The sequence below is a fragment of the Anopheles moucheti genome, chromosome 3 (genome assembly GCF_943734755.1).
Source record: "Anopheles moucheti chromosome 3, idAnoMoucSN_F20_07, whole genome shotgun sequence".
Taxonomy (NCBI): Eukaryota; Metazoa; Arthropoda; class Insecta; order Diptera; family Culicidae; genus Anopheles; species Anopheles moucheti.
This window is the reverse complement of record NC_069141.1, coordinates 40,181,084-40,469,441: the sequence shown is the minus strand read 5'-3', so window position 1 is coordinate 40,469,441 and position 288,358 is coordinate 40,181,084. Positions and strand designations below refer to the sequence as shown.

Genomic DNA, 288,358 nt, shown 5'->3' with positions numbered 1-288,358 from the left:
GGTTGAAAGTGTCAAAACTGACTCGACATCGTGCCGCAACTTGGCGAGCTTTGATTAGCTTCAGGCAGGCAAAATGCCCCTCGAATATAACGCAATTCCTAATGTGGTTACGGACGTTGCGGTTGTGGTCTCCATCCATTTGTTTGCATCCTATAGGCAATGCGGTACTTGCTATCATTAAATTTGAATTTTCACACCTCAGCCCAACCTACCTTACACCTTGGCCGAAGTATTAGTAGGTTAGGAGTTTTTGTAAGTTGCTCGATTCTAAAGAACGTGCAGCGGGTTCTTTGCGCTTCCTTAATCCATATTAATGAGTCGGTTTCGTTCTTTTTTTTTTTTGTCGTGTACACATATTTTGTTTCGCCCCTAAACTGTGTTCCGACAGGTAACATTTTACTTAGCAAAGCCATGTACCGTGGCAGAGTGCACTACCTCTGGCTCTCGTCTATGTGTCATTCGAGATGATGGCAAAGACAAACTATTAATCACTCACCAACAATGGTCACCTTTGCGGACAACCCGCTGAGGCAATGTGCCGCGGTATTAGAGGTCTTTGCCTGTTGGCCAGGAAGTAGTCTCAATTCGAATTCTACATCTGTTTGCGCCTCACGTAATGGGATCACTCCTAAAAACTCCTTGTATCAATGCTGATGTATGGTCTATTTACCCATTCCTCCAAATGCATCACGTGAAAAGATCCTCGCGAGGGAAAGAAGATTATGAAACATTTGTATGGCTTTTTGATGGAGCAATAAGAAGGGCAACAACTCACAGTTGCAAGCAACGCACATAAAATATCAATCACGTTTCCAAAAGATTCTTAAAATTCTTCGGATAGCACTTCGCCTTGCAATTAGTTATATTGCACGTCGACTAGTATCTAATTGCATTTTTTTGAGCAACTCCACACCTGACATACGCTACCTAATCGCATGCCCGGCGAGCATGTGCTGTAATAAAACCTTATTATCCCGTTGCCAATTCCGGCGAGAACACCCGGTGTGAGATACATTCCACGTCACACCACGACTTCCGACGCTGTGACTTCATCGGGTGAACTATGCGGCGAGTGAAACAAAAACTGCTTATTGCGATAGCGAATATTAGAGATGATAAATTCCTTTTCCCTTTGGGATTCAATTTCAATACGGAGCTGTGTTGCACACAGCTGGATCTAAGTCTCGTTGTTCCGGATCAGCTTAGGAAGATGAACACCTTTGTGGAAGGGGTATTTTTTTTGTATCCGTTTACAATATTCAATCACGTTGTCTGTTTGAATTTTATCCTCTTTTATGTCACTTAAGATCGTTCGCAAGTTCATTTTCCAACTTTAATACGAACCTGTAGAGCACATGGACCCTTTATTGTTGCAACTATGGTGCACGTGAATTTTAATGTTATTAGTTTTGGTTTTACTCTAGAAATTACCAAAGGCTCTTGGTTTAAAAACCAAAAATCCTCGGAACCGTCCACTCTGATTTGTCTGTAAGCAACATATTTGGATGCAACAAAAACAATGTGGAAAAATATTTTAATCCTTTTCACGAGTGTACTTAATAGCAGCATTCCACTCTGGCCTGGATTGTCCATATTTTTTTTCTTGTTTTTGAATGTACTTACTACCTGATTGAAAGTTTCACCAACGTCTATGAGCTGCGGTACAAATTCTACAACCTGTCAACCATCGGCCCAATTCTCACCCACTGGGAGCCCAAGTACGGTGGCCAGTTTTTCCATATGGCTCATTACGGATTATCGGATTTGCGCACGTTTTTAGGGTTCGTAAGCCGGACTGGAATTGAGTTTTTACACCTCCACCACCAATTGATAGTTGTGGTACGCCGCCGGTGAGACCTTCGATCCTGCTCAGAGACATCCAAGGTAGTCGGTTATTTCATTAAGAGGATTTATTTAATGATAAAAGGAACTGGATGAGCAGAAGGTGGAGTAATGGCGGCAAAACATTGGACACTATGAACGAAAAAAAAGGTACCACTACATGGTCAATGCTGGTCCAGTCCATCGGGTGAAGTGTTATGTGTTGATTTTAATTAGTCACGGGAGCTGGCTTATGGTCAATCGTAACAACTGGGAATGGTTTGCTTACGGATCGCACACATAATCATGGTTATCGATAATTGGGTGTCAAATAAATTAGAACCCCGGTCGATCCCATCGACGTTGAACGATTTTTCGTGTCGCTTCTGGGTGATGGTGACTAGCAAACTTGAAAAAAAGTGATCTAAAATCAGATGAGATGATAAAAAGGTTATGTGGTGGAATGATGTTTATGTCAATACCTCAATTGAGCAAAACCTTTCACGCAGCAAGGGGTTTAATCCGTTCCTTTGATCATTGTACTAATTTGGTTTTTCATTCATGTCAGATAGTAACAGTCAATGCAATTTTCTGTTAGATGTATAATAAATAAAATTATAAAAATGTTTCTTTTCTATAAACAAGTTATTTGAAATTACATGAAATTTTATAAACTGCTAAACTATTTAAACAAATTCTCCATTATTCGTAGCACCTGCCGTCATGTTTTGCAATGTTTAATCATAATGTCACGAATTCTAACCCACCCTAAATAAGCATTGATGAGGGGTTACTAAACGATAACCTAATAAAAACACGCAAAAACAAACACGAACCTGCTGAAATAACCTTCTGCGCGATAATTGAATTTTGAAAATGTGAACCATATTGTGGCAATCATCTTAAAGTTTATACCATCCCATTGCTACGGGAGGCGAAAAAATATTGGCTAGCACCCTTCGGGGCGGGCAGCTGGACCGTTTGTACGAGGGTGCGGACTGAATCAGTTTTCTAGCATCATCGAATGCAGCAATGTATGGCATTCGACACCGAGAAGCATATTTTCTTCGATTTTTATAGCCGAAATACTACCACCGCTGCTCGGCTAGACGATTGCGGGCGAGACACTGATGATGGTGCTAAATGGCCCCTGGCAATGGAGGGTGTACCAAACCGATGAAGGGATGTACCGGCCACCGTACACTCGGCTGTGATAATTGAATAATAAATTAGAACAATCCCGCGCGACGGCGCGTACAACCGTAAGCACGCGACTGCAGCGCGGCAATGAAATTGCGTGTGGCACAGATTCGTTAGTGTTGTACTGGGCCCGGGAAGATTCCTGGCTGCCATCAGTGAACCCGTTGATTTGAAACATGTAGATTTGTGTGTTAGCTTCAAGCGGTTCGAAAAACCCGTATCCCGGATTGGGAAGTTGTGAATTACCCTCCGGCGCATTTTCTGCTACTACTGGCCGAAGCGAACGAGCCTGGGATGTCGTGCTGTCTGGTTCTCTCAGCATTACCATCAACTCTCGGTCTATCGGATGTGGACTTTGAAGGGGTCGGTCCATGTCGATGCGTTTCACCCCTCGAAAACTTTGCGCAGTCTGTGTTGTGTTGCGGGAGTCATCAAAAAGTCACTAGGGACCACATCAGCGCCATCATCATCGTCGTCAATAGCAAACATCCACTGTCTTCCCACAGCGACACTCAATGTGCGGAATCTTTCCCGGCTAGGGAAGGGCACCGAACCCCAAATCCGAAGGGTGCTAAAAGTTGTACTTGATCTGATTTAAGTGAAAATTTATTGCATAAATTATTTATTGAATTATCCTAGCCGTAGCGACGTGTTCGTGTGCAGCAAAACGTTATACTGAAGAACAGGAATAGTACCGTATAGGAATAGACATAGACGTGGACATTCAAGCGATGCGGGGAATTGGAGTATTTTCCCTTTTACAGATGCATCAGACTCGGCTGACAGACTTTACTGCGTGAGAACTACGATGATCCCCGGATGTTGATTGAGTTGTTTTCATTGCTTGTTGAAGATGTTTGAGTGTTTATTTTCCTAATTAAATCAAAGATCTGCAAACATCGTACGCTCATGGCATAACCTAACATTTGTTCTTCGCAAATTGTTTACGAAGTCCAGGCAAGGCCGGTAGCCAAACACAACGTTATGCGGCCAATTGCAAAGCAATGGACGGTGCCCATTGCAAGTGTACGTACAATCCGTCAGTTTGCTTTACGTACGATTGATTACGTTGTTGACTGTTTTTTTACGTAGCCACGGTCACTTGTTTCGGCCGTTTGTGAACGCTCTACCGCGTGTAGTGACAGTGGTAAAACGTGATATTCAAAAAAGTTAACTTGACAAAACATTGGGAACACCTGTTTTGAGTATTTATTGCACGCGATTGGATATTTATCACATGACCATGCGGCAAGAAGAAGAAGAAGAAATGCAACGTAAAACGATTGATTGTACAACCAGAATCAGTGGGATTATGTCATTGTGCGCTCACTGTTTGCATGGAATTTGTCCTAACTTGTCCGTCCCACTAAGATATCCTGGATACATAGCTGGTCAACACTTCAAACAGCTTTGCATATTTGCATAGCTTTGACAGTTAAGAAAGAAAGCACATAATCATAGTGGTTTTACGTCAACCATTAATTCGTATTAGTGTAGCTTCGATCTATGCATGTTATTTTAAAGTAGAATTGAAAAAATGTTTTAACATGTTAAAAATTCTCTATCCTTCAAATTGTGTAATATTTTACAACTATTTGATTAATTTTATGTTTCACATCGTATTTCTACCTTGTTGAGAAAATTCATCCATAGTGTTGTGTAACCGAAGCGCTCTATAATCGATCAGGATTCGATGAAAGCGTTACTCTGTAAAATCTGCACGCAAATGGTCCGAGGGATTAGAATGTATAGAGTTTGTTGCATCTCATCGCATCTCCCCTCACCGTGCGTATGTATAATCACAGTGCAAAGCGCTACCGTCCTCAACATCAGCGTCTCCCCACCAGCTCGGCGCTAGACGACATCACCATAGATGTCGCCACGCGTTTCCTTCGGCATCCTTCAGCTATCGATTCGGCGCAGCTCGTTTGAAATATTTTCAACCACATCCATCGCTCACGAACCGAACCCGTCGAAAAGTGACAAGGGTTTGGTTAAATCGTATGAACTCCCTTCCCAACCCCCGGTTATCCCAAATGCTTCTCCCCAGCCGGCAGGACCCTGTTACCGTTGGCAGGAGAAAACCTTTTGCCGGTGAATTGAGGATTGAAAATTAAGTCCATCCGTGTTCGAACTTCGATAAACGGATTACTTCCCATCCAATCAAACTGAAATTTCCAAATCCCCCAAAATGACTACCGTTGATGAATGCCGTTGGCGCCCTCGTAGCGCCCCCCTTTTTCTGAAGGATGTTACACCTCGCGTTAGATAATTCTTAACAGGCTGCTATTGGCTACCGGTAAACGTACGGCACTCATGTCAGTGGACATTTGCTATATCGACTGTACCGTCGTGTCAAAGGATCCCCAACGCCTGGAATGGTTGCGTGGACCTATGATAGACCATACGTTGGTGATGCATACGTATAGTCAGGACTTGAGCTTGGAGTACGTGAGTGCCATTGGAATGGAATTCAGGGTAACAAAGTGCGGTCATGAGTGTCTCTCGATACAATTCCGTTTTAACTGTTGGCCATTGATGTAATGTCCACATGTTGGAGGTCCCGGTTCTTTCGGTAATACTTGGTCATATGGTTAGTTGTAGCGATATGCTCAATCAGATCCCAATTCCGTTTCAGTAATCATTACCTCCGAGTCCATGCTTTCAATTTTATTCTTGCAGTAGTTATCTGTGTCTAATAAGCCTTCTAAGAGTATACAAGGTAACTAATACTATACACTATTACACAATTCAACAAATAACTTGTGTTCGAACAAATTTATTGGACCGTAATTCTAACAATTGTAACATTTATTGTTTGTATTTTTTCGGTTACTGTTATATAATTTCTGTTGAGTTCTTTATATTAATATTAACAATGCGCTACGTGCTTTCAATTTAAGCTACAACAATTGATGTTTGATTTGTGAGTTCTACTAAAACAGGCATCGGAATTGTCAATATTTTTTTAATTATATCCTAATGTTAAGCAATAACCTTATAAATGAAAACTGCTGTAAATTAAATTTTAAAGAGTATAAAATATAATAAGTATAAAGTAGTATTATTTCCAGTTTGTTGCATAATAGAAACGCGCTCTGGTTCATTAAAAAATGATTACAGGCAAATACGCGGGTCCTCTTATACGCGGATTCGGAGATACGCGGATTTTGAAAATTTGACAGCTGAGCTAGTATATAGCACAAAATTTAAGCAAAATGGTGAAAAATTGGTCGAAAATACCTTTTATGTCACATAAAACATTGCTTTCTAACTAATTTTAATGTAATCTTTCTAAAAATCGCCTGATTCGGTGAATAAAATAAGTGCAGAGACGGAAGGCGACCCTGTGAGTTTGAAGTATAAACGAAATTGCACCAGGATTCGACTTACGCGGAAATTCGAGTTACGCGGATTTTTCCCGGGTTATAGCGGTCCGCTATAATAGCATATCTCGGGGCCTGCCTGTATTTGCTTTTACGGTTAATTAATTTTGTGTGTACAACTGGATCGATTATTAATTTCGTAGATGCGACGACTTTCGGAAAACCACAAACTGCTCCAAATTGTGTACCCACGTTCTTTTTTATACCAAAGTTTGTTTATGTGTTTTCCGATGAAGACAATCAAAATATAATAACATCACCTTACAGATTATTTTGAAGCAAGTCGAAACAAAATGCTCAACCTAGCCGAATGGGTTTGATGGGATATCCGGAGCCAAAAAGAAACCCCGTGCAAGTATCGTGAAATATGCCATTTTCGCGTTCAAAGTCAGGAAAACTCGTCATTGCCATAAATCTTTCAATTTTCGCTTTTCTTAAAACTTTTCCGAGTGGCAGGTTGGAAAAAAAAGCAAAGCAAAAAGCAAAAAACCCGGTGCGTAAAACTTCTTCTGGTGTTATGAAAGCCAGATGGAAGTCGTACCGGCTCTTGGTGTAGGCGCACCGTTGTATCGTTCATCTTTCGACGTAGTGAATGGTAAAAGTTAGTCTTCTGGCAAAATGTCTTGAAAAGTCAGCCAACAACGGGTTCGGAAGTGTTCTAATGCGATAGTCTTAAGTTTTGCACACACATGACCGCTTGCGATCGATGGCATTGAAGCAACACACACACACACACACATGTTTGTATTTGGCAGTGGGAATAAGTTAAAACATTGTGGGAGATTTAACCGCCGAAAAGAGTTTTGTTTCTCAAGAAAACTGAGCAACTTAAACTTACCGGCACTTTGGAATTATTTGCATTGTGATGAATAATTTGTTTATAAATATATTTGTGTCAAAGTTTTAATTTTTGTATAGATTAGTCAAGAATCAGCTATATATTCAATATATTTGCAAATGAACATTATTTTATATATGCAAGTTTTTAACTTCGAACCCAAATGACCGTAATTTCAAAAATTGAAATGATGCTTTATTATTGTTCAAAGTTCCAAGTTGACGAGAAAATAATGAAATGAGTCCCCAAAGGAATCCCCAAACAGCGTCACGCCAAACTGCCAAACTCTAGAAAACCTTTCGAAAAACCTTTTTCTCAGAAGGCATATCTGCCTACACGACGCCGTGTACTTTAGGTGGAAATTTGTTACTTCCTTGTGGCAATTTCTTTAACAACACTACTAGAAATCTTGCCTTCCTTTTTGGGGTTTAAGGCGAGCATAGCAATCGTCGTCCTTGCTGTGTAACAGGAACATACCCTTCATCATCCGGTTAGCGTGTTGACAAGTCCCTCGGATGGTGGAGCTCGATTGTTGGCGAATGAATAACAACCCTTGCCCAGTGGTCCCGAGAGCGAGCAGGCCAGGCGAAACAGGAAAAACACAATCATTTATCGTGATGATTAATAGTTTAATTAGAATAATACACACAGGCAAGACTGAATTTGCACCTGTTTTTTCTTAGTTTGGATATTCTGACGTTTGGGAGAAAACTTGGTACATTGTGTCGCAAGACTTATGTTCAACTCAAGTTTTTATTTCTGTCATTGAAAATCTGTAAATACTTTTTAATTCTGTAAATAAATTGTTATATAAATTAAGATGGGGTTTTAATTGCCATGCTATTTAAAAATTGCCATACAAGTCGACCTTATTCTTTTTTGGAATTACAACGATTGTCATATAACTTAGCCTTACATTGCCAAATACAGTTGTGTAATTTGATAATTCATAGCTAGTCAGTTCTGTGTCCAGTTAAAAAAAATTAAAGAAAACTTTCTAAAGTGTTCTTTTATTCTACTCAACTGTTATATTACTTACCGAGACAAGTTGTGCTTGATGTCATACTATAATTAATTGTGTTTGAAACTGAAAGCAATTGCAGTTTACTTCTTCGTTATCAACTTCAAGTGAAGTTTTCGAGCAATAAAATCTGGCTTTCATCAAACACGGCCAGCCATAAATGGCAGGAAGCAACTATTAAAAGTGAACCATTTTTTACATTTTGCTCTGACCGTCAACGGCAGACATCGGACACTTTTATGTCAATGCTCGGGGGTAGCCGCCTTCCGTTAAAATTCTAAACATGCTACAAATAATCCGCAACCCAAAGCGTGGAGGAAATGTGCTATTCGACGGCCCGCCCTGCACAGCGGGCGGTGGCATAATGTTGCTGTTAGGCTGATGATGATGTTTAGGATGAGCCGCAGAGCGCTGGCAGCATTCTGAAAAGCCCAAAGACAAAGGCCAGTGGAGTGTGTTTATGCTGTCTGGGCAAGCGGTTTCTTTGCGTTCTTTCCGTGGCGAATTTTCATACGCACCCTATACGCTCTCCACCGTGGTGGTGGTGTGTTCCGTTCGCGCATCATACCCCCGCACAGTTCCTTCGCTAGTGAAAATAGGTAGAATTTATGCGAAAAAATTAATTGCACTCATATGCAGCACTCTGCGCTGGTTGGATAATCAGTTTCCCAGTGTCTGCTGGTCTGGATGTCCCCGGCAAAGCGACAAAATGTGGCGCAAAGGAAACGATTCGTCGATTCGAATACCACCCGCAACGAGGCAGTATGATGCGCTGTACTGGGGGAAACGGTAGTTGCGTTCATTCAGCGACATTTACTCATTGCAATATGGAGGAAGATCGCTGTCCATGGCAGGCGCCAACTGTCGCGCGCATTTTAAAATCAAAACACTACATCACACTCGCTGTAGTGCTATGGAAGACAAGCCATTACCGTTTTTGTTCCTTAACTCTTGAATGGCTAGCATATTAATTGTTGTGGTTGTACACATGGCCATATGGTACACTATTTTGATGTAACGTCCCATTTTCTTACCACTTATGCATGGCGCTTTCTAAGATATTTAGATTAAATCCAGTTTTATTTATTAGTAGTAAAGTTTTACAGTTGTGCTTAAAGTTTTTACTTATTTATTCTAAATTGAGAACTGCTGTGAAGGCTTATATTCATAGCCCATAGGCCATTCTCCTAACGCTTAACCCATTAGTTCCCAATGGTACAAAATCTATATGTCTTGAAATTTTATAGTCCAATTCAAGAATATCTCTGCTGAATATCTCTGTGGTGAGCATCCTGGTTGTGTATTTGGTAGCGACACCGGTCCCACACGATAGGACGAAGATAAAATCCCATTAGCTCCTCCGTAGCAAGAACTGAGTATCTGGCTAAGTGCTAAAATAAATCTAGTTAGCCAGAAATGGCAGGGATGAGCTAGTAGTAGATTGTTGAGCCATGATGAAGAGAAAGAAGGGAACTTACATATAATTTTCATTCAGAAGCTAAGTGAAGGAATCGAAATTTCCAAAGAATGGAAATTCAATTTTCTTTTACAAATTTGCTTGTTGTCTATTTTAAAACAATACCGAAGCTTGAAAAAATCCGGCTTTTTTACTCAATTTTAAACGAACTTTATAAAAAACAAAACACAAAGATAATATACAAAGTATAAGTGACACTGGATACACTCTAAATTGTCATTTTTTTGTCAAATGCAACTTGTTTTTAGAAAATAATATTTTTGCGTATGAAATTTCATACGCTGGGATGTAATGGGTTAAAAGCATCCAAAATAAATATCACCACCAGGTCGCAATCTCAAACCACCAACTGGTTTATGTTGCGAGGCAAATGAAACGATCTGCCAAAGAAGCCTCTTCGGTTGCGCTGATATCCTCGTATGGTGGCGTTTGTACGATTATGTGGGATGAATGTGTGCATTTAATTACTTTACCCCATACGGCCTGTGGTGGTCTGGTGGTGGTGCAGTTGAGTGCCAACGATCCATCGCGAGTAGGAGAAGTTAATGAGAAAAATGAAAATAAATATAATAAAAAAGTGTATTCACGTAAACAAAACATTCTTTTCCCATTTTATACACTGAAGCGTTCTTTTCACTAGACCGTATGCTCGTCAACCGTTTAGTCACATCCAAATGTTTCCTTTCCGGCGTACGGGAGCGTACGTGTATAATGAAATAAAAATATTAAGCCTAGTACCGTGGTGGTACGCAACGAACTTACGATAGTGCTGCTCTTTCCAGATGTATAAAAAATGTAGAGTAACCGTTCTGAAATGTTGTGTTTTACTTTTTTTTCTCTTACATATAAATCTCTTGCATTTCATCAATTTGTGAGTCTAACGAGTAGCAGTCGTGAAAGCTCATAGGTTACTTTTAATTATGCAACGTACGCGTACTTAGGTTACACTCCGAGTGTCTTGGCAGGGACCTGCTGCACTAGCAAGAACTTTTCCCGCACTCATCCATCCATTAGAGTCACAGATTGTTTATTTAACGGTTTCACGAATCATGAAGTGGTCTGTATAAAAATAGCTACACTTACCGCTTGTTAAACAACACTTCAAAATACTAGCGAGAGAAAAAAAACACATTCTTCACCGATTCTTCAACACACGACGTACCGTCACCCAGCAACTTTAGTAATAGGAATGGAATGATACATTTTACTACCAGATGCAGTTGTTTATTGTTTATGCAAATATATATGTCCGCCCATCAGGCTTAACAAGTTCTGCTGACGGGAAACGGAGCGCTACATGAATGAATATGAATGTTGCACCGCCTGTGACAGCATAGGAACGTAAAGATCATCAAAATTGTGCGGTCGTGAAGAGTGTAGTAAAGAGCAAAATTAATGAGATCTTACTTTTTCGCCTGTTACTTATTGCAAGGATGTAGGGTCTCCTGTTGGTACTTTTTGAAAAGTATTCACTATGCCCCACTATAGGTACCACTCAACAAGATATTACATTGCTACATTGTTAGATACGTTATGTAGCAGAGAAGGAAACAGTTTACAACTGTTGACTGTAACTGCCGAGAGCTTATTTGTTGATTAATGTACATGTAATGTACACCAAATCGCTCTGAATGTGGAATGAATCTTCAGCTACTTTTAAAATCAAACTAAATGTTTAAAATTAGTAGTAAATATAAGGTAAGTGCACCAATGTTGGTGCATTTATTCTATAAGCAAACAATTTAAACTATATTGGAGGTGTTTTGAATTAGCAAAATTTGATGTTTCAACGATATATGATAGGAAATATCAACCATTAAACGTAACAAAATAAATGAAAAAAATACTTTTTTCTAAATGTTCCACATTGCACCCATAATGGTAGCATGGTTCCCATAGTGCATCGATAATGGTGCTATTTTTAGTTCATTATTTTATCATTAACACTTTTCCAACAGCAATGAGTGAATGATCCAGTTTCGTTCTCCATCTTCCGTAAGACCTTAAGTATTTTTTTCGAATCTTTATCAGTCAAATTTTCCCTCAACTGGCAAGAAACTGTTTCATCCCGTAAAACTGAACCTTTTAATTTTTTAAATCTATTATTATTACTATTATTTATTTAATCATATTTTTTCAATGCCTACTAGTGAACATTGAACAGTAGATTCCTACTATTGTTGCTTCATATAAGTTTTCTATGCAAATGCTACTACGACCGCTATAGGAACATGACTGTTTTTGCTTCCTATAGTAACACGATGATCAAAATCAGCAAAAGAATATTAAATAATACTCAGACACTGCATAATTGCAAAAACTGGAAGATTTCAAAATCAAATCTGCATAATACTGTAACCTGTTTGGAAAAGTTGAAAATTTAAGCAATTTCAACACAGAATTATGCTGTTTGTGGTTTAAAGGATTCGTAGAAGACGAGAGAACAACAACTAGAAATATTTTATATACATTTAGTTTAGCTTCCACCACTATTAGTACACTTATTCTAGTTCCATCTGTATTTATGGTCTTAAAGAACTGGTTATTTCTGAAGTTCAACACATTACACTATGATCTTCAATATCATTTACCTCTAATTTTCCGTAACCATTAATTGATGCAATTTATCAATAAAGAATGTTTATTAATAAATAATTAGCAATCTTAGCTAGTTTGCAGCAATTATATCATTGCAGTATTGATGCACTGTTTAGTGTAAGGGATAAATAGTAGCTTGATTCTTCTCACAGCCACTGCAACAATGGTGCTGAACATAATGTCCACTTTTCCCCTTTAGTGTGATTTGCATGAACAACTGTAGTTAGTAAAACCAGCAACCCCCGCAGGTGGTTTCCGCCTGTTTCACCAAGCGCGACACACGGTACACTGAAATGCACACAGTGTCGCGTCTACGGTAGCATTAATGTGTTGTGCTAAAGGTGTGATGTAGAATTAATGCTCACTGCCTTTCATCCAAATCTTCTGGCTACGGTTGCTGGTGCAATTAACATAATCACCACTTCATGTCTTGCCGACGACGTTCGAGATGTTGGCACCGCATTCCGATACAGCTCAACCCGCCAACAACGATTGCACGACAACAATCGACGGTCCTCGGTTCTGCAGACGGATGTTAAGTGGGTGATAATAATGTAATCGGAAAATAAGACTGAAAAGAAAGAAGGTGCACTGAAGGAAGAGAATTCTTTTTTCCGATTACGTCAAATGCGTTGGGAGAGGAAATCAATTGCTAATTGTATCGTGATTAGTTGATGGAGGAATTTGTAATGGTTTTAAAGTGAAGAAAAAGTTGATAAAAAAGTTTCAACGTTGGTAGAGTTGTGTATGTGAACTTGCTGTTTAAAAACAGAATTGGGAAATAAAAATATTATAACTATCGAATAATATGGCAAAGGCCGTTGTACATAGATACATACATAAAAATATAGTTTTTTTTTCGATTTCGATTTTATTGCGCTTCTTATGCTTCGTTTTATCTCGTGGATATTGGTCCCTGTATATGCAGCTCTTTGAGACAAAAATTCTCGCATAAGCTAATTTTCCACGCTTGGCTAATGGATATGAATTTTAATTTTGCTTGTCATCTCCAGCATCGTCCTCAACCGGGTTGCAGCATTTTTAGGGCAAGAATGATGGCGTTTACTGATCGGTATTTTGTAGCGTTTTTTTTTGCATTCTATCGGGCACAGTAGCATGTGCCATCGTTCCGAGGGGCACGAACAGGGGGGCCATGCTGTGTCGAGTTTTCACTGGTACAAACTCTCTTGCGTTAAATTTTGTGCTGCTTGTTGTAAAAAAAAAGAACCTACCGAAAAGTGAAGTGTGCCACAAACAAGAATCAACCCCTGAAAAGAAGATGGCGACGATGACGAGGATTCTTAAAAATTATTTTGAGAAAATATTTTCCATATTAGGCTTAATTCATCATGGGAAAAGCCCACGACGCACTATCAATCATATTTCCCATCATCATCTTCGACCTTTTTCGTATGGCTCGGGTGAAGGTTGGGAGTAAAATCATTACGGAAGGATTGAGGGGAGATGCGATTCCCGATACATTGGCGAGAATCCCCTGGGACCGCTTAAATTCTGATGTTTGTTGCTCGGTGCAGCGCTTCCATATCAAGGTTGATGACACTGTCATGGTCATGCTGTGTTAGTTATTGATTTACGAAAATTAATTCACGCAAAATGATAAGTGAAATTGTTTTCCGCCCTGCGGCCTAATGGGGGCCTGCCATTTTTGATGAGCAGCAAAATGATTTCTTTTTACCACGTACTATCATTGTTGCCAAGGGATGATAATAAAAGTTGGAATACCAAAGTTTTTTTTGTTTATACTGTTATTTTATTATTTTTGATAATATTTTTGGATTATTTAAATGATAAATATAATTACCTCAACTTACTTATTTTTGTTCCTAACGCTATTTTTACTAGACGTTAAAAAGCGATTTAAACAATTCAGAGCACTTTCCACCATTCATCTGTGGAAAAGAATAATTTCTGCTATCGTCACCGCTTGAGTTTTATAACGTTTTTGTTCTTAAGTTTGACTCCAGCCTGTGCTGATGCTACTCTCCTTCGGCACCTGTGCAGCAAAGGAAAGTTTGGCTTTTTGCTTACATTTTTATTATTATTAATAATGTCACCTCCCACAAACGACTGCGAGGGAAACTTTTAATGAGATTTTATTTGTTTTCAATTAAATGTTTTATCAACCCGGACCCGGTTTCCATCGCAAATTGTTGTTGGTGGTGAACCCGGGCTGTGAAGTGAAAGAAAAGTAGAAAAAATAACATGCGCACTGAAACAACGATGGTTTGCTAAAATTTTCTTGCGCAATTTAACGAGTTTTCCTTTTTTTCCCTTTCGGCAAGATGCTTTCAACCGGCGAGTTTAATCGAACGTCAATCTTTCGGCGGGCAATTGTTACGTTTCTTTTAATGACTGCTACTTGCTAGGGTTTTTTTTATATTGTACGAGAGTGCGTGTTTCGAAAGTGGGCTGATAAAACCTGATGAAAAAATGTACACGTACATTATACTTCGATAATGACAATGGCAAACTGGCGTACGCGCAGGATATTTTACTTTCGGTCGAACATCAATTTAAGAAGATGAGTTGGAGAAAAGGCTTTACTGCATGAAAGGAGTACGGTGCGTTTTGCTGACCAAGATGAATTATCATACCGGTAATATTGGGAACGTCCTGCCAACATAAGTATTATCTTTGGATTTAAGAAAGAAGAAATATTAAATGTATGTTAGTATAAAGACTATTTCTGAAAATATAAGTTATTGATCTGATTTTGGACATACATAAATCTAAAGATGGAGTCATATTATAATATAATAATTTCATTGATTTGAATATGAGGTTAACCAAGCTATGAATTGTTTTGTATAAGTTTGCTGACGATCTCTATGATTTATTTATGTATTTCATTGTTATGCAGGCACCCTATCCTAGATTTAACTTAATTATAAACGAATATTTCGTAACTCGTATTAGTAATAACGAGTATTTCATAATTAAGGTGCTCAACAATCACTGGAACAACAATTAACATGGCTTATGGAGAACAAACATTAAATTACTTTCAAGGAACTTCTTCTTGGTGTACACAAGGTTATGAATGCCATTTTTGGCCTAATAGACTTAATTTACCACGAAAAAGGATAGGCCACGGATGTCAGTGCTTGCTATGAAGGATTGGTCCAGATGAACGATACCAAAGGACCTGCCTCTAGGAATTACAAGCCAAAATAGAACATAGCGTCAAGTTAAGATAACATTTTTCATGAATAAGCGGTAGCAAACACTTCTGACATGTTTCGACAACAATATTCACTAAATATGTAGCAACTTGGACGCATTTTTATGCGAGAACGATTGCTAACGCATGAATGTTAGAATATCTCCATATTTAGTGTGTCATATTATAGTGTCGACGATGAATCTGTTGAATTATCAAATAAAATGCCTTCTGGGTCATGCAATCTGCTTTTTGACGAGTTTAATTTATGATGAAAGCAAATGAAATAAACTGTCCTTTGATGTTGTTTAGATAATTGCGATATTTAAATTCGATAAGGGAATCATAACAGTTGTTAAGTGCTTGTTGAAGTAGGAATCGCTGTACTGCGTTGAATGGACATCACTACGGAGATGGCAAAGATAGATAATCTTAGAATAAACCATACAAACCATTATCGGCAGTTTGTTACCGACATTGAACAAACAAATACAATATTTTTTAGCCTTTTTATTGTTCAAATAAAAAAAACATCAAAAACAAATTTTAATTTAATTAAAATAACTAGAATAATGTCTCTTTTTTTCTTCAAGATAGTCAACTAAATAAAATTGTTTGATTAGTTCATTTGGATTGATGATTTTATTCAACGGGTTAAGTTAATAAACTCTCGAATCCCGTTTTTGTAACTCTTCCTTTAATTTTTGTATATTAGATTTCTTGTTGTAATACATATGGCCATAATCTTGATCTGTCTTTCCTCTTGAAATGGGTGTATCTTTGCATCAGTATCTGTATTCATCGTTCATACGTTTGGCTTTAGCATCTCGTTAGCACTCGTCTGCACACGCCCCGAAATGTACCACTTTCCAGCTTTTGCACTCACTCGCTAGTGGCTCAATGGCTTCCCTTTCCTTTCGGTTGCAATCGAAATAATTGAAAACTTCTCAACGAGCATCATGCTCCGAGGGCGAACCACTCGAGAATCGCACGGTTGATGTTGCTGCATTTGGCAGTGGTATAAACCATCCGCCTCCGAAAAGTGGCTAAAACATTCGTCCCCGGAACGCAGGATTAGACGCATATTTACCTTCGCACTGGGTGGACGGGTGTGGACGAACGCACTTTAGCCTAACCACTACTCAGTACGCCCCTGCACGTGTACGGCCAACAGCACTCGGCAACAAAGCGCGTGGACCAGGAACGCTTCCGAGATTGCAAGAGTGATTTTTGATAGACCACTAATTACACACTTCATCACATGTTCACGTGATTTTTGAATTCCCGGCAAACGGCAAGGCGCCACCACCACTGAGGTGCATTTTTCGTGGAGTAACGAGGGAGATTTTTCAAATCTCACTACCCCGTGTATACTCAATCACGGAAAATGCAGAAAAAAAAAATTAAGCTGACCATCTAAAAGGACTACTCCGCACCGTTCCTATTTCCATCGCTAGCTTCGCAACCTAGCTTCGAATTCAGTCGAATGTTTCCCATGATGATGGTCGATGCTGCTTACAGCACGGAATGAAAATGGTGCTCCATGCACTCAGTGAAATGATTATAATTATAATTTTGTACATTTAGTCCTTTGCGAGCCGCCTTCCACATCATTAGCGAAATGAGTTCGGAATTCGTTGCTTCTCGGGGTTTGTCTGCGTGCGGGAATATCGTATTTTTTCGTATTTTTCATTCACCATGTACACCCCGTACTTGCTGTTTTGCTTTTTTGTCAGCGAACCTCACTAGCATGCGAATGAGGCATGTTACAGAAGTTCCACTAAATCGAGTGCGATATTTCGGATTATAAAATCTGCCGGTGATTTTTTCATTACAGCTTGGCGTTTTGAATAGAATTTTCTACGAAACAAAAATATAATGTCGAGGGATTAAGTGAAAATCAGATAGAGGAACGTTTGTGGCTCGCTATGTTAATGGATTGGAAAATATTTTATCGTTTTTGAATCATGAAAGTTTTGAAATAATATAAATAACGAAGCGGTATTGGCACTGTAGCGGTTAAACTCCAGCAACCAAACATAGCATATAAACGCAAACGTAACATAACTGTCAGTCAAGCTAAAATTTGACAGTTCAGTGACAGGTGGAAATAAAACCAGAGTGGACGCACAGCGACATCAACGACAGGCAAAATCACGTGTTCTTTTATTTAATGCGCAAGAAATCAGAGAGTATCGCATTATTGGTGACCCCGACGTGATGAAGATTGTTGACAAATCCCTAGTTCCATCATATGTTGAAATTCGGAAAGGGCTGCATTATGTCGAACTGGATCTAATCTTCTATACATACCAGAAGAATTAAGGTTCAATCTTTTCTGTAAATTACATGGTTTTTCCCATCCTGGAAATAGAGCTTCGAGGAAGTTAATTTCTTCTAAATATTTTTGGCCCGCAATGAACAAAAACATTAACTTATGGTGTAAAGCCTGTGAAAGGTGCCAAATCGCGAAAGTAACCAGACACACCCGTTCTCCGTTTCAAGAAATCGATATACCGAAAGGAAGATTTGATCATGTACACTTAGACATAGTAGGACCTCTTCCTCCATCAGATAACTTCACTTACCTGTTAACAATAATAGATCGGTATACCAGATGGCCAGAAGCAATTCCTCTAACAGATATAAGTGCCGAAACAGTCGCAAAAACATTTGTAACACAATATATAGCTAGATTCGGATGCCCTCTTATCATTACTACAGATAGAGGAACACAGTTTCAATCTAAACTATTTACAGAACTAGCAAAGCTATTAGGCAGCAATCATTGTAAAACAACAGCATACCATCCACAAGCGAATGGCATGGTGGAGAGGTTTCACCGCCATTTAAAAAGTGCGCTTATGGCAAACGATATGTCTGATAAATGGACTGAAAAACTACCGTTAGTGATGCTAGGCATACGATCATGCGTTAAAGAAGACTCAGGATTTTCTCCAGCAGAGTTAGTCTACGGTCAAAGTCTTAGGTTGCCAGCTGATTTTTTCGCTCCACCAGGAAAAGAACCAACAGACATAAGCGATTTTGTGAGCCGTCTTAGAAACGCTTTTAAATCCATATCCCCTTCTGTACCAAGACAATCCACTGCAAACAGTTACGTGCATAATGATTTAAGCTCATGCAAGCAAGTTTATGTTAGAATTGATAGGGTAAAAACAGGACTACAACCTCCTTATGAAGGACCTTATACAGTCCTCAAAAGGCTTAGAAAATATTTCATATTGGATATGAAAGGAAAGAATACGTCGGTAAGCATTGATCGACTAAAGCCAGCTTACGAAATGGAGTTGATAACATCAAATCCTTCGAAAAAGGTAACATTCAATCTCCGATCCCCCAGGGGGGAGTAGATGTAGCGGTTAAACTCCAGCAACCAAACATAGCATATAAACGCAAACGTAACATAACTGTCAGTCAAGCTAAAATTTGACAGTTCAGTGACAGGTGGAAATAAAACCAGAGTGGACGCACAGCGACATCAACGACAGGCAAAATCACGTGTTCTTTTATTTAATGCGCAAGAAATCAGAGAGTATCGCATTAGCACGACCCAACGCAACGAAGCAACATTGCGCAAAAGGTGAGCATTTCGTTGCTGCATGTTTCGTTGCTGACGTAAAAATTTCTTTGCAATTTTATTGTAGTTATTTATGATATTGTTTTTCTGTATCTGTCATATCAATTTATAAAAATTCATCATGACTACAAAGAATATTGTGAGATTGAGGTATTCCTTGGTGAGTATTTGTTAATCTTCTAACAAGTTTTTTTTTAAATAATTTCTCCAATTTAATATAGCTTGGTAATTTTTTGATTGTATTTGATGATTTCACAAAACTGCTACACAATCTGCTACAGCAAACAAAAAATTGCTTCGATCGACCCCCGAAAAAAAACCATGTAGCAGGAAACGTTAATGTCACCTTTATCTTGTCCGTTTACAACTTCCCTTCATTTGTCTTGACGATGGGCTCTTCGAAGATTGAGTGTCCATATAGATAGCTACTGGTCTGTGTTATCCCGTGTGCGAACCGTAAAAAAAAGAAACACATCTCCCTTCATCCACCTTTCGGCAAAGAAAATCACATCGGAAAACATGGACACCGACCAACGTTTTACGGCGTGCCCCAAATCTGTTTCCTTAATGAGAGACAGATAGGCGGGCTTTCGGCAGCGAATGTTGCTGTGGTAAACCTTCCCGGATCTCCTGCCACCATCCCGGCACCGCCCAGAGTTGGGTTTGCGTTGCAAAGGAAGGTAGAAAAAAGGCGACATTCTAGACCAGTGCGCCTGTTATTATCGATTCCGGTGTGCTGGACGTTTTTTTTTTGGTTGCTTCCCCAAATTTGCCATCTATTTATCTTACTGCTTGCTGGAAGAAAACACTCTTAAGCTGTGATTTGAATCCAAGCGATGCCAACGCCCGCTCCGAAACCGGAAGCTTCTTCAGAGGGATACTTTAATGCCAATGGACGGGGCATCCAATCCGATTGGACCAATTGTAAGGGGGAACCTAGCAGTGGGCAACGGGCGATGGTATTGGTTTCGGCGACCTGACGCTGCAGGGATTATAAATCTTGTCTGCGGACCGGCGCTAAATGGGAGAAACAAATTGCTTTCCGTCTTTCCGTGGGTCATTTCTGTTGGGTGGAGGGGTGTGCTAAGATGAATGTAGCGACTGCTAATGGTGGAGGGTCAAGAATGTAGGAGGTCCTTTCTTTATTTGATGAAAACGGTTTCGCGTTCTTTATCCAATTCTCCGGACGTTTGCAAAAATGTTCCTAATTGCTGGAAAATATATTTATAAATTCTAGTGAAAAAAAAATGACTAAAATTGAGTTCAACGATTTTGTTATTAGTATTTTCTATGAAAGGATATAGCTGCCAACATGCAAGCAAGCTCAGGGAATTTGATAACTGCAGATAGTTATAACTCTTGCAAATGAAATCTCATATCGAATGTATTCTTGAGAATGAGAGCTTGCATTCTATGGTTTGAACACCAGAATCAAAACAAACTTGCTTGCTCTTCCATCATTTGAGGTTAGTATGGAGACCCCTTTTTTGTTTTTGTTTTTTTCTGTATAGTTTCAGTTGCACATACAACAAGCGAGAAATTGTGAAAAACGCGCGCCGAACATTCCTAGCGTGACATCGCGGTCGCTGATTTCAATCAACGCCGTGAGTTGTAAAGAACGGGAAAAAAACATGCAAACATACGAATTCTACCCTACGATCTGTCGTAGACCACGCCGTACTTTGCCAACCAAATGCTTTGATGTTCGCACACGGTTCTTCTTTCATCTCGATGCAGTGTACGTCGAAATTGTGGACGGAATGGCATTTCAAGGAAGCCACACAAGCTTAAACATTCAGCGCAGTTCACATTTTGAATGCGTGTCACCCACGGAATAGGCACTAGGTTTAAGTTCAGTATCGAAGCTTTGTATTTGAGACTCTTTTAATGCAAGGTTCCACAATTCCAGTCGGGTCGGGAGGGTTTGTCTTCCGAACATATCCTGGTGATTGCCGCGTGTAACTGGTTGCGTTTTTCTTTCAACCCAGCCGATTTTTAATTTTGAACCATTGTTATAAAGACGAAAACAATCGAAGCTTGCTCTAGCCATTCAATCATAAGTTCTACTTGTGCTTTACGAAGCCTGTTTCCGAACTCGTAACAATTTCTTTTAACCATCTTTAACCATGGGAGTTGTATTCCATTTCATAGACACAGAAATGATTAAAGCGTGTACTGTAACTTACGAGGATATATGTGGAAGAATTTCAATTAGAACGTATTTTGTTGAGGAACTTATGCGGTTTTGCTAAAATATGTGAATAAGAAAGCGTTTCCAAAAGGAACTGCTCTAACTATTGCAACACATGTAATGGATGGTGGCCTTGGGGAGTTTATTTCTTATCATTCAATCACTACAAGACAGCACATATTCCATGCTTAAGCGGATTAAACGCATAATATGTGTTTGTGAAAGATGGTGGAAAATTGATTCGGCATTCTATGGCTTAGATTGATTGATTGCTATATATTTCGAGTTAACAACAAATTGGTTTTCATAAACAATTTTGATTTCTTGTAGGAGAAAAGTGCAAAGAAACATTTAATTTGTTTTTCAAAAATAAATGGAAGACATTATAAACAACGACAAAATTAGTACGAAATCTTGTTGAAGCACCAGCAAATTCAAAGATACTTCCGTGAGGGATTATATTTGGGCATGGGCTATCATTGACGAATTATACTTTATGTCTATCTTACAATTTAATTGTACAGAACTTACAACATAATTTCATAATCTTCAAGAATCTTCAAGAAGAAATCTTAAAAAGAGTTCATTTGCGATAAACTTAACAGGAATTAGGGCTCATTCAGTTATTACGTAACGCAAAAATTGTCAATTTTCGACCCCCTCCCCCCCTATTGTAACAAAACGTAACACTGGAAGCAATCCCCCTCCATTAATTACGTAAAATTTCGTTGACCCCCCTTCCCCTTGTTTAAAAAAAATTGAAATTTTCTTAAGTAATCCTCGTAATTCCATCGTATTTCGACTAATGCAAAAAGAAACAAACATTTTGCCTAATTAATTTACTACTCACGCCAGGCTGAGTTGCTTAATCGTTGCTAATAATTTGAAGCGGTTTTAGAACCTACTTCTATCTATACAGCTACGATTCTGCGTACGATACTTCATTAACCATGTTTGTTTTTAGGATGTCTATATCTTTCATCAATATAATTCATCATTGGCATGTACATGATTGGCATGTAGTGAACTAAACCTAGGTTGGATAGGTTCTGGATAAAGATAGTAATGGATAGATAAGATAGTAAAGTCTTTAACACCACAGATCCCAAACGAAGGATTCATTCGCTAATCGTCCACTGAGAAAAGCTTAAGAGGATCGTTTTAAAGCTTACATTACATGACGAATCGATGTAATCTATTAGGAAAAAGAATTCGTACGTAAATTATTTATCAGTACTACTCCTTTCTTATTTATCTAGCACCCTTTTATTTGCGTATTTGTCTTCTGTTAATTCTCATTATTCATTTACTTTTTTGACTAACTTATTTTCATAAAACACAGATTTAAAGGATCTAAAAACCTGGCGAAAGTATAACTATATTTCTTGGTAAACTAGATTTAGTGAATAATTTTCAGTTGAACGAAGCTGGGAGCATATAGAACTTATAAAGCTCTAGTACTTACATACGCCAATGAGACATGGACTTTGTCCAAAACTAACGAAACCCGCTTAGCCGCGTTCGAGAGAAAGATGGTCAGAAGGTTTTTTGACCCAGTATGTGTGGAAGGACAATGAAGCCGCTACAATGACGAGCTCTATGAGTTGTATCGCGAACTTACCTTCGTACAGCGATTTAGACCAGTCTGGGCCCCGGGCTTGTCACGTCATAAGAATGACACCGGACGACCCTGTCCAAAAAGCCGTTTTAGGTCGTCCTCATGGACAGAGGAGGCTTGGTAGCTCCAAATTACGTTAGAGCTTCCGAGCACTAAATTATATTGAATAATAAACTGATGTATGGATAATGTTTGATGATGCTCGACGATGCTTGCTATGTGACAACGGATGCAAACTGGATCCACTACAACACACAAGATTCCAAAATCACCATCTGAGTGGACATCAGAATTCATCAATGAGTAGGTATCAAAAGATACCAAAAAATTTGACCTTTAAATAGTCGAAAAGTAGATAGGTAATATGGAATTGGTATAAAAATCCCTAAAATAAGTTAATTTTTCATACATAGACTGTGAAGCGGGAATCTAAGTATAATCTTATTGTATGTTACGTAACAAAAAGTTAAACCCCCCTCCCTCCTATGTAACAAATCGCAACGCTGGTACTGACCTCCCCCCCCCGCTATCAGCGTTACTTAATAATTGAATGAGCCCGTAGGAAGAAAAGTATCTGCATAGAAAGTTATAAAGTACCGATTGAACCCCTGTTCCTGTATCGAAATTGAACACATTTTTTTAATAAAAATGAAAATAGACTGTCTTCACACTTTGAAAAAAGCTCTGCAATAGTGTACTAAACGTAATGAACTGTTTATGAGTTGTATATCATAATACTATTAATTTCTTAACACTGTTTGTTTCGAGATCTACAAGTAATAAGCTCAACTCAGGGTTTTGACCTTGGTATTCTCAGAATCTCAGGTCCATTCGTGGTAATTGGAGCTTTTCCTTTCTCGGCACGAAAATAAAACACACTTAATTCTCTAACCACACCTTTGCCACATAATCTTACCCTTGCATTTCTTTGTTCTGCTATTTTTTTGTTGTTACTAAATTACGTTTTCTCATGTCACCGCAACCTCTGAAATGTTGAGAAATCTGTGAAGAAAAAAATGAAGAAAATTACCCGCTACTTTCCACGGCACAGTTTTCTCGAAGTCGTACGTTCGCTAAGCCTTCTGTCTGCAGGGGCATTCTCCAAGGAAGGAATCCGAGCGTTTACATCAAATTAAAATTGCCCGAATACCCAAGTACCCACGAAACCGTGCGAAGTCAGCAACCGATTCGAGCGAATTGGGCTGAATAAATCAAAGAAGAAATCAGATTTCCGACCTTTGCTCCCGTGTTTTATGCGTTTCATGAATACATCATGGCGGGGCAGTACGTGTCACGTTTGGAAAGCCTGTGCCTGTGTGTCACGGGCTCGTCTACGTCGTCGGCTGATTGACACACGAGAAGATCCGCGTCCCAAATCCATCCTGCGGAGGGTTGATCCTTCACGTGGCCCTCGTTTAGATAGGTTCAAAAGTTATCTCTTTGTACTGGGTAGCATCAGCGCAAGGCATCCGGTGCGGTGGTTCGAAGATGCAGCATCTTCTTTCAGTGGCACCGTTCCCTTCTGTGCGTCACTTACCGTCACTATCTTACCGTCACTGGTGAACTGCTCAGATGTACGTTCTTAAAGCAGCTTGGCGGACGTTCCTTTTGTTTGTCGCGCTGGACTAGCTTTTGTGACACTTTAGGGGTGAAGCACTTCAATGCAATGTGGCCTGCTTCATGTTCCCTTACAGTTGTACCACTGTCGACAGCCAAAAAGAAGTCTTTCACTCTCACTCTCTAATTGCCAGTCGGGGCTGGGTCCGTTGTAATAACGGTAAACAATAAGGAAGATCACCCGGAAGGCGACAAGTCATAAAGATTTTTTGACATCTTTGATTATTGCTCCCTTTTCTGATTGCGGTGAAGGCAGGAACGGTGGAATGAAAAGGGATGTCAGCGTTTTTTTTTCTCACATGATTAGATAGGTGTTAATCCTTGATTCAACAATTTCTTTGGCCTGATTGCGGTTAGCGCACAAAGCATTATGGCTTTGTTAGCAACATTTTGAGAAAAGCTAGATCAATGTAAAGCCACATATATTTAATATGGCTTTACGATCATTTTCGGTGGAATAAATCTTAACATTAGATTGATTAGATTTATTAACTGTATTGAACAATACGATAGATTTATATTATCTTTGCGTAATACACACTTAATTACGCAACACATAGCTCATTTTTCCGCGACTGATATTAGCTTTCCATTTTCTCACCAAAGCTATTTACCCGCTATGCAGTTCCGTGTGAGATTCTACCGTTGATCTTGCATGCAGCTATTGTTCGTCAATTATGGTAAGAGCACATTAATCATACGCTAAATTTTCCCATTCAACATTCGATGAGGCAAAGAACTCATCAATCTTGCCCATCACTGCCATCCCGGCGTTCCCATCCGTCTGTCTGTTCGAGAATAGAGGTCCCTCGATCAAACTTTGCCGGATCTGACCGCAGCATGGTAGGTCAGTGTCAGTGTTTTGCTGCCGTATGGGTACCTCTTTTGCATACATTGTTGAACGTTCAAGTGCAACCTTACCACAGAGGGCAAAGAAAGTCCGCACCAGAGATAGCGGGATGAGATTGGACTAAGTTGTAAAACAAACCCGCGCCTGAGCGTAAAAGCGAGTGCAGCGGAAGTTTGCCTTATGCACCGTACGCGAGCTTGGTGCGACGGGCAAACCGGAACCACAAGCCCCCATCATTAGCATCGTTTGATTTGATTTGCTGTGGTCACATTACCGTAGCATCGTGACACAATGGCGTAAATAATTACTGTAAATTAATAACAAGTATCAAGGTACTTGAGCGCGCAAACGTCTCCTCCCTTGCGCGTCGGATGCGCTTGCGAGCGAGTGCAAGCATTTAATGACATTCACCCTCAACGAATCAAGCAGTGGCAGAGAGAACGTGGCACTGTACGAGTGTTTCGAGTGTGGAGGATCAATGACAAAAAGTTAAGCGTGGTTCTCACTTTTTGCTCTGCTACCATTTGAAGATCAAAACATTTCCTGCTGCTGCCACGAACGGACGCCTTTTGAGTGGCCTTTTATTGTTCGAGCAGCCACTATTTTTCTGTGTCTTTTTGCGTCTTCGATGCGCGATCCATCCTGCATTGCCATCGGCCGCCACCAATTGTCTACGTAATTCAGTGCATAATTGAATGTATGCAACTGTTAATCCATCGATGATATGGGATTATTGTTGTTGATGATCGTCGTCGTGCGAGCGTGCGATGATCGTTGTTTGCAGTTATTGCGTTGGGTATCGGGGCGGTAAATGACAAGTGCCATCAATGACGAATGGAAATTGATGCCTTCTGGTGCTACCATTTACCGTGAGAATCTTGTTCATTCCGAAGCAAAGTGGCACATTTAAATGCGATATGCTGTGCTGTGGGAAATTTATTGATTAAAAATTAAAATTCCTCTTAAACCTACTCGCAAATCGTGCTTCATAATACTGCTTTAAAACAACGCTTCAAACACAGTTGACAACATTTTATGTGAAATAGTTTTCTACCATAAATGAAATTGAAAAAAAAACGTCGTATTTGAATGATAGGCCAACACAAAGTAGTCAACAGCGCTGACAAACACCCCCTATGAAACCTTTAATGGCGTCTTTTGGCAGCATATCGGTAAGATATACTCGTGGAATGGACAGTTTGCAATATCCGGTGACAGTGGCGACTTGTGGCACTTTGCAAGATGGCTTTTCCTCGTCACCGTCCTACCACATTTCCATTTCCACCAACGTCTTGTTTGCGCGGTTAGAACAGCTTACGGGAATACTAACATTTTCCGAACCGAACCTCCCCCCCTCCCCCCTCCCGTTGTGTCTGCCATGCCCTTCCATTGGTACTTACTTTCATTCTGTGTGCTGTATTTTCTTTCACCGGGGAAGAAATGTTCTTCTTGTGTCCAGTAGTGTCGCCGACCAGTCGAGCGCCGGAACATTTTATCCTTCTGCCTCGTGCCTAACCGCACGCTTTCCATTCGGTCGGAAATTTCACACGGGGACCATTTTCTTTCGAGAGGTTAAGATGTGTTTACTGTAGAAGCTGGCAGAAAACCAGTGGTAGAGAGTGCGACAAAAAAGACAGTAAGGCATGAATGAAAAACCTTTTGCCGAAATCGTTTTAATGTGTTTTCCGTCCAAAGCATTCCTTTATGCCATTATTATTTCTACCACCCGCTGTCCGAGCCGCCAACATTCCGGCGCACATCAAATCCAAATGTTTTCGTTTGCTTTACAGAAATAGCCTTGAGTCGTCCGTGAGTCTGTTAGATGCTTGCTAGAAAGCATGATGCTTGATTGGTATGTCTTTTATTTATTTACTTAATTACTTTAATTCGTAGCTATTTAATGCGCATATTTTTATTATATGCCAATTAAACAGACTAATGAAGTATTTTCTAAACCATGTTTAAAGGAAGCGTTTATTTATTTCATCCTTGCGCTCACTAATCGTTCTTTGACTTATGCATCCTTTATGCTATGGGATGTGCCACCATGCGATATGTTTCATTGCCAATTATCGGTATCTATTAGCTTAATTATTCCATTACTATTCTCTGCAATCATCGTCACAAAGATATGTTTTTGGAACACAACTACTAACGTTGAACACACGCCAGGGACACAGGATGTAAAAATGGCAAATAAATTGGATGCACGGATCAATTTTCCTACGGTGATGTGACAGATCACGGCCATTCCATTTCAGCGTCGGCTGTCCATCGGCACCGGAAACGAATCCTTCGATGGTCGGATGCAGACGCATTTCGATGTCCGATTGCAGTAAATAGTACCCTAAGGGGATTTTATTATATTTTTCTCCGATATCCGGCACCAACCTACGGTTGACGTTTCCGACGTGGCGTTGCGCTGTTTTAGCGTCCGTCTAGAAACTTCTTCCCTATCCAATTTCCATCCGGCTAGTATCCGGGGGTGGTTGGTACTGTTTTTAGCTACTATATGGCCGATTCTTTTCGTTGGGCAATTTTTACGACCGCGATTGGAGAAACTTACAGGAAATCAACAATTATACATTGATTAAACATTACGCATCCATATAAATAAAATGAAAAAACCTTAAAATCCGTACTTCAAGAATTCGGAGTTCTTTGTTTAAAGAAATGTTTGTTTTCGCCAACTTTAAATAACACTAGCTATTGCAGTACATGTCTTATCCCACTATGCTGTGAATCTGTTTTCACCGACATAAAAATATCTTCCACCTTTTAGTGACGGTAAAATATTATTCCAGCGTAAAACTATTCGCATTGGATTGGCCTAATATAAACCGAGCAATTTCATGGACGAACGGGCGAGATGCAATCGCGCCCTAAGGAGATGAACAGCGGAGTGAAGAAAAAAAAATGAACTGCAAATAAAAACCCATTACAAAGCAGACAAGTCCTACCGAACATCCGCCCGGCAACCAGCCAACCGAACGAAGCGGAAGCATTAATCGGACTTCCGGCGCACTGGCCGGCGTTCGAGTGAGCGATAACTTCCGGATGCAACGATGCGCAGAAGCGGGAGGAGCATTTTGCAGGATGGTGGTGATTTTTTAGTTTGCCTCTCTATTTTTTCCGCCTCCCACAATGTCAGCCATCATTGGCGTCCAAAGCGATTGCTTCTAGGGTCCGTTCCGTTCCGTACGGCCGCTATTCCACTCACCGCACGATGTTGATCCTGGAGGGGAAAATAAAGAAAACAACCAGGATAGCACCATTTCATACCGGGGGTACGGTTAGCTTTTGCGTACCATCCAGCTAAAAGGATGGACGATCCTGGGTCGCGGATTGTAAAAAAGAAAATATTTGCTAAATGAACCACTGCGCGCTAAAATGGCACAACATTCCCAAGAATTCCTGGATTTCAGGATTATGCTTTTTTCCAATATAAATTAAAACTTTAATAATGTTGAATTTCCTAGATAGTTTCTGCAATCTATGCAATCTATCTGAGTATGAATTTCTAAAACATAACACAAACACAAACAAACAGACTAGATAAATTTTAGTGAAATACAATTTTCAATAGTTTATTGGTTCGCGAAGACCTGAAAATCTAAAACACCGATGGTAACTTTTAAAAGATTCAAATTTAATTGAAGTGGAACAAACAACAAACAACTTTTGAAAACAAAAAAATATCGCGTTGTCTTAACTACACAAAACAGATACATTCTTGACAGAATTAAATAGTTTTTATGGTAACCTCTTATAAGAACACATGCATATACTAACAATAGAAAATTACAGTTGAAATTTACATAACAAAATTCACAATTAATTTATAATTCTTCATTTTCAATGCAAGTTTACAAGTTTTGAAAACTATAAAGAACTTATTCAGGCATGTTAAGAAATTCTCTTCAGCCGTATTAAAATCATCATATTTCAAGGATGTGCAATAAATTTATCTTCGGCGACTAATATAAATAAACACACAAGAACCGCGAACGAGAACTGCATGAACGTTTTCAGGGTGCACAGCAAATGTTAGCATCCTTTGCTCATACTGCTTGTGTTGCATTCCATTCTACCGCGGGCATGTGAATCTTTTCTCATGAAAACCACTAACCTGAACCGTTGCGAAAGGATGAAATATTTTTACACAATTTTTGAACGGGCAATAAACGAGGCCAAAATCAAGAAAATGCATCGTTTGGAAGCTATTTGTGCAAAAAAAAATCATCCATAAAAGCACTACGCCCATCCCGCGTGCCCGATGGGCCAATGGTGGATCGCGTAAAATGGTTGCTAAATAGACAAAAACGCCTGCCACCACCGTGTATAGCCGTAGATAAAACAGCTACGGACCAGCTCTGAACATCCCCGGTACCGGACACTAAAACCGTGCACTAAAACTAACCCAGGTGGACAGGATTTGTGGGCAATATCGTACGGTCTGTTCTAGGGAAGCTCGAACGAAATGGAAAAGAAAACAAAAAAAATGGAAAAATTGCACACAGAATTTGCACATTTCCTCATAAATTTGCGATTTCCTTCTTTTCTTTTCGGAATTAATTTATCGTAAGTTTTTCGAATTAATTTACATAAAACAGTGCCCTGGCTGTTCCTGCTGGTACGGTGGCATAGCGATGGAGTAGTTGTTGCAGGTGGAAGAAAGTGGACGGTGAAAAGAGAAATTTCTTTATATTCCTTATGATATAACACTATTACTGTGCTGCAGTGGGATGGAGCATTGGGTTGTTTTTTTCTATCGTTCCTTTATGCAAAACCTTTCCAGGTGGTTTTCGAAGATAATAAAAAATGTAATATATCAAGGAATATTTGTACCTTTGGTGCGTTTTAAAAACATGAAAATTTTACTTTTGGATTAAAAACAATTAAAATCGCAGTCACTGTTTATGAACCGGTACTGTATTGATTATCATGTTTTTTACTTAGTTTTAATTATTTTACTGTGAAACATTAGAATTAAGGATGCTGCCTAACAATGTTATGTTTTATTTTTTTTGTTGGTTTTAATTTTGTATACGTAGTTGTACACAACACAATTTAGTATACCACTATATTGAAATTACGGGGTGCTACTGAAAAAAAATCGAAAATGGTAAACCCCCAATATTACCGGCAACCTATGTCAATTATGTTCCCTTTTTGTTGCAAATGGGTATGTTTATGTTTAGTTATTACTACCACTTTTTTATTGTTATTAGAACGGCCAGGCAGTATCGACTTATATTTACTGCGCAGCCGGATTGTCAACCCTTACTAGGGGGTTTTGGTTCGGATGGGATTTTCCCTCGATCCTGTCGTGTGAACACCGGCACCCCCGGACAGCGCCAACATTAGTACTACTTTTAAATGTATGATTTGTTGTACTGTAAATTTGAGATAATCTATGATATTGAAGTGATTATGGATCCTTTAAACATTCTAAAGATTGTTGTGGGGTAAATTTTCTAAAAAGTCTATCAAAAACCATGTTTCAATGAAGTTTCAATTCAAACGCCCGGCCGGTGTTATTATGTTTGGTATGGTGACATACAACGAATAGAAAATGTCGCAAGTATAATTTGAGGCTGGAGTTAAAATGAATCCTGAAATGTGTACAACGATATTTCATGGTACCGTGTGCTTTTCTAGAAGAAGGAAAACTTCACCGGAAATTAATGCACTGTCTTACATTAGGATGGAGCGCCATTTGACACGTGAAATCGTTGAAATCGATCGTTGAAATCGATGGTCTATGGAATATACAAACATTAGTTTACGGGATATGTGGCCCTCTAATAGGTTGAACCTTTATTTGATGAGTTATTCCATGCGAGCGTATGGTTAAGCACTATTGGGAAGACTCTGATATAGCTGATATTACGAACATAACAATGAAAATTTGGAGGTTTAAAGGGTGTTCCATATCAAATTGCGTCACGGTTGAATTAGAATTAGTGTCACGCTCTAGATTTAATTTTATATTTTTAAGTAAAAGTAGTGTAGAGTATATTGTTTTCAAAGTTTTTTTTTACGGATGGCAAATTTTAGGAAATGTGAAAAATGGCCTTACCTTAAAAACAATAACGCCAAAAAAAGAATTTGGGAAACGCGAGTAAATCGCCTCAGCACTGACTGAGGTGCTGACAAAACCTCATCGTCTTATAATAGATGGAACTTTATAATGGCACTATTTTTCATCGCCAAGAACAAATTTTATGTAGGAATTAAAGACACAGAATTTTAAAAAGTTTGCCAAAACATACATGATTTGGCAAGCGAATTGCTCATGCGCTCGTTAGTTTGCTACTATCGGGATTGTGAAGGCGGAGATTTTCTTCTATGATTGACTACAGTGGCGTCTGTTTGTTCTGTAGAAGCAACATGAGGGACCTGCGATCTTCTGATCTGATCTAGTTTTGAAATACTATTTTTTTCTTGGGGTGAAACGAAGCCGTGATGCTATAAGTATATGGACCTTCTGCACACTGGAACTGCGAGCATATCGTGTAAACATGCGAGCGTACGGCTATGGTAAAGAAGATACATGAACTAAATTTGCGCAATTCTTACTTTAGCGTTAGCGTTAGCGTTTAGAAATTAGCGTCTGCCAATCCAATAATCCGGCCTTTTTGGTGGACGCATCAACGCCAGTACTCCATCTCAATTTGAGCCTGCCATGCCTTCTCTGTCCATGTGAACGACCTAAAAGGAATTAAGGGGCTGGGTCTTCCGGTGTCATTCTCATGACGTGAACAGCCCACCGCAGACTGGAGAGTCTAATCTGTTGTACGACAGTAAGTTTGACGTACCGCTTGTAGAGCTCGTCATTCTAGCGGCTAGCTCCTCTATTGTCTTTCCACACATACGGGATAAAGAACCCTTTTGAGCATTTTTCACTCGAAAGCGACAAAGAGGGTTTCATCAGTTTTGTAAGTCAATGTCTCAAAGGTGTATACGAGTACTGGAACTATTTAAGTTCTATATAGTCCCAGCTTCGTTCATCGCGACAGGTGTTTTGAGTAGAGACGTTTCGTCAGACTGTAGAAAGACCGGTTGGCAACCAGCGAGTTATTTTGTATTGTCTGGTAATTTGAAAAGGATCGGTGACATAGTTGATTTTCTACTGAGTTTCAACCGTGACGCAAGTTGATGCTGAACACCCTGTAATATGAAAAGATGTATTAGGACGCTTCTGAAGTAATTTTGTGTGTCTTATCGATAAAATGGCAAGAAATCCAGTAAAGTTGATTAAAATGACTTAGTCATATTCCAATTCCCCCCAAGGTATGAAGCACAAATCATTTAATTTATTACTTGAGTTGAGTTGTTAATAACAGGGTTTCTCTGCATCATACATTTTCGCACAATTGGTGCTATCCTTTGTTTAATTGATTATTAGGCCTTAAGCCTTAATTCGAAAAATACGAACAATTGTTATTTGGAAATGTTATTACGTTTCTCAAATTGTTATTCAAATCAATAATGTTCATTTGAAAATGTTAATGTAATCATATGCTTAACTTCTAAAACTACTCTCGCGACCGAGTGTACTCTTCCACCGACGCATAACATCTCCATTGCTTATTATCAATACCTGGAATGATGAGTTTTCGGATTATAGGCATAGTTACATAGGAAATGGCAATAGCATCAACGATACCTCGGTAAATTGATCAAGCATCAATATTCTATTTCTGTAAGCTTCTCGGATTTCCTTTTGGATTTCCATACGAAAACACACACACACACGTTCAAAAGCCTAGTATCTCCATTCGGAGATAGGGGTTTAATCAAGTTTTCTAGCCTCCAGTGAGCAAGCACCTGAACTGTGGCTTGCTTCATGCCCTGTACTCGATCGGTTGTCCTTAGCAGCTGGCAGGTTAGTAGAAAGGAAATAAAACAGGACACAGATTTAGCGCCATTCAGCCGGGCCCTCACTATGCACTAGCGACCGTCTTTGAAAAGCGAAAGCGTATTAAAAGATGATTCCGTCCGATCTAAAGATGAAAATCATGTATTATCAAGATTATGCGCCGGTACAGACGATACTGATGTTGCTATTGCGAGCCGTTGTGTCTTGCACAGCAACCATGACGCACTTACGACCGCTTATCTTCTATTTCACTCCCACACGCCGTGGGTTGACGGGCGAGATCTACTTGTGCCATTTTCATTGTACCTGTGCCCTATCAGGTCGACGGTAAGTTCATGATCCCTCGTAATGGTTTTCCGTTTTGCTTCCCTTTCAGTTCAGCTTCCGTGCATTAGTTCACCTTAAATATATATTTTTTGTGTGTCCTCACTCTCTGCTGCAATGATCACACGCAAGGTTTAGCCGAAGAAATTCCCATTTCGTGTGGGTGGTGCTCTACAGGTTTAAGCGTGATTCGTTTCTTCCAGTGTCTTGAAGCTGCCAGCGCCCTCGCTTGGTGAACCTCAACCACAGCTTCCGGCAAACGGTCGGTAAAACTTTGGTCACAAGAAATCTACCCATCCCTCGGGCTCTCCACGGCCAACGAGAAGCGTGCAAACCGAACGAACGAAAAACTTCAGAAACCTAGCATCGTAAATCATCCTCTTCCCTGCAACTAATCATAATTAATAAAAATAAGGAAATTCCTACTTCCTAATTTCATAATCCGCCTTATTCTTGTGCCAACTGCCATTAGGCGATTCCCTCCGTAGGGGCTGAGCGAGGTGTAAAACTTCTTTGGAAGTTGTTTATTCTTCGTATCGCTTGGAGCTGGATAAGATGCCTTCGGCTTTGCTTCGATTTTGCCTTGCGAGGACGAAAAAACCATATATCACCAGACAGGAGCTTAGAAAACAAAGCAAATGGCATCGTCCTTCCGGTAGAAGTACTTAGTGCAGTCTCGTCACTGCGCGCTGCCTGAACTGCGATGAAAATCACCCAATTAGCACTGGTTTTTGGGGAATACAAATTTGGTAACCGTCGCCAGGTTTAGGCATTTATTCGACCGATTCTATATATTTTATAAATCCTATGTTTGATTTGGTACAAGCCTTAAATATTCACGAATTGCAAGAGTTTTGTGAAATTCTTAATTTGTATTGTGCTAGCTGTATTCCCAGGAGAGCTTCAGGACCTCTGAGGATAAATGGATCTTTTGAAACTTTCTAAACTTGTTTGTTTACTTTATTCAATTTCTCCGATTCGCCAAGTGCCTTTCATGCAACTTAAAGATAATGTGTCTAGGCAACTGGAACCGAATGAAATCCATCCGGAAAGATGTTGTACACGATGGGTGAGCAATAGTGACAGCATAAATATGATAATTTTCGTTCATTAAACGATGCTAAACGGTTTCACGTGTACCGGTCGTGTCTGGCCTCGTGCTGCCGGGTCTCTGGCTGTGGTTGAAGAATTTTTTTACGCCTCACTTCCATTACGACGCCCCTCGTGCAGAAACCACGATTGGGGTTTTTTTTGTGCGAATATCTCGCACTATGTGTGCGTCGCTTCGTCTCTAGCGTACCTCCGGATTGTTCCGGCGCATGACGACAACGACTAAGATACCGTGCCATCCCTTACCTGTCAGAGGGTGCAATTGGGAAAGCAGCAAGCCACCATCCGGATGTGTGGCTGACTGCGAGACAGGCAGGCACGTGATTCGGAACATAACATTCTTGTACGATGATGCGTTGATTCCCGAACTACGCCTCGAGGGGTTTGTTGTAATGTGTATGGTTTCACGCTTCGATAACCTGTCATCGTCTGTCACTCACCTTCGAAACGAAAAGCTTCCAGCGAAATGAACGGTCTAGTTGGTTTTTTAGCGACCCTGGAGCTCTGCCACCTGGCGGCAGTTACTAAGGGGTTTCAATGTACATAAACTGTATGCATGTGATAGAGCAACTATGGCAGTGTTTTAAAATCGTGTCCTCTCTAAAATAATCAATGCTAGTGTATATACAAAATGCGTGGAAATGACTACTCGTGAAAATTTAATTTGCAGATTAATTTGTGAACCATTTTCCACATTTAAAGACCACAATATTGAAATCTCGCAAGCACTCCGTTGTGGATAAATTATTTAATTCACAGTATCACGCGCTTCATCAACTCCATGCTGGCCGAGCCATCGCCTCGCTCTAATCCTTAACTGTGCTTCTTTGCTGTCACTTCCGAAACCATTTACCACGCTTTCTGTTTCTGTACCGCCGTGCAACGAATCGCTCGAATACGTGCATAAAATTTCATGCCCTGCGTATAACAATAAAAATGAAATTAATGACACATTAAGTTTAATTTAGCTATAATTTCCTCATTTAATATCAACGCCATTAAAAATATATTATGCAGAAACGATGAAATCAGCAAAGTGAGCAACGTGCAACCTGCCGGTGAAATATTCGCTCCTGGGAGGTCCGTGCGGTTTCCATATTTTCTCAAAACCCAATCTCCCGCTTCCGGGGAGGGTTGTTAGCATTCTTGCGTAAGTTTCAGCCGCGGAAACCCCTCCGCAAGTATTCGCAGTCGGTCGGATTTCCTATTCGCTTAATGGTTCGGGAACGTTCGCTCGTTTTGCATCGGTAGTCTAGCAGCATGCAGATATACGTGTTGACTGTGGTTTGGGTGGCAAGCGGCACTTTCTTTGACCTGGGAAAGGTTCGGTTCATAGAAAAGAGAAAAAAATTGAACCAGCACGCGCAAACGAAGGATGTCATTATTATTCACCGATAATTTAAATGACGCTTGAAACGATACATACAGGCTCGCGAGCGGTGGATAATAAATGTTGTTGGTCCTCAGAGAAAATGTATACTATTTTGCTATCTTTTCTACTCAACCGATATTGGCGAGTGTGTTTGTGGGAATTTTCTAGTTAGTATTTTTGATTATTTTGAATAACAAAGCACATAATTACAGATTAGTAATATAAAATAACACACATACCCGGAAAATGAGTAATTTTTGTTGGTTGTTTTTAGTTACACTTATCACAGGAAATGTCAAGTACAATCGTTCAAAGTAGTACCAAACAATAAAAACAGTCATCCTGTTTTGTTTTACACTCATAAATGTTACGTCGTACAAGTCGAAACATCAACATGCTGAAGCGTTACTCTCTAGATCATTTCATGCTTTTATTTCACACGAAGTCGTTTGAAGATGAGTATGGCAGAAAAAGAAACATGCTATCTTAGGCAGGGTAGCATAAAACATCAATCCCAGCATTATAGCAACAGCCTCGAATTGCTTTGATGTCGCTTACTTCTCATTTGGCGTTTACCATGCGCTTCGAAAACACATCGTCGCTTTGTGATCGTTGTTCGTTCCAGAAGACAGTCCTTCTGACTCTTCAGCGTCATCCAATACTTGACAGATGTAGAAAGGAGCTAACCTAAATGAGCACTCGGATATTTAACTCAATTAACTAATGAGGAAATTGATTGTTAACACAGTCGGAAAATTATGTTAACCACAGTCGAACAATGCTTGGCGCTATTCTTGACATTTCCTTTGATAATATTTGTTGTTAGAATTTTTGGGTTTAAGAGAAATTATTAAACATTGATATGTTTATGCGTTTAATGTTTGTTTGCTAATAGGCCAAAATTTTGTTAACTACAAATTTTAGCTTTATGAGTTAATTGTAAAGCAGCTCACGGCGAAGGTCGTTTCCAGGGGTGGTTGTGTTCAACGTCTTAACAAACTTATGCTACCTTAAAGGTCCTTTCACTCAAACATTGATTCTATACATAGCTTCAAAGCATTCATTGAATTTGTTGAACAGCAGTGTACTTAGGCATATTTAAATCGACATCCGTTTTTAACTCCCACGCAAGCATATTTCAACTTCTAGCACAACCATTAGGCCCACGATTCGTAGAATTCACAATCGGAAGCATGATTTTCCTGTTGCGCTTTTCGTGTTCTATGACATGCAACACATCTTGCCCTCGTAACATGTCTGATAGCAACAAGAAGGCACCTTTTTGCAACTTGCATCATACGACATATGAACGTGTTTTCCTTAATTTGTACGTACAACTGTATCTCTATTTTGGTTCTCCCTGTGATACATCCAACTATTCTGCATCGCCTCTCTTCAGGGATCTCTTATTTACCAAATATTCAGATGTTCTTTTTGATAAGTTCTGTAACACTATTCGTTATTTTTTCATTATTATTGCAGTTGATTAGATTGATCATAAAACTATTTTATTATTTCAGCTATCTAGTAAAGTTTTCTAGAGTGTCATTAATAAATTGAGGTGTTTGTTCTATCCGCAACAGTGTTCATTTGATTTATGAAAAACGACATTCGTCAACACCCAACAGTGCTGCATTCGGGCAAGCTTCAACAGTGATCATAAGTGACAATCAATGTCGTTCGGCGGTCGAATATTTTCTGGAAAGCCTCGAAATCAATTCCTGAGACCGGAAGTGAATATTCAAGCCTTGTGGGTGCTTACGCTTACACCACCATAACGCAACGGGAGGCCATTCTCGATTCTGTGCCTGCGTTACAGAATTCCCGGAGGCCGTCGCTTTAGACGGTTGTTCCGGGAGGATGGATGATGGAATGTTTGGAGAAAATTAATATTTACGATATTTTGAATGAGATTCGATGGAACTTCCATCCTGCTTGTGGGTTTTTGGAAGTTTATGGAACGAGTGCTGCCTTAGAGCGGTGGGAGGAAAGTGACGCCTCTGCGCAATAGGTTATATTAAGCTTGGTAGAATCGTGCGTCACGTTTTTTTTTATACAACCGCATCAGACCTTTTGACCACATACCAGAGGAACCCTTCCTGCACGGCGGCACCCACCAGAATATTTAACCGCATCCCGCACACGTGCAACGATCCATCCAGTTCCGTCGTTGTTCACCATCTTCCACCACCAAACTGGCTTCCAATGCTGTTTTTTCCGGAATTGAGGCACAGTTTTTCCCGCAGGCAGTTGACGTAATATGCAACGCGCTTTCGCCACGTTGCGCGATTCCATAAATATTGCATGAGCATGAAAATTATATTTGCTCACTCGGATCGTGACGGTGCGACGTCATGGTCGCGTCTGGTTCAACCTCTGTTAATTGCGTAGGCGGTGAACGATGATGAGCCCGGTTTAAACGAGCTAGCCACTGACACGTATTTTGGTATTGGATGCACTCGGAATCATAGTTTGCACTGTCGTGGTGTACCAAGCAAGCAATCTATTCCTGTCCAGTCGTCCAAAAATGTCAGAATGAATTATCAGAGGTTCTAGTAGGTTCTTTGGCGCCAGCTATTGTCTATTTGGTTATTATTTGTATTGAAAATATTCTAAAAAAACCATCTGTAATTGAGTGTGCAGATTCTTGTTTTTTCTGTTTTGTTTCATCAATGACAAGGACGGCCTTATTGAAAGCTCTTTGAGTATTCTTGCGAAGTACTATATCTTTGAGTTCTAATATCAAAAATTCAGCCATTTCTAGATTTTGTTCCTATTGGTTTAAAATGTAGAATCTTTATCCCTTTTTTATATTTTTTTACGATGGGTTAAAAGAAATATTTAATCAATTCAAAGTGAATGTGCACCTTTTATAAAAGTGTAACTCATTTAGAAAACTTAGAAGATTTCTTAGGAAATACTTAGGAACGAGATTCTAATTTGTAAGTTAATGATAAATTAATGAAACAATCAGTACAGTTCCACCCTACATCGTTAAATGCCTTAGAAGGTCATTCAGTAAGTGTTTATTTACCATATTGCTTCCAGTTGCTGTCGGATATTTACATCGCAGTGTGGAACGATTTTCGTTCTAGCATAAACATAAACAAACAAACAAACAAATACGGCTGAACAACAAATAGTGCGACGCATGGCCCAATTCCGAACACGTGCCATCTTCCTTCCCACACAGCGTCGCTTGAGCCATCTTTTAGTGTTGCATCGGCGAATTCATTACGGTTACATCTTTACTTCACGCACGCCATGAAACCTGCCATGACCAGGCGACGCCCGACTAGCCCGAAAATAAATATTGTCGAAAAAAAAAACCTGCCAAAATACAAACCCAGTCGCATGTGGTAGAGTGCTACCCGTAGATCTGCACCCGAAAGCAACCACAAAGCTAATCTAAGTTTTATTAAATTTTACGGACCATCACCTCCGATGGCAATATTGGCAGACGGTACCGGTGTACGCGCCTCGTTACGCCTCATAGAGTGATTTGCACCGGCCAGAAAGCCCGCCGATTTGCCGGCAGAAAACCTCGGCACCGGAGCACGTGGACGATGCGAATCGATGGGAGTGGGCCTGTGCACACACGTACAATGGAGTGTGTGTATCCTTGCCTCTCGGCTGCCATGGCATCCAAGGACGAGGGACAGCGTTGGTTGTGTACACAAAATATGCTTGAAAAAACATCATTATAATTTAAAATCGTTTTACTACCAAACCGAACTCGAACTTCCGTGGGGCTGGGCTGCTACACCGCACCAAGGTTTTAGCAGAGCGCGCGGGCGCGCGCTCTCTCTCGGGTGGTAGTTTGGGCACGGTGTATTTTTTCCATCGTTCTCGCTTCATCGCACGGTGGTAGCGATAAAACCTACGTACATAAATTCCAGAACCAACATAAGCGATTCGTTCTTGCATTTTTCACAAGGCATTTGCTCTCCCTTCTGCGCAATCCGTGCCACTGTGTTGCGTTCGAGGGAATTCAATCACCTCCGGTACGGCTCATTGGGCAAGGGATTGGGCGGGCTTTTTCGATTAAATATTTGATCAAGTGTCGAGTTCAGCGTCACCGTGTCGTCTCGATGACGGTCGGTTATGATGGGACACGAGCATGCAGCACGATCGTGTCCTGCCTTTCAGAGCAACAAACCAACGTTTCGCGGTCCTGTTTGCTGACATGGTAAGCATTTTTACGGGACAAGGGACGTTTTACTGCAGAAAAAGAGAAAGAACGATAAAAAAACCAGCAAGGATCACATCATAAAGCCAAGGGCATGGATCCTACAACCCACGTAAACATGTGGCACACACACATATAGTGCGCACATTTTTCTTCGCCGCAAACCGATTTCGAAATGAAATTTCTTTCCATGTATCCCCAGGCCATCGAACAAGGGAGGGGGGAAACATAATTTTCTCAGCCTCCATCTGACTGGCTAGATTTTCATTTCAACGCCTTCGTAACGATGGTGGAAAGATGGTTCAAAATTCGTCATTGTTGGGTGTATTGGGGAATGTGTGTTGGGTGGCTTCAAGGAACGGCCATACCACTGTAAGTAATTAAACGAGAGAGGTACCCTGCCCTGATGCATGAGGATAGAAAAACACAGAAAAAAATACCTACGTACATGAGCATACACGATCATCAGGAGCTAACCGTAAACTAATTCAATATTCATGAAGTTGGATTAGCTGAGGAAGTTTTCCAATTATCCCGTTTTTCTGCTGCTGGTAGCATTGACTCATGCGTGTAGTATGAATTGACTAACTTGTTGACGAAGGTGTTGAAGTGAATTTTAACAAGTAAGCAATTATTTAGCAACTTCACTTCATATGAATTAATTTAAAAGAGTTTATTTTGCTTTAAATCAGAAGTTTCGATTTGTTTGTGAAATTAGTTGCATTACAATAAAAACTTGACACAATTAATTTTAGTTTTGAGACAATTCCTTCTTGTAGTCGGGAAAAGGCATTTCATCCCAGATGTACTCGACTGTATTGAGGCGGCTGGGTGGTAAATTTGCTAGTTGCGTCGGTTGCACACGACAGGAATGGTACACAATCTCGTACGGACCGATACAAAATTTCAACTAAACCGGTACCTCATCCGAACCTTAGCATTTTCATTGATTTATCTATTAACTGTGGGGGGGTATTCTGTAGTGTTGGGACGGCCAGGTCGGCAACGTTTGGTTGGGTGACAGCGCCGGTCTTCACACGATCATGATCGGTCCAAATTCCCTCCGGACCAATCGCAGGACTGACTATCCTGCTACGGGAAAATATACAAGGGAAATACGGGAAATAGACAAGGCCTCTACAGGTTGTTGTGCCGATAAAAAAGAAGAGAGCCGTCAGCTTAATATCTTGGATAATGGCGATGGTTCACATTGTCACCCAAAAGAGTTAATGGAATGTTTGTTCTCTGATAATTCAACATGAAACTGTTCTGTGGCCACGTACGCAATTTGTTTGTTACTCGTTGCTGGCTGGGAACTGGATGTACTGAGGCCCTCCTCGTGCGTCTGTTTATTACCTTTGTGTATCTTTTTAGTGTAATAAACGATTTTTTTATGCGTGACTGTTATTTACTACAGAGTGACGACACAATTGAAATATTTATCGTTTAAATTTCAACAATATTAGAAATTAACACAGTTTTTCTAGGAAAAACGTATACGTTTATGAGACAGTTTTTTTATTCGAATACGTTGGCTAATTGAAGAACTAATAAAAGACTACAAGTTCTAAAAAGGCTAATTTCCAAAATTTGCTTAGTTTTAGAAGACTAGAAGTACAATCAATTGCACTTTTATTATCATATTTTATGGTTCTGTTTATATGCATAGCCTTAAGCAATCTGTTCCTTGGCATGCGTACCTTTCATTATTCAGCATAGATCCATATCAGATTACATCCTCATACTAACCCAGCAACAGTTCTTCAAGCAAAACCAATCACCCCATATCGGCATTCGTTGACTTTTTCAATTTTGTCAAATCGATCGTGAAAAATCGCGAAACCCGTCATCCTCTGGTTCGCGATTCTGCTTGCAATCGAATCTTTGCTATCGCTCCCCTCCTGAGCGGAACATATACCACGCAGCGCATCAAACGAGAGCAGATGGTGCCGATGGAGTCGAACAATTTTTCGATCATTTCAATTTTCCACTTTTGCCGCCACTTTTTACGAGTCGAAAAATGTTTATTACTGCATTTCTCCGCAAATTACTTCCTTCCATTGGAAATAAGCAATCAAATTTATTCATTTTTATGTTTTCAACCATCGTTCGGTGCCACACCAGCGGTTTTTATCCTTTGCTCCGTTACCAATCGTAGCTGACGATAGCCTGGTACTGGTTGGTGCTTCCCCCGCTTTGGGTGCGACGATACTACAATAAAAAATAACTGATGCGAAATAAAAAAAAATCGGCCCCAAACCAACCCGAGCCTGGCAAAAGGTGGCGACCAAGAAAATGGGTGCAATATTTCTTTGCCGAATCTGCAGCCCGCGGTGCGGCGAATGGCGCGAAATGTGGCAGAAATAAGTGCACCGTTTATTTCCATCGTCATCGGATCTGTATCAGGGCTTCCTGTCCCTGTTGCTCGTATGCCCATTGTTCTCCGCCGAGCGGAAGCGACGGATGTGCCGAACGTCGAAAGGCACTTTATGATTACGCGTAAATATGCTGCGAAGGGGGAAAATGAACTTTGACTCGATAGGATAGACGATGATAGCCGGTTTTAGTTGATATAGATTTTAAATTACAGGTAATAATAAGCGGATCACTTTAAGAAGATTAGAACTGCGTAGCGTACACTTCGGTTTTTTTTTTTCATAAACCAAAAGAATATTTTTTTATAAATACTTTCTTGTTTCTTTTACTTCTTTATTTTTTTTATTTTAATTATAACGATTTATTCTTTTTCTTTTTGATATTATTCTGTATTATTCAAAATCGTTTTTATGATTTATGTCTTTTTTTTATTTGTTTATGTTGTTGTATATTAAATTTGTTTAACTTTTTATTTACGTTAAATTTAAAATTCCAATAGCTGTAAGTCACTCTGTCAGGCCGATCGTTATGAATAGGAAAATAAATTGATAAATCATTAACCTATCGTTCGTTGCAAATAGCATAAAATATATAATAAAGCTGTTGCTATCGAAAGATTAGAGCTATATACAGTTGCATAACATGTTTTGCAAATTTTCATTACATTGGCGCTGCACTTGCTGGCTCAAAATATTAATTTTAACGTCCAACGACACACAACAAACAAGATATACTCATATGTGTTCCGGTTTTATGGCAGTGATGTATGTGCGTGGATTGACAAACAATACGTAGCCATCGCATGCGTTAAGGAGACAAAAAATCCTTTAAAAAATGCATATTACATCGAGACAATGGCGTTCCACTTTCGCATGGTAGTTTTCACCCGGCAGCACCGCCATTGTGCGATTAGACTTATTCGGCAAATTTCACAGAAAATTTCCCATCCTGCAGATTAGCTGCTGTTGGGACGCGTCTCGCTCGCTGGTGTTATGCCACCACCGACACCAAGCTGCATTCAACTGCATCATCACGTCGTTGCCGTTGTGTTGTTGTGTTTTTTTTTTTCTATTTGCAATCCCATCAAGGCGTTAGTTGCAATCCATGGCCATACGCCGAACTCATTACTCTTAATGCCTCGGGCAATGAATCCTGACGGGTTATGCTATCGGAACATCCACCATCAGTGACACGACACGACTCGCCCGCGTCTTCCCTCGTGGCGTGCCACTCTGGGGAAAAACATTCAATTGACAGCACGCTTGCGTTCACTGCACTCTCTGGTGCATTTTAATTTTCACCTAGATGCATCGCCTGTTGGGTGCACCTGTACACCGCTTCTCTAAACGATGAACTAATCAACGAGGAGTGAAAAAGCGACACGAACAAAACGGCGAAAGCGTCCTGCACGAGTGCAATAGCAGCGAGTGCAAGGAGAAACAAACAGCCACGCACTACGTGAACGATGCAACCAGCGAGCTGGAAAATGGGACTGGGAAGCGGGAGAAATAGGCAAAAATATCACCGGCATAATGCAACAAAAAATCGAAACAAAACACCACGAGCATTAAACAAACTGGCAAAAGCGTACGAAATAGAACGGTGTGGTTGTAATAGGAACAAAAAAAAATGCAAACAGTATAAAAAAGCTAAAACTTGTTTTTGTTTTGTTCCATTAAAAAAAACAACAACACCAAAACAAACCAAAACGAAACAAAAACATTAAAAATACAGAGACACCAGGGTAAAGCACTAGCTAAATGTGGCGTTGTGGGACATAGCAATAGGGAAGGGCAAGTGGGCTGTGGACTAACGAGAATGCAAATTTGCTTTTGTATCCGAATGTTCATGCACCAGAATAATTTCGCTTTTCTCATTAACTTAAAAACATTTTTAAACGTTTTCCATTCTACCTTGCATCCCTCCCTTTCTGCGCGACTCCTTCGCTCAATGGTGAAATCATCTGATGTTTTGCTTTCAATGAACCGCGTCGACATGCGTTGTATGAATAAACCATATGGGCGAAATCAACAAATCGGCAATTTTTTTCTAAGATGCACCAATGCTTTAAAAAGGTGTTGCGGAAAATGCCTCTGTACCTTTGTTCCAATTTATGCTTCCCGGATTTGTTATGGTTTAGTTTTATAATAAATTGCTATTAATTCAAGTGAGTAAAGTGCATGTATACAGAGTCAGATAAACGTGTTCACTAACGTGTTTAGATTAGTATACTTTGATGCAACAGAATTTTCTGATTCGGCGCAATGATCGGCTCGTGGTCGTGGTCTTGGGCTGCTACAAGAACCCTCTAAATCGCTCAATGTTTAGCGCCGTCGTCTATATCGCGTCCTGGCGAATGCATCAACGTCTTCACTCCATATCAATTTGAACATAACACGCCTCCTCTGTCCACCTAGACGACCTAAAAGGATTTTACGGGTTGGGTCATCCGGTGTCATTCTCATGACGTGACCAGCCCCTAGATGCATCCTGGAGAGCCTGGAGAGTCTAATCCACTGTACGATAGTAAGTAAACAGTGTGTCAGTAACATTCTAGTGTGGGAAGAAGGAAACATATTAAAGTATTTAGCATGAATGACTTCTCAAAAGAATGAAAGGACTAAAATATTGTTACGAGTTCTCGAATTTCGTTGTTTTGTCTTCAACCCAACGCATCAATGGTTCTGGAGCTATTCTAATTTGCCTAAGTTCCCCATACGAAAAAGGAATTATCGCAACAGGCTATTTCTAGACGTATAACGATAATTACCTCATGCATAACATCCTTCGGACTGTATATTAAACATACTGAATCAATGATTGTTTAATAAAAAAATTGTCCAGAATTTGCTGGCGGGATGTATGGTTTTGACAGCTTCGGCAACATTTGTTGGCTACCAAATTTCGTTTGTTTTTGCAGCAACATCTTCAACAATTTTTATTTTTCGTTTAATTTTGGTAATACACAAGAAGTTAGCGAATAATGAAGCCACTTATCAAATCTAATTAATTTGACAAAAATAAAGCAGAAAAGTTTAGCGGAAAGTGTTGGCAGATCTATCATGTTTATTTATTTGTTCAGTTTTGCAAAAGCGATATTTGGCCAGTAAAGCAAACAGGTATTGACTTTTGCTGACATATGATATCTAACATGTCCTCCTTACAGCAACATTTTGCGAATCATTGATGCCCGCAACCAGACCTTTAATTGCTCCAATAAATGTTGGTACAATGACAGCTCAGCAACCATCATGTTAGACTCACAATATTTTATAGCTTACATAGCAACATTAAACAACTTTTATCGCAGTCACAAGCGCATTTACATCGTATGGCGCAGATGAAACATAGTAAAGGTGTTCACGAGGAACGGTCAGGCCGTTTGGCTTATAACTAGTGGCCTAATCTAATCTACAATTCACATTCGTTTGATATTTCCTTTTCAAAGCGTTGAAAGGTCGGTCACCTTCGGCCGGGTGTACTCGGCCGATGGTACCGATGTTGTCTTGCACAAAATCCGATATTTGATCCTATAGTTTAAATATGGCATCCCATAACTCTCCTTCTTCTTATTGGTACCTCAAGAGGTTTATGCCTGCGTCTTTCTTGCCTTCTTTTATTTAATTTATCTGTAGCTAAATAAGAAGTTTTGCGTACGGGCGATTGGTCTGGATGAGATTTTGTTCCTGACCTGCCGTGTGAAAACCGATGTCGCTACTAAATGCACAACCAGGCCGTCCGTACTCAGCACGTTTTAAAGTAATAAAAAATGATTCTTCCATCTACATGTTAGATATCAAAGATGTTTATAGTAATTTCTTTAGTTAGTGCAGTTAAAGAAAATAAATTTCATATCGATTCCGCGTTGTTATTAGTTCTTGTACCCAAAAATACAGTTTTGTTGTCTATTACACACAAGCAAGCACCCTTTTAAACAACTGTCCGCCTTATGCATCGGATGTGCGTGCATCAAACTGCATCCGTTTACAAGAAAAACCAGTATTGTACCACATTTGCATCGCTTCAGTTTTTCTCAAAGTTAAAAATCTCAAACCTGCACCTCGCTTATCACCAAGTTTAAATCACCATTCCAGTCTGTGATATTCGTAGCTTAATGAGCGGATATTGCAGTTCGCAATCATGGTTCTATTAATTACCTACCGTTGGAAACCATCGTCCAAGTCCAACGCTACCTTCCCAATGTGAGTAGGCTGATCGTGATGGTACGATGCACTCCGATGGTCAGTAAAACTTGTTTTTACGAGAACAGGGTCCCGAACAAGCATCCCATATTGCGAGAAATAAATATCAGAACGGTGGAAGGATATTTCGTACGGTTTTCATCTTAATGCCTGTTCGCGACATCGCGATGCGAGAATCTGTTTCTTCACAAGCGTCTTCCTCTATCGAAACGAAGGATCGTGTGAACAATTGGTTTCCTCACTCACGCGCACGGCTACGATTACGATTGAGCTTCCCACTTTGAGACGCAAGGAGCAAACACAAAAAAAAACACACACATTTAAAAAAATTAAGAGCGTAACCTGATATCCGGTTACCACGTTCTAAAATTACACAAGAGCTGGTCGCAGCGCATTTGAATAATACGACCCCTTTTCGCGTTTGTTCGCGTTTGCGCGAGAAGGGGGAAACTGCACGCATGTACGCCCAGCCAGTGTGTGTGATGGAATCTTTTGAAACTCGGGGTCATGTTTTACGGGATCAGCCAAGCACGACTAACGCAAGACGAGTTCGCCTTACGGTTGCGCGACCAGTTCATATCCTTGCGCGGCTACGGAAAAATAAATCGCAGACACACACACATATACATAAACAAAACCAGACGACCGAGGGCGTCTTCGGCATCGGGTGTCCAGTTACCCCGTTCCAGGTGTGCGCGGTGTTCGCCAAGGAGGCCACCGAACCGCGAGCGACCTTTCGCTCTGGCGCGGAAGTGCACTGGTTTCGTAAGAATTCCAGCGGAAGAAAAAAAGGGGCTGCCGAAAGGCTCGGCAGCGGCTTCCTTCCCGGTCGTCAAACGCGAACAATGCCAACCAGTGACGCTAATTGGCGCGTCCTAGATTTCCGGACCCAAATTATGCAATTAAATGTTCCGTTTCGTCGTGGAGACGGGACTGAGTGCCAGGGTGCGCTTGGCCCGCGGCAGCTGCACTTTACGATGCACGAACATTCCGGCGCTTCCGGTGTGCATCGGTTGGTCGCGCGACGCAACCTTTTTCCGCCCGGTGGGGGAAACGAACAGAAAATGTCAGAAACTGGTCAAAATGTCAAAACAATTTTCCTCTCCTCTGCCTAGCTTTCTTTCTATGTTTGCCTTTGCCCCCTGCTTCACTGGCCATCAGATCGACTTTCTCCGTGCAGAAAGGTTGGGCAGTTGGGCGCTTTGAAGAGTTTGAAGTTCATTAGGTCCGAAGCGGTTTAGGTTAACTATCTTGCATGGGAAAGTGAGCGCATTTCCACTGTGGAAAACTTGACGTATGTTCTTGTATGCTTGTCCATATATCCGATGCTGTTTAGAGAAAGGTTCGCGAATAGAGCCTAGACCGACTCGCGGACGTGTTTTTCATTAGAACGAACATTTTCCCATCAAGAGAACATTTCACATTTCCGATTCCTTTCGTAACCGTTGCGAAGGGAAAATGCGTACAGCGGCAATAAATAATCGACAAAATCATCGCGGGTTGGTACGTGGACGGTACGGTTATTAATAAATTATCGCTTTCACCGTGCGTCGAGCATCTGTTGAAAGACCAACTGCGGAAGGATTCGGAAGGATGCACGCTCTTTAAATCGAAAACCATAGAAGAACGCAAGAACGCACCCATCCCAAGGCTCCTTCCGTATCATCGGTGCGCTAATTGAAATTTAAATTTCACACACTTGGAGACAATTTTCTTTGGTGTGGCACCACGGTAGCGCACAATAATCGTTTCCGTGAATGTGTAAATCGATTACTTTATCGTTAAGCACACTCGGTATGGTGGCAGTGGTCCTTGGCGGAGGAAAAGATTTAGTGCAGTTAGTTAGTCCTTTTTTTTCTTCTTCCCGTGTGGTTTATGATTCTTTCGATATATATTTTTTTAAGTTCCTTCCGCTGTTTGTCCTTCAGTTTCACCTTTCCGGCCGCTTTTCGCGTAGCGCGTTCCGAACTTTCGAGATAGTTTCACCACGTAAGTTCCCTGGGATGGGCCCCCGGAGACGATTTATGGATGGGTAAGTTTCGCTCATAATTCACCACACATAAAAAGGGCTCACGGCGCTGCGTAGGGCTTTGTTTGTTTAGTTCATCGTTCTCTTTTTTTTTTGTTTTCGTTTCTTCTTCTTGCGCGCGCAAGCCTAGTGTGAATGCTGGCGCGTCTTCTTGTCGCTGTTTTTCCTGGCTCAACGCGACACGATCGCGTTTTTCGCCAAAAAGGGTCCTTTATTTATGGTTCCAGTTTTGTCCAAGACGCTTCACGCGACGCGAAAGAAAATGACTTTCCTATTTGGGTGTCCCTCTCATCGCCAGATCACTAAAAACAATAACGGCTTCTAGGGTGGCAGCCGTGCGCTTGCCGTTTTCAGGGACGGTTATGTATATGTGTGTGTATATTGCTGAAAAGGATAGATCGTTTTTTATGGCCTCCTTAGCATGCGATGTCTTTAAGAAGTGATTAAAACGACGGTAGTGTGGAAATAAATTAATTTCACCCCTTCTGCTTATAGTTTGTGGATGCTGTAGATCGCGCACAGAGGATAGCATTAATAACTGTGATGCAAACAATTGCGAGGTTCTTGAGTTGACACAAATGCATTTTATATGGCAGTTACGGTTTGTTTATAGTTCGAACAAAACATGCAAATTTACATGACTACAAAGTGGTCCTTAACGCGTTCAGCTGATTAGCTTTGGAATGGGAAGAATTATGCTTTTCTTGCTATAATCCTTATTTCCTTTACATTATTTATTATATTTTTTTGTTGTTGTTGTATGACATTTCTTTATTGTTTATTTTAAATCAAATTTTTCAAGCATAATTGATCAAGAGAACATGCATTCAATATGTCAGATTTGAGTTTTAATTTTATTTTCCGCAAAGCTTCAATTCCTGTTTAATGTTAATGCGGGCAACGAACATCTTTGCTTACAGTTGTGTAATTACACATTTGTCCAATTTTATCGCAATAATGACTTGTGTGTAACTTTCCCATATCCGGTCATTCGCATCTAATCACCGACATAATGCTTCCCGGCAATCGATTTGCGGCCTACTGCCGGAAGCAGTGCCCATTTCCTGGCGCTATGGTTCCTTCGTCTCCCTGTACGTCACTACCAGTGCGGAAAAGAAAAGTGACCTTTCGAAATGGAATGAAACTGTCTGCGAGATTTTCCTTCCTCGTTAGAAATGGATAAATAGGCGTGATTGTCAACTGTGCTTTCTGCTAATATATAATCCTATTTATTTTTGCTTTGCATCCTTTGATGGCCAGATATATTCAGTAATATGTTTGTTAAAACTAGTATTAAATATATTTTAAGTTCAGCTTCTATTTGTATATCAATCATGGTATTTTTAGTGTTGAAGAACATACTTGTTTCTTGCGAGAATAATGCTCCGGATGTCTTCTTCTTAATGTCGCTTTACCCATTTAGTTGTACATCGCATTCCACCGGTGCCGGTCAACAATTTAATCTTGCTTGTCCTCATGTTACCCGCTTGTTGTACACTCGGAAGATGATAAATTACCGTCAAAGTGATAAATTTACTTTCACACCACAACTGCTGCCTCCGCCGGCACCATTACGATGCACAACCCGCACAAGCCGATGGATAAGGAAATGCGGGATGTGTCACCAGTCCGATGCGTTCCCATGTTGGCGGCCGGCGACTAAGATGTGGTTGATTTGTTCCAGCCTCACCGTGCCCCAATGCCCATTTCGTCCGCCAACGATCAGTGCGGTACGGGGATGGTGGCGATCATTAATTAATTCCCTCAGGTGTGAACGACCACGACGACGAATGTTGGACAGCTCCAGCCAGTACCAGGTCGTGGGTTACGTACTGAGCTGAGAAAAAAGAAATACGAAAATAAAGTACAGTAACGTCCTACATGATCGAGAATTAATAATTTCGTTCCGTTTTGCTGCACCGAAGGCAGTTATTTGACGTACGGTGTGATAAAAAAGATGTAAAGGAGTAAAAAAGAATCTGGCCGTACGATGCCAACGATTCATGCACCATCTATCTTTTACTCGGAATACTTTTTGAGCGATGAGCGATGAGTGGAGATTAACTATCGGAAAGCCTCAAACACAAACCGGTAATGACATGCGCTCGCTAAAGCCGCCATCGACACCATCAACCGGTGCACAAAATTGAGAAGAATGGGTTCTCGGCAACGCACACTATGGGCAAGAGCTTAAAGACTTTTTTTTAAAGAATTGTTTGTTAAATTGGTTTGAGTTGAAAACATTTTTAACGTAATATTTTTGTTTGTGGTAGTTTTTTTTTTCTTAACATCTAATTTTTAAAACTGTTGGTTTTTTTTTCTTCGGATATGTCTTCTCTTGACGTGCTGCAACGTGACGCTATTCAGCATCAACGCCCTTCTCTTCAAACGGTTAAGCTTCCTGTTTTGGAGGGTGTGATCGTTTTTTCTGATATTCCGTTTCCAGCGTTCGGTGATTCCGCCTGTGGGGAAGGGAATCGACAACATCGCATGTTCATTTAATGTGGTGCGCACTTACTATTCGAACCGTGCATACCATCACACCGCAACACAGCCTCCGACGCGGTCGGCGAAGGAATTCCTCAACATGTTTTGATCTACGATCGTGTCCAACTTCAAAACGCGCTAAATCGCGCTAAGCTCCTTTAACGCTTCAAGATTTCGTTTTTTTTCTTTCTTCAATCTCTCACTCCGCTTCCTCCGTACGACGCCGTCCGGAGTGTGATGATTAATCAGATACGCCAGAACTAATTCGAACAAATTACCGATCGTACGGGCCGATCGACCGCAGTACGGGGACCGGGTGGTTGGCGTGGATGGCAGTACCGCAATCGGTCATGGGCTGATTTTTCGGTTCAACCGTTTTCGGGAATTATCTACTATCGACCGGTGGCCCCTGCGATCCAATTCAAATGAGCCACCCGGAACCGGTTTCGATTGATAAGGGAAACCTCGTTTCGATTTCGGTACAAAACGAGCGTTGGCCAGTTTTGCCTGCCTAAGACTGTCGATCGACCCTGGAACGGTATCTGGTGAACCCGAAAATGCGCGACCTTATCTAATCCGCTCACACTTCAATCGGTAACGGCGGGTAACGGATAAACTCCATAGGCTGCCAGGGTCCGATCGATAATTATCGCAACATCAAACGGATACAGCGATTCGTAAAGGATCGATAATACAAGCGAGCATCGGCGTCCTACCTGGCTCTCCAATAAATGAGCAAAAAATAGTAATAATTTGTAGCAGAGTGTGGAATTTTATTTTGTGCCATTTAAAAAAAAAACAACATTTAAATTTAAGATTCAAATTGACAGATCTTAAATATTTTTCTGCTCTGCGCAGAGCTCCATATCCGTTTTGAGATCCCTTAAGATCCAACCAACGCCAAAGTGATTTATCTGCAAATCATGCTCGATAGATTAAGAAATGATATGAATCTGCGTTTGAAAGCCGAACTTCGACAAAATCATACGCGTTCTCAGCGCACGGAATTTGGCAAAATTGATATTGCCTAGACAGCGTGTCTATGATGATGGAGTTAATGCGCATGAAGCAAACCAAAAAAAAAACCTCATATTTTCGAGACATATTATTTGTCTGACAAAGATTTGAGCCCACACTTATTTTACTACGATCTGTGTGTTGACCAGATTAGATCGCGAGTGTGAAAAAAAGTTCATCCCTCAGCATCCAACAACCCACACCCCACTCACGGAACGCAACTGCTCCACGCGGTCTCTTGGGATCGCGAGTGCTCCGCTACGTTGCTCGCACCGTTTTCCCTTTGGTCCGCTTCGTTTTCACCGCAGATTTTTGGGTCAGCTCGGTTATCGATGGAGTTGTCGGGAACACGAACTTTATAGATGAGAGCAACATTAGGTGGAAATTTGATGGGTTAATTTACGTTATTTATTATTTCACGAAATGCCGTTCCACTGGCGCGCGAGGGCAAAGGTAGCGCTGCCGCTGCTGGGTTCGAATTTTTCATTTCGGTGTTGAGCCACCATCCCGTTTTGGGACGTTTAGGGAAGACTTTTTTTTTAAAGCCTTTCAGTATGTTTGCCTTGCCTTCCAAGTTTCTCTGTTTTTCTCATTCCCTGCTTGGACGCTCATGTTTGGGGATGCATGTTAATCTTTTTTTTTTTGCTTTAAAATTCGTAGAAGGCGTAAACAGAGTAAACTGAAAGAAAAATTAGCCCATTACCACTGGTACCAGAACGTCTGGGCTGATTACGAGGGAATTCGAAATAATCGTTTAATGATCACGGTACCACTGCTTCGTCTGCCTTCTTTAGGAAGCCAAATGAAGATCTTTCCCCGGAATCCAATCACCGAGATGATGACGTTGCAAGGGCATTTTAAACTGCCAAGCGGCCGAGACTAAAAGATTGGTAATGAAGCGATATTTGGGTTAGTATGGTTGGGGTCTGCACAGATAAAATATAGAGCATTGCACGGTTGGGACATGGAGTTCGTTTACGTACGCTACCGCTCGTACACTTGCAATGATAAATTCAATTTTAAGACAAACGATGGCACAAGGGCATCAGGGCACGAGCAGAACAATGGACACAGCGTCGAGGACACGCTAGTCACCTTTCCCCATCTCACCCAAGCTGGCAAGTTTTCCACTTGACATATGTCACACAAATACGCGCACGCGAACGCCTTGTTCTCTGTTCCTTCCGGAGCCTGCATTCTTCAAGAAGAGACACACTATTCCGGTCCTGCTCATGCCCGAGGCCATGCTTTCCATTGGCCTTCCGTAGCCCGGCTGAGCGATACTGCGAGACTTAGAAGCGAACAAACTCGACTGTCTAAGCACAGTGTGGAGAGTGGTCCATTTAGGACACGAGACGAAGCTAACCCCTAGGACAACACAGCAAACCAAGCGGGGAAAACTACAAAGCATCGGTCTTGGTCGACTCATCGCTATCGGCAGCATCGGCAGCTACTTCTTAACGCGTACTCTACCTTTCCCCTGTGTCGCTTTCTGCACCACTTCACATTCCACCAGCGCGCCCTCTGTGGATGTGTGGATGCCCGCTTTAGTAGCATACTGCGCCCAGAGAACCAACTCCGCACAGGACAAGTTTGGGTGTGCATCAAGAGCGCTTTTTGTGCGATAGTGTTGTTGCAAGTAGCACGCCTATATGCAGTAAGGTGAGTGTTCTTTCAACACCTTCCATTCCACTGGGTTGAGCACAAAGGCAAACGTTTTCTAGACAACTAGGCCCTTGGGGAAGTGAAAACCATGTAGCAAAAGTATTAGCCTACTATTCTTGTTGCAAAAGCATTCCCAGTGACGACCAATTTCGTGCCGGTGTGCCGTTGGTAGCGTAACATTCTGTGCACTGGAGTGGACATCAAACAGATTTTTTAAATGGTCGCTTTTTATTATTGTTTAAACTTAAATGAGAATGGCTGGGTTTATTCAAATATTTTCTCAATTTTTTTTATTTCATTAAAATATATTAACAATATTTTATTCAACGCATTAGAACAAATAGTGAAACAACTTTAAGATAGCGAGGTTCAAAGAGTTTTGATTTATTTGGAAGATTATAGAAGATTTATTTTTTTTGGAAACATTAAGTAACCATGTTGTAATTTGAAGAGCGAGCCGGTGGTGTATTGGTAGCGATGCCGATCTTCGCACGACAGGACCGGTTTAAAATCCCATCTGGTCCAATTCAAATCGTACGCAGAATTGACTATCCGTCTGCGGGTAAATAAAGTCAAAGAAGGCCAGAAATGACAGGACCTCCTGAGGTTGTTGTGGTGATGTAGAAGAAGAATGGTAATTTTAACGATAGCATAAATGAATATAAAGGGAATAATTTCCCGTTACATTGAAAGAACGTGCCCTCAAAGATAATGTGATGCAAATCTCTTTCAATGTATCGGTTTTAAAAGATAAAGCCCATCAATGCTACAGCATTTTGAACAACGCTAGTAACAGGCAACCTGAAATTTGAGTTTGTGGAAAAAAAAGGTCGAATAATATCTGTAACGAAATGATTATGTAAACCATGCAAAAGCCTTCGGCAATATCTTGAACATCACTCACCGCTCCAATACGCTGGTTCTTAAAGTTTAAACGGCGTAATACTGTAGCTTGTACCTTGCAATGTGCCTCTACTGCCTCTCTTTCCTCAGAAACATTCAACATGGAAACAAAAGAATGGGCCCTGCTTAGGGTTCCAGCACACTCCCTTCGGACAGGAGGCGGCATGTTCAACATTTCGCTGGTCAACATAATCTAATTAGATTGGTTAGTTTAATTTTACCCTCCTACGTACTTCATTACCACTTTTCACGAGCCGTCCACTTGGAAGCACACAGCAGCAAGCAAATGAAAAATGCCGTCGGCAAAACACTTTTCCCAGTTTCCCCACCTGCACCATTTTGCGCCTGGTTTTGCTCCGTGCAGCGACGGCATCGTAGAGGGACACGGTACGTCGTTGGGGACATGGGCCTGGCCATGGGGCTTTCGGTTGATGGGCAGTAATTTGCAGCAACATTTCACCCAGTCTTTCGAGCACGTTGGATAAATCATTGTTGAACATGCAGCAGTGCCTCTGGGAGAACTGGACTTTCCCTATTACACAACTTAAAGGGACGCTTTAAGATGGACTAGATGATGCGTTACTGAGTGAGGGATGTTGGAATGCTCTTAGTGACCGAATGTTATTAAAATTTTCATTTCTTTCACATGAAACGTCTGGGTGACATTTCTCCTGCCAGAGCTCGGAAAACGTTCTACGGCCGTAGCGTGTCCTTCCTGCATTCACTGCTGGCGGCTTAAAGCAGCATCAGATAAAAGCGCCACGATGAAGATAAACAGTCAATCGGGACTCGGATCGAGACGTGTACAAACCATCGATAGCGATGGGCAAAAGTAAACCACGCTTTCAAACCGCTCGATACGCGCGAGCTGGAACGAAAGCGGAAACGTCGAACGGTTTTTTCTCTCCAATCTCGCGGGGGATGGCGGTAACAGTGGTTTGCAGGAAGCGAATGAAACTTCAGCAGAATATCAGTTCCAAGTGATTCTGAAGGCCGCAGAGCGTAGACGCGTTCGACGCCGCATTTCCTTGGCTGCGTCTCAAGAAAAGTGAAACAGGAAACAGAACGCATCCGCACAAATGGTGGTACTCTCCGGTATCGGTGTCTCAGCAGCCAACTTCCGAGTGTTCCGAGCGAAAAAAAATGGCTTGGAAAAATACTACTTTGGAACAGATTATAAAATCAGCTGTGAAATAAGGTAAACTTACGTTACGATACGAACTACGTTCCTTAAAGTGAATCAATAAATTGGTTCCTTTTTGGATGTACATTTTTGTATTGTATGATAAATAATTTAATAATGCCACATGGCTATTGCTATGTTAGAAATTGGAACACATGCGAGGTTACCGATTACTGAAGAAATCTCGTACTACATCATTTGCCACTGTACCACGCTCACTTGAGCGAGAAGTAGGCACATCTAACAACGGCAACAAGAGATGATATAAGAACAACAACAAACACAGCAGAAAAAAACCAGCGTTTATATCAAAGTGGAATAAATCGCGCAACGCGCGTAAGAAATGTCCGTGCAGGAATAGGAAATCTAGAGCGAAGAACGCATCCCGACGGCGGGGCCTTAACACCGGTACCAAATACTTGAACACCTGGATCCGATGGCAAAGATGGAAACCTTTGTTCTGTGCAGCTCTTGAAGGGATTCTTCCCCTTTTTGGGCGTCTCAACAACCCGTGCCCTGCGCCGTTCACCTTCGGTTCCGGCTGAGATGATCGCCAAGCAGGCAAGGTAGGACCTTGGGTTTGTGCTGCGCTAAGGCGACATTTGAAAATAACCGGGCACCGTACAGCATTCCGTCCCATTCCTTCGCGCTGAGCGCTTCTTTCCGAATCCGATGACGATGTCCTTTCGAAAGGTATCTTGCCCGTTGCTGGACGGACTTCTCGGAGTTCCCCAGAGCTCTTTATGTTTTTCATCCCATTTTTAACTCTCTTTAAGTTTAATTATCCACGCGTTTCAGCGTCGCTTTTCGTGCTACGCTTTGGCTAAAAGTCAGGTCGTTATTTTTCCCGAACCGAGAGGCCCCCTTTTTGTACGGTGCTTTAATCCTTATCTGCCTCCGCACACCGTGGATGAAGAGCTGAGGAAAATTTCGACACGAGCTCCTCTTCCACTCATGCTTTGCCCCGTGCTCAAAAATCGATACTCACTCAAAACAGTGTACGCTATTTCCCACCCGAAAACCCGGGCATATTTTTGTCCATCAGGGCACGCTTCAAAATATTTGACATTTTCAATCAGTCCTTCCCGTCGTCGTTCCGATCGTTACCTCGCCCCTTCACCACGCACCCACAGCTGCACAGATGCTGCTCCCAGCGTTTGATACATTTGCAAACTAAATACATTGGTTTATTTATTTTTCTGTGCTTGGGAGTAAAAGTGTCCACCCCATTTAGTGTTACTACACAAGTTCAACGAGTCTGTGAGTGAAGTTTAATTTGCATCGCACCATTTTTATGCCCCCATCCCTCTTCCCCCCTTCTCCATCCACACATCCCCCATCCCATCTTTCCTTACCATTTTTGCCTGGCATTTGGGAAACAATATTCGCGGCAGCGGTATTGTCGGGGGTCCGTGAAAACTCTTGCCCGTTTGCTGGAAAATCCGACCGGTAGTCGAAAATTACATTTCCACAACTGATGATGATGAAACGACATTTTGTTTCAACCTATAACCCACACCTCATCCACCCCCCCACATCAACCCGTCCATCTGTCTGTCTTTCCTTGTCCCCATCTGCTGAAGTGCTGCTGGAAAACATGTTGCTGCTGGAAAAACGAACGTTTGTGGCCGTTCACCTACACCGTTGCAAAAACGTGTGGAAAATGAATCCTTTTGCGCCTCCACCAACACACCAACAGCAATGGGCCACAAACGAGGAGACATTTTGGGGATGTTCTCCCTTGCGGCAGGGAGGTTTTGTTGCGTGCTAGTGTTTGTGAGCCCGCTGCACGCGTTCGGCCTCGGCCTCGAGAGGGACAGAATCTTTTCCACGCAGAAGCCAACCTGCTGAGAGCGCAGACATGGTTTTGTCCCGCTTGCCAAGCTGCCGAAGGAAAAGTGTTTCGGCATGTTTGTTCTCTCGTTTTGTTCCGCAATCGGCATACCGCGAAAAGGTAGTACGCGGTGCCATATACGAGCGACAGCGGGGCAAACAGGGACAGCTGAAATTAACTTAAGCATTTTAGCGATTGCGCAGTTACGTTGCCATAATTTTACCCTTCGACCTTTTTTTTCTGCTGCTGCTGCTGCTTTTTGTCACGTTTCTGCGAAGGGAAAAACTACGCCGTAGCGTAATTGGAAGAGATCTTTGCTATTTTCCGTTCGTTTTACGTGCCGTCGGTTCGCTGCTGGTGGAATACGCCGTGGAAGTGACGTAATGTCTGCCATTGCTTACTGCTAGGAATCTCAGCGATGTAGGAACAGAGGCGGCATTTTTAACTGGCTCGATGTTTTTGCGCTAGCCATCGTATTTGTGGAAAGTTGTGCTTTGATTTATTAATTTAAACCATAATTTCGATAACGAATCAGCTACTAATTTCTTAAAATTCTTGAATTATGAAATTATTCATTGATTGTTAAGCATCAAGCATTTTAATTAAAGTTTTATACACAAATTTTGAGTAAGATGCACCATGTAAAAGTGCCACAAACTGAGAGATTAAGTTTAGCGTCGTTTTTAAAATAAATTTAATACGATAATACATTATGTACAGTAAATAAATTACATGCAATGTTTTAACAGGCAAATGAATAAAAGCAAATGAATCACTAACTTCAAGCACGTAAGAAACCTGTTACTGGTGCGCATGTTTGATTGTTCCAATTTGATTTCAATTCCCTCATAAAATGTGTTATGCTTTGCGAGGCAAGGTCACCAGACGAAACGGTGAACAATGGCAAACCGGGTAATCCTTGCATCCATCCCTGCGGAAGGCTCAAGGGAATGGGCTGAACGTGCGCATAGCGAAGGGATCGAGGTAACAGCATTAGCAGCATAGCATAGAAAGTTGTTTTAAAGTCAAAGCTTTTTATTGTCCTGTTAAGTGGCTCGTTGGCAGCAGCCATTCAGTTTAAACACTATTCATTACTGCCCTTTCTAGTTCTTCCCAGCCAGCACACTCCCGTTCGCCTGTGGCGTTCTCCTGTGCTCTTTCGCACCAGTTGTGCGGGGTTGTTTTGGATACATTCAGCCGTGTACACTCACACACGCAATCGCACCAGACAAGGGCGCAATGATGCAAAAGCACGTGAATTATCCTAAGTGACGAAATGGGGCAGCACACGAAACATGCTCGCATACCCCAACAAACACAAACACAGTACATCATAAAAACATTGGGGCTCAACAACGAAAATGAGGGAAAGAGTCTCACTCAAACACATGCAACACACACAGTGGCTGCATTTGAAAGAGGAAAACAAACCCTCCCATCCCGGTTGGTGCTCCACGGCGTCCTCCACCTCCGCCAGCGTGGTCCTTATCATTGTCCTGCGCTAACGCTCCTCCATGGGTTCCCGTCCCCTGCACGGGGATCCCCTCGGTCGCACGGTGCACGGGGCAGACAGTGGTGGAACGGAACAATGCGCACACAAGAGTGAAAGGCGAGGTGAGGTTTATCGACGCTAATTCCATTGTTGCATCATTCCGCTATTGATGCCAAGGACGAGTGCCAGTTTATTGACCCACCAACCGGATCCTTTCGGTCGCCGTTCCGCCGGCCAGCATCGGAGTTCATTGAACGTGTAGATGAGAGGAGTGCTGTGGATTTGGATGGAGTACCCACGGGATGTGGGTAGATGATCGAACGACAGGGGCGGCGAGCGATGCTGGGGAGGGGAGGCTGGTGTGTCTGGTGCCGACGGAAGGATCGGAACAACAATAATGGCCGCCTGACCGACCGAATGCGGCTCTGCTTCTGATGCCGCTTTCAACTGGACAAAGTGCCGGCATAAGTGAAAGTTTTCAACTGAAAAGTTGCAAAGCACCACACCGCGACACCACACCCCAACCGTGCCGGCTTCTTCGCCCCGGGAAGACGAAATCAATGTCGAATGGAATGAATCCGCGGGTGTTTGGGGTTTCGTTGCAGAAGGGGGATGGCCAAGAGGTGCTTATGGAAAGCGATAAAAAAGGCTGATAAACGATGGCACACGATTGTTGCAAAATTTTCGCAATCGTTTCCTTTTCACTTCGTTTTGTTGTACGATAGCAGGGCATGGTCCGTGCGCACGTAGCAAGTGTGCCCTTTGGTTGGGCAATAAACTTTTGCTACCGAATCGATAAATTTAAATTTCTTCATATTTTGCATCGCATATGCACAGGGCAGTTGGCAGGATGCTTCAAACTTGTGTTGTAGTTTGCATGGGCATATGTTGCGTATAAAAGTATGTTTTATACATTGCGTTACAGGAAACGATGTTAGAACAGTTCAAATTGTCCTAGGAATTAAGGAATTTAAAAAAAATATCATAAAATATCAGATGTTAATATGAATTTTGTAAACTATACAACACCAAGAACTGTATAATTTTAATCAAAAAGTAAGGTTTTTTTTTGTTCAATTATACTTCAAAAATATATCAAAATTTTCTCAATATATTAAAAATATATTAAAATTTCAACTTTGGCTTAACAATCTCAACTATGGCAAGACATGGAATAGACTTTTTTTAAACAATCTTTTTCTCATCACGTTATGATCTCTTCAATCGATTGATACGCTAAAGTTGTTTTTATTGTTTATTTTTTTGTTTTATTTTTTTTATTTTTTTTATTTTTTCACTAACAATTAATGGGTCTGGTACGACATGGACCTTGACCCTTGTATACTTAAACTAAGGTACAAGCTTAGTTTTGTCTATTGTCGAGGGCGTATGAATCTAAAATCCTAACCTTAAAACACTGAGTAAATTTGTTTATTTACTCACTTTATTTATTTACTTTATTTTATTTGTTTTATTTTGTTTTGTTTTTGTTTTAATTTTGTTTTATTTGTTTTATTTATTTATTGTTTTGTTATGAAAAGCGTATTTAAAATTCCAACATTTTAAACCATTCTCCTCGCACAACAGATAGTTTTGACAAACTTTAAACATGTACATTAAACCCGAAATGTTCTTTAAAAAATCCCTAACAAAGTTTGATATACTCAAACCCATTTTCTGTTTCTGTGCAATTACAAACTATTAACAATTTTGCAAACTTTTTACATTACTTATACAATTTTCCAACAAAGGATAAATCATGTGTTTTGCTAATTCGTGCTAATTTATCCGGATTTTCCTAATGTTGTTCGTAACGTTGGAACAAACACATTAAAGTTATCACGAGCAAACGCAATTATATCTATTACGGCATTGTGAACCCAACATTCATCATGCAGCTAATCATCGAGAGCATCTGGTATGTCTCCTACACTCCCCAGACTTCTCACCTCATATTCCGTCACGTTACATTCCCCGGGCGAAGATACACAGTTTGCTTCCTTTGCGCATCAAACGTCAGCTTGGAGGCGCTCCGGCACAATAGACACATACACTCAGTCGTGCTTCTGTACGCAGCGGGAGGTTCTGGATGTGCTTGCGTCTCGTGATGGCCACTGACAAAACCAAACGCACAGCAGCGAACAGCGGTGGGCCACCGTTGTCTAGTGTGATTAGTTTTCCGGCCATAACAATGCGCCGCGGATGCCAGTTGGTGCAGGAATCAGGACTCAGGCTTGGAAGACACTGCTGCTGGAGAAAAGAAGGGACAGAACGATGGCGACCTAGTTCGAACACCCGCAGTGCTGTTTGGATCAAAAGGATCGCCGTGTCTGTTGAAGGGTTCATCGAAAAGGGATGGCGGCTTCCTTCTTATGATTTCTTATTATATTTTTCATTTTAGCAGAGTTCGGTGAGTTCAGCAGTAAAACAAGGAGGAGCAGAGTAAGATGATGAATAGCACAGTAGTAGCTGTCATTCATCGCCCTGTCAGTAATTTAAACTCACACACTGTTTAACAGGGAATTAGATAGTTTAGACGGTAAACTGAGCTCATCCAAATTAGACTAAATTGTGGGAGTTGCTGCCTGTACTATCGGGTTACCTGAGTGTGTTAAAGCTTCAACAATTTCATTCTATTGAACCTCTTGCGAGCGTAAACGGTTCATCATTCTTGAGCTTCTTTGTAGGCAGTAATATATTGCAATTCTAGAATTCGTTTCAATGCCCATCTCAGCGGTTGACAAATGCCACATGAAGCGCGTCACATTCCTAGATTGGGAATGTAAATTATGCGACCGTTGGGCTACCGGAATAGCCCACGCATCGATATCACGGTTTCGTAATCGCACAAGGAATTCACCACTTCGCCAAAGTGCACCTTCATCCTTTCCCCCCTCAATGTTGATTGAACCTGCCGGCAATGGATGCCAGAAGTATTTTGGGAATCAGGACCAAACTCATCGGCACCATTGACATTCGAGCACAAACATTGCATAATGTCCCACCAACAAGGGACTTTAATCATGCTGTCACCGGAAATGATGATGGCCACCCCGTGGGCTAGTTTGCTGTCATGTGCTGTCCAATGTGCGTAGGAATTTGCAAAAGGAATTCATTTCTTTGCTACCCCACGCACGCATACGCTTTGTGTAGTGACTGAAGATAGGAAAAACAAGTTATATATTGGCCCGAAATAGGTAAAGATGGGTTTAAAGCATATTTCAATTTCCTAGCAGCTTTAAGTAACTTTCTATAATTAATTCCGTAACGATAATCCTACAGCTAGGGTTAAACTGTTATTCATAAGTGCGTTATTGTTAAATTGGCGAAATGAAAATATCTTGTGCTTAAAAACTGGACAAAATGCAGTGATTTTTCATACAAGTTTTTTGTTATTTATAATTTATTTGTAGTTGATATTGTATGTTCAGAACAGTGTTTTGAATATATTTTATGTAATTAAAATGGGCAGCTATGCGGCATACACAATTTTACAAATAATTGTTATTATAATAACAAAAAATGTTGTAATCCATACATACTATTCCTTTATTTCGTGCTTAATTTCGTTTAGGTAAACGTGTCTCTTGGGTTAAGTTTATACTTTAGTTATTTTTAAGAACTTTTTGTTTAGTCGTGACAGCGAACATTTTTTTTAAATTAAAGATAACGATAATAGTAATCTCAGATTCAGTCTCATTTGACATGAATTACATGAGTCTCCAAATACGAGAAATCATAATATAAAATGACTGTACAGCAACTTGGCAATTGTAATTATACATTGTAAGGAATTATTGTAGTCTGTTATATGACTGCTATGAACTAGATCAGTAGATCGTTGAACTAAGGTCTTTTTTTGTTTGAATTGTTTATTAGTTGCTCGATCTTTAAAATAGTAGTAAATAGCATTTAAAATAGTTATTTGGAAAATCAAAGCGATGATCATATCGTAGCAAACAAAACAAAAAAAACACAAACCGACACTGGAAAACCTGTAAATGAAAACAAACTTGCGGGATGAATAAAAACAAATTTGTTTCTCTTCAAACCGTTTAGCAACTCATTTTCATATTACCGTTGCGCTGCTATCCGTATCAACAATATTCCTTTAGGGTGGTGTTGCAGACCCGACCCCGGTGTCCATACCTTAATCAAAGCATCCAGTGGTATAACTGCCACCATTGCACCACCATATGATTATTGCTTTGAGAAAAAGCTAAAAAAAAATGAAAAACAAAACGCACAACGTACATTAAATCGGGGGAAGACAGAGCACGAAAAAACCGAGCACATCCATGATCGTTAATCACTTCCGCGCGCCCTCCGACAGGCGGATCCCTTCGAGTGTGTAGGCCTTTCGATGCGGTCCTTCAGGCGGGCCCTCGATAATATGGCACTCCGCAACCCATTTCTCGACCACGAGAGCGCCCATCGGATTAGAATCCGTTACAATTACAACAATACTTCCCTCCGCGGTACTGTGCGGTACTTATTACACCCAACACTGAAACCAAGCTGCAAAATCAAACTACTTCAACCGGCGCGACTGTGCCAGGGCTGTGGTTGAAGGAGGCCCGAACGGGAATGGTTGGGAAAATTAAAGAGTGCGCCACACGGAGCGGTCGGTTTCGTTACATGTCCTGGTGAGTATGTGTGTGTTGTTTTTTTTTTATTTCGATTGCCAGCAATACTTCATCCTTCTAAACTAGCCCCCTCGGATTCGAACGCTCTCCCTACAGCCGGAAGTTCTGCTGCATTCGCATCCCGATCGATTCGGCATTGCACTAGGGTACACCAAGTGTCCTCCTGTCCAAAGGGGAAAACGATAAAAAATGATTCTCTACGAGCGTCCTACTTCCTGCGTCAGGCGTCTCTTCGTCTCGTGCTTGTTTTAGGTTTGCCCATCCCTTTCCATCGTAAGCAAGCTAGGGGCTTTTTCTGAGAGTTGCCATCTCTTTCGGGTCCCTTCCACAAAGCTCTGATTGCACCCGAAAACAACGTACACACGCAATGACATCGCATAAAAAACGCATTGAAATTATTCCGTCCATCAAATCTGGGTCGGCGGGGTGTTTCGTCATGGTTTTGCTGTCGGTACTATTATTATTACCTTTTTTTCCTACAGACAATCAGGCAACGGCAAACGGCGCAAGTCATTGCCAAACAAATCCACCGGCCATAATTTTGGTCAGTAGATTTTGCATAAAAATTGTCTAAACACTTCGTCTGCATTAATGGTCAACGACGAAAATTTGAATTGCGAAAATAACGATTGTTGGTGCATGGTTCTGAAGCTTTTTATTTGATTGTAATATTTATATTCTTGCTTTACACGACTCCATTTTGTTGCAAGTAGCTAATAATACGAAAATCCCACTAGCTTAGCTGGTGTCCTTGCTCGGATCCTGTGTCCGACACAGCTCACTTCAAGACATTCCGGCACTGTCACGCAAAGACCGGTTGCGAACTTTCGCTTCTGCTGCCTACTTTTGCGTGTAAAATCCACTCAAGGATGGTTCAAGTTCAAGCAGCATGAAGTGTACGGTTATGCTTTTCATACCGATCGAAACCATCGAACCGCCTCGGTTCTTTGCGCACACCATTCGCTACGGCATCGAGATGAGCGGAACGATGATTAAGCATAGAAAATGTTGCAGCTGCTTGATTGTCACGTGAGCATAATTTTTATGATATCCATCGCTGGTCGGATCGGGAATGTTTTTATTTTCTGCTCATGTTTTACACACAGTTTTCCTGTTTCTTTCTCTTCCTTCGTCGGTTCCAGTAAACCCTCATCGCTTTGTATGATTCATCTCGATCAGTGAATGTCATAGCAAATCGAAACTGTTCTGTAAAGGACCCTATGTGTGTGGTGTTATGCTTTTTTATGCTGTGGTTTTATAATTGTGGCCAATATTAGCTATAATAGATTTTCATGTACTCGATAAGTCCAATCAGTTCCTAGCCACCTTTACATGTTTACATAAATGTTATCCTTAAAAAAATATGCCGGGACAGAAGCGGAACTGATGAAATTTATGAATATTATACCTTTTCAAATATAATCGATGATTTTTAGAACAATGCGGGTTTAACAGACTGATGCTGGCTTGACTACAGAAAAAAAAACGAAAAGAAACGATACGAATACATGTTTTAATTTATAAATGGAAAAATTCTGATAACTGCATTTATAAAAAAGTTCCGTGCAACAGTTCCGTGCAGAACACGAAGCACAGTTTTGCAATGCTTTGTTTTTTTCCTCCAGGCTCTAATTAAACGGAAAGCAAGACATTGTCACGTTTTCACATTAATATACTTCAAACTAATTTATTTACTTGGAGAGGTCCTTCCGCGTTTCTATTGTTCTATTCTGCATGAATTAATTGAATATGACATAACCCCGCTTTTAATTAACATTCGCTAAACTCTGTGCCGTTTTCTTGCAAAAATGGTACATATTAAAATTACAATTTGCATACATAATAAAGCATTTGTAATTGAGATGTATGATAATATTGCCAGCAATAAAAAAAAAACACTTGTTCAAGAAGATGTAAAACATGTTATCTTCTCACCTCGGTTCACGCTGCTTAAACAAACGCAACTCCAAGCGGGCTCCTTAGAAAGCAGGTAACTGCAAAAATGTTTTTCTCCCTTTGTGTCCTGTCTGTGCCGAACCGCAACGAGATGCGAACAGCGTGGCGTAATGCATACCCCAAACCACAATTGATGCTTAACAACCGGTGCTTCACGGAAAGAAGCACTGCAAAACCCTCCTCATCACCTGAACGCAACACGCCGGAAGCAGCACTAGGGAAACGGCGGTCCTGGTACAATCACAGCCCTGGCAAACAATGTGATATCCTTAGCGTTGGAAAGAAGTCATTCGGCCCACGGTAAAAACTCTCCGAAATATCATTTGCACCGCCGATTATCCTTTAGCACCGGGAAGGGTTCCAGCAAAGGTTCAAACCGTTGCAGGGCCAATCGGTTTCCGGAGGTTCATTCCGGAACTGGAGGAATCACGGATCACTTTCGGCCGGCTACGTGATTGAGTGTGCGAGTGGTGATTTTCTGAACCGGTCTAAGGGCGCTTGGACCACTACGCACACATACCATCCAAGAACCACCCCCACACTAATTCTTATAAACACACACACATACAGAAGCAAACTTCATGAGATTGTGGTTTTTTGGAACTTGCAGAATCCTGCTTTAAGCACTTCTCGACAAATCCCCCTTAGGTGGATGTAGCATGTGATGTGTACATCTTTTTTTTTGTTTTTTACGACCCTACGGCACCTATTTGCATGGGGATTTGAAACCGACAATTCAGGGCCAACGATATATTCGATCCGGCAGGGTGCAGGAGAGATGTCCCTCACGTATTTACATCGCGTGTCAATCGTCCGCTGCGGGATGTTTGGTGCCTCGGAACGTTCGCACTCCAGAATCGCACCCTCGGCTACTTGTGGTTTCAGCATTACTTCTCGGAGTAAAGCACACTCGAACACATACTCGCACTCACCCGGACAAATCCCGATTTGGCTTCCGAGGTACGACAAAAGTGCTGTAGTTGAGAAGGAAACAGCGAGGGGATGCGAAATAAAAAACCGTACAGATAAAACAGTGCGTCCTGCGCCAATGGGTGTAAGACGGTCCTTGGCAAGTGTACGGCCCTGGAGTGATCATCAACGCTCGAGTGAAGATGAAAGTTTGCTCTGCGGAGTTCTTTGTTCCCGGGTAACGGAGGAGCGCACCGGATGCCCTTCAACCCGAAGCCATCCATTGGTAGGGCCAGACTTGATAATACAGAATATATATAATTTGCATACTATAACGTCCGCAACTTGTCCGAAGCATAAAACCAATGTCATGCAACAAATGAATATGGTCCGTATAATCCAAGTCTCTGTATCATTGATAGCAAGCAATTTTGTGTTCTCTCAACATTCAACAGGACCGACAAGGGAAGGAACCAACAAGGACTACTTTTTTATTCTTGTCAATTTCTCCGTCAAAACGACCAAATTTTATTCTTTATCGATTTATTTCCCAACAAATTTTTGCCCACGAGACGCACATTCGAGACGAGTTTTCCGACTACTGCCGCGGCTGATGCACCGGGAACGAACCGGTCCGCATCGTAAACCGAACCCGGATTAACAGTGCGCTAAGCTGCGATGATTGCGAGAAACAGAAGGATTAGATTTTTATCGTCCCTTCGAGGCATCTGATCGTATTGCTGGAAGAAAATCGAGGGTTGTGCCTTCATTCCTCTTTGGTCTTTGGGGCGACGAGTCTAATCGGACCGGCGGTCGTTTCGGAGCCATCACATCACATCTGGCCGAATATCGAGTTGATAGAGCTCGATAAAAAACAAGCAATTCTCCTCAAGTAAGAGAAAAATGACCATTAAAAAAAGACTCACCGGGGGACGTATGGAGATACTCGAGGGTACTCGAAACTATAGGGCTCGTTCTAGCGGATGTTATCATCAAAGAATATCGGGCGAAAGTCAACAGCGTAAGCGGCGATTGTGCGCCAGGTTGTGGATTATGTGCCGCATTTAGTATCACGCTTGGTCGGATGGATCGCAAATTTAGCGAATGGAGAGAAGATTAGTATACCACACCCTTAACGCTAGTCTGTAACAGATTTGCACAGAGTTTTTGCACATGTGTAAACATTTTCCTCAACAAAGGTGAATATTTGCAAAGACTAGTCAGAAATCTTAGATTAACTTGAAATAAAAGGATTTCCCCGCTTATATTCCATTGCTTAACAAAATGTAAATTATGGTGGCCTTCGTGCGAGATATAAACATGATTACTAAACAATTCAAATCCTTTATAATTAATATTTTGATGCATTAATTTCGAGCAATGATTATGATTGATTAATCGAAATATCCAAAAAATCATTTAATTCAACTTACATCAGTTCCTCGTAGAACCCTACCACAGAAAATCATTGCATCCCTGCACATCATACAACAGGTACTAATATCATTTGTTAACTGGGCATAAGTCCCATCAAACCTTTTTTTTATACAATCTTTCACCTCTCGGCCATCTTTACCTGCGGAAGGTCGGATGGACCAAATTTAATTATAATAATCCGCATATAAGATTATCTGTTAATTGAATTTCCATTTCCTGTGTGCGTTGCCGCATGTAACAACGCTTACTAGGACCATTCGAACGGTCGGTCGAACAATCAATACGAGGATACTTAGGAGCTTGGAGCTTCTACCGCATCCTTTGCAGCGTACGTTCTGCACGGCAAATTCCTCGCAGCATTCATCCGGTGCAGGCGTTCTACCGGTCGGACCCTCATCATCATCATCATCATCAACGGCCATTAGATTGGTAGGGTTTCTTCTACGGTTTCCGTGTCTTCGGTTCCTCTCGCCATCCCTTTTGGTTCGATTCGACGAAACCTCGAACTGCGTGCAACGTCAATCAAAATGTGTCACAACAGATTTAAAACGATATCGAAAATGCAAAAAGTGCTTCATTTGGTTAAATAAATTAATGTCACGTGGCCGACCGTACGCCACCGCCACACGACCCACCTCCTTTCCGCGATGTCCCATGGAAGCCATGGAAAGGGAGGTTGCTAGGCCTTGCGGGGGTTTTTCTCGCCATTGATTGAGTGAACTGACAGCCGCAAAATCGCACTTCCCGCGTGCAGCATTCTTGGAAACGGTTCCCTTTCGGTCACGTCACGTCACATCGGTCACTCACTCACCAACACCGGCCGTGTGTACCAAACGTGAATGGCAACTAATCCGCCCAACGCACAGCCGGCCCGAATTAACTTCGGGGCCCCGTGTGCCTTATTAACTGACAATGATTATCGATTTCATTACACGGTAGAATTGTGCGCAGGGAAGGATTATTTGCTCAGCACCTGAGTGAGAAGGTGCAGTCCTGCCGAGCGTGTTGAAGAACATTAGCTCGATGAATATCGAGTTACAACGTAAAGTAGCCTCGAGTAGAAACAGCATTGATGATTCTAATTATAACTCCATGCTGAACCCGCACGATATAATATATCATAGAAAGCGTGAATTACGTTATGAGCACCTAACCGATTTTATTTTTACTTGATAAATTGGGAGCAACCTTCAACAGATGACGTATTTGGTTCGAATTTCCATCTCATGTTGGGAGTTGATCGTATATAGGTAATAACATCAATTTCTTGAAGGGAATTCTAAATGTACTATTAATGTTTGGTACAAATCGTTCAGATTTCTAGCGCATAGGCCAGATGATAGCAAGTACTTCCACCAACCTTCATCCAACCCTCCGTAACACATGTTTTGCTGCATCGCGTGGCTACTTATCATTAGAATCTCCCAGATAATAGTCGGAGACACACGCAACGGAGGTCGTTCAGTGAACGCTTCGACATTAAACGTCCGGCAACGTCAATCGCAGGGCTCCGGATCCGAATCACACTATTTCGGTGACAGTAGGTATGATTCCAGCGCACTGTCTCTCTCCCTGTCTTTCTCGATTTGTGATGTTTCGAGAACTAGTCGGATGTGCGGTCCCGCGGATCCATGAGTAAGTAGCAGGGAGCACAGGGGCTGAATGATAATCACCATTTGGAAGCCATCGAACGCCGTACGAATGCTGCACGGCCTGGGACAGGACTTTCTTCCGGAGCCGCCAGCACCGACAAGGAGCGGACACGGGAAACCGATCACCTTCCTGGTGTTTCCTCCGGCTTCCGGCAATGGGCCGAGAATCAACCATTTTCACTCATCGCACATCAACGTCATCGCGCGTTCAGCCCAGAAACATCATTCTGGCACGGTGGCGGCCCGGTTGATAAATGTGCGGATAATGAAATTCAATTTTGCACCCACTCGGTTCCTCCCTCCCTCCATGGGCCAGTATCAGGCGGCAAGGTTCATATCTCACCGTCACAGCTTCAATCCCCTCCCAAACGTGACGTCGCTGATGAAGTTGATGAAGTCTATCGAAGCCTTGCTCTTGGCCGACGTCGCCTAACCATCGGGGCGTTACCGTTGAAGTGCGTTGGGCACGTGACAGGATTGTGGTGAAAATTTTACAACTTCTGTACCCACCCCAGCAAATTTCCACCCTCTCGCAAGGTCGATCACAGCGCGCCTGTATGCGTAATGCTGATGTTCTTTTCCTTCTTAACGGTGGCGGCTACTTTGCGAACGGAGCATAATCATTCTCCTCCCCGGTATGAAGTGATGCAGTTGCAGCGCACGCTTGCACACACAGGCGCTAAACGCCCTTGAGGATGTTTAATGGCAGGCAAGGATGGTTGTGTTCCCTGTTGCCGGTGTTGCCAAGCAACTCGTCAGAAATATCATCCCAATCCTTGTGCTCGAATTCTCGGACCGAATCCGATTCCTTCTGCACGCCGTACCGCTTCCGTTTCCTGGCGCCGTTGGTACTGATTGTCAGTGCAATTGTTTACCTCGGCTCGTTAGTGAGCGCAAGCTACTGGAAACTCGAATCGAAACGTCATTCAATTCGGTCGAATTCATACGCCGCCTCGTTCGTAGCCTGGAGGATGGTTTGCTTCACGTAACCCGCACGATGGCAATACACAGCTGTGTTTTGCGCTCATTGTCGGTTTTAGCAAATGAACTGTCGATAAGCGGTTAATGAATGCAATAAATTAATTAGGACCTGCGGCGGGTTCAATATCGCGAATGCATTCGCTTCAATCTCACGTGCCTTGCGTGTACGGAAGCCCTGCATCGGATTTGTTAAAGCCGATTGGAAAGAGCGGCTTTAAAACAGAAAACCGTCAGATTATTAAACCATTTAATGCCTTCGTGGTGCTTTGTTTTCCACAATGCAGTAATTAGTACTCCGGGGTGTGATTATTTACCCGCATACCTATGGTAATCGTGGATTTGTTTGTTTGATCAACAATTTAATGATTAAAACCCGCTTTTGGTACAATACGGTAGTGAATTTATTCCTTTTGAATGATATAATAATCTTGATTCTGGAGCTGGATAAAATTATCTTTTAAGCGTAATTAATTATTTTTTTAAATGCTTAAATCAATTCCTACCGAGATTCCTAATATTAACTCCTAGTTACTATTACCTATTCCAGAGGTTCCCATTTCATCGCCCTCGCAGTCGCTTGGTTAAGTTTGTTTCCAAACTGTGCGCCACCAAATTAAGCAAAAAAGTGGACCCATCGGTACCGAATGAACATAGTACGACTCTTCAAAACTTTAAACTCAATTACATAATGACCAGTGAAACACTCGAAGCTGATGCCGCCTCCTCACTCCAACTGCCTTACTGGGGTTACGGAAACGATTCAAAAAACCACAACACACTCAGAACACTCTCGGGAGTTGTTGGAGTCCTTTTTAAATTACCATCGAGCGTGTAATGCAGCTGAATCAAGTGGTGACTTTGGAGTTGTCGGCCCATAAAGTGAAAAACGTTGCCGGACAACCAACCTGGTCCAGCGCGGAAGATACTGGACGGACTTCTGCTCTGAAAAACAATCTCAATTGCCCATTATCGACGGTGTAGCTAGAGGCACACGGACCATTGACAGTAACCTAGCTGGTAGGGAAAAGGGCTAGAAAGCATGATAAATGAGAGCATAATTTTTCAACAACCTATTTATACCTCCCGGTTTGGTTTAGCTGTACGTTCGGAAAGGAATTTCAAATTTTTTATATCTTTTTTTTTTATTTTTGGCTCGCACCGTATTTCAGCTTTGGCCGTGCAAAATGATGTATGGTATTTGCCATTACACATCTAGCCGGAGTAATTCTAACAGGCGACCCGGTGGATCTATGGAAATGATTATGATTTTGATGATGTTTTTTTGTTGTTGTTGATAATGACCATGGCATGTAATGGCCCCGTAGGGAGTCCTCAATGGTAAACCACTTGGCGAACGATAATTAATCGGGTGGCTTTTTTTAAATTTTCTTCCGTTTTGTTTGACGAAGTTCACGATCTACAAATCCTAATTCAGCTCGAGCAATTACATGCATTAGCATACCTTGTCGAAAGAAGTGAATTTGGAATCAACAGTTAGGCGTAGCTTGCGGAGTTTTATTTTCCATGGCATTACCACAATTCTGTTAATTTTGTGTTAAACTTTACATTTGAAGTAATTAGAAGAATTATGATGGTGCTTACGGGTTGGCTTATTTAACTGAATATCGCGTTACTAATTGGCCAAGTTGAAATAAAGAAAAAACCCACACCCACCCATGACCATGACAAATTCTGCAGCAGAGATTGCCCAAAGGACATCAACAGAACGTAAAAAATTAGACCATTTCATAAAATGACATTTGCCGCCAGCCTTAAACGGAGCAGACAGGAAACGTTGATGCAATGTAAAAAATCCCCAAATGACATGAAAATCTCGTCAGCATCGTCTTATGGACGTCGATTTTCCGTCATCGCTATTACACTATCGCCCTGTTCCGTCTCATTACACATTTTGCACATCAGCATCGTGCGGATCACGTTTCGCAAGCCTTCCGTCCGAAAAACGGAACAGCGAGAACGGGCGTCTATGAATGGTAGACGGCATATTCGTTCAAAAACCTTTGACGAATGACCAGCTTTTTGTGACAAGCGCTTGGGTGGGCCATCATCATTAGACCGCGATCGCGATGGCAAAAACAACACACACTGGTATTGGTATGACATTTTGGGCTGTACTAGTTTGTACAAGCAAGGCTTAGAATAAAGTGGAGGATTGTGGAACGACCTTAACTCCAATGATGGAAGCTTGTCAAGATTCCGAAAGGCCATTTGATTTGGCAAAAAAGAAGTTTCACATGTTTTTGTAGCTAAAATGGGTTCGCCTTTGACACTTTTATCGTTGAATTTATGTTTTCCCCAATTTAATTAACATCAGCTAAAGTAAAATTTTATCGACAAACGATATAATTCATCGTTAATTGTTTGTATTAACTTATTTATGTATGAAAATACTAAAATTATAGTGCTGTAAATAGCACATGTTGTAACAAACAGGATTTTATTACTGAGCTGAGCTTTTTACTGAGCTGGACTATACTTGTATTTAAGCTTTAAGCTTTTTTGCAGAACATTCAACCGCTGCTATATAAAATCGATGAATGCCGCAAATAGCAGACCAAAACCTTCCGAAGTTTTAATTCCGCAGAGAATATTAATTAAATTCAACTTATTCAAATTACTGGTGGCTCTTTTCGTGCGCCATTTGCATGATGGCGTTGAACTATCGACTAAATTATAATTTATTCGCTTTTTTATTAAATCCATGTCCAGTGTAACACCATTTATGCGGGGGCTCATCAGGACTGGACTGCAACAGGATAATTGGCATAATTGGACAGCACAATTCAATTCGGGTTTTGATATTTTATATTTAAACTAGATTTATTATTACAAATTATGTGACCGTCCAGTTTACAAGAGGAAGGTTGCTATAAGATAGAACATATTTTATATTTCGTATTAAAGCATCGCATACTTATGCATACTTATGTATTTTTTTTAAGCTGCAAAATTGATATTTCTTCGTGTATTTCGACAATTAGACTAAAATTTTACCTTTTTTTTTATTTTATTTTCTTTAGCATAATTAAATGGAATAATGGTTGATACTAACTTAACTTGAATTTTAGAAATTTGTAAATTTGGAACTTAAATCTCCATTAACAAACGTTGAAAAACTTGTCATATCTGCAAATTACTTAGCTCTTAATGGACGATACCGTCTCTCTCGCACAGGTGTAAATATCCGAGTATAAAATTCTACCAGATTTATAAAACCAAATACATTTCATAAGTAATATTAATAGTGCTACAAGTGTTTGAAGCAATGCCTGTATCTAAACAGTAATAAAGATCTGAAACCTGTTTGACGCCTTCAATAACATGCACTTGCCTGTTACCTGTAATTTTCCACCATCGTACATCTTCTATGAAGGGCAACCAACAAAAAACGCACACACAATTTGCAGTATTGAGACGTTTCACATCCCTTAGCAAACACACCTGGGGCCACAATTTGATGCGGTTTATCAGCTCATTAAAATCAATTTGGAGGTGATTTAATTTTTCCGCCAGCCAACCCATTTCCACCCTTGCATTGTGGTGCGTGGGTAAGATGCTAGCCGAAGTACAGAAAAGAACTGAGGCTCACTCGTAAATCTAGTACTAAGACTTCCTCCCAGGCCCCGGTCTGTTATGATACCCGTGACGGTATCATCGTCAAGCTGTCCCCCATACTCTAAACGCACTGTTACGTGAAGGGAAATGCGTGCGCCGTGTTTTTTGATTGATTAGCCCTTAATACCATGGCTCCGGACGGGGCTCCGGTAACGACCGTCATAATTCGCAATAATTTATTCATGCATCCCTGCACACGATAAGCCTCCCTTCACTCTGTCTTCGTTTCGTGTGAGTCTTTCGCTCCCTCTGCTACCCAGACTTCGTCTTCTCTTCGACGGCGGCACCGTCAATAAGCGACGCCACGAGCCCGGCCCGAAAAACACATCACCAGCACCGAGTAACGTGGCAAGCGGGCGACAATCTTTATTAGATATTATTACATTATTATGTTGTTCTCGGGCATGTTGCGAGCATATGTTCGCTCGATCGGGACGAGGTGTTATGCTTCGACACCGTCGGTGCACAGCACCGGAAAAGCCACCTACGACGCCAGCCGAACCAGGATTGATCGAAGGGAGTGCGCTGTTCCTTCCCTTCCGGTACGCATGGATTGTTACTGCGTCGATTTTTGGTCCTCGCCAAACCCATCGCCCCTGTCGGGTGTGAGACAAACTCCTGATTTTACTACAGCATTATACCCCGAAGAGGGATTGGTGGAAATTCAATTTACCATCACTACTATCATTCCGTCCTTCCCGCTCGTCACTCAGATGGTGGGATTTACGGAAAAGAGCTTAGCACACCGTGCCGAACTCAACGCTTGTTTGCCATCGGCCGGAAAAAGAGATTAGGCGTCAGGAACATCAGCAAAACACAGTTTAACGCGGGAGCAGTCGCACGCACACCGGTGGCGGATTTTCGGACCGGTTAACCCCGACGCATAGCATGCGAGGTTGACGAAGGCTAAGAACATCGACCGCAATTTCGCCCCATCTTGTGATGCGGTTCCTTTTCTTCGGCATGAAGAAAGGCCAAGAAGCTCTAGCAACAATCTTCTCCCGGTCCCCGCAAAAACACAACGCAGGAAGCATGCAAGCTGTGCAAATCAGGCATAATTAGAAGTAAATAACAATCATTAGGAAACAATCGAATTTCTTCTCACCACCGATGCACCAATGTGCGGAACGAGCGCAGAAATTATGGATAAAGTTTGTTCGAGTTGTTCTGAACAGAACCGGATATAGTTATGGCAAAAGTTATAATTAATTGTCGCTGCATTTGGCGCGCATGGGTAGGAATTCCCCTTTTTCGGTAGATGCGTCCCTGTGGTTTCGTTTATTTTCATTTTATGTTCAAACGTTTAAAGTAATTATCATAAACTGGTTACTCATAACACTAAAATTATCAAAAAACAAAACATTAGTTAGCAGACATTATTAATGATATTAGATATCCATGTTATTAGTACAGTATAGTTGATCAGTACAATGATCAGTGAGTATTGAATGAGATACCGTTGCTCACAGAATTATGCAATCTTCTTGGAACTGATAGAGTTTTTGGAGCACTAAGAAGAACTTTTCTGGGGATTCTTCGCTCCCGGAAAACAACGTTCTAGCGTGTAGTTTTTTAATTTGAAGAATTATTTTTCGAATAAGCAGACTGCGTCTACGCGCACAAATCTTCTAATGAAATGAAATCTTCTAATGAAAAACTAATTGTAATGTCTAAATTTTATTTTTATATGTATTTATAAGCCTTGCTGCATAGAAAAAGTAATTATTTAGCAGAGGTATTCTGGAGCTGCAGTACTCTTTTGATTAAGTTAATGTAAAAACGCATCTGAGGGCATCAGGATCAATCTGAGCCCAATTTAATATTGGTAGAGTAAATTTACTTCGTTTAATGTTTAAATATTAGAGACATTGTTGTTAAACGTACAAAACAATTCTAGAAAACAGTTGATAAACCCAGCAACACATTTCCCGAACTCTCGATAAGGAATTCGCCACTTGTCATCGCTCTCAAAAAAAAAATAACTATCACCAGTAACGAATCTGGCTGGAAGCCAAACTGCGTAACATACGCTTAGTTGAGGCAATGTCAGGTTATATTTGCTGCTCGTGTTTCCGTTTATCTAAATATTTGCTCACTCAATCAAACTAATCTACAGTTCACACGATACCCTAGCATCTCCGGCCGTGCGGGAGTTCCGGAGCCCTCGGTCAAAATTGGACAGTTAAAAATTGGAAAGACGATCGCCCGTAAACGGTACGCCCGTACAACCCACCAGACGCCGTGGTACCGTTGTGCAAATCGAGCCCATCCGTACCGGGGTGGGAGTTGCTGTGTCTAAATCTGATTTATATTTACCTCTTTGCTGTTATCTAATACTTTAAAATGTTTCTTCTTTCGCCGCTTTACCGTGCGAGCGCGCGTGGCTCTTCGGTGCCCCGGACAGCAGTGATGATTTTTCCTTAAAATGTCGTCCTGAGCCAATTTCCCAAGGGTGCCGTACTCAGCCGGGAGTTGGGCAAACGGAAGGCTAAATACACACACACACTATTCGGTGTAGACCACGCTGCATCGTCCGGAGCGCCGACTTCCGATGGACGGAGACGGTGGTTTAAAATGGTGCCAACGTGGAAATCCATTTTCCACTGTCTGCAGTTTACAGCGCCGGCAACGGGCAAAAAAGGGCTTCATACCAATGTGTGTGAGTGTGGGTTTATTTGTTGAACTTATCTTTATTGACAGTCATATTTCGTGGACCGCTCCGGTCTTAGCGAAAACGGAAGGAAAGCTGATATCACCGTAAGCGGTATCCAGGGAAAAGAGCCATCATTTCGAAAGGCGCTGAACATTTGCACGCGTATATGGTACGCGGTACCGATATGGAACAATGTGGATTTTATGTACGCTGGCCAGCATCCTGCTGGCGGGTTGGGACGTGTCAGTGATGGTTTGTTTCTTATTATTCACCGGAAGAGTAAAGGGGTGTTGTATGTGAAGTTTGGACTATTCCAAGTAATCCGATTGCTGCAAGGGATTTAAAATTGTTTGCTAAATTCGTACCAGCAGAACAGTTACATGGTCTAAAATTTTTCTTAGGGCACATTCAATTATTACGTAACGCTGATAGGGAGAGGGGGCGGGGGAGGTGGTCAGTACCAGCGTTACGATTTGTTACATAGGGGGGAGGGGGGGTTTAACTTTTTGCTACGTCACATACAATAACATTATACTTAGTTTCCCGCTTCATAGTCTATGTATGAAAAATTAATTTATTTAAGGGATTTTTATACAAATGCCATGTTATCTATCTACTTGTTATTTGTTTAAAGGTCAAGTCTCTTGGTATATTCTGCTACCCACTCATAGATACTGATGTCCACTCAGATGGTGATTTTGAATCCAGTTTGCAACCATTGTCACATAACAAGCATCGTCGACTCTTAAAATTTACATTGAGCTTAAAGAGCTCTAAACAGTCTCAGAATGTTGCATCCAAGTTATCCACTATCTTAAAGAACTTCATGCAATCATACATCAATCATTACATCATACATCAGTTCATTGCCTTCCGATGCCTTCCTACCCCGTTCGTTGCAGAATGCTGGGAATTGTAAATCTAAAATCACTCCTCTCACATACGCAAGCCATTTTCATCGCTAAGATTCTCCTCAATAATATTGATGTCCCATCCTTACTATCCAAGCTTAACCTATATGTTCCTTGTCGTCGTCTCCGTTTCCGTCCTCCTTTATTCATCCCGGCGCGCCTTACCTCTTACGGCCAAAATGATCCTTTTCTGCGAGCAATGAAATCTTTTAACTGCATTTTTTATCATTTCGATTATAACATCTCGGTATCTATTTTTCGAACCCGATTAATTAATGACTCCATGTAATTCTGTATGTTTAGTTTGTTTCCTTCTCCTCCTCTGACGTGTTATTAGATTTAAGATTAGACTATAAGATTACTTTTGTTAAGCCTTATGGGCGGACAAATTATTTTTCCGTAAATAAATAAATTAATAAATAAATAAATTATTCAATATCATTTAGTGTTCGTACGCTCACTCACGCTACATTGATCAACTTTCAACATTAGAATGATCAACACAATTAGAACGTGTGGCATCATGATCGGTGTTGTTGCCGTGTTTGATGTCAGCATACCATCTAAAATAGTTGATTTTAATGGTGCTGAATTTTAAGAAGCTTATCGATTCAATTTAACGGTTTTTTTCCTAACCAAATGGCAACCACCATAACTTAATGCCTAACCAAATAACAATGATTAACATTTTAAATTTCTGATTGGGTGTTAAGCTAGAGCTAAGGGTGCTAGGGTGTTAAGCTATATAAGTTATATATCATCACCAAGTTAATACGTAATGTAAACTCCCAAACGAGCTTCTTAAACTTTTTTCAGTGGACGATTCGCGAATGAATAATGGTCCTACGTTTGGGATCTGAGGTGATTGAGGACTTATATACGAAGCGTCTTCTGGAAATTGATATCTTTATCCAGAACCTATTCAACTCTAGATTAGTTAACTTGGTACATGCCAATGATACAAATTATATTGATGAAAGATACGGACAGCCTGAAAACAAACATTGTTAAAGAAATATCTTATGCCAAATCGTAGCTGTATAGGTTGAAAAATGTTTTAAAACCACTTCAAATTGTTATTAAGCATTATCAAACTAACGATTAAGCAAGTCAGTCTGGCGTGAGTAGTAAATTTATTACGCAGTTTGTTCGTTTCGTATTGCATTTGTCGAAATACGTTAGAATTACTTAGATAATTTTAAAAAAATTCATATTTTTTAAACAAGGGGGGGGGGGGGGGGGGTCAACGAAATGGTACGTAATTAATGGAGGGGGTTGGGTTCAGTGTTACGTTTTGTTACAATAGAGGGGGAGGGGGTCGAAAATTGACAATTTTTGCGTTACGTAATAATTGAATGAACCCTTAAATCCGTTGCTTATCAGAATGATCACCAACGTGCAAAATTCTGTCGAATGTTTGGAAAAATGTTATGTCAGGTCAGAATAACAACCAACAGTAACAGGTTTAGGAATGGCAATAGTAACCTGAAATACGCATTTAGAACACAGTTGCCAATTAATCTGTCGCGTTAAGCGAACATTTAAATTGAACTGTCATTGTCTAATACGGAACATCATAGATCGATCGTAGAAGAATATTCGCCACCTTCATTTCATGTCGCGCCCGTAAAATGGTGTACACAGCACTATAAATTAATGATAACCCTGGTGTGCATAATTGGATACAAGTCTCTGCGCCACAGTGCGTTACTTACCACTTTCCGGGCACGCGTAAGAAAGAAGGTCTCTTGGCCACCGAAAGTATCTCCAACATGGTGGTTTTCCACTTGCAGCTATATTCGCCCATATCATCCAAGCACAATAACCATGCCATGGCTTACGTTCAAATCAATAATTCACTGTAGACTGTGTACATAAATTAACCATCGCAATAGAGCACCCGTGTGGGTCCTGGCAAGCGACACAATTTATTACCTCAATTATGTCCGTGCACACTATGCTTCTGGTCAAATTCTTTGGCTGGTCGAGCCGCATGCATCGATATGTTCGCGTACTTGCTCACGTTACACACTCACTCACGGACGCGCATCGGTCGGGCCAAACACGGTTGGCCGGTGTATCGACGCTCCCGTAAAAGATCCTTGTTTTCATTCGGGAAGAATCCATTTTACACCAGTCGACGGCCATTTCAATGCCGTCGCGGTGTGGTACGCGAGTCGTGGTAATAAATTAATACGCGACCGTCGCTCAACTGCAACTGCAGCACGCGAAATGGTGCGCGTACGGTTGTAAGTTGCAGTGCGGTCGGAAGCACTACACACGCCCAATCCCAATACTCTGTGCTGTTGATGCTTCTATTATTACCTCTGCTAGAGCTGTACCTAGTTGGCTGCAAGCGTTAGTAATAACACATGAGCAACATTGTTAGACGGTTCACCAGTTGACTTGTGGGCTCAGCGCTGAACACTCATACCCTGTTTGATACCGTCACGGGGATCGGTACTAATTTATGTACGACGTTGCTGGCATTTCCATTGCATCGGCACTGTGCGCCGAATTGCTAAATTGCTTTTATGTTAGTTTTGCACGCGAAAAGTAAACATCCCTCGAGTGAAAAGCCCTTCCGTGGCGAAAGTATCACAGACCCGATTGAGCGAGGCAGAACCGATAGAACGGTGCGTTGGCTATGGCGATGCTGGCATTGGTGGTTTGAAAACAGCGTCAGTAACTGAAAAACCAACAAAACTTTAAGAGTATAACACCGCGAATGACCTGACAGTGGGTACTAAATATTCCTGATTTGTCTGACTTATCCTAGAAACACGTAATAAACTTTATCATCTTAAAAAAAATGTTACATCTTATTGTTAAACGGTGTTTAATTGAAATTTTAGCACATTTAAAGTAATTTTATAAGAGAATGTTGTTCCCCCTACAATTTTTTCAATATTAGCACTGATTTTGAAAGTCAACAATAATGCCTGTGTAGTTCGTGCAATCTGTAAAAATAAAAACTCCTTTTACGAAGGAAAATAAAAGTGAATTTAGTCTAAAACTTTTGCATCAATAAATAACTTTCCTCCACGCCGAGTGGCTGTCAGTGCATCATAACACTGTGAAAGTAAATGTGTTTTTATTTGTTTAACGAAAACAGACGGTTTTAGTTGGAAAAACAAATTGATATCTCATCACCATCAATACTTTGTGGACAAAAACGAAGGCGACATTCGCTCTATAATGAAAATTGAGTTCCCACCCTAACTGAGTTTATATTTATTTGTACTCAACCAACCCCTTTACCATCCTTTATCCCTTTACTATCCCTATAGAATATATCACTCAAAGGTTTCGAAACAGCAAGGTTTTTTTTCTCTCATGGAATTAATAAACATTAAAGCAGTTTAATATGTAACAAAGATTGTAGAAAAATATTTATATAAGTATCTATTGCCGCATGGGCTAATGCACCGTTTTGCTCCAGGAACGTGTTGTGCTCATCTAGGCTGAGGTTTCGAAGTCTCGAGGCAACTACTTCCACCAAATACTAAGCGTTTAAATACGCCGCGATGAATTTGGCGTTGCTTTTCAAAACATACCAAAGCGGGTACCGGCGATTCGAATAGCACGGATAGTCTGTCCTCACTATGGGAGAACGGTCTGGGTGGGATTTTGTCTCAGTCCTGCCGTGTGGGACCGGCACCACTACCAAATACTGTAATTTAATTTAATTACGCGGTTCGTTAATTTGCTTTAGTTTATATTATGGAGGCGCCTGGTATTTGATGAAATTAAACAAAATTGAAAGTGTTACCTAACCGCAGTTCCATAGATACATATTATAATCGATTTAAGCAAGCATAGGGAAAATATAAATTAACTGTTTCATTTCTTCCATCTACATTTTATAACGAAAACTTTCATAAACTTTTAATTAATCCGATTTTGAAATTCAAACAAATCAAAATGTCAACAAATCTCGAAAACAACAAATAGCACACAAGTTAGTCGCCATGACAGCATGCTCCGATGTGTTTTCAAGTGGGTAAGACACGGCTTGTCACTTCTCAAGCTGCTTTTCATAATATTCTCCAGCGTATAATTAGGGTTCGCGAATTTTATTAGCTGCTTTGTGATGTACACGTGTGTTTTTTTAATTAGATGGGATCCCATACAAATGCAACAAATGTCAATACGCTAGAAACACTGTTCAGCATTATGAGTTTGCTAATAAAAGGTCTCTATGTTACATGTATTATTCACAGGTTTATAAATCGAAAAAGAATCTCGCAAGTGTCTTCATTCATATATCTCTAGACCATAGCGAAGATCATCGCTTGAGAGATGATACATAAATCCAAAATCCAAGAGAAAACTAACCCAACACGCACTCAAGTATACCGTTTGATGCTATTCATTACAATTTTGTAATTATAAACTCTCCCCGTAACTCAGTGGGTGCCTGTTATGCCAGCGGAACGAGTAGCACTAATAAGCTACGGTATGACACCTTCTGCGAGCTCTCGAGCGAAGATCTTGTTTTGCTTTTGTTGGTCAAACGAGACGAGGGCAAACCATCTCAGCCGGGTTGTTCTGCTTCAAACTTCAAGAGCCCAGAGGCATGAGTTGGAACTACTAATTGGATACTTCAAACCCAAAACACTCTGATTGCAGTCTCTGAAGTCACGAGTATAACCGGCGCTAACGATTAATGCAGTACCTGGGTGTGGTAAAGTTTCTTTTCTTCCACACTTTGCTTTTGTTGCCTTCATTACCTGTTCCATCATAGGAGCGTTTGTCGCGTGGCCGAATAGCTACCGGCGTGAGTCTTACCTTGCAGTTTACCAGTCTCGGCAACCAGACTGACGCAGCACTATGTATTCAGGGCCAATGCCACTAAATTACGGCAATGTTATAGCATTAATTATGTGCACTTTTCTCATCAGGCTTGCTTCATTCTTAATTTGTGGTGGTAGTTAGCGCCCCCAAATGCTACCAAACAGAAACCGAATGGAGGCCTGGTTTGTCGCAGTACATACGCACTTGACGCGCCATCATAGATGGATGGAGATGGAAAAGATGAAAGCAACCCGGAAGAGCCATCCAAACTGGATCATGGAAGGTGCAGCATTAACGGATGCAAACAACAAGCATGCACCTCATCGAGGATAAACGGCAAGTAAGGGTGAATGGCGAAAGCGTTACACTGTACATCCCATAGGTACCGAGACAATTAACGGTTAGGAATAAAACCGGCGAACTCAATTAACTGGTGTTCATAGCGTTCCATTCCAACACCTGCCGGATTTATGCTAGTGCAAGGCACCGTGTCCTAGTGGCACTGGGTTTTGTTTTTGTGTTACTGCACATTTTCTGTGGCCATATTCCAGCACATAAAGGTGAGCGATGAATGTGATCTCATGTGGCTCTCAGTTACAGCGGACCGTACTGCAGTGGTATAGTGGTTTAAGAAATATGTGAAAAATGAGGTTCTACCCCGATATGGCTTTGCTTCTATTGGCATTCAAAGAAAAACGAGTGCACTTGCACAATGCTGTGCTGCCAAGTGGATACCGGGCATGATTCCTGCTGTTGCTTGTGTTCATCTACTTGTCAACGTTAATGTTTATGCTCGGTGGACACAGACATCCACTTAGTGTGTGTTCTCCAGCTTTACTTTCATGTCTTCTAATTATATTTAGCATTGAACACGTTCAGCGCCGTGTCAATAACGTTCAAGACAATAAAGCATCAACCAATTTTGGATGATGCGGCGCTGAACGTGTTGAACAAATGTTTTTGTCAGTCTTTTGTGAGTCTACATTGATGCAAAACATCCTTTGTATTTGGCTAAAATTTGTATAGCGATACACTTTGTTTGTGCAGAAGGATACGTTTAATCTAGATTTTTTTGTGTCGTTAGAACGGCCAGGACGTATTGACTTATTTAGGACTTATCGACTGCCAAATAGGCAGTCTTGGCTACGGGGTTTGGTCCGGATAGCATTTTGACCCGGTCCTGCCGTCCAGCTTTACGTTTAATCTAGTTTTGTTGTAACAATTCTATCATTTTGCCAGTATCAAATCGCAGCTATGTTTACGTTTTATTTAGTTGCGAATGAAGAGAACTAAAATAGAATTATTCCTAATTTTGATAACCCATCTGGACTGGAAGAAGATCGATTGCTCTGTACGAGGGAATGTTAAAAAAAAAACAAAAATCCTTAATAATAACTTGTAGTTCACCTTTTAACATTTTTTGTGAACTTTCCATTACTCAAACTAGGGGCTAAAATCCACTGTCACCACCTAGCGCATGTTTCAATTCTTTGTATTTTTTTAACTGATTTTTTTAATGTAATAATAGATAATAAAAATAATAAGATTTAACAAAAATTCTTCACATATGCTTATCATTAGAACATCTTTAACACGTAAAATGTATGTACATTATAGAAAAATAGTTTGATGAATCGATAAATGATACTCATCATATTTGATCCAAGATACAATACAAGATTCAATTTAATTATTAACTATCTAAACTCAGATAAAATTTGTGTTCAAGACACAACAATCTTAACTTTCAAGTTATTTATTTACTTACCTCAATATTTGCCCTGTACATGAATGGCTGAAACTTATATTTAGAGCTACTAGCTAGTGCATGAAAACTATTTTTTTCAATAGCGTCTGTTGAAATGCGAGGCATTACCGTCGAAAAGCGCCAAAGCATTCTGCACAAATGGTGCTCGAAACCTAACATTTCGCTAAGCCAATTAGCGAAATCGGAAGGTGTGAGTATCGGAGCCGTACGAATCGCCATCCAAATGTTTCGGGAGGAGTCCAGCTTCGAGAATACGCCGAAAAGTGGCCGAAATCCTGGTCCTGTCAATCAGCGGTTGGACCGTGACATAGCAAAAGCGTTCAAGCAAAGAAAGGAAAGCTAAAAAAGTAACATCCAACGGGCCAAGACAAGATTGGATTTAAAAACGTAAGAAACAAAAGAAACCGAAACGGAGTACAAAACAGACCGCATGCGTTAAATATCGAGCTCGGAAGCTGTACGACAAGCTGCTGTGTCGCCAATCCTCATGCATCGTGATGGACGGTGAGTCGTGCGTAAATTTTGACTACATAACTCTTCCGGAGAGTCAATATTACACCGTGCCTAAAAGTCAGGACATCGAAGAAGCCGACAAATCTAAAAAGGCGATGGTGTGGCAAGCCATTTGCGAATGCGGGATGATGTCCGAACAGTTTGTGACAACGGAGACTATGAGGACCGATCCCGACATCCAGGAGTGTTTGAATCGACGTTTGCTGCTCATGATACGAAAACATACTGGTCCAGTGTTGTTTTGGCCAGATTTGGCCTCTGTCCACTATGCCAAAGACACGATCGCATAGTATGAAGAACATGATGTAAGGTACGTACCGAAGGAAATGAATCCCCCGAACTGCTCTGAAGCCAGACCGATTGAAACCATGGCACAATTGAGAAAGCATTTTAAAGCTGCTGAGAACATCGACAGTTTTCAAAAAGACTGGAAGAAAGTGTCGAAAATCGTTCGGGACAAGTCTGTGCTGAATCTGATGTGAGGCGTCCGATCAAAAGTGCGATCATTGGCATACGTTTAATTTTTTTTTTTAATTTTGTTTTGGGAAATAGTACAAAACACTGCACCAATTCTGTTTATCAAATAAACATTAAGTTTCTGGAACAAGTTTTATTGTCTAACTTTGAAATCGTGCTTATAATTTCGGGGACACCCTTTAGATAATCGTGACTGGTACAAAATAGCGGCTAGGAGATCACTATGATCCTTTTGTAGTAATCGTTAGTGTTTTTTTTAAGGAGTGTAGGCAGATCATACGAAGATCCTAGATGGGTAGATCATAGCTAGATAACTGGTTTTGTGTTCTAAGCTTAAACTGTTGATTCGGCATTGCTGCCAACAATGCTGTGATATCGAAATCTTTTGACGTAACCCCATTTATGAACATTTGAATGAATGAACATTTTTGCTACTGAACCTAAATTAAATTCCTAGTTAATGATATTAGAGTGATGAACACGATTGGATGTTAGTACATCCATATTGATGTCATAGCTAAAAGTTACCCTGAGCCTTTGTTCCAACTTTTCTCCTTTTTTTCTGGATTTCTTTGACATCATTCATCTGTAACTGAGGACGCGGTTCTGATGGGATTGGAAACCGATGGTCTTGTGTGAAGATCAGGGTGTTAATTAAAACAATTAATTTTATTGCTGTTTATATTGTTAATTTTATAATTGTTAAACAACAATTAAATCACCTGAGTACTTGGACCACTGAGTTCTACTTAATATTCGCAATGTAATGGGATTTGTGAAATATTTGGACACAAGAATTTAGAAATAACCATGCTAATAACTTAGCTTCGCGCAATCATATATTCTTTATCGGCACAGCATCCTCAAGAGAGTGTCCTAGGCCTGCTATTTCTGGCTTTGTTTGCCTTTTTTATTTACCCGTAGCAGGTCCTGGTTTACCCGAGGATTGTTCCGTAATGGATTTTGGACTGGTACTATCGTGTGAAGACCGGCGCCGCTACCAATACCGCGTTATGGTATATTGCTTTGAATTGTAACGAAAACACAAATTTTATCCTAAACCATACTTTGCTTTAATCAAAACACATTAATGATACTGCAACGACCAGCCTTTAAATTTTCTTTTTATGCTTTTTGCCTTCTAGCTATTGGCGAACTGGTATACCCTTACTGGACCATCTTATTTTTTCTCTTTTCCCAGTCCGATTCCAACTTCCATGCCAAAGGGCAAAACCTACGAGTGGTGCGATTAGAACGAAAACAAACACCACCGCTTTCCGAAAAACGTATGCTTCGGGCACTTTCACGACGGTTCCTGGCATTGCCAGCGCTGGGAAAAGGGAGCTACCCGAACCATACGTGTACGTCGGTCGGTGATTTAGGTTAGAAAGAGCGTAATTGTACCTTTTCAAAAAGGGTCATACAGTACGTTTTTGGCATTTGTTTACACTCTTCGATGGACCTGTTCCGCCACCACCGTGCGAGCTTGCAACCAGATGCTTAAAGAACGAGCATGTGACTAATGTTGAATGGTGTCTATCGGAATCGCAACAACCATCGGATGCTTCTATTTCGGTAAATCGGTTTAGTTCTACCTCAATGCATACACATTGGCAACATTCCATCTTGATCGTTTCCGTGCTGGACGATTTTGTTTATATGAAAAACGAAACAAAATACAACACACACACACAAAGCGTGCTAGGCGGCTAAGCCAAAACCCTGCAGAGCTAAGACATACTGCTGGTTCTAATGGATTCGAGATGCTTTCACAGCAATTGACATAAAAGCAAGCCAACCAGGCTCAAATGAACATGTTGAAGCGAATGCTTTTAGCTAGCAATGCCGTACACATCATTGATGTGCATACGTGCTAAACGGTAATCGTGTTATTATTTTCAGGATTTAACGTTATTAGGCTAAGCTTAAAAGCTACGTTCGCTTCCCATCGATAAGCGTTTGCTGAAACGTTGCAAAATAAGTAAAACACTAGTGAATACATCGAATGCAGCAGAGAGACGCTGGTGTAAAGAGCAGAGCATAGAACTGCACATCTAAACAACATTCGTAAATGAAGCCTCACTGTATTGAAACAACGAGATAAAACAATAAACGATTTCATCATTCAAATCATCAAATAAACGGTTTTATCACTCCACTTTCACGATTTTTGTATGCATACTGAACGGCCAGGATGTATGGTTAATGGATATTGATAATAATAGCTGGAGTTCAACACACATTGGTTGAGAGATATTTAATTCTGTCTTATTCTTCGTTATTTTACTTTGGTATCATCAACTATCAAAATATGTATTATTTTACACTGTAACTTCATTATGAGGAGAATTTAAAAAAGTTAACGTATGGATTAAATAATGAATAAACAGTTCTCAAAAAGCTGTTTTCGTGAAGTTCTGCAACTCAGGTTTTCCTAGGTTCCTCGTAAAAATCCTTGCAAGAAGCTCCCGCTGCTTAGTAATGTCAAATAAATAATGCACATCATCATTTACGATCAGCTTCCTTAGCCATTTCCGGTTACTATCACGGTGACAATTGTGCCATTATGGCGAAATTCGTTTAATCTGACACTCACATAACAGTGAGCACATTGTTGTGTATTGGTTAAATGTACAATCGACTTGATCTTTTGATGGATAAGTTCACAATAAAATTAAAGGAGAATTACATACAATTTCTATTTTACGATAACAGTAACATAATAAACGATCTTTTTGGATAAGTTAGGCTCGTTTATATTAACAGTAAATTAGCAGATAAAAACATCGGTTAAGATTAAATTGGGAAGATCACACCTTTTAAAGCTTCATAGACTACAGTTTGCTTCACTGTACAAAATGGCTATTAGTATTCTGACAAATCCTGTTTCATTGCGTTCCCCTGCAGTACCCTACAGAGTCTACAGGTACTAAACGGTACAAATGTGCCGGCACAGCTGCCATAAATCACGCGACTTTGGTATGTAAATATCACTGACAGCGACGTATGTATGAAAAGTGGCCCTCCTACTTTCCCCCCGCCGTTTCCATCTCGCTCTCACACACTCGCTATCGCACTATCGCATCCATCCTTTACCAATGTACCGGAAAAACGACATTTACAGGCTTCCCTTTGCAGTGCGGTAAACATTATCAACACACATAACCCACATCTTCAAGGAGCTGTCGTCCTTTAGCAACCACCCGAAAACCTGCTCAACCCCAGACTTATTACCGCGAGGTGTGCACAGAAGGGTTCATTGCGAAATCACATACTCACACTGCACGCCGTCACAGGAATAAAGTAGTCAGACCTCATCACCTCAACCGACATCCGTTCCGGAGGCCATCGCAATGAGGCGTTGATAATAATGGTCGCTTTTTGAACTATTTGTGGTTCTGCGCTCCAAAGGGTACCGGATATATCGCTAACGGCTCCACAAGGTATTTGCGCTTCACGTTCTCCTTCCCAACCACCCCCTTCGCCGTAATGGACGAAAGTAAAACGGAAACGTACGCTCGCGCCTTCGCAACCGTTTGATACTGGTTTCTTCCGAAAATCCACGACTGCCACGACAAGTACAGGAACAGGAAGCGGTAAATATGAAAATGCTTTCCTTTTTGCTGCCACAATGTGCAAAGCTCGTGTGCGTGAACTTGAAGAACTTTGGCGTTTTTTTTTTAATGTTGGATATGAAAGGGATGTTTATGGAAGTTTATCGTAACACGAAAGTGTATGGGAGAGGAAGTACTTTTATAAGCAAAAAAAGGAACACACATAAACAAATAGCCGGTCGGTAGAGGCTTTAAGACTTTCAATAATCCGTACGTGATTCTGTGACAGGGTTTAAACAAGTGACCGGGGCTGATGGAATTCTTTTGCACTGGGTTAAAGCATACTTCTTGATGAAAATCAACCTGCGTGTTTTGTAATACGTCTGGAAAATATGTGATTTTTAACACAGAGTGCTTATATGGTTTTAGAATTTTTTTATTATCGTTGGCCCTGTATATCTGGAAGGAAAATGGAGGAACCGCTACACTATGAACTAACTTCTATGAGCTGTACGGCGGGTTCAGTGTCGTACAGCGGATTAGACTCATCAAGGTTCGGCAGGTCGATTACGTCATGAAAATGACACCGGACAACCCAGCCGGTTCAGTTCTTCCACATGAACAGAGGATGGCTTTGATGTGTCCACCGTCCATTGAGCACGGGATTATGGATTCGACAGTGTACGATTTAGAGGACTCCTGATACACCCACCATGATCGAATTCTTGTACAATGGTATACATTGGTGAGATCACATGGTGCACATTCTACTAAATCACATTAAAAATAATCATGCTATACAAAAAAAATTGGTGTTTAGTAGCGCATTTCAAGTTAATCAATCGATAGGAACATGATCAAACTATTGTAAAAGTAGAATTTTTTCCAAACATTATCAAAATCATCAATATCAGAAGTAGCATCTGCTCGGTAGCATAAATCAATTGATTTTATTACCTCCCAGAACGGTGCAGCAGTAGCTCACGTGTCTGTCGATTGGGAAGTGTGCGCATACGGCACGATACGAATCCACCAACACCTTTCCTGATTCAGGGCGATCCTTTTGTTGTTAGCTTGTCAGCGGGATAGCAGCGCGTAGGTTGTCGGTACGGTAGCACCTGGTCCATTAATCGTAACCAACCGTTGACCGTTGTGTAAGAAACCGAACGCCCGACACGATTCTAGATAACACAACTGCCCATGTACATAAGGGAAAGAAAATAACTCAAGAATCCTGGAGATTGGAATATGGGAAAGGAAAAACGTTTGGCATTTGTTTTAGAATGTTTTCTCATCATACTTGATGTTGAAACAAATAATATTATTGGTGCATTATTCTTAAAAAAAAATCGTAACCTAGCACAACGATTTGAAAATTATTTGCCATATTCCATACCAGTTTGTGATCTGTTTCAGTTAGAATGCTTACTTGATAACCCTGGCAATTTAGATACCGATCGAATTTGTTTCGTTCCTTCAAAAAAGCTCTTCAAACTCAAATTAATCTTGTTGGCAACTAAACTTGATGAAAGAAGAATTTAAAGTCATTAAATAATCGTATGCATTTTGTGTACACCTTTAGAAGCAGTTATACAAGCAGTTGTAAAAACGGGGCGAAAACGTTTTTTGCTCTATCTTCCAACGAAAACTCCACCAACGCCTCGTTAAATATACAGCGCAAAAACGAAAGAAATTTGTCCGAAAAATCACCCGCGAAAGAACAATGATAAATATTTCTGTTTGGTTTTTATGAAATCGTCAACAATTTCATGTTATTTCTCAACTCTTGAATCCGCATGTGCGTAAACAGCCTGGCTGAATTGCACGCGATGCCATATCCAGTTAATGCGATACCGTAAAGTGTTTTGCGTTTTACTATCAATCTCACGTTTTATCTTGTTCGCTTGCGCGATTCAGTAAGTTAGGCACGCCATATCCTATCTATTACCAAACCCTGTAAATGACTTATAAAGTTAGTTAGTTTAGATTTTCAATCTGATTTAAATTTGCCTAACTTTGTTTTCTACATAGTACTCTATACTAATAGGGAAATTCTTAATATTTCGATATCAGTCGCGTTATCTTTGTTTCCAATGATATGGAAGATAAGGTTGACAATTTAGTTCGATTACTTTTCCCATATGATGGCATTGATTTTATTTAGCTCTGGAAATGCTTCAGAGAACAATCAAAGGAAAAACACCGGCCTGGCATTATGATTTTAATGCATTCTTGAAGCAGCTGCAGCGACTCTCGCACATTTTGCAAATGTATTCTCTACGCTTTCCTCAAACGTACATTATTTGTACGTTTTTATTAACTAACAAGCACAAGGTTGACATTTGTTCTGTGCACAACCTCGCACAATGCATTTTTTAAATATTTTGTTTTATTATCTGTATTTTGCCTCTGTTATTACTTTAGCGATTGGTAGATTTTGAATTAATGTGTAACTTATATGTTTTGCTATTGAACTGTTTATTTATGTTTGGTTGCAATAAAACCGTTTTGGAAGTACGGATATACTGATGGTATTGACGATGGATTGCTGGAGTTTTAAACATGCTCAGAGCTTACCCTAAGTCATTGTTATTCCGATGTATATCTGTACGTTAGCAAAGCATGCGTTTTTATGACTGGAATGTGCAAACTAAGCCCGGTTCCCGGATTTTTATATGATATTTAGATTATTTAGGATGAAAGCTATATAGTTTGAACCAGATGACAAAAATTCTGTATTACTGTGTTGCAGCTTTGTTTTTAGTTTTGATTTGGTTAGAGGACGTACACTTTCGTACGTCCGATGCCACCGTCTTTTCAACGTTAGGTTTCGCCCCTGACCATTATCCAATAGATTCAAAAAACTCCTCCGACGTTTACGGGTAAGGTTCGTTTTCTACTATGAATATGTATATGTGATATTTTGTAAATCTTATCTAATCCTCTTTTTCCAAACCGCTTACGGTGCCGTCCTCTGCTAATTTAGTATCTAGTATCTACTATTACTTTACTATCTATTTATCAAATTGAATATTTACATATATTATAGCAAGCCGCTAGCTGTTACGGCGAGCGACTGAACAACATCACTCGGTGTGATCCTAAGTGAAAAGACTTTAATGGTTGTGTCTTTGGGTTTCATTCCAATGACATGATCAATTGATCAGCCAGGGAAATTTCAACAATATTAACGCCATGGTCGGATTTTCGGATAAAGAGTGGACACCATTTTAAATAGCTACGATTTTCGTGTTCGTGGATTGTTCAAATTTATTACCGCTTACTTTTATGAATCCGAGCCGTTGTAGGCTTTGAGCAGTTCTAACTCATACTATTTTGCCTTTAATTCGGTTGTTTGTACCATCTATTTGTTCATAGAAGACACCTATTTATGTACTACAATACATAGCAATACAATATTTGATAAAACTAATTTTTGAAAAATGATTTTAACCACAGTAGCGGACGAAGAGAAAGTCTGAACAGGGATTGCACACAACACAACCGTTCCTTTTCAATCGTATATATGTGCTGCTGTAATAACGTACCCTTGTTGCACTTTTCCCATACGGTAAACGTGATGCGTTATAAATCACAACCTAAATAACGCGACAATCATGCACGACTTTGCGCTGTATGTGCAAATGAGTTTGAATAAAAGCTACACATGTTTCAAAAGCAGTTCAGAAAAAAGTAATAAATATTGTCTCGGGATGTGCATAACTGCATCCCTGCTAGGGTACATTAAAAAATTGTCTTGTTTAACCTTAATGCCTCACACAAGTACTATCACGTAGGGCGTAAAACGTTGCGCTAAAATGAAACTTGCGCTCGGCGCAATAGAAGAAGAGTCTACAATAAGCCAAGAATTCCCTCTTCACAGCTGGTTGGTGTGCTCCCGAACGGTATACTGCAGCTGCACCTGCATAGACCTCCGAATGCAGTTCTGAATGTGGTGCATACAAGCAATCAGCTCTTTTGACTCGAAAAGTGCTAATGAAAATTCACTCAACCGAAGCGGTATAATGAAGATGGCTTGTGGGAGTTTTGGTGTTTTGCTTCCATTGAAGAAAATTGACTGCAGATAGAGAAAGACTCTTGTGAAGAATTGGAGCTAAATCATATGCTTTTCTCATGTGTTTTCGTTTCTTAAAGAGTATTACATTTCCTTCGTTTTTTATGATGTGGTGGGTTGTACGGCGATGCCCTAAAAGATGCAAATGTTGCATTGCGACATTGTCTATCGCGGATGCTAACGATGCATCAACACCGGTTGTCCTGACAGAGGTGGCCATGAGGCTAATTAGGAACCGGAGAGTACTTTATAAAAAAGTACAGCGGAAGGACTTGAAGGCAAAAAATAATCCTTTGGCACCACAGCGTCACGTGAATAAAAAATTCCCTCTCTCGTAAATCCAACACGGGACGCTGCTCCTGCTACTCCTGATCTTCGTCCGAAATCCTGGAGTCTCTCCTTATTACTTTAAACCTCTCGCAACCTTTGCAACTGATCGCAACTTAGGCCCTTCCTTTCCTGAAGGGGATGATGCTGGCGCAATGGTCGTGCCTAAGTATGATGGTCTGCCTGGACGATCTTCCAATGGTCTTCCAATGGCTACCATCATACAATGGATCTGTAGAAGTTTGTTGGGAAAAATAGATACTTTTAAATCACTAGTTTGGCGAGCACAACTGTGATGTGTTCGCCCTCTGTGAAACTTGATTATCAGAAGACATTACGCTAACCTTCCCGGGATATAACATAATCCGAGTAGATGGATTCTCCAGGTGTAAGGGGGTATTGATTGGTATAGGAAAGAGTCACAGCTTATCTAGAATACCAACCCCAAGACAACAATTGATTGAAACAGTCGCAATACAGGCTAAACTTGGCGATCTTCACGTTTCAATTGCATCCATGAATATCCCACCGATAGCTAAGAATGAAAAAGAAAAAAATGAAAAGTTCATAGAGGGTCCTGGAAATTTAGTTACGGACTTGCCTAGATCGCTTTTAATCCTGGGAGATTTAAACTCCCATGATATGGAACGGGTCAACGATAAGGATGATATCCGCACTACCATCATCAGAAATTTCTGCGACAGGTTTACGTTATCTATCCTCAACTCAGGAAAGGCAACTAAGATTAGTACAGACTCCTCGTTGCGTGAGAAGATCAAGATCATTCCTCATGATCTTCGTTTGAGGGTCGTACCGGGCATTTTGTGAACAAGTATGGCCATATTACCATAAGCCACAAAAATTATCAGTATTACTCTGATGGATCATCCTCTGAGAAGGGCACAGATTTCGGTGTTTTTAGCGAGACAACAGAAGCCTTTTTCAAATTGAGGCAGCCATGTTCCGTGTTCACGGCTGAGCTTCGCTCATTTTTTTACGCACTATTGTTAATAGTGAGTTCCCCGGATCTGTACGTCATATTTACAGATAGCCTTAGTGCTATTAAAGTACTAAAAACTCCAAGTGCTTCAACCAACAACCAATACAACCGAGTATGCCTAAACACAACGTTGTTGATAATACGGCATAAACCGTCATGATAGATAAAACAAATAAATAAAATAAGCTAATATATAGCGCTTACATACAAAACCGACTGATACATTAAAAAAAAATGATGATTGTGATATGGTTTGGATATTTTTTGTATTTTTTATTTTACCCCATTTCACGCACTTCCTTAGTATTCTAACTCTACCATGGTATCCAATGTTTTTTTTTACAAACAATATATTATTAGTACAATACATTAATACCGGAGCGGCCCGGTGGCATGATGGTAGCGGAGCCGGTCTTCACACGAACGGACCGGACCAAAATCCCATCCGGACCATTCCCCCGTAGTAAAGACTGGCTATTTGGCTTCGTGGTAAATAATAAATTAAGTCGATTTTATAATTTATTTTACTTTTGTGCAATTTGGCAATACCGTCATCAATAGGGTTACTTTTACACTAACTGTCTTTTTGCTGGAGTGTAAACAACATTGTTTCTGAGAACCCCCACTCTCTGGCTGACCAAACGTGTTAAAAGTGGTTAGTACGGTTTAAAAGGACAATTTTGTTTGCCTGGTCGAATTTTCATGGTGTGAAGAACATGTTGTGTTGTGTTGTTTTTCGAGAAAAAACACGCGTAGTTTAGGGTTACCAAAGTTGTATTTATTAAAATATAATATATATTCAAGAAGGACGCAATGTACTTTTTTTCAAATAATATTAATACTTTTGTAAAACACACAAGATTCCATTGCACTGGATGGTGCCATTGTCGTGGGATGATACAGTTGATCACAATCCGTAATTCATTTCCACATACACCGCATATTATAGACCTATCATGCGTACCATAGATTGTCCTTGTGTGTGTGTGCGTATATCGCTATCGTCTTTAATCTTGTCAAACGATCCAATCGGAAAATAATCTGCCTTTGATTTACATCAATCATTACGTTTCCCTACCGGTGCACTACTCCTGCACCTAATGCTGGTTGCAAGAGACATGCTTAGCGCGCGCACTGTATGTTCACTCTCCCACTGTCCCATGTTATGATGGGGTGCTTCGAATTAACCACCATTCCAGTTCCGAAACCATCGGCTTTAATCGGCTCGTCAAGGGTGAGTCCATTTAATGTTAATCGTTAGTGGATAAAATTTATGTGAGAACACCGACATATTTTTCCCTTTTCCATCAAACGCGTTCTATCCGATCGTTGACCGCTGGCCATGCCATAGGCGGAAAAAATCGAATTAAATTCATATTAGCTCTCGGAACATTATTCATTATGGGCTGCACAGTTATTCAATGAGCTGCACAGTTTGTTTAGCCGAAGCATAAACAGGGGTTTCAATAGTATATGGGAAATTATTGATTTCAATTTCGTTAGACGAATGTTTCTGGAATCACGTGCGTTATGGCTTTAATATTGCAATTGAGACGGATTTTTATTTTCTTACCAATTTTTTAAAAAGACAACAAATTCCATCCAGACCAATCCTCCAGCCTCGGAGTTAAGGAAAACTAAAAATTGCATGCTTAAACCTATTGAGGTCGTTGTGCTGGTAAGGAAGGTAAGAGGATAATCGTGTTCAAAGCGGGTAGTTGTTAGGACGTTTTATCACTGTGGATACCATCACCAAAATCTGGAGACTTGGGAGGCAGTGCGAATATTAACTTTACTATTCTATTTTTTATAGAAACCTTCAGGAATATCTTCAGATAAATAGAGTTCCAAACGGACATGCCATCATTTTAGCCAATCCCAAATAAGGATTAGCTGTGAGTCAAAATGTGTTCTACACGATCATGAATCGATTGTCTGCTAATATAACGATGACCACCATGGGTGGTGACTATCCATGAATTTTGAAAACATGATCTTGAACTTCATATTCGAATCACCCTGTTTCTAAACCTAATGTGAGACACTTAGTAGCGCTGTTCGGAGTAATAGAAATCTTAGCTTCTTTTTTTGGCATCTTCGGAGCACTCGCTTTTCACAAGTGACACCGCAAGGGTAGTTTGCAATTCTACACAATTAATTTTTACATCGAACGGCTATGAATAGAAGGACAAACAACTACCAATGCAACTCAGAATTTCAGCGTAATGCCTTAGTGATTCAATGAAACAACGAAGAAGTAGACGATCTTCGTAAAAACAACTAAGTGCACGCACAGAAGTAATACGTCTCCGCGTGTCAACAGAGATCAGGATCAGATGGAGGAGTTTAGTAGGTAGGCTTCGATTGTAACTCAAGTGATTGCGATTGATGAACCCCTTATTGTCCGCAGCTAGTTGGTTAGCATTCGATTTTTTTTTTAAATCCCCCTGCCGTTAATAAAATAAAGGCTCTGCGTCAAGGCGGTAGGCTAGCTTTTCTACTCTTTAACGTAGCGCTAGACAGATTACTGACGCGTAAGTGGAAACTTGGGGGAGGTTTTTGGAGATCAACGATACAAAAAAGTCTTCTGAATTGTAAAAAATTGATACGCACATACTAGGCACAACTTGGGGCCGCTCGGTCCCGCTTTTCAGAAGACACAACCGGTCCAAAATTTTATCCAAACCAATTCCCCGCACGCAGGACTGATTATAACTGAGCTACATGTAAATAAAATCAAAGAACCAACCAGGCAGGTGTAGACCTCTTGAGGTTGTATCATTCGGGTGTCCTTCCAATCATGATGGTTTCATTGCAGCTTGAAGTCAACTGAGTACCTTGACACGAATATTGACACTGGTATTTGGTGTTGGGACTGTCATTCTTTATTGAACGTATGGCATACGCCATTCGATTCTCCCTGCGCTTCGGACATTGTAAACCTTTAACCGTTGTGCTAAATTTTAATACTCGCTTTAAAACTGTAAATGTTTACTTTGTAATGAGGTAGGCTCTCCTACTCAACTCCTGTTCCGTCACGTCTTCGCCGTACAGAGTGGTAACATGTATCACCATATCCAAGCTTGGGTACACGGGCTAGTCCCAACGCCTTGGGCGGACAGGAGGGAGGTAAGATATCCAGATTTCTGAACTACCTGTACGTCCTTGCGACAACAGGACGCTAAAACAAACTGTCACGAGGCCTAGACAAAGTACTTCGGGGCTTGACCGCAGAGCCAGTTACCGCGAAGGCCCTTAAGTATCAAGTGATTACGGAAAGCCAAAGGAAAAATCGAAACGAATCTAACGATAACCGACCCACGCTACGCTCCTGTACTACTATTTTTATAGGCTCATGGAACGAACGTACACTCTGGACATGGAACTTGTAGTTGTACATGAAAGTCGGGGGCTAGAGAATGGTGTGCAGAACAGGATGGCAGCAACCGCTACGACATTTACTACATCTTTCACGACCACCAGCACATGCTTGGAACGGGTTTCGACGCAGGTCCCCGGCAGAAATCCGAGATCATCGGCTACAAGGCTATTGATGATGAAAACTGCGCATGTGAGGCAGATTCTTCAGATTCAGATTCTAAGCGCACACATCGAAGGCAATCGAGCATGTTAAACGTCAGCACATATCGTGGTGCGATCGATTCCGATTCATAACCTTTTTAAACGAGGCAAAATCTAATTTGATGGTGGCACCATCAATGGCCCTGCTAACAAATCCTTACTTACGCATGGGTGATGTACAAATAGGTGAGCGCACTTTCGAAGTGGTCCAAAACTTCACCTATCTTCGGTCAAAAGTTAGCACCGACAACAACATTGATGTTGAGATACGCGCTAGGGTGCTTGCTGCCAACCGGTCACTCTATATAGCAGGGACTATATAGCTCTATGCTAAATAGGACTACATAGGACCTACCAGTACTCACATACGCCTCTGAGACATGGACTTTGTCCAAAATTTTCGATCCAAAAGCACTCAGCACAGCACAGATGTTTGGCCCCGTTTGCGTAGAAGGATAATAGCAGCTGTGGTAGGTTCGGATTTTTCGTTCGATTGTTATCGCTGACACACGCACTCGATAACTAGGGTAACCCGCGATACTAACGGGGCCGATAGGCGCGCGGCGCTTTGCGCAGAAATGCAGAATTGCATATCCGCGATTTCGGACGCGGAGTGAGGCGCGACTAGGCACTGCGCGCTGAGAACTATATCGGGCCTTACCTCGGGTAGGGGGACACCGATTAGTTACAATAGAATGAGACACGTAAGGTTACTGATGATTGTATCTCGAGCGGCATCAGTACCATGCTTCGTCACAAGCTGTAACTCGGCACTGTCTACCTTTGCTTTTCGAACAGATTTATTTATACCAATTTCTTTACTGTCCCTCCAACATTTGTCCATCATGTGTTTCACAAATGTGAGGTTGTTGGGTTCTTCCGGGTTTTGGGTTTTCGTGTTTACAATGTGTTTTCCATATTGAATGTTATTGCGTGAAAGCTCTTCCGTTTTCTATTTTGCGTATGGCCTTGGTGTCAACAATAAATGTTGTGCTATGGTTAATGGTGTTCCTATCTTGTTGTTGCTGCAATGTTTGTTTATGACCTACTTGGGTGGTTGCATCGGTATGCGGTAGGTTATGCTAATTTGCAGCTGTCGTGTGTGTGGCCTGTACCCTTTTCTTTATTCGCCTATAGGGTATGCAATGTGTTAGCATACTGTTAGCAGATGTGCTTATTGCAGGGATGCTACACAGCTATATGAACTGTACGGCGAACTCACTGTCGTACAGCTGTTCATGTAATGAGAATGACACCGGACGACCCAGCCCCTTAATTTCTTTTAGATCGTCCACATTAACAGAGGAGACGTGGTAGGCCCTGGAGATTGCGCATAACAAACCTGACTTTCTGATCATCAGCAGCCACAAAGCAGTGCAGACGGCTAGCATACGTGAGAGCACGGAACAAATTCGTGCGGGAGGCAATGTACCTGCGGGAGGCAAAGCACCTCGAATATGCATGCAACAACGCCGCCAAAGCAGCAAGCTCATTGGTAGCGATCATGCCCATCATAAGTGGTGCAGAAAGCAACAGTAGACGTATCCTTGCGATGCGGCTACATCACGCATAGCCGGTATAATGTCAGCAGATGAGTGGAAAATGGGGGACGCTGGTTTACCAAGCAATCCTTGTGCAATTGATGCTTCAGGGTGTCGCCTTGTGGAAGGCCATATCAACATGTATGCAGTTGATCCTACTGCAATAGCAGTCGTACCTGAGTGTTTAGTGTTCCGTGTTGCGATGCTTGCGTAGTGTATGTGAATGTCAGTGTTTTGTTGCTAGCACGCTATAAAAGTCAAAGACCGAGTGCCACAGCACAGCCCTTCTTACGAAGTGTTATCGACAGGGTGATTTCGTGGGAGGGTCGAAGGAATTTTTTTTTCTAGGTAAAATTCCCATATCTCCGATAGGGCGTTTAAGAAAATTTTAAACTCCTTGTTAAAAAAAGAAAAAAAGTGCGTAAACAAATACTTTTAACTCGCGCTGTGCTCCTCTCAGCCGCACGAACCCTTCTCGGTCAATGCAATTTAAGAAAAATTTGATTGCCGAGTTCCTCTCGAGCCAAGCGGTTAAAAAGTTAATTGACTTCTTCTTTGAACTTAGCTAGACTTAGTGTCGTCAGCGATTTATTTGAACTTCGTTCGATTAACTTTTATCATTTATCTAACTTTTAACTTTTATCATGTTTTAACAGAACAAGACACGTGTAACTAACCGTCCGTTCAAATGTGATTTATCACAAGCACTACTTGTTACGCAAGTTGCATACAGTCGGGCGTTTTCATTATTCGCTGCTTCGCGTTTTGAAACATAGGTGTCGCTAACAATTACCATTCAATGTACTCCTGAATGTATGCAGACGATTGCAGAACGAACGCGTTCACACAGTGAGAAATAACTCACGCTCTGCTAAGTTAGTTCTAAAAACTTTCCTCTTCGTATGAAAGTGACAAAGTTTCAAAACAATTTATTATATCTGTATTATATATATAACACAGAACTAAATGAACACGCTGGACGTTTTACGTTTAGTTTACTGTGAAAGTATTTTATATAACAATCTATTTTTTCCAACCGAGTGTACACAAAAAGATTGTAGCAAGTGTAACTTCTTCGATCCGATGTAAACAACGCGATTGACGTTTAAGTTACACAATTCGGAAAAGGTTTGCTTCGTGCAAAGAATGTATCGTGAGTTTTGATACGAAGGAAAGTAATGTCCAGCTGGAGGACTATTGGTAAGTGTGGAGAGCAAATGTTAGATGTTAGATGATATCCCAATTCGATACTCTTCTTTTAGGTATTCGTTCGCCAATTCTTACCAGCGCAAAGGTATCGCGAACCATACCACAACAATGGATCCTCCAACGGCAGCAAAATGTAAACAAATCCTCTTTCTCGAAACGTTAGGCAGCATTTTGTGATTGGTGCTAATTAAAAGGGATTCTATTTACCTTACATTCGATTGCAGCGAGAAAATCAATCGCAAACCCGACATGCTCTGCTGGACTTGCGCCGCAAGGCAATACCAGTTGATCGGCAGCGTCAAGTACTGTATGAGTTGGTGGAGAAGTTCGAAAAGTTTCCACAAGAGAAAGCGTTCGCGATAGAGGAGGGTGCCGTCGAGCTGCTTAAAGAACTGAAACACTCGACCGACCCGGCAATAACACAACATGCAAAGCTCGGTCTAGCGCTGCTTGGTTATGTCCCGTCTCTACCGAGCGAGGGAATTCGCATCCTCAGCATCGATGGTGGTGGCATTCGGGGCATCATTGTGATGGAGCTGCTGCGCAAACTGGAACGACTCACTAACCGTAGAATATTCGATCTGTTCGATTTGGTGTGTGGCGTTTCGACCGGCGCTATACTGGTGTGTGCCTTGGGTAAGTAGTCACCAGTACGTCAAGTATGAAGTCGAAAAGAAATAAATTGCATGCAAATGATTGCATTTTAGCTTCGGAAAAGGGACTCACACTGGCGGAAGGCATTCACCTGTACAAAAAGATAGCCTACAAGATCTTCCATCGTCCATCAACGCTTGATAAACTTTCAGGCGCTTCGCGCTTATTTTCGTCTCATGCTTACTACGACATCGAACTGTGGGAATCACTGCTCAAACGACATGTCGGGTATCGTCGCATTATCGACACGGTGATGCTTCCAAATGTGCCGAAGGTGGGATAACAAACACATTGGAAAAACATAATAACGATTGCACATCCAGTTCTCATTTGCTTATAGAATGTTGTCATTATTTTTTTGTTTTGTTCTCTCGCCTAAATGAAAATTCGCAGTTCTGCTGTGTTTCAACTACGGTTTGTGATGAGCATATCGATGCACATGTGTTCCGCAACTACACGTTGCCACAGAACGTGCAGTCGGTCTACGCTGGGTCGCACACGGCGCGTCTGTGGGAAGTAGTACGAGCTTCATCAGCTGCTCCGGCCTACTTCGGAGATTTCCCGCTCAACGGCCAGCTGCATCAGGACGGTGGCATTCTGTACAACAATCCCACAACCGTAGCCATCCACGAAGCCAAATGCCTTTGGCCGAACGAACGGATCCAATGTGTGGTATCGTTCGGTACGGGACGCACCAGGGGCAAATCAAACGATGGGCAAAAAATCATCAGCCCCAACATTCTCGAGCAAGCCTCATTGTCCAGCTCGTGGAAGACGAAGTTCTTGCGCATACTCGATTCGGCCACCGACACGGAGGCGGCTCACACAGTGCTGAGCGATTTGTTGCCACCCGGTCATTACTTTCGCTTCAATCCGTACCTCACCGAGTTCCTGTCCATGGTTGAGGTTCGGCCGGAAAAGATCGCCCAGCTGGAAAAGGATACGGCAATGTACTATGCGCGCAATGACGACAAGTTCGAGCAGGTGGCCGATCTGCTGACACGCAAACGATCAATCGCACGCAAAGCGTACGATGTTGCACGGCATGTTTTCTATCGCTAGCGGATGAGCGGACCCGCTTAAAAGTGTGTTAACTACTGGATTCCAAAGATTGTTTAGTATTCTATTCTTACAGGACAAAAGTGGAAGAAGCTGTTATTAAGAAGTAACTGGAATGGAATTATTTATTTTACACATTTGTTTCCAATGGACCATGGCAGTGCCAACGAGCATACCTCACACGACGGTGTACCATTCAGGTTTTATTTTGATAGTATGGACGCATTAGTATTACCTGCTTTAATTTTGTGTTTAACGTGCACATATGCTTTGAACTTTGAATCTGTTATTGCATTATCAAGAATTGTGTGAATGTGTTTATGTTTGAAAACTCTCAAATAAAGTTGTGAACGCTTGATAATTATTAACTTTAGAAGATTCACGCCAACTTCAGCGATCCTTGTTATAGTTGTAACGTTCAACGTTCGATCCCAAGCTGCTCAATTTACGTAGATCGTATCGAGAGGGTACAGAGGACAGAATTATCTTTATAAGTCTCCGTGGTTATAGTCTTCTGGGCATGAATTCTCTGGAGTGTAGATGTACGAAAAACAGGCTGAATTTGTTGCGGGTCTCTTGTTGTATGAGAGTGATGCTCCACATCTTCTCGAGATCATCCATGTTAACTCATCGTACACGATACAGTCAGATCGATGCCCTATGCTTATCATTAGTCATTATTTATTTCGATTAAAACTTTTCCCTTGAATATTTCTGCATTCCGTTGTTTCATCCTAATTTATATTTTGTATCACTACATCCATATTACTATGTTTACGGTCCATTGTTGTCCATTGTCCATTGTTGTATGTAATTTGTTATTTAAATTTGCAAGTTTACTTATTGGAAAAGTATGAAATTAAATATGCAGACAGATAAAGCTATGTAACTATTTGTTAAACCAAGCATAAGTTTCACATTTGACAGTTATGATAAGCTTTAAAGTATGTGCAGTTGCACTATTTGCAGAGAATGTTTCCAAAAATTAACATATAACATTTGCTATAAAATTAAAGCAACAATTTAATATTAATATCTGCAAGAAAGGGTAAAGACGATGGGTAACCATCTTCTTATTATTCATACCCAACCACCACATGTTGCTTCTCTATTTTTTACACGAGAGAGCGAGTATGAGAGAAAATTGGAGTTTTCCTCACGATCGGCCGGCTTCTGGCGCCTGCACAGATTTGCGCCGAGAAAGAGGACACCGGGATTTATTTTTAAGTAAATCGCCCAGCGCACTCATCCCGATCGGTCACGATCGCCGCGTAGTCGTGTTCTGGCCACGAGATAGCACACATTTGTTTCAATTTTTACACCGACGCGTCCGAGATCGTTTGTAGCGAAAGTGAAACAAACTGCTAGAAGAACACGCGGGGTGTACACGCTTGGGAAAAGTTTGCTCACGCCGGAAAGGGCTCGCGCGTCTGGTTTGAAGTGTGCCGCAAGACTGTCGGTGAAGTTAATTTTTGTACAATTTACGATCTCTGCAGCTCTCGGAGTGGGTTGCATGCTTTCGTTCAAAATTACGGAATGTAGGTGAATGTGGTACCGTGCTGGGAGCATAAGCGACGATTTAAGATTACAAATTGAGAAGAATACTAGTGCGAGTGCCGGATAGTCGAAACATACGGTCAGGATGAGTAACATGCAACCGGAAGAGTACGAAAATACGGGCTGGCTGTCGTACTTTAGCCGGCACAAAACGACCTACACTGCGTCCGACATTCACAAGATTAGTAACGAGCTGAACAATGTGCGCAAAAACTTGACCGCCACCCAGTACGCGTACGGTGAGCTAAGCAGTGAACTGAAGGCTCTGAAAAGCCTGCAGGAACAGCAACGTCTGGTGGACGAGTACGAACAACGGGCCGCAGCCAGTAGCAAAGGAACGAAATCTACCGAGAAGCGATTGAAAGAGCAGGCGGATGAAATCAAAAATCTCAAGAGCGATCTGGCCAGCTGTCGCAATGAGCTGTCCAAGCAGATCGCTGCAATGAAGGTGGCGTTCAGCGAACAGAGCAAGAAAAAGGGTCTGACTGGGAGCGGGAAATTTGCTGCCGGGAACACCGGCAACAGCGCGATGACCTTGAGCCTGGAAAGCCGCATCATCGCTGCCGAGGTGCAGTTGGAACAGCTGAGCACCGGGGCTGAGACGACAGAGCGCTTAAGCGCTTTGGAGCAGAAAGTAGGTCAGCTGGAACAGACGAGCGGTGGTGCCGGTGACTACGAAGCACGGTTGAATGCTCTTGAGCGAGATTTTACGCAGAAATTGCAGGACCTGACCAATCTCGTGGTGGAACTGCAACGGAAGCTAGCGAAGAGTGAAGCCAAACATGTGGAAATGGTGCAACGGTTGTCTGCGGCCCAAACGACACTGTATGAACAGCTGGAACATCGGTACGACGAACAGTGTGGGAAGCTGCGAGAACTTCAGGTTCGTCTGAGTCATCTTGGACAGAACGACGATATTGATTCAACGTTTGTTTGAGTGAAGGAAGACGCGAAATGTAAGTAATGGGCGTTGGTCTAAATGTGGTCTAAATATTAGTGTAGCATCGTGTTGTTGATAGTACAAACCCCGATAGTAAACAATTCGACAGCCACCCATGCCATGTTGTATCGTTGAAAGCCTTTACACATTACCAGTGAGACGGATTTCTGATTATCCGAGCTTTGTGCAAATGTTTATTGGCTAACTTTTATTAGATTTACCATGAACATACTGCCACTTGATCATTGCCTTGGCTCCTGACTGGACGACTAAATGGTGAATCAAAGCACAGTGTACACATAACCCATGTGGGAGACATCTTCGGGCGCTGGAATTCGGTGGGAAAATTTAATGGCTAAAACGTGCTACATAAATCAATCAAATACCACGGAAATGGAAAATTTAACTTTACATTCGACAAGGCTCTTTAAGTCTCTCTGTTTCTCTCTCTCTCTCTCTCTCTCTCTCTCTCTCTCTCTCTCTCTCTCTCTCTCTCTCTATCTATCTCTCTCTCTCTCTCGCTCTTTCTTCCTCCTCTTTCATACTGTGATTTATATTGTGTATAATCTAATCGATTTTTTCATGATAAATTCATTCAAACAAGTTGTGAAGCAACAATAGATTTAATAACCAATAGCATAAAATACATTTCTTTTGATTTTACGAACTGGAAGAGCAAAAATGAAAGAATGTTGAAAGTTGAAGAAAATCTGTGATCTGTTCACTAGATCACGAATATTTCCAAGTAACAGTTACATTATTGTGCGAACAATAGTATTCTATTACGCACAGAAAATTTTTGACTACGTAATCGGTTAATTAATTTATAGTATTTAATATGACATACTAGTAAACTAAATGTTTCGAAACTTTGCTCAAACTCCATGCATTACATCGGAGTAATAATGACGAGGCGTTTTGTATCCATTGGATATGATCGGTCTGGTTAATATTATATCTTCTTGTATTTGCAAAAAAGCCAGTGTGTTGAACAGAATTCTTGTGCTGGCCAAGAACTCAAGAACATGTGTTACCGTAAAATACAGCAGAATCTAAAGATCTATCATATTCACAACAATTGACCACGCAGTGAAGAAGTACCTGGACAAGACTTAGTTGTGTGGCAGAGTCAGTCGAGACAAGTCGAATCTGATCAGCAGCTCTAAAGCGACGACTTAACGCTTTGGTAAAAAAATACATTTTAAATCGTTCAGGTCAAAGTTTTAGCTAACAACGCCAACGCTTTATCTTATCGCTTTTAGAACAAACCGAGGATCGAAACTAATAGTTTCAAGGTCAACTTGCAGGGACAGCTAATCACCGTGGTCACGAATGTAATGTTAAACGTTAATGTTAAGGTTAAGGTTTATATAGAAAAATAACAAAATAGAACAGAAAAAAACGAATGTTCTTATAATTATGCAGCGCACTGTATGAATTTACTTCCCATAGATCTCACCTGTGAGGTTGAGGCCTCACAAAGTACTTTGGAATTCTTTTAAAAATATTTCCGACCTTGTAGTTCTTGATCAAGTAAGAAGATAGCTAATTTACGAGTGTGGCCTTAGTCTACAAAGAATTTTATGTAAATATTGTATGGAATCTATGGACGAAAGGCATTAATGATCCCTTATGTTTAAACGTACTGTTTTGTTCACTTGTGAGACCAATGTTCGAATATTGTTGTATTATTTGGGCTGCTTAGGCTACCACAACCAGTGATCGCATTGAGAGAGTGCAACGATCATGCACACGTTATGCGACCTGGAAAACATTAAGCAACACACAAGCTAGCTTTCCGCAATACGAGCGTACATGTCAACGTTTAGGTTTAGAATCCTTGGAAAAACGCCGATGTATTTCCCAAATCAAGCTTGTTGCATCCGTCATGTCGAATGATATCGACGCTCCAAGCATTGTTGCTTCCCTTTACTTCTATCGTCCCACCCGATCCTTACGTCCTCGTCATTTTCTATGTGTCCCAAACCGACACGTACCTCAACAGGATTTAATGACCCTCTTGCTGTACGCCATTTGACTATTAGTAGGACCATCCCTTCTGCACCGCCCTCCGTGATTTTTAGGTTTGAGTTAGGAAGACCTGGGCGTATCGAATTATTTTATTATTTTATCGTAGAAGGATAGTCAGTCCTAATTGGTCCTGAAGGGATATTCCTGTGAAGACCGGCGCGCAATATGTAGCGATTAGAATGAATTAGGTATAAATTAGGAATGTTGTTAAGTGTATGTCCCAGGCCACAGATAAGTAAATAATAACAGTAAGTTTTGTACGGCCTACGAGGCGGCTAACAGGTCCCACACGACAGGACTGAGAGAAAATCCCATCCGGGTCGTTCCTCCGCAGCAAGGACTGAAAATCCGACAAAGTGGTAAAATAAAGCAGGCACGATCTATTAGGTCGTTACGCCAAGAAGAATGCTTTGTACAAGAGTATATGAAATATGAAGAATACAATACACAATACGATATAGGAACAAGGAACATTTAAAATTGTTTTGTTGATTTTGTGCCCTCGAAAATAATTAACCCCTTTTCGAAAATAATCAACAAACAATTAAACATTTCCTGCCTCACAATAAATACAATGCGAACGGATAATCAGCTTTTCCACCAGCGTGCGTTTCCAAGTCGTCGGTAGTACATTTCGGTCCAAAAACGTTTCAGTCATCATCATTCAGTCATCCCGTGTGCTAATGGTGCAAACACTTTTCGTCAATTTCGTTCCACCGAGAGTGGCATTTTCGTGCGAAATGGCGCAAATCGTTACCGCTATCCCTTCGGAGCGGTATCGGTTCCTGGGTCGGGGGAAAAAAACACAAACAATCCGCACAAACACGCGATGGAAATCGGGACGGTTGGAAAAACAAGCGCGACCTGTCAGCTTCAGTTTTGGTTGTGGATCGTTAGACAAACAAATCATCGTTCACACTGTCGAAGCAAAAGCGCCAAACGGGTTTTCCGATTGTGGGGGTGTTGCCGGCTGAGATTTACCTCACAACTGCTCTCCCCACACGTCCCCACACTCTGGTGATCGATGGTGATCTACTTGGTAAATATGATCTACTGCCGGGTGTGCCGTGTTGTATGTGAGTTGTTTGTATTTATGTGGGTTAGCAAGAACCAACGATCGGGCGTCCGGATTGGCACGCACCATTTGGTAATGGAATATAAATGATTTTTTTTGTTTGGCTGCTTTTTTAGTACACAGTGTGCCGTCTTGCTTATACAGCTCCATCTCTCGCTCTTTCTCTCTGTCTCTCTCTTTATTTTTATGGTAATTTTTGGCTCTAATAATTTTGCGCTATGACATTGTTTTTGCTCTCGAGGATTTAGTAGAAATGTGCCTGTTTTGACGGTTTCCTGTCAAAATAGACAGCTCCCGGCGGTGAATAGCAATCACGCTTTGCGCTTGAGATACCGATGGAGGCGGATGGTCGTTTGTACTACGTCACGAAGGTAACGTATGGGCCAGGGGAATTGATGAATTCGAATCGAATTACTCGATTGGTAGTGATTCTTTTCGGTCACCAACATGCAGCACTGTAACAGTGTTTGTGCGCACTGTAAACAACATCCCCTGCGTAAAAGAGGGTATCCGCATACCTTGCATAGTCGGCTAACAAATGGCGTCATGAGGTGCGTAGCGCTTGGCGTGAATTTTCGTGCGTGACAGTTGTCGCTTTGCTGGGTGATAAATCGACTTACAAGCCACCGGTGTTGTTTCAAAGAGTTTCTGTTTCGGTGTGTCTCTTTCATTCCTGCTCGTTAAGCGCTTCGGTTCTGCTGTTCTCTGTGTGTTTCCCTGTTCTGTTTTGTCTTCTGTCTGCTAAACTGTTTGATGCCATGTCCATTGCTTATGTCAATCGTTGCTAGCGCGCGAGATTAATTTTCCATTCCCGATCTGCTATGGCGGAGAACAATTTTTTGTCAGCCCTCGTTTCGTTGGCTTCATTTGTTGTGGTTGTTTTTATTAAATGTTTTACTCCCATTGCTTTTTTACTGATGATAGTTTTAAGTGCGTTCGCTTCATTTTGTGCTATCAAAACGTGACAAGGAGGGAAAAAAGGAGGATAAATGATTTTATTAATACGACACGCACATTTTGAACGTGCGTGAAGGAAAAATACACGAGATGGAAAATGGAACCGCAGCGATGAGGGCTGAGAGAAAAAAGGCTGAAAAGTGGCAAACTGACAGGTAGATATTTTTACGAGGTGACCAGTATTCGTTGGCACTAATTTATGTTTCTCTCGTGCCGTTAGACGTTGGCGAGATGAATGGGATAAGCGTTCGACCTATGTTATGTTAGCAAATTAGGGTGCAGTTTTTTCGGTTTTCCTTTTAACATGTTACGTCAACGCATTAAGTTGATTCCGTCTTGTTTTTCTTGGTGAAAAATTTTCAACTTTTATTTGTAAAAAATTGAAAGAACTGTAATTACAATTATCAAACAAATGCGGAATAAATATTCTACACTGCATGTTGTTCATATTGAAATTTAAAGTAGAGTAAAAATTTACAAAGTACCTCTTTTATACCTCATTGAGATCTAGAGTCAGATCCAGATCTTAGGATAGAATGAAGGAATGATTTAAGTGAAGGAACCGACCGAATCACTTCTCATTATTCTTCTCCTACCTTTTAATATTTCACATAATTTATGACTGGTGAGCTCATTTTACGCCTCTTCAGCATGTGGCAAGGTAAGAAATAATGTGAACAGTTAAATAAAATCAAGTTCCAATTTGCCAAAATGTTTTATAGGCAAAATATCAGGGCACATTAAACGATGATATGTGTGACTCGGGACGTGTAAAAGTGAGTGATCTGTAGACGGTGACGTGTTAGGTTCTGTTCGTCGTACATCATGACCGTGTTGTGCCTTCGCTTTTATTTACAACTTGTTAAAAGTTATTTTGCCAGGGTAATTGGGACAGAATTCGGCGTGGTTTAGATGCTCGCCGATACTGTACAAGCAGATCAGATGCATCTGAGCTCACGGAGATCCTGGTTTGAAAGGACTTCGAACGTAGAGTAGAAACCCAGTAGAATGTTACACGTGGGAGTGTAGTACAAGCTCTGTTATGTGAGCTATCCAATAAGGTTCCTCTTATACGCAGTTGTTTTGAAAATTTGACAGCTGAGCTAGTTTTATAGCACAAAATCTAAGCTTAAAGGAGGAATTGTGATCGAAAATATCATTTTTTGACATATAAAACGTTTGTTTTTTTTTAACTTATTTTAATGTAGTCTTTCTAAAAATCGCCTGAGGCGCTGAAAAAATAAGTGAAGTGAAGGAAAATGACTCTGTAACTTTGAAGTATAAACGAAATAAGCACCAGGATTGGACTTACGCGGATTTTTCCTGGGTTATAGCGGACCATTATAATAGCGAATATTCTCTGTCCTCTGCTTCTATTTTATATGCCTGTATTTTTAGTTTGTTGAAACTTATTCAAAACGTTAACAGTCATCATCAAAATGTTAACAGTCAATATCTTTTTAACCCAAACAATATGTAATTGCTGTCGTCATCGTTGTGGATGATAATAACATTATAACATGTTTAAAAAAAGACGAGAAAAAGAACAAATATTAAACAAAAAAATGAATACACATTAACCAAGTTTGAGACAAGCGGGCGTAGAGTTGAACAATCGCTAGGGATACTCAAGAAATCAACCTTTTTTCATACAGTCTGGCAAGGTCGTCTCAAACATTTACCCGTTTGATGTTTGCAAGTGGGTACACTCAGATACGTTAAATCCTTAATATTGACGTCTGAGGTGCTACTCATATGCATGGAACAGAGCTCGTAAACCGTAATTAATAATAGGTTTGTGAGAGACCTGGAACGACGAGGTTTATGACATGGATATTAAAAATATATTTCAAAAGTTAAATTTTAAAATTCAAACACAATTTAGTCCGTCTCAAGTCTGTAGTGCGGTAGGTGTTGTATCCGGTATCATCATAGATCAGTAAGCTATCCGTGAAGGAAGCCCGATCACCATATACTGATATCTATGTTTAAATTGAAAGTGCTTCATAGTGCCAAAAAGGCATCAATTTTAAAAAAATGCTCCAGCGCCTCTTACAGTGGCTTGATAAAAAAAATCTACCCTAACACAACAAGTTCTAAATTACTTCCTTTAACAGCTGGACCAAATGGGGCATTTTTTCCGCGCCATAAAAATGCCAAAAAATGGTTATGCTCACACAGAGCAAGACAAATAAACTACGCGATCCACCGAAAACCGAAAACGATCGCCGAACGCGTACTTCATCATGTTCCAAACAGTGTCGAAATTTGAATTCCACGCACAACATAATCATACTGCTGCCCGGTTGGAAGGAAAAATACACCGCAGGAAGAAGCGACCTTGCCCGGTGCCCCGTGTGTGTAGCGGAAAGATAAATAAACACTCTCCACGATATGGGAAACTACGAGTTGGTTTTACAAGGAATTCTGTAGCGTTCTAGTGAATTTGGACTGATCATTTTTAATTCTTTTCATTGATCTCAGTCTTTTCGAGGATATGCGTGGTTGGAAGGAAAACACGTCTAATTGCAAAGAGTGCATCACAATGTGCAGCCTTAAAATTGTTTGTTGCCCTGACGTTTTGCAAGACTTAAAGCTATATCTTAATTTGATTACATCTCTTATACTTTCCATGTCGGTGGCGGCTACCTTCACGCTACACGCTGACCGATGCTTTATTTATAGTCCGCGGAGAGACGCATTTTCGATCATTTATCCTCGCATTCGTAGCGAGGAATCGAGCCGGTGTTGTTTTGGCTTCTTTTCCATCCCTGTCTACGACAGTACATTGGCCTCGGGTGAAATTGGGAACGTGTTTCGATCGATGGTTTTGGGCGTAGTTTTTGGCACATCGTTAAACGTGTTGGTTTTGTGCAAATGCTCCTTTTTTTCTTCTCATTTGTACATGCGATGAAACCAACGGAACGTGCTGCCAGAAAATGTATGAAAGGGCATTTAAGATTTAACTTCTTTTTTTTTTTGGCGTGTAAGAGAAATAAACGTTGGGTTAAGTACATATGGCTGGCTCTTTGGAATGATTCGAAAATTGTATTGTAAATTGTATATTTTAATGTTGATGATCGGTTGATCCATAGACGAATCATTAGTTTTGAATTTGAACCTACCAGAACTACCCCATTGTTAGTTAGACTAATTAAAAACTATAGAACTAAACTATTTTTGTATTTTTTCATTAAACTACATTAATATTAAAACGGGTTGTATTTAAATCAAGGCCCCAAATTTAAAGACACACGATCGCACGAGATCGCAATACTACACAACTGGATCATGACTAGTAGGCCATGCGGTCGCCCTCAAAATCAACAGCTATTACCGCATTTATCGTGATCATTTTGAAGATTAAGGTACATACATCGCTGCATTATAATCGATGACATAATCGATAAATGTAACGCCAGTTTTCGTATGCATCGTCCACTTCCCTGATGGATTTACCGCTCGTTACAGATTGAAAGCTATGGCTTTACATGAACAAAATAAAATCAACTTATTTGCGATGGCGATATCTGCCTTCGTCATGTCCCCTCTTTCTTTCCAACACAACCGGATAATTTATTCGCGTGGGTAATACGGAAAGAAATTTCTCCTCAACCCACACAAATACACACGGCTGCTAGTAACATTTGCAGCGATTCCCTCCTACTGTCGACTACTTGTTACCATACGTGTCATTCGGTGGGTAGGCCAGTATAATGGAAGAAGCGGCAGTGTAAAAAAAAATCGTTTATGTCGTTTTACGCTTTACGAGCTTAGATACGATCGGGGCGCGGGATTTGGAATTGACGCTGGCCGGCGGCAGTGCATCCGCGAGTTGCATACAAAATTGGAACGAATTATGTAGCCCGCAGTGGGTTGCGTGTGCTAATACTTGGGAAGGAGTACTTGAGAGATCGACTGACCGACAGGTCTGTTGCGATAGCAATAAAACAACACAGGGAATTATCACAAACAAGCATCACGATGTTTATGCTTTGCGACAGTGGTGGATGTAGGTTTAAGTTCACTATCCATAATGAAGACCTATGAACTTATTCGTAACAAGATAAAATGAACTTCAATGAGCAATACGAGAAGATTGGAAGGAGATACTAACTAATTTTTCTTTTGCCAATGACCAATCAGCAACACGTGGGCATCTGCAAAATGTCTGGGCAGATGTGTGGGTTTGAAATACTATTTAATATATCTCAAAATGAAAATTGTTACAAACAGTCCAATTTATTACCGCATGAAGTTAATTAGTGAAGTTAATTAACACCGTTCGTAAGTGGTAAAGTGATACAAAGGGAAATTACTTCTAAGACAACTGTTTTAAATACTCCTTAAAACGCAGCTCTCAACAACACAAATTCGAAATAATGTATTACATAATGCATTGTAATGTATGTAAATTCGAATTAATGTATATATTATTTGTAATAATGTATGTAATGTATTGCATTATTTGAATAGTGTGTTGAAAATTATTGAACATCTTTTCCACGTTTAAATGACTTTTAATCCATTTAAAATATCGTACTAGTGTTCACTTAAAAGCATGCACTACACTGTAAGCGAGCGCTTTTCAGAGCACACGTGCAATGGCTACTTCCGCAGCTAACCTTATCGATCGTTGGTGGTGGGAAGCAACTCCTCCGATTGACATTTTCAAAAAGAAATCACCATTTACAATATTCCCACCATTGCGCAAATGCCCTTAACACAACCCAGCCGATGGAGGAGGAAACAAAAGCAGCAAATGCATCCAGTGTACCGTAAACGGGTAGTAGGTTTGCCTAAATTTTTGCAGCGCATTGTTTAAAACGGGTTCGTTTTGACGTTAAGGTGATCAGTCGTATTGTGAAATTTTGGTGTACACGTTCGTACACTCGGAAATCGACAGTAACAATCGTATTTTGGGAAGTGAAAAGTGAAAAGGGAATAAATATTATAACATGCCGTTTAAAGTGAGTAACCAATTTAGTGCAGCAGCTGAGTTAATATTGTTTGTGGTATACGAGAAACAGTTCCTTTTTTGTGATAAATGCCATGTGTTCGAAAAAAATATCAATAGAGTCAACCTCCTCCAAAACAAATAGCGAGTAAACTTAAATGCTACTTAAATACCTCTTTTAACGAACAACTCGTGTCTGGAACTCTTTTTTTTGTGTTCGGTGCCTAAGTGGAAGCATAAAACCCATTTTAGGCTGAAATGGAACAATCAGCAGCTGCTCAGCTCAATGTCTTCCAAGACCCAATCGTTGATGTACTTGTGACGTTGGCCACCAGTTTATCAAGAATTGAAAACATTAATATCGAAGAGTTTCCTCGCAGAATTGCTCGTATCTGATGTCATTGACTGATGTAAAAGAACAAGCTTTTGACGGAAAAGATAGAACCAAATCTCAATCTCCACAAATCTAACTCATATGAACCGTATCAAAATGAAAATTATCATTGTTTAAATGCGTTTACTTCATTTGTTAATTCAGCCAAAAAATATATTTAATACTGTTTATATGTACTAGTACGTTTAGTACTATTACTATCATTGTGACTAGTACTGTTTAGATGTATTCTTTCGTTGTTTTTTATACACTATGCTCTATTATTTCACTGAAGAAAGTCCCATAAAAATATGAATCTTTTAAAAATCGAGTCGAGTCGAGTTTGATTTGAATGACTTCTCACCAAACATTCATATAAATGATTCTTTTCAAAATATTTATTGAGCACAACACTAGTTATTAGCCTAATAACATGAAAAATGAACTACATGCACCTTAAAGAAGCACTATTTAAAAGTGGAACAGATAATTTAATTTTTCACTCAAACTGTATGGAGAACAACTTCTATGGATGGATATTCATAGAACGATTAAAACACTGAAATAACCATTTCTGAGGGGGATGACTGCACTATTCCAAATATAAAAATAAATATAAAATATAAATATATAAATAATATAAATATAAAAATGTTTACAATAGTGTTCAACAGTATAAAGATAATTTTTAAAAAATCTAAAACAAACTAAGTGCATGTATTAGTAAATGTATTTAAGTTAAAATGTAAACAGATCACCATGCGTCTCCATTGCGAGACCTAGACGTCGATCGCCTTATTTAACTTCGAAATGTATATGTTTCCTTGTAGTAAAAATGGGTTTTCTGTTACTGTTTCAATTACAGATTCTATTATTTGCAACATCGTTGGCCATCTTATTGACGAGCTTGCCTCTATCGTGGGCTAGTGACTTGGAAAGGTAATAAACACGTACCGATTATCAAACTATTTCGGTTTTAACATTATTATCAAGACACTATTTCGTATTCAAAGATTATCCATTTCAAAGGTGTTGCGTATATGTTTATGTACAGTAAATCTATTATACTTTAGTGTTATGACTACAATTCTTACATAAAAAAAAACATGAAAAGCACCACCAGAGCATGGAAACGTTCGCACATGAACAGCATGACGCGCGTTACCAGCGTCGCATCGATCAGACAAATTGCTTACGGTACGGTATCAACATACCAACTTCATGCTTAGCTCGCTGTGAAGAAAGCAAAAACCCGACCTTTAGCCTGTGGTGCCTGCTTTACCCGAGAGAAATAAAAAAAAACGCCTCAGCGCCGTCACTGGCTGTGCAAAACGTTAACCATCTGCCAAAACAAACCGGAAAACCGATCCGAATACCACGAATCGTACATGCCCGTTTAACTCCCATGGACCACACGCTAGTGAATTTAAGTAAACAGTTTGTCGGTGGTATGGAGCAATCGATTAGTTTGCAATTAGGTTGTAAATTGGTGCGGCGAAGAAAACCAACCAAACGGGGCAGCGCATAACACACACAACATGTCTCTCGCACGGCACCTTTTGTGCCGCTTCATTCAATCGTTAACGAGTGGGTGGGCGAGTGTTAGAGGGGAAATGGAAATAATAAAAAAAAACTTCCATAATTTACTGCATTTACTGCTTACTGGTGGAAACGCGCTAATGAAACCGGTTCGGCGGGATAGCTTTTGGCGATAGGGAAAAATTGGCAACGTGCCCATCATACGTGGGCGGGTAAGGGTTACCAATTACTGGGATTTTATCTTACGCGGCCTAATCTTGACGACTGAAGAGTGATTTTCTCGTTCAATTTGCCACGAAACGAGTGTAACGGACGTGTAAGGGACGCACCGGACTAAAAATGGAGTTTACCATTTTCCAATCCATTTCCATTTGTTCACAGTTGAAGTGGTGTTTTGGCGCTGTGTTGATGCGTATGCTTCAGCGAGGTTTGGTATAAACACGAACGATGCTTTTACCATTTTAAAGTTTCTTTTTTTCCCGGAAATATTTTTTCGTATAGTTTGCTTTAAGATATCTTACTGTTTACTCTCGCATCTCTGTAGCTATGCTGCCAACGAAGCACTTGCCCACCATCACCATCATGACGATCTAGTGCACCATCATCCGGATGCACTGCTGCACAGCCTGGCGAGTACCGACCATTCGCTACTGCACCATGACCTTCATCACGATCTGCACCACGATGTACACCACGATGTGCACCATGTGCATCACGATCATGTGGTCGTAAAGGCCGCACCACAACCGACCGGATTCTGGAAGAAGAAGCTCGTCTGGAAGCCAAGATGGGTTAAGAGTTGGCAGGAGAAGAAGGTGTACGTGGGTGTGTGGAAGCGTGTCTGGGGACCAGTCCAGGTGACAGAGTGGGTACCAATCCCGAAACCACCACCAGGATGGTCCCCCCATCACTAGAAACGATCGTTGCGTGGCTGTTAGGCAGTGCGCGTAGTGCCCTTAGCTCAACCAGACCGTAAGTGAATCCATGTGTCGTACTGGTTAGATTTTAGCATTTCGATTATGATTTCGAATTTTATCTGTAAAATAACACATTTTGTATAAACAAACAAAAAAATAAACAAGCAAAAAAAATCTCTATTAGTGTTACTGTAAACAAGCGACTCACGAGTTTCATTTGCCCAAAATTCTCGTCCATTGCATTGTAACTTTCGCTCGAAACTATAAATGCCACCCGGCGAGGGAAACATTATTTGGCATCTGTACCGACACATTGCACGCTGAAACGATTAATATCCGTAATGAGATAAATTCCACAAGCACCACAGCACTTCAACAGTACTGCGATCTTCGAGGGGATTTGGTGCGCGCATGGGTGCATAGGTGCTTTGGGATGATAAATTTGTTGTTATTAACGTTCTTACCGCATGATGTAAGTTCAGCAGTATATGACGTGCCTTCCTTTGCAAGTAGATTGCAAAAATATATTTTGTTCGATTTGTTATAGAACGCTAGGAACCTAAAGAAGTTTTCTTAATTGATAAATAACTAACTAACTAATAATTAACCTTCATCGTTTGTAAAATTAGAGGCCCCAACTATAATTCCGCCCTGGGCCTCCAAGGGGTTTGATCCTCCACTGGGACGGCCGGTAGTGTATTGGTAGCGGTGCCGGTCTGCACACGACAGGGTTGGTCCTAAATCCCATCCGGATCAGTCTTCCATAGGAAGGACCGACTATCCGGCTACGTGGTACAATTAAGTCTAGTAAGCCAGAAATAACAGCCATGATCTAGAAGCCCGTTTTGCCAAGTAGAGAGAGATGGTTCTAGCTGTTGAGTAGGTGAGCTAGTTGCTGTTGAGAGTATGCTACACCGTGCTGTTAGTTCTGCTGCAGCAGACGGTGCGGTTTTTGTTGCTACTTTTACCGATGTTGCAAAGCTAATGTGAATACTGTGCCCACTATTAATGGCAAAAGCAAGATAACCCAATGCACTGTCAAGCGTACAACAGCAACAGCAACGGATTCCCGCCACCAGCGTCAGTGACTTCTTTGTCACTGTATTCGAAAAAATACCGCAGGGATCATATGTGAAATAAACACACGGCCAGACTCAGAGCAGCCCTCGATTCTCTCGCAATTACCCGTTCTATGCGATGCCGTTTCTAGTTTCCCTCTAGAAATGTTCCAGTATTGAAATACCTTTGCAGCTGTATTGAAATGTATGAAAAAATCACCAAAATTCTCTTTAAAACATAAAGCTATAGTAAATCGTATGGCATTCAGTGTAGTTTCCAGTGTAGCTTTGAAATGATACCTTGGATACCCTCCGTTAATCCTTACCCCTCCCTCTTCCTTCCACCCGCTCACCAACTCGTTGAAAAATTTCTTCGAAAACTACCAGTTTTCGCATGTATAGTATCAGGAGAGCATCCACGGAAGAGATAGCACCTAGTACAGCAATTTTGGTCGGAAACCGCCGTAAGGTATGCAATGTTTAAACACTAACTTGCCATACAAACCAGCTGTTTTCAGATTTCCGATACCAGGAGAGCATGTTTTTCAAGAGGTAACACCTGGTACCAGCCGAGCAAGCACAAATCACGCGATTCCCGGTAGTTGCAATACCAAGTTGTTGCATGCCAGATGTTGCGCAACATATGTTGCGCGACATATGTTGCGCGACATATGTTGCATATCAGATGTTATGCAACATATGTTGCGCAACATGTGTTGTGTAACATGTGTCGTGCAACATCCTGGTACTCGGCTGGTACCAGGTGTTACCTCTTGAAAAACATGCTCTCCTGGTATCGAAAATCTGAAAACAGCTGGTTTGTATGAAAAGTTAGTGTTTAAACATTGCATACCTTTAGGCGGGCAAAATTACCAGGTGCTACCTCTTCCGTGGATGCTCGCCTGGTACTATACATTCGAAAACTGGTAGTTTTCGAAGAAATTTTTCACGAAAAACGGGAAAGTTGGTGTTTAAATATTGCATACCTTTCGGCGGTTTTCGACCAAAATTGCTGTACTAGGAGCTACCTCTTCCGTGGATGCTTTCCTGGTATCGGCAATCTGAAAATAGCTGGCTTGTATGGAATTTCGTACCAGCCGACGGAAAGTTTGAGCGAGATGAAGGATGCTTTCCGTTTCATCCATCTTCCTTACACTAGCGATCGCTCTCACGGGTTTGATAGTATGCAATGCAATAGTGATGGGCAAATTTATTCCGCGCTGCAGATGTCGCCTCTTAAAACATCTTCTCTTGGTATCGGAAATTTTAAAACAGCTGGTTTGTATTTAATTTCGTACCAGCCGTACTAGCCGGAAAGTTTCTTTCTTTCCGAGTCTTTTCTGTTGTTTGTTTAATTATGGAGATAGTCTTTCAACACAACAACTTGACCTAGCATTTTAGTTTTCAAATACTAAAAGCTATGCAAATCTAACCGATTTTGCATAACACAAATTATTATTATTATATAAAATTTGCGTTCCATGATACACAATGTTAAACAATCCACTAAATAATAAATAAATAAAAGAATCAAAATTCACAACTTAGTAACTCGCATATTCTATTTGGCAAAACGTACTGGAATATATTTCTGTTATCAAGATTGTCCCGGTAGGAAGTTTCGTGTTATTTCCGGATAACTCGGATTAAGTGTCACGATGATGAACAGATCTGGTTTACCCAAAGTTTGAGTTTTGATACTGCGCCCTAATGTATCCGCCCGCAATGATGGTCCAAGGACAACCCGTACGAAAGATGTTTTGTGAATCGATCGACGCGCGACAGGAACCGACTCTTGCACCGGGACTTCCATAGGAAAATTGGACAAATGTGGTTGCAGATCAAGATCTATCAACCCCGCGTAATTTTGGTTCGAAGCTGTGCCTAACGTTCTCGCATATATTTCAGACGCTGCATTGACGCTGCACCCTCCCGGTGCGACTTTCAATATATGCAAGAACTACCCGGGGGATGAATCAGAAAGTTCAGGGGCCGCTTCTTACTGCGCTTTTCCCTTTGTCTCATTTCAAGGGTCTCAATGCCCTCCCTTTATCGTTTTTAAAATTAGAGGCCCCAACTACAATTTCGCCCTGGGCCTCCAAGGGAATTGATCCTCCACTGCCTTTTTCTTTCCTCTAGAAAATAAACATCAATTGAATTAATAGATCTTTGTATGCTTTCTTTGTCTTCTTCGCGATTTCCACACTCATCTCCAAACGCTTAGTTAGTCCATTTAAGAAACATCTTACAAATTTTGGTTTAGAAACACATGTATGTATATCCGTTTGGTAGCAAGCGTACAAGATTTGCATTTCAGTTTTCTTCCCCTTCTTCTTCGACCCCCTTCGACATCCCATTGACAAATTGTTCCTCTACTGCCCCCGTGTTTTAAAACGACTCTTTTCCTGGACGCTGTATTATTTCATCTAGGCCGTATAGGCCAAACAATGAACACAGTTGCAGACATGCTGCATCGATCCGAATACACAAAGTTCAAAGTACGATCTGCTACCATGTTCGGGGTTGGAAAAATTACACCAACTACTACTAGACCACCGAACTTTATAGTAACATCGCGTTAAAATGATAATATACTAATAGACAAATGGATGGGATTTGTAGAGCCGATTTGCATACCGATCAGGTTCACAAATATCAAACAACTGCTGGACTGAACGATGGTAATGGTTTTTATCATGCTTTGTAAAATTTTCTTGGATCGTTTTATCTTTTCCTTACTTCATTGATTTTATAGTTCATTGTGATTAGGTTTGTTTAGCTTATGTGGTTGTCAAATTGTTGATAAATTCGTTTCCCTGCTACGTACACCAAAAATTTGTATTCCTTTCGTTTTTTCTTCTCTTTCCTCATTTCACCGTCTGTGTTTCAGGTTCGTTTCGTTTAGAGTGTCTTATTAATGCATTGCTTTTTTCTTCATATTTTATAGCGACGGTCTTCACATGCATCTTATTTCATCTCTATTGCAGATATTGGTTAGCTGGAATTATTTAGATAAAACATACTAGACTTATGAAAAAACGGCCCTGTAAGTGAATGTTTCAGATGACTTTAGCAATATACTCTTTACAAACAAATAGGAGATCCAACAGAGGCTAGAAAGAAGGGAAAGAACATTGCTGCTGGAAGAATGGAGACAGCTTCCCACTTTATATGAACACCCTTTCCTTCGATTGCATACTGTCACTTAAATACAGCATGTTTTTTTTGTTTCGTTAGAACGGCCTAGCCGTATCGACTTATTTTACCACGTAGCCGGATAATCAGTCCTTGCTACGGGGGATTGGTCCGGATGGGATTTGGTCCGGTCCGTTCGTGTGAAGACCGGCTACCGGCTACCATCATGCCACCGGGCCGCTCCAAAATACAGCATGTTGTAGTAGGACAATAAAATACTATGCTAACAATTGTAATACCGTTTCGCGTCCGTTGTCTTCTTGCTAGACTCAATATGCATCCATTTCACTTTTACAACCTCAAAACAAGCAAACAATTTCTGTTGCAAAGCCTAATGAAAACTGGCATACAATTGCCTGTAATGATACTGCATTGTTCAATACCAACGCGATCGTGACGACAGAAACTGGGAGTTTTGCGTAGGGAGAACAACTTGTAAGTCAGTTTAGGCTAACTTTCCATCGGAACAGCCAGATCATCCGAGGATCATGCACGAGCGTATCAATAATTGTGGAGAAGGTGAACACGAGTATCCCACATGCCCATCGCTACCAATGGTTGAGACAGGCGACTGCGGTGCGGTTTGTCCAGGTCGGCTGACGGCAAAGAGCAGCGCGCGTGAATTTAGTCCGTCGATATCGAAAGGTCATAAATCAGGAAATCTATGAAATAAATAAGAAACCTGATCGCATTAATTATCATTATCATTGGCGAATTTACCAGTGCGCACGGTGGTGCTCTCGCGAGGAACAATCATAGAGGCGTGAATCATAGAGTTGATGTTGGCATACATTTTGTTGTGCGTTTTGAGACACATGTGTGTGTGTGGGAAAAGAGTGTTGGTGCGTTGGTGATGATAGTTGTACGGTGCACAAAAGATATAACAATACAAAGGAAACCGTGGTGAATTGTTGGAGAAGGAAAGGTAACCCGTAAGTAACACAAAAGGAAGAAAAAGAACAAGAAGAGAACGAGAGAGAAAGAGAAAACAAACGAGAGAGCAGCACATTAGATGGAACGCGGAAAAGGGATAGTGGCGGGTTTACCTCATTGTGTCCTCTTTGTAATCCTCCGGAATGACGAACAGATCAGGCGAAATATCGTCCCGGAATTCGAACTTTTGAAAGGTAATCTTGGCCGACACTGTCGGCAGGATGGGGATGTCGATCTTCACCGGGAAGCCGCTGGGTAGTTTCAGTGTTACGAATTCACGCAACTTGCTGAAATGCTTGAATGGTGCTATTACTTCCAGCACGTTCAACAGCATATCTACACTCAGTGGGAAGTCTTTGCTCTGAAAGGGACCGAACAAGTTAAAGAGGGGTTAAATCATAATAGAAATTGTATCCCGCATTCATTGCTACCCGATTTTACTTACCATAGCTACTGTTGCTTTAAAATTTTTGCTTGATTCCTTATACACTAGTTCACGACCTAAGTTGGGATACTGGCCCGGCTCAGCCGAAACGTATTCCTCCCAGGTAACCTCACTGTTAGGTGGCGGTTGTAGCGATTCTCGCCGATAAATCTCTCCATTCTGATCGACACCGCCCTGTTGGCTCTGGCCTCCCTTCGTCAGTGACTCCATGAGCGCCTTATTTTTCTGTAGATCATCCCGTGACAGATGTTCCCGACGTTTACGCTGCTCCAGCGTCAATCCGTTTATGGTGTAGAGATCGCTATCGTACTGTCCAGCCACCGTTTCCCGCCGATCTTCGCGGAAGATCCATCCCGATTGTGCTTTCGTAAAACTAATACCCTTGGTTGACATCTGTGCTGCAAGGATGTCACTCGACATCAGTATATCGACCTCATCCTCGATTTCCATCTCCGTCTCCTCGTGCCGGACGTGCTGGTAGCAGCGGCACTCATTGTCGAGCGCTGTCAGCGAATCCTTCGGAGGGTTTTCGCCTTTGAAGATGAACGAAATGTCACCCCGCTCCCAGCGCATGTCGGAAAAATCGACCAACGTCGTGTCGAGTCGTATCGAGCAGCCAGACTTATGAATTTTACAAACGTCCGAGGGAAGAATGCGTGAGATAAGTGGAACCCACGAATGAAAATCCCACTTCAGCTCCATATAGAAGTCACCCATCTGTTTGAGGGCTTTTACCAGATTTGGGCGCCGTTGTTCCATCTGTTCGCGGGCCTGTTGTTTCAGTTTCCTTAGCAATGCACTGACTGAAAAGCAAATAAAGCAAAACCGAAGGTTAAACTCAAGAAACAAGTTACTGGATAAAAGACATACTTATTTGTCGATCTCCGTACGAGATCGCCTCTGCTAATGGAGACCATCCTTGTGAATTTTTTACTTTAACCGGTGCGCCATGTGCAAGCAACAGGAAGATACATTCTGTAAAATTAAAAAAAAAATAAAACAATTTAAATAGAAGAATTGAATAGTTTCAGTATAGGGCTATTGCACAGCTATATGAAGAACTTTTCGGCATAGCCACAAGAATTTTCCTATTTTAGAGCTATTTTTAAAGCTCTTACTAAAATCTTTAGTATTGAAGCTATTTTAAAAGCTTTTAGTTTTATTTTGATAAGACGCCCATCTAAGAGCATCCAGCTAATGAGTTATCATATTTTTATCGCTCTTAAAAGGGTTGGAATTTCACACATTTTTCCTACACAGGTTTTCGACCGTTTTGTTAATACATGTTTTAAAAATAAAAATCTTGCGCAAGAGTTTCACAAAAAAAGGATGTGATAAGCTTGTAAAGTCGCATCAATGAAGGGAAAAGGACGTTCTTTTTAAAAGGTTCCTTCGAACGCTATAAGGATACGGTCGCTTCCTTTCAAGTCAGGAAATATAGCCAGTTGCGTGACTATAAATAAACAAATGAAAAACAACAGATCCGGGCGATAGATGGTGAGGAGGTTGGCTGGTGTGGGGCGGTGGAGACACCACGAGCCATCGAACTGGGCCCGATATGGAGGTCGGGTGAGAGCGTAATCAATAAAGAAATTACAAAAAAAAGAAACCTAACGAGCAAAAGGAAGTATGCGGCGAAAAAAAAACAGAATCCCAAGGTTCCGGCTGGCATCGCTCGTCCTTACATTTCGCTTCTTGCACCTCCACAACACCATACTATGGCAACAGTTTGTTGGACTTCAGTATAGAATCGTAATAGCATCAAGGTTACTACAAAACGGTAGAGTCGAGTCGTTTCCTTCTAACTAATCATCTTTAGTTGCGCCTTTCCGCCACGTACACGAGAGAGACAAATCGACCAACAGGATGATGTGCAAGGTGTTACAACGGGAACAGGGACAGAATTTCAATCTCCACACAAGCCAAACGAGACAGGGATGAAATATGAATTAAAAAGTGGGAAAAAATTGATCAACCCTTGATTACTTCACAAGGGCACATTATACAACCGCAATTAGGATTAAGTAGCCTCTGTCATTTCTATGTAACGAAAGTCGTTTGGGAATTGAATAAATTATGTACTTAATGTGGTAATAATTAAGGATCGTAACATAATATACAAATTCGTATTATAAACATTTGACACAAGATTGTAAAGAAATTGCAACAATATACTGAGAGAAAGAGAGAAAACATTCTTTCAGAGATTTACAACGTTCTTTTGGGTAGAATCAAGCGACCTGCATGGGAACTGATTGGGTTTCATGCATGCATTTCGTCGAGAATCAACATTACAAAAGACAAAAAAATAAGTCAGTAGGATTTAAATTTTTGCCGTCATAATAAAAATTAAATAAGGATTTAAATTCGAGGATTTGGGATCTGGTGTATCGACACCAGGTCTGGATCAAATTGCAGCAGGTCAGTCCTGCTGGAAGACGTAGTGCTCATCTCTTTATAGGCTTGGAAGATTGGAGGCAAATCTAAGTGTTATAGTACACTACGCTTAATTAGAAGGTTTTTGTTATTTTAGTTGAGCAAATGAATATCAACACCAGACAGATTTCTAAATGTACAAGTGTAATTAAAACTGACAATAATATCAACAATAAAGAATAAGTACTGTGCAATGATTATGCACACTTATTGATGAAAAATTGTATTCGTACTTATTGAAGGACCTATAGTTATTCCGATGAGTTTGTACGCAAGTTCTCTTTGTCTTAAACATTACTTTTCAGTCATTGTGATTTGATTGATATGAATGAAATCACATCTAATCCACGCGGTTTGACCTTCTATTTTTGGTGAATTCTTCAGATGACTAACATACTGTAATGCGTATATTTATTGCCAAACGAGCTTCTCTTATCACAACCTTAGGATACACTTCTTGCGAACCGATACGCTCTTGCCCTGTTACTTTGTCACCGTTCATTATCTAATGACAAGGTTTCGAGCAAAGACGTTGAAGGAAGGGGAAAGCCCATTAGAAAACGATTCAATAAAAAAATATCCGCACACAAACGCGGCTAGGTATAAAGTTTTCCTCTTGCGAATTCTTTGCCAAACGATGCTACCACCTGTTCAAGTGGTCGTCACGATGCGACACTCGGTTGATAACAGCCAAATGAGATGAGAGAATGTGTGTACAGTAGATGTTAAGGGTTTATCAGTTTCCCGCTACAGTGGGATCGTCTGTGCCATTGAACTAAAGGTAAATAACTATCAATGCGGCATGCTTCACTTATGTACCCATATCTATCGAACATTATTAAAGCACCGGTGATGTTGGCCTTTTTCCTTTTGCGACTAAACTACGCTCGAGATTTGCGGGCAAACTACAGATCACTCTTATCATTCATCTGCACAGCGAAAAGCGCACTAGAGCGTCTCACTTTTCGACGCGTTTCGCTGTTGTGCAGCTTGCATAATATTGGTTTCGTTAACTCTCCTCTCTAATGTAGCAAAAATGGAAGGATGGTACGAATTTGGAACGATTGTATTACACACCACACCGTCTTCCCCACACATTTTCATTCAATATTAATTTCACGATGTTGAGTTTAGTTCCAATGATTGGGTGGCAAATTACTAAAACCCATGTACCGAGAGAAGTTCCCAACGAGAGGGGTGCTTGGTACTGGCCTTTTTCCTCGTTGTGCACATTTTACCGCCCCCGAGATGCTTGACGGGGTGCCTGATTTGTATTCGACATCCTCCTGCTGGCATAATTACCTTTCTTTCCGAGCATAACAGCCAAATGGAGTGGAGTGTTTCCTAAAACGAAATACCAAATAAAGTAGATTAGATTATTCAAATAAACAAGCTGTATTCACAAGGCCGTACTATATGAATTTGTAAACAAAACTGCACTACATGGTAACGGAATGGTTTGTTTAGTTTGCTTAGTTTATATCATGATACCCAAAATTTTGCGTTCATTATGCACATGGACGAATTCATTATTGATTCCCATGGGAAACTCCTAAGGAAAAAAGGCTTACAATAAATGGCACACACATTATTTCGCCCGGATATCAAGCGCAACCAAACTTATCAAAGCGCCACAGCGCAAAAAAAAAACAAAAAAATCCCAGATAAAACACTTTTTGCACCATTACGCGGTTGCGTGGATACGTGCGGAAAAGAAACTTATCGATGCATGAATGTGATTAGCTCGTTCCGTTTGTCAACCTTCCGCTACCGCTGCTGAGTCGGGCTGTTTGTTCGCTATCGAATCAATAGACATTCGCCAACCAACGAAAACCGATTAAAATCCGGGCAACTTACCATGCTTGTCCTTTTCGGCGATTTCGTGTGTCCGGAGCAGCAACGACAGTTTTCGGGTATCACCGTTAAAGACGCACTCATGCAGCGGAAACGATTCCGTCATTATTTCGCCGACTTCCGCTGCAATTGAGAGAAAACATTTTACTGAAACACACGCACTTTTCGCGACGCGCAGCAGTCGATTTTTTCTCGATCTCTTCCGTCGCTTCTCACCCGAATGCTACCTACACCACCGCGGACAACATTTTTCACCTTTTCGTGATTGTTTTGACTGAATGTCAAACTTCGGGAAAATGGTTCAGCTTCGGCTTTTTCGGATAAACGTCATTCGGCTGTCAGTTTACACACCGGTGAAAATACTACAGTAATATTGCATCAATTTAGTACAGACAAGCCCTTCGAAGGGGTGGTGTTTTCGATGGCATATATTTAGGCGTATAAACATTAGTTGGATCAAATTATCTGCTTGAATCAAATCATAATCTGACCGTTGTTTGCATAATTATTTAGAATATTATTTAATTGAATATGGTGAATATGACATTGATACAGGTAACAATGATACATGATCAATAGTCTTCATTTATTTCAATTGTTTCAAAGTGTGTAAAATGTTGAACATGACTCCCTCATGATCAAGCCCCTTTTGCATGCGTGCTAGCATCGCTTTTCGGAACCTTTACTATCTATATCAACATGCAAATAACAGTCTCCTTTACACGGCGTGTCCTTAAGTGGACGCATACTCCGCCCTCAGTTACATATGCCTTGTACAATATTGAACAAAAAGCAAACACGATTGCGTTGTTCTCGGGCACCTGCCTTGAAGTAGACTGACCTCGGGAAAAAATGTATGCATGATTTTTCAAAAATCTAGAAATGTTATGGTAGAAAATCTAGAAATAAGCATTTTCTTCTCTGCAGGCCCATACGTCGACAATATCCGAGAATTATCTTCTAACGATTATAACTTTTTCAAACTGCAAATAGAAGAAATAGAAATCGAGAGAAAGCTTAAGATATTTAGAGAGATATGCATATTACCATTATGTACGTATATTACTATTATGCCATGGACGTATTGAACATGAGTAGGATATTGTGTTGTGCGTATGCAGCTGGACACTCGCGTGTGCACTCGGGTGTCCAGAGCTAAGAGAACAGGACGACCGGGATCAATTTCGGATATTTTCAAGTGCAGAAAGGTACGACAAAAAAAGTGATAGAACGTACAGATCGTGCGAAACGGTAATAAAGCATTCAAAAAACTTTTACATAAGTTATGCGACTTATAAAAGTACATCAGATAACTATACTTATATTTAGCAGGTGACCAGAAAGAAAGAACAGCCTGAATGATGATGTTAGCATTGTAGCTAGTGAGAAAAGTATCTTTATTCATGTAGTCGGATGAATTGACTATTGAGACTGTTGTGTCGTCACTTCAATAAAAATGTACTCGGACAATTACACATTAAAACTAGTTTATTATCTAAAAGATAACACACACGATAACGTAGAACGACTGTCTCCATCGGACGCACAAACGAGAAGAGCCTAAGGATCGGTTAGCACGAGCAGTGGACGGCACATCGGATGCTCAGGCCCCAGGGCGAAATTATAGTTGGGGCCTCTAATTTTAAAAACGATGCAGGAGGGAAGGGGAACATTGAGGGGACTTTAAATGAGACAAGGCGAAAAGCGCAGTAAGAAAGGGCCTACTCCGCCTACCGTTTGATCCGCCGCTGGGCCACCCCTAATCATCTTCTTCAAATGGTCCGCCAGGGCCATCACCATCTTCGAATATACTAACGGAACCGGCTATATCACCACCAACACCAGTTACCACTGTATCTGTACTCTTCTAAATGGAGCTACAATCATACGTGCGCCAATTTCGAGAAGCAGCACGTGGTGGAATTTGCAACTACAGCTTTCAAGGAGCACTTTGCCATCGAATTGGTTCGCTCGCAGTGCTTCCGGGATATTCGCCATGCAACACTCAGTTGCAGCAGATACATAAGGGCATAGTATCAAAATTCAATGATCATTCAAATTCAATGAACCAGATCTGTTCATCACCGTGACTTGTAATCCGAGTCTTGATAACAGGAATATAGTCCAGTACGATTTGCAATACAGAATGAGCGAGTTACTAAGTTGTGAATTTCGATTCTTTTATTTATTTGTTATTTAGTGCATTGTTTAACATTGTGTATCCCATTAAGCAAAGAACGCAAATTTTATTTAATAATAATTGTAATTTGTGTTATGCACAGCCGGTTAGATTTGCATAGCTTTTAGCATTTGAAAGTCAAGCAGTCAAGTTTTTGTGTTGAAAGACTACCTCCATGATCAAAAAAACAACAGCAAAGTATCGAAAACAAAGTTCCCTTGCGTACAACTCAGAGTTCTATTGCGTAGCCCTGAAACCGGGCCGTTAAGCTAGTCTATATATAAACATTTGTATGAGCTAAGGAGAACCATAACGCCACTACTTAGATCACATTTTCTACGATTTACGTACATTTATGATTCCTGATTAGTCCAACGCCTTCTACGATTTTTTCGCCCAAGGTACAGTTTCCAATCGGTTTACTTTTTCGGTAACAATCAGCGAAATTTCTTAGCAACCTGTTCTGCTCATGTAGATGTTTTAGGCGAAGAACAAAAATTAACGGTTGATTTCAGTGGTGAGCTCCTACTTACTGAACTTTTTCAACAATTGATCATGTTTTATAGCATTCTTTGATCCATTAGGTGCAGGGCCACGAGAGTTGCCAAAATGCTGACAAATTTGTTCAATGACCAAATCAGCTGGTCAACTGTGAAAACCACTATACCGTTGCCGCGCACATAATTGTTTTTAGATTTCCGATACCAGGAGAGCATGTTTTTCAAGAGGTGGAATAAATTTGCGCTGCAGGTGAAATAACCTGCCCATCACTATTGCAATAAATAATTTGCCCATCACTATTGCATTGCCTACTATCAAACCCGTGAGAGCGTTCACTAGTTTAAGGAAGATGCTGTTTTCAGATTTCCGATACCAGGAAAGCATCCACGGAAGAGCACCTAGTACAGCAATTTTGCTCGAAACCGCCGAAAGGTATGCAATGTTTAAACACTAACTTTCCCGTTGGTCGTGAAAAATTTCTTCGAAAACTTCAGTTTCCGAGTGTATAGTACCAGGAGAGCATCCAAGGAAGAGGTAGCACCTTGTACAGCAATTTTGGTCGAAACCGCCGAAAGGTATGCAATATTTCAACACTAACTTTCCCGTTGGTCGTGAAAAATTTCTTCGAAAACTACCAATTTCCGAATGTATAGTACCAGGAGAGCATCCACGGAAGAGGTAGCACCTGGTAATTTTGCCCGCCTAAATGTATGCAATGTTTATACACTAACTTTCCATACAAACCAGCTGTTTTCAGATACCCGATACCCTCAGCCACTCAGACACCTGACCCCTGAGCCCCTGAGTGACTGAGTGACAGACACTGAAAAAAGGCCGTTGATTAGCCGGCAATTAACCGTTTATTAGCCGTTAATTAGCCGTCAAATAGCTGTCGATTAGCCGTCGATTAGCCGTCGATTAGCCGTCAATTAGTCGTCAATAAGCAGTCATCTCCAATCTCGTGTCACCTCCCCCCTCGAGTCACATCCCCCCTCGTGACAAAATCCCCCCTCGTGTCACCACCCACCTCCCACGGGTCACCACCTACCTCCCACGAGTCACCACTCACCTCCCACGGGTAACCATCCACCTCCCACGTGTCACCTCGCACCTCCTACGTGTCACCACTCATCTCCCACGGGTCACATCCCACCTCCCACGTGTCACCACCCACCTCCCACTGGTCACCACCCACCTCCCACAAGTCACCACCCACCTCCCACGGGTCACCACCCACCTCCCACGGGTCACATCCCACCTCCCACGTGTCACCACCAATCTCCCACGGGTCACCACCCACCTCCCTCGGGTCACCACTCACCTCCCACGGGTAACCATCCACCTCCCACGTGTCACCACTCATCTCCCACGGGACACATCCCAGCTCCCGCTGGTCACCACCCACTTCCCACGTGTCACCACGCACGTGTCACCACCTACCTTCCACGTGTCACCTCCTACCTCCCACGTGTCACCACCCACATCATACGAGTCACCACCCACCTCCCACGAGTAACCACCCACCTCCCACGTGTCACCACTCATCTCCCACGAGTCACCTCCCAACTACCACGAGTCACCACCCACCACCCGCCATCTTGTCCACCGTCTTGTCCGCCATATTGTCCGCCATCTTGTCCGCCATGTTGTCCGCCATCTTGGCCGCCTTCTTGTGTCCAACATCTTGTCCGCCATCTTGTCCTCCATCTTGGCCGCCATCTTGTGTCCGCCATCTTGTCCACCATCTTTTCCGCCATCTTGTCCGCCATATTATCCGCCATTTTGTCCTCCATGTTGTGTCCGCCATCTTGGCCGCCATCTTGTCCGCCATCTTGTCCGCCATCTTGTACACCATGTTGTCCGCCATGTTGTCCGCCATCTTACCCGCCATCTTGTCCGCCATCTTGGCCGCCATCTTGTCCGTCATCTTGTCCGCCATGTTGTCCGCCATCTTGTCTGCCATTTTGGCCGCCATCTTGTCCGCCATCTTGGCCGCCATCTTGGCCGCCATCTTGGCCGCCATCTTGTCCGCCATCTTGTGTCCGCCATCTTGGCCACCATCTCGTCCGCCATCTTGTCCGCCATCTTGTCCGCCATCTTGTCCGCCATCTTGTGTCCACCATCTTGTCCGCCATCTTGTCCGCCATCTTGTCCATCATCTTGGTCGCCATCTTGTGACCGCCATTTTGTGTCCGCCATCTTGTGTCCGCCATGTTGTCCGCCATCTTGTCCACCATCTTGGCCGCCATCTTGTCCGCCATCTTGGCCGTCATCTTGTCCGCCATCTTGTCCGCCATCTTGGCCGCCATCTTGTCCGCCATCTTGGCCGCTATCTTGGCCGCCATCTTGTGTCCGCCATCTTGGCCGCCATCTCGTCCGCCATTTTGGCCGCCATCTTGTCCGCCATATTGTCCGCCATCTTGTCCGTCATCTTGTCCGCCATGTTGTCCGCTATGTTGTCCGCCATCTTGTTCGCCATCTTGGCCGCCAGCTTGTCCGCCATCTTGGCCGCCATCTTGTCCGCCATCTTGGCCGCCATCTTATCCGCCATCTTGGCCGCCATCTTGTGTCCGCCATCTTGGCCGCCATGTTGTCCGCCATCTTGGCCGCCATCTTGGCCGCCATCTTGGCCGCCATCTTGGCCACCATCTTGTGTCCGCCATCTTGCCCATTATCTTGGTCGCCATCTTGTCCGCCATCTTGGCCGCCATCTTGTCCGCCATCTTGTTCGCCATGTTTTCCGCCATCTTGTCCGCCATCTTGGCCGCCATATTGTCCGCCATCCTGTGTCCGCCATCTTGTCCGCCATGTTGTCCGCCATCTTGGCCGCCATCTTGGCCGCCATCTTGGCCACCATCTTGTGTCCGCCATCTTGCCCATTATCTTGGTCGCCATGTTGTCCGCCATCGTGTCCGCCATCTTGTCCGCCATCTTGGCCGCCATCTTGAGTCCGCTATCTTGTCCGCCATCTTGGCCGCCATCTTGTCCGCCATCTTGTTAGCCATCTTGTCCGCCATCTTGGCCGCCATCTTGGCCGCCATCTTGTCCGCCATCTTATCCGCCATCTTGGCCACCATCTTGTCCGCCATCTTGTGTCCGCCATCTTGTCCGCCATCTTGGGCGCCATCTTGTCCGCCATCTTGTCCGCCATCTTGTCCGCCATCTTGTCCGCCATCTTGTCCGCCATCTTGTCCGCCATCTTGGCCGCAATCTTGGCCGCCATCTTGGCCGCCATCTTGGCCGCCATCTTGGCCGCCATCTTGGCCGCCATCTTGGCCGCCATCTTGTGTCTGCCATCTTGGCCGCCATCTTGGCCGCCATCTTGTGTCCGCCATCTTGTCCGCCATTTTGGGCGCCATCTTGGCCGCCATCTCGTCCGCCAACTTGTCCGCCATCTTGTCCGCCATCTTGTCCGCCATCTTGTCCGCCATCTTGCGCGCCATCTTGGCCGCCATCTTGGCCGCCATCTTGTCCGCCATCTTATCCGCCATCTTGGCCGCCATCTTGTGTCCGCCATCTTGCGCGCCATCTTGTCCGCCATCTTGCGCGCCATCTTGGCCGCCATCTTGTCCGCCATCGTGGCCGCCATCTTGTGTCCGCCATATTGTCCGCAATCTTGGCCGTCATCTTGGCCGCCATCTTATCCGCCATCTTGGCCGCCATCTTGTGTCCGCCATCTTGGCCGCCATGTTGTCCGCCATCTTGGCCGCCATCTTGGCCGCCATCTTGGCCGCCATCTTGGCCGCCATCTTGGCCGCCATCTTGGCCGCCATCTTGGCTACCATCTTGTGTCCGCCATCTTGCCCATTATCTTGGTCGCCATCTTGTCCGCCATCTTGGCCGCCATCTTGTCCGCCATCTTGTTCGCCATGTTTTCCGCCATCTTGTCCGCCATCTTGGCCGCCATATTGTCCGCCATCCTGTGTCCGCCATCTTGTCCGCCATGTTGTCCGCCATCTTGGCCGCCATCTTGGCCGCCATCTTGGCCGCCATCTTGGCCACCATCTTGTGTCCGCCATCTTGGCCGCCATCTTGGCCGCCATCTTGGCCGCCATCTTGTTCGCCATGTTGTCCGCCATCTTGTCCGCCATCTTGTCCATCATCTTGGCCGCCATCTTGTGTCCGCCATCTTATCCGCCATCTTGGCCACCATCTTGTCCGCCATCTTGTCCGCCATCTTATGTCCGCCATCTTGGCCGCCATCTTGGCCGCCATCTTGGCCGCCATCTTGTCCGCCATCTTGTCCGCCATCTTGGCCGCCATCTTGTGTCTGCCATCTTGGCCGCCATCTTGGCCGCCATCTTGTGTCCGCCATCTTGTCCGCCATTTTGGGCGCCATCTTGTCCGCCATCTCGTCCGCCAACTTGTCCGCCATCTTATCCGCCATCTTGTGTCCGCCATCTTATCCGCCATCTTGTGTCCGCCATCTTGTCCGCCGTCTTGTCCGCCATCTTGGCCGCCATCTTGGCCGCCATCTTGGCCGCCATCTTGTCCGCCATCTTGTCCGCCATCTTGCGCGCCATCTTGGCCGCCATCTTGTCCGCCATCTTATCCGCCATCTTGGCCGCCATCTTGTGTCCGCCATCTTGTCCTCCATCTTGTCCGCCATCTTGCGCGCCATCTTGGCCGCCATCTTGTCCGCCATCTTGGCCGCCATCTTGTGTCCGCCATATTGTCCGCCATATTGTCCGCCATCTTGGCCGCCATCTTATCCGCCATCTTGGCCGCCATCTTAGCCGCCATATTGTCAGCCATCTTGTCCGCCATCTTGGCCGCCATCTTGGCCGCCATCTTGTGTCCGCCATCTTGTCAGCCATCTTGTCCGCCATCTTGGCCGCCATCTTGGCCGCCATTTTGTGTCCGCCATCTTGGCCGCCATCTTGGCCGCCATCTTGGCCGCCATCTTGTCCGCCATCTTGTCCGCCATCTTGTCCGCCATCTTGTCCGCCATCTTGTCCGCCATCTTGTCCGCCATCTTGTCCGCCATATTGGCCGCCATCTTGTGTCCGCCATGTTGTCCGCCATCTTGTTCGCCATCTTGGGGGGAAGGGGGGAGGGGGATGGAAGATGTTACCTCTTGAACAGCATGCTCTCCTGGTATCGGAAATCTGAAAACAGCTGGTTTGTATGAATAGTTAGTGTATAAACATTGCATACCTTGCGGCGGAAAATTGGTTGCAAAGTTAGTGTATAAACATTGCATACCTTACGGTGGAAAATTGGTTGCAATGTTAGTGTATAAACATTGCATACCTTACGGCGCAGTTCCAGGAGCTACCTCTTCCGTGGATGTTCTCCTGGTACTATACATTCGGAAACTGGTAGTTTTCCAAGAAATTTTTAACGACCAACGGGAAAGTTAGTGTTTAAACATTGGATAACTTTCGGCGTTTTTTGAGAAAAATTGCTGCAAAATTTTATTCGACCAACGGGAAAGTTAATGTTTAAATATTGCATATCTTTCGGCGGTTTTCGACCAAAATCGCTGTACAAGGTGCTACCTCTTCCGTGGATGTTATCCTGGTATCGGAAATCTGAAAACAGCTGGTTTAGAATGGAATTTCGTACCAACCGACGGAAAGTTTGAGCGAGGTGAAGGACGCTTTCCGTTTTATTGATCTTCCTTAAATTAGCGTTCGTTCTCACGTGTTTGATAGTATGCAATAGCAATTGTGATGGGCAAATTTGTCCCAAGCTGCAGATGTCACCTCCGGGAAACCATGCTCTCCTGGTATCGGAAATCTTAAAACAATTGTGTGCGCGGCAACGGCATAGTGGTTTTCACAGTTGCCAAGTTTATTTGGTCATTGGACAAATTTGTCAACTCTCGTAGCCCTGCACATATTAATGTGAATTTCGATCGTTCGATTAAATTTCGCTCTTTAAATTTGATGCTCCAATTTTAGGTCGGTTGTCGGTGCGTCAAGAAATCCAAGAATTTCTGGGCCGATCTCTTCGCTCATTGTGAAGACACTTGCGATCATTTCGTCACATTTACACTTGCACATTTACATCAGTGTGAAACACACTACGTGCTCCTCAGGCACAATTTGATAGTCAGTAGCAAATTATAGGGATACAACACCACAAAGCACTCACTAATTTTTCTCAAACAAACTGAGTTTTCAATGCAAAAAAACGAGACCGCTTTCAGCACGCACGACAATGTTTTAGCAAGACTAGTATGATAGGTACTTTACTGAACACATCGTTTTTATATCAATGCATTCTTGTTTTCTTCAAGTATCTTTTTTCGTGTTCTTTTTTAATTTAGATCAACGATTTCGCAGTGATGATCTAAAACCGTATGGATTTAGAATTGGAAATTTTAAAACAATTTCAGTCTAACAACGATGCAAATGTTACCGAGATTACAACAATGTAGTTTGAACAGTATTCTACACGGTGATATGATGAATTGTTTGGACAGTTTGGGATGGGTGGACATAAGCTGGACCTACAATCCAGCTTCGATTAAGTAATACTCAAGAAAGACAGAAATGGTATTCCAAGAACCATCAAGTATCAAATATCGAAGGGAAAAGACAGTTCTAATGATTGCAATATGATTTTATTCATAATCTATGACAATGCTAGCTATTTCGTAGTACACTGACAGATTGTGTCGGTTATAACATCATTACCGGCTTGCAAACTTGCAGAAATTGTGACAATCGAAATACTAAACACAATACTCCACCACGAGTATCGCAAAGGCAATAGCTGGCGAATATTACGCAAGTGAAAATAAGCATGGTTTCTATTCTAGCATCTAACGGTAGGATCATTTACGAACAGATGAAAAAATCCCGTTCAAGAAATAGAATACATGAATAGGTTGAAGTAAAAGGGCATATAAGGGTTCACGGGGCGGCCAGATTTTGTATTGGTAGCGCAGTCGGTCTGCACAAGATAGGACCACGGAAAAATTTCATTTGTATCACCAAACCTCCGTACGCAGCACTGACTATCCTACGGGAAAATAAAGTAAAAAAGAAATGGTAGGCTTAAACATCCTAAAGATGTCGTGCCGATAAAGAAGGAGTTTGAATACACTGCATACTTCTCTTGCGTAGCCGTGTAACCGGGCCGATATAGCTAATCAAATAGAAACAAATGTTTTATATAACCAAGGATAACCAATTTTCTACCTTTTTAATTAGATTTTATGCTATAAATTAACTCTGTTGCTAAATTTCCAAAAATCGCACAATCGGCACAAGTTGTTTGGGGCCCCCAACACGGCGAGGCCCTAGGCGACCGCCTACTCCGCCTACCGTTTGATCCGCCGCTGATTAGAAGAAGTACAAAATACGAAATAAATAGCGGAAAAACGGTCAGCGTGATACCAACTCAAGAACAAAATATTCAACTTACCGTTTTAAAATACAGTATGGCGCATCAAAAAGAAACACGTCCGCAACGCGGAAATCCTCCAATCTTGACTACCAAATAAGTTTATTTTTCTTCTTTTACATCTGACAATATATCTTATACAATGTAAGTAGATTTTTTTCTGCAAGTGGTTGAGTGTGTATGTTTGTGTGTTTGTTTCCGTCTATGTATCATTTCATTTGTGCTAAACTGTTCCGGGGAGTTTCTATCCCGTCGCATTGCAGTTTCGTTCATCAAACTTGTAAGAATAGGTAAGTTTAGGTTTGAAGTGGTGTGTTTTCCATACCGCGCTACTTGTGTCAGTTAGCGTTTTTAGTTTAGATGAAGTTTATTCACGGCGGAAGATGAAACGGACGCAGGAAGTGGGTAAGAGCAAAGGAAGTGGCCAGAGTATTTTTTGGACACGCAAATGCTAAAACCCCGCTCCTTCCACCATTGTTAGCATGTAAATAAGGGTGAACATAGTTATGTGTTCGTTACTTCACGATATTCCTGTATGACTGTCAAGTGATGCTGGCATCTTTTTTGCCTGAACTATTTTAATGTTTTTACCCTTCTTCCCTTGTCCGCGGGCAGACTTGAAAGTGCTTTTATGCCGATTCTGTATGTTTGGGATGCAGTATGGACGTGAAACACAAAACCCATTTTCAACTGGCTTCTACACCTTGACAGGATCATCTTAATCGGAAACGATAGTAGAAAATTCGTGTTCTGATTTGGGGCGTTGATCAATTTGCGCCGAATGCGGTTCCTACAGCTAATAGTTACTTTTCACCATATTTTGTTTGCTTTACTATCTTTACAATTTCGCGTACATTTAAACTCATCAAACAATGCTTACATAGTAGCGGTCTCCGTAGTTTCTGCTGTGGTGTAATAAAGTTAGCGAACAAATGCACTATTGCTAAAACCGCCAATAAAAGTAACGTTGTAGTATGTGTCACCGAGCGTTTGTAAACAACTTAAAATCACATTAAAAACACAGAATCACAATAGATAACAAACTAAACATAGGAATAATCCCATTTCAAACAAATGAAACAACAAAAAATAAAACTATCGCAACTAAAACGATCATTGCATGTCGCGAGTACGAATGTAGTTAGTGTACTTAATTATTAGGAACTCTTTTTACCATTTTCGTTAGGTTTTGTTTCTGAGTGTGTGTGTTCATTTTTGATGTTTTTTTTCTCTTCCCTTGGTGACATGCACGTTAATTACACGTGAGTTGATTGAGTTGTTGTTAAATGGACGTGGAGTGTGTTTACCCGTAGCCATCAACGACACTGTTAAGGGTTGACTGTTATTTTTTAAGCCATCCATACAACATGGTAGCTTCGGGTAAATACTATCCATTTGCTAATGTCGCATACGAAAACTCGAAACACTTCAAACAAATCAAATCCGGAAGGAACTACACTTCACTGTTAGTAGTTTCAGTGTCCATCGGATTGGAATTTGAAGTGTTTCTGACAGAGTTTTCCTATTGCTCGATCTGCTACCATGAAACTCTTCAATCATTGTCCCATTCGAAGACTAGCGTTGAACTAAAAAATCACAAGTCCTTTCAACTATTCGTCCAATGTGTCAATTCTCAAAACAATTGTCGGAAGCAACGCCCTTCTAAAAGGATCTTTTTACATGGATAGGTATGATTTTTCGATTGGATTTAAAAATAAGACTAACAAGTACATGAGATAAAAAAATACAAAAAACAAATTTCCCTTGAGCGCCGACCATTCCCCTATGCGATCGGACGCCAAAAAAGCAAGGGAACAGGAACTTTGTAGTAGAGGTTGTTGGGGGTTTTTTCTTTGCACGGATTTTGTCTTGGCCTTCGATTAGCTGTTTTCAGTTTTTGGATTGACGTAAAACAAAAAAAACAGACGAACAACAGTTTGTTTCGTGCGAAATAAACGACCAAACGACGGGAAACGATTAAGGAAGTACGCTAAGTAAACGTGTTCTTTGCGCCGCGCCCTGCTTTGCTGTGTCGAGTAAGTTGTTTAGTAGTTGGTGTGTAGGTAATGGTTAGTAGTAGTAGTAGTATTCGTAGCAATAGTTGTATTACTAGTGGTGGTAGTAATAATAGTGTGTTATGTTGCTTGACATTTGACACATGAAAGAACGTTTCATTCGTCTCCTTTCCTCATCTGGTTTTTGTTCGGAATTTACTTTAAAAATGTTGCTTATTTTCACGTTTTTGTTAATGCGAGGGCAAAAGTAATCGTTCATGATATGTCGAGTCTTTCGAGTTTTTCCATTTCCTTTTCCACTTTCGAACCGTTTGTTTTGGCTTTTTTTTCTGCTTAAGTTTTCGGTCGTTTTGTTTGATTTTATGTTTATGGTTTTGATGTTTTTGCTGACGTGTGTAGCATTGTTCTGGGGGTTCTTTCTCATTTGCTTATTGTGTTTCATATTTTTCGTATTGTTTCATACCTTTCCACCTTTCTTAACTTTGACCTGCTCGTTCTCTCCCTGACTCACTCTCTTTCTTGCTCTTTTTCTCTCTCTCTTTCTCTCGAATAGGAACCAAATACGTTTCATTTTAAAGTTATGTGCGGTTTTAGCCATAAATTTTCTTCCCTTTTCATGTTCGAATCACACAAACATACATTTTCTTTTTTTCTATTCAACCTAGTAAACTATTATTGTTGTTTTCGCGAGTATCAATTGCCATGTTTTGCGCAACATTCAATTTTGGTATCAGTGGGGAGTACGCGTTACCTCATAAAATCAATGCCTTCAATGTGTGCATTTGCGTGTGCGTGTGTGAAAACGTGCCGGGGGAACTGTTTATGCATATTTTTACATTGAATTCAACATCATTGCTGGATGTTCAAAAATGTTAAATTAAAAACATATCGATCCATTACACACGAAACTGTTCACGAAGTGGTTTCAAAACTCGTTCACAATGATTGATTGTTCTTTCAAATAGACAGATGCGTACTACTGGATTTGTCACGCATTCCGTCTTTAGTTGGCCATGGAATGTTTTTTTTTCCTGCGATCCAAAAAAGCTCGTTGCAGTTGTGTTCTGATCCAGCAGGTAAGGTCCCTTCCCCTTACACGCCAGTTGGTGGTAATTGTTGTTGTGAAAGTTCCTATCTTCTGGTGGTTTAGCACATTGCACCGCGTGTTTTTAGTGTATTTATGTTTCTCTGTTTGGACCGTGGGTAGAAGCTCTTTAAGCGGAAGCTAACATCATCATTAGATCTGTTATTTTATTTGCATATGCGTATGTTTTTTTAATGTTTTACTATGTACTAGTGGATCGCATCGCAAATAAAAGTAAACAATAAACTATACCATTTATACATACGTTTGTTAATGATAGTACCAATACAGTATTCTTATTCATGCCCGAAGTGTGTCTGTGTGTTATAATGTAATGTAATATTAATGTAAATTGTCGCATATCCATTCTCGATCGGTTCGAAGAATACGGAATGATGCGTTATAGGAACTTTTCATCAGTTAGTGCTACCGCTTAGCCACTATCTATTACTACCCTTTCGCCCATCATGATTATAAATCTAAAAAAATATCTTATATCGATCGATCGCTTCAATTGCCAAACAGCAATGGATGATCCTTAGCCAATCTTGAATACATTCCTCTGTCGACTTCAGAAGACTGGTTTGAAGATTGTAGCTTCACCATGGTGGCCTTCGGCTTTCAACGAAAGAGATAAAAGGATAAAGTGCCTCCTCGCATATATTTAGCACAGCACCCCGTTGTCTGTTTCATTGCGATTCTTCTTCAGTCTCGCACCGAACTGTTGGCCTTTTAAACAGTTATATTGCACACCATTTGTATGTGTGTTTCCCCTGTGCATTGTGTATCGTGCAATGCAAGCATGCGATCGAACGCACTCGATCGCTAGCTTTGATCCGCGCAGGATCGGGGAGATCATTCAAGAGATAGATGTATTCAGTGATTATGTATGAATATTTTGTTTTAACTTCCATCTATTTTATGCACTCGGTAATACCTTTTTTTGGGTGTTTTTTTTATGTTTTAATATTTTTTTTGTGTTTTTTTGTGTGTCTTCGTTTTATAAAATACTTTCAAGTGTATGGATAAGCCGACTACAGCAATTAAGTACGATCGCAATGCTTATCTTGTAAACGGTCACAGAGCTTCACAGATGCAATGGAACGGTTGTTGGATGTAGGTGTGTTCCGCTTCCCGGTCCAAACTTGGGTTCAATCAACTTGCTCAATGTTGTTCAATAAAAGTGCAATGTTTCGAAAATCGCCCGCATCAAATTGGGCGTAGGGTGGGAACCGACATACCTGGTGGATCTTTCTGCAAGTGCATCAAGCGGTTGGGGTCTCTTCGTGAGCCCCCCGGTCATGGAAATGAAATGTTTAATGGTATGGTATGGTACAACAATCATAAATCCAGTCCTCGGTTGACGCTAATTTCATTAAGGTCAAGGTCGCTTCTACCTGTCTTCTTCTGTTTCAATTTCAATTTAATTACAAACACACACACACACACAGTATTATTCGTGTTTTGTGCTTTCTTTACTGCACATTTGTTACATGTCTGCCACATCCTATCCTTTCACTTTATACAATTATTCATCAATGTTTCGTGTTGCTTTTCTTACGCATAAAATCACGCCAAATTCCGTTTCTGTCACGTGGATCATGTAGTGTGTTGTGCTTTTTTATTTTCATTTAAACGAATTTATCTCAACGTCTTTTGCAGCGTAACTTTCTTAGTACTACATGCTATAGTTAGTAGAATTCTAGGTCTCATCTCATTTTGTTTCAAGATGGGAACAAGCGAGGTGCCAAAACTGTTTTGTCTGCCGCGAGCAACGGTATGTGGGTTGTTTGCTTGCCTGTGACGTGTGTTGTTTTTTTTATAACGCTTTGTTGCTGTTTTATTAAAAAAAACCACTCAAAACATCGATCATTTTTGCATTTTTCATTAAAAATTACACACTTTAAGATCAACCTTTAATGGGGACGTAGCGTTCTTAACGTCGAACAGTCCGGATACCAGTTCGTAGGTTCCGTTAACGAAAAAACACTCCCACCAAAGGCGTGTCTTAAAATATGCAATTGAGTCCTATAGTAAAATTATTATTTAGTTTTTATTTGTTGGGAAGTAAAAATGTTTTTATATTTCCGATTACACTTTTGCAATAAACAGAAGCATACGCGAGTACCAACCCAAATACCGGCTGCACGGCAAACGTTCAGTCTCTTATAACTTTACATTTACATCATCACGATTTAGCGTCCATGATGTGTTGCTTTTCTTCACACATTTTGTATATGCGTTTCATGTGGATTTGTGGCATGTATTTCTTTTTTTTAATCATCCATTTTTTTTTCGTTTTTCTCTTTGTGTCACTCCCAAAAACATCGAACAATCCGATTCCGGGATAAATTCATGCGCCTAAATAGTACAATTATTACACTCTCGTTTATAACGTATATTTTTATCTATGTTTCATGTTTCATTTTTTCTTTATTTTAGAGTAGGAACTTAATTGTTGCATTTCTTCTGTTTATCTGTGCTTTTTTCTTCGCCTTCCCCGTTCATCGTTTCATGTTTGCTTACTTGTTTTGCGAGTATGACGCAGGTCGATTATCGGTTGTATCGTGTTTTCGATGCAATTTCCTCGTTTTTCTATGCCCTTGCGGAACGTTGTGTTTTGCAGTGTTCATGCGCTTGTCTATAATGTTGCTCCGTTAGGATAAAGCGTCGCGAAGGATCGTGTATGCATGTTTGTTGGAATCGTTTATGTGTTCGATCATTTAGTTAATTTGTTGTTCTTGTGTGAATGTTTGTTTTTTTGTTTCTTAAAGCAATTTTCACGTCAGCTCGGCGTCGTTGTTACGTTCGTTACGTGGGTGGTGCGTACTTCGGGGCATTGTTAGTCCTCCTCCAGTCCATCACAGGTTTTGTTGAAATGTTGAAAGGAACATTTCTCACTGCATCTCTCATTTGTGTGAACGAAAATGTACTGGAAACGGAAAATACAACAGTTAATTATTATTTACAAACATTCAACTGTTAAGTATCAGGAGCGCAACTGAGTTTCTGGTACTGAAAGATTTATTAAACTTACGGTAGTCTTGTTACCTCTAGATAATATACAATATAATTAACGACTTATAGCCATCTGTCAAATCCCGAAATCCTGGACGAAACATTCCCTTTTAGTTTGAACCAATCTAACAATCAAGCTTTCTTCTCATATTACTCAAACTTCTTGTCAGCTAAACTATTTGCAATCGAACATGTCAAATGATTTTCTGATAGTGAATTATCTTGTGAATACATGACGCTTTGATGGTAAAATCCCCACGCTATGGTTTTCATGTAGGTTTTGATATGTTACAGAATCCGGTCATGTTTCGCATAAAGTTCGAGTTACTACAACTTCAATATATCTAGGCCTAGCATTTCTGGCCGACTTTGACCTTATTCTGCCATGCGTACTAGATTGGATTTTGTAGTGGTCCTGTCGTGCGATATCGGCAACCATTAGTGATACTTGAAAATTTACTTTGAAAAAGCAATTATGTGCGGATTTACTAGTTGTTGATAAGAATATCTTGTGCTGCATTATGCTACACAAGATATCGTGTGGCTATAAAAACAAAAGGTCAGACCTATCACAAGTGAACTCTAACTTACTTTGCCTACATAAACTCAATAAAGAATATCTTTGATAATTAAAATTCGTATGCCAATTTCTACCACAATAATCGATTCAAAAATGGACATGACTTAGTTGCGTACCTAATATTATTCCTTCTAGACAATGGTGTTAACACTTACCTTGAACAAAACTAAATATTTCGGGGATTGGTTGTAAATGTATATGCACTTCTCTCTAAGTCTCTCTATTCAGCGAAAATACCCACGCCTTGGGAAAGGAAAAAGAAATAAAATAAGAAATGTTCATTAGTAAATAGTGAATGCGAAAGGTCGGACATGGTACAAAACATAGCACCAATATCACATTATATAAATTAAACAAAAATGGTACGGTACAAAAAAATCATTCAATAAAGCAGTGGAGGATCAATCTCCTTGGAGGCCCAGGGCGGAATTTTTAAAGGCCTATAATTTTGCTACGGCATTATCGGTGTTAGGGAGGTGTACTTCAAACATGATTTAACAACACCAACGCCTTCTACGATTTTTCACCCAAGGTACAGTTTTCAATCGGTTTACTTTACGGTACCAATCAGAGAAATTTCTTAGAAACCTGTTTCGCTCATGTAGATGTTTTAGGCGATGAACAACACAATTGTTTTCAGATTTTCGAAACCAGGAATGCATGTTTTTCAAGAGGTGGCACCTGCAGTGTGGAATAAATTTGCCACTATTGCATTGCATACTATCAAATCCGTGAGAGCGATCGCTAGTGTAAGGAAGATGGAAGAAATGGAAAGTATCCCTTATCTCTCGCTCAAACTTCACGCCGGCTGGTACGAAATTCCATACAAACCAACTATTTTCAGATTGCCGATACCAGGAAAGCATCCACGGAAGAGGTAGCACCTAGTACATCAATTTTGCTCGAAACCCGACGAAAGGTATGCAATATTTAAACACTAACTTTCCCGTTGGTGGAGAAAAATTTCTTCGAAAACTACCAGTTTCCGAATGTATAGTACCAAGAGAGCATCCATGGAAGAGGTAACTCCTAGTACTGCGCCGTAAGGTATGCAATGTTTAAACACTAACTTTGCAACCAACTCGCAATGCAATGCGCCGTAAGGTATGCAATGTTTAAACACTAACTTTCCATACAAACCAGCTGTTTTGAGATTTCCGATACCAGGAGAGCATGTCTCTCAAGAGGTGACCCTCAGACACTCAGGCACTCATTCGCTCAGTCACTCATGAGTGACCGGCACTCATGAGTGACCGGCACTCATGAGTGACTGGCACTCATGAGTGACCGGCACTTATGAGTGACCGGAACTCATGAGTGACCGGCACTCATGAGTGACCGGAACTCATGAGTGACCGGCACTCATGAGTGACCGGAACTCATGAGTGACCGGCACTCATGAGTGATCGGTACTCATGAGTGACCGGCACTCATGAGTGACCGGCACTCATGAGTGACCGGCACCGGCACTCATGAGTGCCTGAGTGTCTGAGGGTCACCTTTTGAGAGACATGCTCTCCTGGTATCGGAAATCTCAAAACAGTTGGTTTGTATGGAAAGTTAGTGTATAAACATTGCATACCTTACGGCGCATTGCGCAGTTGGTTGCAAAGTTAGTGTATAAACATTGCATACCTTACGGCGCATTACCAGGAGCTACCTCTCCCGTGGATGCTCTCCTGGTACTATACATTCGGAAACTGGTAGTTTTCGAATAAATTTTTCTCCACCAACGGGTAGGTTAGTGTTTAAACATTGCATACATTTCGGCGGTTTTTGAGCAAAATTGCTGTACTAGGAGCTACCTTTTCCGTGGATGCTCTCCTGGTATTATACGTTCGGAAACTAGTAGTTTTCGAAGAAATTTTTCTCGACTAACGGAAAAATTAGTGTTCTTGATCCTAATTCAATTTCGTTTATACTTTTAAGACACAAGGTCGATATTCTTCTCTACATTTGATTGATCACAAAGAAACAAATGTTTTATATTACCAAGAAAGATATTTTTGATCAATTTTTTACCTTCTTAATCAAATTTTGTCAGTCTGCCTCCAGCTTCCGTAGCGAGAGGACGTATTTTGTTTGAAAGCGTACCTACGGAGATTTTGCATACGGCAGCCAATGGTCATTACCCCGAAGTGCGATTGCGTACTCAGCGTGTCTACTCGTTTTGGCTGTAGCGTGCTAATCGGTGTCTCCGTCTGTCTCCGATCTTCGCTCGGTAGACAATTGTGTTGTGAGTGTTATCGATCAACAGCGATAAGCAAGCGTACGCATACGTTGCGGAGCGACGCTTTCGTTTCGATCGAGGTTTGTCGAGTGTGGTGTAGTGCGTGTATCTGTTCTGTAACTGTCTATCGTGTGTAACGGTAAGTTTGTCCTCCCGTTCCTTCCTTGACCGTTACCTCCGGCTCTACCATGGCGGTAGAGCAAGAGAGTTCGGACTCCGAAAAGGAGATCGAAACCAGCGCGAAGCGTAAACCGGGACGGCCTAAAACCGCTCCTGGCTCTAAAAAGGTGGCGCTTGATGTTCGTCCTTCAACTTCGAAGGACAAACAAAACGAAGAAACCACGCTTGAAACACAGCACAGAGCACGTGCTTACCCTTCCTCCTGGGAAGGTAAGCCGCTCGTGTATTTCATGCCGCGGACCAAACAGCTCGACGTTAGATCGATCGCATCATCGATCTTTAAAAAGTATCCGGGTGTTACCGATGTGTTTCGGATGCGCCCGAACAAGATAAGGGTAACCGCAAAGGACCGGGCTCAAGCCAACGTTATTGCGGCTGACCCAGATTATACGGAGCACTATCGTGTTTATATCCCCGGTAGTTTGGTTGAGGTCACTGGCGTGATCGAGGATTTTAACTATCCCGAGGAGGATGTTGTTAGAATGGGCTTGGGCGTATTTTCATCCCCTGATTCGCCCAAAGTGAAGGTGCTGGAAGCGAAAAAGCTTTATAAGCTTGACGCTTCAGCAACAGAAAAGAGTTTTGTTCCTACCTCGTCAATCCGAGTTACGTTTGAGGGAACGGTACTTCCGCAGGCCCTCGTTATCGAAGGCCTCCGGATACCCATTGACCGACCATACGTACCAAAGGTGGCCACCTGTTCGAAGTGCAGCCGGATTGGTCATGCCGAAGCGTTTTGCACCCGCAAAACGTGCTGCGGAAAGTGCAAAGGGGCGCACGCCACTGAGGAGTGCAAAGCTGCGTCTCAGAAATGTTCGCATTGCCGAGACGAGTGGCATGAGGTTGCGCAGTGCCCCGTGTACCGGAAGCTACAAAGGGAGCAAGTTAAGACGGTAGCCGAGCGGGCACGCGGCTCATACAGCGATGCCCTAAAAGGGGCAAATGTCGCTAATCCCTTTGCGGCGTTGTCCAGCTCGGATGCAAACGATGCATCAACACCGGCTGTCCTGACACAGGTGGCCATGAGACCGATTAAGAACCGGAGGGTACTTTATAAAAAAGTGCAGCGAAAAGTCTTAAAGGCAAAACAGAAACCTTTGGCACCACAGCGTTCCATGACCAAAAAAAATCCATCTCCCATCATTCCGACACGGGACGCTGCTCCTTCTACCCCTGATCCTAATCCCAGGAAACCCAAGCCTAAGCGATCCCCTCGGACCGAGGTTCCTTTGGAAAGCCTGGCTTTCTCAAAAGAGTCAAGAAGCTTCCCGAGAATCCCTGCCCCTTCCCTTTCCGAAATCCTGGAGTCCCTCCTCATGACCCTAAACCTCCCGCAACCTTTGCAACTGATCGCTACTTGGGCCCTTCCTTACCTGAAGGGGATGATTAAACAGTGGCTGGCGCAATGGCCGTGCCTAAGTATGATGGTGCGCCTGGACGACTAGTCTTCCAATGGCTACCATCATACAATGGAACTGTAGAAGTTTGTTGGGAAAATTAGACTCTTTTAAAGCACTAGTAGGCGAACATAATTGTGATGTGTTCGCCCTCTGTGAAACTTGGCTATCGGAAGACATAAATCTAACCTTCCCGGGGTATAACATAATCCGTGAAGACCGAATCTCCAGGGGTGGGGGGGTATTGATCGGTATAGGAAAGAGTCACAGCTTTTTCAGAATACCAACCCCAAATCAACAATATATTGAAACTGTCGCAATAAAGGCAAAACTTGGGGGTCTTCACGTGACAATTGCATCTGTTTATATCCCCCCGATAGCCAATAATGAAAAAGACAAAATTGAAAAGTTCAAAGAGGATCTTGGAAATTTAGCAACGGACTTGCCTGGACCGCTTTTGATCCTGGGAGATTTTAACTCCCATGGAATCGAATGGGGGAGCGATAAGGATGATATCCGCGCTCCCATCATTCGTGAGTTCTGCGACAGGTTTGCGTTTTCTATCCTAAACTCAGGAGAGGCAACTAGGATGCCGACGCCGAAAAGTAGAGCAAGTGCACTGGATCTGTCTCTATGTCCTTTAGCTATGGCCCTGGATTTTAGTTGGAAGGTCATCCAGGACCCTATCGGAAGTGATCACTTACCGATAGAAATTTCCTATGTCAAGGGATGTCCAGTTAATGCAAATCCCGTCAAATGTGACTTGACGAGGAACATTGACTGGACAAGATACGGTGAATTAGTAGCCGCTTCGCTTTCTCTTGTAGGAGAAAATTTGCTCCCTGTAAAGGAGTACGAAAACCTTGTTTTAATAATAAACAAGTGCGCCCTTGAAGCTCAAACAAGGGGCACCCACCAAGCAAGGAAATTCAAAAGACCTCCCACTCCTTGGTGGGACAAGGACTGCCAAGCGGCTTTTAGCAAGAAGCGGAAGGCATTTAAAGCCTTCAGAGACACAGGTTCCAGGTCATTATATGACAAATATAAAGGACTGGAGAGATTGTGCAAAAACCTCCTGAAGGCGAAGAAAAAGGGTTATTGGCGCCAATACGTCAATAATCTTGATCCTTCCACTTCTCTAAATTCGCTTTGGAAAATGGCTAGAAGGATGCGAAACAGCAACAACACCAACGAGAACGAATGTTTTTCTGGCGAATGGCTTAACGAGTTTGCTCACAAGTTTTGCCCCGATTTCGTTCCAGCGCAAAACTTCTTCCAAGATGCGCCTGGTAGTGATCCAATGTTGGACTCACCATTCACCATGATGGAGCTATCTCTGGCTCTTCTTTCATGCAAAAATTCGACCCCAGGTCTGGACCAGGTTAGTAGCAAACTGCTTCAAAACCTACCAGACGTGGGCAAGAAACGACTGTTGAGAATCTTCAACAATATGTTGGAACTCAACATCGTCCCGCAGGAATGGAGAGAAGTGAAAGTTGTCACTATTTTGAAGCCTGGCAAACCGCCATCAAGACACGACTCATATCGTCCGATATCTTTGTTGTCGTGTCTGAGGAAACTCCTAGAAAGAATGATTCTTTTCCGATTAGAAGAATGGTTGGAATCACACAACCTTCTTTCAAATACCCAGTTTGGTTTCCGTAAAGCTAAGGGTACTAATGACTGTTTAGCGCTTCTGGTAACAGAAATTGAACTTGCTCGTGCTCGCAAGCAAAACATGGGGTCTATTTTTCTAGATATACAGGGGGCGTTTGATTCAGTTTCTCCGCACAAACTGAGCCAAAAACTGCAAACTGCCGGGCTGGGACCAAAATTGAATAATTTCCTATTCAATCTTTTGTCGGAAAAAGCTATGAATTTTAACAATGGTCACGTTCAATTAAAACGAACCAGCTACCACGGACTGGCACAAGGGTCCTGTCTGAGCCCCCTGCTATATATTTTTTATGTGAGTGAAATAGATTCTTGTCTAGCACCCAACTGCAGTATTAGACAATTGGCAGACGACGGCGTCATTTCAGTCGCTAGCAGGGACGCCGTTGAAATACAACAGGCTTTACAAACCACTCTGGACAATCTTGCCGAGTGGTCCGATAACCTTGGTATCAAGTTCTCTACAACGAAAACTGAAATGGTAGTCTTTTCTCCTTTTAGCGACACCGAAAAAAATAGGGAGAAAAGACTATATGAACCAAACATTGATGTCTTTTTATACGGGGAAAAGATATCAATCACCGACAATTTTCGATACCTTGGTGTTTGGTTCAACTCCAGGCTCAACTGGAGCGTACACATCACCCAGCTGATAAAAAAATGCTCGAAAAGAATCAACTTTCTAAGGACAGTCACAGGATTTTGGTGGGGCGCACACCCATCGGATGTCCTGCGACTGTATAAGACTACGGTACTCTCCGTATTGGAATATGGAAGCATATGTTTCCATTGGGCATCCAATACGCAGTTCCTTAAATTGGAAAGACTACAATATCGTAGTCTTAGACTCGCACTAGGGAGCATGAAATCTACGCACACCATGTCCCTAGAAGTGATGGCCGGAGTGATGCCGCTGAGATTACGTTTTGAAATGCTGTCGCTTCGCCTTCTGGTTCGTTCTTCAGTATCAAATCCCTTGATCATAGAAAATTTTAAAGCGCTTATAGAGACAGGTTCTAAGAGCAAAATCATTAATATCTATAATGATTTTGTTACTCTACAAGTCAATCCTAGCGCCCCACAAGCAGTAAACCGTGCTGCCCTTCCTGAGTGCTACAGTTCTATTGTTAGTACGGACTCCTCGTTGCGTGAGGAGATCAAGATCATTCCTCATGATCTTCGCCCGAGGGTTGTGCCGGGCATTTTTGTGAACAAGTACGGCCATATTGACAAAATGAACCAGTATTACACTGATGGGTCATCCTCTGAGGAGGGCACTGGCTTCGGTGTTTTTAGCGAGACCACCGAAGCATTCTTCAAATTGAGGCAGCCATGTTCCGTGTTCACGGCTGAGCTTGCCGCAATTTTTTACGCACTATTGTTAATAGCAGCGAGTCCCCCGGATCAGTACTTCATATTTACAGATAGCCTCAGTGCTATTGAAGCACTGAAAACTCCAAGGGCTGTTAAGAGCCAAGACCATTTTGTAGTTAAAATTGTGGAATTGCTCGGCTCTGTGTTTAACAAGGCGTTTAGAATATCGCTAATTTGGGTCCCTTCTCATTGTGGAATTCCCGGCAATGAGAAAGCAGACTCACTGGCCAAAACAGGCGCCACAGAAGGCGTTTTTTACGACCGATCCATCTCCTATCAAGAGTTCTTACGCACCCCACAGCAACTTTTCCTGTCTCGATGGCAGAGCATGTGGGAGGCGGATGAACTCGGTCGCTTCCTTTTCTCGGTCTCTCCGCAAGTGTCCCTGCGGCCTTGGTTCGGTGGGCTCCCTGTAGATCGTGCATTCATTCGGATGATGTCCCGACTCATGTCGAATCATTTCGCATTGGATGCACATCTACAGCGTATCAATCTGGCTGAGTCAAAAGTGTGTGGCTGTGGGGTCGGATTCCATGATGTGGACCATCTTCTATGGCACTGCGTGGAGTTCGAAACCGCCAGACCCTCCTTGAAGAGTGCAGTCGTGGACATCGGTGGAATCCCGGATACACCGATTCGAGATGTTTTGGCTGGCAGGGACCTGAAATACATGAGGCTTATCTTCCGCTTCGCCAGGGACAACGGTCTTCTCCTTTGAATCCCATCCTTATTTCCACGTGAATCCTTTCATCCCCCATCCTTCGTTATTCGTTGTGTGGTCCTTGTAAATAAATGTTTTTTGTTGTGCCATTTTCAAGCCGTTGAGGAAACAGTCGCCTTTGAGGACAGCACCAAAGCCGCAAAAAGGGGGCAGACTTATAGGTGTATGCTTGTAGTCCGTCTTAATCATTTGTTGTCTGTTTTGTTTCAGTTCCGTCAAGGCTTTGCCAATGTCCAACACCGAATGTTGTGTATGTGAAAAGCGACGCAGTCACCTGCCAGCCACGCCCCGAGCCTCCATGTGGTTGCCAAACCACACTAACAGCCATCACAACCACAATTTCATCACAACAATAGCACCGGACCAAAATCAACACACAAAACAATAGAACAGACATAACGATTACAACAACGATAGACATACCGACAAACAACACAGACATACTCCAACATCCAATACAACCGAGTATGCCCGGGATAAGGCAAATCGCAAGGAGGAAATGCCTTGTGACACTTGTTATTATCGCTCAACACAAGCGGTGTTGAAAATACGGCACTGCCGTCATACTATAAATTAAATAAATAAAAAATAATCAAATTTTGTGCTATAAATTAACTCTGCTGTTAAATTTCCAAAAATCGCACAATCGGCACTAATTTTTTGGGGCCCCCAACACGGCGAGGCCCTAGGCGACCGCCTACTTCGCCTACCGTTTGATCCGCCGCTGCAATAAAGGCAACGCAAAGAAAATGGCTTCCAGGAACCAATCTGCTGACCGTTTGCTAAAACTTGTCCCGTCTCTGTCTCGCAATGGTGGTTGTGTATCATCGTCACTCTTAATTAAAGCAGCAAATTAAATGTTGCTCTATCACTCTCGTACGATGGATGCTGCAAAACCGACGCACGGTGGGAGAACGCGTGCGGCGTGTGAAAGAGGGCGAAACGGAAGTGTAGTGAGACGAGATACTCATTCGCTTAATGGTAGTGGTGATGATAGTGGCTGAGAGACTAATGGGAACAAAACGATGGAATAGCACAACGATCCCAGGAAAGCTAGCCAAGTGAACGAAGAAAGCTATGCCAGTGCAAACGAGAGAAAAGTAAAAATGAATCAAAGCATCACGAGTGAGTATGGGTAAGAGAGCGAGAAAAAGAACAAGGTTGAAAGAGATCTCGTTGCACCACCCCATTTTCATTTTCCTCGCTTCGTTTAGCGGCCTACTAAGTGAAATGGGACAAGAGTGAAGAAATGTTTACTGTGAAGCAGGGTGTTTGTGTGTATGTATGTGTGTTACGGTGCGAAACAAAACGCCCTTAGAAAATGGGAAGAAAAATCGCGGAAAACAGGGAATAGATGGCGAGAAAAGCGGCCACCACGAGAAAGAATGGAACGGAAAACAGCATCGCCCCATTACGGAGGATGTGTTGGAGACACCGGAAAATGAGCATCTCTTGGCCCAGCGACGTCAGCAAGTGGTTCGTGCCGCTGTGTGTATGTGTGTGGGTGGAAGAAAGGATCAGAGCGAACCATTTATTTCCATCCGGCCGTCAACCCGTACGTGCGCTTAATGTGTGAGGTATATAATGAGATGAATGTGGTACGGGAAGGGAAGACTACGGTGTCGGTGTGGTGTGTTGGTAAAAAAGCGAAACGCAAACAAAGGGAGGAAACGAACGATTATACGATTGCTTCCTTCATGTGAGATACCGAGGGCTGTGGCAAGGTATTAGTGAGCGAATGTGTAAATGGGGTACGCCGCGCAAGAAAACGGTCAAATGACAAACGTTTTCACACCACCCACAGCACGGAAGGAAGGCTGTGTTTGGATGAAAATGTGCACTCTTTGTTGCTAATTAGTGGTGCAGGCAGATAGAACAGGCAAACAGGATTCTATCGCCCCAGTCGAGTAAGGATGCTCCCCCTTTTTTGGTCTAGGGATCGATTAATTTATGTGAGGGGAAGGAAAAAAGGGCGTTCACGATACTTGAGTTCAATGAATTAAACAACGATAGTAAACCTTCTACAGCAGGAGTCAGTCAGCAAAAAGAAGGAAGTGAAAACACATGCCTAGAGAGTAATTGGTTGATGGGTTGGTCGTGCTTTGCAGCATCCAAGTTGGCATGGAAGAAACGCACCAGGCGTGGAGGATATTGTAGGAGAAGCGAGTATATAATTTGCTGAAATAAAATGGCGGTCCAGTTGATGATGATTGAATGAACGCTGTGCTTTGGAGATAGTTGAGGGTAAATTTATTTTTGGAGATGGAAAATCACATATACATTATGTATGGTATAAAACACTTTATTTATTACATAATGAATTTAATTAACGACTGGCAAAATTATTGCGAAAAGTCTACTTCTATAGAGCTTCTTCGAGAACTTGAGTAATTTCATTAACGTGAAAGCTAAATACTTAGATGAAACTTGTGTAGAATTACATGATATTTATGTCGCACTTAGGTAAGAAGGGTAAGAGAAAGAAATAGAGCTAAACATAGAGAGCATAACTAATTTCTATGTAGCAAACACACAGAAAATTTAATTCCTTAGAACGTTGAGAGAAGTACGACGAGTTTCCGAATAGAATTCGATTACATTTAGATCATAACTCTTCACACAATAACCTAAATGATTAATGTCTTGAAGATACTAAAAGAAACCAAACTATAGCATTACATATGACGCATGTTCTGTATCACGAACCTACTTGCAGAACGTTATTTAATTGAAACGAGAAAGTTATGCAACTATCTGAATAATTTTAATGATTTTCTTGTACCCATGAGCTTTTGAATTACCTTCTTTATTGATGAAATGCTGTTTTTATAAGTGTATGAATAATCATTCAGGTAATAAAATCAATCAAAACACCATGCGCCAGGACTATACGGCCTCCTACGGCTACGGCATGATGCGACAGAGTGATTATACTCATTGCAGACGCCATAATAAATGCATCTTGCGCCAGATCAACGCCATCGTACAGCTGTCCAATGGCAGAAGGATCGTTCTCTTCCTGCCCGTCCTTAGTATCGCACAGCTAAATGCATATGCTGCAGCATCCAAACATCGGGAACGTTCGCACTTTCCGTCGTACCTGGGTTTCGTAAAAAGACTGGCCAGCATGAACCAAAATACTGATTGTCAGACTGATGTCGTTGCTGGCCTTGCCTTGTACCGTTCGAATGTGTTCTCCTTTCGCCCTGTTTTCCTGCATGATAAAACGCCAAGAGGATGAGATTACGGTTCGTTGTCCCGATGGATGTTCGGTACCGTTACCCATGCGCGCTTCTCGACCCTATTAGTCCATTAGTCATTCAAAATTTCATACCCTCATGAATAGCTCATGGAGGAGGTTCAATCCCAGTTTTACGGTACCCAAAAAACGCAACCGTCCAACCGGTGCACAGCACCGCAATGGTACGAAACGAATGAGTATAATTGAAAATGTTGAAAGTTTTCATATTCATCAATAGATTAAATATGAATGAACGCGCGTCCCGTACGTAGTAGTACCACGGTGAACTGTGTATCCGAGGCAGGACCCTAAGACCACCGATGCTGGACCTCGGTGTAGCAAGAAGGGACGGAAAGAGAATTGGCGGTTGCTCGGGAATGGAGACGCCTGGTCGGTTGTTCGCTGCGGAATGATGCCATCCGTGGCATTCGAACGGGGAAAACTCAATCGTACGGGTGCTAATGGCTTTTGTGGATTTTGCTTTGCGGATTCGGCTCTACCGATGGATAGGAACAATGGCACAGCCAGTGGAGGCCACCTATTCTCTCTGGCTGTATCATTTAAGTTGAACGTGCTCGTGACGGCAGTGGGAAAAGTAGCCAAAATGTGGACGTATTTACATAAATGTGCATTTGCATTTGCTGTTCAAGTAGCTTGTTTAGTCAAATATGTAGCAAATATCAACCCATATGGAGCAATAGTAAATGAATGGGTTTAGCTTGATTTTCTATCATTTCATTTCATCTTGAATCGACTTTTCCATCAAATTATAGTCCTTTCTACTGAACTGCTGGTGATTTGGTGAAAATGATTTGAAATTTTGGGAATCCTTTGCATCGGCAAATTACATCCCAGACAAAGCTTTTAAGCGTTTATCTGGGCGATGCGTTGGGGACGAGCGGTGGATAACATTATATTTCCACGATGCAATAATAACACTCCCGACAAGTGTGCTGAATATTGCAAAATGATTGTAATTTATAATTCGTAATGCACCACCGCCAATCCAAACCACAAGCACGCGTACGTAACGGGGATGATTCAGTTTAGTTTGGGAAATTATTGTACCCCGTTTTTGCACTGTCCACCCATTTTCCCGCACTTGCACATTCTACTGTGCTCAACCGTGTTCGCAACCACACAACGCTTTGTGGCAATTTAATTTCAAACCGAAGTGGTTTTGCATAAATTCAATTATCGCCCGCCGTACCAAACTAAGCACGGTCATCATTGTCGATTTGTGGTTGACCGAGCAAATGTGAATGATCAGTCGTAGGCATTTGTTGACGTAGCGGACGCAACTAAATGCCATAAAAATGTAGATAACGCTCGGTAAGCGATGCACATTTAGCGCTTTCGTGCGGTTAGTTAGTGGAATTAGGATAGCCGCGAGAAAATATACGCGGAAGGATCTTGTGCATCGGGAATAAATTTCACCATGAACTGCTGGGGGATGCGATTGTGCAGCGATCCGGCATCCGGTTTAGCGTTAATTCGTTCTGTCGTGTAATGTTTAAATTTACATTTGGTTCCATTCCCGCCCGGAAGTTGTCCAACAGGATATCCGGGCGGCGTTGAATGATAGCTTCGTGTTTAGCTAATGCATAGTTGCTATCACAGAAATTACATTTACATAGACAGTGTGTTGAAGCTGCACGCTTGTATGAACAGTGTCATAAAAGTGAGGAAATTAAATTTGTTGTTCGTGTTTCAAACTATTCGTATCGCAAAGAATTTGTCTCCATTGACATTAGTTAAAATGCCATCATTCCTTTTTGACTTTCAAAACCGGAGCTAACTTGTTTTGAAGTGTGTTCATGAGAATATTGATTCATTCATTTTTGAGTTATATGTAAAATTTTACTTGTTTCTCTTGAGGTTAAAATTTTTCCTCTCGTTCCGCATATTGCTAGACAAAATTTTGCTGAAATTACTTCTTCTACAATTTCTATAATTCACAATTTCATCTATCATCTCTATAATTCAGCTTCATTTCAGCTTCAACTCAAGTTCAAAGTTTTTTTTGATTCAGAGTTGAGGAGATCCTCGATATAATTATCAGATCTGATCAATAGTTCTTGATACAATAGAGATCTCTCTCTCTAAGAACTCTCCCAGCGAGATTTCAAAATATTCTTTTCTGTGAACACTCACATGCCGAGGTACTGATGAATCATAAATTTGTCGTTTTTTATATTTTAACTGATATTAGTACAAGTAAGGTAAAATTAAGTAAAACAATGCTTTAAATCACGCTTAGAAATCCTTTCTCCTTTCTGTTATACAAAATTCTACACAGTGTTCTTTTTCCAATGTTTATAAGCAAAACATTGCTGGCAGTTTCCAAAAATTGCGTCGATAATAAGCTGTTGATTCGTTATTTTTCATCCAGCGGACGTAACGAGAACGAATTTGCGAAGAAGATATAAAATGAAAAAAAGAAATCAATTGCATTTGCGGAAGGTCAGTGGTGAATTGTCCGAAAATTGGTACGACACCACTCTCAGAAGTGGAAAGACGACCAAAAAAAGCGAAACTTTACAAAAAAGTTAAGAAAGAAGCAGCAGCAACAAAAAAAACCGACGACAACAAGTTGACGACAATGAGAAAATCGTACAGTACAAATGAACTCATTAAAACTTTCGAGTGTTACTCTCAGCGGGTGCACCATACTGCTAACGTTTGCTGGCTTTAGGAAAACCCCCATAAGCGTACTTTAGCAAAGTGGATGTCCCATTTTGCTTTGTGTTGGTAGTTTGGGGAACCTGGTTTTGTTGCTTACACTGTTTCTTCTACGCAACTATGCCCATTACCGGTGGATTAATTTGTTTCTTTCACTTTATTTTCATGCTTCATATTGTTTCGAACAAAATTTTGTTTTTGTTCTCCCACACAAAAAGTGTCTCCTTACACCCTTATTTCCCACTCACACGACATCGTTCGGGATCTTTTTCCTTATTAGCATAATGTTGTTAGTAACTACTTGAGGTGCAGCTACACACAAAAAAAAATCATTCCCTTCGGACAGCGTGAGACCGTTAGCCGTCCACATTGTCAACGTCGAAGATCATTAACGAACACGTTTCTTTAGATCGCTCTATTGGTTTTGGCTATTTTTACCATTTCCATCCTCAACCTTACCCAGCAGGTTGAAGGAGCGTGGTTTTTCCTCGTTTCTTTTGCTTTGCTCTTTCCACCAAACACTTCCAGCCCGATCTCACCTATGCAGTTGTACAAGAAGCCCGATTGATGTCCAATACTCAAACGTGAATTTGCGTTTGCAACTTCCTTTCGTTCTGCACCCCATCCACCTTGCCTCTTACGGGCGCTTTTGATTGCCCTTTGACCCTTTCTCCCTTAAAAGCTCCCCCAAACTTCCGTTTTGCCTGCCTCCGATAATCCCTTCGCGTGGCATCGTTATCGAAGAAAAACATACATATATGGGCATCTCTCACTTCTTTTCCCGTCCAACCCGATCCACCTATCACACCCTGCCCTTACAACACTTCCACTTCCCGCTCCGCCCGAATGGGTTCGTAGTTAGGGAACCCGTTCCGTGGCTCAACGGTTGGCAACGTTCGTTAGCGCTGTAATGAAATTCTGCCATGCGCTGGCATTCCCCGAACCGATCCCTTTTCCCACCCAAACCGCTGCGCCTTCGTGCATTTCCGGGGTCCCGCTCTCGCCATTTCCATGCTCATCGAAGCTTTACTTTCCACCCGGTTTGGTACTCCTTTTCCCACAGTTGTTCCCCCGCTGGCCATCCATCCGTTCGACGGTGAACGCAAGCAATTCGTTTTGCTTTGCCGTAGTTCAATTTCTTCATTCGATTGCCTCGTGCCTTTTGCCGAGGCTCGTTTTACATTACGATTCCTTCGTTTTCCTGTTTCCATCCAACCATCTCTTTTCTTTTTTTCGTTCGAGATTAGGTCGCTCTCATTTTGTTGTTTGGAAATAAAACTTCGCGGATATGAGGTTTCGATATGGCATCGGTTTTGGAGGGTGGAAAGCAGCGTTGGTTAACGCGTTCCACTGCAAATGGGCACAAAGTGTGTAAGCCTAAAGCGATGTTGTATGTCTTATGTAGATGAGCCAGAGGTCCCATCGGCTGCATACGTAATCGAATATGCGGGTGGGTCTAACAGACGAAAACGAAGAACGACATGGAATGAATATGAAAAAAAAAAAACACGTGGCTCGGTGAACACGTACGGGAATTATGTGCTGGCACTCTTCTTTTGTAATATTCTGCCATTATGTTTTGGAATGCTTTTTGATACAGCTTTGTACAGTGAATTTATTTAGAATAATTGACAACAAAATAATTCAAACAAAGCACCTTTTATATCGGAAATATGAGCATCTTACCAGTTTGCTGAACCTTACAACCGTGGCAGCATTACAATGAAATGGTTATTTGTTATAAAAACTTGCCTGCATCGGTTCTACCTGTCCGTTCTGAATGGCGCAGAACTTTCCAGCAGACGTCAAACTCATTTTCTCAACATCCGCGGTACCAAGCAGCGGAACAAGCACGGTCACACATTCCTCTTGCCAACATGTACATCCACTTTGGGCAGAAGACACGTAAATAAATAAAACTCAAATTGAAGAGAAAGTTGAATAAAAATCAATTTACTTTCCATCTTATAGCGCGAGCCATCGAACGACGAAGCCGAAGACCAACTCCTGGTTTCCGGGCTTTCGCAGAAAGGCAGGGGTTCACTCTTCCTCTTACGGCTAATGTAAGGTGAATACGTAAAGAAGTAGGTAAGAAATAAAAAAAAAACTCCACATACACACACACCTTCGCTTACCATTTTCGTCCGTTACTTAGCAAAAGGGCAGAAGCTTCGGGGTTTTCCCAGCCTCTTGCTGGTTGAAAATGTGTGTGTGTGTGTTTGTGCGTGTGTCTTGTGTGTTGCTGTGAAGAAAGCAGAGGCAGGGACTGTAGAAATGAAAATTGGTAGAAGCGAAAAATAAAGTAAAAGCATGCCGTCTACTCTACAGCTATACACACACACACTCACACACCCGTCCACACCCACATACCCCATCATCGTAGCAACGCGACACGGTTTTGGGAGTGGGAGGTGATGGCAAATCGCAAACGAGGTAGCAAGGGAAATTTGCACACGCGAATTCAATTCAACGTCACACGAGATGGCGATGGGGTGGAATAAAAAGGGTGTTCCCACTACAAACACACACTCACACACACACTCATACCCCTTCCATTGGAGGTTTTCCATGGTAACGCGCGAATGAAAATCTTCCCCGTTCGTCTTTCTTATTGCCGTTTGCTTATCGCATCGAGAAGTTCGCTCCGGTTGGTGGCAGAAACGCGCGTTGCTCAGGAGCAAAGAGCTTTCTCGTGTCACACACCACCGAGTGAAGATGAAAATTGCCGTCGGCTTTCCATTATTTTAATGACGTCGTGTTGAGAGCGGCTTGTGGTGTGAGTTGGTGGGGGAGAAGGGGAGAGTGCGGGATGAACGGGGTTGCAGATTGACGAATATATAGGGGCGCGCGTGGATGATGACTGAAGTTGACACCAAAGATGTATGTGACACTCTTATACACACACACATATATTCATTCGTATACGCTCGATGTGGGTATGTGTATGTGTGGGGTTTGGAAAAGAAAAGCTCCCGATTTGCTTTGGTTTCGTTTCATTTCTGTTTGATTCGTTATTTCTTCTTTTTCCCTCGCCAGGAAGCGAAGAGGTTTTGATTGCAAATGGCAGTTTGGCAAGCGCCATTGCACGGTTCTCCTTCCTTTCGCCGTTTCTTCGAAAGTGTTGGTGCAAAATTTGCAAAATTGAAAAGCGAACCAATAAACGGATTCCGGGCCCAGGGTTGGTAACGAGGCAATATCGAAAACGAGTCTCGATTGAAATACGAGTGATTCGATGTGAAATCTTATTACCGCTCGGTTGTTTGGTTGTTTTGGTACGGTTGGAGCAGGATGAACGTACCAGCAAAGCACTTTTATGGATAACAACCAAGACTGTGCGATTGTTTATACGTAAAATGTATATTAAATATGCTGTATTCAATGTTGGAAAACAAATAAACAATTAATGTGTAATGTATGTAGTGTTTTTGAATTTGATGTCAGATACAGAAAAAAAATAATGAAACCCACCACCTAATTTCAAACCCAATTCAACACAACGAATTTACTTTTTGCAAGTTGATACTAGTGAGTTTGAAGTTTCCTGAATATGTTACTAAACTACTAAGCACTTCTGATTTAGATAACTTTCTTACTTTTACAAACCAATGAAAAAGTAAAGTAACATTCAATTCAGCACTATTTAAAATTAAACGTGGGCAAATTGAATGATCATTAAAAGCATCTGAATTCTCACAAATAATCCGTTGTTATTGACTTTGCATGAATCATTCTAAAATACTTCTGGACGACTCCGCTTGATGTTAAAGAAATTGGGTTAAAAAGCTATAATAGAGAAATATAAAAAGCTCAAGTAACAGCCTTTTTTGAAGTCAATCCTTTTACTTTGTGGCCAGCTAAACTGCCTCTAAAACGCCTGATCGTAAACTGTATACTGCTGGAATCACTGTTTAAAGGACATCCCTTAGTCGAATGCCAACCATTCAGCCAACCGAGACCGCATTGGATCCGAAAGAGACTTTAAACACTTTTCAAGCACTTCTCGTTTGACCTTCCCCGAAATGATGCACAGCATAAAGTGATGTTTTACGACAGACAGAAACGCTCGTCCTTTCCGCAATGCTGTGTTCCTGGACGAGCATTTGCTGTTCGCTTCCCACAATTTGAGGGAAAACTGCTACACCAATAGCAGTAGTCGAGGTTGGCCCGCTTACACACAGGTGCTGACCTCAATCGAGAGAACTGTCATACGTCCAAGGACGATAGGAAGAGCGTACATCCCCGGGATTGATCATGGGACGTCATCTGCGGCGACGATGGATTGTTCAAAGTCATGCTGCGCACCGCAGCACAGAGTCTAATTCTAGGAAGGAAGAATCTTCGCCAAACCGGTATCTTTGCCCTGAAACCCGGCCGCGCCTCACGCAGTCCGTCCCAAACGCTTCCGTACTCGCAGCAAAAACCTGCCTTAGTATGCCACCATTCTAAAGCGGTTAACCTTTGCAACCTTTGTTGGCGGCGGACGATTTTCTGACACTTGTAGAGGCCTTCCCCTAGAGTACGCGTAGAGTTTGCTCCAGCAAAGGCATCCGAAGGGTCACCGACATTCGAGCCGGCGAAAAAATCGAAGGTGAACAAAAGGAAATGGCTTTAACTCCGGGGCCGTTGGGTGGGGCGTTCGTTGGGAGCAGCACGAATGCAGCAGAAAGGTTTTACTGTTTTGGTGGTGCTACAAAACGAAGGTTATGGCGGCAAAAGCCACCCAGACGACAACAGTAGTGGTCAGTGTCCGATGCTACCGGGTGGGTTGTGTAGCTGCGTACGAACATATGCTTTTGCTTGACCGTTTCGCTTTTATTTTTCTTTCCTGCACCTTTAAGATACCTTCCTCGGTTCGCTTAAGGACAGGCAACGGAAGCGAGCATATTTTGTCCGGTCGTCGACGATGGGCATAAAGCTCAGAGCATCTTTTTCTGACTGGCTGTCCTTCAAAATCGAAGTTAGTTTACTTGTCGACGCTGGCAGATAAAAACATTAGATCGATAGGATGTTAAAGGCGATGCGTGTAAAGGATCATTCATAGGATTTTCACCAACTTAAAGCCTCCGAGGATATACTTAGACGATGTTCTTAGCTAGTCAGAAAGGTTTAACAATCTACTAGAATCGAACTCAAACCTCACATCAATGTGAATTTTTCAATCAACCGGATAATTATGAACCTTGTATATTTATTTTTTCTCAATATGCTACTGAGCATATCAATCAACATTGTTGTAAACTAAATAAAGGTAATATTGTTAACATAAGGGTAATGGGTTGCTTTAACTCAAAATTCAATTTATAATATTAAAATAGCCAACAGGAATTAGGAAGTGATCTTTTGTGTATTAAAGCACTTTACAAAAGTATGGTGGGATTTATTTGAGAATATTTATCAACTGTTAAAAATCTCTACACAGATCCTACATGAACTGTTGGATAGTGCGTATTGAAAGAGTTCAGCGGCCAAACAAAAATTATAATATAGGACGATATTTATGTTGGAAGGGTAGAAACTCTCGGAAAGCATAAAAAATTAAAACCGCAAAAGGAATCTTTGCAAGCAAAATTTCTCAAGAGCAAGGTAGACGTTTTCCATTTGGTTAGGTAAATTTATGTACAAGCTCCTAGACAAAGCTCACTCTGGACACTTCTATTATTATGGTTCTACTCGTTCTATGAGACTAGCAGACAAATTTCACCAAAACTCCGTTGTTTGAACGCATTCTACCCAGGAATGGAATTTAACACAGCGACATCAAATTATGAGGAATTTATGCGAAGCTCTGTGGTATATATATACTTATATATAAGTATATATAAGTATACATATACTTATATATAAGTGCCCACATTAATTTATTGATTATTATTGCTGAGTTAAATATATAGAAGTTCTGTATTGAAGAAATTAGAAATGTGAAACATGGCATTTAAATTGTCTATTGTAATAACAAAAAATAGCGGTCCATTGGTGCTTTTGGTAGCGGTGTTGGTCTGCACACGACAGAACCAGTCCAAAATATCAACCGGACCTATTCCCCGTATGCAGGGCTGACTATCTAGCTAAGGGTAAATAAAGTAAGAAAAAACAGAAATGGGAAACCAAGACCTTTTGAGGTTGTCGTACCGGTTAAGAAGAATAACACAAATCAAATTAAAGGTATTAAAAGAGATGTGACATAGCAAGCACGCCCTTTTGTATCTAATTGTGCTGTTTTTAAGTTTACTATTGATGCTATTTATTTTTTAAACAAACAAACACATTCTATAGCTTCAAAAACTTGAAATTATTTACCACAGCGGGGTTGCATTTATTCTCATACGATGTTTTGTTTCATTCCTGAAACGTGATGAATACATTATCAGCACAGTTTCATCGTCACCCGTCGTCCATTATTATTGTTCGCTTAGGATGATTTAATTTCACGGATCCGAGAGTTCCTCGGTTATCGGGCATTTTATTATTTTTTCAGAGTGTTTTCATTAATCCCACAACATTAAGCTTGCGTTGGGTAGCAAAAGCACGACGAGAATTACGACAAAGTAATAATAAACCCAAGAAGCAATCAAATGGAAGCCATAATGAAAGTAATTTCCCCGGTCATCAGTTCCCGTTTGCCGGTCTGATGGGGCACCGACAGCCGCGCCCCATCCTCCAGCCATTTCCACACCGAACCCAACTCTGTTCCACTCCACAAACCACGGCTCTCTTTCTCTTTCTTCCGTTCTTTGGCTCACCGCTTGAAGTTCATACAACTCTCGATGATGATGGCAATGGAATTTAATTGTGTCGCCATCGAGCGACTCTAGCGTTTTAAAAACAAAATGCCGCCGCACTTTGATTTTGTGCTGTCTGTGTGAGCTGCCTCGGCGTAAAGCCTTACTACTGCTTCCCCTTGGGCTGATGGTGGTTTTTACTCGCTCTGGTCACTACCATCTTCCTTTCCGCTCGGTTACGGAGCCCGACATGCAATATTAATTTCCGCCACTTTTCCGCAGCGATGGAATATCGCTAGACTCGGAACCGGAGCGATACGCAGCCCTGTGTCATTTCCTTTTGCCTGTTTTCATTTTATTTGGTTTGCTGGTTCCAACGCTTCAAATCGGACCGCCTGTTCCAATGGTAGAATCCATGGTTTTTCATTCTTTCTTTTATCTCACCAGCTTTTTTGTGCGTGTGTGTGTGTTTTAATATCACTTTATAACGCTTGCCCGATGACAGGACGACAAATGGACGGAATGAGTGAAAAGGCTAGTGAGCGTCGGAAGGGCTATGCATGAGCCGGCGAGTTCGCATTTTCACACCAAACAGTTCCCGGGCAACCTGAAGAAAAATCCACAAAGCAGCCAGCAGTCGCTGTTCAGTCTCTTTTATCTATCTGAATTTTTCTGATTCGTCGTATAATTAAATTGAATGGGGTGTTCTCGATTATGGAGTGAAATCGTTCGTCGGTTCCCTGTTCTGGTTCGACGCAGCAGCATAGCATGGCTTTTTTGCATTTTTGCACATTTTCTTCTCACTTTGTTGTTTTTCGCTCATATTTCCAACTTTTCCGAGCAAAACATTAGTGTTGGCAGGATTTTTTGTTGTCCTCGTTTTATTTTATTTGAGAAACGGCTATGCGTCCGAGGGAAAGTTGTGCAATTTGCACGAAACGGGGTGGACTTTTTTGTTAAGCAGGACTTTTCCTTTGCTGTTTTTTTGTTGTTCCTTTCTGTTGTTTTCTTCCATTCCGCTTTCAACACACTTCGTTTCTCTTAATGGAAGGATGTAATTTGAATTTTAGATGTACACACTTTTTATTTTGTTTCATTTTGTTTCGCCCGCCTTTCCTTGTCTTCGCTCAGCTATCCGGCGAACGCATTCTGGAGTGTCCTTTCGCATACCACGATACACTGTATATATGTATGTGTGTGTGTATGTGTATGAGTGTTTTTTCCTTCATCACCATCATCGTCATACACTTCTGTGCTGTGCCCTCCCTGCATTTTCTTAATTGGATTTTTAATGAGATCGTCCCGAGTTTGCTGCCATTACCACCTCCGGCCATGTTTCGTGGGGTGCGCCGCTGGGAGTGACTTTTTTTATTCAAAGGAAAGGAAACCATGCAATACGATCCGTACTCCTCACCCAGCTGAAAACTGCACCGAGATGGCAGGGAAGAGCTATTTCTTATTATTTTATTCATTCCATCCTCGGAAGTGATAGGAAAATGTCGATACTCGCTCGCCCGCCCACAGGGGGGATGGGTAGTAAAGTAATGGTTTTTATTTTATTTTTCTTCGTCCACTTGAAAGTATCTTCATCGAACGGAAAGTTCATTATCTTCCTTCGCTCGGCTGACGGCGACGGTTTTGACGATGAAGAAATTTAACTTTCTCTCAAGTGGGTTTAATCTTTCGCCAGAATCGCTTGAGCCATTCCGGTTTGTTTTTTTGAATCTGAAAGTTTTTTTTTAATGTGCTGCTTACAAAGTTTATTCGCCTAAAGGACATTAGTGTTCATTTCTTGCCTCATTCGGCACCACGATTGCTAAGGAAAGTGGCAGCATTATATGAATAGTGTAATTTATACATTCGCCCCTAAACTTAGCAAAATTACTCCTACATTAAAAGCTCAGCTTCCCGCAGCCTTTAAGATTAATGTTACGAATTAAAATACTGCTCACATTATCATCAAAGCATGCCAAATTGGCAAAGAGAAGGCTTTTTGGTTGCAAATGCATATGGAATGAGATTGAAACAACCTTTTCGATCGTATGCTAAAAGCATATCGGGCTGTGTCGCTTTGATCCTGTTGCATACCCACAATTGTGGTGGTTTTCGGATCGCTTCGGAAGCAACAGTGAAAACCTTCGTACCACAGTGGTTTACTTTTCATCGTGCTGCTTTTACAAAAGCCCGAATAAAATAACAATCATATCAACGGTACAACAATGTGGAATAATGTCGAATAGCTTGGCTCGTTTTTCTTCAGAAAACGCAAGCCCCCTCCTATTTCTAAGCAGCCGAGGACATGTCCTCCAGTGCATTTGATCTCTCGCTGCGCACACATTAGGTTTATTTTTGCATGCGAGCAACAGCAACAGCAAAAAAAGGTTGAACACCCACCACAATGGATCGGTTACCAAGGACAACTGGATGGACCGTGGAAAAAGCACGCTCCTAGTATGTACTGTCTTGTGTACGCTTGCTTGCTGTACGTGCAAGATATCGCACCATTTACAAAATTTCAAGACACCAGTACATCGTCAAAAGTTTGGAGCGTGGAGCGAGAAGACAAAGAAACCAAGCCGCCGCTTTTGGACCGTTATCTGAAGAGCAGAAGAAAACAACGGCCAGAAGAAAGCATTCCACATGAATACAGCAACGCAGAAAAAAGTGATTGAAAGGAGTAAACTAAAGTACGAATGTAAAGCATAAAAAACCAAATCGACAGCGAATCAAAATAACGAGATTGTCTTTTGGGGTTCCCATCTCCCGCCCTGTTAGTTCATAGCCACTTCTCTTCGTCCTGCTTCGTTCCTATTAAAGGGCTAAGTCATGTTCCTTCACTCGAATGCCATGTACGCTCGGTTTGCCAGTGTAATCTGCATATCCAAACATGGTCACAGGCTACGCATGAGCTGCTCTCATACTCATGACGGTAGATCCTCCACCAGCCTGCCAGCGAGAAGCTGACATTTGAAGAGTTTACAAATGCCTTCCCTGTGCAAGCGCTTGAAAAAATCGCTCTTTTCGGTTATTTTCGAAGCTAAAGGTCTTCCGAGAAACCCTTTTTACACACTGCGTGAATGTAGGTATATGAAGGTCCTCTTGGACAAGATGTGTGTAATGTGAAGTAAAATTAATTGAATTCGACCGAAATCGACGGAATTCATTTCCATTCCTTCGGTTGACCGAACTCAGCAACCGTACGGAAAACCATCCTTTGGTTCCAGAAAACGAATAAATTCTTCTTTGAACAATGCACAACATGTGACTACGCAATACACGGTGGGGGAAATAGTGTTGGAAATTAAATTTCACGAAATGGAAAGTGGTTAAACCGTGTGGGGAAGACGGTTCGATGTCTTGCGTGTCCATAGTATTAGCCCCGCTACAAAACTCATGCAACATCGTTCAAAACGGGCGGGGGTTAAATAAATCTTCACAGCCAAGTAATACGAAGCGCGATTGAAATCGAACCGGAGTTCATCCTTTTTTTTCGCCAGTGCGGTCCGTTCTTCCGTAGAGGCAAGAGCCAAAGATGTGCTTCAGATAAAAAAACGATTAATCACTTCAGGCGAACGGAATGGGCAGATCGGAAAGGGCCGTGCCAAAGCGGAACCGGAAGTGACAAACGATGGTAAGAGGGCAGAATGGGTTCAGCTAGACCACTTTTGCCATTGCAGCATTTTACAAAAACTCGTGCCGGGGCGCTTCGCTTATCTTGATATCGATTTCGATTTCATCGCTACTAATCGTTGGGCTTGCGAGTGTTCTCAGCAGCTGCTGGGATTCCGGTGGATATGGTCTTTTCGTATTGGTAAGCTTTTGGTTTCAAATGCTGTTGGACACGAAGTTTTTTCTTACGTTCTCCTTGTTGCAGAATATATAATGATCAGATAAATACTTATTACTGTATTGTCTGATTGGGTCTGAAGTTTTATAAAAAGGCATCAACAATATATAATATATATTATATACAATAAATAATGGTATAATGTAACTATGACGGTTCTTAATAATATTAATGTAATTGAAGACAATAACTGTAGAATTTAAACGGATCGAAGCATAAATTCTGAAATAAAAATCGTCCTATTAAATCGAAAACCCCCTTTTGTGTATACATTGTTGAGCTGCAATTAATTTATTTGATATGTAGTGTAGACACGCACTAAGCCTCGATAAGTTTCGTTAAGTTAAGTTTCGTTAAGTTAAAGTTAAGTTAAGTTTTCAAAGTGTTAGTTAGTTTGTAAGTTAAAAGTAATGTAATAAACCGGAGCGCTTCCTCTTTGGTCGTTCGACCGTAAAACAGTGCGGTTCTTTCGAACATAACAGATATGTTTCAAATGTTTTATGATGTTTCAAATATTTTGTGCAACGGTAAAATACCTTCAAAAAGCAAAGATCGTTGAACGAAATTTGGAAAAAAAATACAAAATTGCAACGTACCTAATCTTTTCAGCAAATAATTTGAAATAACCTGTATACACTCTACCCACCATGTTATTCTTTTTTCCGCGTCCATAACGGGTGCCCCGCTAACATTGCGCGTTCTTGCGTTGAAATCATCCACCCATCAGTTGGAAGGTACAAAATCAATTCAATAAATATAATTAGTTTTCCATTCAATCGAGCAATGCGAAGGCCGACCAGCAGGTTTAGTCTTCCGGAAACATTGGGCTCCGGGAGTTCGAAACGTTTCAACACGAACGAAACGGTGCCACGTAAGCGGGATCGGAAGTAAGCACCACGCAAGGGGGCGAAATTACATTAATTGACTTTCAGACTCTGTCATTAAAATTAAATACCAGCTTTACGTGCGGACTTTCACAATGAGTGTCCCGTCCGAATGCCACGGTTTGTCCTTTCTTTATGTGTAGGGCATATAGCACGATGGTTTTGGAGCCACCTGCTGAAGAGATGCTTCCGTCAGGAGCGTCATGCATTTAAAGGTAAAAACCAATAGGTAATGTACTGAAAGAATATGTGCCGACAATGTGCCGACAATGCGTTAAATGCCAAACCAGGGAAATAGAAATCGATATGTACGGTTTCTGACGGTGAAAAATTATGTGTTCTTTACATTAATATTACGCCAAAGTACTTGTTAGAGCCAATAATAATATGTAAACTTAAAGTGTTTTTAATTTTCCATAAACAACGTCACAACTTCATAAATCCGACACTCTGCTGAAACGAATAATTTATGCAGACCATTTTACGTAAAATAATATACAAGTTTTCGTATCATTTTTGCACAACGCACCAGTTCAACTTTTGCGAGAACAAACAGACACTTTAAAAACACAAGTTTATCGTCCCTGTATGGTGGCCAGTTTTTGTCGAAAGTTTATGATCTTCACCCGGTATCATTAATAACAATGATAAACGATAAAAACTGCATCCGGTTCAAAGTTTGCGCTTCACGGTTTGAGTCTCACATCCAAGGTGTGGCAGCGACGGTGGCGTTTTAGCGAAACAAAAAAAAAGGGATGTTATGTGAGTGGAGAAAACTTTTTTTCTTGTTTTTACAGGCAGATGTAGCTCGGAGCGACTTCTCGTTCGCTTGATTTTTAGTAGCAGAGAAATAATGGAATAGCCCAGAGTTTAGTCAGTGCTGGCGGTAGTGAGTCCCAGGAACGGTCCTCTGCTGGTGCATAATTTATACGTCATCCACATTTGTCCTTTCTTTTAGAAAAACAAAAACGTAGAAGGAGTACATATAAAAATACAAAGCCAAAACCTTCACTGTGAAACTTTCTTCTTGTGATACTATTCATTGTAGTGGTAATGATTGTACGTCGGAGTACAAAAAGCAACCGAAATGAAATCCAATGCAGACCAGTGTCCTGGAGCTTTGGGTCCATGGTTCTAAGGGTGCAGTATTTCACACTGGCGCAAGTTCCATTGTCCACACGTTTTGAAATTTTGAGCTTGGAAGAAGGAAAAACATGTTTCATTCAGAAGAAACTGTTTAAACAATCTTTTCTCATAGAATATATCACATCATGGTGTGTTGTTTTTGGCATAAAATGCGTTGTATCGAAAATAGCTGGAATATTGCTCCGTACTGCAAACGTCCTTCCAAGTGATTCTTTCATCGATTATGGTTAACCATATTGTTGTGATATTAGCATAACTCTAGCATTTTTTTATGGACCGACATCATGTCTGTGTTTGTTCTTATTCTAGTCCCACAATAGAGAAATATTTTACAAATGATTTGCAGGTATATAATTAAGTTGAAATTATTATTTTCTTTATAATATATCACAACTTTCCACTAAAACTCAAAAACGATGATTAATGTAAATTAAATATAGCAACAAAAAATGGAAAATCAGAAACAAACAAGCAAGGAAATCCAAGAACAGGAAAAATTAATGTAGAAAGCGGGATCCCCATCAAGATGATGTCATACAGAAACTGCTCCACAACGCTCCACCAAAGGGTTCGAATAATCTGATACTCTGAGAATTTGGCGCTTTTAGAGAGCAATACTAAAATATGGACGACAGATTTTGCCATCGTTCGTGTAAGTTATGGCCATCTGAGGCAAGGCGGATGTACAAAACCCAACGTTAGCATTCCTCCCAATATCCATCACCATTTCATGTCCCCGCTCAAGGCCAAAAAGGATGAAAAAATCCTTTCAGCGAATGCGCAAAATTAGTATGGTTTGGTTCGGTGTTTTGGGTCGAGAGAGAAAGTGGGAGGAAAATTATGAAAGATTTTATTTCGCACTGTTGGTAGCAGCTGTGACATGTGAGCTGTGGAGGAACGAGATGCAAAACTAGAAGAAAAAAAAAAACGACGAAAAGCCATCTTCTCACCCTCATTCTTAACACCCGCCCGATGGGTTGTGTGAGTGTAAAAAAGGTGGCACAACATTTCGCTGCAAGTAAAATTCTGCGTGCACAGTGTGATGTAAAAATTGGCAAAAACCAAGCACAGTGCAAGGAGGAAATGGGTCTCGTTTAGTGGGAAAATCGTGTTTTGTGCGGGTATGTGTATGTGAGGGGAGAGAAAAGGGCAGAGCAGTATAGGAAGGGTGAAACGGTGGAGCATAAATATGAACATATTATGAAGGCTTCGGTAAAAGCATCGCTGCCAGCAGCAGACGTGCAAATATGGGTACGCGAGCATTCAACCATCGGACTTGCACGAACACCATCGCCCCCAAAACCGATGTTGTTCGAATCTTGCCGTCAGATTTCCCCGGTTTCCCCCGGTCCCTGTCTTCGGGGCCATGTTTACTTATTTTTTGCTCTTTTATTTTTCTGAAGAGTGGAAAGTTTTGTCATTATTCATTCGACGACACACACGTTCGCGATAGAGAGAAGGGGACCACCCGGAGAAAAGGGACCCAACGCAAGCCTCGTTGCTTTCGCCCCGGTTACGTTTATGGGCGCAAGCGGAGAAGCAGCCAGATAGGTAGTATGTACGCATAATTGAAATCTCAAGAGTCAGTTTTCTCCATATGAAAATTGGTTTTCTTCCTCCGAACTCCGAACGGGGAGGGACTAATACGCCGTTTCTGTGTTGTCGAAGCGAACATACACTCGATTAGATCACCATCCCACCACAACTGTATACGCACACACATGAATATGAGCTTTTTCGCTTTTTCTTCGCGTACTTAAGAGCAGTGTTATCGAAAAATGTCCAAGTTACCTGGAGAGGTTCCAGCATCAAAACGACGGTACATAAAAATCAACCGTTCGCGCTGGAAGCCGGGTTTGAAGAATGGAAAACTGTTTTTCTCACCTATTGCACCACTTCACTAGTGTGCTGGCTATCAGCATGATCAATTTGTTCGGTAAGCGTAGTTTGTCAACAAGTGTAGCACACATATGGAAATTTGACTATTTCCAACGAAAGCTGTCAAATGGTGTCACCCAAAGCTGTCAAATGTAGGATGGTAAATGAGCTCCTTTAGTTGGGTTAAACTTCACTTTCGAGATGATTGCATTTTATTGATGCTGACGAATTTGAAATTATCAAAATGAACTCTTAATAATTTGCCAATAATTTAAAATAGTGATTAAATTTACCATTAACCAAATTCCATTTTTGGTTATCCATTCCAAATCCAAATTCCATTTTTGGTTCCATTTTGGTTTGGTTCTGTTTTTAATCATTGCACAAGATAGAAAAATAATTATTTACACACTTAAATTAATCATTAAATTAGTAATTAAAGAAATGTTTAAAAAAAAGGACCGTCCAAGGGGATTATTTTTTTATCAACTACTTTTATAAGTGGCTCGTTTCATTTGATCTTTTCTTACTTTACACTGGGAAATTATAGCAAAACTTCGATAACACTGTTGCAAATTGTGTGGAAAAAAAACTTGCACATTGGTTTCTTGCCTTACCGGTTCTGCTATTACCACAGGCCAACAAATCGACGTCTCATCGACCTAACTCCCAGCCCAGGTGCTCGGCAAAACACATGAATAATTGATGTCCTTTCGGATTCGGCCGTTCGGTTCGGAATGAGGGATGGTTGAATAATTATGACACACTCTTTTCCGTCGTTCATTTCCGCACCAGTTCCCCGTAGCTGTTTGCGGGTGGCTAGGGAGCCGCGACACTGCACGATTATCGCATGCAACATCGAAAAACCATCGAACGTGTGCACCTACCACCGAGCCGAGCCGGCAATTCTCGTCAAGATATTGTTTGGGCATTGTTATTAGAAAACGGTCGCTGCTCGTCTAGAACCCGGGAGGGACTGCGCTATTGCTGGTAGAATGGACCAGCTTACGAGGTGGAACCAAGCAGAGGGTGGCCGCAGGTGGACTTGCAATCGTCTGTTACAAATGAAGAAGGAAGCAGAATAGAAGGGTATCCGTTTTTTTTTTCGTCCTGAGCGGTTTCTACTTCGCACAAGTATATGACGGAAGAGCACCATTCTATGGGCGAGCTGTACCACGCATTAGTTCGTTACAATGATGGGACGCTTGTGAGTAGTAAAGAATATGAGATTGTTTTGCTCGCTGAGGTGCCGGTGGAGGACCGAACCGCGGAGGTACGGTAGCATATTGATCGATTATACATGCTGTTATTATACATCGTATTCTTGGTGTGTGGTTTGGCGTTCGGGCGCGAAGAAGCGAAGCAGTCGGGAAGCTCGCGGAAAGTGGACACAAAAACGGGAATGGCACAAACAAGTCGCTCGTAAACATGAAATCACGTGGTGTAAAAACTCCGTGGCGTCATAAAAAAGCCACAGGACACTTGGCGGTGACAGTTGCGCGAACGAACGCGTCTTCGCCTGCATGGTGGTGTTTGCCAATTGTAGGTCTTTAGGGGTTAGGGATGGATGGATGAGGTAGAAGAAGGGAGGCAGGTGATATGCTTAACAAGAACATGTTAGCGGCAAGCAAGTCGTTGTTTCTACTGAAATAGAATTGGTACGAAGTTGTTGTTCTTGTTTGTGCTATCGAAAATAGGATCTGCTTACATCTGAGACAAAAATTTGCATTCAGTGATTTTAAAAATCAATTATTAATTACTATGCATACAATTAATGTAGACTAATGAACAACAGTGACATTTTTCAAAGTAAAGTTGAAAACAATAGATTTGAAACACACTACATGTTTACCAACATCTCTCCAATAGACTTACTTAATCAAAACGTAGAGACAATAAGGCATTATAAAATAGTGTCAATTTAATTTACTTTTGGATTTCTATATTTAGTTCGTACCAAACCAATAGTAAATTATTATTAATCTTCATAACTGCTTCTTATGCTTTTTACATAAAACCCGTTTATGAAACAGTGGGTCCATTTTGAAAGTTGCAAAAAAATACTTTCATGCTAGTGTAAATGATATTACTTCGAATTTTTCCACCAAGGCGGATTAACTGTTCCCACTGTTACAGGACATACTGTCACAACAAACAAAAACTATTAGTTCTGCCAGTACAATCGTACCACAAGAATTGCCTGATGTACGGCGATGAAATCAGAAAGCAAATCGCATCATGACAGCGATTGGTTTATGAGCTTTGATTCCGTTTCTAGGTCGTCGTTTTAATTTATTTACGTAAAATGACAACGGAAAACCCCCGAATGAGTACCAGCGAGCGAATGAAAGAGAGAGTCCTTGTTTCGTCTTGTTTTATTTTACCGGGAACTTGTTTTGCTGTTTCGTCCATTGTTGCTCCCTTCGACTCTCCACTAGATTGTGTATTTTATCGTACGTTTTTAGCCTCTCGGATGGAATACGTGCCTAAGAAATGGTGAGGAAGTTTGATTGATTTTTGTGGTTTTGTGGCATGCCAGTGCCGATGCTTTCGTGCCTTCCGTGATGCTTTCGTTTGATGGAGACTTTATTATCCGGTTTTGGGTTTACGTTACCCACCCCGAAGGGTGTTTTTTTCTTCCCACCTTTTAAGAGGTTTCATTTAGCCTTACCATGGCAGGAGTTAGTGGTTGTTGTTTTTTTGGATCAGACAATAAAACGATTTGCATTAAAGCGAGGAGACAATGTTTGTTAAAGATCCTTTCCAAGGTATGAAAACCAGGTCGACCAGGAGGAGAAATTAAAGAAAAATGAAACTTATGCTACTAGCTTATGTGCTTTACATTCAATTTACTTACAATTGATAGGATGTAGGATGTTTACATAAATTGTCAGCTAATTCAGATTCAGCCTTACCTAGAAGAAGAGAAGGAAAGTTATTAATATAGCGAATAAAAAAACAACCATACCACATAAAGAGCGTTACATGGCAAATATTCGAAAACTATTTGAATTATTAAATTGCAATCTAGTCACACCTATGTCTTGCATAGGATTAAGGAGCAACTTGAGAAGTTAGCGTACTAAACAACCTCCCGCTATAACAGCGATGTTTTTCTTATGCAACAGAGTGGGATCAATTTGAAATCAGTGTAAGCGAACATTCTTTATAAGTTTCCTGCCACATATGATGGCATTCGGTGTGGAGAAATCTCGATTCAGCAACGCGTAGCAATAAAATTGAGCGGCACACGTAAGTAGCTGTTCGATATTCATGAGGAGATGCAAGGATGGAAGAATTGTAGGAAAAAAAAAATATCAAGATTTCCTACAACTTTTTCTTTGCATAGATGGGAGTGTGAAAATAGTGAAAGGATCATTCCATTGCACCGGTATAATGATGTATGCAAATGTAACGCTCACTGTAGCAAGGCGTAACCTCCGCGAAAAGGCATTCTCGCATGTTCTCGGTATAGAATGCCTCTTGAGAGATTCTTTGAAAGTCTCAGGCTTGAGTAGCGGTTCACGTCTTCAGCGTATTTCGATCGGATATAGCGTCAGTACAAGGTAAGGGAAAATTTCATCACTGCCGTGCTTTCGTTGGGTTTCCATCCTGCCTTAGGGATAACTAGGAACGGGACACATACACACACCTGCGGCGAACAGAGCCGCAATAATAAGTTTAAGGATTACCGACAAATTGCAATATACGAGCGAACATGTATGAAAAGAAAACAATTTTTTAATAAAGTCGACTCGGCAGCACCATCACCGGCTTAGTTGGAGGTTTCCTTCTAAAGGGGGAGTTTGAAAGTCCGAGTGATGCTTTTTTTCCAGGCTTCTCTCCACTAGTTGCTAGAACTAGAAGCTTCGGTGTGGGAAGTTAATTTGGATTGAAATTCTCCCAAATTTCTTCACTTTCCTCAATCCCCACCTCTATCCCCAACCATGGTGAATATTTCGATAGAGCACAACCATGCGCAGATGTAAGTCACCGGTAGCTGAAAGCTTTGAAGTTTACAGAGCGGATTTTTCGGACAAGAATTTCCGGACAGAGGATTTGCCAACGAACCAAACGAGTGAGCACTGCGGAGGGACATATATTGACTACATTCGGCTAACAAGCTTTAATTTAGCAAAAAAGCAAATAAATAAGCACATGCACAGCAGAAAAAAGGACAATCTTTTCTGTCCAGCTGCATTTTCGCACAGTTCTGTGTGAACGATCGCTAGTGACATTGACTTGGGCGGAAGGGTGAAAAATCTGATCGGGAACGGGTATGTTTGCGAGGGTGAAATGCAAACGAGCTTAAGCTTTGAAGCAGTTGCAAGACGTGGCAGTATTCGAAGGATTGGTGAGAAATAAGAGTGCACCAAAATCCATCCATAATTGACTGCGGGTATGGCAGCGCAGAGTGGTGCTCCTTTGCTCCTCTTAGCGAGCGATATGGGCAGCAACATTCTTGAAATGTGTCACAGCGTTATCAATAGCTAAAAAGCTTAACGTAAGTTGTAGTCGAACAAAAATCTACAACAAAATCTAATGCAATTTTTATTTATTTATTTATTTATTTATTTATTTATTTATTTAATATAAACTTGTCCGCCATACATTGGCTAAACAAAAAGTGTTACAAAATGTGTTCGCTTATTTACTAAGATCAATTTGTGCCTACACCGCGGTAACGCAGTCTTTCCCTAAAGGATGATACCGGTTCATGAAAATCGAACATGTTGTAAGCGCCGTTAAATTCGCGTGACATAGCCTCAATAGGATCGTTTGCACCGTATTGGGTATTTTTAAAACCTAACCTTAGAAACGGGCGGGATCTGGAGGTCCATCTATGAATCCATATCGTTAATTTGTTCAGTATATTTGGGGCGTTAATGGTTCCTTTTAAAATTCCTGCGACAAAAAGCGCTTGCGCATTTTTTCTACGGTTCTCTAACGGTTCAATGCCTAGCAATAAGCAACGGGAACTGTATGGTGGAAGTGGGCTGTTCCAGTGCAGTTTACGAATAGCGTAACGAGTGAATTTTCTTTGTATGCTTTCAATTCTATGTTTCCACTGATCCGTGTAGGGACACGTCACTACTGAACCATATTCTAGAATCGATCTCACTAACGCGCAGTACAGAGCTTTTATGCATGTTGGGTCATCGAAGTCTCTGGTGATTTTAAATATCATGCCTAATGTTCTATTTGCTCGGGAAATAATACTGTCATGGTGCCGGGCAAAATTAAGCTTCGAGTCGAGTATAACTCCTAAATCTCGAACTTCGTCCTTTCTCTGAATGGTGTCGTCATTAAGTGTGTAATTAAATTTCACAGATACGCGAGCGTGAGAGAACGATACAACAAAACACTTCTGGACGCATAAGGTTAACTTATTACAATTACACCATTTACTGAACACGTTGATGACATTCTGTAGGTCCGACGAATCACAATGGTCACGGATAGTAGTAAAAATTTTTACGTCGTCTGCATACATCAAAAACTTATGGTCTGGTAACACATATGACACATCATTAACGTACAGAATAAATAACAGTGGTCCGAGATTGCTGCCTTGTGGAACGCCTGAAGTGCTGCTAAATGGTTTCGATGTCGCGTTGCCAATTTTAACTCTATAAACACGATCGGTTAGATATGATCGAAACCAATTTACTGCATTTACACTTAATCCTAGCTTGAGTAGCTTCTCTAACAGTATATCATGGGATACAGTGTCGAAAGCAGCTTTAATATCAGTGTATATGCAGTCTACTTGATGTCTCATATCCATGCTGCTCATACAAACCGAAACAAATTCTACCAAATTTGTGGCAGTAGAGCGTTGTGGCATGAATCCGTGCTGCGCGGTAGATATGTAGGCTGTAGAAGCTCTCATTAGTTGTCCATGCAGTATTAACTCCAAAACTTTCACCAGGGAACAGAGCGACGTTATCCCTCTGTAGCTTGAAGCAAGGTGAGGGTCTCCTTTTTTAAAAATCGGTGTCATCCATGAGACCTTCCATATTTCAGGCACAGCTCCTGATGCTAGCGATAATTGAAATAATCGAACTAGACAGGGCGCTAGAGAACTGGCACACCGTTTGAGGACAACAGATGGGATTCCGTCTGGACCGGGGTTAAAATTCATTTTGAGCTTTTGAAGTGCGAGCTTCACGGTATCACAGTTGATTAAGAAGTCAGAGAGATTGAGGGCGTTCATCGGGGTGTTTGCTGTTGCCATTTCTATGCTTTCTTGATCAATCACTCGAGGGCTGAATATATCTCGGAAGCGGGTTGCAAATAGTTCGCAAGTCTCGGTATCATTTTTAGTTATTTGGTTATTTTTAGTTAATGAACAATTTACATTGCTTAACATTTTATAATTCAAAAGCGTTAAAATAATTATGAAATTATTTCAAAATTACAACTAACATGGAAATAAATAATATAATGCAAACCCCTACAGTTTGTTATTCTCAAATAAATATTGATTATTGCTTTCAATTATTGAAAACAATTCTAAATCAAAACATTTCTAAATGCCTCGTGCCAGTGTCTCGGTTCAAACAAAATAAATGCACGGGTTTTATATCACGTGCTGACTGTTGTATAACAGAAGTAATTCTTTATTACTACATCTACTAATAAAAGAACATTCTCCCGCCAATCACGTACCGCAAGGGCTGTTAGATTGCCTGTAATATCGTGACTTGCTCGTATAATGAACAATTTTCCATGTTAAACGATTGCCCGGAACATTAAACCATCTTTAAGCCACTTAAATACCATCGTCATTATCATCATCATCATCATGCTTCGCCCCCTTCGCTTCATGCATGTTGTTCTGGTAGGGATAGCGATTAAGGGTGCCGTATAAGCGTAACATATGCTCACAATTCATTAACTACTGTGAATCTACTGCAGCAGCAAACGGTTATGATGGGTTCTTGTTAGCAATGATCATACTACATCCAGCGAAGGTGCTACCGAACACAGACCCATCGTGTATCGTTGTCCTCTCCATCTCATTAGCGACCCGTTCGGTGTCGGGCCCTGTGCTTTCAGCGATAACGGTAAGGATTTTAACGGACTACAAATCGCTCCATTATGCTCAGACCATACGCAGCACGTAGATAGCTTAATTAAATCACTTCCGATCCGATAAATCATTTCATTAGCGTGCCAACAGCGTGTGCACACGTTCCAACCGGATGTCTTTGCTTCCCCGTTCCGTTGTGCCAGTGGTCAGCCCTGCATATGCATTTCCCAGGCTACCATATGCTTGTGATTGAAAACATAAATTATGTCGCAGAACTCATGTTCCAACTGGAATGATCGTATCAGTTTTTCCTCGTGAAGATTCCTCGCCTCACCGTTCCCGCTTACCGTGAACACGGGACGGGGTGCGTTATGTCATCGAAATTGCTCGTAAATTACCACCAACCATGCTGCCGCAACCGGACACTATACGGCTGCTAATGTAGTAATCATGTTCTCGGACGCGAAGAGTTCAAACGGAACCTGACTATGACATAAATTAACCTCATCTCCTGGGCAGACTTTTTTTTTCATACGCCACTGGTTTGAAGGAACTGGCCAAAGCGAGATAATTAGAAGGAAGTAGTTCCGAAAGGTCCGGTCCTGCACCCTAGCGAGTGAAAGAAGTTTGTCGCCGATGGTTGTGGCGTACGGTCTGTTATTTACCCACCCACCACCACTAAGCTGCAGCTGGAAGATGCTAACTTCCAGATGGACCGTGATCTTATCGAAGTAGGCGACTTTCTTCAAAGCGAAGGCATACGACGGTCCTGCACCCTTCGGCCTTGTGGTCAACTAGTTGCCTCTCGAATGTACGGTCGTTAGTGCTACCAAAAGAGCCATGACGATGTCAATGATGATGGTGATAAGACGTTGCTCAAATTACAGGCCACACGTTCGGTCGGCTGCACGAAAGTTATCGTTTCGGTCGCTCGCCCAAAGAAAACAGCGAGGTGTTGAGCCAAAAATGAGTGAAAATAGCAAACCGTTTCGCAAACAATCCACCCAAACTACACCCCGCCGTACGTATGATGAGGGGAACCAGAAACACTCACGAAAAGGCGGCCGAAATTAAGATCAAACTGTTGTTGTTATTTCTGTTTCTGCGTCCTGTGTCAGCGCAATGTATATGACGGTGGAGTCACACAAAAACAATTGAGTCAAGGCCCATTCCAGCTGTCCAGCTGGACCAACGCAGCTCGGATGGGCTGGAACGAGAAGCTTCGTGCCTCGAGAAAGGTAATGATAATTGAAAGAGGAGAAATTTTCTATCGTCCTGTTTTCCTTTCGGATTACGACGGCCACTGGGCGGAGAGACGAGTATGTGCACTTCAATTAGCTGTCGGAAGTCACAACGTGAAGACATACTTCGTTACGGACGTCACTGCCATCGGTGAGCGTGTAAAAGGAATGTAAACACACATCTATTCACACAGCCACGCACACACACCGCATTCCGTTCATGTTGACGCACTGCCCGGATGTACTGGGATCTGTTTTATTAAGACGCGTTGTTGTTCGCTTCCGGAGGGTAGGTGTTGGTCCGTGTAATCGAAACTTGGCGCCACACTCTTATACATTGATTGCGGATTGTAATGCGTTTTTGTCCATCCATCGTCCATTAATTGGATCAATTAGTTTGTTTGGTTATGTTTTGCCTTTTATAAGCTGACCATCTAAGTCAATTGTGTGTCGACTCTGTTAGTGGGATTCGGTCACTCATCCGGTCAGTAGGCAATTAGATTGCGTGTGAAAAAGAATTCGCAAGCAGGGAAGTTCATGAATGTGCCGAGGGTGTGAGCAGGTGCTAAGGTGGAATTAATTGTTTGTATGAGAACTGACCTAAGTGGAAACCCGCTGTGGGAAAAGAATGTCGAAGAGGAGTAGAAAATGTGGGATTAGGATTGGGATAGTAAGGCACAAAATAATACCAAAACGAGACCAAAGCCTCCATGCGCCTCCAAGCGAGTTTTTTTTGCATAATTTAAAAATTATTTGTAATATTTCTATTAGCAATTATTAATATATTAATGAAATAATTAATGAAATTAAAAATGATGAACATTATATGCTAACAACTAATTTGCTATTAGTTATCAAGTAATTTTCGTATCATTAATTGTGATAATGGTGCCAGATATCCTGACGAGAAAACTTTGATAACAGATTTTCAAGAAAACTATTCATAAATTTAAAAAATCTCTTCTCGTTGAATAACAATAATAGGCTAATAACAATATGGGTCTGTGTTCATCATCATCAGTTATTTGCAAAAATGCTCATTCGAAAATAACACGTGGAATCAAAAATTCATAGCGAGACGTGAGTTTAACGTATATTTTAAAAAGAATTACATGTGCCATAACAACTAGTAAGTACAATGCCACCACGTCAATACACGCGTATGTATATGTACACACAATTTCTTCTGACTCATTACGTTCAATCAATCCCTATAACGAGCCAGAAAGATTGATCCCTCGGTATATGACAACATGTGTCCTTGCGTTAGGACGATAATTGATCATTACATCACTCATTTGTTCGGTATGATTTACATTATGCAATGACAGACGTACCTGTAGGGTACCTGCCCACAGCGCACTCCATCGTTCTCCATCACCCTAGAAGTCCATCCATGCTTTGTCTCCCAGTAGTGCGAACCCACTTCAGCGAGAGCTTTCCTTGGCACCGAGGTTCCCGGTCATTATTATCGCCCACGAACTCGAGGACTCATTAGTATGCATTCGTTTGTCGGCTGTCCCTCGGTCCGTAACAATGTGTCGAGCGTTCATCCTCCTGGACACGTCAAGCGTACGTCAGTGATGCCGTTAGCGTGAAAGGTGGGGTTCCGAAAAAGGGTTCGTCACTTCCGTATCCGGTTCGAACGGTACATGCTTGTCGTTTGATTCGAACTCATTTGTTCTGGAGTGGATGCGAACTAGGGACCTTCTCCCAAAACGCTACGTGATGGATTATTTCGCGTCGGAATCATTAAGCTAAAACCTTGTATTTAAATAGTCTTGCCACTAACTTGCACGTTTCACATTTTACAAGAAATACTAAATTTGCAGTTCAGCACGAACCTGTTTCACGGTCATGGGAGGCGATGGAACAGGACGTTTGGGGATGATTTCATAACTTTTCCATAATTATTCATGAATTTCTCACTCCACCATGCCGCCATGAGTTGATTGGTTCACTCGAGGCACAATCATGAACGGGACACAGTCCGAACAGTCGAGCAGGTTTATGAAAACGATAATTTCTCTCATTTGAAGGTAGATAGAGAGTACGACTATGGGCGGTTCAACGGGTGGCAAACGTGCGAAGGTAATCATTATGATGAATGATGATTTGATTTATAATTTATGCGTTACGAGTGATTAGTGTGTCATGTTTCCGGACGCTTCACGCTGGAACAAAGGGCAACCGTTTTTCGTGGAATTGAACGAACGTGGCCAACTGGATAGTGATGGGTACGAATGGGGTTGAGGTTGTGGTAACGCTAACGAGACAGTCCAGAAGCTTAATTACTGTGGCGATGTAGTTGATATCGATTTTCCCTCGGCAGAGTTTTCCACTTCGGGGCTGGTTGGTTGCGTTGTGATATATAACGGCAGTAAATTTAAGTATTTTATCCCTCGTGAAAGTGAAGCAAAAATGAAGTAGACTTTGTGGGCTGGGTGCGTTGGCAGTGAGATAGGTGGTTATCATCAATCATGCATCTGCTGGAGGGATCGATAGGGACATGGTAATATGCACACATTTGAAGTAAATATTTTTCCCCGTATAAATAACGTTTCATAATGCATTTGTGAAATAAGTTTGCAATGTGGCATCATCGGCAATTATAGCGTTCAGAACCAAACGTGTAAGCGATTTAAAACATCATGCTAGGTTACTGAACACCAAATGTTATTAATTTTAAACTCAAATAAACCGAAAATAAACATGCGGTGTGATTACCAATGAACAATGCCTTCAAAATTAACAATTTCAGTGAAGAGCTATTCTGCATAGTTGAATAGGATCGTCCCTCAGGATAACGGAACAAACGATATCATCAAAAAGGGCGAAAGTATCCTTTTGCCAGCGAGCAAAGTAAACATCTCCACCGAAACACTCCAAACAGTGCCGTTCAGCTTCCCTTCTCGAACAGCAGCACTTCAGCAGTCTCGAAAGCGATTAAGCTGAAAAAAGGGGTGACTTGGAAATGCTAGCCAGCTCGTGCTCCGCAGCGTGTTGATGTTGACGAGGAACTGGTGTTAAACAGCCGCAAATTGCTCGCTTAATTAATTGCCAGCATCAGCAGCTGCACTAAACGCAACAGGTTAATTAAACCCTATCCTTTCGACACTCTGCATATTCTCTGCGTGAGGCTTTTACAAGAGGGTTTTGCGTTTATTTGCGTGTTTGGGGGATTTTTGTCGCCTTCCGTTCTGGTTGATAATGTGTTGTGGAGATTGGAGGTGAGGGTGCAAAGTCGTTAAAAATAAAATCACCGTGAGAAAAAGTACTTTTTGCGTGGGAAAAAGTAGGTAGTATTGCGTGATTTAAGTTTGAGATTGGGTGTGAATTAATTTCAAGAAACAATTACAATATTCTTGTTATGCCAAAGAATCTTTAGAGCACTGATATTTATATTGATCTTCAAATGAAAAGCTATTCAAAATTCGAACTGATTCATTGCACATTACAGTGGAGCGCCGAATTTCTGTGTTCCATAAACACGTTTACATTTCGTGCTAATTATTAATACAGACAGTCCCCGAGACTATTATTGCGAACTGCTACAGAATCGAATTCCTTCTCTGTCCGGCTGTTTCAGGTAGTTCAGGTAGTTAAATCAACAATTTTTTAAAAGAAAACATTAACAAAATTAAAACATATTCTTCATATTAAAAAGAAAGACATATTCAATCAATTTTTACCTTTTAGTTTGAATGTGCTATACACAAATCACAGTTGTCAAATTTACTAAAAAACAGTTAACATTTTGCAACCAATAGGTCAATTTTCTTTAGGGACGGTCAATTCCGAACTACAGGGATAATAAGACTCTCTGTTAAATGACACTCTGATAAACAAGGCTGACTGAGCAAAAATTGTTCCATGAAAACTTGAGAATTAATGAAACTTCGATAAATAATCTTGAGGTTATTAGTAGAAACTACAATGAATCCCTACCCTAAACTGCCATGAATCTTCAGGTGAGAGATACAGAGTCATTAATTCAACTCTAAAACTCACACAGATTCATGGGCCAAAATCAAATACACTGAAAATTATACCATATGGAATAACACGGTTTGTGCTACACTCATTGCATTAAATGAAAAATGTGCATAAGTTCTTTTTCCAAACAAAAAATCAATTTAGTATAATGCACTATTTTTTTATAAAATTCAAACCAAACAACCCATTTCGTTCAAAAAATATAATAAAGAAAAGACAATCAAAGCCAATTCCCGAGAAGGGTCGAAAATACTGTCGGTACAGCTTTCCTAATTGCCTACGTAATCTGCACAGATCAAGACATAATTTTTCATAAACCATTCCCTAGCTTCCCACCGTTCTTCGAAAAAAATATTTTTTGCATCTATAATGAAGCAAACAAGGCACAAAATAATACCAAAACGAGACCAAAACCTCCATGCGCACCGACGATTTCCGCACCAGCAGTTGAGATTTTTTTATGCATTATTATTAAATTATTAGCAATGTTTTTTTTTCCACGGCTGCAAATTTGCCTTCTGATATCAAATACTGAAAAGATCTTGCCCGATTGAATTTATTTTTCCTCTTTTGGGTAACGAATCAAAACCTAAACACCAGGCAGCGAGCGGTGGATGGTGAAAGGCGAAAATATGAAAGCGTCTCCATCCCAGCGGGAGTCGAAGCATTATGAAGGTGCAGACCAGCTCGTCCTGCTGAACCGTTATATTCTTTGCCAGCAGACTGGCCAAGCGGACGCAATCCATGGGTCGTAGCTGAAGCTCTGTCTTACTATCCTTCAACCAACCGGATCAACCGTGGATGGATCTGGATCGGACCTTTTTACGGAAAACCGAAAGAAGCTAAGCAGGGGGTCAACCAGGTGTGCATCGGCGGTCGTCCAACGTCCGGAAAAAATCGAAATGTTACCGGACAGATGGGCAACACGAAAGCAAACACAAAAAATGAACCACGCTCAGCCTCCAATAAACTCCACGGTCAAATTATGCACGTAAACAGAATTATGTTATTATCTCCAGTGCCTCGCACATTTCGCTAGTGTAAAGAAAAGCCGAAAATGGAAGCAAACTGCTTTTGCTTTATGGTTGGGCAAAGAGTAACGCAAAATCATCGCCGTACAACGATAAGTAAAAATCATCACAGCAGTAGAAACGGAATGGACGGGAAAGCTAAAAACCAGCGTCCGGCAGCAGTATCACCTCCAACTCCGCAGGATGGTTCGGTATTATGAGGCATCGCATAATTTTCATCTTCATCTTGCCGGTTCCGTGCACATTTTTCGCTTTCCGCTGGCTCGTTGTCTCACCATTCGAACATGCGGTACGGTTTATGCTCCCGCGGGAAATCGACGAACGGAAACGCAACGGAAAAGTAGCCGTCATCGGTGGAAGGTGTGTTGGACTGTGTGTGTGTATTGGTAGATCGAAATTTTCATCACTATATTCTACGGTGTAGCAGTGTAGGACGCAGGATAGTCGATGTAATCAAGAAATTAGATGATAGAATGGAAACCGGGCACTAGTAGAGCACGGGAAAAATCTGTTTTTACGTTACATTTTTCCTACTTTTATTCCACGGAGGTCTTTGATTGTAGCGCAAAAGTAATGTTTACTGATTTTACTGTTTCTGTTTGCTAATGAAAACAAAATCGATAATGTTATGAAAAGGATTTTTTTTCTGAATTCAATTTTTTTTAAAATAAGAAACATAAATTAACTTGCACAGCTATAACCGCATTTTACTAACATATAACATATAACATATAGTGGCTTGTTTGTTTAAAATTTTAAGGACAAAAATAAAAACGGTTCGTTTTTTTTTCAGTACAACGGAAAATTAAAATCCGGTCTATCTTACTCCCCCTAAGATAAATTTTTCGAATCCCGGAAAACCAATAACCCCGAAGACCGTACCACTGGCGGAGAGGAAAAAGCGACATGAGGAATAAAAAACTTTCTGGTAGTCTTGCTGTTGCTTATTTATAATTTATTACTTCAATCGATGCCTCTCGCCCCTTTTGGGTAGAAAATCCACCCGACAGAACGACCGAACGGCACCGCTTCACGAGCACGATCTCGGAACCTTTTTTCCCTCCTTTGTTTCTCTCGCTTTCTCTCTCTCTCTCTCGTTGTTGGCAATCGGAGAGGACATTGATCGGGGCAAGGTTTCGATTCATGCTGAAACCGTTCGAAGGGTAGTTTTGATTTTCCTTCCATTCAACCATACAACCCTCCTTTCTACGGATACTGCCCGGTTACATCCGTCGGGAATTCTCATCATCCCTTTATTCATCATTCCTTTTCTTTACTTTCGCTCCGCATGCACCATCATTTCGTGGATCGTAATTAAAAAAGGAAGCTCCTGTCTGTGGATACACAGCAAGCAAGGAAGGTCTAGCTAAATAGAAGTAATAGAAAGCAACAGCAGAAAGAAAGATGAAAAACATAAAACCACCCTCACGGGTGGGTGGAAGAAAAAAACTCGAAAATAATGTTCGCTCCGTCACAAGTGCAATGGCCCTCGATAAATGTTGGTTTTGGTGTGCGTGCTGCCAGCCTCCCTTCGGCTGGATGATAATGATAATTTTTTATTCGCGTCTACCACAACCGTCCCCGGGTCACACACAGCGTCAGCACCATCTAATGATGGTCCTTCGATCTCTTAACGTCGTCGCATTTCGCTTCTACAAGGCTCCCTCAGCATGGGGCACAGTAGTAGGCAGTAGTGGTCGAACGTTAGAGACGTGTGTGTGGAAAACCAAAAGTAAAAAAAAACATCCATGATTCTCTTCTATTTTTTTCCTCCTCATCGAACCACACTGCCTGGGAAACGTTTTTTTATCCATCATTTTTGCTTCATTTCCCACTCGAACAGTGTGTGCCGGGGGTTGGGTTGTTGTGGGTGGCCAGCCGCTGTTTTCATGTGTGTGTATGTGTGAGGAGAGGAAAGGAGAGTTTTTTGTTTGTGTGTTCCGCTGTTTGGCCATATTTTCTAGCAAAGACCAACAAAAAACACAACGCTTCCTTACCCCATGCCAAACGAAAAGGATGCTGCTGGTTTCTAAGTAGTGCTGTTGCTGCTTATCATACACAGGGACGCTCGGAGGTTTTTTTTTTCGTCGTTGCCTCCTACGAAAGCGCAAACACATTCATTTACCACCGCTACTGTTCTTTCTTCGCCGTAACCATGTTGATCAGCATGCTGAAGTTGGGAACTAGCCCGTGGTGTTTCTACATATGGGACGCTTGGGAGTCTAATGTTCCGTCGCCCTCCGTTGTCCATCATCGTTGCTCCCACTACTATCGCCATTGTGAAGGCAAGCGAAGGGAGCAGGGGGAACGGTGGAAAGAGACTTTCGAAGAAGAAAAAAGTATTTTTCATTTTTCCCAATCCACCTCCCCCCCCCCCCCCCCCTCACCAGCCGACCATACGAGCTTAAAGTATATATGAGCGCGTGTATCCGTGTGTATGTCGGCGTAAAAAGGAAAAACGACTGCGACGAAAGCATCACCACCACCCCCCCCGGGGACGGGGGAGACCAAACCGGGGTTTGGGTGAATGTTTATCCTTTCTTTCGCCTTCTTTGTTTGAAATAACACAATTAAGAAATTGTGTATACTTTGGCCACCGGAGAAGACTCCAACGACCCGAACGACGGACAGCGCTTGATGGATGGCTTGGATCGGATTGCACGGTGGCGTTGTTACGATATGTGTACATGTGGCTCTGTATGTGGCCAAATCCAAGAATTATGTACGCGTATGTGTGTGGGCTGGTGCGCTTGTATGTATGTGTAGCTTTGCCAGGAAGGATGTTAGAATTTTTCATGAAAAAGAAAATAGCATCGTTTTCACGAGCAAAGGGAAAGGGCCGAGCGATGGGTGGCGCGTACGGAGAAGAGGTGTTTGAATCAAATTTTCATACATGGTGCGCTCTAATGGAAATTCTTATGTCACAATGTAGACCGTTCGCGAACATTGTAGCCTGGGCAAAAGGATGCTATCCCAGAGAAAAAAAAAACGGATGTTAATAATAAAAAATCGCCAGCAGGCGAATATCCAAATGGCATTTATTGGTTCTGTGCCGTTCGAGATGAGAAGTTTTGCAAATTACAGTTACAACCAATCGACATGAGTTGATTTCATGCATAACGTTTTATGAAAATGTAAATTATATTTTCAAATTTAATTAAATAATATTTTGATTAATTTGTTTATAATAAAGGATTGAAATGATTCATGGTAATGAATTTTATTGATTCAATTACTGTGGCAGACGTTTTGATACATTAAATGATACATTAAGTAATAAAATCTTGACTTAGATATATTATTAACTCGTAATGTGTCTAATGCGTAGCATATACAACATATGCAAACTACAGCGGTTACAGCGTACTATTGAATTTCCATAATTTTAAAAATATAATATGAAATACAGAAATTTAACATTGTATAGGAAACCAAACATAGAGTTATTTATATTTTTTTATTAATTAGTTAAATTCCAATTAATAAACTAATAGCTATTTCCAAGATTTAAAATAATTAAATTTTATCTACTGATCTAAATGCTAAATCTAGTCTACAGCTAAATGACAGTAAAATCAATTTTATGTCAGAAATATTGGAAAAAACAAAAATAACTTGAATGCTTAAGACTGCCAATAAACAATGATCAATTAATAGTAAAAATAATAATAATACTAATAATAATAACAATAAAATAATAATAATGATAATAATAATAATAATGATAATAATTAATAATAAATAATTTAAAAAAAATTAGTTTGTATTGGCAGAAAATAGCATTTTTTTTTGTACTTTCGTATTCCTATACCGAATCCGCTTTTGTCCATCACGAAATTTAACCATTTGCTTCAGTTTGTAAAGGAATGGAGAGGGATGTAAAATGAAACTAAAACATAATGGATATTGCACGCGGTAGCTTATATTTCATTCGCGGGATCGATATTTTTCCAATAGGGAATCAATGCCTTTTGATGGTGTGTGTGTGCTGCTTTTTTTGCCCTATAAATAAGCCCAGATATCTTTTCTTGCAATTCTACAGAATAGTTGTGAGTGTTTTGCTGCTTTTTTCTTTTGTTTATGGATAAATGTTTGCACGTGTCGTTTGTTCCCCTTGTCACTACCCCTGGTCATTATTTCTCTAGGAGTTGGGAAGATAAATATAAATTAATCAACGAAAAAACGATTTTGTGCGAAAGGAAACTGCAAGCTAATCACACTTAGCGCAAATGTACACAAAAGTGCATGCACCATGGCAGGAATTTCTCCAGAATTTCATACTAGTGCTAGTGGTTTAAACACAATGTCGCCTGAACCGCCGGTACAAGACTTTGCCATCTTTTATTCACAAAGAGCATCAGCGCAAGTCACCTTGTGCGAAATATGATATGAAAATTTATATCTTTCGGCAAAAACCGCCGTCCACCTATGGAGCGAAAGTCCTTCCGGTAATGGTGCGTTTGTGCACATAACGCACGCTGGAGGGACAACGCAACGGACGCAGTGCGGAAGTGGACGGGTGGCATGAGATACGTTTATTAGTGGATATTGCCAAAACGAATTATGTGCTCGTGTTAAGGGGATGATAAGAAACTAATGGACAGGGCAGCAGCAGGGCTTCAAACACAACGCGACTGAGGGAAGATTGTGATTAGGTTGTCCTCCGAAGCGCAGAGACATATTTTTATGCCGCGTCTCATTGTGGGCTGTTGTTGTTTCTTTTTTACGGGTTTTATGTCATTGTTTTGTGCGCTTTATGCTTCGTGTGTGTATGGACGGCTATCATCACACACACTCACGGTAAACCACATAAAAGGATCTCGGTGCGAGACAAAAGAAACGGAAAAATCATTTATCCGCCGAATCTAGACCGCAGGCAGTTCAACAAGGACAGTTTTGGACGAGCCCGGAGCGAACGGTGCAGGAAGTTAATCTTAATTGTAATTTCATACCGTGCCGTAATGGGCCGAGCGAATGTAAGAAGTAAAAATGCTACACAGCATTCGTAGCTGCACGAGAAACGGAACTTCTTGCAGGGACGGTTTTTAATATCTTTGGTAAGGCGGCCTCGGGAATGGATTGTCTGGTCGAGGCAACGGTGTGGGACGGGAATGCAATTTATTTTGGAATTAGTGCAGACTAATGGAATCCGTAAATTATATTACGTTCAATGGTCGGCGACAGAGCTGGCACGATGGCACGATCATATCAACTTAGTACATTGCCACAACTGCATTTGATAGTAAAAGTCATTACGCTTAAACATATGTAGCAACCAACAAGAGTAATTTCAATACAATATCTAACAGAAAAATTGAAACAAAACACTGAGTAGAAGCGCAAACCCATTTTTTGTTAGAATCATTAATCATGCTTGAGCGGGCACTCTAGCGATCCTTGCTGTGATCCACATATCTACAGAAAGGGTGTGTCAACCCGAAAAAATAAAAACAAATACCAGTTGAGTAGATCCTTTTCGATTTTACCCTTCCAAAAGCCCTCCGGCCCTGCACGCTGTGTACAATTGCTTTGAGCGGGGAGAAATTTTGCAATGAGGTTTGGACAGGGCAGACTGCAACCGGAGAAAGTAAAAGAAGACTGTACCGTGTACCGATGCTATGCTTCTCCTTATCGCATGTGTTTTGTGCGCGAGTCGAGATGATAAATATAACGTACGACTGTTGTTCCCGCGTACCAGAGCAAGAAGGTAAACTTTAGTTCCTACTTTTTTTGTTGCCCTCTGCGTTCTCATCGACCTACACGCCGAGGAGCGACATTTGCGGTAGGGGATACGGCGGTAAACAGTCGCACCGCCTGTGCCAAAAGTACATATCTTGCGAAGGAGCGTTTGCTCGATATTTATTCTCTACGTATGCAAATTTATTCGCCAACCTTCTTTACATCTGCGAGGGTACGATATATTAGATTTCGCGTCACACATACGCGCTTATTTGTATGTGCATGTGGTCCGTGTGCAAAATTTACTTCTGTGCGATGGAGTTTTTTTTTTCTCTCTTCCTGCTTTCTTTTAACATTTGCATCTTTTCCAATCGTCACTCTCTCCCTATATCAACATTAATCCTTGGGTACTGCTGCTGGGTCGTGAGATAAATTGGGACGGAAAACCCGATGCGGAGCAAGAACGTTGTTGCCAGACAATATAAGTTAGCGATGAAATTTGAAAGTATTACGCTTTAAATAAATAACATTAAATTAATTATTAAAAACAGAAAAACAGATTTAATACAACAAAAAATTAATATTCATTACAGGCAATTTGTATATTTTTATGAAATTTGTAAAAATTATCCCAAATGTACAGAAAACATCAAAACGCTTTTTGGTACAAAAACCAGTAAAAAGGTTCAATACGATTCGTTTCAACTCTTACATAGAGAGCAATACAAAAGAAGATAAGAAAAAAAACGTGCTTCTTTGAATGTAACAAAGCATGAAACAAAAAAACTCCTTTCATTGCAAAACGTGAGGAATTAAGAGCATACCGAAGCATACTAACAGCAGCAACAGTCGGATGATTTTTTTTCCTAGTATCCTTCTAACGAGAGGAGCAACCGAAACACACGCGTAGGGGATTCAGCTACAGTGAGAAGCAAGGAAGCAGCAACAAAAAAAAGAAATGTCCTATCATCTCGGTTGCTCACGATAAGAGAAAGAAAGCGCAATTTAAAACGCAAATAACTTTCCCCACACACACACACGTACAACGACTAGCACACATACAGCATGGTGAGCTGGTGTGCACCATTTACATATCCTCCCACACACGAACCACATATGAACGGCGTGGGGTGTGTATGTGTGTTTGCACACTGCCACACGGTTCATGCACCATTCCCCACCGCAGTCTACCACCGCAGCAAAGTCCGCGAAGAATTTGGGGTTTCGATCGGGAAACGCTTCCCGAACGGTGAGGCTGATGGAAAATGAAGGGACACATCGAGCAGGCAAAAAATACGCAAATGAAGAAAGAATGAAAAGCCGGCAGCAACAGACAGGGTGCGAGCGAATGAAAATGAAATACCAAGGAAACCAAACGGGCTCCACCGCTGGTGTTTGGAAGACTCCTGCGGAGTCTTTGAGATGGAAAACCCAAGATGGCATCCTTCCACATCACTTATTCGCTCTCGTGTTTTTGTTCTCCTTGCAGCCAGCAGGAAAATTATCGTGGTGGAATAAAATTGTGTGTAATTTTATTCTCACTGTCTTGTAACCACCGGAGCGGTCTATTGTGTTCGTTTTGCTAAGCAAAAAAAGATCAGTTCTGCCCGCGTTGTTACGTATTTAATTCATGTTATTAAATTACTGCAAAGGACAGCATTGAGAGCTTTATTTTCCTAAATTTAGGATAAATTAACAACACAGTTAAAGTATTTTTTTTATTATTAAAAAAAACTTATATGATTTCAGTCTTCTGGAACTCATACACTGAAATAACTCGGAAACAAAAGGAAAATCCTGTGCGCCCTGTCACATTCCTTCTCTTCCGATTCCCAACAGTTCATCCACCTCCCTGTTTTTCCATCCGGGACGTTTTGTCTTTCCGCACACTCGGAACACAAGGAGAGGTTCGTGCGCGTTGAACTGAAACAACGAACCGAACGTACGAGCGGAACCGAGTGCACACCATGTTAGCATATATTGTATTTTAATGAAAATACATAAAGATCTATCGATAATCGGGACCGAGTGGAGAAAAAAAAGCCAAAGGGAGAGAAAGTCGATAGCAGTAGCTCCGCTTCCCTGGTGCTGCCGGATAGCCAAGGGGATGATGGTGCCACCTCGTGAGGAGGTAATAAGGACGACCCCAGATCTTTCCTCCCGTGCTGTTCCACACTCGTTCTGTGTTCGTGACGCTCGTGTGTGTCGGGGCCAGAGTGCAGGGAGAGCTTCTTTTTTACATTCGATTGGAAATCGGTTTGCTTTGCAAAGTGTCGTTACACTCTCGGTACTCGGTATGTGCCGTTCTTTGACTCATTTTATGGTTGTGGTTGTGCTATTTTTTGTGTCTTTTTTTTGCAGCCTAATGCCACCACCCTCTCCGGCTTCTGGCTTCGAAAAAGATTCTGTGTTTTTTTACGAGTTCTTTTTCTCTGCATTCGGCGTTTGGATTCACATCTTACAATTCGGTTCTGCTAACGAGCTCCAGCTGCGAAGGAGAGAAAGGACAACGGTACCCTGAAATTTCTTAGCATAATCGGCAAGGCCAGCGATGGTGGAAAAATCTGCTTTGCATACACCCACATATGTGCTGCCATCGGGTCGGTTAATGGGTAGATAAATGCGCGGAACGTTTCATTGGTGAAATAAGACGATGCATTCTGTACTTTAATTTTTATAAGCCCTCAAAACGTGCTTATGCTATTTTAGTCTTTTAAATAAAAGTTTTTGCATCATCAGACATATTAATTATATTCTCAATTTCTTCATGTACACAAACATTTTCTGATAACAAATCTCTTTTCTCAGAATCCATGTGGGGAAACACGCATCACAAGCCTCCGAGTAAACGCTTCAAACGGATTATTGGTTCAAGGGAGGAGGAGAAAATATTGCTATTACTTTCAGCAGGAAAAACGCTTCTCATAGCTCAATCTGGAAACCTAGTAAGAGATTGCAACTATCGCGGATTTAATCCATCGATAAGATGTCTCATTGTCTGGCGTCTGATGTTGTCGTCAGCTCGCTTTAGTATACCAACATTATTTAGCATTTCGGTATCGCACACAGTGACAGATCGCTTTCGTGAACCGGATGACAGACATTGACGAAGAATACAGGCCTTAAGGGCTTAGCGCGAGCATTACGCTGCAGATTTTGGAGTATCAACAACAATTAAAACAATATGCGGCTCATGCACAAAAATCGCTCACAAAATCGGATATTACTTTCCCTTTAGCAGATTTCCTTGCCGGTCTCATTATCCATCTTGGGCGGCTCAATGATGGATGAAATGTAAACAAATCCTTGTTCCATGTTCAGATGCTCTAGAGGGCGAATGTATGTACGGCTTCGCGTACTATCTTAACATTTGCACTCTTTCAAAATCTTCTTTATCTCAATCCGGCCAGAAAATTCATGTCTCACTCCCACGCGCGCAAGTCTATTGTTTCCTACTACCCCCTATTCGCTTCGAGATCAACAAAGTCATCGATTTTATGGTATTTGTGGGAAAGCAGCTCATCCCTAAAAGAAACAGCAGCGTCGCGACGACGATAGTGATTCGTGTATTTTAGCGACAGAAGACATTGGATCGCATTTTACGCGAACACGTTCTACCGCAAACCAAAATCAGAAACCGGGTGAGTTCAGATAGCGAAAAATGGTTGCACTTCCGGCGCTGCTGGTTTGGGTACCGGCTCGCACCGTAACGCCCTTTGTTGAAATGACAATTTTCACCCTCGATTGAGTCTCGTAATTGTCGTTTAATGCGAAAGCATTGCTTCTGGAGCACGTAAATAGACACTGGCGCCAGCATTATTGCGTCTTGCCAAAAGAACAAACCGTTACCGAAAATGGTTACCTGTGTTGGGTAACAGTGAAACCTTGCTTATGAGTCGTTTCGCGTAGGAAATGTTTGAAATTGTAATTGATTTGTTGAAATTGTGAGATGAAATGACTTACGACAATACTTTTGGCAGCATGTGTTCACCGTCTTGAAGTTATTAGTTACCTGCAATTGAAAACAAAACAAATAGGGTTAGAACTTTGTTTTCCCAAAAGAAATTTTCAACAGAAGCTGGTGCAAATTAAAATATCAATTACTTCAATTAACAAAAGGATTCATATTCATATAAAAGAATATTCATTTTAGGATACTATCTAATATAGCACTGGAAGTATATACTGTGTATAATAATTTCTGTCGAGTTTCTAAGTAGTATTGTCAACAATGTAAAATCTCTTCTTTATTTTGTGTATAACACAAGATCACGTTCTTGCATGTTACAACATTGTCTCAAAGTTTTTTTTTATATTCGAGAGAGTAAATACCCTATTCGTTTTCGTAAAACTACATCGAACGTTCATAGCAAGTTCGATTATTGCAATAAACCCCTACGAAAATACAGATTTGCCAGATCCATTTTTCCCCAAACACACTGAACGTGGTCAGTACGTGGTTGCTTCAAGCGGTGCGGGATGATACAATCGCATGGCTCATAAATATATAAAGGGTAATCAAATTTGGGATGAAACTCGTTGATTAGAATGCGCAAAATTAGAGCCGAATTGTTTGGCCACAATCCACCGTGTGTAATGTGTAATCTCTGTGTAAGATAATGTAAACCGTACTGAAGGCAACGCCCAACACGATGCAGCTGGCAGTGGAAGCTTGACTATGTATTCTTATTTCATTTATTATATGAGCTGGATCGATGAATCGGGGTAAAAACCCCACATTCAAACGTAAAAAAACGTTTCGTTTTTTTGCGTTACTTAGGCCCTTTCGTTATGTGTATTTGGATTTACGTAAAAATTCTAATATAGCTGCATTAGAACCAGCTTTATTCAATTAAATTAAGATTCATCAGGTTTGCAAATAAAACAATCATTTTAAAATAAATTAGCTGTGCAATGAATGCACATAAATCTCTTCAGATTGATGGCTGTTAATGGATTAGTTGGCAGCCATGCAGCGCAACGGGCAGAACATCAATAAACTTAATATTTGAATGATGTTGAATGTTACGAACCAATGCTTATAAATTAAAATTATATACACACAGTCCAAAAAAACCCAAGCACTGTTCCAAGTACGGCAACATTTTGTGGGAAATGGAAAAAAAACGGTTCAGCACATCCTCATCATATTCACAATTTCTTCATTCAGATTCATTCGACCATGAACGCTTACACGTTTTGACCATGCACAGAACATCCAAAAACGAAGGGATACAAACTGATTTTTGCAGTCGGCAACGAAATTGTACAAAAGTGCACACGAAAAACATCATCAGCGTGCAAGGTTGTACGAACAGTATTTATCATATAACAGGATTTCAATAACTTTTTTTGTTTGTTTCAGGATTGATTGCAAGAGGAGAGACACAGCACTCGATGGGACGATGGGAGAAAAATAAAAATCTCATTACATCTTCCCAAATGAAAATGATACGTATGAGACTTTTTCAGTTCATTCTAGCAATATGATTACGGCATTATTATAGCGATGGACGAGTACCGGGAAACGAACAAGAAGGGCGGCAATCCTATAACTATGCGGGGCCAGAGCTCGGGTTTCGTGTGGACTTGCTTCCGCAACTGTATCGGAACCACCAATTGATAAAAGTTCGTTACCGGGAGTGGAATCCTTGCCCGAAATTTCTTCATGCCCTGGAACATACTTCGGCCATCATTTATGGTTCGTGGCAGTGTGCATTATCAGCGGAAAAGATCTTAGAAACGGTCCGTCCTTCGGGTCACAGTCCCTCCGGACAGTCCCCTGGTCGGAGGAAGCTGCAATATGCTAGCATCAACGGAAAAATTGCGCCTAATTGGAGTACGCGCGCTCACAATGTGCAGCATGTCTTGATTGTTTTTTATCGCTTCCGCAGAGGGCGCCATTTTGGGGGCGAAATTTCTCTCGGTCTCATTTTCTGCCGCAATTCTCGCAGGGTTTTATAGTTGATTCTATGGTGCAAGAAGACGAACACGGCGGAATGCGATCGGTTTTATGACCTATTTTTATGGCAGCTCATAATCCATAAATAATTTTTAATTGGATTTACGCGACGCACCGTGCACACGTGTGTCCTTTTTTTCCGAACCGAAGTACAGTGCCGCACTAGCAAGAAGATCTTGTTATTGCCGCTCTTTGAGGCGGTAACATTTTGGTAAAACAAAAAGACGAATTGACTGCTGAAGATACATTAATATATGGAGTTTGTTAATTATTTAGCATGAGTGATGGAATAAAATCGATGGACGAAAATGAAGGCAATCTTGTAAATGTTGTGGATTACTTAGAGAATTGAAGAAAATAGATGTTCTATATATGCTAAAATCCATCACCATACACCAGAATAGACTCCCACATTGAAGGCATTTGAAGGTGTTCAAAACTTGTGAGCCTTCACATAATGTTGCTCATCATTCTTAGCGAAACTCTCAAAATGCCATTGGATTTAGGACTAAACAAAAACAATGCAGAAATCAACTGCAAAAAAAAACACGGAAGACAAACACATTAGAAGAAAATGGTAAGAAAATGTATGCATTCGGTACCGTCAAAAAGTATGCATGAAAACTGCACCTAGCAAAACAACTTAGTGTATATTTGGCTGCACAGCACAGGACGACGCCTGCTGCGGTGGAATAAAAATGACTGACATAAATAACGTCAATTTATGCAATGCTTCTTCGGTGCGGGAAGGTGATTCCTTCATGCCCACCATGCAGTACACCCCACACCCACAAAAGCGCCACAAATATGGATCGGAGGCGAAAGAAGCCCAAAAATCCTGCCAAGAAGCTACAGAATAATAAACGAACGAATTTAGCACACATCATTGCACTGGGCCATCCATACAATGCATACTCTGAGGCAGCCGCGGCTGGTGGTGGCGCAAAGCAAATGCATCCAATGTATGCAGTTCATTTAGATTTCTATCAAAAAACGTATCGATTTCTATCATTTATGAACCGTGGAAGCGCGTGTGGTGGGCGGAATCGCGTTGAGGAATTATGATGCAACAACGAAAACAAATGCACCATACCCGGGCGATCGCTGTACAGTAGCTCAACCCCCCGGTTGGTGTTTAGAAAGTAAATTACTTGTCATAAAGAAAAAGTGCTTGATGCATTGCTGCAACAGCCAGCGGTGCATCGCTTGCAGGTGCATCGGGCCAGTATCTGTCTGAAAAATGAACCTCTGTTTACAGGGATCAATCGAGGCCATAAGTAACAGTAGCCGGCTTCCCCTTGCATAGCCCAAACGAACTTCGAACGCACGCGATACGTGTAATAATAAAGGTAATAATAATCCTGCATTATTTCCTGCATAAACATTGACCTCCAGCGTGGAGTCATGGAACGAGAGGGGAAGAAACGAGCCACGGTGGAGCATTTGGTGTCAAGGAAAAGCTTATTATGCACTTTCACGTATGACTGCATGAGGGAGTGGATTAGATTTCCTTTCCAGACAGCGCACCGGTTCGTTGGTTGGTTGGTTGGTTTGGTATTCGCTACAAAACACTTCCCAAACCCAACTCTTTAGAGCCGTGGAGAAGTACGAAACCCCGGGCAGTGGTGGCAATATGATGGAAAGCATCAAACGCGTGCCAAGACAAAGAAACTGATGGAGTTTTGGATGGAGAAATTGCAAAATGCAGTAATGAAACGATTGATATCGGAGGAGGAAACGAAAGAGGCAGGAACTCGGAGGCAAACAGAACCCAATGTGTGCAATCCATCGTTCTTGCTTCTCCGGGGGTTTTGAGTAAGCGATGAAAAATGCCATATAGATTATTGCACAGTAAAGGAAAACAGGCGCACGAGCCAACTTTGTCGATGGGTTTGTAAATTCAACTGTTTGTGCGAGTGCGCTAGAGCTAAAGCATAAACAATGCATGAGTGTGAAATAGATGTGGAAATAAAATAAATAAATTGTAATAAATTTTCCTTCCTTGTGATTATTTAAAAGTATTTATCATCGTCCAAAAATGTGTATGTTTCGTATTGAAATTAAAAAAGTAATGATCAACACCACCCGTTGAGGTGTACGTAAAACGACACTAAACGAAGAGAAAATTAAAAATTCTCCTTTCAACTCTGTCACCGACTTACCTCGTCTATCAGTTATTGAACTGCATTGAAGTGCAGCAAAATGCATCGCACTAGTGCGCAAGTGGGTAGATTGTTTCCACTGTTATTACGAAATTGTAATTCGAACAGGAAAAGCATAAAAAATACACAAACCAAAGAAGTGGAAATAAAACAAGAAAGCACCGTTTGAGTTTATTTATTATTACTTTTCCAATGTACCCGAGGAAAAGCAGCAAAGCAAAGAAAAATAACTTGTTCGTTTTAAACCAAAACTATCCCTCACCTTCCGCGTCGTTCAATGGCTATAAGTAGAAATTCTCTGTTAAAAAATGGGAATACTTTGGAAGGAAAAGGGAAGCGAGTATGCTAAAAGGGTAGGAAATTGCATTTTCGTATTGGACTTTGATGAAAATGTTGTTTGGTGAGAACGGATGTGGAAAACAAAAATGCGACCAACATTTAACCGAGCGTGGCAATGGCATTTCTTTCTTCGTTTCCGTTCCGTTGCATTCCCAACCACCGAAACAATCGTCACATACCAAAAGCAGCGGCGGATCAAACGGTAGGCGATGTAGGCGGTCGCCTATGGCCTCGCCGTGTTGGGGGCCCCAAACAATTTGTGCCGATTGTGCGATGTTTGGAAATTTTGCAGCAGAGTTAAAATATAGCACAAAGTCTAATTAAAAAGGTAATAAATTGATCAAAAATATCCTTGGATTTTATATATCCTGGGTTATATAAAACATTTGTTTCTATTTGATTAGCTATATCGGCCCGGTTACACGGCTACGCAAGAAAAGTATGCAGTGTACTCCCCTTTTTCTTTATCGGCACGACATCTTCAGGATGTTTAAGCCTACCATTTCTAGTTTGTTTTTACTTTTTTTACCCGTAGGATAGTCACCGGAAATAACCTGCAGCGTGGAATAAATTTGCCCATCACGAAAGCGATCGCTAGCGTAAGGAAGATGGATGAAACGGAAAGCATCCTTCATCTCGCTCAAACTTTCCATCGGCTGGTACGAAATTCCATTCAAAACCAGCTGTTTTCAGATTCCCGATACCAGGAAAGCATCCACGGAAGAGGTAGCACCTTGTACAGCAATTTTGCTCAAAAACCACCGAAAGGTATGCAATGTTTAAACACCAACTTTCCCGTTGGTCGTGAAAAATTTCTTCGAAAACTACCAGTTTTCGAATGTATAGTAACAGGAGAGCATCCACGGAAAAGGTAGCACCTGGTAATTTTGCCCGCCGAAAGGTATGCAATGTTTAAACACTAACTTTCCATACAAACCAGCTGTTTTCAGATTTTCGTCACCAGCATGTTTTTCAAGAGGTAACACCTAGTACCAGCAGAGCAAGATGGCGCGCAAGATGGCGCCCAACAATTCATGAAATGTTTCATGAAATCTAAAAATCTAACCCTAGTTGACAGAGCTAAATGATGGTGTCTTTCCCGTGTATAAGAGTCGCAGTTTTGTTGAATTTTTCCGTGTAAAAAACATATAACGATGAATTCTGACGTAAGATTAAAACATTTTTTAGATATAGTAGAATCATTCATCATTCCTATTAGCTATCATTTCCGGTTGTACAACCAACCAGCTGTAACTCTTCGATGTTTGCAGTGGGGCCATCTTATATACATAAAGAATGGATTGTATAACATATATAATAAAATACAGTAACTGATGCTTAAAGTGAATATCGAAAAAATTTAAAAATCCGCACCGGTCAATCAAATTAGGCCTTTAATGGTTTTCCTTCATCTTTTACAAAGATACAACACGCGGCGGTAGGAATGGTAGGATGGTAGAAAAAAATAACAAATATCACAAGCTGCTTGCTTTTCCTAAAAAAATGCTTTTCCTAAAAAAACAATTACTCAAACTCACGCATCTGGTTACGAAGAATGAACTAATCTAACATATTTTTGAGAAACCAATATGAAAGAAATCCATATGAAATCCGCACACTTTTATTTACAAACTTCATTCACAAAAATGGGATGATCGATTGATGATTTTCAAATTAAATCACAATTTCATCTAAATGCCTAGAATACGATAAAGCAGGAATGCCTGGCATAAAAGGAATAATTCAGTTTCTTCCCAAACCCTACAAAGGTAGCGTAAAGTGTTGAAAGTCTATAATTTATTCATGATCCTCTCACTCCTGTTCTATCCGGTTAGTCGTGCTTAATTGTCTTCAAGATACAGCCACTTGCCTTATTAACCTCCACAAATGGTCGTATCGGAGCTTCCGGCAGTAACCCTTTTTACCCTGCGAGATGAGCAAAAAGAAACGGAAATCATCGTCTGTCCACGATAGACAATGCCTTGCACAGTGCCTCCTCGGTGTAAAAGGGACTGATGATTTCATGCAAGAATATTAATTGGGTGTAATTTCCTTGATTTCATCTCCTCACCACCGAAAGGATAGGAGTCCCTGGAGGTGTAAGTCGCCGACAAATAAAAGGATCCTGATTAGTGTTGGATAATTTTCGTATTCCCGTGTACACACAACGAAGGAACACAAAACAATCCCGACTCACCGCGCAACCACACCACCTTATTATTCCTGCCTGTATAATATCCTTTTCAACCACCAGCAGACGATGTTTGCGAGAATATGCGCCCCTTTTAGCCCGGGGGGCTGGACAAACGAGCATATTGCCGAAGGGTTGGATCAACAGCGTTGGTCTGCCGGCATGTTCGTGTTTAAAGGGTTGAAATATTATTTTAATTAGAATCATATTTATACATGCGTAACGGCTTCGTTACGGGCTTGAAATGGAACGTTTTGTTTGCTGAAGGGTGGTACGAAGGCACGTGTCCGCACTGGTCAATAAGCTACTCTAAGAGTGGGGTGTGACAAAAGAACAATGAGCGACATTTGGGTAAGGTGTTTTATGCAGTCGACTTTTTACGATTATAGGAAGTGTTAATCCTTACGCCAGAACTAAGACTTTGGAGGGATGATTGAAAGGCAATTGACCAAAATGGTGGGCCAGTTGGTAATTAATTATAGTTTAGAAACCCACTTTCCTCAACAAAACTTACACAACTTCCTCAAAAAAAACAATCAAGTAGATAAGCTCAATTCAAAAATAAAAAAAAGGTTTGCAATTCAACACACAGCTAATGGCTTCTGATCGTAGCAGTGCAGCAATAAAACGTTGTAAAGTGAATAAAAACCCGACACACATCAACAAGCGTACACGTCACAGCCGGACATAGGCCCTTAAGCTGAAGCTCACTGATAGCCGCAACATTTTCGTTGTCTTTCTACGCAACCGGGCTAACAAAACATTGGGAAAAACTTCAGAAACACCCCCTGAAGAAGACTTCAAGCCAAACCAGCACGTCAGGGTCGACATTCACAACATACGGTATGCTACCGAAAAAAAAAGCCAACAACAATAAAACAACATCTATTCTCAATCCAACCCAAACAAAAACCCTTGGAAAGGCCCCTCGAAATCGTGCGAGTGGCCATCGGCTACCATCATCGGTCGCCAGCAGACCAAGACACTCCTCCAGCACTTTCCGCGCGGATGAGATTCTCGCACGGTTCGATGTTTATCTGTCCGGTCGTGCCTTGTCACGTGGTTTTTCCTTTTTTTTCGGTTCTAACTTGCCGCGCAAGGAACGCCAGCGTAAGCATTGACACGACCGAGACCGAAAAAACCAAAACAACAACACGGAAAATCGCTTCTAGGTTGGTTTCCCGATTTTCCCGCCCGCGCGATGAAGTGGTGCTCGCAGCAAACGGAAAGGAAATGAACATTTTGTTCGCCACGGTGCGTCCAGCTGGTTTGACGAGTGTGAGAATAAAAACATGGTCCCTCGGAATGGTCAAACCGTAGCGTTTGACGGAGTGTGAGTAAGATTGTACGAGAACAAGCCAGTTACGCTTGGGAGGCAAAAGTTAAAGGGAAAACAACGAACCTACGCAAGGGGAAATAGCGAAGAGAAGAAACAGTCGGATCAAAAAGTCTTGTGAATATGCTTCCAAGAGGGAAACATGGGAAATGAAGTACTGAGAAAGGAAGTGTGGAAGCAAAGGCAACACCAAACATGCCAACATTACACACATTCGACTGAAACATGAACTTTGCGTGTTCGTTATCTTTATTGCTACAATCGAACAGTTTTGTTCGCCGCCGGTATCCTGACGACCGGTTCGTTTGAAGCACGCAGGGTGGATGTTGAAGCACTTACATGCGATACTTTCAGCGGAACAATTAAATGTCCGTAAAAAAGGCAAAGATTACAAAGTGTGCCATGCAAGTGGAGCAGTGTACAATGGCTGCTACAGGCTATTAGTTTTAAAATGGTGTGGATGGTAAAATGGATTTTTTAAAACTGATAATAAATGTAGAAGTGGGTTATTATTTGCAAAATAAGATTTTTTTAATTCTTCATAACATTTAACATTTGTTTTGGCAAATTTAGAAAAATTATAAAATTATTATTAATAATTAACATTATTTCATTATTAAGAAAGTAACCGACAGTCACAATCGGGCATTTGCAGTATTGGCAATCAAAAACTAGAAAATTTCGTTTACAACATTCCGTTAGACCAATTCATCCTCAGTCGGTGTATATCCTTTCAACACTGTCAATGTGTTCCTGTATTTTCTTTACTTGCCTCTCTCTCTCTATCTCTCTCTCCCTGTCTCTCTATCACTACTTTTCCTCTCTTTATCAGCTATGACTCCAATTCCGTCTGGGATGCGTTACCGGCAAACGGTTCGAACTGAAAACAAGCAGCTTTGCCAAATAGTGAATCGCTACCAACGCATCCTGACCAACGCAATTTCATTCATCCATTTCGGTTTTCCACCTTCCGGTTTTTTCCCTGAGAGGTGGCATTCGTAAAGCCACCCCGGCGAACGGCAAGAAAGGTAGCTTGATCGGTCCGGGGTAGGTTGCCGTTCTTATCATCCCCGTTCACCCGTTTTTCGCAGTGCAAGCGCCCGCCGTTGTCCGCTTGTTATGGGTTTCGAGTGTTGTAAATTTTTACGATACGCCAAAAGACGACCGCTTACGCATGCGATGCTGTGTATCTTTGGATCTTTGCTTCTTTTACACGAAATTGAGAAGATTTCCTGTTAAAGTGGAAGTCTCTATTTTGTCTCACCTTAGTAACAACTATTTAAAATTCCCATTTTATATACAATAAAATGTTCACAAATCTAAATGTTTTCAAAATTCTTACCCCCTTTCGAAAGAAGCGATCGATGCTTGTATGTTTGTCATTTCAATATGTATTAAAACGATTTTATCAATTTTTAATGAAAGAAGATTCTATCATTTGTTCGTTGCACTCGTGAACTGAAGGAGACGATTTTAAAATAAGCGTTCTATGTACACGCTAGTCCTGCTAGGTGCCTTAAGAGAATCACGAGGACAACAGTTTTTTCCCATGGCAGTGCCACTCCTCAAGGAATGAAATATGTACTTTCTTTTACAATCTTGAATGTATGCACGTGTTTGCCTGTAACTATTTACCAGCATATTCATCCCGAGAGGATGCATTTGTCTTATGGAGGTTTAGAATAAAAATCTGCTCACGTTATCTTCTCTGAAATTTTGTCAACTGTGTATGTGTTTCTCTTCTACCGGCTTTTTTCTGAAGTCTCGTTGCATTTTTATTTTCAACTCCATTCCGCTCGATCGTCTCCTGTCAGCTATTTCACTAATTTCTTTTCCACCGTATCCAACGTAAGACGAACGTGCATTTTCCTCTCCACGAAGACATCGAATGCTTCTCATATTTGTTTTTCACCAACCTCACTTTCGCACACAGTCATGTGATACGAAACAACAGCAACTAAAAAACATTTCCTTCCATCTTTCTCTGCTGTTCTCTCCCGTTTTACGCCAAACAGTCCATTTCACTTCAAGCTCCTCCAGGCAGAGGTGAGATTTTTTTTAACCCTCGTCTTCGCAGCTCGTGATATCGATTTTTACCGTACATTTTTTTACATTCTCGAGCCCTTCAACGGTTGCATCTATTTTTTTTAACACACACACACACACACACACACTTACATGCTATCGTTCTGCTAACTGTTGTCAAACTTTTCTATCTTGCTCTTGCTGCTTCCAAAGTACCGTTCCGCTCTCTAAACCTGCTCCGGCGATTCATTTTCTCAACCACCAGCAGCTAACGGCTCACCCCATTAAATTCATCCATTTGCCAACATCTTTCGTTGCCCTTGTCTTATTTTTAAGGTTCCTTTTTTTTCGCCTCCTGGTTCAGTTTTTTTTTCATTCGTCTCGCGACTGGAAGTCCTTTTCGTAGATGTTGCCTCCCTTGCCACCATGTGCGTCCCCGACTCTGGCGAATCTCTCACCGGTTTACTCACACACTTGCACATTCGCATTATATATGCAATAAATTACGGCGACCATTTGAACGGTAAGAATTCGGGAGAAGTAGCGAAGTAGTAGGGAAGGAAAACAGTTGGCAGTTTTTTTTTTGTTCATCGTTCACTCTCGCGATATAATGAAAAAAAAAGATGCCATAGAGAGGGTGACTAATACAAGAAAATCCCACTACGTTTCCCACCGGATGCTGTGGAGCACCGCCGGGCTTTGGTGCTGGAGGTTATCGAAGGGAAGGCGATTGGAAAGGAATCGAAGATGAAAAATACGATGAGATGATTTGTGTGGCGAGGACGGTGCGACCGGGAGAGCTGGGGAGCGCATAAAAAATGTGAAAGCACACACGAACGCGAAGCGTTAGAGTGGTTTTCGTTGTTGCTGTTGTTGATGCTGAAATATATATATATGAAATATACGCAGCCAGCAACATTGTCTCGGCAGGCAGCAATTACAACTACCAAGGAAGAAATGGAAAACATTATTGATTGAATTTGAACCTGCTAAGGGAAAACGATTTGCAAAGATGTTTTCAATGCTTTCAGTCTGGCTATGACTGTTTTTCACGCGTTTTAATATCGAACAAGTTAGAAATTTTTCTAACTTATAGCTTCATAAATTAAAACATAAAATCTGTAATATTAATTGTGATCAAAAAGAACAAAAGGTATTGATTATGCTTTTAACAAAACTATATCATTAAAGCAATACGGTCTGACCGTTCTTTATGATTAAAAACAAAATTAACCAAAGTATTCATAATTTAATGAATTAATTATTATTAATTACTTAACACACAATCTATGTTATAAGTTAATCATTGAAAATAGTCCAAGCATACACAGCCCGATATACCAGTTAAATTTTTAAACAATCACCTCCGTTATATATTAGTGTGGAAAACTACTTAAAAGCCTCTCCTTTTGCTTACTAACGTATTTTTCGTCTTCCTTTATGTATGTGCCAAGCAATATCAAACACATACACCTATCGGCACTCCTTTTCATTTCCGGGAACCATCTTCCAGGACTTTCGATTTTTCATTCTTCGGCGACACGAACCGGTTCGTTACGGGCAACCAATTACAAGGCCCCAGCATCGTACATGTGGCCTGATTTTCATATTTTGCGAAATCAAATTTCGCGCAAAATCTACACACATGCAACCCCCGATCCCGTGTGCATGCATCTGCACGAGAGTGAACAGGAAGGAGGATCAACACTTTTTACTCCCTCTCACACTTTCTTCGGCTCATTTCGGGCTCATTTACTTCATACATGTGCTCGTATCAGCGGGATGGATGATACTAATGTTACTACCAATACTAATATAGCGAGGTTAGTCGCCGGGGGTCCACCACTACACACGTACGCTGCGGATCGTAATAAACACCAATGATAAGCTCAAGATTGTTTATGTAATTATGATTACATCGCGTATACTGTGGAATAGAGGGCAGCGGGATGCAGCGTAACAAAAAGGGACAGTCAGAAGGAAGGAAAAGCTAGCGATAGTATTTAACCGAACCGCTCGGCGTAAAGCAGTGGTAGTGGTTTTATGTTTTCCGAGACATGTACCAACCGAAACGTTTATCCTGTTCGTAAAGAGCCATTTTTTTATCCCTAATTCCGTGCTCACCCGATTCACTCTCTCTCACGTTTGCTACTTGATACGTTTTTTTTAAAAGCTCGCTCGTACACAAAATATGCTCCCTCTCATCTTCGTTGCACAAAATGTAGCGCAACGTATTTTTTTTGTTGTTGTTGCTGCTCCTTTCTTAACGACGTTAAGTTTCCCCTTTTTGTAGAGTTTGTTTTTTTCTCCCCGCATCCGACATGTGTGATGGTAAAGTTGGGGAAATTCTTCTGGCGGGGAAAATGCCATCTGAATGCACAGCTTGTTTCGAGGAAATATGAGACGTCTGACAAGCATAAAAATCCTTCCAAGCACAGGTCCTTCTCAGCAAAGCTTGAATTTTGCTTTGGAAAACTGTGGCCTGGCTGTTTTAATCTTATGGAATAGGTACTGCGAGAAAAATCTTAATTTTTAAGATTAAGTTTTAAGTTTTTTCTTACATCCGATTATAATAGATTTTCATTTCTTTTCCGAAAACTCATAAAATGGAGCACTGTTTATTTTTTAAGAAGAAAATTAACACAATATGAAGAACATTAATTCGGCTTACACCATTGTTTAAAGCATTAAAAATTTGAGTAGTTTGTTAATTTTGATAATGATCGTATGAAAGCTATTGCTAAATATTTTAACTTAAACTGATTTGATTTACACATTTCGTGCAGCAAGTGATAAAATGTAAAAATTATTAGATAATGTTTGTTTGTTTTTCTCTTTTTTCGCATAACAACTTGAAGACTTGAATAGAAGTGTAAATTTCTGGCGATCTTAATAATTATTTTCCAGCAGTTCTGTGCGAGAAACGTGTTTGGATATCGTTCCACTCCAAGACTAACGCCAATAGCATTAAACTACTGGGCGCCCCCATCGCATATTTTACATAAATCATCAATTAATTAGCTCAATTAGAATATGACAAGAATGTAACACGAAGAAGTATGCAAGTATGAATTGAACAGTGTGCAGGTTCACCTGGTTCTATAAATTTATTTGAGTTTAAATTAACTTTTAAATTCAGCAAACAATTTCAGTTTGTTATAAAGGCTATTTATGTAAAAATATATTTTTAAAATCAAAAAGTACTTTTAGCTTTTCTCACATTTCTGTTTCTTACCATAGAATGCGCAATTTTCTTTGCATTGCATTAAAAGTTACTCATCGTTTTCCGCCTTTCTTTGCCAACGTAGTAACGCGAACCCAAAAAAAAGTGATCTTAATACGAGCAGGACATTTTTGTACCATCCCAGCTCTCTCCCTCTGGTCCATTCGTCCTCAACTCCACCACCCGCTGTGCTGAAGTTGACAAGAACGAGCGAGAGCGAGAACGAGAGATTAGCTGATGATGAGACGAGATGAAGATAGGCATGTACAGCGAGCGTAGAGGTGTGCATGTATGTAACACGAAGCGCTATGAACGGTGTTTGATATTTCTAACGACGTTGGCAGCTGGCCCCGAGAATGTGATGGTACGGCGTGGTAAACATGGTTAGCAGGACAACAGGGAAATGGGAAGCAAAAAAAAAATGCACGGACGAACCAAACAACAACAGCAAGCGCACATTCATATGTGTGCCGGGATGCTGGGTGGTGATTGTGGGTGTATGAATTTGGATGGCAGTTTTGCGTTTTCCTTCTCTCCCTCCCTCTCGTTTACACCCCTGTTAAAAAAAGGGCATAACTAAGATCCCGAGATTTTCTTTCCACCACCACTTTTTTATTTCAGCATTTCCTCCCGCACTGCGCCATCCTTTTGCGAAATTTGCTCACTCGAATTTATTAATAAGACGAGGAGAGAAAGAGAGAACGCATTAGCAGATGTATTGCGGTAAGGTGACGTCGGTGTACATATGTGTGAGCTAACTACTAGGAAAAATTGAGAAAAGCGTATTTCGAACGGAAGCAAGAAGGAAATAACAAAAAAAAAGGAATGGAAGCAAATGTTGATTTTCATCAGAAGGGAAGGAGGGAAAATGGGGAAAAGGAATTCCGTTTGCTTGCACTCGCTCCATCATTGCTTAGCGGAATGTCACACGTACGCGAAGTGTGCACGAGAAAGTTTTGTCCCTGTGCCAGCAAAGACGCCGGCGAAAACGACGACGGCGAGGAACGTACACGCTTACAAGATCTTAATGGGTGGTGCTCTCGGTGGGAAGAAGAACGACGGAATATGCTTATGGGCTAAGCCTTCCACCCTTCCACATTTCACCATTCCGTAGCCATGTACGGGACGAGCCGATCGTGGAGCGATTTCGCGCGCGCGCTTACAGAAAATAGCATACATGAATTTATGTATATTGTCTCCCACGAATGGCAGCGGGCGAGTTTTCAGAAGAAGAAGAAAAAGGAAACCATATATGAAGCCCGTGGAGAACAAGTGGCAAGGAACGCTGTAGGAAAATTGGAATTGGAAAATGTTAATGATGAGCAAGCCCTTGGTGTGCGAGATAAGGGTATATGCAGGGTGAGACAAATAAGACAGAGAAAAAGTCGCGAGAGCGTGAGAGAAAGAGAGACGAAGGATTAGAGAAAAGCATGAAAGTGTGTAAAGTAGAAAGAGACTGTAAGAGAAAGGTCCCCTTTTCATCACGGACCGCTACCGGGGGAAAGGAAAATGAGTAGATTCCGATGGATTCTGAGGACGACAATGGCAACGGATGGATATTCGGAGATGGCTTTCCGAAGGGTTTTATGTTCGTTCTTTCTTCTTTCACGCGCGCTTTGGCACTTCTTTTCCTTCCCATTGCTGGTTACCACCAAACGACGGACGAAGAGATTAAGGATGCCCATAAGTAGTCCACCCAAACAGCGTCTCTTCCTGGGCGAGAAAAGCGGTACAGTCGAATGAAATTATGCTAAACTCCCACACTCTTCCCACACACGGCAGATTGCTCGGAAGGCGAAAAAGAACAGGAAACTGGAGGTGTCGTTGACACACGTACACACATTCGGACTTAAAGAACCTGTCCTTTGCAAGCTAAATGTGGGCGTTTCCGGTCAACGAATGACTCTGTGGTTTGATGGAAACTGTTTCAATTACGTTAATGAGGAAGCTTGCAAATAAAAAGAGACAGACTACTGCGCAAATTTAATTATTATGCTTTTACCATCTGCAGCAGATGAGCATCCGTATATGAGACAGCAATTAAAAAGACTAAAGTTACAATTATGTACTTTGTCATTGACACTAATGAGATCAAAAAGACTGAGACTGATCAATTTGGCTGAGTACACCCGGAATAGGGTGCTTCTTTCTTCAAACTAATGTGAATTCTACAAATCGGTCTGCCCGATTTTCATCAAAAAGGACATTTGGAGAAATCTCTCTCAGTAATTGATGATGGATTTAATAAATCCCGCTTGTGGTAATGAATGTAATTTATTTCGTGTCCTTTCTATAAAAGAACTACATTAAGATTCATTCCAAATATTCTTTCCGGAAGCAATTTCGGAGCAAAATCGTTTCCAGCGTTTCGTTCGATCACTATTTGTGCGAACGGTGAATCAAACTGTCCCGGCGCCGTTTCGTTGAAACAGAGGTTTACCAACCGGTTGATGGTATGTGCCTCATTTTTATGTTACTGTATATCCTCAACGAGGCTTTTCAACGAGTGCGACTTTGACGATGACGCTGAAGAAGAAGACGATAGCGACCGCTTTCGATGACGAAAGCACCGTCTCGGAATGCTCACTCACTGTGGGGTTTTGGGAGTGTGTGCTTTTTTAGTGTGAGTATAAAACCTTGACCTTCGCCGCTCACGCAGACACGATGATTTTGACCAAAAATTTCACTCCCATTCCCCCCATTCATCCGATCATCTTCGGTTGTCCACCGTACCATGCGCCACGTGGTTTGGCTATCGGCGAGCATGAAAAAGCTTGGCAAGGTTACGGTGAGGATCGGGATGGCTGCAGTAACCGACTGTTTATTCTTTTTCATGCTGACCATCTATAGCAAATAACAGCGAAAGTATTCTAAACATTGCAAATTGGCATACAAAGTGGATCCCCTTGGTGTAATCTGTCGGGGTGGCTGACATGAAGTCAAATTGTTTGGAAGTATGAATATGATTACTACAATACACTAGGGTTAAAAGGTTACAAAAATGCTAATAATTTGAAGATAAGTGAGTACATTTTCGAACTAATTTTCAACTCTTGGGAAATCATTATTATCTCGAAATTGATAGGAATGCGAAAAGAGTTAGCAACAGTACGTAGTACCGTAACAGTAGCTGTAAACCGGTCATAAAATAAGAATTGGAAAGATGCGACTCAAGAACATATCAGCCCAAAAAAGTCATTATAAATGGAAAGGCAAACCCTATAATAATTTTATACATATAGCCTTGCTATGGTCTGAGTGGGATTTTTGTCACGGTCCTTTCGTGTGAAAACCGGCCTCGCCACAGGACCACGGCGTGAAAAAAAACCACGGCGGTTATAAAAAGTGCATTCCTTATTTAAAACTATAAATAGAAAAATGCTATATTTATATAATACAAAAAAGGTATTGGGTTCAGTTGGCCTCAGCTAAAGCTAAAAATATTAAAATCATATTATTTTTATCAAAAATATTAAAGTATCATTTAAATAAACTGTTGACCATACCAATTCGTATAAAATAAATTAGTCAAAACTTTGGTAGAAAATAAAAATATACAATAGAATAAAAATAATATTTGAACAATAAAATAAAAACACGAATAATATCTCTTTAACACCAAAACGCAGTCGTTCCTGTATCTCTACTTTTCCGTAGCTATGGAAAAATTTAAAACACACAAATATACATCCGATTACAGTTATCACATATTTGCGTAGGAAAATTAAATAATTTCTGTTCTGGGATCCTTTGGATTGTATTAGAAAATCCTTTTTTTACTAACTGGAAAACGACCAGACCTTATATCTTAAAAAACTATCCTTAATATCTAATAAAACTAAGCTATAAACAAGTTATAGCTATGTGGAGGAGAATTTAATTCTTTGCCCATCTTGTAATGCTGAGTGCAAGTGCAAAAAATTAACAATAAACAATGTAATCAATACATACCTGCAAAGTGTCGACTCCTGCAATAATGCCAATCACGGCGTTATTCTTCCAAGCTTTCGATTAGAAAATACGCTTATGTCAATGTGAAGCACAGAGCCAAGGTGCAATTTTATTCTGAAAAGAACCAAAAAGAAATATGGTACCGTTGAAGTAAAGAGAGATTGTTATGGGCTTGCTGTATCTAAGTGTTTTACTGTTATTTACTATTCTACAGCTGATTAGTTAGTCGAGCGTGTGGTAGAGCAATCTAGCTGGGATTTGGTATCAGTTCTATCGTGTGAAAGTTAGGTACCATTACCTCTACACTACTGAACCACCCAATGTAGCAATTTATTTTACGTATATTTAAATCCCAAATCGACAAAACTAACAGGAGTACCACAATCTTTAAAACTAACTTTTTAGCTGCTCCATATAAAATGTTCAAGTTTTTGTTTGTTTCCAGCGGTTCCTTCTTCAACGCAAAACGAACTAGCAAACAACAGGTTCTATGCAACACGTCTACAACGAAAACGATGCTCTTTTCAAAACAGCATAGAACGAGCAACGGCACAAACTAGCCATATGTGCAGCACACACTTGCACACCATACGCAACTCAATTTGCTCGTACGCACCCCGGAAATGAGTTAAAGCGTAGCGAACCAACGGCGTAGGGTTGGATATATTCATCCGATAGGTTCAATGAACCAACCCGGTCGATGCTTTGAGCTGCCTGTATCGACTTCGTGCAGGTTGTTTGGCGTATGTTTGGAGCATTGTTTAATCAATAGCGAGGAATAGCTAATTATCATACTAAATAATATCGTCCAAAAAAGGATCCGTTTGGACCACTGGTCGTTGGAAAGTGGTACGATATGATGCCCACTGTTCCAATGAATGTTAGGCAGCGTAAGCAGTGTGAACATATATTTATTAAAACCGATTAATAGAATAACTTACCGAAACGAATTGGCACACAGTCATCATCGGGAGTCGTTTTACTTGCGAAGGTTTTTGTCCACAACAATTTAATTTCTGCTGGCCATCAAACTTAAGAGTAACCGAATTGTAACACAAGCCACATCTTCAATGGTGCTCGGTTTGCATTGAGATACGTTCACCAAGGAAATTTGCGTTGAAAAGGTGGATTCACTGTCACGATTTAGCATGTTCCGGTACAACACAAACAGCTGAGCTTCGCATTTCACATTTATGCTTATCATTGCTGAAGCGAGAGAGTGCACTCCATATTTCCGTCGTGTGTCCTGTGCGACATATCCTTTCGTGAACCTTTTGTATCAGGTGTGATGATGATGGGAAAACTAATGCTTCATATGTTTACATCCGTTTGAGAGAGGAAAGTTAACAAAATACGGTTACAAAACGCAAAGCATTTGCACGAGAGAGTATTTCAAAATATCAACAATAAACGTATTCACTTTGTTTGTTGCTCGGTGTGTGATGTTGGATGTGGACTTAAAGCATTCATCGTACGGGTGTGTAATCAAACATAACCGCATATCCTTTTGACCTATCCGAGAGGTTCACGCCACCGTCACTAGGATGTGTTAGCAGGGTTTTACTATTGCAGCTTTTGGAATGCCATTCACTTGTCGGCCGAACGCATGCTACCACGCCATCGATGAACGTGATGTGGAGCGGTGTTGTCCACTACTCGTTTATTGTTGACAGGGTCACCGGATAATACACAAACGAAAAAACGGACACATTTCACACCGGTCACGGTTTCGGAGAAGGATAACACACACGCGCTCTCCCGGTACGACCACCATCACTGGTGAGTGGGGTTTGTTTTGGTACGCTTTTCCAACTGCCCGCTGCGATCATTGCTGTGTGGCAAAGTTTGCTTGAAAACCGTTTCCCAATCGAACGAACGCACCGACGACCACGGAACGAACATGCTGTGGGCCGGTTGCTGTTGCCCATCGTTGCACTCTTTTGCGCGTATCGCCCGGCTGACCACTAGCACTCGCACATACACTAGCACGCACGATTCCGCACGCTCGCTTTTCCCGTCCGGGTTCGAATTTGCAAACTCGCGACACTGACGCCACTGACCATGATGGCTGGATCCTGCTAGCAACTGTTGCGAGGCGAACAACACTGTGCCGCACGTTTCGGCAACGGGGGTTGCTTCGATACGAAATCAGCACCAACCGGAAAACGGCAGCTAAACACCAGCAGCAGCGAACAAACTTGTGCCCGTGGTCTGTAGTTGTGCGGCCAACTAAGCGAAGCACATTATAGTTAGCCGCTGCTGGCGTTGCGCTGCATTGCTGCTACTACTGCCGCCGCTAAATCGTTGCAGCCGCACCAGCAGTAGCAGCAGCAGCAGCAGCAGCAGCAACAGCAGCACCAGCGCTGCTAGGAACCGTCTGCTGCCGACGCCGCCTGCTACGCGTATGCATGCATAAACAAAGTGGACTGGCGTAATGATGTAAAAACGGTTACCGCGGAGCAATTATTTCACACCAGAATGAAGTTATCACCGAGTGGGAAATATTAAAAGGAAAAATTATTTCATATATAGAAAATATATGCAAATTAAGGCGCTAGCCCTCTCGCTCTCGCCTGTACACATACACACCAACACTGGCGCAACAACGCACTGGCTAGCAGGGGTAGTAAATGTCCCACGTATACACACACAAACGTGCGAGCGTCACACCCGGGAGGGGAAGGCTTTTTCGCCTGTTCGCTAATGTGCGTTTCACCATCCACCCTGGACGGTAAAATCGTCAAAGCGAGATGACACGTGTCGATTAAATACCCTTCTACTTCGTCCTTTTCACGCGCTATTTGTAACCACCCGTACTACCCGTCTCCAACGCGTCTCCGTGACGCACATTTAGCCCACCACGTTCGAATGCGAGATAATGTTGGTAGCTGTGCCATTTCTTCCATCCGTCGCGCAACTTCTACCGCACAATGAGCGAAGGGTTGATTTTCCTAACAACGGGCTGGAAAAACCACGTTTTGACGTTGGGTGGTGTATGTGTGAGTGTGCCTTCAAGAGGGGAAAATCAGTGCTGTTTGTGTTCTGTCTCTTTCGGGTGCGTGCTTACATCTGCTGTTTTATATGATATTCGAGCGTTTGTATTTAAGAGAGCTGATTTTAATTGTGCTTTTTGTGTATGTGTATAGGTGGGTGATTGCGAGAGAGCGGGAGAGTGAACGGGAAGGCAAACAAATTTACGTAAAAGGTAAACAAACCCCCGAGTGGCATTCGTTCGTTCGTTCCCGGCGTTTGAGTTTTCCGTGTACCGTATCCTAGAACGAACAAGGCGAGATAGGGGTTTGAGTTATATTTACTGTTTCCTTTTTTCTCGTTGCCAAATATCCTTGCCAAATTCTTTCGAGGCTCAGTGCCGCAAGACTAAATTTGGCAGTGTTGGAAAATTAGCATAGATAGGTATGGTTGGTATTATTTCTGTTTTTAATAAAATAGATATTATTTCATAAAATTTTATAACCTTCATAATGATTTCTGGGAGAAAAAGAATTATTCTAAATTAGATCTTAAAAAATGTTTAATTAATTAAAAACTTTTAATGGATTATTGAATTTTCAATTAAATAATTTAACCTGTTTCAACACATTCCACGAGTATAAAAATAGGTTCACGATATTACAATTTATATTAAAGTAAAAAAGTTTATAATTATTGAGATTTTTATTAATTGTAATTAGTAAAATGAACGCCATATCTTTTGATTGTTCTATAAACAAGCATACAATTTACACTATTACAATTGTATTGTACAATTGTACAATTTTTAAAAACTTGCCGTAAAACCTGGCAACACGGTCGCGACACCCGATACCCATCATATCTTACGAAATGAACGGCGGCGGGTAACTACATCGCGCCACCACTATGCTGATGAGAACACAATGAGACGGCTGCCACCTTGCCACCCATGTCCTGCATACACCCACTAGAGGACACGTGTGACGAGTGTGCGCGTAAAATGCTTTCCTCAGTGTTCGGGACCCAAAATAACAAGACAAGAAAAAAAAAACAGACCAACACCGACCGAAGTTCTTTTTTCCCTTTTGCTACAAAAAGTCGCGCCGAAGCTACTTAAAACTCTACTTAGTCACTCTTACTCAGCAAACCCCCGCGTATAAATGTGTGCGAGTATGTGGTATGTGTTTCGGTTGCATTTTATTATTCCCTCTCGCTCGCGGTGGCTCTTCCCTCTCGAGCACAGCATACCCTCCTTTCTCGCATTTCCTCATTTTCCTGCCAACACATGATTTTTCTCATTTGTGTAAAATTAGAAGCGCGTTTGTTCATTGGCTAATGAGAATCGATCGGAGAGTGAGAATGTGTGTGTTACGGAACGTAGTCTGTATGGGTGTATGTACATAATGATACTGGAGCGGTAAGCTTACTGTGTACCGTTTTCTAACACCCTTGTGATTACTCCAGAATGTCAAGAAATCATTTCCCCAGGATTCTTTCCCGGTGCACGCGGCTGCGCAGTACTTTCCTTCAAACTGGTGTTAGTAGGTGGAATGGTGGAACATTCATTGTTTTTACTCTCATCTAAGTTTGTGACTCATTTCCCTCACTGAGGTACTCTCAATCATTCACCACAGCTCTTGCCAACAACAAGGATGCACAGCATTTTCCATCTCTTTCCATTTGTCTCTCTCGTTTTTTTTCGGTGGTATTCGTCCTTTATGGTGGAGGCTACGACTTCGAAGCGAGGCACTCATAATTATTTGCCCCTCCGGCGCAACCGGAAGCGTACCGGAGAGCCAAACAGAAAACAAGGTGAACCGAGAAACAATGAGAATAATTATTTAATTTTCCTTTCCCATCTCGCTCCTTCCGAACTGGATCATCCTGTCCCGTTCGTTCCCGTTGAGCAGTAAAGGTATCGAGCTCGTTCGCTATCGCAGCCTCCGTGTGGTAGTTTCCCGATTAGCGGACGGGCAAACGTGCCTGTTTGATGAGGAAAACGGACGATCGGGAAGCTGTGTGCGATAAAGTCCCCGGGAAAAGTTGTCCGTCGTCGAGTGCAGGCGTTAGCGCCTGGGCGCTGATTTGTGGGTGTTGCCAAGTGCGAAAAATTGCAAATATGTATAAGCCAATGGGTTGTACGTGGGTTTTCCTCCTTTTTTTTTGTTCTTTCCACCCCCATCACTGCTCTCCTTCATTTGTCTTGGAACCGTTGGCACATAAAATCTCCGCTTGGTTTCTGGAACCACCATCGGAGAGGTTCGGTGGTGATGCTTTTGCGCACAGACACTGTTTCCTTCCAGGCTGGCTACATTTAGCGCTCATTACATAAATACCAACCGTTTGGAAAGTGTTGACCGGTGAGGAGAGCTAATGATAATGAGCTTAATTAATTTCGTTTGCTCACCGCTCCAATCGGTGATATGCTCCTCCCTTTTCGTTGGTACGTTGGATCTGGGTTTTGTTTCCATTCGATGCGTTCGAGGCAAGAGTAGAAGAGTCTCCCAATTTTCCTTCCTTTGTGACGTAAAGAAAAATGAACAATTAATTTCCACCATCCTGCGCGGGTAGTGTTGCAGGAGAAAACCCGGAACGTCAGGCCCACCAACCAAGAGTGTGGCGGTTGTTTGTTAAACGAGAGTGAGCTTGACACGTGCTCGCATGAGAAAATTGAGCTCACGGCTGAGGCTCACACTTGAGGCACTTTCTCATGTTGTCGTTTGTACTTCGGAAAATTTTGGTTCGACCAGCTCGGCTACTGTGTTTGTTGCTTTACGAAAGATAGTGAAAGAAAGTAACCGCTATTGTACTGGCGAAGTGACACTACAGTGATGCAAAATATAACAAAAAGTACGGCAAAAACTGAATAAACGCTAGAGCATGGAAATGAGCGAACGATGCACATCCTGTGCACTAAAATTTGCTTGCGCGCAAGTGCAACAACACCCGGGAATTTTTTTTTTAAACAAGAATGTACCATTCCAGTATGTTTTGCTTTTTTTATTTCGATTGTGTTCGTTTTTTTCCTGTTCTATGCTGTGCTGTACGGTTTTGCATTAAATGCTGCTTGTTGTGACTTTTGTGAGGGGTAACATTGCAGTCTCGCTGACGCACACTTGCAGACCAGCTTACCGGTTTTCCGAATTTTGGTCATTTCGGATGTTTTAGCTAGGGTAGGTTTTTTTTGCTTGATTTTTGACATTTTTGACTCATTTTTTTAGATGAGGTGAACAAAACAAATAATTTTTTTGCGACATTATGCAACTGCATGTGTGTCTGTGGTTTATTCCTTGTTTGTGTTGCGTAAAAGCATTAGGGAAGTTCAAAACTCCAAGGAGCAGAGATTTTTTTGTTTAAAAATGTTGTAAGTGATCCGATGTCGTATATGAGTGAAATCCTTAGACATCTGGCATTCAAAAGATTTGACTAATTAAAGAATTTATATATTTCTTTTTTTTTAATTCAAACATAGTGTTTACAAATTTAAGACCATGCAATGTACTTTGGAATTAGTGAACACAACAATTTTTTTCCGGTTCATACATCTATTGCGTCCGCTCGTCGAATGAATGATAATTTATTTTTTTTCTTAAAACATATAATGGGTTTGGTTTGATGGTTTAATTGGTTTTCATGATTGTTCGCTTAACGTAAGATGAATTCAATAAAGTATTTTGCTTAACCAAATTATATACTCTGAAAATATTTGATTGAGTTTTAAAACTTAATTTCTGTTCAAATTAAAACCATTTGTAATTTTTATTCAAGTTCATACAGTCGATTAAAGTTAAATAAATGATTTATGTGGCTCAATGAAAAGACAGTAAATCGAGTCAAATGTTTCCGATCCCTTTCTACTGACAACTTATTAACGAAGTTCATCGATGCATATCAATCAATGGTGCTGTCGAGACGATAATGAGCATTTACCCTATTTAATATTTTGTAAAGCAACCCGATATGATGATTTATCTTGACGATACGTAGAAAAACATTTCTCAGCTTATAACAAATCTCAGCAAAAAAAATAATTACTCAACAAATGGGTAAAATTAAAATTACCTTTTCTTCCAATTTGTACAAACTGAAATTAAAACTCTTCGTTGGCAGGAAACAAAATGCGAAAAAAGCAAACGAGAATAATAGGGGACGATGTAATACTCCCCCCGTACCTTAGTTAGTAAGAATCCCGAATACAGTGGGAATAAAAATAATGTCCTCGCTGTAGTTTCCCTTCCATAATGTAATAAAAATAAGACAAAAGCATCACGCTCACGTTTCGTTGCGGCAGAAATACAAAAAAAACTCACACTAACGCCAGCAACATAAAAAAATGCGTACACAAACGGGCAAAAAATATCCCCCTGCCATCCCTATCCGTGGCTCTCATTTTTTATCATTTGTCTAGTTCCTTCAGCATTTTCATTTCCAACGCAATGGGGACCCGCTCTATCCCTTCTCCGTTCCTTAGACGGTTTAATGTCGGTCCCTTCCTTGCGTTTCATTACCAACCTGCTTCCCGTAAATGAGCGCGCTGATCAGCCCTGCTGCTTTCGGGTGGTAGTTTTTTGCACCCTTCTTTCGAAACAAAAAAAAATGAATGTGAAAAAAAACCATACACTCTACCCTGTCGTCGTCGTCGTCGTCGTCGTCAAAAATAATGAAGGGAAACAACCATTTGCTTCGCATACAGATGCACAACATCATGTAAAATTTCTTTAGTAAATAAGAAAAAATCGACATTTCAGACATGACCGTGAAATAGACTGCAAGCACAAATCAATTATAACTTGACATTTGCTTAATGCTCACCAGGATATAGTTTTACCTTAACTGTGATAAATATATGCGATATGCGATATATTAAAGAAGAATTCAATGCTATTCCTATGATTGTCTTGGTTAATTTAGTGTCAGCTTGCTAATATTATTAATAACGGTGTTTTACCGGTGAAGGCGAATTTAAAAACGAATCTTTCACATGACGCGCATGCGTGGAGATAGAAATCATTGAAAACTGGAATACTTTTAGGCAACATCTTCTAATCGAGATGTTTCGTTTTGTTGCGTTCCCTCGGTACAATAAAGCATTGAACACAAATAAATAATTATCTACATTAATCGAAGCATTTTAACATACAACTCTGTGCAGCACATTTCAATAGAATTATTAACTGCATCCAGTGCTTCAAAAGTGCAATGCTCAGAAAATGCGTTTTAAAAGCTTTTCTTAGTTCGGACAACAACCATTTTTCCGAATTGTTTCGCACTGTGCACATTTACGTGAAAAGGTTAATTGTGTAAATATAATTTTTATTTATTTCAAGCAATTGTAAGCGCCCAACCGTATAAGATGGCCACTTCTTTCCATGCAATCTCCATAACACGGGTCAAATGGTTGAGAAATACTTTACCACCATGGATATCCACGTACAGAAGCTTCAATCTGAATCAACAGTTTCGGAGAATCAAACAAGAACCAACAAACAGCGTCCGAAGATTTTGATTACAGCGATTTGCTAATGGTGGTCTTTGAGGTTGCCGGTGAACGTGGTTGTAGTCCCGAATGGCCGAATGATTTAGAAGTTCTGGGCCGTTTATGTGAGGAGACTATATTAAAAATGCCATTCACTATGCTGTTTTTCCTTCCATATCTTTTTCTATTTTTTATCATCTATTCGAATTAGCAACTTGGTAATAAATTAATGAAAAAGTAAAAATATTTGTTTGTTTTTTAAATAAAACATTCATAATAGTAAAGGAATAAAAATAAAAACGAGAATGCATATAATACACGTCGGACTCCATGAAAGTTTCATCGATTTCATTTCAAGCTTAACTTGCTTGCAACTTGTACGCGATAATTTTATCCAAACAATGTTCTTTTTCGTTGATTCAACAAAGTTTTAACATTGTTAAGACTTCCAATAGTTTAACTAGTTGAAACAAATGTTAATAATTGACACAAAACGTTATCCAGTTATGTTATACCAGTGGTAAATTATAGTTTCGGTTGAATAGTATAGCCGATAGGGCGTCAGGTGTGCAGAACGATCGTGATAACAATCGCGCCTAGACCACACATGTGCCTACTATTCTACCTTATTCTAGAGTAGATCCAGAAGAGACGAACGTTTGCAAAGTTAGCATCGATTTAAGGGCCAAAACAGATTGTTTATCCTTAAATCAGGCTTTCCCCGTTTCAAGTGGTAATCATGAATGTTACACATCGGATTTAGACTATTAAGTTTTGTTTACTTTATTTATAAGAAAGGTGAATTTTACCTCATTCATAGTTTAATATTTGTGATTTATAATGATAATGACTTTATTTTAAATGTTCACTAGATTTTATGGTACTGCAACAGGCAATATGTAAAAAAATGAAAGCAAACAACCAAAAAAGTCCAAACGATCCTCCGCGGTCCCTTGATTTCGGATTCTCTATACACACAAACTAATGAAGTACTCGGACTCATCTTTCGATCGAATCGCACATATGTGTTCATGGTAAAACATGTACGTGGTAAGGTTCGAAACATCTTCATTCGTATCGTGTAGCACAAAACGGACGAGACGGTGTGAACGGTGATAAGTTGTATGAAGAGTTTTGCCTTCGGGTTCGAATGCGCTATTAATGGCCAGACTTATTACGAATTACAGACATATCGAAATTGGTACTCAACGATGAGCACACCGGGGATGCTGAGTTCATTACATCTCTTACAGTACATATGTTTTAAAAAAGAAGAGCGCTGATTCGCAGCTCCAGTTCTAATCCAGTTAGAGAAAAAACAGAAACTGTCCCAAACGCTAGATAGCTACTACGATCGATGCGCAATACTACTGTTGAACACACGAGCTCTCAATGGGGAGCTCAGTAGGGAATATTTGGTAAAGAATCGGTATGACTTAAGAGGATCTAGTTCCTGATTTTTCTTAATCTGCCCTTAGCTATGATACCTACTACCCTCACGGAAAACAAATATCATGCCTGTTAACTTTTCCCTAGCCGCAAGCTGCACGCATGTCTTCTGCTAAAAACCAACCAAACAAACCAACGGAAAGCTATGACTAGATTCGTGTTAAATGTATTCCGCCCCAAAATGGTACATCTCAAACTCAAAAGCATTTCTGTCCATCCTTGTATGTCCTTGTGCTGGACTGTGCGTAGAATCATCATGGGCTTGGTGGTTTCGGCTTCTGGAATCTTGATTCTGCAGGTAGGACATGTTTTCTAGGATGACGCACGTTTGACTGTTCTGCATTTCTGCATTAAGCTGGCCCGTTTCTTACCCAACCCTATCATCCCGTTGGTCTATAAATGGTAATTCTATAAACATAATCCCGAAAACTCCAAGTGCACCGCGAGTTTCAACCATGCTGGTCATGCTCGTTCGCTTTCGGTGCTCCCGCTTGCATTCCTTTATCTGGCACGACGGGGCGCAGCATTGCTAACGATAAAGTGAGCTTCGAGTGCTTCTTTTTATCTGTTGAATGGAAGTAAAGAAAAAGAGATTGCCAAAACGACACATATTGGCTAGCCTTAGTAAGATGATACCGGCGATTGTCGATAGGTAGGTAGAATTGAAAATGGCATAGTGTTGTCGTTTCCGCGATCTGGTCTGTAACTACCACTTCAGGACGAAACAGTTTGAACCCGACATTTAAAGTGGAGATATTATACTACGAGCGAAATTGATTGTATATTTACAATGCCTTATTTTTCATTTAAACATTCCAAAACGGTAAAGCGAATTTTGTTCAATCCTTGGTGGTGTTTTAAATCATACACATCGAATTAAATTCCGTTTGTGAACATTGAACGACTAAACTCGTGTCTATACGGTATGATTAAAGTTGTGAAGTCAGTTTGATCCATGAAACACATAAGGCTATGATACAACATACAGAAAACAAGCACGATGTTGGATAAAGAAAAGTTGTGAATAAAATAAATTTAGTAGCACAACAACTAATGACAAACAATCTAGAACAGAAATGAGAAAAACAACCAAACGAAAGAAAACAACAGCACAAAATAGAAAGGACGGCACACAACGACAATATTGGACATGCATGTGTTTGATTTATTCCAGTAAACATAAAAATAAACGAACATACAACCCGACCCGGAAAGTACGGAAAGTATCCTCCAACTGTATCAACTTGCATCTGCACAGGAACTAAACGTGGAGAAGACTTTTACGGCAAATTTACAAAACTGTGTCCCATGGTATGTTTACTGCAACTGCATTCTCCAGTTATTCGCACGCTAGAGTTTTAGCCTGTGTGTATGTAAGTTCCCACCTATGCGTCGAAAAATGAAAACAAAATGGACAACAAAACAACATCCAGGCAACAGGTATGCACAATGACAGAGACAGCATGGTCGTGGTAAGTTGGTTTTGCAATTAGCCCCATCTAAGCTAATTGTTCTCTTTAATTCTTCGTTCACAATTTTGCACAGTTTCGCTGCTTGACGTGTCGGGTTCCGGCAGTTTTGGCGTTGTACACCGGAGAGATTACAAACTTTCGCATTTTGTTATAACCGCTACGGCCCTACCATAATGAATTGCTGACGGACAGAACGCAACCAAAAGTAAAACTAAAGCACACCGATCCGGTTGGAACTTAAAGCTAATGGACAGATCGCAATGAGATTCAAAGCAAGATGGAACGTTAGCCCTGCTGCTGCGACCATTGATTGCCACTGTTTTCCAATTTCATTTCCTTCTGTTTTCTACTCTTTCATGCTCCCTGTGGTTAAGCATTTTTCTTAATTGTGAAATATCTGCTAAAATATTTTAAACTATCCACGTAAAACAACCAACGGGTTTGCTTACAAATATTAAATAAAACAGAAACTAAAGATTCAGAAGAGTGTGAACTATCTTGAAAGAACTTATTCGGAATTACTAAACAACACGAATAAACCAATTAAGTGACATACTACAACTGTGAGTGTTGTTTAATATCGCGCAGGTCAACTGCTTGTTTTTGATTGATTTTCGCAATTGGTTAAATTGGTTCCTGTTTTACAGCACGTTGGTTTCTGTATGGATTCACCAAAACGCCAACATGATATATAAACGATATTGAGAATTAAACATGCCGTCAGTACAACTGCTGAACCAACAGAAAGAGTAGAGGAAACGGAAGTGATTTAGCATCGGTCAATGTGTGTTGCGCTGATGAGGCTTGATAGTTTTGCAGCGCCGGTTGTAAAGTTGAACTCAGAATGGATCGCACCAAAAATGTGTTAATAAAATGGCACTGGTTTGATAGTTTCGGTTCGAAGCAAAGGCTCGGTTGTCTCCCTCTATGGTACATTTGTTGTAATGGTAGAAAGTTGTAGAAAATAGTAGTTGGATTTGGGTGTAGAAGTAGTTCTAGTAGTAGTGGTAGTGGTAGTGGTAGTAGTAGTAGTAGTAGTAGTAGTAGTAGAAGTATCAGTAGAAGATAGGACGCTATTTACATGATGACACATTTGCCCTTCTCAGCCCAAGGATTATTCTTCTTGTCCGGTGCGTGAATCAGTGGATCGTTCTTTTCGTTCTCCTCCACATATTCTCGCATGCTGGAAAAAAGGAATAAATGAATGTTGGTTAGTAGGAAATAATTCTGTTGAAAAGTTACGGAAACATCTACAACGAAATTGTAAAGCAAGCCATACAAAAACTATGTTTACAATGGGGCATTAAACAAAAACAAACGAAATGTCATAATGGATTAGGCCTTGGGTTTTTAAAGACGTCAACAATGAGTAGTGTATTAATTTGCATGATATGTGCCGTAGGTATTAATCAAACTAAATGCATCTCAAAACCAATAACACATCGAATTAACATACGCTACGCTCAATATGTTCGCTGCTGTTTAATAAATATATTTCGTTTCTATCAGTTGCAAAAGATTTTGCTTATAAATTGATGGCAATAGGAATAGTAAATATTTGCTACAAAATCTAATTATTTTCAGTCACAATACTAACTAAACGTCCAGTATTTCTGTCAGATAAATTATGCATTATGTATATTACATTAAAAAACACAGTGAGTTCAAGAGGACAAACCGATTGGTTATATTTGATATTGACATTTATAAGATGAATTTATAAGGAAATGTTCACGATGCGTATACAATAACCATATGGGAATTTTTCCAGTATTTTTGGGTTTTAATACTTTGTTAATACTGGATCAGATAAAAAATGTTGTGTTCTGATAAAAGTACGGTTTGATATAAACCCTTCAAGTTCGTAATAGATAAAACCAACACGGTGTTATCAAATAAAGAACATGTACTTCACTACATGCATATATCCATTTTATAAGGTTTATCGAAATGACTACACTTTTTAATCCCATATCCTAAATTCTGCTCTCTTCAAAAGAGTAAATTGGGCGGCCCGGTGGCATGATGGTAGCGGAGCCGGTCTTCACACGAACGGCCCGGACCAAAATCCCATCCGGACCAATCCCCCGTAGCAAGGACTGACTATCCTGCTACGTGGTAAAATAAGTCGATACGGCCAGGCCGTTCTAACGAATAAAAAAAAAAAAAAAAGAGTAAATAATTGTTCTCAGAATTCCAGCCTCGATTTACTCCGACATCGCACGAGCTAATTTCATAAGCTACCATTAGTTACTTCTACCTACTGTTTCATAAGTAATTACTAGTCGAATTCTTAAATTCTTTTGCGAATGGCACGCATCTAGCATCGTCTTGGTTTATTTCGCATATTTTTTACCTTCTACATCAACAATGTCCAATTCAAATCAATTTTCATACGAGGAAATCGGTTAGGAACAAACACATCCATCCATCAAAATCAGCGTAGATTGTTTAAATTGTTCAATTTACTGTTAAAACATTCTTCATGTTCAGATATTACACAACACCTACTGTATTTCCATATTTTACCATGAATTCTTTTCCCTTGTTCGCCTTGCTGCTTGTCAGCAATGTTCGTCGGCTTATGAAGAAAACACAAATAATACTTCACAGTTGGGTTCTACGAAAGGGTCGAAAACATTTGCCGCATTACAATAAGATACCCTTTGATCAAACCGTTAAAACGCTGGGAATCCTTGCAAAAAGAGGATTTTTAAGCGGTTTCTAAAAAGGAAATGTGTTTCCATGACAGCCGAAAGCTTTCATTGGTTACTTACATCCCACCCATGCGTATCGGTTGCTAGCGGCCAACCTTTTTAAACGGTTGTTGCTTTGCGTCGGTAGCCCCTTCCGGCTGGTTGGTGAGTGCTGCCAACTATTTCAGAAATAAAATTTCTTCAAAAATTCTTAACTTTTCTTTCTCAGTTTCTGATGTTTACAAAAAAATGAAAAAATTATTGCTTCTAGTTGAAAATGTTAGGCCAAACCAGCATAAAAAGGTTCTACCAAAAAAATACATTCCTAGTACCATTTCACTTCCATGCTCACGGATAAAAGCTTAGTTTAGCAGACGCAGTCCAGTCACCGCCTTGGGCTTATTTAATATTGAACATTGTAAGCTTGAGCTGTGTTGTACCATTTTGATGTATTTTTAATATAGATAAAGATGAAATGGTATCCTTTGGCCATCATTTCCTCCGTTCATGGTAGATTGTAACACGCCTAGCTCTTCCCAACTACCTTTGTTATACAAATTAGTCTGTAAATCGACATCCTTTCCAAATATCTCAGGTTTGAAGAGCTACAATGGTTGGTAGCATATTGATAAAGTAAGTAAGTCAAAGCTCTATTAATGAACTTTTTTGTACAATGAGCTATTTCCAATATAAATAATATCAGAATATGTTCGATCTTCAAAACAGTTTTACCTTCTTCCATGAACGTCTCAGATCCCCGTCTACAATTTGTAATCGCAAAACAGACAGACATAAATTAAATTATACAATATTAAATCTCTTTCCATTTATTATTGCTAAACTTCAGCTGCAGTCTGTCGTTTTTTTTTTTGCAATCGATATAAAAGATAGTCAGAAATTCCCATCTTCTAATAATTAGCAATCAACCATTCAGCATCAATTATTGCAAAACCACTCAACAAGAAAAGATTAAAATAGCACAAAATATATTGACAATTCGAAATAAATGAATTTATCACAAACATCCACCCAGCTTTAGACGCCAACAATTTGGGATTCAGTCATTTAATTTTCTCACTTTACAGCCAACCATTTCATTCTATTATCAATGTTCACGAACTAGCAACAGTTGCCGGCAGAGGAAAAAATGCCGTCTCGCTTCTGAACTTTATCGTCTTATCCCCCAAATCACCAAATACCACCTCAATGCGAAATCGTTCGAGCGAATGACAGAGCTTTGAGTAGGGTTTTTGACGGGGTAGGAAAAATAATAAACCACATGCCGCCATCATACGTTCATATGAAACACTTAAGCAACCCTGCGGCGTGGGTGATGGAAATGATGATTCATTCGTTCACTGCGACGAAGATTTCATTCTAAACTGTGTCTCCACGATTTCGCAACGCGCTGCAAAACCTGGTGTGAGCAGGGATCAAGGATGGATGGATGGATTCGATGGCCGTATGGCACACGAATGTACTTCCACTTTCGCTGTTTTCTTTCCACGTGCCGTCTGGTCGCGGTTTCCTTCAATTTCCGTCCCAGCAAGATCGAATGCTGGAGCGAACGGTGTGAACAGTGCAGGAAACGCTCAATCCATTCCGTATCTGGGTTTGCGACAAACAGCGCAGGGCACCAAACAGGGCGAGGGAGCTAATATGTAACGACTGGGTAAAATGAGTCGTCAAATGAAACATCACTCCTTCTGTACACTCGAATGATCGAGAGTCAATACCGAGCTGGAAATGATGTCTCAAATGAATTCCTTTTCTTTAAGAGTTTAATATTCTACGTTTTTTCTTTACTTGCATAACCATTTACGGTTATTTACTTTCTTATTCACAGGACTCTTCTCTATATGTAATGTTCCAGGTTGTTATACTTTCTCCTTTTCAAGTGATTTAAAATAGTTCAAATCCAAATGGTATATTCCAAATATTTTCCGATTGTTTTACAATTAATCATCAGGACTGTTAGTAATATACTTTTCAAACAGCTTGCTCAAAGAGCTCCTAGAAGAGAGAGAAAATAAGTTGTTCGTTTGACAAATCGTAACGTTCGCCCATCAACATTCAAAAAACGGTGAAGAAATTAATTGAAAATACTTAATGTATTCTATCAGGACTTACATCATCTCCCAGAAACGGATTAGCGTGGGAATATCCTTATGAATTCTTCGTGAAAGTGGATCAGTGGACCAATCAGTGGAATAAAAATATTCTAATTTGCTCAATGAAATTTTAGTATTTGCTTTGACAATACGTACTACTCTATTAATTTTGTCCCTTTCAGTAATAACTCTTCGTCACTATTATTATTATAGTTTAATCAGAATTGTGTACTTAAGCAAGTTGTTTGGCAACTTATTCATCAAACACAGTAAAATACTGCTCGTCCTGTAGTGAGAAATAAATAAAAAAGTGGGAGAATATTTCTGCAAGGTACACACTCTCTCCGTAAACATCAGAAAACGTGTACTCGAGCATGATTTATGTGAGTATCATCTTCAATAAACCGACACAATTGAGAAGAATATTTTCCATCTCGCTACATGCAATCAGCGTTGATTTATACTTCCAGGAATCAATAACAATGCTTTCCAAAGAATTTTTTTCCCGTTCATCTGCATAACGAATTGTTCATGGAAGTTTCATATCGCTATTTGCTTTCTTACTTGTGTTGCGTTCGTGACGGCACAAAAGTACAAGGTATTTTAAATTAGCAGTATTGGAATTCTGAAAACTGCGAAGTAATTTGATGCGTTAAATGGGTACAAGCGTGGAATACACAAGGCTGCTTGTTAGAAAATTAGTAATAAAGAAAATCGCAATAAAAAAATTATGAATCGATGATTTGCTTTTCTTTGTTATTGCAAATCGTTGTTGCTTCAATAACATAATAACGCACTGCGAAACGTAATTTACAAATTTGAATATAATCCAATCAACAGCATCAAAACCAGCCAAAAGATCACAGAAAACATCATCGCGACACATCCAACATCTTATCACACTGTCAGCAAACATGATTTATATGGTTTGTTCAAATGATGTATCTTCTCTCCCCAGGAGCTTCCTGCTTGCCTGGATCGTCGCCGATATAACGCCAGCAGAAGGTTATTTGCTTTGTCTACCCACATCCGGCACATTCTGGGAAAATTGTAATTAAATTTCTTCCCATTCCACTGGTACACATTTTTCCATGCAACCAACACCAAATCTACATGCGCCCGACACGGTGTTGACAGTGAGCGGAACATATTCGCCTGGGCTTCCATCCGTTAGCATTTTCATAGCTCCGCGAACTAATCAAGGGTATATAATGAGCCTTGTTATTGCTACTTTTTTTTGGTTGCAAATATCCATCCAATCAATTTCCTTGCTCGTTTGTGGTAGAACGGCTGAACGGCAAGCGCAGATGTCGTCTTAGATCGATCAATGTCTTGAACAGTGGGTTCGATTGATGTCGATTCTCTGCTCACTATATTATTGTTTGTCACATAGACTACTACTGCTACAAGTTGAAGTTGATGTTGAATGAGAAATCCATTTATGTACTACTGCGTTAAGGGAGATTTTATAATATTATTATTAATATTATTATTTAAAATAAAGCAAATTAGAAGCGAATAAAAAAAATATTTTTAAAGCACGACACAACAGCGTGTCGTCAACCGGACAGTGACTTTTATGCTCACAACAGACTAATAGGTATTGAACGAAACGAAACATTCTTAAAAATAGTCTCTATAACCATGTTGATAAATTAATAACTTATATTAGCAAACGCGTCTTCTCGTTTCATTGATGTATCGAAGCATAAGTATTGCTGTGTAAGGATCGCTTCCATAACGCTAATCAAACAGCGTAATCGATAGTCCTCGTTAATCCTGTTATGTTCTACGGGGAACTTTCAGAGCTGAGCGAGAAAGCTTTTTAATTGAAATCCAATTAGTAGCTGCATGGTATCCGCATCGCTACCATTTCTCTCTAGCTGCTGACAGATATTTATGTACTTGAACTATTTTCCATACACCTTCGTTGTGTTGGCTTTATCGGGTTTGCTTTCCGTCTGCCGGAGCGAAAACTAGACCTCTTTTAAGGAAATAAAAATGTCATGTTGAGAAACCAGTCTTTCCCTAGCGATCTACACTTTAAGCAACAGCGCTATGTTTGTCAACGCAACAGCCGACAGTATGGTTTCATTGTGAACACAACCAGGCAAAGGTACATCACGTGCCAACAAGAATGTAATCCATTTTCCAATCATCACCCCCCAACCCTGCCTTACTGCAGCGTTTTTTTTTTTCTTCTTTGAGGCCGGTAGTCCGGGCAATACCTACCTGGCATAGGAGTTGTGCGTCTCCCCAGCTCCGAACCCATTCAGATTGCTTTTCCTTTCGGTGGCTTTCATTTACTTGGGTGTTTATTCCACTGAGTACCGCGGGTGTGATTACTTTTCATTAAAATTTCAATCACGCGCACCCCATGACCCGGTTACACCCCGTGACGTTGGGATTGTCCACCGGCGCGGGGATTTGTTTATGCTAAGGATTGCCAATTTTCCTCCGGAACGCCGCAGGACACTTTTGTGGGACCGTGTCTTCGGACACTTTTATCCCTTTTTTCGTTTGGTTAGCAAGGTTAGTGAGAGGTGTTAAATGGGCTTAGTGTTTTTAGAAATGGTTTAGTAGTAATCGTTCGAAGGCGAGCCTTGGAAGGGTTAGGTTGATGTAATTGTTCACTTATATCATGCCTTACAGAGCCTACGATTAGTATCTTTTGCATGCAAAGCGTTAGTACTGTTAGTGGACATTAGTATGTTAATGTGTTAGTGGTTAATTTGGTATAAGTTTCGTTTAGTTTGATTAATTCGTACGCATCGTAAACATTGAATCACGAAGCTCTTCAATTAAATTCTTTGGACACTATGGGTAGGGATTGTGGAAACTTGATACCCGCAGGATAGACATATCCTGTTCATTCAGGAACTTAATCATAGCCGAGCCTAGTAATTAAATCTTATGCGGGTATTTAGCAGCGGTTTTGATTGCACGCAATTAAACAGTAGTCTACCCTGAGAAATCATTTTCTATCTCTTTACCATTTTGATGTTCATTCCCATCGCTTCGTCCCATAGCATCACCACAAACTGGTACAATTAGTATGCTCAGCTACTAGTTATATGGGTGTTAATATGTAGTAGAAATAGTAATTAAATTAAGAAGAGAATTCGACAAAGAATCGATAAAGTTTTATCGCTAAACCTAGGACTCGCCGAGACGTATCGCACATCTTTCTTGAAGCTGTTGTAAGATTATAATCTTGAGTAGAATGCCCTCAAGCTTGTTAAGTTATTTTATCTGATAATTCTCCCATTTATCAACCTTTTTCACACTTCCAAACCATGCTAGATGCTGAAAGTGTCTCTCTTTTGCATGTACCTACATCTACAAACTTGGCAATCATTTATATCTTGCCGTTAGCGGGATAAAGAAACATGGATTTCCATGCTGCCGGTTTTGCTTGTCATCCTAGTCATCCAGGGAACGGTAATGGTAGACAACTTGAAGCGAGAAAACAAAACGTCAAGAAAACGACGCGAGTGGCAGTTGTGAGAAATTGAGCATACGAACATCATTAGAACATGGTAAGTGGTACCGTTCACAGTACGTTACTAATGAGTTCGCCACCAAAGTAGCGCGCTCCTGTGGTGTGGGTTTACTGATCTGCGCACATCCAGCATTATGTATGGAGGCATGTGACATTTCAGCTAGGAGAATAAAACTTTTGCTTTCGTTTTTGTTTCGTCAAATTCAATATAAACGCTGCCCAGGCTATGTGTTGGCGCGTATATAACCCGAAACAAAAGAGTAATAAGTTTCTTTTCCTATTGCGTTAAGGTGTTCCCTAGGTAATATATTTATGTGCCAGTGTCCATCTCATTATGTGCCGATATTGATGCTGCGATAGCAAGAGTGGAAATAAAGAGTTTCCTGCGAACGGTTAAAGGTCAATGTTTGACCCATCATGTGCTTTTGTATGTAAGCTTAATTTTACTCTATGCTGTGAGTACCGATACTCAATTTACCTGTGTGAGTATAATATCGTTTCATCATCATAGTTGTATAGTAAATATGTAGGAAAAATTGGTTAAGAAAATAAACTAATTACATTTTCTATTCCAAGAAACAATAAACTAATAATATGAAAATAAACTAATCATTTACGAGACTTAAAATTAATTTAATTGATCGTATTAGTCGAATGCGAATCCAAAAGCCGAATATTAGGAATCCGTACAGTTATATTACATACATGTACATACTTTTACCTTGAAACGGATAGAATACTTAAAGAAAATAAATGTTATCGTATCGGGGTATTGTTAACGTTTCATTGATTTGATTGAATAGTGATTTAAACATTTGGAATAAAAAAGTATTTTAAAGAAAAACGGAAGTAAGTTGAAGCTTTCATGTTGACTGTTGAAAATGCTCAACAACATTACGTGAGTTAATTGTATCTAACTCTTCTTTTACCAATATCAAACAGCGACCAATATGAGACAGAACGATTTGGAATTGCAACCGGTACGATATTTAACATCAGTACTATGAAAGTTTATGTCGTGTGGTTGTGAATGTTAATTTCATTACAAAACGTTTAAACGCTTGAAATTTAGCATTTTGTTGTGCATACACATCGTAATACATCCAACAGCTTTAGCATAACAATTGAAAACCTCTATCAAATAACGAACCACTTATAGTCGTTGCGTTTCGCAGAAAAAAAAACAAATTCCTCCGAAGTACACCGAATGCTGAGGGGCTACGATAACATTTCGATGGGGCGAAGCACAAAAAAGCGATAAAAATAAGTCCAGTAAGAAAAATACACTGGAAGCCGATCTTTATCATGGCTTCATCGTGGCATGCTTCCGTCTCATTTGCTCCTGTAATATGTCTCTGCCAAGAACGCGCCTAAAGGTGATAATGCGTCTCCACCACACCGGTTAGCGAGCTCCGAAAACCGGTGGGAACGTTCGCAGTCTACCTTGGCACTGTTTTTCCACCTCACACGCACACCACAGACACACACACACACACACACTGAGCAATGTGTGTGTCAGTACACGGTAGCGTTGGTACCACTACCATCCCATCGTCATGGTGATGCTTGAACACGCGAGAGTGAGAGATAAACGTTCATTGTTGGCAGATAAGAACACTCGGGCTGGATAGCAGCTTCAGCAAACCACCCTGCGTTCACAGTGGGCAAAAATCAACGCAACCACCCTGTGGCACACTAACACATTCGCAACTGGAACACTTCCCAGATGAATGGGTACCATTTTCCCCTCCAGCGCATTGTTCCAAAGGCCGCAATAATTTGTTTCCTCCCCGAAGGTAAACTTGATTCGCGTTGTTTCGAGGTGGGCGAACAGGTGGAAAGCGTGGGATCAGGGGGGGGAGGGAAACGCTGGAAAACTCCAACTTCACACGCTTGCTACGATTATTGGCGAAGCTTCCCATCCGAGCACCAATACCATCAACGCGTACAACGCGTACCGCCAATGCCTAGCAAGCAAACGTTCGGGGTTTGAGTATGAGGGATGATTTCTTTATCGATTTTTTCCCACATCCGTTTTCGCGTTCGCGTTCGGTTTCAGCCCAGCCAGGCCATTTGCACGAACTTTTCATCCTTCCTTCCCAAAAACTTTGTTGTTTGTTTCTAGGTAGCGTTCGGTGCGGTGAGCACCGAAAAAGGGTTTACTATTCGATGGCATCGAAAAGGTTTTCCTCAAACAGGGCATCCCAAACCTATTGCTTCTTGTAACACTCGCACACATCCACTCACATGGTTGAACACGGTTTTTTGTTCTACTTGCGATTTGCATCAACCGCATACAGTCACTTGCAGTCACTTGTCACTTTTGGCCGCCTGATGCCCATCGTCAATCGCCCCGGGTCTGACTCATTACTGCAAATACACACCCCGAAATTATCGACTGAAACGGAAGCGTCCCTGTTTTCGCCATTCGGCACCATCCTAGCGACTAACACCATCTTGCGCTTAGTAATTTCCAAACGGAATTGAACTCCTACAATGGGTTTAGTATCTTTTTTCTTCCATGTAAAACACACTCGTATAAAGAACCTTAAACTTTAATGATTAGAACACGGTTTTGCAAGTAGCACTTAGCGGCAGATCTTCTATTTTTTTCTTTGCGTAATGAACTATGCAACGGAAGTAACTTAAACAACGCACTTAAAACACTACGGAAAGGGCACTTTTGCAGCATACAACAACAAAAAATATCTACGAAACGGGACGGGGGTTAGGGTATTGAACAGGGTACTTACGCTGCGATACTCTTCGACAATGGCCACCGCTCCATCGAGGCCTGGTACTTCATGTTTTCGATCTGCTTTTTCAGTGCGTCACGGTCCATGGTTGCTAGAATACTGGGATCCATCGTGCCTGGAATGTAACGCGTGAGATGGAGAAAACTCGTGTTTACTGGTGTGCGTGTGTACAAGCCGTTGTTTTGGGAGGGGTGGTTTCTATCGTGATGTTGATAAATCGACGAAAGGGGCGAAAATATGCAAACAACAACGGTAGCAAAACAATTTCGTACAAATGGCAAGGATTAACCTTCAATTTCATATAATAATACTAACAATATCTTAACACAGAAAATAATAAATGATTTTTTTTATATTACACTTAAATAAATAATTACACTTGATTAAGAATCATCAAACTAAGTTTAAAATAAACAACCATTCAGGAAGAAATAAGGCGAAACAGTTGATGTGTAAACGCGTCTACATCGTCCCATTCACCCAAACCGACCAGCCGATGGAGACATTTAAGTGTGCGCATGCTTCGTTCCTCAATATTCGCCCTTCGATTGGAAGCAAGCGTTGCCTAATCGGAGCGATAAAATTTTTGACAGAGGTTAGATTTTACTGCAACAGACAAACACACACACACACACTTGCCCGCACCAGCACGATATGATGGTATAGCAATCGAGCCCTTTGTGTTGCGACTGCACACACCCTTATCGTAAGGGCCAAGATTTCCCCATGCAGGAGCATGCGCGCAAAGAAATCGATCAAATCAAGTTTGATATAAATTTTTGGACGAGAATTTCGTCCCAATAGCAAGAATTCAAACGTACAGTTACATATAATGATAACCGTTTCATGGTTTTGTTTTGTTCATTTTTTTTTAGTTTTTCAATCCTTCTAATGCAATTAATTGATAGCAATACGGTCAAGCCGTCTTTTATAAAATAAAAAATAATTCAGCTGATAATTGTTGGATGATGCGTTCCTTTTCATGCTGTAACAATATTTCGAATTTCAAAATTGATTATTTTACTTTTAAATCGATCAAATCTCAAATCAAATCAAATCACAATTCATCAATTTTAATTTAGTGTGCTTTTCTCAAATAATATTCAATTTTTTATGGAATTCGTGTTTTCTAAAACAAGAAGTTATGCTATAATTACCACCATAGAGTAGGGAAAAAGAACAACCGTGATCATAAATGAAACAAAAGAAATATAAATAAACAATTCTATAAATAAATTAATAACTTAATTAAAAAAGTAAACACATTATTCAATTAATTGATAAATTAAAGAAAAAATAAAAATATATTTAAAAAAATGGTTTATTTTGTTCAGTGCTTTTTGAGTTTCATCATAAACACGGCTAACTCACACGCAAAGATCACAGAAGGAATCAGTTTTAGTCTGTTGGTTTTGTTTTGTCTGTATGACCTCGAAAGCGCAACATTTTCTCATAGATTTTAACATATTTTGAGAGGAAAAAGAAATAGTAACAGATCGATGTTGGGCAATCGAACAATAAATTAGAAAACTGGAAAAGTTGTTAGACTTTTTAAGGGAAACTGGCCTTTATTACTAATTCTTAACAACGAATTTAAATAGGAAAAAAACTTCCCAAAAACTTCTTCTGGAATTTAATAAATAATAAAAGTTTTGTTAGTACACGAAAACCTTGTAAAATATAACTATCAATGGCGACATTTAAAACACTTTATCTTGTTTCTCACACAACTACTCTTTATCTAATCTTTCATCTAATTCACCAACTAAATTTCATACACAAAACTCCATCACTGCATCAAATGCACCCATTAACCACAAGCGCAACTTGATCTTTTCCGCTCACGGGGTGCATCACTAGACGATCAAATAAAACCAACCAAACGAGATCGGGAGATCGTGTCAAGGTAAAGTCAATACAAAAATGAAAACAATTAGCTGCCATTACACAAAAGTGGGGTTTGACGGGTGAGGTTCGGAGCGAATGCAGTTCGGTACATTGCCTGCTGCATGCTGCATCGTTCCACTGCAATTTTTCGATGGAGATGAGTCGGTTTCGTAAGCGTTACAACCACACCACAAAACTCACACACATTCTTCACGTTCCCAACGGTTCGCTCACGTGTTCACTATAGGTACTGGGGGGTTCCACCGTGTGCGAGATTCCACGATGTGTTTGTTTGTCTATTTGCATGATCGCTGTACTCGATCTTCTTTCGCGCGTGAGTGTTGAAGCGAGTAAAGAAAACAGTCCAGATCCACATCGAAAGCGAGATGTCGTGACGGATGAGAGTCAATTAGGTAATGGGTTAATCTTACGAAGGGAAAAGGTTAAATTATTGACCGGTGCACGTAACAGAAATGCACAATATTGCGCGAAGATTGAATTGGAAAAATAAATTTGGCAGCAAAACTGAAATGTCGCATTCTTTTAGGGAATAGCGTAATTATAGCTCGTTGCAATTACTCAATCTGAATCTTTTATCTAGAAAAAAACATATTTTAGAGCACCACATACTTCAATACACTTTTCGATCAAAGTATCAACGTTCGTTTTAAATTTAACAAGCTCAAATACAATCTAAAATGTTGTTTTTCATTTGCCAACAAACAGTTCACAAATTGTGATGAAGAGGTTGATGAACTATAGTCAAAACAATTCACGATGAAGAATATCTTCTGCTGGTGGTATTAGTTTCAGTTTTCAGTTGTTGAAGTACGGTTAAATCATCTTTTGATAATATTTAGCACATTTGCACACACCTTAGTTTAAATTGCAACAGTTCCGCTTTATTATCTCTATTTGCTGCAGCTTTCTTATCACACTCAGCTTTCAGACCGTTTCCGCTGTGTTCTCCACCACTATGACATGTATCCGTTCAGTTGTAATTGAACACTAACCGAAATATTCACCCGCTCTACGTTTCAACGCTCAACGAGGTTTTTTAACCTATCACGACGAATAACTCGAAGCGAATGTTTTCTAGTTGACCACCTGAAGCACACTTTATCGGGACAGGTGTGTCAAAGTGCCCAGCATTGTCATGGACTTGGGACGACACACTTGTGTCGTCGCATTCACTCGCTCGTGGCTTCCAGGGGGGGGAAACAAAAGCCTCTACTGTGTTGGACGACCGGACCTGGTCTCCGTATCCAGTACCGAACGGCAACGTCAACGGATGGCTTCGGCGACAGACATACGCTTTCCGCTTTTCGAAGATAAACGTACGGGCGCTCGTTGATACGTTTGATGGCACAACCGTGCGGAGACCAATGCACGGTACATGTGGTGTGGTGGATAGAGCATTTGATCGAGCGAGACAAGCGGGCGGTAAAGTTTTCTAGCAAACAGACAACTACAGATAGGGGCCCTACCTTGGAGGCCAAGCTGTCCGGTTGTGTTATGATAACCTAGTACGGTGCAAGTTGTTTTTGATAAAATAAAAAAAAAGTTACATATTTTGGGTAAAGCTTTTAATGGCCTGAACATGTTCGGTAGTTCCATTTTTTGTTGTAGTTCGATAACTGTGGTATAATGAAGTAACGTGCGGGACGAAATTTGCCGTAGCTTAAATTAATTGTTCAAATTTATTTGCGAAATATTTTGTCATAAACGAAAGATAATTTTAATTAAATCCGACAACGGGAATTAATTTGCGAAATATCTATGTCCCAATTATGAAATAACGAAAAGCAATACAAATGATTGCGTATATTGACTATCCTTCGCATAACTGCGTGATAAACCACGGTGAACCAAAACGGAAAGGAACCCTTGAGAGTTGCATCACTCAAAAGCGCATGCATGGGATTCTGCTACCACAGCTCCACACCAATGCAGCCACACTTTGTAGCAGTTGAAAGCTTTCCATGGTTGTTGCTTCAAGCAATCATGTGGCTTCTCTTCCTTCACTCTTCTGTTTCGGCTTTTGTTCTGAGAGCGAGAAAAAATGCCTTCCCAGCCGAACTAACAAGTGAGAATGCTGGCAGGACATGCTTCGGACTCGGTTTCCTGCACGCCACAGTCACTTACTTCTCTTGGCGATTGGGGAGATCGGAAGTCTTGGACACAGTGGATGTTCTGCGTTGCAACACGTGGAGGCACGTACGCAAAGAACATACACATTACACTCCACACCGCTGGAAGCTGGAGATAGATGGAGAGTAGAGTTTAGTTTCTCTTTTACTCTGGGTCAGCAACCAGCGGACGGTTGGGGCAGTCTTTGTGAATTCCTGAGCGCCTGGCACGCTCTAAGCACAGGATTCTAATATATGCTCGTATCCTGCACGAATGTGTTGCAACAGTGTTTTTGTTGCCTTTTATTCGAACCTGTGTTTTCTAAACTTTATACACCACTCAGCAAAGGTACGCTTTGCAGTTTGGATTAAATTCAAATGGGTGGTTTCATTTAATCCACCTTACTGTATGCACTCGAGTGAGTAAAGGAAATTCAGTATTAAAGCTGCTCGAATGCATAATATGTTTCTACAATTAAAGACCTTAATACGAACTATTATTTTGCTGCATCCAGGATTGTTTCGAATGGTTACGACGAGGACAACATATAACACAAGTAACAAATAGCAGGTATAATAAAAGAGTCATTTTTTAAACCACAAAACAACACGAATTTCACCCTTGATAACAGGACAGCAGCATTCACAGCAGATGCTTCACACGTGCATACGTTTCCGTTGGAACCCTTCCCGAAAAGCTTACCGAACTATCGTTGTTGTTAATAATTTTTAAAGCGGATTTTAACTGGGCAGCTTCATTCGCCCATTCCCAACTATCGTTTGAAGATTTTTTGCGAAAATTTAAAAATAACACTTTAGTCTTTTATCCTTTTTTACTGGGACTCGGACATCTAGTTAGCAAAAACATCAATTGAACGGATGAGTTGGGCTGTAACACGTTGCTACCGGTTACCATTTTACCTCAGCTTCAAACAATGCAACATCATGTTTCTCCTGATGCACACCCAGTACATACTTCGTTCGGTCCGTGTTAATGCCTTTTTTCTCCGCTCACAAGCGAAAACTCACCAAGGGCATATGAGAAACGCCGAACGAACGGTAAGTGAAACAGGAAATTCGATTTTCTCTATTGAATTAGCTGCAAAAATGTACCGAAGTGTGCTGTACGCTAAGTGCAACCTGCTAGGCTTGCATTCTAACCATGGGCTCGCTATGGTTGTTTCGAAAATAAAACAAAAACGATCTGCTCGTCATCCATTGTCCAAGCCTTGCAAGAGTGGACTTTTACCGGCACGAGTAGGACAGTTCGCCCATGCGGTTGTTACACATATACACTGCTATTTGTATCGACCAAAACCATTAGCTGTGTTTGTTTGGTATTCGTGACTTTTCCGCTACATTTACGGTAATTTAATTAAGTTATGAAAAAATGTAGACTCTTGTAAGATTTCTTCTCCCTCAGGGGAAGCATCATGTAATACATACCAGCTGAGGTACGGTTGCACTACGAACCGAAGTCGTTTGTCGATTAGTCCGGTGGGAAAGTGTAGCCATAAATACGTGCTTGGTCTAAAACACCCACCAATACGAATCAATCGATGGTTTGACCAGAAGCCATACCAATGAGGAACGGTTTTGTACAATCGGCGCCAGTTATTGAATGCGGGTTTCTTATGCTTTGAAACTACCTGCTCGTACGAAACTGTTTCAACGATTTGTTTACCGTACTAGGGCAAATTTAGAGAATGACTAAGTTATTTAGCATTGTTTAGCAAAGAACAAATTAATTTCCTAAATATGCATGCGTTTTAGATTGTTTTGTAAAGAGGCTTACAATGTAGCAGGAAGTTATGGCATTATAATGACGACCTGGCCAGTTTAGTGCCCATGTATTATCATGGAACTGGATTTAAATTAACCCATTACATCTCCGCGTATAAAATATATCTCTTTCTTTTTTAAACTTCTGTGTTTTACAGCTGCATTAATTAAACTGAAGCTCTGGGTTTGTTTTATTGTTATCGGATGCTAATTCAGAAATACTTTTCATGCCACAAAAACTTCATGAAATAATTATGATCGTTTATGCAATATTTTGTAGAGTTCAAAGTTTGTGAAAACCGAGCCGAAGAAGAATTTCTAAAAGCTTGTATTTTAACGGATCTTTCACTGATTAAACATGCGAAAAAATGACAATAGATAAAAGTTAAGATATATACTTACAGAAAACTCGAAGGCTAAAATATGCAATATAGAAATTGAATATTCATTATTTATATACGTCGATTCCCAAAGACGGTCACTATTCCTAAAAGATGGTCATTACGATAAACACTAGAAAGTTTCAGGCCATTTTTTATCATGTTCAAACAGTGGGATAAAAATTAAAAGATGTTTTACAAGAGTTTTTATAAGTGTTTTGCAGTTTTAAGGAGAGTTCAGACAGTTACCAAAACATGTGCTATTTAAGAATGGTTTTCTAGAAAAAGTTATGCTTTTTTGAGGCAACCAAATTAGTACCAAATAACGTTTTTATGTTATTTTGCCGAACATGAACCGCAAAAATAAATTAAATGGACCGCAACAAGTGTGGACGCCGAGAGCTATTTCTATTCTATTTTACAAGATTCTATTTTATTGCCTTAAATTTTATTTTGCGCAATGCAGATCAAATAAAACAAATATTTAGTGCTTAATTACATAATCAATGTTTAAAAATTGTTTCTGTTACAACAACAACTCGAATATGCTGCTTAGAGGATCTGTAAAATCACGAGCAATACGTTTCAGCAAACCAAATGCCCTCCATGCTTTGCTAACAATACGATTTATACGATAGAAGAAGGTGAGACCACAGTTGTGTGAAATAGAAGAGACAGACAAGTTGTGTTAAATGATGAAAATGATAAGTTGATTACTAACATACTCTTAAAACATTCGCACGCATGCTTTTGTTTCGGCATTATGCTTGGAAAAGAGTTCAATAAACGTATACCATTGCTTCTTTGCTTTTCCAGTTTTATTTAAATTCAATAAAGTGTGAGTGTATGTGTGCGTGTTAGTGTTTCGTTCGTGTATTGTACTGTGTCTGTTTGGTTGTGTGTTAGTAATACGAGAGAGACCCGGTTTGTTGTTTGTTTGCCGAACTCATCACATTTGCATGCAGGATGCAGGAAAGTATTTTTCCACAATATAAAGGTTTTTGTTTATTATAATCATTTGTTGTTGTTCTTTTTTTCTGCTTCTTGTTTGGTATGTGTGTTGTCGTTGTTTTGCTTACATTGATTGGTTCTGTCTTTTTGTGTGTGTTTTTTTTTTCTTGTATCTATTGGTACTGCTGTGCGTTTCTATCTGTTTTGTCTCTCTAGTCTATTCCCACATGTTTTTCTTTTGTTTTGCTGTTGTGTTATTTGTATTTCAACGTGATAATTGTAAAAGACAGATTTTAGCCAGACATCAATATGCTGCAAACATTTTTTTGTTCGAGGTTTTCGATAAACAGGGACAATAATACGAGAATTTAATACGTTACGATATGTCTTACGGCTAGTGAGTAACTAAAGCTAATTGTGTTTTTTTTTTGTTTGTTTCTTTCGTTACTTTGTTGATGTTATTCTTCGATAAATAAATCCATTACATTCGTTTTGTGTGAAGTGTAAGATTAAATTAATGCAGCGCACGCATTGCATCCGCGGGAAGATAAAAACTATATATGCTCTACTGTTGCGTCGAGACTAGTAAACGGCGTCACGTTACGGAACACGGTACACTTATTTATTTTGCTGATTTCGATAATGATTAGATTAAAATGCTTACACATCGTATATACCGCACCCGCAGAGCTCCTCTTAGCTTCCTTTCTTTGTGATATTTGTATTGCTTACTGTTGGGATTGTTTCGTAACGACGAGTTTACCTTGCTTTTCCACGGACCGGGGGTCATGTGTTCCTTTCGCTCCGATTATTATAATCTGTTTCATCCAACTGATAACCATTTTTGCTATGACAAATTGATTGCTATTGCTTGTTTTTGCTGCACTCCACGGTACCGAAGGGTCAGCTGTTTGTTCTTCATTTCTTTACCATTTTTCTTAGCTAACTGTTTGCTGACCGATCGGAGGTCGGTGCATTGGTGGCGATCACTGTTGGAATCGGTTCGGTTCTACCCCGGGATAGTAGGGGTAGGGGTGGGTCGGTTTTAGGTTAAACCTAATCGCAAAAAACACGGAACGGATGCAAAAAACATTGACACAGCGAAAAATGGTGCAAGTAGAAGAGATAACCAGATATAACGTTATTAGTTCATTTACGTACTAACTTGTGCTTCATAGTGTGTGTTTCTTTTTCCGTTCGTAAGTTTGGTAACTAGGTTTTGTTTTCTTATGTTTTCTTCAAATTCATTCTACACACCAAAAATGACTAAACCTTGGAAAGTGTAATGACATAATTATGCAGGCAATAAATTGCACCAGAGTAGTGGTTTGCTTTCTTTTTAACAACTTCTTTTATCGGTCGCCCTCCCTCGTTCAATTCGCTAAAGTTGGGTGTATTTGTATTTAAATTTTGTCTAATGCTTCGTCCTGCCCATTCGCACTGATTACTGACCGCTCGCTTTAGTTTACCTCATCTATCAATTGTATTATCCTTGCAGGATGATTTCGATTGGGTGTTATTTTCCTAAATTTTGTTTCGTTAAAAATCTCTCTCCCTTTTTTTTGTTTGCCTTACACTTATTACACGTAAATGATTTTTTTTTGCTTTACTTTTCACTTTTCTTGCAACGTGTAAATGGTAAATTGGTTGGTTTTTTTTTGCTTTTTTTATTTTTCTAACTCTGCTTACAAGTTAATATCAAAAATGTTAACATTTTTGTTTTATTTCTTATTTCCATTTTTTACCGTTTTTTGTTCAGTAGATGTTTTGTGAGTTTTTTGTTTTGTTTGTTATGGTTTACCTTTTTATTGCCCCCATTTTGTTAGTTTTTTTCCGTTTCCGTAGTTTTCTTTTTTGTTTTGCTTTCTGTCTACCAGCAATGCGTTTGACGCATTTACTTTAACGTTATCCCTTTCCTTAATGGTTCGCTCGCTAATGGGTATAATATGTTTTGCTTGCTGCACTGTTCGTTCTTAGTTCCCTAAATGCTTAGAGCGTGATCAGTATTTTACGGTTCAATTCAGTCGCTTCTTCACTAGGATTCGCTGGGGTAGAGCTTGTTTTAGTACCTGCTAATTGCAGCGTTTGGTTTTGTTTATATGTGTTTGTTTGTGTGTTTCTGTTTCTTGTTTTGTTCTGTTTTGCTGTACTAAAATTGTCGTTCTTTACGTTTGTTTTGCTACACATTCATAATACTTTCTTATAGATTGTTAGCTTTTTTGTTTTGTTTTGTTGTTCTTCTTACACAGTTTTGCAAATACTTTTTTCTTGGTTTTACATTGGTGGGATCACATTTTTCTTTTCTATCGACAGCTATCGATACACAATACTTAGGGTTTGATTTTTCACCGGTCCCCACACAATCCGACCGGTTTTGGGTTTGCTCCGGGGTTGTAATACTACTTATGTTTACGGGTTTTTCTTTTGTTTGCTTCATCGTTAAACATTTCCTATCAATATATACTAATATATCAATATATACGGTACTAGCAAAATGTTTGCTAAACATGTAAAATAGATTAGCTTGAAAATTTCCCTCATACACACACATCGCACGCTGAACTGCCCTCCCATGTGTATTTTTTATTTATCTAAAGGTTCCGTTTGCCTATCTCATTGCTCTCGTTCCATATTGCAGTGCTTACTGTTGAGCTGTGTCTTGTTTAACCCTATACTGGCTCCTAAACTGTCCTTCGAAGAGAAAGTCGTACGTAAACGTGCAGAAGAAGAATACAAATTATGTTAAACGTCGTTCTATTCTAGACTAATAATCTCTTTTTTTTTGGTGGCGCTTGGAGAACATGCCGCTATCGCCTTTCCATTCTTTTACTCATGCTCTTTTGCAACATAATGGCATGGGTTAGGTATTCCCAGATGAAATTCCTGCCTGTTTGTTTGTTTTTTGTTTTTTTGCTGCTACTTCTCTTTGCTTCTTTAATTTCCAATGTCAATACATTTTTTCTGCTACAGGGAGCTGTTTCACAAGTAAAAAAGAACGAGAGATATCATTTAATCGAAACGTTAGTGATTACAAAGAGAGGTATTTAATAAGAATAGCGGACACATAATTGAATATTCTGAATAATATAAACATTTATAGCTACAATTCTAACTTCGTTTCATTGGTTTTATCGCTAAATTAGTGTACGCCATGTTTTCCGTGTTCGCTGCTTGTTTGGGAAGTGTTGTTGCTGTTTAAGGTATGCTCTAGTTTCACTATTTTAACTTCCTCTTGCGCCATGAACAGTAGAAAGCAGAAATACATTCTATTACAATAATACTGATGCGGTTCGTTCGTTTATCATCATTAGTTCGTGTGTGTGGGGGAGATTTTTCATTTTTTGCGGTAGTGGTTTTGTGTCTCGATTTCGACGCTTCCTTCCCGGCAAATCACACAGAAACATATGGACCTAACGTTAATGCATCGATAGATAATGTAATGGATGTACACCTTTTTTGTGTTTGTGTGTGTTGGGAATTGTGCCTGCTGGTTGTTTGTTTGTTAAGGGCTGATTAATTTAACGTTACTTGGTAAAATTCTGCGATATAGAACTATACGTATTTAGCGTATTTAAACAACATCAAATGAATGCAGTGAATATGATAAAGATGGACAATCAATATCAAGAACAGGGCCGCTAGTCCAGCCGTTCTCCCACACGTCTATTGCACTTTTGACCCGACGGCCTACGGTTGCTATGGCCAATCGTAACGTTTTTTGCTTGCATTATATTTATCCGATTATGCATTAATTTTTCCTATCTGAGAATGTAAATATTGAATTATATGTATATGTATATATATATAATACTATTGGACTAGTTAGTTTTGTTTTTTTCTTCTTGCAATAAATTATTTCCTTTCTTTCTTCTGTTATTGTTTTCTGCTTGAATGCCTCACCTGCTGCCACTAGCAAATGTACGGTAGTAGTGTTTAATAATAGTTGTTGTTCTTTGTTGTTGTTGTTCCGTGTTTGCTGTTGTTTTCTTTTCCTTCTTCTATTTTGCGAATTTGTTTCCGCCCCGAGTCACTCTCGGAAGAGAGTTTTATAAATATAATTACTTACTTCCTTGTACAGCGTCATAAAGTATTTCACTATATAAGTGTATAGATATATAAATATCGTAGACTCTCGTACTCGGTTTATGATCCGATTCGTGCTTTTTCCACCGTTTTTTCGCTTGTTTGCTATAGTTTGGATTCTTCATCGTCGGTTGGATCAGGTTCCAGAAGGATTCATAGTGTTATCCGTTTCATCCCCAGCAAATGATCTTCTCCATCTGTGCTGATGGTACCCACATAGTACCACTCGCATCCATTGTGACTGCGTTGTGGGGTTTACACTTTCAGTATTGCATCTTCGCGTTCCGCTTTTGGTTAGAGTACCCGTTCACGTTGGTTCCTCCGGGGATCGTATCGACTAGCACAACCTCAATTTGTTTACTCATTGCCTTCGATTGAGCAGTTTGTCGGTTTTTTTTTCTTTGTGTTGCAGCAATATAGAGTTTCTCGTCATTTCGGGGAAAGTTCTGGCACAACTAGAATGGCTCTGTGTTTAACCATCGAACGATTTGCGGAACCGCTCTGGAGCGATTTTTGATATCTATTCGGGTGTGTGGAATTTCAGGCTTAAAATCTGCCCATGTTTTACTATTATTCGGTGTACTAGAGGTTGTCGAACAACGGTTGTCAACGAAATTAGAAGAGTAAAGATGGAAAGAGAAAGCGAACGAAAAAAATGCTAAGATACTGCACACTGCACTGTCTGCCAGTAGAAGTCGTTCCTTGCTACCGTAAACCGACCGTTTACCAGCGTGAATGCAAAAACGACAGCCTGTTGTGTTGTATAAACTACGAACAATTATGGGCGGAATTGGCAAAAAGACTGCATAGTCCAGCAAGTTTCGCATGATACGCGTGTGATGGCGAGGAAGCGTGCTAGAGTAGTGATTTAAACTTTTTCTTTAAAAAACATCTACCATTGTTGTTGCACGAACACTACGACGCTCCGCTACGACTTGGTCAATGGTCCCAATTAGTTCGCGTTCGCATTCTATGCAACGGAAACGGGAAACGCAGATCTAGGTGGTTTTGGGCCGGACACTGACAAACTTTGCTAAGGTAACGTAGACTGCTCGGTGCTGTTTGGATGGGTAGATAGCTATAGATTTACAAATAATACAAAATGCAAAATCATAAACAAACCAAACGATCAAAATTATAAAACAAATAAAGATAAAACAAGACTGAACAATTTGGGTTTGGATCAATGTTTTTAAACTTTTTTTTGCAATTGTTTTAATTTACATTTCTTTGCTTAGGTGCTTTTTCTCTCTCTTTCTTTCTCCCTCTCTCTCTCGCAGATTCGAAGTATTTCAATTGATTTATATTGAAAAATATTGAACGAAATCGTTAAACAAATAAATTATGCCATTCAACGGTTCTTGCATAGTGGTTTTCCTTTCGAACACAAAATCATGATACAAACGAACTCAAACACGTGCAATTAAGAATCCCCTATTGTTTGTGTGTGTGACATCGTTCAATTAAACTTTCAGCAACACAGAACACGAAAAGCTTTAAGGATACGGTGAAAGATCTATTTGTAACTGAAAAGAACTAATAAAGTAAATACGAATATTTAAAATCCAACAAGCACAAAACCTGACATTCGAGTGTACCCATTTCAATAGTAAACACACAGTGAAATTTATGAAAACTGATAAACCTGAAAGTAAATTATTACTAGTTTGTTCATCGTACCGCACGCGGCAGATGTGAGTGTAAAGAAGCGAACAAGAATTACTGGCATATACTCAAACAGCAAGGAACATTAGAAAATTAATTACACTTCATGTGATCGATAACGTTTAATTTACTCGAAGTGACAATGTTCTAATAAAACCAAAAGCAAATTTTACACATACTTATAATAAAACGGCACTGGCCACTCGTTCCACTTCGACGTGGCAGTTGAAACACAAATCGAACATCAACGCAAACGCACAAAAGAACAAAAATTAGTTAATTAAATTAATCTAACATGATCTCACATCGATTGCTGCCGGAGCTCAAAACCCAACCAACACACAAAAGGCTTCGTTTCCAAGTGTGTGTTCGAGAAAGACCGGAGGAAATGGTAATGCAGAAAACGACTGTTTAGAGGCAATAGTGACATCATCATCGTTTCCGATTCCGTTTTGAACTGGAGCGCACGTGTATGCAGTCGACAACCCCATTGCCTGGTGCAGCGTGCTTCTCGGTTTGGCTTCCCTTCGGGTTTTGTTATGCTATTTCACAATCCATTTGCTCCTTTCAACATTCGTGTCTGTTTCTCCCTACTTTACTTCTTCCTATTCCCTTCCCTTTGGTGATTCTTGCTTCTTTTTTTACTCGTGTGTAAAACCTTGTGTAAAATTCTTCTAAAAATGTTTTGCCTTCCTTTTACAATGCCTCACGAACAAGTTACGAATTTCTTTTCCCATGTTTATCCCCCCAATGCCCGTATTACATCCCCCTTTATAACGCATCACGGCTAGCGAGCGTTTAACATTTGCTCAAAACTGACTTGGAGGCGACCAGAGATAGGCGGTGCCGCTTTTGACAATGGTCATTATGACGCACCTTCGCTTACAACTGTATCACTGTTATTTTTTTTTTATTCTGTTCTTTTCTAGCATTATCGTTAACGTTCCGATTTGCATTACGCTTCCAGCCTGACTAAATGGCTCCGGAATCGCGTGTTGTTGCTGTTATTGCACTTGTTGTCCCATTCCCAAAGCCCTATTTCCCTATTTTGCACATTCCGCTTTTTACGCCGAAAATAGGCGTAAACATTCTGTAAATGATTGGCTGTGTGTGTGGGTGTATGTTTTGTTTTTTTAATCCCTTTTCTTTTTGCAGTGAAGAAACAAACGTGCAAAGAACAACTAACAACGCCCACCATTTGCCCCTAGCAAGAAGTTACACAAATTCTGGAACTGTGATTTGTATGTGTTCTTCTTTTTCTTTGGACTTTCCGTGTTTGTTTAACATTCTTTTTTTTCTATTTTACCGTCTGTTTTCTCATTTTCCCTTTTTTTTTGGTTTGTTTGCTATCTGGTACCACCCATTCTTTTTGCCTCGGCATTGCTTCAGCACCGCTCCTCAAACGAATGACAAATGCAAGAATGATGATAATATTAATAAATAAGTAAACAGGTCCACCGTTACGGATCTTATCTGATTGGACGCATCTTCAACAGCTCATTCAGTTCGCTCATCCATCCATCGAGGGCACGGCGCTGGTCCACCATGCCAGCGAGATCCCGTTCGCGAGTACCTTGTCGGCGGCGCGCCAATCCCAGTAGATCCTGCTGCCGGTGCCGTTCGTCCATCGTCTTGCGGCGATGTGAATCCTCTTGCTCACCGATGTTGTTACGGGCCGCGGCTACGATCGAAAGCTGAGCCAGCCAGTGGGCGAACAGCTCCGGTGGCAGGTTCGCTTGATTTTACGCATTTTTCGATTTGTTCGTCTTGAAGCTGACCTGCAGCACTCGGTTACCGAGCGTGTAACCGTTCAGTGATTGTATAGCGACAACAGCTTCGTCATAGTTGGTCATCGTCACGAACCCGAAGCCTTTGCATTTGTTCGTTTGCAGATCCTTGATGACCTACGGAGAGATACAAGAAAGAGAAAAATCTTAATAAACTTCAACAAGGAAACAACAGACCAACGACTCGTTCGGCGGTTGACGATCGATAAAGTACATAGCATCAATAAATACCACTATAGTTGCTTATAGTTGTTGGAGAACAAATGGATAAATAAAAAAAAACATCCAGCAAGTAAACACTTGCCCACAGCACACGAATGCGGACCGTTCCAACCATAACCGGCTAGTAAATCTATCAAACTGCCAGAACAATATCCACTAACCTTAACCGATTGGACGGCACCGAACGGACCGAACAGCTGCCACAGCACGTTCTCTTCCGTTTCCGGCGCGAGGTTGTAGACGAAAATACACCAACCGGATCCGTTCGCGATGGCATTGGTAGGAATCATCGAGTTCGCCAGTAAATCTCCTGCCAGCGGCGAGTATCGATAGTTTGGAATGGCACTGCTTTGGGTTGCAACCCGTACCCGGATTGGTAACGAAGGATGAAAAAACAACAAAACAACAAACATGTTAATGTAAATACCAGATGAAGCGCTGGGCATGTTGGTGGGCATAAGCAAAAACGCAAAATGGCTACCTAAAGCGTCCGGTCGGATGATGGATCGGTCCCGGAAAACGGCGAGCTGCTTGGGGACCAAGGTAGGCCGCGAGCGGTGGTACCGTTTTCGTGCTGCTCGGGTTGTTTGCAAACTTGACCGTGATCGGTTCAGTTGAACCTTTCGGTACGGTTCCGTTTAACTCCTTAATAGCCTTTTCAGCCTCCATGCGCTGATCGAAGCGAATAAAGCCGACACCCTTTGAAAGACCTGTTTAGATAACGAAAGAACCAATAATACAAAACAATGGGTATAAATTTGTTCTGAGCATTTTAAACGTACAATTATAACCGAAATTTTAATTTGAAAGAAAAACCAAACATTTTTCGTGGTATAGCTGTTTGATACATACCATTACCATTTTCACCACCATTTGGAGAGCTGTACTGTCGTGCTTCAAGAGACGAAATAATAAAATACAGGAAAAATCATACAAGAAAACAGGTAAATCATAGCGGAAAAGAGAAGTTCCAAGTTAAATAAATAATACTATAAGCACAATTTCAAACAGAATTGTTGATACGGCACGACAGCTCAGGATGTTACTCTGTTTGTAAAACTAACAAATATCACAAACTGATATAATTGAAATAATTATAAAACAAACAAACAAAATATGAATATTGTGACAAACGTCGAAAGAAGAAAATGATATACGAATTTAAATCGTTTGTTTCTAATCACTCGCTCAAAACTATTTTTTTAGTTAAAATTAAACAACCGCTTAATTTTTGATACTGATATTCGCTCTATTCGTCTAGTTTTGCTTATTTTTTCAGATCGCTGTGATCGCAAGAAGCTGTGCTATGAGTTTTTTCACTCCTTCTAGGATATTAGAGTAACTAGTTAGAAAAATTTTCAAGACCAATCGCATCTTTTTCGGAGTGATCTTGATCTTCAAACACTACAACTTTATCCTAATCATTCGTAAAACTCTTTATATGTCTTGTAGAGTATTAGTCTATATCTATGGGGCTATTCAAAACATTTTAGCTGCTACTGCGAGTAGAGATTTTGTAACTCCTCGGTTGTCAATTTCCGATATTGTTCCTTCGGTCTAAGTTTAATTACATCTCTTTCATCCACATCCCGACCCATGCATGTACCTAGAGAAATAATTTCCTTTTTCTGATACATTGGGTTCCTACTTTTCAAAAACACTTTCAGTTACTAACTCAATCTACAACAGTTTATGTTAAAGCTCTCGTTGTAACAGTTTATAGAGGCGTTGTAATAGTTCCCCAGTAATTCCCAGGCATACCGCAACATAAAAGAAGTCCTTCCAGAACTCTCGAAAGGAAAGGTTTATGTTATCTGTCACTTCAAAGCAAAATCCAAGCACGTGGACGGAGATTTAGTCCGAGGTGGGAGTAGCTGTTAGGAGACAGTCACTCACAAACGAAAAACAAGCGGAAAAGTAGCCTCGTTTCCGTGACTGTTCGTATCTCAAAACGTTGAAAAAAAAAAATAGATCTAAAAACACCATATTTCGATGGTTAGTAAAAACTTAAAAACAACGGATTACACTTGCATTGTTGTGCATTACACCTTAGGGTCAAACGAAACAATCCTTACCTGTAATATTGTCACACAGAATGCGGGACGTAATAATGCGTCCGTACGGGCTGAACAATGCTTCCAGATCCGCCTGTAGCATGTTTTTCGGCAAACCGGACACATACAGATTCGCACCCTTTATTGCTTCGGAACTTGGGCGTGCAAACGATACCTGAGGAGATGAGAGGTAGTACAGAGATCGATGGTTAGATGCACATTCCAAACCGCAATCAAACGCTCCAAACCGTTACCTTAATTTGCTTGTTTTGCAACCTTAGGCCGTTCAGTGTGTTGATCGCTTTGCTTGCATCCTCTGCCCGCTGATAGTTGACGAAGCCGTACCCAAGGCTTTGCCCTGTAAGCAATCACCCGCCCGAATGTAAGTGTAAGTCAATCCGGTAAACGTCGTACGGACACAAACCGCACGCTTCTACGTGCCTACTTACCGGTCACTTTGTCTCGAATCAGCTTGCAGCTTTCCACCTCTCCAATGCTGGAGAAAAGCGACCGTATCTCCTCCTGGGTCATCTGCTGTGGTAAATAATTGACGATAAGATTGGTCTTTGAGTCTTCCTGGCCACCGCCATTTTGTTGCGCATCAGCGATTCCGTTCGTCATCATGACACAGTTAAGCGGCGATGAACAGACGATGGATGCAGGGAGGTATTACACACAGTTACCGCTTTTGTTTCACACTGCTCGCTAGTGTGCTTTTCCTTAGCTAACACGAACCGAAAGCAGATTCGTTAGTTGCCACCCCTCGAAGGATCCTTTTTCGGTCGGGCGGGTTCGGTTTGGAAGGTGGTGGTGCTTTTCGTCTATCGACGATAATGGAAGTGTCAACCGTTGTGCGGCGTCCGTAAATGATTGTAACGACCACTCGTGCTTTCTTCCTTCTTTCTGGAGGCCTTTTTGCTTCTGCTGCTTCCGATGCTTCCTCTGAATGTCCTTACAGTTAAGACAGCAAATTTATTGGATGTCGTATTTTCAGTGTTTCGCCGTGCGTTGTCTTCGTCGTCGTTGATTCCAGCCTTGTGTACGGTATAGTTATAGCACTAGTAATACTGATGATATTCCGGATGGACACCCGGAAAAGCGTTTTACCACCGTTGGCAGATTGTTTTTTTTTCTCCCACCGTTCACCGTTGCGCCTTAAAGATAGCGCTAAAACTTGTACAATTTACTTCCTGCAAAAGGTACGCTGGCCGTTTAAACGTTCACTCTGCGCTGCGATTGCACTCCAGAGTACGATGTGTGCATTAACTTAATGCATCTATATCGGATGTGCAGCGTATAAATCTGAACGTTTGTGTTCAGGCAGAAACGCACCGAACAGCACCACCGAGCACGGAACGTGAAAAATAAAACATGTTTAAGAAAAGATACAAAATGTCTCATTAGTAGTTGTGAAGATAAATTGTCGTCGAACAAAGGATTTTTTTACAATCTACATGTAGTACAATATTTCGAGCAAGGAGACTGCTGAAACGTTCAAGGAACGATATATAAAACATCACATTTCAAAGCAGTGAATGGGCGGAAGGAACATTAATTTCCTTTTGAGCAAGAAAAGAAAAAAACAACCATTTTGTTAACGATATCACCAACAACGATCATAGTCGCTGAATATAACCTACGGTGTGAGTAAAATGTGGAAGAAAAAGGCTTCGCTGTTTTCTATTTTTCCACGCATTTCTGTTGCGATACTAAAGATTGGCCAACACTTTGCAAGCTCAATCATTTTGTCGTGTCTGTCGTCGTGCATGATGGAAAAAAGAAGGAATTAATTTCTTTATCACGTTCACACGCATTATATTGAGTTTGTGAATAGATTTGCAATACGCATTGATTGCAACTCGCATTTGAAACAACTAGTTGTTTAATAGAACTAGTTGTTGTTACAATAGAAAATTTACTAACTACATAGAAATATGAAACACCAGGCGCCTCCATAAGAAATTTAAAAACATCAGGCGCCTCCACAATTAATTGAAAAGCACCAGGCGCCTCCACAACAAAAAAAGATATACCTGGCGTCTCCACCATCAGGCGCCATGAACCTCCATGACCTATCGTTTTCTTCAAAATTAAGTTTGAACAGCAGTTGTCCATGCATATTGTTTTAAGCTAATGATAAAACCAAACATGCACAAAAAGTATGGACGCCTAAAATGTGGCATCTGAATCAACTGGTTTCGAATGCATTTTCAATGCGTTATATTGATCGTTCGTAATTAATCACTTGAAAAATTTACCGTTTTTTATATAAGTAATAACCTAAAAACAATGGTCAACCGAGCATGCCCGAGATAAAGCAAAAGACAAGGAGAAAATGCTGCGAGAAATTTATATTCTCTACAGCCAATATATGATTGATAATACAGTAATGAGCCGTTAAAATGTAATAATAAATTAATAATAACCTAAAACAATAGTAAACTAAATGTCTCGAATAAGTTAGATAAATTAACTTTTGATCGAACCTATGAAAAACAGTCCCGAGACTATCCACTCCACGACGGGAAGGAAGGAAGATTGTGCCCAAAGGAATCATCTTCACTCGCATCAGATGCTATCTATCACACGCCACACATGTGAATCTACTATTCGGAATTTATTTCTTACAGGTTAAATTGTCACGAATTGTCCGACTGGCCGGAAAAATCGGCTTATTGGATTAGGAAGACCATGAAAGCAATCGAGAATCTGCTGTGGAATATGATCCGATTTTGGAGATATCTCTTTTGTACAATATGAAAAGAAAACTCACGACAGTTCAAACCTGCAATCAGTTTCTATATCTTTCGTATTCGCGAAGTTCTCGATGGTGCAAAGGTCAAACGCTTATACGATTAAGAAATATTTTCTGTGTATTAAGCCCTCAAGCTCGTTTCAATGACAAAATCAGAAAAATGTATTGTACAAATACCTCTAGTTATCGTTATAGAACATGTTCAGTAGCGATGTATTACTCAAAATAAATTAATATCAGAAAAATCACATACTTCAACTAAGTTAGAGATATTTTGTTGTACACTATACACTATAGATTATAGACAATGGAATTTCGACGCTAAAATAATCTTCATCATACATCAAACAGAATAGACAAAACAGAATCGTTGCAAAAAGACAGAAGTAACAAACCGTTGCATATAAAAATAATCCAAAAGCTTCTCAAATCGCAAACGACCTAGCATTGTTCTGGTTCAGTGACTAGAGCATTAGACGAGCTCTCGGCATAATGGAAAAAGCTCTCGACGGGATTTTGCTCGTGCTTTTGTGAAAATTTGAATACCGTTCAACAGGAACAAATTGCTTTCCACAATTTCAACCGTTGATTATTGAATGAATCCGCCAAAAATACACACAAAAGCGATAAAAAACAGATCTGAATCAACCTTCGATAAAATGCGATAAATGAAAATTAAAGATGGCCTCATACATTAGAATAAATAACAAAACGATTTTCTTTATTAAAACTAAGCTTTATAAATACTTACCACCCGTTATCTTATAGTATTAGACGTAGATCAGCTATTCCTCCTTTACCTCCTGACTAGAAAAATCTTATAAATGGAAGATTTATTCAGTTGTTGTTTATCTGCAAATAAAAACAAGATACTGCTTTAGTGGGGGACGATCATATACCATTCGAAACGATTGCTCTATACACTGTATGTAATTAATTAGCTTAACCAAACAATCTCTATCGAATCTGCTACACTACATAGTGCAGCCAATTTTTTGAACACTGCTTGATGAAACAAGCAATCAATTTTGAAGCAAAGACACAATAAGCCCGCATTTGTTTCGCTTCGTTTACTAAAGCGCTCGAGCATCAAATGAGAACGTACTAATGCACAGCATCGTGAAGCAAACGTTTGGTAACTGCATCCTTTTATCCACCTCTTTTTGTTCAGTGCTTATTCGGTGGCTCACCAGATCCACGGAAAGATTGGGCAGCTTTGGCAGTTGGAATAGAACCTCCTGATCACCATAAAACAAACGGTTCTGATGTATTCCGTTTTCTAGCGCCAGCGGTGGTGATGATGAAGATGAAGTTCCATTTTGTTTTTCTCGCTAATGCTATAGCTGTTTCCCATTCGGAACCAGGGGTGCAAAAATTGCAATCACAAAACACAGAGCAAACACAAGTGCGAAGGCGAATGGGTGGAAACTTTCATTTCGTTTCATGGTGTTTTTTGTTATTCAGTTGTACTTACAACTGATGAACAGTCTTTGGTGTTTTGGCTGGTGGGAAATTGCGCTTTTCAAAAGATAAACTGGCACACTCACCAAGCAAGTTTAATTGAATTTGGTGTGGCATCTCTACCGGTACTGTCTACTAAAAGTTTACGAGATTGTATGTATAAACAGCGCTTGCGAACTCGATTATTTAACAATACTTGAATTGTTTTGCTAACTTAAATGGACACTTTAATTACCCATTGTTATAAACTAATGTTAACATTGCTATTAATCTACAATCCTATAATTATCTAAAAGAAAAAAATGTGCTTAATTTACTGAATGTACTCTTGATTGATATTGTTTATATTTTGTGTGTGCTTTTATAGTCAGATGTCTGCTTTCACCTTAGTATTTCCAGTAGGTATAGTGTTTTAAATGTATTAGTGTATGACCCGTTTAGGCAGGATAAGAAATCATGATTATAAAACAAACCACGGAATAGATCGCCATGTACACCAAACGACCAATCCTATATGTTAATGAATATATATGACATATGTTAATGAATTTCACCGGTTCGAAAGAAACACCAAAACACAACGTACTGATCGATTGTCAACTATAATGAGATTTATTTATTATATAGGGTCCTTGGCAAAAGTAATCAAGCACTTCAAAAAGCTGTTGCACGGATCAGTTTCAAACCTTCTATATCTTCCACCGATATATTCATTAATACACTCACATTTCCATCAATATATTATTGAACACGCATCTTTCAAGTTGTGAAGGCGTCCTCGTAGGCCACTGTGGCCAAGCCAAGCTGAGGCCAAGCTATTCTGGGGATGTCCTTAAAATACCCAATCAAAGCCCAGTACTTCCTCTTTAAAACCCTTTTCTATCGTGGCAACGGAAAAATAAAAAAGAAAAAGGTTGTTAGCATGCTGTCAAACCAAACCAAGATCAATAAAGATCAGGTAGTCAGTCACGAGCAATGTTCACGGACACCTCTATTGCGCCTTGTTTAAGATTCAAAACAGGGGTTCGCGGAAAGTCCTCATATATTGATCTAAGAGCTAAGTTCCGACTGAAACCATTTGAACGTTTAAAGTTTCCGTTACCAAGCAGAGCGTCACCGCCTAAATTTACACAGACGTGCAACAAAATAATGACTTCTTTTCTCACTATTATAATATTGAACATGGCTGCAATGGCAAATTCTCCAAATCTTATACGTTTGCAACGATCGACAAGAGTTTGAGAACTGTTTCCAAGTCAAAAAGCTAGTTTAATTGTCAACCTAGGTACAATCGTTTCATGTAATGCATCATTCATAAACAAACAGTAATTTTTCTCTCATAAACGTATGCTCATACTAGCATAGTAAATACAGTGATAATACGAAAAAAAAATCATCCAAATCCATTTTAAAACAGAACAATGTATCGAAATTTGCCACACACGCTGTTTGAAAAATGGTTGAACGAAGGACACCTCAAGTGTTGGTCAATAAATTTGCTTTGGTCACATTTACGACTGGCGTAAATATACATCACTTCAGCATTCGTTTTGAAGGATGATGTGCTAGTGAAACAACAATGTACAACGATTACAACCCGCTTTCAAAAACCAGGCTCCACATCTTCATGATATTCGTTCCAAAACCCAGCGCGAGAATAGCTCGTAATCCGCAATACAAAATCCCGCTCTTCACACTAGCCCACACACACTTCAACGATACCCCTTTTCCCGTACCACGATTGCTTTTGGCACGTGGTTATTTCTCGTGCCTCTAGAAGCCAACTACGGCAATGGGTGCTGCCGAATGCAATGCCACAATAAGACCGGATGCCATCAAACTGCATTGGGGTTTCCTCTTTTTCCCTCCGCATGACAAAAGGCTCCAGTTGGGGAAAAGGAACATGGATGCAACATTACTCGATTCGGTGATAGATGAGGGTATTTGCTTTTGAAAAATAGCATCACAAATTTAGCAATGCCTGCCAACGAGAAAAAGCACTTGGTACGCAAACTGGTGATGATCGGGCTGGGTTGCGCACTGTCTGCAAATATGTGTCGCAACCTGTGTCTGCACGTGACAGAAGTGGAGCAAATGGATCGTTTTATCACGCGCAACCCCAACCAGCCCGAACGGGTTGGTGCATCTGATGCATCCGTCAAACGATTGATCTATTGCTCCCGGTGTCGTTTACCTCGGGATGCATGCGAGGCCGTACGGTGACAGTTCCATTAATCATGCGGCCATCACAGTGACTGAAGCTTACGATGGTGATAGTGTTAGAATAGAGAGAATCCGCGTGACAGCAGGCTTATTACAAAGCGTGTTCGTTGAATCATACCGAGTGGAAGCTTTTCCGGTTTTCGGCCCTCTCCTACTACACCATACGATTCAGGTAATGACTCAGAAAATGATAACTTTAAAGGCCGTTCTGCTTTAAGACGAAATGCATAATCCATTAAGAAACACTGCCTCATAATGTAATACTGATATATTGCAGATGAAAATATCTACATAAAATTAGTGTTTTGACTTAAAATTCAGTCCAGAATTGCGTCAAACGAAATTTCTTCTAATTTTCCTTCGCACTTATGAATAATTATAATTCTACGTCCAACAACTCTCAACCCAGCCACATCCTTTTTCCTTTCTGATACACCCAGACAGTTTGTCGTTGCTTAATTTTATCACTATTTGATACACACGCACAAATGAAAACAACAACAAAATTGCGATCTGCCATCGCAAGAACCTTGGATTCTGGCGTCTGAATTGCCATCGTAATAATGTGCCAATTCCAGAAACCCACATTACACATAATGAACCGCATAAAAATGAATGATGAACGTGAAGCTAACTAACGCTGGTAAAGCGAGATAGAGAGAGAGAGAAAGAGGGAGAGAGAGAGAGTAAGGCCGACGACGTTATGTATCGGTTAGTATGGCCCAGCTCGTGTTGCAAGTGTGAACTCAGGACTCAGGACAGGCTCGGGAGCCGGAAAGTGGGAAGCTTTGCGTCGTGCAACACGCGCTCGTTTACGCGCAAAGGTCTTTTGGGGGAAAAGCAAAAGAAATGGTTTAAAACAAGCAGTCATCTCATATTTCCTTTTCCAAAACGGCCAGAAGGCTTTCCTTTTATTGCTTTCGAAATGAGAACACACCAATCATAATTTTTCATGACATGTTTTAAATAAAACTTTTACTTTTACAAGGCGAAAACCCTAACAGAATGCCGAAACGGTGGAAATATTTCACAGCGTTTATTTCCCACCCTCCCCCGACTGGTACCTGTTATTTTGGATTTTTTTTCTTCCATTTCCTGTGTGTTTGAATAATAATTGAGTTCTAAATGCTCGTCTAAATACGCCCGACAGCCAGCCTGTTGCAATGTCTTTTGCCAACAGTTTGGAAGCAACAGGAAACTTTTAATCGAATGCTGCACCCAAATAAGATTAGGCCGAGATAAGTACGAACGTTAAGCCATGCATATTTAATTTGCTGTTATTTTTGTTCGCCTCCCAAAAATCGATTCCATTCCGTGACCCCCGTACTGGGGGTGCAGTACATATCGATGCTTTTTCGGACGAATTTCGGCCACATCTCTAATTGCAGAACATCGTACGAAATGAGTTCTTGCCAGCTGGAGCTCGGAAAACACCATTGCGCGTATTGATCGCCCCAAGCCAACATGTTTTCTCCCCGCCCGGAACGGTGTGCTGCTCCAAATATTGTTTCAAAACCGCATCCGTGTGGAAGCCCAAATATAGATTTAGTTCCCGGGGAATTATGCGGGATTTGTGCAAATAGCCCACGTTGCTAGCGAAACGTAGAACCTCTGCGAAAGCCACGTGTGAAGAAGAAAAGGATAGCAATGTCATTGTTTATGCAGGAATGCAAATCCATCCACTGGCACAGGCCCCGCTAATGGTTCTGGATCGAGCGGTTCGGCTAAGGGCAGCGTCGATTGCAGCGTCGGGTTTGCTTATCGATAATAATCGAAATGAGTGGCACGGGGTTCGGGCACCGGTGCACAAAGTTATAAAGCTCGATGAGAAGTCTCGATGATAAATTATTGATAGCTGACAAATGACGACGACGAGTGCGCGGTGAAGGTTGCTTTGCATGTTTGCGGTGAAACGCAGCAAAACCTTTCGGGCAAACGCAAACGTAAGATGCAAATGTTCACCTGAAGGGATTTATGTCGTGTTATGTCTGTGTGTTCTTTAATGCATGCTCCCAACACATGTGGTATGAATGTGCTCCAATGCCACCCCTCTGACACCCCTCTGCCACCCGCATTTCGTTAGGTTATGCAAACAAAACGCACTGGAAAACCACTTCCACCCTAATGCGTTAATGCGCCTCAACCAAACCCCCGAAGAGAGGAAAGGGCGCACAGCTAGAGACAGCATAAAATGGAATTTTCGAACGATCGATGGAAGGCTTTTATCCGGCAGATAAAACACCCTTAACCAGCACCGTATGATTAGAGCTCGACGGTCGACTAAGACTGAGTACACACACGGTCGCCCGGAAAACCATCAGTTGACGCATGTTCAACGCATTGCTGTCAGGCAACTCACGTAAAACCCGCCGATGAACTCGTGAAAACAAAACCCGATGCGAAGCCTAAACCGTCGCACAGGCTGTGAGGATGTACATACCGAGCCGTAATCAGGTCCGCGGATTGCTGGTGCTCACTCGACTGGAAAATGCTTCAGCGCTGATTAGCCAACAGCCGCAACCTTCCACGGCGGCGGGAAGTTGCTCCTTCGCACAGCTCCTTTCACTACCCAGGAAAGCTTAATATCGGATGCCACATGCAAATTTACAGGCGCATCACCGTCGAAACGCCGGAAAGGGCGAGAAATGATTTATGAGTGAATCGTTGCGACGAATCAAAATGCTGCTTTTCGCTACGCGAAAGAACAGATACAGGCAGACGTTAGAACTGCCTAGTACCAGCAGGAAGCAAACAGCAGAATGAGGCTGGCTTCCAAATTCTCAACGGCTGGGTTACTCTGACAAACTTCACTTCCGCCGATGTCACGAAAGATGTTGCGGAAAGGACGCTTTGCCATTCGGAACAGCCAGCGACATATTCATATAGTCACCTACGCTCGCTAAAAGTGGATACGACAGATAGACACACGGTTTGAAGGAACTTCGCACCAGAAAAGATTCACAAATAATTAAATCTAAACTTTAGCGGCATGATTTGCATAAACACAAACCCATAAACCTCTGGCGCGTTAATCTTTCGCGTTGGTGAAGAAAATTGAAATAAAACGTCAATCAGCGTATGCGCATTCATTCACTTCGTGCTAATGTGGGAAATTTAGGTGGGATTTTTTTACGGAAAATTTTATTTATTAATTAATTTTTTTTTATTTATCGAGCTTTGAAATAAATCATTTTCATCAAAAAAAAACATGAATTATGCTCTGTTTTTTTGTATTTTATTTTATTCGAACATTCTAAAATTTCACTGCAATCAAATATTCATAAGTTTTGCTATTGCGGATTCACAAAAAAATGTAAAGCCTGTGGTGAACGTAGTGTTTGATTACGCTATTCATTACCACAGCACAACGTTTTCCCCCCCAAAATGCAACCAGGACAACAAAACCGGAATGCTATCTAGTTTTTATGTTTACCCAAAAACACTAACCAAAAGCCAAACGCGTCACTAATAGCCCTGCACCGCAGCAATTGATAAAACATATTTGCTCTTGTTCGATCACGCCACATAGTGAAGGGTATATGCTCACATCCTCCTCCCCCACGGGCACTCGTTTGCAAGGGGAAATTTGTGCGTCAAACTGTTTCGTGCCTTATCTGAAGGTGCCATATGCTGAAGCCACATTAATTGCTTTGATAAAACGTGCAATCAAAATGTTATTTAAATGATAAGAAAAATATGAGCACACACACGCCCCGGTGTCGCGCGATCGATAATATTGGACGTTGGAAAATGGATGAGAGTTTTCCTTGTGCGGTATGGTTTTATTTCCGCCCCGCTTGTTTGAAATACACCGGTATCAGGAATATTTTATTCGGCTTCATAGCAACATCATCTTCAACTGCATTTTACCCGCATCGAATAGCAGTACCGAGATAGCATGCAATTATAATCTTATGCATCAAAGCAAAGGCGCACTGCACTTCATACACTGTACACGGTGTTTATTTCAGAAATGACACCAAACATTATTCGTACAGCCACGTATAAATGACATGAGGACACATTTTCGATCGTTTTGTGCCTGGGAAGGATACAGCGGGGGAGTACCTATCATTCCCTTAACCATACCCATTTAAGTGCCTTGTATGGCACACCGAGACCAACGCATACACATGATACGTCCGCACAGGTTTGTAGCCTTGTAGCCCATCGAACGACATCAAACAACGTCAATACACGAACATGAACACGACCAATATAGAGCCGTAGAAGTGCATCATGGCCGCAGTAGTTCGGGATGAAATTTGATGCCCGTTCAGGGCTGACGACGGAGGACTGTGTGTGTGTGTTAAACGATAACAGTTCTGTGCAGACTTGCTCGGCGTGCATTCGAGTATGAAATTAGCTTTTCCCGAAGTTCCTCGTTACGATGAAATTAATTCGTTTGATACTTCGTTAGTACGACCATTGACAGCAAATACAACTATCATTAATGACTGCGGCGTATGACAAACAGAGAGACACAATAAATCAATACCCATTCATTAACATTTATGTGGGCCGTGTGAGAGCATTCGTATTCCAGCAGCTCAAACCTTTATTTAAGAACTTTACTACAAAGAAAAATATAGTTTCAAAATTAAGATAAGTGAATAAGTGCAATATTTCTTTGATATTTAAAATTTGCTCGATTTAAAGCTTCCCGTAAAATTATGTTTCAGTGTTTAAAATTTTGTCCAGCATTTAAGCATATGAAGACTCACCAGATAAAGCGATGATTTATGTACCACATAAATTATACCGAAAGTAGCATAATATACACACAAACACATCGAGTTTCAATGGAAGGACATGTCCGCGGAATTCCAGAGCGTTACAAAAAAAAGTTCTGCAAAGTGAGCTTTTTTATCATTGCAAGCTTTTGCACAACAAGTGAAGGAAACTTTTGCCGGTAAAGCCAAAAATTGTACCACAAATCATCACATTTTATCATACATGATATGGCATAGTGCATCGAACTGTACATGCAAAACATATTCAGTAAGGATAGCGTGGGTTCCACGCATGCATGCTGTGGAATGGTGCCATAAAATTCATCATTTATGCATACTTCGAGCGATACCGTGCAATGGCGACGAAGACACTCGTTCGTCGACACAGCGTGGAAGCGCTTCCCCAGTGGGGACTGGACCAAAAGAACCTGAGCATAAAATTTTCTGACCCTCTTTTCTGCTGCACCCCCCCGCTCCCGTTCCGTGTGCCATATGTTGCGCACATTTTCATCGATGCTGGGCAATGTTACGAAGCAATAAGCGCGCGGAGAGTGAATGAAAGCAGAAAAAATAAATAAACGTAAGCTTAAAATAGGCTACCGAAACAAGCTTTCATCGTCCTCGGTACGGAATGTGGCCTCATTTTATTTGTCCGCGAAGGCGACAGTATACACCCCGCCGGAGAACGGACACAGAGAAACACAGAGGCCCGAGTATCAAATCAAATGGCACTTCGTCCGAACGAGTTCTAAGATAGAACGGCTAAGCCAGCTGCTGTTTTCCTAGCAAGAGTGCATCTTAATTTTAAATTACAAAAATAAACAATAACCTCTAGGGTTAAGCTTTCGGCCTTTCGGCCATGGCACAGATGCATATCCTCGCAGTGTTCAAGGAAGGGAGAAAAAATCCAGCATATTTCTGTTGCTCCAGAAATGTGCGCAGACCCAGGAATTTTACCGACTTTTCCAGTTTGAGGACACTTTTTACTCGTTTTGTTTATATTTTTGCTTCAATCGCATCTGTGTTTGTAGCCATTTGATTCATTTGATTTGATTTTTTTTTATTGTTTGTATTTCTATTTTTCGACATTATTCGACAAGAGTCAGGAATTTTCCGCATAAAGTACATTTTTAAGGACCTACGACAGATGTTGTTCTGATTTGTTAGGCATAGAAGCAGCTATTACCCTTGTCTTTCAAATGTTTGTTCCTAGCAAGTCGACATAGATAAGATGAGTCCGAAATGGTTGGTCGAACCGTTGAATTATTCTGACAAACGAAAAACGAAGCTCAACATAAGCAAACTTGCTGTTTCTCTTTTGTCTGCATGATTAATTCTTTCTTTTGCTGATTTATGTTGCACTTCTTTCAGTTGTGCATTGGTTGATTGAGTCGAAATTGGGTTTGCATTGTGTGCAGAAAGGAAGTCAGAAGAATAATTTCATGAAGTATTCTATGCAACTTCATTCATTGTATAAATTTTCTTCGTTCCACAATTTTTGTCACTATGAAGCAAGAGAAAAAGAACTCTTGGCCGGGCGAAAGGTCAGCGGGGTAAGAATGAGTGATACCGTAACAACTGGTACTCGTAAAGTATATCTAAAACGCGAAAGAAACACAAAACAGCTTTGTCCTACTTTCTGAATTCTTAACATTAGCTGAATGATGGCGAAAAAGTTCTTCTGAGGTTTTGGTACAAATGATTCTTTTTATTAAAATCATCACAACCCCTGACAGCAGTAGCTCTAAGCAGTGTATACCTTGTCCGTACCAGTTGCCCAAAAAACAACTTGATTTAAAGAGTGCGGACTGCGGGGTTATTGCAACTGGCTTGAACAGATCATTGATGTTTTGGAAGTTTTAGTTCACAATGTCCTAGTGTGGAACAACTTTTCTAATCCTTCCATCATGTTGTCACGCTCGAATCAAGCTCTGTAAATGGGAGCATAGCAAAGGACTTTTGTTTTAACAAGCGTGCCGGATTTCTGTTGCGATGCACTTTAGCGTATATCCCAATCACATGACTTTGTTCCTAACCCGGACATAATTTTGTAGTCAAGCGGGAAGCAGCAGAGCAAGAAGAATTGAAAAGTTTACCTTCCACAAAATCCATGAACCGGCACGCTATGTATATACGCTTAAGCTACAAATATCTTCCAAGCTAAGACGCCGCCCCGCCTGCTGCTGGTTCTCAACCACTTTTCCAACCGAAAATTCGCGCCAGAACCGTGCACGTAGAGCAAACGCTGGAAGCGTGCAAGCAAAAGGAGCAGCAAAACGCCAAACGAGCGCGTGATGGGAAGCGCATGGCAAAGACCAGCACGCGGAACACCGAGAGTGTTTATAGTCAAATTTTCCGAAGCACCCGAAAATAGATTCTCGGCTATTCAAAATTTCTATTTTTGAAAATTTCTGAACTCCCCGATCCGCGCAATACCGACCACGGCACACACAACCACAAAACCATCATCGGCGTCATCGGGCTCGCAACGCAGCGGCATCATTGCACGTTCGTTGAGGATGACCCGACGGGTCTATCCGCCGGTCGGTGGTTTGGTTTTGAGTGTGAAATTTCACGAACGAACCTCTGATCCGTACTAGTATGCTCGCTTTGAAGCGATAAGCATCGCTGGAAGCCTGAAGCATGTTTTTTATTTCATTCTTTTCAATTCGCTGATCACCTGCTGTGTTGTAATGTTATTGTTATTCGTTTATTGCTAAACTTTCCTTTTTGCTTTAAAATGCTTTTTGTTTGTTTCTACATTTTATTTACTTTAGTGGTTTGTTTTATTGTGATATTTAGTGATTTTTTAGTGATTTGGTTTTATTCTGAAGCAATTAGAATGATTTTCAAATATTTTTTAAAACTAGTTAAATTTAATAGTAAAATCTTTCTTTTTTTCTAATAAAATAAAATTTAATGATATCTCTGGATTTAAATGTATATAATACCCCGAGTTTCCATCAGATAATAGTGGAATATGCCAATCAATATGAAGTGCATCGCTGTGTAGTGCAATACGAGTGCATCACAAAGCTAGATGCAAACATTTTAGAACTTTCCATACGCGAGAGTTCAGCTCAGCCGTTGAGCTTAATTGAGAATATTTCTAATCGATTTGCTCTTACTTTATTACACCCAACATGTGTGTCCATTGTTCACAGCTCATTAAGCTCTTTTATTGGCAATGATAAGGAACAACGGCAATTGAAACTAATCCAAAGTAGCCATCATCGTCCTCATCAAACCTAATCCCTTGACCCATTTTAATGTATTTCTGCGCGATTTTTGTTTCACCGTCATGCCGCCGCCCACCTTCCTACGACCGAGTCTCGGGGAACGGGAGACACGAAAACCCGAAATCCAATCGTACCACTAAACCCTAATCCAGCTTGAAACAATCCTTAATGGCAATTTAATCCTTCCGTATTCACCGAGCCTACAACGGCCGGCAAGCAGCAGCGAGACAGAAAAATAAAACACTATCTATCTGCCTGCTCCGGCCAGTGCGGGCACGCAAAGCCCAACAACGACGCGCGGTGGGTTGTATATAATGTTTCGCTAATTTTATCGCTTCCATAAATTGTCGATCGAACATTAATGAGTCCTTCGCCCAAATTGCCAAACGATGATTATCGTGCCGTGCATCCGAACGGGTGATTTGCAGCGGAGTTTGGGGGTGCTTTCAACCGGAATCATGTTGCAAATTCGCTCGCTGATCGGCAGCCAAAGAAGGCCGCCATATCCACGCCATTTCTCGGTGGGTGGCGTGGGTGGATGGTTCGTCCAGAAGGTTAGGCGCACCGGCACAGAGCCGCGCGAAAATGGTGCACCATTCGAAAAAGCGGCGAGCTACGAGGGCTCGGATCGTACATCAAAATGGGTCAAATCGCTTAAAACCACGGGCGCTCGCTGTGGGGTAATAACAGTAAATTATGCTAAAATAATGTCCTTGCTAGAACGATCGATTGTAAATGCACTGGGTTCGAGCTGCCATAGCTGGGGAACGCATTCTGGAAGATGCAACCGGAGCCAATAGCTGAGAGCAGCAAGGAGTTTGAAATAAATTTGAGAATAGTTTACGATACTGTGATATGTTTTAGATGTCCAGAATTATTAGACAACTTGTCGTTATATTTCATATCCACACCAAAGATATTGTACTCCAGAATCAAAAGCGTGCTTCAGTAGTGTCAATGCACATTCTTGTTTTGTGCTCAATATTTGTGATCATATCACGTTTTGGCGTGTTTATAGTCATGCAAAAAAAACTACGTCTACACAACGCTCACAAAATACCAAGCGAAAAACGTGTATCTAGCTAAGCCCCAAAAACCAATTTGGCTGTCCCGTTGGAAGGGGAAAAGATAAAAATAAAGCACGCGCGCGAAACTCACCTATAATAATAAATACAGTGCAGATGATACGATATTTCGATTGTAGGAACTACTTTCGGACAGCACACGGTCACCACCGGCGATGGTTGCTGCAGCAGCCCAGCCAGCAGACCATACACAAGCACAAGCACACACACACACACAAACACGGAACAAAAGGGTTCCGGGTTTTCCCGGAGAGTTTTGCTTGCGAAGGAACGGTTGCCACGATCCGCGTCACGCTGCGTCGAGTATTAATAATAATTGAATAAATATAACTCTTCGTGCATGAATCTATATTTAGCCATAAATGGGACGACCGAGAAAAACGCTTCCAGTGCGTGATTGGCCGTACGGTAGGGAAACGCAATGGAAATAACGGAAAATACTTCGCCACCACGCCACTACGCAAAACTATCGATCACTAGAGACTGTCTCGTACGTTAGGGGCACCGGTTTGTTTTTTTTTTCGGCGCGAGCTGCCTACGAGTGGACGGGCACGGGCACGTTACGTAATGGCTCGAGGTTTTCAGCTATGGCATGGTCCACTTTTTAACGATATTTTGCAAATAACTCGCCATGTTCGTTGACCTGTTCGAGACATCGCGCTGTCGCACAGCGATAGGAAGATCAGATCATCAGGTTTTGTTTTCTTTTTCTGATGTATCGAAATCTTTCTTGTCAAATTGTCGTGGGGCGCAGTTCAAATCGAAATAATTTATATTTTTAACACATTTCCCTTCATTGTTTTTAAAACGAATGGGAACGATGTTTGTACGATTTTGAGATTTCTGCTCTCACAAAATCTCTCGTAACAGATTAAATCATTAGGGCATAAATACTTTCCTGTAATCACATTCTTTATGGCTTTTGCTTGATTAAATTATTTACCTAAAAATTAACACAGGACCAAATTGTTGCCACCGTTTTTAATGTTATTTAAAATAAGGCGCACCAATTGGCGGAAGTGATCCACCGAGGCTGTTCGAGAACTTTATCACCAACCGGAGCACAAAACCTAAGAGAACGAAACTAGCGCCGGGACCGAAACGCAAACGAAACCGGAACGAAACGGAGAGTTAAAAAACGGAAAGGAAAAACCAAAAAACCCAGCCGGCGGTCCGGGCAATAAAAACCGAGGCAGCTCGTGAGCGCAACCAACTACTCTTGTGGTGGTTCCCGTTAAACTAAACTGGCCCCCGTGCGGATAGGTGCGTCCCAAGCGCCAGACGCAATCCCTAGGAAAATGAGACATACACCCCGTACACAAACACCAACGCGATCTAGACACGCGCAAATGGGGAAGCTCTTTAATCGTGGGGTGAACGACAAGGTGCGATCGTGCCAATGTGCAAGCATTGGAAACGTAATCCTGTCTATCTGGTTAAAGTGTGTGGTAGGAAAAAAAAAAACACGTAGGGTGAACGTAATATGACAGTACATAAGCGGTGGTGAATGGTAAATAATACACAAAGTTTACATAAAAATAAGCGCGCCTGAGCGTAAGTATAACCATGCGCGTTCGGATCGCAACGTAGTTATGAGGCTACTACATTATTTTGTTGCGGTAAAAATCATACAATGAAATATGGTCTCAATACATTAATCATAATGTCCAACATTTCAGCATTGTCATTTCAATAATTTCCCCGAACGAGAACCTAATAATTCCCCAAGTAATATTTTCACCATAATCCAATTTGTATGCAACTAAGTCCCGGAAATCCATCGCATTATCCTGCAGGATGGGGTCCCGCCTGCCCAACAATATCTATATTTATTTTATTGCAAAGAATCCTCCTCACGCAACGCGTCGTAACCTACTGACAGCCTTTTAACGGCTTATTGTGTAAAAAATAGCCCCTAACAAACGAACACTTCTGTCTGCTCCACGTGACACCGTATTCCGGTAAACTGTTCAGTGTTGTCGCGGAAATAAACGGAACACCCTCCGCTCGGTAACAGGTACTAATCGGTGTAAGAAATTTCTTCCAGAGACACGTCAATGGCAAATTAACGAACACTTTTCAAAGGAAACCAACATCTGAATGGGCAACGCATAACCTTTTGCAGCAGAGGCGATGTTCCGGTTATTGACCTCACTAACATCGCCGCAAATGCTGGCCCTTAATCCGAAAAAACGTCCCATAAGTTAACAGGTAGGAAGTGGGATCCACAAATAATTCAAAACATAACCGTGCACCAGACTAACGCTCAGACAGGGGAAGTTCGTTACCGAAGCCTTACAAATGCCAGGAACGGGTATCACAATGAGACAATACAAATGAGATCAAATAATGGTTACATTTCTATGATATACGGTTGAAAAAACCAGGCGCTTAATGTTTATCCAATAAAAAATTAATAAATTAAAAAAAGCAATGTAACAAACAATTAGCAAAATTTTTCAATAATGGAAATTTGTGGATGGACGGTCCGGTGTACTGGAAGCGGCGCCCGGGGTTGGACCGGATTCGACAGAACCGGACCATCATCCCATTCGGTTCAATCCTCCGTCTCTTAAGCTGAAGCTGACTGAAACTGAGCAATATGATTTAAACAATATGAGACAGTTATGCTGCCGTTGTAACGTATTCTAATATAATGTAAATATTGTAATAATACAATCAACTATCTAGATTAATAATTCATATTACTAAAATTAGGATCTTCAAATATTTTTTTAACTATTTTATACAACAAATATTTCGTCTCGTCATATCTCGTCTAAAGACAAAGCTTTCTTCTTCTTCTACCTCTGGAGGTCTAGGTCTGCCTGGCTTTCTTTGATTTAATATAATCGTAACCAGATAATCAGTCCTGCGTACAATTGTACTGCGTATTTATGATTCGTAAGGCGTTTATAAGTGATGGGTAGCACTTCATGTGCATCTGCAATAAAGGACTGTTGCAAACGTGGTTAGTTGCTAACGCGGCCGATTGGTGTATTTGAAAGCGGTGGTGATCCCACACGACATGATCGAGACAAAATCCCATCGAAACCCCTGTTGCAAGAACTGATGACTATTCGGCTACTTGTCAATATAAATCAATAAGACCGTTTCGACGAAAACGAAAAAGATTTGCCCTGATTTGGAATGTTTAGAAACTGCTGACAGAAGAGAAAACTGAGAACTGCTGATTAATACCACCAGAGAAACAGCAAGTCATGATTTTGTGACGATGCATGGTGCATATGAATTGAAGACCATACGAAAGGAGGAGGAGAATTATGTAGTGACTGATGCCAACTGACATTACCTCTACAGCAAAACATAAAATAATTCCTCCATAAATCGAAGATGTTTTTAAGATGTTGACATATTCCTCATATGTTAGGATTGTTTTTTTAGGATTGGATATTGATTCCTCATTTATTAGGAAACATCATCTTGAATATACAGTAGCGCTACTAGCGAATGACGTGTATGAGATAATTTAAATACCTCATATTCAGTAAGTATTTAAATAAATGGCCAAAACTATGTTTTATGCCAGATGTTTATTGTTTGCCTCGATATATTATTATAGTATGCTTTAATAATATTTTGTATTTATGACGTTAATACATAATGAATAATTTCTGTGAAAGATGTAATTTTTCTGCTTCGTGTTTAGTAAACTATTATTACCACAACTTAAACATAATGAATCAAAGGATATTGATCATGAGTGCAATGCAAATAATCTCTCAATTCAAACATTTCAACATAAAACATCAATCGTTAATGTTATCGCCGTTACATTTATAAAAATCTTGTACTATTTAAAAAAAATTGCGACTAGCGTTGTGCCCGATATCGATTTTCCCGAAATCTTAAAAAAACGAGGCATGGATGTCAAGAGGTTTCGAATATACCTTCCGAAATAATCGAACTGCTGGACCCGATTGAAAAGAGGGCTTTTGACCGACCAATTCGGGTGACACCCTCGATCCTGGTCTTCCCTTTTTGTCAACAACATTGTTCGAACCGGTCGTCAAAATTCCTCCCTCATGTCAATTCTCTTCTCGAAGATCTATAATGGAATGTGGCCCGATGCCAAAATGCCAAATGTGCCGAAAGCTAGCCGATTCGTTTAACAGATCATGTATTTTTCTACTCCACCGAGACAGTCGTTCGGGGTCTGCACGTACCGGAACCGGTGTTGAACCGAAGTCCAATGTTGGTTCAAATTCGAATGTACCTACCAAGATGCTGAAACGGCAAATCTAGCCTAACGAACCTTTCGAACATTTTTGCTCCCATAGGTCTGAACCGGAGTTTGCTAGCTGCACTTGCACCATACATGCAGCATTAGAAGCGACCACGCCTTAGTCTCATACCGGCGTTAAAGGGAGATCGAAAGTGTGGGCAAGTGAGGAATAAGGACACGCTTTTGCTTGCTGACTATCGTTGGGTGGAAAAGTTGTGCAATTTTCTCTGGCAAACTTTCAACTCTCGTACCCCGTTCTTTTATTCACCTCCAGCGCGTTGGGTTTCCTCGTTCCACAGCATGTCTCTTTTTTCTCTCTCATTCTCTCTCTATCTCTCTCTCTTTGTCTCTGTCTTTATTTCCAAAAGTCACACTACCAACTACAACGCTTTATACAACCCTTAAGCGATCGTGATGATGAGGATGATGCAGGCGTGTAGAAGTTTGCACCAACTGATGGAAAGCTTTTTCCATCCATACCACCCTTCTCATGAAGAAGCTTATTCTGGTATGGATCTTTCTCTCTTTCTCTCTCTCTGCTTCGAATGCTTTTTCCAACAGGCAAACCTACAACTGAAGAAACTTCTTCGTTTACTCTTAGTGCACGATTGCAGCCCTAGTTGTTTGGCACAGATTCCCGCACTATCCGAACACCAGATGCAATGTGCACATCCGCAAAAGTCATGTGCTTCTAAAAGCATCATGGGATAAAGGTTCGTTTGCCGGTGTGCACTGGCATCGTTCGAAGCCCGCTAGCTAAGCAGCGGAGAAAATTATTCCACACTTTTGTTCGAAATCACTTTTTCATTCCTGGTGCACTGCACGGGCACACGTTCTATTACACTGCAACAACAATTTATTCCGTACGTTGCTAAAGTTTATATTCGCTCATGACGCTAATTCGCCTTAAAAGAGAATGCTTTCTAAAAATTCCATTTGAAGCCAATGAAAGCTGCTCTAAAATGTGTTATAAAGGAGTACAACAATGGGAGTGAAAATTTATCTTATTATTTTAGGAAACAATTTTCTAATATCATGCTGAATTACGAAACCAAATTATTGTATATTTTAACGTACAAAAAAATACTAACTATGTCAAACTACAGTTCACTTACAGTGTAGGATTTAACAGCACCAAGAGATCTGAAAATGAAAGATAACAAGGAAACTTATTTAAAATTTTGCAATTTTGATATATTTAAAGGACAGCGATAAGAATAATTATTTCTATTATTATTTCTTTTAATAAATATTATTCTTTTAATAAAATCATTATTTCTTTTAATTTAACTGTAACTAAACCTGTATGAAATTAAATGATATCTTCAGCCCATACCAAAATCCTTCCAATTTCCTTGCGAATCAAGTTGTGCACTGCACCAGGAAGTATAATTGAAGACGGTTAATAAAATACGCAATTCGGGATACCAGACCGGAATCAAGAAAAAGGTCATAGTAAAACCAATAAATCCCATTCATTCGATCCTTCCGCACAGCAATTCAATGGGAAATCTTTACCATGTCAATATTTGCGTGAATACTCCTGCTCGGACCAGTTAGAACGCTGTCAGGTTGCAAGGTGAAGCACGATAAAATACGACGACGTACCCAAATCGGCGAGCGATAAGATGGTGCATGACAAGCAAGGTTCGTTGGTGAAAGGGTGACACGAAGGCACGAAAACGTTCCACAATTTCTGAACACATGAGCGAAAATTTTGCCTAACTTCCCGTTCGTCTGCGAAGAAGCTTGTAAGGGAGATGGGTTTTTATTTTCATTTGTTAGAACCACCACAAAGGTAAGGAAATTGATGGAATCCAATAATATGTAAATAATACGGCATCCTTCTTATCGTTCTCAATTTCGACGCACAAAGACGATCGACAGCAGCGACTATCCTAGGTCGTCCTTTAAAAAGGTGCAAAAAGAAGGATAGGCGCTTGATTAAAGTGCTTCGATTAGGATAATAATGACAAGGAATGGTACAAAAGAGGATATGATTTTTTTTACACAATAAAGTTACCAGCAAAACCTTCCTCATCACTGTTGTGGAAAATTGAAAGCGATCAGAAAAATATGTACAACGAAAAAACTTTGATCAAACTTGGGTTTCAAATTAGAAGATATATAAATACTTTGCTGTCTATGAAGAGTAGATAATTATTTATTATTTATTTAATGATCAAACATGTCCGCCATACATTATAACAAGTATAATGTGCTTATTCGCATAGTGTATAGTGTGTAGGTTACATTGGACATACACAACGGTAACGTAGTCGCTCCCTGAAGGACGAAATTAGTTCGTTAAAATCAAATATATTGTATACGCTGATAAATTCTCTTAGAATAGCTTCTTCAAATGTCAACCGAGCATGCCCGAGATAAGGCAAATCGCAAGGAGGAAATGCCGTTTGTGCCGTTTGTTATTTCTTCTCAACACAAGCGGTGTTGAAAATACGGCATTGCCGTCATAATAGAAATTAAATTAAAATAAAAAAGCTTCTTGAAATTTTCTGTATGGTTATGTGCACTGTATCGCGTGTTTTTAAATGCTGGCCTAATAAATGGTTGTGTCCTGGAAGCCCATCTGTGTATACATATTAACCGCTTGCCTGCGGTTAGGAGCGTCAATGGTTCCTCTCAAAATTCGTACTACAAAAAGAGGATATGCATTTTTTTTGCGGTGCTCAAATGTTTCGAGGCCTAGCAGTAAACAACGTGATCTGTTAACTGATCGATAATATGACAATGAAAGTTAATAACAATAGATAATAAAGTTATGAAAGATAATTGTTATCGCTAACGCTCGTACCTACGCCTGTAAACGCAGGTTGGATGGCTAAACGTCAGGACACACATCCGGCGAAAGGATCATGCGTGCGTTACATCATGTGATCGTTCTCTTTTCCAACAAACCACCGAGGAGACAGGATGAGTTTTAGTGCTCGCATCACCACGCTCGCACTCAAAGCACCTGTTTTACAATAAACGTAACAATTATCATTAAAAAAACTCCTTTTTTAACTCCTCTTCCTAGTCTTTTGATTTTCACCTCTCCTTAATCTCTTTTTGATCCCCCATATACTCTATTCCTTAACGTTTTTATATTTTCTGTTAAATAAGTCTGTTTTTCTTTTATTGTCCTTTTATTAGAATACGATAGGTTTAGTACAAGTAGTTTATGATTAGCCTTTGTTTCTTGTTCAACATTTTTGTAGCAAATAAATAAATTGAAATTGAAATTGATAACAAAAAATTAAAGATAACGCTATAGCATATTCAACAACTCATTAATAATTCCCCTAGACTTTATATATTATCTTCCAAAATATAAGTCAATATTAATACCTTATCCCATGAAAATATAGACACATAGCTACACTTAGAAGGCTAAACCAAATAGGAACAGTATCACTACTCCGTTTGTCAACGCAGAATTTTTCTACCAGCTGGCGTTGTGACGCTGACCTTCAATTAGAAACACAATTAGTGCGATGATTGGTCAGCTGCACCGTGTCGAAGGCTGCTCACACATGCACATCTGCCGTGACTCACATTGCATTTTTCATTTTCTTCCGCCATAGATAACGTTAGCATAATCGAAAAATACCACACCAAAGATAGCAAACCACCAAAGCTTGGACCGTGCATGTTCGCACGAACCACGTTACCCTTGTTGGACCCTGCGCGGTTTACGCCTTCAGGGCAGCAAGGATATTTATAATTGAGTTGCATTTGCCTCCCATTATTGATACATCAAACCGTGCAGATTGGCGAATAGTGTTCGGATGATGGTCTACAGTGGACACCAACACTCGTTGGCGATTGTATTAGTTTTCCATTTTGTGTCAGGCCTATACGTACAGCAGCCACGTACACCACCGGTCGGACGAGAAATGACACGGCCAAAAGTTGCTGGTGGCGAACGTGTTTGAAACTTAAACGGCACATGCAGCTAAAACAGGGACAAAGTAGATTGGAAGGTAAGGATGCCTGGATTAAACTACCTGAGGGTTAGCTTGCTAGCACACACTCACACATACACACACACAAACCAAGTGGACATCCATTTCATCCAATTCCATGGTGGTTTTCTGCCTGTTTTGTCGCTTTTTACCCATGCGCCCATCAACAAAAGGTCGGTTATTGAATTCCGATGCAATAATTCAACATCCAATGATAGGAAATTAGATTGCATTTCCTGCTCGGTGGGCAAATCGACTTCTTGCACTAAGTCAGCTATAGCTATTGATCGCTTCGCAGAAAGAGTGTTGGTGGTGACCGCTCAGTTAGATTCTGCATGGTTGGCAGCAATATCAAACGTATCAGATGCAGTCCAATCAGACGAGAGCGTCATGGGCAACAATGAATTATTGCCGCAGTGAAGGTAGCGATGCATCACGATGCCTGTTGAACATGGATGGCGATTCTATGGAAGACGGCATCCTCTAGCATCTGGTGTTACGATTTTATTGGAAATAGATACTTTAATATGAGCGACATGACGCTCGTTGCCAAAATGGATGATTTTCAATAACTAAAATGACTTCACAGAGGTTCAATGCAATTTTGACTGCTTCTTTGGTCTATTAAGCATATGTAAAAATTCATTCTAGATACTAAGTCGTGTATCTTAACAATTATTGAGTATTTCGTATCACAAAACCCATGCAAAAAACGGCACTAAGCAACATAATGTTTGATTGTGCACACGTTTCCTCCAAAAGCAATCGTTTTTTGGGAGAAAATGTATAAAGCAAATTCCAGTTCAAATATGCAGCAAATGCAAAAATGCGGTCGGAAGCAGAATTATTATGATTTTGCTAACTAAAACATTCATGAAAGCACGAATTAGATAACTGAATTGTGAATGATGCACGAGTTCAAATGTACGGAAATGAATGATGAACTCCGATGCACAGTGCCCGGAAACGGAAACCAAACTAAATATGTGGGTCACGTTTTGTTCGCCAAAGATTACCAGGCATCCCGGGAACGTGCCCCCAGCCGAAGAAACTTTCCAAATGCATATCCTACAGCAGCATGCATTTGAATGGTGGAAACAAAATTTAAAAAAAGCAACTCAATCACCTGCTGTTGAAGCAATTTTCATAATGATGTCGACCAAAATCGATGCCGGGTCTGATATAGTTGACGATCAGGGTGTTGATGTTGCTGCTCGTCATACTCGAATCATCCCCGTCGAAGTCCATCGACGTGTTGATTTTTATGCCCATCGGGGGCTGGTATGACTTTTCTCCTGAAAGCTCATCAATATTTCCGTAGCAATGGTACTGTATCGATGGCATATTGTTACCGGTCCGCATAATGGCGAATAACATCCCATCGCCCCAAGCGAGTACAAAAAATAAGATTCCACTGCAAATGGTGCATTTCCCGCAACTGGTTGATACGCCGGCCAAAGCCCATGGTGACCCAACGCTGGTGCAGATTTGACAGTGCTCAATTATTTAGACTTTCATTACCGATCACAGTTTTGGAACGCGGCCAACCGGTTCTGCACGGCGGGTAAAAAACTACCGCCCGCCTTCGCACCAACATTGAGGGATGGTTTGGCCGGACAAGAACCATAATGACAGAAATAGCCACAACACGAAGAAGTGGTATTTAATCAGGTTTGGACGATGTCCAACGGGCACACAAACCCGTCCGTCGTGTTATCCTTCGCTGCAAAAGGCTTGCCGTGGTATCGGCTGCAAATCTATCCCGTTTCCATCGATGGATTGAAAAATCCACCATCATCGAATTTTCTTTTTCCCCGCTGAACCATGCCAAATTGGAATGAAGGTAGCATTTTATTCGATTCCACACCCTAGCCAGCCGAACGGGAAATCATTGAAGTTTGTCGCATTACGGGGAATGTTGTACGAGTTTTAATTTCGAAACTAATTGAATTTTCCACTCGATGTCCGATGTTCGATAAAAACCTCAGAATTCCGATGTTCCGATGAATGAAATAAAATCTCAGCTGAGGCAACAACAACAAAAAAACCCCGAACGACAAAAAGTGAACTAAAACCTTTGAAAACTATCGGTATGAAATCAGGATTTCCGCTTTTAATTGAAAATTCTTCTTTTTTCCACGTGTTATAATGGCTGTAAGGGGATCTTCCCGCGCAGAGGTGAGATTTCATTGTGTGTTTTCTATTTTCGAGCATTCACTTGCAATATAATGAATTATACAATGGTTTGCAACTTAAAACAAGTAAAACAAATGAGAAAGTCTTTAGGAAGAACGAAATAGCTTTATAAGAATACATTTTTATTATTTTTATTTCAACACATCCACACAAAAAAAAATAAAATTGTTTTCATGATTTTTTATCAACGATAGTCAAGAAAAATGGATTAAACACTACTATGTCTGAATCTTAGGTGGAAATGGTCAGGCTATCCTCCTCAACTCACTCCTGGAATGCGCTAATGCTAAAAATGCTAACAAAAAAGGATACCAAAAGATCGAGCAAAAAACAGACCTCGACATAAAAAGCTAACCTCGTAATATATAAAACGGCTGTGCTATTAAATGTAGCTTTACACAAAAGAGAATAATTAAAGTATTCAAAATCTGTTATCTGAGGTGTTAGAGTAGTTCTTATGCAGTAGTAATTATTCAATAAATGTGTAAATATTAACAATATTATATTATTACGACACGATATTTGAATAAGCTGAACAACACGTGCCGTGGTACATTCGTAACGGCGCCGGTTTTCACACGAAAGGACCGGTCCAAAATCCCATCAGGAGGACCAATCGCATGACTGACTAGATCCCTTGAGGTTGTTGGGCCGATATCATGAAAAAAATCATGTGATGTTGCGCATTTCAAGATGAAATTTCTCACTCGAATATGGTGCCAAATCTCATACCGTTCGTTCATTCGTACTCAACACAAGACCAGCTATCCACATACGAAAGAATTAAATAATAATAATTTCTCTCTCCCGCTCCACAGCGCAATAATTCACTCAACAGAGATGGCAGACTAAGACCTCCGAGGTTATAGTGGTGAAGAGAAAAAAGAAACTTTATTTAAAAGCACGAGTTCCTATTTCCTTTAAGTTAAGAAAAACTTGAATAATTTAATTGATTATTAAAGAAGTTTATCTTGTACTGAGTTCCAATAAAAGCCAATAAATGATCTACTTCGTGACCTAGTTTGAGCAATCGTAATTTGTGGACATCTTGTACTTGGAAAATATTTAATCAATGTTGTTCGACTCAGATACGATTCTATTTAAAAATACAGATTTAATAGCTGCATATTACCCAGTTGAAGTACGATCGATGTAGATGAATCGACAACCGCAACGCAACAGCAACAACGTCATTAATGTGTCAGTATTATGTATGTAGCTGCAGGTGTTGAAGTGTATGAAGCGTGTGACAGTTGTATCATATAATGAAGCATATTTTTAATGTGCTAGTCATGTGTACGAAACGTTGTAACTGATGATGCTATTTCAGTCCAAAGCATACTCCAATGATATGCTAGTAATAACACAATGTATAAGCACATTCGTACTTAAAGGCTCTACTACTTTCAAGTAGCTCAAAGGGCTAAATCTTCTTTTTCTTTATCGGCTCAACAACCTCAAGAGGTTTAGGTCTACCATTTTTGGTATTCTGTTACTTTATTTACCCGTAGCTGTATAGTCAGCCCTGCGTACGGGGGATTGGTCCGCATGGGATATTGGCCCGATTCCTTCGTGTGAAGGTCGGCGCCGCTACCATCATACCTCCAGGCTACCCCAAAAAGGTGTAAGAGCTCAAAGGGCTAAATTAATGTTTTATAAAAAATGCACTCCAGAAAAATAATGTGCAAGTTACTAACTATTTGACATGCATAATAATTAAAAATAATCAGTGTGTATAGTTTCTAAGACTATATTATATTATTCAACTATATTTAATTTTTTTTTAAATAATATACGTTCTAGTTGGTAAAGGATTCTTTTCTCGTAGAAGTACTATGAAGCTCCACCAGTCATACGTTTCTTTCGCGTATTCGTCGTAATAGTGAAGATAACAAAAACCGCACAACAAAAGCCATAGGAAAACTAATAAACGTCACCGTCACAATGAGGGGTTCCAGTTGAGGTGCACCTCTATTGATAAGGTGAAATTGACGTGAGCCAGAAACGTGAGCCTGAACACCTCTTTTTCCGTAGTTTCTCCTTGTCCGGTGTGTGCACAATGCTTGGTGAGCATCACTATGACCTCGTTTTGCTTCATCACGTCAAACGGTGTCGACAATTAATTAAATCTTCGCAGTCGATTTCATCTCTTCAACACATTTCACAAAACCACACGTACCATCAGCTGTATGTGGGGGCTCGGTTTCGGACATTTGACGCTTAAGATTAACCTCATTCCCAAGGGGAAGGTTTTCTCGCGGATGCCCAAGTTCTCCGCGGTATGAATGGATGTCATAACAACGTCACTGCACACAGTGAAACTCATTAGCGTTATTGAACAATTCATTACGGAAGCCAATCAATCCACTGCACTTCAGATGCAAGTGCTAGGGGATTTCTGGGCGTTGGCTGTGGATTGATGTAAACTAAGAAAACAGAACAAACAAACAACAGTAATGAGAATAGAGGGATAATCATTTACGAAAGAGAAAAGTCATTTAGGTTTCATGAGACGATCAAGGAGATGTAATTTTGTATATTAAATCAACATATTTTCTTTAATAATTAAAAAATCATTTAATAGCATAGAGTAATTCCAGCTTTAAGGAATTAGTAGTTTGTTAGAAATCGCCTCAATGTAGAACTAAATAATTGTCTTTTAATTTAAAACATTAACGTCAGAGAAGTTGGTTTATTTATTTGTGAAGTAGAATTTATTTATTATTTATAATACTTATCGATATAATTGACTTTTTTGACTATTGTTAAAAGAAACATAAGTTATATCATATTCCTAAAAAACACAAGAATTTTAAAATGCAAGGATTGTAATTTGACTAAAAAAAACAATACAAATAATCCTAACCCCCGATAACCACATGCCGATTAGATCAAATCGAAAATAACCGGAAAACAACTCCCAAACGCGTTTTTTTGGGGGTCGATAAGCGTACGAGGCTTATGATATGCAACGAACAAACCGAAACCACGACCCAAGATGAAATAAGAGATATGGTCTCTATCTCCACCCAAAACTACTGAGGGCTGATACCGGCAAAAGCTTCACATTCTGCGTTCTGCACTATAACGCCCAAATAAGGTCAAACTACGAAACAAAGACAAATCACATGACTGGGCGTCTCCAGTTCGAAGAGTCGAAAAACCCCTATTTCCATTTTTCACACTCACACATAAGGAGAAGCGATTGTAATCGATTTTCATCTCTATTATCAGACACGCGTGTGCAAAACTCGAACGAAAGCAATATGGAGCTAAAGAGATGGGGTCCTGTTGAGAAAGCCGACCAATTGGTATCTGCAAGTAAAGTGACATTTCTGCTGCCCCTATTGTGAAAGTCAGACATTGCCCGGGATAACTACTATTTCCGGCTGGTTAATGGTTTCGAAAAGAGTATTTTGATAACAAAAGAATAAAATTATTAATACCTTGTTGCAACTGACGAAATACATTCGTGAACCTAGAGTAGATGATAGAACAGTAAAAAGCTCTAAAAAGTGTGAGAAGGAAAGCGCTCGATTTCATTTGTCCCATAAAGCTGTTCCAACACTTTGAGAAATTTGACTACCGCTACAATACAAACAGCCCAATAGAAGCAACGCGCAACGAATGGTACAAGGAAGTGGTAAAGGTATCTTGCGAATGAACACTCCATCTTCGAGTGTTTGTTTTTTAGCACAATCCGTATTGGTTATCATTTTTTTACGAACTTTCTTATCCGTAGTGAACAAAACAAAAACCATCATCATACGTCTTCTTTCTCAGTATGAAGCCTAAGCTGTAATACATTTCTGCTGCTAGCAACCTCATTCATCTTTTCTTGTCGTTTCCTATTTTGCCGAGCCCTTTGTTTTGTTCTTCTTTTTTTGTAAAAAAAGCAAAGCAAATGTTCCGCAGAATTCTTGCTACAGTGGTACCAGGGTGTAACGATACAAAGTATTGTAGCGAAAAGTAGAAAAGAAGAACACGTCCTTGGCTTATTATTGATCAAAGCGTCGGTCGAGGGTTGCTTTGACTAAGCCTGTAAAATGTACTATAAATAAAGAGTTGGCCATTTCCTCCCTTAATAACGAACTGTCTATGGCTAGGAAGTAGGATTTTTTAGTATTTTGTTTGTATTTCATATTAGCTCCATGTTGAATAATATGTGTGAAGTCCCAAATGGATAAGGATAAATGGATATTTTGTATTTTCTTCCCAATATGAGCTTTAAAGAGATGAAACAGTGAAACAACCTAAGCATTATGGGACCACCAATGTTAAGCTTTTGACCTAAGATCTCAAGGATTTTTAACTCGTTTCACATTTACTATTTTATATAGTTTTAACTTTTCATCTTCTCAAAACTAATGTTGAAAAGACAAAACATGTTGATATCTGTCGTTATCGTTGTTTGAATCAATTAGAGTTAATTGTGTATGTTGCATCAATTCAATTCTAAGGCGAGATTAAACACATTATTTTTGCTTTTGGTCGATCGGATAAAAATCATAACACATTTACTGCGTATCGCATAGAGCTTTTACAAGAAAATCAAGAATATCACAAGAAAACACATAAAACTACCAGACCAAACATACCAGTGAGACGGCATCAGAGCGCCGAGATTTATGGCTAATTCTTTGCTTTACAGGATAAGAAAGAAAAGCAAATAGAAAGTGCCACTTTTCGCACATTCCACGGAACTGGGAAGGAAACAAGCCGGCATCTTTATGTTTCTAGAACATAACCCACAAATGGCGTAACAGACCGAAACGATGCGATCTAAGTCACATCTAAAACTTCCATTTCAATTCCATTCATATAAAAACGAGGAGCTTTCGGGGTCGGATGAAATTCCGTTCTGCGCACAAGCACGGGCCCAAGCGCTGAAGGAATAAAATGTTGATAAAGCCGATGGATATCATTCTGGTTGCCTTGTTAGCCACTCCACTGTCCCGCAATCAATTCGAAATTATTGAGGTTCGGTGTCCCGCGGTTCAAGCAAAGTTCACCGAAGGCGAAAAAGTAATGAAACGTATTCAGCGCATCATTTCGTGCATCTCATTGCAATCAATCAAATTAGACAAAGTGGAATGGGATTATTTGTATCAATTGTACGGAAGATTGAACGAGTGTTGTAAAATTATAGATACTATCTGTATGAAACGTATAATAAATACAACTTTTTTTGTTGAATTTTTTTTCTCCCCTCATTTTATCGAAATCGAAATTCACTCCCTAAACTTTCTTTTTTTTTCGATCCACTGTCTCTAAAAGGGTATGCAAATACGGCTTATCACGCTTCACACTTGCGATGAGCGTATTTTTGCCCGAGAAAAGACAAGCTTTAAAAAAAACCGAAGGCCATATCAAAACTTACGCCACTGTCAGGTGTAATGGAAAAAAAGCCTCCGTTAAGACCTGAACTCAAAAACCTAACAACTAAGCTCTCCATAATTGTGTTCCGGGTCGGTGCCGGTTGCATAACCGGCTGCGCAAAACGTCATGCAAAATGGGGCAGAGGAAAAAAAACCCTTTGAAAGTATTAATTTAAATTTATTCATCATTAACAAGCCTTACAAGCATCCCAGCGAAACAGACGCCTGCAGGTTCAGAATCAAGCTTCCTGTGCCGAATGCTTCCCGTATTAAGCTACCAGCCTTTTTCCATTCCCTGCGAACCGTTGCAAACGAGAACGCAACTCAAATTAGGTTTAATCCCCATCGCGAATAAAGGAATAAAAGAAGAGGGGTAGGTAATGTAAATAGCAAGAAAACTTATTTTAAGCTTCCTTGCAGGCGACACAAATGTCAATGTATCGATCGTGATATAAATTGATAACAACGATTTAACTTTTTTCAGTTAATTCAATTTTCAGCGAATGGAGACGCCTGGTGTTTTATGATGTTCCGCTAAGCGGATAAAGCAAAATATTTTCTTCATCAAACTAAATGCTTCTCCTACCAAATTCCTTCTTGAAAAAAATTAAATGATGAAGAATTTTACTAACAAATACAATTCCGAACAAAATATTCTAACCACAACGCCAATGAAACAAATGGAAACGTATGACCATTTGACGTAACCATTAGGTTCCTTGGATGCTGACCATGTGCAATATTTTTCCTGGATTGAAGTTGATGGATGGATCATTTACGAGAATGATCGATGATCCTTTTGCTGACAACATGACATGCTGAACATTGAAACGCAATTGGACCACGAAGAAAATAATCTTGATTTATGAAACAAGGAACAAATTATTATAATAGAACAAAACTTTCAAGGATAATAAAAGTTTGCAAGGTATACTTCTGACTTTTATATGCAACATATATTCCTTGCATTACTTTACCGCCTTACCTTATGCGCCTCTTCACGCCTTACACAGCACTGCAAGAGTAATCACGGTGGATATTTCACTATGGGTAAACAGTTGTGTGTTTCGTAAAACGTTCAACGTAAAACTGGAACACCAGAATCGTCACAAAAACGGGGAGCTTCCACCTAAAGTTGCCCAGCACCACGCCGTCACTACAGCTGTGGAGTGGTTCCGCCAGGCGAACTAAATTGAGACAAGCTCAATCGAATCACAATTTAAATTCCTTCACTAACTTCACCACGGCCGGTTCACAGAGCTGGAAAAAGGGAAGCGATATAGCGTTGAGGGTGCGATCAAACCAGCAGGAAGTAAAACAAAAAAAAAGCGTCAAATGTACGTCAGTACAGCCACTCGGTCATTTCGGCATGAATGGAAAGGATCCACCCAACTGTTTTTTTTTTTCGTGAGTTCACCTCGAGTTACGCACGACACCTTCGCTCACGTGCAAACATAAACCGGATGGTTGGACAGTGCAAAAAAACACACACCTGACTGACCACGAACAAGAAAGGACAACGCCTGCCGGTTAGTCTCAGCACCGACTGATACCGACCGTATCAGTGAAGAAATCTTATTCTTTTCCCTAGAAGGTCGGTTTTATACTCCGTTTCTTATCGGTTCCTTTTGAGCAGTCGTAAATAGACAGACAAAAAACATCTACACCCTCATACAGACACAGCGTTAGACACAGGGATTACACTCACGCACACTCGGTGACAACCACCGGCAAAAATGAAGGCGAGGTCACGCGAAAGATTTAGCGAAAAATGGAGCAAAAAAAAAAGGCTACTCCGTGCAGCAGCAAACCACCACCAGACCCCACCGAGCCGAGTAGAGTATGTGACCTAAAATCGAACACGTTTCAGACACATTAACATTCACACACACACACACACACACACACACACCAACTGGGCGGAGGAACAAAGTCGAAAAAAAATATCCCGAACCGGCACTACTCCACCCAATTCTACGCATCAACACGCACACAGACAGCTTACAGAAACACGGACGGTTATAAAAGGTGCTTTATCGGGGCGCAGAATTCTGGTTCTTAAATCTTTCACCCTCAAGGTGATTGCGGATAGGTCATAACAAATCGCTGCGTCAGGAACACTTTTGCCTGGATCACTGCTCAGTCAACGATGGCGAGATGGAACGAGATAAGGATAAAGGAACCACCCGTATTATGGGGCAAAAGCCCAACGCCCATGTACGGCTGTGGTCGCGTGGGATGCTGCTGCACTTTTTGCACCACGATGCACGAACCTGGTATGCCTGTCTTCACCAATTCTTTTCTCCGCTTTCCACGGTGAGGCAAACAGCAAACGCGTGACGGTGGCGGCAATGATGGCGGTGGCGACGATACACAGAGACAGAGAGATAAAAACGGACACAACTTGATTCGATTGAGTGCGGCAACTAAATGACGACGGGCTCGATCGGTACGGGCCTCGCCAACAATCTCGCGTATCTCAGGGCTGGGATGGAGTAGCAAAAAAAAACACACACACGGTTCCACTTTTGTCACGGATCAGCTTGGGTGCAAGCGAGATGCATAATTCACATTGTTCGAGATGGATTTGTTATCATCTCATGAACGGCGAGCATGAAAGAGAGCCTGAAGGTGATAAAAGCAATTGAGACTAGAGCGGACGAGAGAGAGCGCGTGTGTGCTTTCAGTGAACTCGTTCAGGATCACAGCATCCGGCTGTGAGTGTCGTGCGGTGCGAGTGCCACGAGGACTTTTAAAGTGAGAGGCACCATGTGGAGCACAATTAGGGGAAATTTAGTCGCGCCCAACTTGAACCTCACATTCCTGTACATCCGTTTATCGTACCAAAAGCGCACTATCGAACGCTTAGTAGAAATACGACACATTCCTTCGAAAAATAATTTCATACAACAAACTAAGCCATATACATTTACAGCAGCTGTACGATACGGTGGTTTTCATATCATTAATAGAACAAATTTCTGTAAAACTGACCGAATCCTCCCATAATTGACACCGTGAACGGGTGTGTTCTGGTGAGAATTTCTCGTATCCATCTCGCTTGTCATGCGAGAGCATGCGCGCCCAAGACCCGAGGCCAATTTCAGGACTTCCAAGTGTGAGCCTTGGATTCGAAATCGGTATCGTTAGCTTGTCATGTTTATTTTACTTTTGCATAAAAACACCTTCTCGCCGGGAAGAATGCGAGCTTAGCCTGGGATGACGCTTTCCGAACGACATTGTCGGTGTATTCGATACATCGGCTCATACATCCCACACAAACATCAATGCGCGTTCCCGGGAGTTTGTGGGGGCGCGCGTGCGGTCACTTGACCGACTTTTTCCGTTACGCCGGACGCTGGCAAAAGTAAGTGAAGAAGAAAGAAAAAAAAACAGGATGTACTTTTCTGTTGTGGAACTCTCTCGTGATCCACGCCCGCATGAAGAGGAAAAAACCCAACACAACCGTAAAGGGCGAAAGAATGCTGAAACTGCTCAGCGTTAGTTAGCCTCTTTCGGGCCAAGCTTAAGTACTCGGCCCGGCAGCTCAACGACTTCGCCGTCCATCGGTTCTCGACCGCAGTCAATGGAGAGTACGACGCTGGTGATAAAGCAGTTCGCGAAAGCCGCAGAAAACGGGAGTGCCGGCGTACACGGCAAGGTGGCAAATAAAAGGCAAATGCAGGTCATAGCAAATGCTGGGTCATTGCACGCACCAGGAGAACAACGTTTAAACAATATTGTTCCCGATTCGGAGTCGGGATTAACATGAAGAATAATTGCGACAGTCTGTAGTAGGAGTCACAAGTAAAAAAAGAATATTCTTTATTCTAACCTTACTTCATGCAACTGCACGAAAACATCAGACGCTAATAACAATTATGATATTAATTATTATTGTAATCTCATCGAGAATCTTTGGAGAACCATGGCATCAAAGGAACGTCAATCAACATCCTACCGGACCTCAAAATGTACAAAGGGAATGCTGAGAGCAAATCGGCTCACAAACAATTAAAAACCTTGTTATTTCAATGTTAAAGCAAATTTTTGAAATCATTCACAACAAAAGAGGAGCTAGCAGATACAAAAAATTTATAGACTTTTTCACTTATTTCTTTGACTTTTTTATGGCGGTTCGGGTAAACGAATGCAACACCCTTTTAACAGCTTCTATGTTTAAACTTATATTATAATTTAGAATTACAATATTTTTTTTTTATTTTAGAGAGAATTTAGAAGAAGAATAATTTAGAATTATTGAAAAAAAAAATTGAAAATTTCAAGTGACTTCAAGTGAATTCATTTCACTAAGAATTATATCAATATGCTGGTGTGGCTTAACGATCTTGGCTCTTTGTATAGTGATTTGACGATCTTTCTCTCTTTGAAAGCTATCTTAGACGACACATCCTTGAGCAGCGCTTAAATCAATTCTTACCCGTCTATAGAACGGATGATCAACTCATAAGAATGAAACTCAAACATTCCACAACAAAAAGTTATTTATAAATGGATTAATCATACTCAAAGTTTTGAATACTGTGAATATTTTTCTTATACACATCTGCCAGATATAAATTATAAGCTGGAAAATGGATTACTGATTATTGTTTTCCCGGCATCATGTCTACACGTATCTTCTATAATAGCTTTAGGTCCTTAATCTAGCTCTAGCTCTCTCTTCTTGCCGTAACGACCTGCTAAATCATGCCTGCCATTTCTGGCTTACTAGACTTATTTTATCATGTAGCCGGATAGTCAGTCCTTTCTACGGGGGAGCTCCTTGTTTTAGCTACAAATATTAAAAACAAAATCATTTAACAAATCCTAGAAAGTATGCATAAATAGCTAATGGGATGAAATCAAAATTAATAATTCTGTCAATATTAAATAAATTTTCATTGTAGCAATAACTACAATTCATTCCGGATTTGTATTGCATAAGCAAGTTCATAACAGTTAAATTTTTAATTGAATAATTTTACTACATCACAGATTGATAAATAAAAAAGTAAATTTATTATTATTATTTATTATTGCACATCGAAAAAAAACCAAAAATTGCAAAAGAAATGAGTTTCTATTCTTAACCTTTGTTATATTTTAAATTTCCCCAAATCAGTGCCAGAAACGAACGCTTTCTGTTTTCTTGTTGAAAAATGTGAAATTGTTTAATGTCCTTATAAAAACATAAACAGCCCGAAAATTCTATAACCTCTTTCTGCGCGACCAACCGTGTTTTGTTTCCAAAATCCAAAATAATCCAAGAAGCTTCGTAGTAGAAACAAACGCCACATTGCTCATTAGCAGCCTAAGTGCGTTTCATGTTCCATATAACCGAAATCAACTCTTGAGTAATGTCTACGATATGTCATCCGTCAGCTGCACGTAATAGAAGTAAGATACATACTATACTAACAACCATACTCCACGCTTAATCGTTCATCAGGACAGGTAACATTACAAGGAGCTAACTTCTCCCCCGTATGTCTCCCATGTAAACTCCACCGGAAAATAACGTTCACGTTTTCACAACAAAAAATTAAATAGAATTGACATACATTCCAAGTATAGAGTAAACACTTCGAAAAAGGAAATTTATCACGTTCAAAGGAGTTTCTCCGCAGCAATCATACTACACGTATTGGATAAGAGAAATAAATAAGGTGCACCAAATGGGAAAAAACGATCAAGGATCGCACAAACCGAATGATCATTGTTTTAGATCATCTGTACGGTATAGCAAATAG

At 40.9% G+C, this 288,358-nt stretch overlaps 5 protein-coding genes and 1 long non-coding RNA gene across 12 annotated transcripts; 2 read left to right on the top strand and 4 right to left on the bottom strand.

Moving 5' to 3' along the window:
• Positions 1-100,972: 100,972 nt before the first annotated feature.
• On the top strand, positions 100,973-103,152 carry LOC128303576 (calcium-independent phospholipase A2-gamma-like). Its single transcript, XM_053040570.1, has 5 exons — positions 100,973-101,079; positions 101,142-101,221; positions 101,313-101,724; positions 101,796-102,016; positions 102,136-103,152. The coding sequence occupies exons 1-5, from the start codon at positions 101,058-101,060 to the stop codon at positions 102,802-102,804; spliced, it is 1,404 nt and encodes a 467-aa protein (XP_052896530.1). The 5' UTR covers positions 100,973-101,057; the 3' UTR covers positions 102,805-103,152.
• Positions 103,153-104,349: 1,197 nt separating this feature from the next.
• On the top strand, positions 104,350-116,908 carry LOC128304090 (uncharacterized). Of its 2 annotated transcripts, XR_008287403.1 has the most exons (3): positions 104,350-105,314; positions 115,557-115,630; positions 116,775-116,831. XR_008287403.1 is itself a non-coding variant. In XM_053041223.1 (2 exons), exon 1 carries the CDS (start codon positions 104,444-104,446, stop codon positions 105,293-105,295), a length of 852 nt encoding a protein of 283 aa, XP_052897183.1. In that variant the 5' UTR covers positions 104,350-104,443; the 3' UTR covers positions 105,296-105,314; positions 116,775-116,908. The 2 variants fall into 2 exon arrangements, 1 of the variants encoding a protein (XP_052897183.1); XM_053041223.1 differs by lacking the exon at positions 115,557-115,630 and having other exon boundaries at positions 116,775-116,908.
• A 3,355-nt stretch (positions 116,909-120,263) lies between these two features.
• LOC128300593 (ankyrin repeat domain-containing protein 13C) lies at positions 120,264-127,270 on the bottom strand. Its single transcript, XM_053036711.1, has 6 exons — positions 127,072-127,270; positions 126,517-126,558; positions 123,649-123,753; positions 122,779-123,581; positions 122,447-122,694; positions 120,264-122,062 (listed from the first exon to the last, which is right to left on the bottom strand). The coding sequence occupies exons 1-6, from the start codon at positions 127,172-127,174 to the stop codon at positions 122,047-122,049; spliced, it is 1,317 nt and encodes a 438-aa protein (XP_052892671.1). The 5' UTR covers positions 127,175-127,270; the 3' UTR covers positions 120,264-122,046.
• Positions 127,271-142,279: 15,009 nt separating this feature from the next.
• LOC128300205 (uncharacterized) lies at positions 142,280-213,980 on the bottom strand. The gene is made up of 4 exons (XR_008287332.1): positions 212,888-213,980; positions 211,947-212,060; positions 143,957-144,044; positions 142,280-143,135 (listed from the first exon to the last, which is right to left on the bottom strand). It is a non-coding gene; the product is annotated as an uncharacterized LOC128300205 (long non-coding RNA).
• Positions 213,981-221,135: 7,155 nt separating this feature from the next.
• Positions 221,136-237,341, bottom strand: LOC128303103 (guanine nucleotide-binding protein subunit gamma-e). Of its 3 annotated transcripts, none has more exons than XM_053039959.1 (4): positions 237,282-237,341; positions 234,379-234,496; positions 224,398-224,499; positions 221,136-222,409 (listed from the first exon to the last, which is right to left on the bottom strand). In XM_053039959.1, the coding sequence occupies exons 2-4, from the start codon at positions 234,489-234,491 to the stop codon at positions 222,406-222,408; spliced, it is 219 nt and encodes a 72-aa protein (XP_052895919.1). In that variant the 5' UTR covers positions 234,492-234,496; positions 237,282-237,341; the 3' UTR covers positions 221,136-222,405. The 3 variants fall into 3 exon arrangements, with proteins under 3 accessions (XP_052895919.1, XP_052895918.1, XP_052895917.1); XM_053039958.1 differs by lacking the exon at positions 237,282-237,341 and adding an exon at positions 237,144-237,281; XM_053039957.1 differs by lacking the exons at positions 221,136-222,409; positions 237,282-237,341 and adding an exon at positions 237,144-237,281 and having other exon boundaries at positions 222,883-224,499.
• Positions 237,342-243,127: 5,786 nt separating this feature from the next.
• On the bottom strand, positions 243,128-285,004 carry LOC128304393 (ELAV-like protein 3). 4 transcript variants are annotated; one of them, XM_053041575.1, is made up of 11 exons: positions 284,879-285,004; positions 283,591-283,865; positions 272,179-272,206; positions 254,828-254,928; positions 251,771-252,623; positions 251,576-251,679; positions 251,343-251,496; positions 250,120-250,161; positions 249,749-249,977; positions 249,429-249,615; positions 243,128-249,162 (listed from the first exon to the last, which is right to left on the bottom strand). In XM_053041575.1, exons 5-11 carry the CDS (start codon positions 251,943-251,945, stop codon positions 249,001-249,003), a joined length of 1,053 nt encoding a protein of 350 aa, XP_052897535.1. In that variant the 5' UTR covers positions 251,946-252,623; positions 254,828-254,928; positions 272,179-272,206; positions 283,591-283,865; positions 284,879-285,004; the 3' UTR covers positions 243,128-249,000. The 4 variants fall into 4 exon arrangements, with proteins under 4 accessions (XP_052897535.1, XP_052897536.1, XP_052897538.1 ...); XM_053041576.1 differs by having other exon boundaries at positions 249,429-249,612; XM_053041578.1 differs by lacking the exon at positions 250,120-250,161.
• Between the last annotated feature and the right edge of the window lie 3,354 nt (positions 285,005-288,358).

Coding starts and splice junctions, on each gene's coding strand:
- LOC128303576 (XM_053040570.1), top strand. CDS start 101,058: ATGTCCAGCTGGAGGACTATTG. Junction 101,080..101,141: donor GTCCAGCTGGAGGACTATTG/GTAAGTGTGGAG, acceptor CTCTTCTTTTAG/GTATTCGTTCGCCAATTCTT. Junction 102,017..102,135: donor TGCTTCCAAATGTGCCGAAG/GTGGGATAACAA, acceptor GAAAATTCGCAG/TTCTGCTGTGTTTCAACTAC.
- LOC128304090 (XM_053041223.1), top strand. CDS start 104,444: ATGAGTAACATGCAACCGGAAGAGTACGAAAATACGGGCTGGCTGTCG.
- LOC128300593 (XM_053036711.1), bottom strand. CDS start 127,174: ATGACGGAATCGTTTCCGCTGCATGAGTGCGTCTTTAACGGTGATACC. Junction 123,754..126,516: donor TGTTATGCTCGGAAAGAAAG/GTAATTATGCCA, acceptor TTAATTTTACAG/AATGTATCTTCCTGTTGCTT. Junction 122,695..122,778: donor TTAAAGCAACAGTAGCTATG/GTAAGTAAAATC, acceptor GGTCCCTTTCAG/AGCAAAGACTTCCCACTGAG.
- LOC128303103 (XM_053039959.1), bottom strand. CDS start 234,491: ATGGATCCCAGTATTCTAGCAACCATGGACCGTGACGCACTGAAAAAG. Junction 224,500..234,378: donor TTGTCGAAGAGTATCGCAGC/GTAAGTACCCTG, acceptor CCTTTTTTCCAG/CATGCGAGAATATGTGGAGG.
- LOC128304393 (XM_053041575.1), bottom strand. CDS start 251,945: ATGATGACGAACGGAATCGCTGATGCGCAACAAAATGGCGGTGGCCAG. Junction 250,162..251,342: donor TCTGTGTGACAATATTACAG/GTAAGGATTGTT, acceptor CGTCTCTTGAAG/CACGACAGTACAGCTCTCCA. Junction 249,978..250,119: donor TGGTGGTGAAAATGGTAATG/GTATGTATCAAA, acceptor TTATCTAAACAG/GTCTTTCAAAGGGTGTCGGC.